Source organism: Podarcis raffonei, chromosome 14 (genome assembly GCF_027172205.1).
Source record: "Podarcis raffonei isolate rPodRaf1 chromosome 14, rPodRaf1.pri, whole genome shotgun sequence".
In the NCBI taxonomy this organism is placed as follows: domain Eukaryota; kingdom Metazoa; phylum Chordata; class Lepidosauria; order Squamata; family Lacertidae; genus Podarcis; species Podarcis raffonei.
The window spans coordinates 34,629,276-34,899,081 of record NC_070615.1 but is presented as its reverse complement, the minus strand read 5'-3'; the positions used below and the strand labels follow the sequence as shown (position 1 = coordinate 34,899,081).

General features: G+C 46.8%; 9 protein-coding genes, 1 long non-coding RNA gene and 1 other non-coding gene across 27 annotated transcripts; 4 read left to right on the top strand and 7 right to left on the bottom strand.

Moving 5' to 3' along the window:
* Positions 1–2,929: 2,929 nt before the first annotated feature.
* On the top strand, positions 2,930–14,830 carry JMJD8 (jumonji domain containing 8). Of its 2 annotated transcripts, none has more exons than XM_053364755.1 (10): positions 2,930–2,953; positions 3,795–4,016; positions 5,050–5,142; positions 6,559–6,607; positions 7,014–7,110; positions 7,646–7,714; positions 8,706–8,825; positions 11,161–11,228; positions 11,459–11,593; positions 12,447–14,830. In XM_053364755.1, exons 2-10 carry the CDS (start codon positions 3,901–3,903, stop codon positions 12,525–12,527), a joined length of 828 nt encoding a protein of 275 aa, XP_053220730.1. In that variant the 5' UTR covers positions 2,930–2,953; positions 3,795–3,900; the 3' UTR covers positions 12,528–14,830. The 2 variants fall into 2 exon arrangements, with proteins under 2 accessions (XP_053220730.1, XP_053220731.1); XM_053364756.1 differs by having other exon boundaries at positions 2,941–2,979.
* A 1,073-nt stretch (positions 14,831–15,903) lies between these two features.
* On the bottom strand, positions 15,904–30,295 carry STUB1 (STIP1 homology and U-box containing protein 1). Its single transcript, XM_053364754.1, has 7 exons — positions 30,053–30,295; positions 26,441–26,639; positions 25,163–25,328; positions 23,820–23,910; positions 21,990–22,046; positions 18,346–18,462; positions 15,904–16,980 (listed from the first exon to the last, which is right to left on the bottom strand). The coding sequence occupies exons 1-7, from the start codon at positions 30,278–30,280 to the stop codon at positions 16,855–16,857; spliced, it is 984 nt and encodes a 327-aa protein (XP_053220729.1). The 5' UTR covers positions 30,281–30,295; the 3' UTR covers positions 15,904–16,854.
* A 300-nt stretch (positions 30,296–30,595) lies between these two features.
* LOC128401561 (uncharacterized) lies at positions 30,596–48,575 on the top strand. Of its 6 annotated transcripts, none has more exons than XM_053364761.1 (6): positions 30,596–30,684; positions 32,315–32,455; positions 33,419–33,512; positions 34,235–34,394; positions 36,595–36,747; positions 47,683–48,575. In XM_053364761.1, exons 2-6 carry the CDS (start codon positions 32,325–32,327, stop codon positions 47,736–47,738), a joined length of 594 nt encoding a protein of 197 aa, XP_053220736.1. In that variant the 5' UTR covers positions 30,596–30,684; positions 32,315–32,324; the 3' UTR covers positions 47,739–48,575. The 6 variants fall into 6 exon arrangements, with proteins under 6 accessions (XP_053220736.1, XP_053220738.1, XP_053220735.1 ...); XM_053364763.1 differs by lacking the exon at positions 47,683–48,575 and adding an exon at positions 44,654–44,676; XM_053364760.1 differs by lacking the exon at positions 47,683–48,575 and adding an exon at positions 37,433–38,608 and having other exon boundaries at positions 33,419–33,485.
* A 2,634-nt stretch (positions 48,576–51,209) lies between these two features.
* Positions 51,210–82,141, bottom strand: RHBDL1 (rhomboid like 1). Of its 4 annotated transcripts, XM_053364744.1 has the most exons (9): positions 81,882–82,141; positions 79,860–79,913; positions 61,700–61,858; positions 59,569–59,793; positions 58,320–58,468; positions 57,310–57,422; positions 55,105–55,205; positions 54,102–54,162; positions 51,210–53,758 (listed from the first exon to the last, which is right to left on the bottom strand). In XM_053364744.1, exons 1-9 carry the CDS (start codon positions 82,014–82,016, stop codon positions 53,487–53,489), a joined length of 1,269 nt encoding a protein of 422 aa, XP_053220719.1. In that variant the 5' UTR covers positions 82,017–82,141; the 3' UTR covers positions 51,210–53,486. The 4 variants fall into 4 exon arrangements, with proteins under 4 accessions (XP_053220719.1, XP_053220718.1, XP_053220720.1 ...); XM_053364743.1 differs by lacking the exons at positions 79,860–79,913; positions 81,882–82,141 and adding an exon at positions 70,926–71,572; XM_053364745.1 differs by lacking the exons at positions 79,860–79,913; positions 81,882–82,141 and adding an exon at positions 70,883–71,043 and having other exon boundaries at positions 51,211–53,758.
* An 11,802-nt stretch (positions 82,142–93,943) lies between these two features.
* Positions 93,944–124,195, bottom strand: RHOT2 (ras homolog family member T2). 2 transcript variants are annotated; one of them, XM_053364738.1, is made up of 19 exons: positions 124,067–124,195; positions 117,705–117,763; positions 114,206–114,287; positions 112,574–112,617; positions 111,818–111,871; positions 111,045–111,097; positions 110,248–110,356; positions 108,975–109,076; positions 108,409–108,507; positions 104,209–104,317; positions 103,064–103,184; positions 102,101–102,185; positions 101,040–101,185; positions 100,823–100,923; positions 99,620–99,750; positions 99,427–99,507; positions 98,784–98,906; positions 98,107–98,309; positions 93,944–96,209 (listed from the first exon to the last, which is right to left on the bottom strand). In XM_053364738.1, the coding sequence occupies exons 1-19, from the start codon at positions 124,101–124,103 to the stop codon at positions 96,092–96,094; spliced, it is 1,857 nt and encodes a 618-aa protein (XP_053220713.1). In that variant the 5' UTR covers positions 124,104–124,195; the 3' UTR covers positions 93,944–96,091. The 2 variants fall into 2 exon arrangements, with proteins under 2 accessions (XP_053220713.1, XP_053220714.1); XM_053364739.1 differs by lacking the exon at positions 98,107–98,309.
* A 1,921-nt stretch (positions 124,196–126,116) lies between these two features.
* CFAP70 (cilia and flagella associated protein 70) lies at positions 126,117–158,696 on the bottom strand. 6 transcript variants are annotated; one of them, XM_053364822.1, is made up of 29 exons: positions 158,585–158,696; positions 157,340–157,470; positions 156,359–156,541; positions 154,793–154,891; positions 154,044–154,123; positions 152,354–152,530; positions 150,684–150,866; positions 150,124–150,218; positions 148,780–148,879; positions 147,713–147,859; positions 146,915–147,058; positions 146,156–146,236; positions 143,125–143,216; positions 142,520–142,580; positions 141,025–141,216; positions 140,647–140,778; positions 139,644–139,769; positions 138,144–138,277; positions 136,487–136,602; positions 135,474–135,662; positions 134,092–134,217; positions 133,804–133,911; positions 132,653–132,762; positions 131,892–132,044; positions 130,203–130,364; positions 129,562–129,651; positions 129,343–129,444; positions 128,836–128,883; positions 126,117–128,035 (listed from the first exon to the last, which is right to left on the bottom strand). In XM_053364822.1, the coding sequence occupies exons 1-29, from the start codon at positions 158,656–158,658 to the stop codon at positions 127,955–127,957; spliced, it is 3,516 nt and encodes a 1,171-aa protein (XP_053220797.1). In that variant the 5' UTR covers positions 158,659–158,696; the 3' UTR covers positions 126,117–127,954. The 6 variants fall into 6 exon arrangements, with proteins under 6 accessions (XP_053220797.1, XP_053220801.1, XP_053220799.1 ...); XM_053364826.1 differs by having other exon boundaries at positions 156,359–156,545; positions 158,585–158,683; XM_053364824.1 differs by having other exon boundaries at positions 156,359–156,545; positions 158,512–158,611.
* LOC128401591 (uncharacterized) lies at positions 129,799–130,196 on the bottom strand. Its single transcript, XR_008327485.1, has 2 exons — positions 130,082–130,196; positions 129,799–130,040 (listed from the first exon to the last, which is right to left on the bottom strand). It is a non-coding gene; the product is annotated as an uncharacterized LOC128401591 (long non-coding RNA).
* A 2,184-nt stretch (positions 158,697–160,880) lies between the features above and the next one.
* MSS51 (MSS51 mitochondrial translational activator) lies at positions 160,881–185,172 on the top strand. 2 transcript variants are annotated; one of them, XM_053364150.1, is made up of 7 exons: positions 160,881–161,022; positions 171,635–171,847; positions 172,586–172,741; positions 173,277–173,401; positions 173,818–174,381; positions 182,385–182,478; positions 184,118–185,172. In XM_053364150.1, the coding sequence occupies exons 2-7, from the start codon at positions 171,663–171,665 to the stop codon at positions 184,344–184,346; spliced, it is 1,353 nt and encodes a 450-aa protein (XP_053220125.1). In that variant the 5' UTR covers positions 160,881–161,022; positions 171,635–171,662; the 3' UTR covers positions 184,347–185,172. The 2 variants fall into 2 exon arrangements, with proteins under 2 accessions (XP_053220125.1, XP_053220124.1); XM_053364149.1 differs by having other exon boundaries at positions 171,625–171,847.
* A 3,566-nt stretch (positions 185,173–188,738) lies between these two features.
* On the bottom strand, positions 188,739–237,841 carry LOC128401307 (cytoplasmic phosphatidylinositol transfer protein 1-like). Its single transcript, XM_053364151.1, has 10 exons — positions 237,571–237,841; positions 227,066–227,236; positions 206,418–206,566; positions 200,919–201,007; positions 200,191–200,198; positions 197,832–197,903; positions 196,852–196,947; positions 196,077–196,232; positions 195,312–195,375; positions 188,739–189,292 (listed from the first exon to the last, which is right to left on the bottom strand). Exons 2-10 carry the CDS (start codon positions 227,111–227,113, stop codon positions 189,039–189,041), a joined length of 936 nt encoding a protein of 311 aa, XP_053220126.1. The 5' UTR covers positions 227,114–227,236; positions 237,571–237,841; the 3' UTR covers positions 188,739–189,038.
* TRNAA-UGC (transfer RNA alanine (anticodon UGC)) lies at positions 197,033–197,106 on the top strand. The gene has a single exon. It is a non-coding gene; the product is annotated as a tRNA-Ala (tRNA).
* Positions 237,842–257,219: 19,378 nt separating the features above from the next.
* LOC128401783 (myeloid-associated differentiation marker homolog) lies at positions 257,220–259,262 on the bottom strand. Its single transcript, XM_053365236.1, has 2 exons — positions 257,520–259,262; positions 257,220–257,424 (listed from the first exon to the last, which is right to left on the bottom strand). The coding sequence occupies exon 1, from the start codon at positions 258,454–258,456 to the stop codon at positions 257,578–257,580; it is 879 nt and encodes a 292-aa protein (XP_053221211.1). The 5' UTR covers positions 258,457–259,262; the 3' UTR covers positions 257,220–257,424; positions 257,520–257,577.
* Positions 259,263–269,806: the final 10,544 nt, after the last annotated feature.

The window sequence follows — 269,806 nt, the reverse complement described above, 5'->3', positions numbered from 1 at the left end:
AGCAAACGCAAGTATGGCATTGTCTACTCTGCCTGGCTGTGGTTGTCTAATTTCATGCATAAGTTTTTCGCATCACCTGCCAGCTGATCCTTTTAGCACAGCAGGAGAAGGGTTTTTTGTGACAGTTGGGGGGGGTCCTATTTCCTTCCCTTTGGAGCCTGGAAAGGACTACAGAACTTGTGTTTCAGTTGGTTGGGCCCCTGAACAACAGCTCTCTGCTTAGAGCAAGGATAGGGAATAGTGTTGATCAAGCCAATATGGCCCATGGTCAGCAATGAAGGGAGTTGAAGTCCATCAACTTCTGAAGGGGCTACAGTTTCCCCATCCTTGACTTAAGACGGTGGGAATGCCCTGCAACATTTTGCTGCAGGCCCTGCTTGTAATACCGAGTTCTCTAAAGAAACCTTCTGCAAGTTCAGCTTTAGTTCCTCCTGCCTCTTTTCTTCAGATAGCACTAATGCGAGTACAGAGTGGTCTTCCAACTGCAGGTGTTAACGTCACTCATTATTTGACTCATGCTGTTGGGAATTGTAGTTTAAAATATCTGGAGTGCTCCACCTTGGAAAGCTGTTGCAGATTGTAGCCTTGGCCTTTTCCATCATGCCCAGGAACATCTTTTTTCTCTCCTGCCCACACTTTTGGCTTTGTGTAATATATCTTAACTGAGGAAGACTTTTGTGAAGCTTGAAAGCTTGCTCACTTCTGTGTTGTGACTTTTTGTTTGGCCCTATTAAAGCCAATGGGAGAACATTTGAGCATAGCTGTCAACATTTCGCTTTTTTAAAGGGAAATTCCCTTATTCCGAATAGGATTCCTCACAAGAAAAGGGAAAAGTTGACAGCTATGCATTTTAGTCTCCCAGAACAGTCTGCAGCTGATCTGAAGGTAACCATTACTGGGAAAAGGAACTTCAAAGGCAGACTGTGAAGCCTTTGAATTGCAGTATTTCAAGAGGTTCAGTGCTATCACTTGTGGACTGAAGGACTACAACTACCTGCCCACTATCCCTTTAAAGCACATTCAAGGCACATTCTTTCCTCAAATAATTCAGGGTTCTAGTTTATATCTCACAGAGCTACAATTCCCAAGAACCCCTTAACCAACTACAGGGTCCATAATTTTTTGAGGGGCGGGGGGAATGTGTTTTAAAGATAAAGGCTGTGTACACACTATATCATGCTACATGTCTTGAATGAGTTACTGATGAAGGATTGTGCTATCAAACATTTTGAGTGAGAATGGTTTGCTTAGGTTTATTGCATTTTTTAATTGCTTGTCACAATGAAAAACCTCCAAGTGATCTACAAAAAGAATAAAATACATACTAAAAATGTGTAAGCATCCAGTCACTGGTACCCGAATGTCCACTGCAGGGGGTGATGTCTTTGCTGCCAAAATGACAAAGTTGGTTCCAGGAAAGCCTCCCTGGAGAGAGCACTTCCTAGGGGTGGGGATCTACTACAGAAAAGGTTTGTTCTATCATTGCTACCCTCTAGACCTCCCTTGGAGGAAGCATGCAAAAAATGGCATATGACAATTTCAGGGTCCATAAGGATTCATAAAGGGAAAGGCAGCTCTTTGGTTATAGGTGTTCTGAACCATATACGGCTCTAAAAGTCAATACCAGCACTTTTGAGACCAGAAACAAATTGGAGAGTGCAGTCAGACCAGAACCAGAGTTAAGCATTCATGTTTTGTCCCCGTTAACAGCCTAGCAGCTGCTTCCTGCACCAGCTGTTGTTTCCTAGCCAGCCTCAAAGGCAGCCCCATGTACGTGTTGCAGTAGTCTAACCTGTTAATAAGGCAATTGTCACCACCTGTACTTTTCTGTGCTTCCTTTCCCTCTGACCTCACTGCAATCCTCACAAACATGTATATTTGTACCTTCATTCATCAGGCTATACCATAAATGTGTTAGTCTTAAGGGATCCCAAAACTATTTGATTATACTTCTTCAATGTTTGGATTTCTCCCCCAATGGGCCAAAACTTGTTGTTGTTTAGTCGTTTAGTCGTGTCCGACTCTTTGTGACCCCATGGACCAGAGCACACCAGGCACTCCTGTCTTCCACTGCCTCCCGCAGCTTGGTCAAACTCATGTTTGTAGCTTCGAGAACACTGTCCAACCATCTCATCCTCTGTCGTCCCCTTCATCTTTCCCAACAGTCTTTTCCAGGGAGTCTTCTCATGAGGTGGCCAAAGTATTGGAGTCTCAGCTTCACAATCTGTCCTTCCAGTGAGCACTCAGGGCTGATTTCCTTAAGAATGGATAGGTTTGATCTTGCAGTCCATAGGACTCTCAAGCAACATAATTCAAAAGCATCAATGTAATTTTTATTTGAATCACAAATTATCAGGAGGTGTGCATTAGGAGAAGCAAGCCCACACTGAGGTAACTTGACTGGGTTTTCCAGTCGTGGCACATTCTAACACGACGAGCTCTCCAGCAGGGCAAAGAATATGTGTGGTTTTGGGATGCTACGTTCTCTTCCATACAACGCCACCCTCCCTGGTAAGAGTACAGAGGGAAAACTCATGTGCGTCGAGAGAAGAAAAGGTGCGCGTTTCAGCTGCAATGCTTTGTGGGTGATGTAGTCTTAGCCCTTGTATCCAATACCAAAACAGCCGGCTTTCGACATTCTTTTGCGGGGGGGGGGGTTCTCCCTTTGGCTTACCCCCTGTGCCCTCTGTGCCTGCTGGGTAATGTAGTCCTTCCTCCTTTCCTGCGCTGCTACAGCTGGGATTAATTTTTGCACATTTCCAACTTGGAAAGCGGCCAGCGTCGCGAGAAATAATGTTGGGTGTTGCCTGGCTGGGAAGTCGAGAGGTTCTCACGGTGACGACTCTGTTTCCCGGAGTGGCTGCAACGTACGGACTACAATTCCCAGATCCAAAGGGGCGAGGAAGGGTTGCCCGTTCCAGGGGGCTTACCGGCGTGGTAAAAGGAAGGCGAGGTAAAGCGGGAGGGATGGAGACGCAGGTGGGCCCAGCAGGTGGAGGGATGCAGGGAGGAGAGAGGCGGGAGGAGCGTCTAGATACCGTCTGCTCGTCATCAGCCCGATGAAGCCGCTTACGTGTCTCTAAGAAAGAGGAAATGCAGCGCCGGGAGTTGCGCGGGGGCAAACGAGGATACAGATTTGCCTACAATTTGCAAGTGGCAATTTATGCCTATAGATGCAAATTTTGAAATAATTGCTGTAATTTAAACCAGGAATAAAACGCATCTCGCCATAGTGGGGGGAGACTGGCCTAGTCAGCTGCCTGCCTGCGGTTTGGGGGTGGGCAAGTTCAAGCCCTCCCCACACTGCTCTTGCTTCTGATGGGGTTTGGTGTTTTTTTACCTTTCAGCTACAATGGGACCAGGCAGCCCTTCAGCAGAGGGCTGTCCTTTGTAAAGTAGGACACACACACACACACACACACACACACACACACACTATCACAATCTGAACGCTCTGGCATGGGTATGAAAATGTAATGCACTTAGATGCACTTTATAATTTTGCATCTTTTTTAATCCCCCTCGTTATGGGAAAAGGAAAGGTGTTAAGCAGTGTACTGAAGCAGCCAGGGTTGCTGGATGAGTATTTTGGAATGATCCTGTGAGTTGGCCAATTCTCATGCAACAGTCAACCTGTGTCCAACCTTATCAACCACCCCTTGTGGTACAGTATCAGCCGAGAGGGTCCGCCTTCCTTATGGCCTTCCTTATAACAAGTTTCGCAGCTGAGTGTAGATTTGAACCTGGATCTTTTCTTGTGTATAAACTGCTACCCGCACTCTACCATCTTCCAGATGCAGATGAGCACCTGGCCTTAAAGCATTTTTCCTGAAGGAGGTTGATCACAAGGTTCTCCCACTGCAACCTCAGCCTGCAAAGGATCACTGCTTGGAATGACAGATGTGTAGGATTTTGGAGCAGATGGGAACCAGGGGCCAGCGCTTTTTGCTCTTCCCCTTCTTGATTATCTTCCTTCTGCCTGGATATTTAGCATTGCTGGACACTGATGGAGGCTGGTGAGTAGGTACACAGTCAAAAAATGGATCAGTGAGAATTGGGTGGCTTCTTCCTCGTATATAATCCCTTCATGCATGAACTCACATTTTGAAAGGCTCCCATCCTCCTGTATCACATTTTTGCCTCAATTTCAACCAATGGCCTGTTTGTTTGCTTGCTTGTTTGTTTGTTTAATTCATTCATTGTTGCACAGTCTTCTTTCCCCGCTTTAGGGCCGTGTCTTTATTTGTTAAACTTTAATTGTGATCACTTTAGCATGACCTTGTTGTTACTGTGTTAATAGCCTTGAGAAAGCAGGACCTGTAGAATGTGGAAACAAAGAATGAGCTGGAGCTGGTTTTCAAGTGCTCAGGTCTGATTCATTCAGGGGGAGTCAGAGAGAGGGGAAGTGAGAATAGGGGTGTCAGAGAATAGGGGGTGTCAGAGGGGAATGGGGAGTGTCAGGAAGAGAGGGGGGGAATGCTCTGTATCCACCTTTTATTGGTTTGGCCTTGCCTTGCCCCCACCCTGCATTCGTCATCTGAGGCCCTTCTTCATGTGCCTCCTCCACAAGAGGTCTGGCAACACGAAAACTGGCCTTTTCTGCAGTGGCTCCCCATTTGTGGAATGCATTCCCCAGGGAGACTCGCCTGGCGCCTTCATTATACATCTTTAGGCAGCAGGTGAAAACAGTTCCTCTTCAACCAGGCCTTTGGCTGCCTAACACTCTGTGTCCTTTTAAATATCTTTGTGGGAGGAGAGGTTTTTGTTTTGTTTTGTTTCTGTTCTTTGTTTTTATTATGTAATCTGTGGGGGGGGGTTGTTTCTGTATTTTTATGCTGTGAACCATCCTGAGATCTTTGGATGAAGGGTGGCACACACAATTTTTTTATTAAAAAAAATATAATAATAATAACATGCTGCCCCCAGAAAGAGTACCCTTGAGAGAACGAGGCCCTCAGCTGTAAAAAGGCTCCTCACCCCTGCTATAAATGGATATGAAAAATATACTGTATTTTAAGGACTGCCTTTCTCCACCTCTTCTCCCCTCAGGTTGACAAGCAGCCACTCTGCGTTAATGGAAGAAGACAGCTGTACCATTGAGAGGAGGGATGCCACACTAACCTACTCCCAGTTCATTGAACAGTAAGTGGCAGGGGTGTTTTTCTGCTTACCTGTTTTGGTCATAATCAGGGGGCTGGAGGTGGAGTCCACATTCTTGGGAAGGGAGGGAGGGAGAGGTCTGTGAAATCATCATCTTCATTATACCTGCACCTTCCTTCAAAGGAGCCAGGGCAGCAAACATATCAATAGTAACACAGATAATTTTAAAAAAGAAAAGAAACAGTGCAAAACAGCCATCTAAAAAGAAGTTTATAACTCCTAAAAGCAATCACCTATTCTTAGACTAATAATTTCAAGGTTGCCAGGACAAAAACCTTTAAATGCCTGGCTATCCAGGCTTGGAGGGTTTCCATCCTTTTCCACATATACACAAGGTTATCACAGGTGACCTTTTTGCTGTTTATGAGCAGCACAGTCCTGTGCGTGCCTACTCAGAAGTAAGACCCAATGAGTAGCCACATGAAACCCTGCTTTATTCCTTGGGCAGCATCTGAGGTGCCATAGGTTCCCTGTTCCTATTATAAATATAGTGTTGAATCTTAGGGAACTTCCAGAATGATGTGTTGGCTGAGCATTCGTCCTGATTTGTTTGCCAAGAGATTAGAGGATGTTGGCTATTTAATTAGCATTCATTCTGATCTGTTTGGTGATAAGCCAGATAAGCAAGTGTTATCCCATACTTTCAAGTACATTTCCTCATCACTTTGCATATCTCAAAAAGACTGAACTTCCTCAGGTCTGTTCCACAAGACCTCCCAATCAGCTATATCTGCTCAACATGAATTTGCATGTACTTGATTGAATTCCAGCCAGGAATAATGACAGGCGTGTCTTTGTTGTTGTTGTGATGCCTCTTCAAAATCTTCCTTTTTCTCCTTGAAAGTGGAGGTTTTCATCCCCATCTGCATCTGTACATAGGAAGCTACCTTATATCTAGTCAGTTTCCTTGGTTCATCCAGCTCCATATTGTCTACACTGGCTGGCAGTGGCTCTGCTGGGTTTCAAGCAGGGGGCATTTTTAGCCCCCCCTGGAGATGCCATTGGGATTGACCCTGTGACTTCTTGCATGCCTTCCCATTTGACATGAAAATGTTTTAATATATGCAATTGTTTTTTAAATGTAAGATTGTTTGAACTGTGTTTTTATTGTTAAATTGCTTTGAGGTGTTTTATAGGCAGTGCATAAATGAAACGAAAATAAGAGCTGCCTGTTATATACAACAGTGGCTGACGTTGGTGTCTCAGATTTCAGTGGCACCTGTGCAGTACCAAAATCTGGCAAGCCACCCCCCCATCTCTTGCCTTCTGTTGGATGTCATAGTTGCAGCGCCCCCTGCAGCACCCCAGAAGCTCTGCACCCAGTGAGATCGCACTGGTCACTTCCCCCTAGATCTGCCTTTGCGTACAACAGCTGTACCTGTCTTATTTGCTTCTTAGGTATGCCTTCTCTCGGCCAGTTATACTCCAAGGAATAACAGACAACTCGGTGAGTGTCCCCACAACTGCACATTTGGGTTAAACATTAGAAAGAAGACTTGGTGCTGGCCCAGTTTCATAAGCTGGATCTCCAAGGTCTCAGGCCTATGTCTCTCCCAGTCCTGCACCAGGAGATCCCTGGGGATTGAACCTAAGACCTTCTGCAGGCAAAGCAAACAGATGCTCTGCTACTGAGCTGTGGCCCTTTCCTTTAGGAACACAGGAAGCTGCCTTATTATGCCAAAGTAGATCATCAGTCCATCTAGCTCAGCACTGTCAATGCTGTCAGCAGCTGGCCAAGTTTTCAGAGAGGAGTTTTCCCCCAATGGTATCTGGAGATGCAGGATTTGAATCTGGGGTCTTTCGAGATTCCTTCCAACTCTGATTCTACTCTTATCTCCTTCTGTTACCTGCAGGAGTTCCAGGCTCAATGTACCAAGGACAAGCTGCTGACCAGGTTTGGGGACCGCCCTGTCCGTCTTAGCACCGCCAACACCTATTCTTACCGCAAAGGTGAGGGCAGGGTGGCCAAGATGCTTTCTGGAAGGAACCAGAGTGGGCTGGCCTTGAGCCATGCAGCTTGGCCCAGATCTGGCACTCCCATTATAAAGGACACTGTTCTTACTTGATAAAAATTAGTAGTAGTACTAGTAGTAGTAGTCCTGTTATTTACCACTACTGCTCTTTGGTAAAAAAAAAAAAAAAAGAGGTGCCAGTATTCATATATTGATAAAAGTCACCAAGCTGAATGTTTGCTTTTCCAAGGCTGCATATAAAAGCAATCATAAAAGTAACATTTCAAATTTGATTAAAGAAAGCTATTTGAAATTACTAGGAGTGGAGGCAGAGTAGGAAACTCTTTGTGGTCCATGACTCAATACAATGGGGGTGGAGACGCTCCTTCAGTTTAGAGGTGATAGTTGCTTTCAGAAACACCTGGAGGGCCACAGGTCTCCTCCATCTCTGGTCTCGTGCCAAGCAGGACAGCTCTTTGAGGGAGATGCATGCCCACTGCCTGCATTCAGCATCACTGACTTCCTTTTTGCAGTTGACCTGCCCTTCCAGGAGTATGTGGATCAGTTGCTGGAGCCGCAGGACCAGACCTCTTTGGGGAGTGGTGAGTAAAGCTTCCCGCAACACTAGAACTCGGGACCATCCAATGAAGCTGAACGCTGGAAGATTTGGGACGGATGAAAAGAAGGACTTGCTCATGCAGTGCCTCGTAAAACCACGGAACTTGTCCCCATAGGAGGCAATGAGGGCCAGCAACTTGGATGGCTTTAAAAGAGGACTGGGCAGATTCATGGAGAAGGCTCCCATGGCTACTAGCCATGGTGGCTCAGCTCTGCTTCCACTTTTGGAGCCAGTAATGCTTCTGAATACCAGTTGCTGGAAATTTCAGGAGGGGCGTTCACATAGGCAACAGGTTGGGCACTGTGAGACGAGGATGCTGAACTAGACGGGCCTTTTGTCTGATCCAGCAGGCTTTTCCTATGGTCTTCGGTACTGTTTTGTTCTTGGAGGCTAAGGGGAGAATATAGGGACAGCTCAGAAGTCACAGGAGAGTTGGAGCAGCCTCCTTGCTCTCCCTTAGCCTCCTTCAGCTAATACTGCCCCTCCATGAATCCTAGCTGCCCTGTCTATATGCTGCCTTTAGTTTTTACTGATGCTGCACAAACCTCTTTTGCACCTTGCCCATGCCCTGGCTTTTCCCTTGCCAAATACAGGATTAATAGATGCAATCCTACTCTAGAATTGCTTCCCCTGCTTTTTAACTCCTGCCTCAAGAGCTGAGCTTGGCCTCCATCCTGCCATGCAGTCCCTGGTGGGTCGTATTCAGGGGCCGATTCCTTGCTTCCCCCCTCTCCTCCCTGCACAACTGGCAGTGCCACCTTTTTGCTGTTGAGACAGCAAGGCTCCACTTGCTGCTGGCGCAACAGGAAGGCTAAGCTTCTCTTCTCAGCCCAGCTCTTTGTTCAAGGGACTGAACATGTCCCACCGTCATGAAAATCCAACAGTTTGCTTTCGGAACGGAACACAAAATTGATTACAGGATGTTTGTTCTGTTAAGTAAAGGTCTACGGTTGTGCTCTCTCTCCTCCTTGTAGAAACACTCTACTTCTTTGGGGACAACAACTTCACGGAGTGGGGCCCTCTCTTCCAGAAGTACACTCCGCCACCGTTCCGGATCCCAGGCACCACTGGAGCCTACAGTTTTGGGATTGCAGGTCAGTCACTGGCGCATCAAAGGGATGGAAAGGCAGACGGCACTTGGGAATTGTTATCCAATGTGTGTTTTGAAGGGGTTTGATCCTCACCCTGAGCCTACTCATGTAGATATTTTGCCCCAATTGTTCTGTTTATTTTTATTTGATTTATATGCCACTTTTCTTCCAAGGAGGTCAAGGTGGCATACATCTCTCTCCTCCTCCTCCATTTTATCCTCACAACAACCCTGTGGGGTAGGCTAGGCCGAGAGGCAGTGCCTGGCCCAAGCTCACCGGGTTTCATGGCTGAGTGGGGATTTGAACCCTGGCCTCCTGGCTCCTAGTCCAACACTCTAACCACTACACCACACTGCCTCTCAGGCTCTATTGGGGTTTTCATTTCTGTGAATTTCAGCTGGTTTCAAGGCAGACCCCAGGCCTTCACCCTCGATTTATTTCTTTAGCGGTCTTCCATAGGGATAGGGAAACTCAGACCTTGGGGCCGAATGTGGCCCTCCAACACTCTCTGTCTGGCCCTTGGGACTCTTTCCAGGTCATGCCCCTTCCCTCCAGGCCATTCCTCTCACCGACGCTACTTTGCACTCTCCCTGAATTTTTTTGCCTTGCTGTGGAATGTGTCCTTGAAGGCTTCTTGCTTGCTTTTCTTTCAATAGTCATGGGATTCTGGGCATAGCCTTTCTGAGGGAAAAGTGCCAGCGAATTGGTTATCTTGCCACCTGGGTAGAGAGACGGCTGCAGGATTGCTCAAGGTCATAGTGGTGAAGCAAAACTCAGCAGCTGCAGTTGTGTAACTTAACAGTGGGTACACTCTGCAGTGCTGGAGAAAGTAGGCCCTAGACTGTGCTTGGCTAAAGGAGAAATATATCCTCCTATATCGAAACCTTATGGTGTGAAGAAGAAAACAAGAACAAAACATCCAAGTCTGGTAATGGGAGCAGAGAGAACCTAAAGCAGCAGCAAGATTATTCCCGTGGCATTTGCTGCCATCAGCCTTCCTCTGAGACAAGGGAATGGTCTGAACACCTGGATCCTACTCAGCCCAGGTTGGAGGCAAGTCCTTGAGTTTCGTAGTGCAAGAAAAGCAAGATACGTAGTTCCTTCATTTACAGTGTACAGTGATCTCCACCCCCACCGCCATTTTGTCGTCAAAACTCCAGGAGGAAGATATTTTAATGTTGTGTTTTAATTGCTGTAATCTGACCTGGGACTGTAGGGAGATGGGCAAGTAATGAATTAACTAATAATAACAGTAAACAGGCTGAAAGCCAGTGACTGGCCCAAGGCCAGTCGGCAAACATCATGGTGGAGCATGGATTTGAACCCATGTCTCCAGGGCCCTAATGCAACACTCCAATCGCTGCACCACACTGTCAATCAGAAATATAGTCTATAAGGAGCCCAGCCATTTGGTACCGCGAGTCAGCCTGGATAACTCAGTTGGTTAGAGCATGGTGCTGATAATGCCAAGGTTGCAAGTTTGATCCCTGTAAGGGACAGGTGCATATTCCTGCATTATGGGGAGTTGGACTAGATCAGAGCTTTCCAGACTGTGTGTCGTGACATGTTAGTGCAGGCGTAGGCAAACTCCGGCCCTCCAGATGTTTGGGACTACAATTCCCATCATCCCTGACCCCTGGTCCTGTTAGCTAGGGATGATGGGAATTGTAGTCCCAAACATCTGGAGGGCCAGAGTTTGCCTATGCCTGTGTCAGTGTGTCGGCTGCAGTGTGTAGCACAAGCGCTCCCTGCACTCCTTCCAGGACTGGGAAGGGGTTAGTTTAACCTCTGGTTTGCTAATAAAACTGTCTAAAAAGTGTGTTGCCAACATGAAAAGTTTGGAAAGCTCTGGACTAGATGATCCACAGGGTCCCTTCCAAGTCTACAATTCTGTGATCTATGTCTTGATGGTAAAAGGTAAAGGGACCCCTGACCATCAGGTCCAGTTGTGACTGACTCTGGGGTTGCAGCGCTCATCTCGCTTTATTGGCCGAGGGAGCCGGCGTACAGCTTCCGGGTCATGTGGCCAGCATGACTAAGCCGCTTCTGACGAACCAGAGCAGCGCACGGAAACGCCGTTTACCTTCCCGCCGGAGCAGTACCTATTTATCTACTTGCACTTTTTGGGGTGCTTTCGAACTGCTAGGTGGGCAGGAGCAGGGACCAAGCAGCGGGAGCTCACCCCATCACGGGGATTTGAACTGCAGACCTTCTGATCGGCAAGTCCTAGGCTCTGTGGTTTAACCCACAGCGCCACCGCGTTCCTGTCTTGATGGTAATGCTCCTTGAAAATAAATGCTAATTTCCTCCCTTTTCTTTCTTCTCCGGTCGTTTGCAGGCCCCGGCTCGGGAGTCCCGTTCCATTGGCACGGCCCAGGTTACTCAGAGGTGATCTTCGGCAGGAAAGTAAGTGCTTCGGCTGGAGCAATGAGAGGGGCTGTGATCGCCAACCTTTGCATGCAGGTGGTCAGCCTGCACCTGCTAGGTGGTCTTGTTTGAGACATCAGCCGTGGGGGTGGGGGCTCAACTGGACTGGATGCTCTTCAAGAGCCTGTTCACCCAGCATCTGGGTGGCCACAGGTTCCCCATCCCTTTTACTGTTCCTACCAGCTAAGTCCTTCTCTCTGTCCCCATAGCGCTGGTTTCTGTATCCTCCAGAGAAAATGCCAGAGTTCCATCCCAACAGAACAACACTATCTTGGTTGTTGGATACATACCCCTTTCTACCGTCGTGGGAGAAGCCCCTCGAGTGCACCATTCACCCCGGAGAGGTGAGTCACGGCTGTGGCCCCATTTCCAAAGTTCTGGCATTGCCTACATTACTCTAGGGCCAAGTCAAACTGTTGGTCCATCTTGCTCAGTGTTGCCTGCACTGACTCTGCACTGTTTCTCTAGAATTTCAGGCCGAAATCCTGGCTGGTGCATATCAACACAAATTGCTGCACTCTAGGGTGGCGCTGTGGGTTAAACCACAGAGCCTAGGACTTGCCGATCAGAAGGTTGGCGGTTCGAATCCCCACAACGGGGTGAGCTCCCGTTGCTCAGTCCCTGCTCCTGCCAACCTAGCAGTTCGAAAGCACCCCAAAAAGTGCAAGTAGATAAATAGGTACCGCTCTGGCGGGAAGGTAAATGGCATTTTCGTGCGCTGCTCTGGTTCACCAGAAGTGGCTTAGTCATGCTGGCCACATGACCCGGAAGCTGTACGCTGGCTCCCTTGGCCAATAAAGCGAGATGAGCACTGCAACCCCAGAGTCGGTCACGACTGGACCGAATAGTCAGGGGTCCTTTTACCTTTACATAGCCTGCCACAAGCTTGTGTGGCATCTCTGGTCAGGTGTCTTGGGCCCACTGCTGTCACCTGCTCTGAAATTGGCTCTGCAGCCTCGGAAGGTTGACCTGGATTGTTCTTTAGGAGATCTGCTTCGTGTCAGACTGCTTGCTTAGCTTCCACTTTTGCTTCCTTTAAGTCGCCTTTCATTGCTAGGAAGCTAAACGTGATAGTACAATCCCCTGAAACCTCTCACAGCAGGGGTGTGTAACAATAGGGACTTTAGCAAGGCATGGTGTTGCCAGGCCCCTTTAGTCCTCGCTTTGTTCTCTCCCTCTCTTCTGCCTTCCCTACAGGTCCTGTACTTCCCAGACCGATGGTGGCATGCTACCTTGAATCTGGACACCAGCGTTTTCATCTCCACGTTCCTGGGTTAGCAGATCTGCATGGTGGCTCCTCCTTGGCCTTCTTGCCACTATTCCTGCGATGGTGTACGAAGAATCAGGATTTGTTGACAACATTTGGGGAATCTGAGGCTAGTGATGGTGGGGCCACCCCAGTCTCTCATTGGATCATAGCACAGAATTAAGGAGAAGGCAGGTGGTGGTCTGCTAGTGGACTTCCCAATGTTTTGGACTACAACTCCCATGATCCCTGCCCACTGACAATGCTGGCTAGGGCAGATGGGGGTTGTGATTCCCTCCAGATGTTTGGACAATGTCACCTACCCCTCGTCTGAAAGATGACTTGCTGTAGCCTTTTCTAATCTGGAACCTACTAGACCGCAACTTCCATTAGCCTTGACCACTGGTTCTGTAGGCTGGGTCTGATGTGGGGCATTGTAGTCCAACATAATCTGGGGAGCCATGGGTTTCCCCATTCCTGGGTAAAAAATGGACAAGGTGATGATGAATCAGAAATTTCCAGTGACCACCCTTTGTAATAGGCAGGTCCTCTAATTATAGCCTTACATTCCAGGAAGGAAACGTGACTTCCGAATGACTTAGGAGTTGAAAAATTGGGAGCCCTCGGATGACGTTAAATAGGCTGTTTGCATGTAGTCACCTGTGATAAACAACAGTAGAGTGCTCTTTACAGCTGGATGCCCATTTATTTTTTAAATAAGCCTAGTCCTATCCGGTTTAGCTGGTTCAAAAAATTAAGCTGGTGATGTTGTTTCTCTCTTTCCCACCAGCTGGGCCTCTGCTAAAAAAACATTCACTGGTGAATTTCTGCATATCAGGCTGATGTTAGATAGGGGAGTAGGGCTCACCCACAAATGCAAGGTTTGGGGAAACTCAAGTTTTTACAAATCTTCTTTGTACCACAAAAATGTGACCTATTCCAAGTTTTCCCTGTTGATTCCTCTCATCTTCACTTCCTGCCATGAAGCCCCAGTTCCATTTTTTGTTTGTCATTGTTTCTGGCAGGGAACCTCTGGCCCTCCAGTTGTTCATGGGCCTCCCATCTGCATGGCCGATAGTCTTGGGGGATGAGAGGGCTCCAACTCAGCAATACCCGGAGGGCCAAAGGTTTCACACCTCTGTCCAAGGCAATCAGGGATCACATCAAATGCACTTGCAGAGATGTAACTCAGAGATGAGGGGTCCTGTGCCCCCCAGCTGCTATTGAGACTCCCCCAGCTCCATCAGTTCCAGCCAACATGGTAAGCAGTCAAAGATGATGAAAGTTCTAGCCAAATGACAGCTGGAGGGCCATGCATTCCCCAAGCTGCAATTTAGTGCTTTGTGGACAGATGCTGTCTAAATGGTTTCTCCAGCTACATGAGACTTTCCAAGAACACGTTTACCTCTAAAGTTCACTAGTTTGCGATAAAGGCAGACTCAGCCCTGCTTCTGATGCCAAATTGGATTTGCAGGTTTAGGTCACTCACATGCGTTCATAGGAACATGGGAAGCTGTTGTCAGGCTGTGTGCCCATCCAGCCCAGGATTGTTGAGTGATTGGCAGCAACTCTCCATCAGTCAGATAAGAGCCTTTCCCACCAGCCCTTTTAATGGAAGGTGGCTGCAATGGAGTTCCTACATGGCTTCTCAGCTTGAGCATGGTGCTCATCAAGTGATAAACTGCAGGACCAAAAGGGCCTCTGCCGTTCCGGCAGGGCAGTTTATACCAGGGGTTGTGAAGCTGTGGCTAGCCAGCTGCCGTTGGACTCCAACTCCTAGCAGCCCCAGCCAACATAGCTGATGGTGAGGGATGATGGGAGATGGAGCCCAACAAAATCTAGAGGGCCACAAGTTCCCCAGGTGTGGTTTACCCCTCTTCAAATTAAATTAGATCTGCTAACACCATTTTGCTTCTCAAAGTTTTACCTTTTTATAAAAAAGAAAAAGGGTTTTGTTTTGTAAAGTTCTTGTCAGAAAAGATGGAACAAAGGCAGCAAGTGTAACATTTGCCAGCAGAGTGCCCCCATTTTATAGAGAACAGCTGGGCTACATGTGTGCGCTTGTATGGGGAAAATCTCAGCAATAGAGTTTGAGAGCCTTCACTGTCTGCATTTGCTGGATGATCCTTGTTGTTCATGCTGACCTCCTAGGAATAACAGTGGAGGGATGGGCAGGGAGTGGATGGGACCAATTTCCAAAGAAGTGCTTTTGAAAGTTGAGTCTGGGGTCACACTGGACTGTTTTTTCTTTGCAAGCGATACAAAACAAATGCAATTGTTTCTTGAAAGCAGTCAACTTCATTTTTGGATTTAAAATATATTTCAAAAACCTGAACTGTTTGTAAAGTGGTCTTCACGTAGTTTTATTCTGGGGGCTGGGTGGGGGAAGGATATAAATGGGAAAATACATTAAAAACAAGGGCAGTGTTCAGTTTTTAAAGAGAGGCTGCCCTGCTGAGGTTTGTGTGGGCGTTTTAAAGGAATGCTTTCTCCTTAACTCTGATCTCCAAGTATATAGTAAACAGGTTGTGATTGTTGGGAGGTAAGGCTTTCTAGACAGGGAGTTCTTTTCATAATGCAGAATTGCATGCTTTGTTTTGTTTTTACAGCAGGGATGGGGAACCTGTGACCCCTTCGGATGTTGCTAGACTCCAACAGCTCCAGCCTGCACACCCAATGGTCAGAGATAATGGGAGCGTTTGCCCAACAAAACCGGGAGCACTTTACAGAAGGGGTGAAAAGGGTAAAGAGATAGGGAGGGCTAGTAGATGATGCTCAAGCAAGGCCTACAAGAAATTCCACCCCACCCTCCATTTCCATTTGCTTCCTGGAGTGTAAGAAACAAACTCATTTCCCCCCACTGAAGCACAGTCAAAATAGCAGCACCCAGACCAGAGAGGTAGCAGCAGGTTTGGGGGAACCCCATGGATTGCAGAAGTACAATTGTACCCCCCTCAAAAAACCAAAACGGCAGTGGGCACAGGATGCAGACTGCTGAGGGGGAAAATAGGACAGTGGGAAATGTAATGGAGGCCCCGAAAGACAGTGTGGCTGGCTGGCACCCGTAACGAGAGCCTGTCACGCACTGCAGCAGTTTGTCTCAAGTCCCTTTCATAATGCTAGTGGGGAAATGTGGGGTGTACATTAAAAGCTGGGAGATACCTACCACACTAACTGCTAGCCAAGAGATCCACCTTAAACAGAAACTGCCCTCGCCCACAAAACCACCACCCTCCTCAAAATTTCATGCTCAGATATTTATTTACCAGTGTAACCAAAATTGGAGAGATTGCATGTTAATCCCTGCCCCCTTTTAAAGCACCAAAACACCCCGCAATAATATTAACTATGCTTCAAAATATCCCTTTGTTATTAGGGAGGAGTTTTAAATAAAACAAGAAGAAGAAGGAACTTTCAGTGGTTTAATGGGAAAACAACTACCTGGAAAAGAGCTGGGGAGCTCAGCTTCCCACACAAGCAGGTGCTTCCCCCAACCAAACCCAAATTCCAGTCGTCTGTATAATAATTATTAGATCTCTGTGCCCACCTCCACCACCCAGCCCCAAATATGTGGCTATTTATTTACAGAGTAAAGAGGCCAAACAATAAAAATAAACCCAACTATCCTGGGCAGGCAGGAAAATGGAACGAGGTGGGAAGGGAGGGGGGAACCTAAAACTTTGTACAGAGAGAGAAAGGAGTGGGAAGAAAGCTCAAAGCCAAGCTGGGGGGGGGGTTGGGGAGAACCGGGAGGGGGGCAGTCCAGCCCCTTCAGCTTGTGGCTTGCCACAAAGGCCGAGCCCAACAACTGCAGCATAGTCAAAGTGGGAAGGGATATGTGTGTGTGTGTGTGTGTGGAGGGAAATGTGTCCATCTGCCTGGAGGGCTGTGGGGTGCAGTTTGTGGGGCCGACGTGGTATCCTTCATATGCCACTGTGGGGTGTCTGCCCCTCACACAACACATTTCGTGGCCCTCAGGGAAAGTGCTGCTGCGGACCTCCCTCCTCGCCTCTCTTCTTGAAACAGGGCTGGCCTTCCCTGCCACCTCAGAGCCAGGCCTGAGGCTCCCAGCTTTGCCCGTGTTGGAAAGCGGCCTGGGACCAAGCCGATGCCAAGGAGGCTTTTCTGCAGCCCTGGCCCACCCCAGGGAGGTGACGGACGGGCCCCGAGCTGGCACAGGATGAGGCGGCCCGGCCAGCCGTAGCGGGAAGACGAGGGAAAGCGAGACAGACAGTGAGTAAGGCATGGCGCTGGCCCAGCGAGCTCAGAGAGCCAGTCTCTAGCAGTCCGGTGGCCTTGGCTGCCGCGGCTGGGGGACGCCACGAGGAGGCTGCAAGCACAGCCTCTCCCCTGCGGTGGTCAGTAATCTTCTACCCAGCCGTTTTCCGATATGAACGCGTCTATCACCTCTTTCATGGCAAGGTTGGGGATCAGCTGGTCCTGGGTCAGGGGGCTGCGGGTCACGGGGTCAAAGTGGCCGACGCGCTGGAAAGAACCCAGAAGAGAGTCAGGTGGCTGGCCAGGAAGCCTCTCACGTCTCCCGCAACAAAAATGCTCCCACCAGCCCCAAAATGGTCAGATTCAGGGCGCCCTCTGCCCCCAAAATCTGTTGCATAAGGCAGCATTCCCATCCTTACCTGGATTGAAATCAAAGACATTTTTTTTAATCCCTAAAATGGTTTAAGGGTGTAAACTAATGTTTCATCAGGGTAAGCCTGCTGAAATGAGTAAACCTAAGTTCTGTTTATTCATTTCAACAGGTTGACTCTAAGCATTGGACACCAACTCTACTTTTTTAGGCCTTTGATGACCTTTCAAAAACTATGTCCTTTCTTTCATCTTTGAAAGGACTGGAGGTGCAATTCTCAGAGGGAGGTGAGAACTATCTGAGGGCAGAGAGCCCTGCTGCATCTGGATCCCTGCACTGCTGATAACAGAATGATCCCATCAAACCTGGTGCAAAGTTGTGGCAGAAGTGCCTGCGTTCTTCAGAGGCCTCCTGGAAGGGTTCCTGGCCAGAGCAGTAACTCACCCAGAGATACTGCAGGCATTCTCTAGGGACAGGCACTTGGGGCTCCTGCCTTTGCTTACCCAAGTGAAATATTTCTCATACCGCCTTATTATCCAACACCCATGTATGCGTGTGGAGCTCCTTGACACAAGGAGTGGGGGTGAAGAGACACACCCTGCTCCAATCAGGATCCCCTCATGTGGGGGAACATGCCACATGTGTGTGTGATATCCAAGCCCCTTCTACCAATTCATGGTATAGCTGGGGTCTGCACAGAAATATGATGCAATTCTGCTGATTGAATGCAGGGTTAACAGCTAATATAAAAACCATGCAGCTGTCCCCCGTTTCTCTCTTCTGCAGAAATTATTCTGGTGCCCTTTTCGTTTTGTCTTACATTAGAACTCTCTTGTATTTGCTCAGGTCTTGCCGGTCGGGTTGGTGCAGCACTGAGGTTCACCCTACCAAACCAGTCCCCTTGTCCAGCCCCCTCCTGGCTTCTGAAATTCTCACAGTCCCCACCTTCTCAGCTCTAAGGCAGGCATGGCGGAAACCTTTGCTCCTGCGGATGTTGCTGAACCACAACTCCCATCAGCCCTAGCAAGCATGGCCAATGGCCAGGGATATGGGAGTTGTGGTTCTGCAACAGCTGGAGGGCCAAAAGTTTCCCATTTGTGCTCTTTGGGCAAGAAACTCAACTTCTCCTTCCAAATACAAGCTGTGGGGCTTAGGAAGCTGTTGTTGCATTTGTTCTATATTAGGAAGTCAATGCACCTCCCCTTCTGACCCATCACTACCATCACACCTGCGCAACCAACATGCCAAAAGGCCTGCATTACCTGGAGGTGCTCTTCAATGTCTTTCCTGTCATACGTGATCCCGCTGGGCGTGATACAGGGTTCTCGCATCAGTTCAAAGCTGATCTTCCCACACAGGTAATCTGGGATGTCACGCTTCTGGCTCAAAGGAGAAAACCAGAGTTAAACTTAGGCAGATTTCAAGTAGGGAGGGGAAACCTCTGGCCCTCCAGCTGTTGGGACGCCCAACTTCCATTAGCTCCAGTCAGCGTGATCAATAGTCAAGGCTGATGCGAGCTGTAGTTCAGCAACATCTGGAGGGGCCACAGGTTCCCCATCTCCTCTTATAGGGTATGTGATGGGTAGTGGATAGAACAGCGAGATGGGGAGTGCAGAAGCCTGGCTTCCAATTCCTGTTCAGCTACAGATGACTTTGGGCCAGTCATTCTCTCAAACCTTTTGACTGTTTAAAAAGGGACCTCCAATAACATAGCAGCTTTAAAAATTATTTTAGCCTAAGAATTTCATATAATAATGTGGTTAGCAGGCACACACTCTTATTTCTCTCATACGAGGGAAAGCCTCTAGAAAGAGAATGGTCCCTGTGACATGTGGGCACATCATCTAAAGTCAAGCACGCTCTTTTCTAACAGTCAAATTAAATCAACTATCTGTTGTTTGGTTCAGACAGGTGTGCAATGTTTAATATGACTGAATTCGCAGTGAAGGCAGCTCACCTTAAGGCAAGGTCATGGGGCCGCTCTCGAGAGTTAAGATTCTGTTTTCTATGAATGTTTTATTTATTGTACAGGTCCAGTTTTTCATGTATAATTCTTGCATAGGTTTTATGTTTGTGTTTGGCTATATCCTGTATTTGGCTGTCTTAATAATAAATTTGATCATAACAGTCTCTGAAATAAGTATGATGATGATGATATTCTGTCCTTCTACCAAGAAGGCACCCAGGGTGACAAACTCATCCTATATGCATTCTAAAAACAAATTCTAAAATCAGTTAAAAACATTTTCTCATGGGTCAGTGCATCTGGCTGTTAACCAGAAGGCTGGTGATTTGAGCCCCCCCAGGGAGAGCTGTGGGCAGGATTCCTGCATTGCAGGGGGTTGGACTAGATGACCCTCAGGGTCCCAACTCTATGATTCTATGATCTAAAGGTTGCCATAAAACAGTGTCCTTCAGCCATCGAATCCCTGGGCAAACAAAAATGTTTTCAAATTTCTCCTGGAAGTTAATGATGATGGAGACAGAGGGCATTCCACAACCGGGGGAGTCAGCACTGAAAAGGCCTTGTCTCAAGTCAGAGCCACACCAACAAGGCTTCACTGGCCGATCATAGGATCTGAGAGGGCTGATGTACAGATCTACCCAGGTTGGGCCAACCAAAAGTCATGCTACTAATCAACTTCAATTAGGGGGCTCCAATGAACTTGGATGAATTTGAACTTTGAATGAAACATGAACCAAATTAGTTCATTTTGTAAAGGGACAAAAGTTAACTGGAATTTGTTCCCTTTTTTTTGACATGTCAAACTCGTCCCTTTTAAAAATGAACTTTCCAAGCTGTCTGGGAAACCCCGGGACTTCCGGGTCAGCAGCATCGGCAATGGCGGAATTCCTCTGATGCAGAGGAACCTGCTCCGTGGAATTTGGGTCTGGCCGCTGCGGCGAAAGCGGAGACCCGTTAAAAATCACAGGCGGGAGAAGCCTGTGACCGTGGGATTCGGCTGGCACCTTTTGCGCCTCCCCTACTCACGGGGAAACCCGATTTTCAGGCTCTGGAGTGAGGTAGGGTGAGTGGCGCGGTGCTGCGAACCAACTGCTCCTTCCACGGAGTGAAGCCGCACAGCTGTTTTCGGAGAGCGCTGACTTTTTCCTCTGGACAATTCAATCCTAAAAGCAACTACCCGTGAGTAGAACAAATCGGAAGATTTTAAAAGAAAAAGGGTCAAAAAGAACTTTAATCTTAATTGGAGGACACTAAAAGGGAAAGAATTAATTTGGCAGCTACGCGGGGAGGCTCAAATAGGAAGTCCGCCTTCCGCCTTTGTATATAGATTGAAGCAAAGACCCTACAAGCTACAAGTTTTGGACAAAGATTTAAATATTCATCGTTTAAAACGCAAACCCCCTTTGAAGAAATAGGGGGAAACTTTGAATTTAGCAAGTCTTAGGAAATTAAAAGACCACAGCTCTGAGCCTGGGAACGGGCTGCCTTTGTCATTTGGAGAATTACATTGAAAGTTTTTATGGATTTGACAGTCAGTTAAAATACAAAGTTTCTTCCGTCCTCTTCTGCTTTTAAGATGGAGGAAAGTAACTTAAATTGATACAAATGGAGACTGTGCCCCTCTAGTGGGAGATTTTTGAAACTGGTGCAGGAGTGGGTGCCAGCTACAAGATAAGAACCTGAGAAATCAGGGACTGACCTTGACTATTCAAAATGTTGCTTACTGAAGCAATTGTGAACTCACTGTTTAAGATAAACTATTTGCTGGAAGAACTCCATAAGAAGGTGAAAGACATGACTCCTAAAAAAATTGACAACTGGGAGCAGGAAATGCCTAACCACAGACAAGAAATGAGCACCAATGCTGGTTTGTCACAGGAATCTACTTTGGCAGCAGCCGTTGTTTCAGAACTCAAAACAACACAAGCGGGATCCTTAGTCTTACAGAAGCAAACTGAGGATTATAAACTGAGGATGTCTACGATTGAATTTGGCAAAAGTTGGATTTTGAGAACCGGATCCCGGCCTGGATTGAAGATGGAAAGTTGGAAAGATTCTATTATACAGGGATCTACAGACTGTTGGAATATGGACTTGGTTTTGGAGGAGGTTGAAGGTTTGGGGGCCCTTGGACTTGGAGGTATTTTGAAATATGACTCTAGTTTCAGCCATGGAAATTTGGCTGGATTGCTCAGAAGATACAACCATAATATTAGGATGGAATTTCCTCGGGATCTGTTACTTGGCATTAAGGAATATGAAGAAAATCTGCAGAAGGGGCTTGGAGGGGACTTAAGAGCCTCGGACATCAGGTTTTCAGATTGAGGGACTATAGGGAATGGACGGAAAGGACTGGCAGTTTCCGAAACCGGGGGGGGAGCTGAGGGAAGAAGATTGGAAAATTTAAAGTTCTTATTAAAGTATATATTAAGTTTAAGGTTTATATGAAATTAACAAAAAAAATTTTTGAGGGATAGAAAAACGGAGGATTGACACTTCATGGATTTAGCAGAAACGTTATGAGAAGTTAAGTATCTATAAGTTTTAGCTTTAAGGTTAAAATAAGGTCAAGAAAATTATGTTATGTATAATTTGATAGAGATTTAAGAGAAAGATGGAAAGGATTTGCTGAAATTACCTAATAGAAGTGGAATACAAGAAGGGAGGTGAGAGGAAGTCGAGGAAACAAGTGAATGAAAGAAAGGTTGTGAAAGAAATGTTTTTTTTTATTCTTTTTGTATTGTGTTTTATCTTTGTTGTGTTTTTCTTTTTTTTGAGTTGTTAAAAGTTATAAAGATCATTAAAAAAAGAAAAAGCTGTCTGGGAACCCCCATGGAGACTGCCTTGGGTTCCATAATAGAAGAGTGATGGAATATAAAAGCTGGGGAAATACGCAAATGGAGCCGAGGAGCATGGCCCTCTGCTTGAGCTTGCCCTCACCTTCCGCTTCTCATCCACCTGGGAGAACAGCTCATCCATGTCTGCTAGGTACTTTTCCTAAAAGAGAAACAGATCCCTTAGCAGGAAGGAGCAGAGGCTCAACGCAGAAAGCAGGTGGGGGAATTAAGCAGTTAGCTATAGATGGGGCAAACGGTCATATTGGATGATGAACGCAGACAAACAAAGAGAGACAATTGCACCTCTTTATAAAACAGCAGTTCAGGTCAAGTTTATGAATGGTCCATAGATCTCCAAATTTACACACACACGGAAAAAGAAACTAAACAACACATTTTTCCATTGTTAAAAATTCGAACAAGATTAGTACAGAAACTGAAACCTCTTAGCACTTCTGTAAAAACAGGGGCGGGAGAAACCTGCAGCCTTCCGGATGTTGTCAGATTTCGAATCCCATCAGCCCCAACCAGCACAGCCAGCAGTCAGAGATGACGGAGTCTGGAGGCCCACAGGTTCTTCCACTCCTGCTGCAAAAGTTGCTTACAAAGCTTTTTAATTTGGGATGCAAACACTGCAGCCAGCTCAGTTATGCCAGCCTGTGTATACATCCCTGAACAGAACAGGAAGTCCATGTGCCGCTCTAGACACCTTCCTTGGGAGCAAACAAGAGACAGGTATGTCCGGTTCTTCCGTATCAGTACAAATTGCGCAATAGTAACCTGTTCCGTACAGTTCCGAACTCGTGTTCCTAAATTGCGCGTGGAATGCTGTCACACCTTTCTCCTGAGCATAGGCCTGGGCTTTTCAACAGCTCCCCGTACAATCCTGCTAAGTTCCCTCTGACCGTTCGGCTGTGGGGGACATCTCGGGGCCAGGGGCCAGGGAGCTCGACAGCAACCCAGGCGGGGCCTCCAGTCCTTGGACAGGGATTTACCTGGATTTGTTGGGTTGCAGCTAAGATTAGTCTTACTCAGAGTAAAGGTAAAGGTAAAGCGACCCCTGACCATTAGGTCCAGTCGTGGCCGACTCTGGGGTTGCGGCACTCATCTCACTTTATTGGCCGAGGGAGCCAGCGTACATGTGGCCAGCATGACTAAGCCACTTCTGGCGAACCAGAGCAGCGCACGGAAACGCTGTTTACCTTCCCGCTGGAGTGGTACCTATCTACTTGCACTTTGACACGCTTTCGAACTGCTAGGTTGGCAGGAGCAGGGACCGAGCAATGGGAGCTCATCCTGTCGGATGTTGGGAGCTTCCAATCGGCAAGTCCTAGGCTCTGTGGTTTAACCCACAGCGCCACCTGCGTCCCCTTACTCAGAGTAGACCCACTGAAATTGAGGTTTTTAAACAGCAGTGGGGTTGCCATCTGTCAGGGATGTGGTTTCAGCATTGTAGGGGGTTGGATAGCTCAGTCGGTAGAGAATGAGACTCCCGAGTGGTGGGTTCGAGCCCCGCATTGGGCAAAGGATTCCTGCATTGCAGGGGGTTGGACTAGATGACCCTTGTGGTCCCTTCCAGCACTACAGTTCTAGGATTCTATCATGAACACTAAATAGCCACTTCAATAGGTCTGCTTGGAGCAAACGTTTAGCAAGGGACATCCCACTGGCATTTCTGGGACACTGGCAGTGTAGAAAACTGCCAGTGTAGAAAACTGCCAAAGGGTCCCGATTCCCTGCTCCTCCCTCTGAGGTTGAGGTGAGAGCAGGGCTGAACCCTGGCAGATCCCCCCAGTTAATGGGGGCGAGGGACAGATGTCACACCCCATCACAGCTGCTGACACCAAGCAGTGACAACCCAAACAAAACCGTCAACTGAGGGCCCTTAAAATAGATAGGCTGAGCCCAGGCAAAGATTGTCAAGGGTCCTCACATGTTTGGCTTCAATGTTGGCCAGCTGCACACGGCTCCAACTTTCCTCCACGTTCTCCTCTTCCTGCGCCCGTCGACATTCATCCAACTCCCTAAAAGAGAAGTGGGGATTGGGTAATTTCACAGAGCTTGGCAAGGCTATCAAGGGCTACCAGCCATGATGGCTATACTCTACCTCCACCACTGGAGGCAGTAATCCTTCTGAACAGGAGGGGGCAGGTCTCTTGTGCTTGAGTCCTGCTTGCCAGTTCCCACAGGAATCTGGTTGGCCACTGTGAGAACAGGTTGTCAGACCACTGGCCTGATCTAGAGTACCTGTCTTATGTCGCTTATCAAGAAACACGGCAATCTGGAGAGGGAGGTCAGAAGCCACCGCAAGTTGCAGGAAGGCACTGTCACTCGGGGTCACAGCACATGCAAAGCTTCAGTCCCTGACACCCTCAGCTTAAAAAGAGCCAGGCTCATCGGCTGATGGGAAAGAACCTCATCTCCCTGAGAAGCCAGATAGCTGCTTTCAGTGGGAGTAGACAACTCCTACGACTTCTGAGGCAGCTTTTAAAATTCCAAGTCCTTTTCACGTTGTTGTGAAAGACCTGCTTTACTTTGGTTTCACTCTGCGCCACGTTAGTCTGTTCCAGATTTCCAGTTTTTACTTCTACTTGTAAACCACCCATCAGAGAACTCTGGTGGCGGGCACAGAAATGTAGTTAGCAAGTAAGCAGCGTGGGGAAGAGGCACTCAGGCCCACAGATGAATATGGCCCTTCAGACCTCTCAGTCAGGCCCTCAGGACTCTCTCCAGGTCACAGGTGGGGAACCTCTGGCCCTCCAGATGTTTCTGGACTACAACTTCCACCAGTCTTGGTTACTGGCCATGTTGGCGGGGGCTGATGGGAGTTGTAGCCCCACAACATCTGGAGGGCTGAGGATGCCCTCCCCACCCTTGCTCATTCCATCTCCCCAGGCCACTCCTTCACTGATGCGCTCTGCAAGGTCCTCAAGTGCCTTCGACCGGCTGGAAAGGGGCCTTGGATTGTGACGGTGCATCTTGCTTTCCTGGATGGAGAGCTGGGTGTCCTGGTGGATGTGGAAAAACCTCTGGCTTCTGGGTGGTTGTAGCGCAACCTGCTGTACAAAGGCTATGCACTGCATCCATTGCTCTGCCCACCTCTGGCATTTGGCCTCTGAATGCTGCCCAACAAAGGAGTGTGGCTGAAAAAGCTTCCCTACCACTGTAGTATATAAAACAAGCTATGCACTCAACACACACAAAGTCCCCTTTGTTCTTCAAGAGTTTCTCCACCCATATCTGCCATCACTCCCTCTCTTTCATCCTCTCTTTTACCTCTCTTTCTCTGCCATGATGAGCTTGGTGAGATAGGAGTGCAACTCGTTTTCCTGGTTGATCCGCTTCTCCTCAATGTTGTTCCAGCGCTTCTTCTTCGCAATCCGCAAAGCGCTTGGGATGTCGTCCCCAAAGTTCAGTCGTTGCTCTTTGGCTAAGTTGTAGGCTGGAGTAGAGGGGAATATATATCAAGGAGGAAATAAAGATCTTGCAATGCAGTGTGTTCTCTATGGGCCTGTACCAAAGGCTCCAGCTGAGGCAAAACTAGGCTGTGTTGATGGGGACAGACCATTGCTGGCATGCCACTCTAGGGAACTAAAGTCTGCACTGACTGCCCATACACATGAACAAACCTGAATGACTTTCAAGTTGATACCCTGCTCCTTTTTCCTTTCTCAGCCCTGTGGATAGCTCAGTAGGTACAAGAGGAGACTCTTAATCTCGGGGTTGTGGGTTTGAGCCTCGCATTGGGCAAAAGATTCCTGCATTGCAGGGGGTGGACTAGATGACTCTCATGGTCCCTCCCAACTCTACAATTCTAAGGAGAAAAGAAACCTCCACTTCTACTTTTAGTCAAACCAACCAAGCCTTTGGTTGATTGATGTCCTATACCCTTTTAAAATGTGTTGGGGGGCTGTTACAGGATTGTTTTTGTTTTGATTATGTATTTCGTGGTTTTATATTTTGATTTTATCCCGTGAACCACTCTGAGACTTGCGGGTATAGGGCGGTATATAAATTTAATTAATGATGATGGTGGTGGTGGTGCCTGAACTGAAGCTTGTTTAAGCTGTGGTTTCGGAACAAGCCAGACTGGAAGCATGGCTTGGTCCTGGCTCATTCTACGAAAACAATATGAACAAACCACAGTTTCTGACTGTGTACAAGTTAGATGCCTAAAGGCTAGGCCCCACAATTGCTCTCAAGTCAAAGACATGTGGCTGTTCTAGACTCCCTGGCTAAAACTGCTATCCAAAGACAAAGCTGTCCTTGCCGGATTGTTAAGCGATACAGAATTCATTTTGACTTGGGCAGATGCCTGGTTCAAACCCTGGCATAGGCTGAGAGAAATCCCTGCCTAAAATCCTGGAAAGTGGCTGCCAGTCAGTGTAGAAAGTAGTGAGCTAGATTGACCAATGGTCTGGCTCAGTGCAAGGCAGCTGTGGTTGATTCTATTTCACTGATTGGTCAACTTGTGACCACCTTGCACTGAAAGGCGGTACCTAGAAAGACACACCCCTACCTACTCGGCTACTCCGGAAACGAGAGCCAGCTTACCTCTCTGAAGGTTAGCAATGGCCTCGTCGTAGTTCTCCATCTCCATCTGGCACTGCCCCAGGAAGAAGTGCGCCTTCACGGACTGGCTGTCCAACTCCAGGGCATGCTTACAGTCAGCCAGGGCCTTGTCGTGCTGCTGCATCTTAAGGAAGCATAAGGCGCGGTTGGTGTAATAGACTGCCACTAAGGGATTCCGGTTCTAAAAGAAAAGAAAGAGAATATAAGCATGAGGGGCCAGATGGGAGACTAAAACAGCCCTCAAGGGATCTATGGGAGAAGGTGAGGCCCCAGATTCAATCCCTCCAATTGCCAGGTAAGACTGGGAGAGACCTTCATCTAAAATTCACAGGAGAGCCATTGCCAGTCAGGGTGGCTTGGATGGGCCATTGCTCTAACTTGGTATAAGGCAGCGTCCTGGGTTTCGGGTTAATACAGTGGTACCTCGGGTTACATACGCTTCAGGTTACAGATGCCACTAACCCAGAAATAGTGCTTCAGGTTAAGAACTTTGCTTCAGGATGAGAACAGAAATTGTGCTCCTGCGGCACGGCGGCAGCAGGAGGTCCCATTAGCTAAAGTGGTGCTTCAGGTTAAGAACAGTTTCAGGTTAAGAACGGACCTCCAGAACGAATTAAGTACTTAACCCGAGGTACCACTGTACAGCCTTTTCTTCATGAGGACTAGAAACTTACTTTATTTGTTAGTAGACATGCCATAGCCCAGAAGCAGAGCACATGCTATACATGCAGAAAGTTCTGGGTTCAAACCCCAGCATCTTCAGGCAGGGGGGGAAATCTCCAGAGAAATCCTAAAGGAGCCACTGCCAGTCAGTGTGGACACTACCAAGCTAAATGGACAAACAGGGCAGCTTCATATCCTTGGATGAAATCATTTTCAGGTGGGTCTCTATTTCTTAAATTATTATTATTATTATTGTTGTTGTTGTTGTTGTTGTTTATTACCCACCCTTCACCCTAAGGTCCCAGCGCAGGACAGCACTAAAACACAACATTAAAAACACCTTACAATTTCAAAAATAAGTAAGGTTCTAAAAATAGACACCTCAAGTGTCAAAAGCCAGTGTTAAGAGGTGTGTCTTCAGCATTCACTGGGAGCTGTATAATGAAGGTGCCACATTCACCTCTAGGGGAGTAGTGCAACCCCATCCAGGGCAGCCCACCTCCCAGAAGTGAGAACTCAGGGCACATGACACCTCTGTCTTTTCAGGATCCAGCTTCAGTTTATGGGCCCACATCCAGCCCATCACTGCCTCCAAGCACTGGCCTAGCGCCTCAACTCCCTCTGCTGATTCAGATGGAACTGAGAGAGAGAGTTGGGTGACATCTGCATATTGGTGGCACTGCCCTCCAAATCCCTGGATGACAGTCCGCAGAGGCTTCACATAGATGTTAAATAGCCTGAGGGACACTACAGGACAACTCCCATGGTGCTGAACAGCAGCTTCCCATGACCACCTCTTGGAAACAGCCCTCGAAGAGTGGAACCACTGAAGTATAGGGCAAGGCTACAACTGCTACAGAATGAGAGGCAGGTTCCATCTTACTGATCTCTCAACTTGGACCAGGGAGTGGTTTAAGGACAGTCAGATTTTGAGTTTGCTCCACCCTGCAAAGAGTAGCTTTTTGTCTTTTTGTTTTGTTTTGCATGGGCAGAGTGCATTTCCTACAATCCATTTAGAATCAGAGAAAGGGCTGCCAAGTCTAAGCCATGGCTTTTGAAAAGGCTTAAACCCCAGTATATCTTCAAAGAATCACAGAACTGTAGAGGTGGAAGGGATCACAAGCGTCATCTAATCCAACCCCCTGCGATCTTTTGCCCTACATGGGGCTGGAACCCATGACCTTGAGATTAAGAACCTCATGCTCTACCCATCTTGTCTGTGAGGTTGTATCATTTGAGCAGCTGATTATTTATCATTATTTCTCCAGGCAGGCGGCTACCATTTTAAAAAAAGTAGCGTGCAGCAGCTTAATCTGAAAGGTAGATCACAGGACTCAAAACAGTGAAGAGAACTGGTGCAGATCTCAGGGAAACCCCTGGAGACAGAGTGATTGCAACCAGAGAATCATGTATTCTGAGTCCCAATAGAAATAATGTGCAGCCACAGAAGTGCCACTAAGTGCTAATTGTTAAATGTGCACCTGTGGTGTTATCAGCCTTGCTGCATGGACAGGGGCACATGTAGTGAAATCTGGCTGAAGACAACCTAAGAACTCATTTTTAATCTGTACTCAAACAAGGAAGGCGGGACCTTTATTCAGAACTGAAAACAAGTCTGGAGGTTCAAACAGGATGCTGCTTTATACTGAGTCAGACCATTGGTCCATCTAGCTCAGTACTGTCTCCACTGACTGGCAGCAGCTCTCCAGGATTTCAACCTGAGGATTGAAATTGGGGCCTTCTGCATGCAAGCAAATGCTGTACCACGGAGCTATGGCCCTTTCCCACTTTGCTTGCTTCATCCCTGTCACCTCCCAAATCGATGCCAAAGGCAGCATGCTCTCTGTCCATGCTCAGAAATGCTGCCTTTCCTCACTGCCTCCTATCACACATTATTGGAGATAAAACTGAGCATTAAAACAAGGTTTTTTGGCAGGGGGAAGAGAAGGATGAGCTTTGGCACAAATAGAGCCCTAGTCACACACCCCGGTTTGCTTCTTAATGTCCACTGTTCTCTCTACCTTGCCCCTGTCAAATCAAGGACCAGAATCATAATTTGCCCATGCTCAGAGAAAAGTGCCCTTGCCACTTCCCCCCGCATTGCCCCTTCAAATAATTTTTAGAGTAAGCCTATCCAGGCTCTGACTGCATTGGCACCTCCCAGTTTATCCAGGCTCTGATTGAACTCTGGCATTGGCACCTCCCAGTCTATCTCCTCTCCTCACCTCACCCCCATCTGTCTCAAGAGGGCAAGCACTCTGCTGGTGCTCAGAGGGCCATTTTGTTTGGTCACACCTCCCTTCATATCTCAGAGGAAAAGGCTCAGCGATCCAAAGGACACTTACCTGCTACACCACTATTGCATCATCTGAGTGTCCTCCTACCCTGCAGTCTGATGCCAGGCTCTACATAGCATGCACTTTGCCCATGTTCAGAGGGCTCTTTTCTTACTCCACTTCAGCTATTCTTGGGGTAAACCCAAAACACTGGGGAGCAGCTGGGAGACTCACACTGAGTCTTGGTCACCCTGCAGCTTGCTTCCTATGCCACCATACCGGAGAGCAGGCCCTCTGCACATGTCCAGAGAGGCATTCTCCCCACTTCTCATATATTCTCCCAGGATAAGGCTCACGGGCCTGAGCCGCCTCCTACTCCCGCTCCGCCCCTCCAACGCTCCGCCCAGCCTCTAAACAACAACACTCAGCACTCAGTCCATGCTCAGAGGTACACACTCCCTTTCTCCACGACCCGCCCCCCTCCGACTCAGAATAATGTCCGGGGCCTGAGCTCAAACGAAGCCCCCTCTCGCCCCCTCGAAAGCGAGACCAAGCCTCTCAAGTGAGCGCACTCTGCCCATGCTCAGAGGCCACCCGGGCCCTCTCGCCGTCCTCCTCCGCCCGCCCTCCCCCCCAAAACAGAGGCCCGACTCACGATGGCCCGCCCGTAGCAAGCGGCGGCCTCCGGGTACTTTCGGCTGACGAAGAGCCGGTTGCCCTGCTCTTTGTACTCCTGGGCGCTGCGGCTCTTCTCCGGGCTGCCGCCCCCGAGGCCGCCGCCGACCAGCCCCACACCGGGCCCGCCGCCCGTCAGCCCCGCGCCGCCGCCTCCGCCGCCGCCCTCCTTCTCCTTTTCCTTCTCCTTCTCCTCCTTCCCCTTCATGCCGCCCAGGCAGAAGCAGCCGCAGCAGCCGCCGCTGCCGGCCCGCCCGGAGGAGCCCGGCGGGCACCGATCGCCCCGGCCTCGCCGCACCGCCACAGCCCGGCCCGGGCCCCGATCGCCCGCAGCAGCAGCAGCAGCAACACCGCCCGCAGCACAGGCAACGCAGCCGGGGAAGGAGGGCGGGCCGAGCGGGAGGAGGGGCCCGCGCGAACGGAAAGGGCCGGGCCCAGGCGCCGGAGGAAGCGCGGCCCGCGGAGCGAGAGCGCCGCCTGGACCCCGGCCGGACGCACGGCGGCGCCTTCCCGAGGGCGCAGGAGGGGCGGGAGGCGGCAAACGGCCACGATCCTGTGAGGGGGGGCTACTCGCGAGCAAGGCCCGTTGGCTGACCGAGGGCTCCCGCTTAGGTGAGGCTAGGCTAAGCCGCTGCTGCTGCTGCTGCTTCCTCCCAAGTTAGGTTTACGAAGCGGAAATGAAAGCCCCGTGGATTCCAGCAAGGGCTCTTTACTCCATGAGTAAACCCCTCAGGTCGGATCCTGGTTCAGTCCTATAGTTAAATAGGAAGGCCCAGAAGTGCCGTGATGCCAGTGAGTCTGCTCGTAAGTATGGCTTAAGGCTGGATCCCTCCCATTCCAGAAGTTGTGGGGTTTTAATGGGGCAAGTAAACTTAACACAGTACAAGTAAGGGGGGAATGAAAGCCCCTTGGATTTCACTGGGGTTGTTTACTCGGGGAGTAAACACCCACATCACCCCGTTTGGATCCGACCTGTTGGAAGATCTCATGAGTTCTGGCATTTTAAGGAGGTTGAATCCCAAGACCCAGCCATCCCCTCAGAGTGGGTCCTAGCTTTGCCATGATTAAGATTGGAAGACCCAATCTTAGATGCTGTAAGTTTGACTTACCCATTGAAAAAGACCCATATATCCTGTGGTTTCCGTGGGACTGATATCCAGGTAGGTAAACTTAACAAACTGCTGCTATCCTCCTCCTCCTAAGTAGGTTTACGGAGGGAAATGACAGCCCTGTGGATTTCAGCAGGGCTGTTTACTTTGGGAATCAAGCCCTCAGGTTGGATCCCATCTTAGTCATAATTAGAGAGAAGTCCTATGATTACAATGAATCTGCTTATAAGAATGGCTTACAGTTGGATCCATCCCATTGGAGAAAACCTCACACAAGTCCTATGATTTTAATGAGGATGCCAGTGAGTCTACTGAATGGCTTAAGTTTGAATCTGTCCTGTTGAAGACCTGTGATTTCAGTGGGGTAGGTCACTTTAAAACAGTACTGCAAGGTGGTTTACTCTGGGAGTAAACCCCTCAGGTTGGATCCGGTCTCAGTCATAATTAGAGGGGGAAAGACCCATAATATGCACCATGATTTATATGGGTGTTTGTATGTATGACTAAAGGTTGTATTAGCTAAGTACTACTACTGAGAGTAGACATATAAATTAATGGGCCTAAGTCATCTCTAGTAGTTGCAATGGGTCTACTCTGAGTATGACTACCATTGGATACTACCTGAAGTTGGATCTCCGCTAGGTTTACATCCTTGGTCGGTAAACTGCCACCTTCTTCCGAAGCAGGATCATTGAGGGGGGAACCCCATAGTTTTCAGGGTGAGGTCACTTTCAAGTATGCAACCTTGCAGTGCAATCCGTTTTTTTTATTATGTTAAGGATTTTTTAAAAGGTTAAGGCTGCCTTACAGTACAATGGCCTCTCTAAGTAGCTGGTAAACAAAAAGCAAATAAAATGCCTGTTCCAATATTATAATCTCAAATAAAATACACATTATAATCAATAAAAGAGTAAACTGCCATTAGGCATTAAAATAGGATCTAGTTACTGAGAGGCGTAGGCCCATCTAGAGCTCGTTGGGAAAAAGGTGAGGTGTAAATGCTGCCATTGTTGTTGTTGTTGTTGTTGTTGTTGTTACTATTATTATTATTATTATTATTATTATTATTATTATTATTTTCTCCAAGGCCCTGCTGCTTAGTTCCCTGCTTTTGTTTTTGCCTTTTGTTTCAGGAAGCCTTAAATGATGGGACTGGAAGGAGGACTTTATGGATGTGATGACCCTGCATACTGGAGAGCGGTTTTGAATGTTTACCAGGATGTGGTCATGGCCAAAGCGAGCAAGAAGGGGAAAACCATTGCCTTGGATAAATGGTAAACGTTTTCAGCAGGAAGCAGAGCATACCTGCTACAGCAAAGAGCTTCTGGGGGCTTCCCTCTCTCATTGTACATTCAGTGAAGCAGAACACTGGAAGATTTGGGATGCACAAAAGGAAGGCCTTCTTAACACAGCACATAGCTAAACTATGGAAGATGTATAGTGATGGCCTCCGGACTCTTCTTATGTTCTGATGCTTCAGTTGCAGCCTTAACACTGTGATGATTTTTCATAACGGGCAGCAGAGCTGGAGAATCTTAAGACACTTGTTTCTTATTTGTGCCCTTCATATTTTTATCACTTTGTTTTATGAGTATCCTTACTTGCCCCCTCTGATTTTTATGTCGTACTGAATGGGCCTCCTGCTAAGATTATTTATTGAATTGCTAATTTATTGAGTTGATATCCCACCCTTCCTTCCCAAGGAGCCCACGGTGGCAAACAGAAGCACAATTAAAAACAAAGCAAAAGCATTCTGAAACGATTACAATTAATCCAATCTAAAAGCAGTTTCTGTTAAAAACATTCCTGTATCCAGTGCTCTCAGGGTTGCCAGGAACAGAATTCTTTAGCCACCCAATGCTTGGGTAAACAGGAATGTTTTTAAATTCCTCCGGAAAGCTGATGATAATGGAGACAGGCACACCTCACTAGGGAAGGCATTACACATCCAGGGAATCACCACTGAAAAGGCCCTTCATGGGGGCAGCAGCAACTGGGCCACCAAGTCCTCCCCTGCCAATCATACAGTCCAATATGACTTCTGCAGCAGAGCAGTGGCAGTCCCCAGAACAATGACAAGTCTGTGGCCTGTGCAGTTCTCTTTTTGTCTCTTGTGAGCTTTGCCTGAATCAATTTAATTGAAGAAGGGGGAAATGTGTTTCTCCTCTCTGATCTTTCCAATGCTATTCAAAACAATTTTATTGTTTTTACCCCTTTCCCTGTGTTACCATTTGCAGGTATCAAGAGGAGCTGCCAATTGCTGTTTCCGGGCGGAAGGACAAACACTTGACAAAAGAAGAGCTGGTGAGGCTGATGGAATGGAAGCTTTCCGTAAGTAATTCTGCCAGAGTCGGTTGCCATGTGGAGCAGAGGCAGCATGGACCCAGGGGCATGATCGTGCTTAGTCACAAGAACTTGCAGCCCTCCAGATACAGCTGGACCACAGGTCCCACCATCCCTGCTCACGGACCACACTGGCAGGGCCTGATGGGAGTTGGAGACCAACAGCAGCTGGAGGGCCACGTTCCCCATCCCTGTTTTAGAACGCCTACCCCTCACGTGCCCCATCTGCTCACGGAAGTTAAAAATAAAATAGAAATACTCACTGACTGTTTAGGTGACGGGAAATGACTGTGAAATGAAATAACAGTAATCACATTATAATAATGGTAATATATTTTTACTTTTCGGACTTTATAATCATTTGTTTCCAAAAGGTCTCTGAGAGATTTAAAAAAACATTTAAAATCATAAGCATGAATATACTATACCATTAACAGAACTCATCCAGAAGACCTGCAATTCCTCTTTATATTTTACACACACAAAGTGCCCCAATAACAGCAAAATAGCACCAGCTCAGTTATTCAGAAGCCTGGGGGGCAGGTCTTGGCACTGCAAAGCTGGCAGCACAATAAAGGCACCTGGCAGACCTCACTGGGGAGAGCATTCTATAGCGTAGCTCTGTCCTGAGTGAACATATGAGACTCAGAACTAATTTTAAGTCAGCAGTGTAGGCCCAAGTGGGAATGACTGCCTTCTCTTCCCTGCAGAGAGGCAAGTTTCGCCCTCGACTCCAGCAGCTGGTGGCCACTAACTCCAGCGAGATGGTGGAGAGTTGCACCAGAAAAGCCTTCCAGCTCCTCCCTGACGTAGCAGCTGCCATGACTGAGCTGTGCAAACTCAAGGCTGTGGGGCCCGCCACAGCTTCAGGTAGGAAAGGCCCTGAAGCCTGCAGGTTTGTTTATTTCCTGTATTTCTTTGCCTACACATCCTGAAAGGCATTTGAGCAATGATTGTGCTCTTTCATTCACCCAACGTTCTCTTAACGTGATCACAGCAAAACATTTCTTCTTGAACGGTGGTAGCTCAGTGGAGGAACATCTGCCTTGCACACAGAAGGCCCCAGCTTCACGTTCCCACTCTGAAACCTGGAGATCTGCTGCCAACCAGTGTTGGCAATACTGATCCAGATAGACCAGTGGTCTGACTCTGTATAAGGCAACTTCCCTTGTGGAAGAGCATTTGCAGACACAGCAAGGCCCCTTCCATCAGCTCAGCTCGGCCTGGCCCGAGTGCTGCCTGGGTTTTCTCAAACACTTGTGCAATCATGTGATTTTTCAAACCCATTTGCCTCCTGAAGCTCCCCCACCTCTCTGCCACCAAACTCTTGTGTGGTGCAGAGGATTCTGGGATGATGGCCTGCCAGGTCTCCTATAGAACCGACACAACAGTCTTCTGTGGCTATACAAGGCAAGGTAGCATCTGCTCCACAAGAGGGAAGCCATTCTTCAGAGAAGCTTGCCTGTCATTGACGATCTAAGGAACTGTGATTCTTCAGAACTTGAATTTCTCTCTCTCTTTCTCTTGATTTTTTATTTATTTAAGAAAGGGCAGACACTTCTATAACATACAAGAAGAAAGAAAGAAAGTCAGTGCAGTTGAATTAAAATTATACACACATAATGCAAATTTGGATCACTTCATTCACAACCCCTGAAAAGAATTATTATTATTATTATTATTATTATTATTATTATTATTATTATTAGGAGTGGAGGTAGTAACATTTTCCCCCCAACAAGAGGGATACAGAAATAAACAGTGGCTTGCCTGTTTGACAGCATGTGTTCCACAGCTTTAAAAAAGAAAACGAGAAAGCCTGCAGTGTTGCTGCTTCTTCATGAGCAGGGATTCTATGCTACTGGAAAACCTGAATAATTAAGTATCTGGATCTTGCATGTTGGGCTCTATATTTTTTTTGCACACAACACATACATGCTTAGTGAAAGAACAAGAGGGGGTCCCACTCTGCCCATGTATGCCCTATGCAGAAGTAACTTGAATAGGGCTCAAATTAATATCAAGAGCTTCCCTCATTCCTCACCTAAACTTGTCTAAGGCCACATCTGCACCTTACATTTAAAGCTGTTTCATACCACTTTAAACAGTCATGGCTTCCCCCAAAGCATCCTGGGAATTAGTTAAGGGTGTGGAGAGTTGCTGGGAGATCCCAATTCTGCTCACAGAGCTGCAATTCCCAGAGTTCTATGAGGAGAGGAATTGACAGTGAAACCACTCTGGGACTGGGGTCTCCTAACGGCTCTCAGTATCCTTAAGAAACTACAGTTCCCAGAATTCTTTGGGGAAAGCCATGGCTGTTTAAAGTAGCATAATGAGGTAGATGGGACCGAAACCAAGAATGTGGCTGCCTATTCCACCTCGCTCTGCCTGAGTGGAGTTTCGTATTCCAGATGGCATATTCTTGCCCCATGTTTATTACAGACTGCTACATATTGGTCTAAATTTTTTGCTTGTTTGTTTAAGCTTTCAGCCAGGATCCACGGGGTTTAATCTTGTCAAGCTGTATGAGCAGCAGCAGCAGCAGCAGCAGCAGCAGCGGTGCTTTACAAATAAAAATAATTCCAGCCTTTTGAGGGCAGGGGTGGCTAATCTGTGACCCTCCAGATGTTGTTAGGCTACGAGGACCGTCATCCCTGACGGCTAGTCATGCTGACTGGGACTGCTGGGGGCGTAAGAAGCTGCCTTATACAAAGTCAGATTTTGAACATCCCAGCCACACAAAAGTCAGGCAAGGAAGAGGCATTATGATTGCAGCTGAAGGAGGCACTCCAGCCAGGCAACAGTACTCGAGGGCGGGGCACAGCCTGAGGAGGGGACAGTGAGACTTGGATCCTTAGGAGTCATGAAGGGAGGATTCAACCTGCTTTGGATAGAGTTGACAGGATGGTCCTACTCTGCATAATGCAGATTCTTCTGCTCGTATTTCCTTCTCCCTCTTTAAGAATCTTGTAGCTTCGGAAGTCCCCTGAAGGTGTTGAGAGCTCAAGGTTCATGTGTGATATTGCTCTCCCGCCATCCTTCCCAACATCTGCCTTTGCTCCCATTGCAGCGATTCTGACTTCCGGAGCCCCAGAAGCAGCTGCCTTTATGGCCGATGAAGCAGTAGAGTCTCTGCCAGGCCTTGTCCCTGTCCAGTACACCCTCAAGCACTACCTGCTCTACCTTGATGGAATCCAGAGGTGTGTCAAGAAGCTAAATGAAGGTAAGGCGGGAGACGTTGGGACACTCTGAACAGGTAGGGATGCCTGCTGGATGTGGAGGGTTCTCCTTGTGAGCTAGAACACTGAACACACAGACTTCCAGCTCACAGAAACCTCCTATGTGCATTCCATTGCTACCATATATGCCAGGAAGAGACCCTTCCTCTCTGCCCACCAATAGGATTCTGTCTTCACTTAAAATAATAATTATTTAAAAGCTCCAAGACAAGTCAAGTTTCTTCTGGTTCTGCAGTTATTTGTTCCTGTGCGTTTCTGGCTTTCTTGTCCAGTTCCCATAGAAAGTTGCCTTATGTTGAATCCGATCGTTGGTCCATTTAGCTCGGTAGTATTTCTTGGGAAAACCTTTTTCAGCCAGAGAGCTATATTCCCTTGTAGACAACCTTCTGGGAACTGAGCCAGAGGCAGAAGTGAGCAGTGCTCACAAAGGGTGTGTTTCTTTCTACACCCACCCACCCACCCACCCACACACCCCTCCGTCCAGGCAAACAAGAAGCCAGATCACAGCTCAAGGACAAATTCCAGTTGTGCAGCAGAACCCAAGCAGGGCTCAGGGCAGGGCCAGTGAGGGGCATGATTTGGGAAAGGGCGCTGTCACCCAGTCTCAGGGTTTCTACATCCTCAAAGCACACAGCCCAACCGATTCCTCATTCTTGATTCATTTCCTAGCTGATGCAGAACAGGCCTGGACGCCTCACCGTGTGGAGATGTGCCTCTGGGCTTGGGCCGTCGGCAGCAAGATGCAGCTGCCTTCGTTGCGGGCTCTAGGCGGAGAGGGAGCAAAGGCAGGGGACGGGGCAGAAGCAGGCAGGCCTAAGAAGAAAAGGAAAGCAACATGAAAAATTCCAGGATTCCAGGGCTGCGACTTTAGAATTGACCTTTGTTCCTTGGTGCATGAATACTGAAGCTGAACTACACACACACACACATGAAAAGGCTGTGCTGTTAGCCTGGATCTCCAGGACAAATCGCCAGGAGAGTCTGCACCAGTGATCATTCAAGACCTTTGAACCTCTGGAGCAAATAGCGTAGCTGTGGAAAACTGGTCTTCCCTCTCAGGACTCTCTTTCACTGTCTACAATGTGGAGCAGCACATGGCAAAATGTAGATCAGCCTTCCTCCCCATCCGCCCCACCCCAAATAATTCGAGAATGGTAAGTCACTCATAAAACAGATTGGGCATCCTGATGTTAAGCTTGTGGTTTATGGCTGGAGCCTCACAGCTGCTCAGGATCTGGGATGAGCTTTATATTTGTGGGTGGGGAGGAGTTTTGCCTCCAGTTTGACGACTATCTAGTGATTATCTTTCCATGTAATGTAAGGTTTGGCTGACTTGTGTCGTCAGGAGCAATTTGCTCCTTGGGTACCACTAGGGGGAGCACCTCCACTGGAAATGCCCTCCCTTCTAAACTCCTCCCCTCCCCTGCAAGCAACCTGTAAGATTGTGGTCTACTCTAGTCTACTTTGAACGGATTAATGGATGAAAGCTCTGCTATCCAGATCCTCTGACATGTAGGGAAACGGAGGTGTTCGACTGACTATCCTTTTTGCCTCCCCAGCTCTGTCACTGCTAGTGAAATAAACACAACCAAAGCACAATTTATTTTCGGAATCCGATTTTGCTTTACGAAATCAAGTTTTATATTAGCAAAATAGAAATTTAAGCTATTAACAACAAGAATTAAATTCATTATCATCCATAGTCTCTCCCTCACTCTCTCACACACAGTCAATATGAGATATGTTCCCAGCTGCATTACAACAGAGGGAAGCTATTTTTTTGAATATTATCCTAGCATTTCTCATTGTAGTTCTTTTCCAATAAAGTCCTTATTTTCCTACAAATTTAGTTGTTGTTTCTAACAACCTAAGAAGTGCCTGGATGGCGGATCAGGCCAGTGGCCCATGTTCTCCCAATGGTCAGCCAGAAGCCTTCCGGAAGTCTGCCAGCCGTTCAAAATATGATCTCCCGGAACACATCAATTTGGATAGACTACTGACCATCTCCATTTCTGTGACCTTCCTTTGACTTCTACACCCATTTTGCTTTGCGACGCAGGACAGCGGTAGGTCCTTCTGTAGCGTCCTCTTAATTCACTCAGGGGTAGGGTGAGGCCCAGCTGGATTGGTGCCTTGGGCAAGCTGTGTGTGAGAGCCCCTCACAATCTGCCCCAGAATCCTTTGCACCGCACAGTAGTTCCTCAGCAGATGTACAAAGGATCCCTTGCCTGAAAAAAATGGGAATGGCGTGTGGTGCTTTCTTTGACTGGAAATGGACCCCTCCCACGTCAAAAAGGCAAACCAAAAAAAGGAGGGGGCAAGTTGGACTCTAATCCTGAATGCATTTCCCTTGAGAGTTAGCCTCGCTGAACTTAATTCTGAGTCAACGGGTTTATAGGATTGTGCTCTGAGGGTTCTCTAAAATAGGCCACGGGCCCTCTAGGCAGTGGTGTGCGGCCTCATTTTGCTGGAGCCCTTGGCCATGGAGTGGAACCCCTCGGATATCTCTTCTGCCATGTCGAAACGTCTGGCTTTCGCCCCCCCCTCCCCGTGCCAAGGGTTAGCAAAGCTTGCTGCCGCAGCCCAGGAATTTGCCTTCTGGCTGGCTTTGTGCTGGCTTGAGTTTTTCTGCTCCAGTAATTTTTCCTTGGATGCTTAAAAGTCCCCGTGCCTGCAATCCCCCGTTTTCTGTCCTTCGCACAGCCTGGAGATTTTGCTCTTGTTTTTTGAATGTGTGCTTTTGTATTTCTTTTGCGAGTCCTGGGTGGGGAAAGCTTCCCGAGAGCAGGAATATAAAGTGAGAGTGAAATGCTTTGCCAATCGCTGCTGGGGAACGGTCTTGAAATCACAACCTGAGGGTGCCCCCCCATTCAAGTAGCCAGCCCCCATCCGATCCTCGTGCACTAGGGTTGGGTTGGCATCCATCGGTCACGGGAGACAATGGAGGAGTGTGCCTCTGGGAGTGAAGTCAAACCATTGGAGAGTTACAGCGCCTACTATGGGGACGGATACAGGAGAGAGATGTTTTGTTGCAGGTGGGGTAGCCTGGTTGTGCTGCTGCAGATGCACCATGGGAAGCTCTGTGTCCCTGGGAACCTTCCCTTTGTTTTAGTGAGTCTTGCACTGATTAGCTTCCCAATAGACTATTGGGCTGGCTATATAAGAGACAAAAGATCCTCCTAACCCAGCATTTAGTTTCCAGTTCTGCCCCCTTTAAAGAGCAACACATCGTTAAGCAACAAAGCAAATACAGTGGTACCTCAGGTTACATACGCTTCAGGTTACATACGCTTCAGGTTACAGACTCTGCTAACCCAGAAATATTACCTCGGGTTAAGAACTTTGCTTCAGGATGAGAACAGAAATCGTGCTCCGGCGGTGCGGCAGCAGCAGCAGGCCCAATAGGCTAAAGTGGTGCTTCAGGTTAAGAACAGTTTCAGCTTAGGAACGGACCTCCGGAATGAATTAAATACTTAACCTGAGGTATCACTGTAGTTAAGTACCCCAAGAGCAAAAAAAAAACAACAACCTCTGGTGTTGAGTGCTGACAGCATTGGCACTAAAACAAGAGGGGGGTATTGACATCCACTGGGGAAACACTGAGGTTTTCCAGAAGTAACAAAACAAAAACCCAACCATCAACCCTTGAAAAAAAATCAGCAGCCCATTTTAGAAATCATTCTAAATTGAATTAAGCATCTCAAAAGCCATGGCTTGCCAATGTGGATGGGCTTCTGCATAAAACATGGACAGTAGAACTGAATATTTTAGAGGAAGGTCTTAACTGTCTGGCTGGAGTCCCAAAACAGAAGCACAAGTCTTGGGAGGCGAGTTTATACACGGCAACATTCTGTTGCAGGTCTGGCATGCCGAGTCCTAAAATAATTGAATGGAAATTGTGTGCTGATTTAAAATAAACAGGTAAGAGCACTTGTGGAATTTCATAGTCTGGGGTCCTCATTGGGAAGGACCAAGGGAGTGCGGGGCGGGGGGGGGCAACCCAGAAGCTCCTCTGCCGTCAGTAATCTTGCAGCTTCAGTATCTGGGATGCTGCACTGCTTTCCCCTCCCAGAAACGGAGAAGGGCATCCCCGCAGAGCGGCATCTTGCCTTCAGCTCAGCTACCGTTGGAGCTGCAGTGTTAGTTCCAGCGGGAGGCTTGGCGCAGGGAAAGCCGGGGTGCTGCAAACATGTCAACACCGGGGGTTGCACTAGTTTTTAACACAGCGGAGCAGCTGACCTAGTTTTGAGCTAGCAGACTGTGGCTCCCTCCTCCGCTCAGGTATTGCTTTGCTGACACTTCGCTCCCAACCCTCCTCCTGTCACCCTTTCCAGCAAGGAGCCCCGACATCCAGCGTGGGCGTCAAGTCTATAAGCAGGTGTCCCATGACCTCTTCTGTGCTTTGTTCATCCCTTATTTTGGGCCATTCCACATGTCTGCTGTCACTGAATACACAGCAGGCTTTCCTAGAGTGACCTGCTGCTGCTGCTGCAGTCTGGGTTGCCCATTTTCTGCTTCCTCTGCCACCGAAAATTAACCCTCTTAAGAGCGTAAAAAAATCCCTCTGGATCGGGCCCAAAGCCCATCTAGTCCACCATCCTGTTCTCACAGGGGCCAACCAGGAAACGCACAAGCAGGACCTGAGTTCAACAGCACTCTCCCCTCACTCTGTCTCAGCTCTGGAAGGCCAAATGCAGCCCTCTCTCTAAGGACCTAGGGACTATCCGCAGCCCACACTTCCTAGCCATGCTCCAGCCACATCTCTGGCTTGCCCCAATTCACAGCCTCTCAGAAGCTTGTGGCCTTGCTCTCATATTGCTTCTTGCTCACCTGGATGGAGGACTGAGATGCAGGGTGAGTTGAAACCGCTCTACTTTGCATAGGTACAGTAATGGTGCAAATGTTGCTCCGTCCACTTTTGGCTCTGCTCCCACCTGCGACTGCCATGAGGCCCCTGGAAGGCGGTCCGAAAGGGAATGTGGCCCTCGGGATGAAAAAGCTAGCTCACCCCTGCTGCACCTGGCACACTCTTGAGCAGGGGTCAGCAAACTTTTTCAGCAGGGGGCCGGTCCACTGTCCCTCAGACCTTGTGGGGGGGCGGACTATATTTTGAAAAAATAAATAAAAATGAACGAATTCCTATGCCCCACAAATAACCCAGATGCGCTGGTCCCGGGGGGTTACGTGCGGCGTGGTCCGGGTCTAGTCTGAGGTCAAGGGTGTGGTATGGAGGCTGTCCGTCAAGGCTGAAGCTGGGTCCAAGGCAAGGAGTCAGGTGTGGTCAGGAACTCTGGCAGAAGAGCAGGACAGGGTGCCGGCAGGAACAGGTTACCAACAATGTTGCACCCGCAACCTGGGACTGGGCTGGCTGGCTTTTATTTGCCCCGAGGCATAGGGCGGCCCTGGTCCACAGGTGACTCGCCTCTCCTGGCCTGGAGGCGAGCACTCCTCCTGCAAGAATTTAGTTCCCTCCGCCTCTCTGCCCTGAGCCTCTGCAGCTCAGGAGAGGCTGGAGGGTTACTGGACCCAGGGGCAACCTCCTCTTCCCCTGACGGGGCTGAGAGTGGAGCACCTGCAGGCAATGGGTCCTCGATCACCTCTGGAGCCAGAGCAGACTCAGCTGGTGTCTGCTCCTGAGGACCCGGCACAGGTGAGGACCCTTCAGGTTCAAGCCCCAGCCCCGGCTCAGCTGGTTCTGGAGGCGGGGACTCCTGTGCAGGCTGGGATTCCTCAGGTTCAGCCTCTGAATCTGATTCCCAGGCCATCACACCAGAGATGCATTTGAAATAAAAGGACACATTCTACTCACGTAAAACATGCTGATTCCTGGACTGTCCGTGGGCCGGATTGAGAAGGCGATTGGGCCGGATCCGGCCCCCGGGCCTTAGTTTGCCTACCCTTGCTCTTGAGTGTGGCTGCGGAGCCCCTTCTACCAGACATGCAGAAGTCCCAACTGCAGAGGATGGTGGGTAGGGTGTTTTCCACTGTTAAAGGCCCCGTTTCGTTATTCATTCATCAAAAGTGCCTTGTTCTTGGCATTTGCGTTCCTTTTTCTCCAGCTGTTGTTTGAGAGACAGCCAGCATCTTTCCCTCTTTCTATCCACCCTTGTCTCCGTCTTTAAAAGAGACCCCTCCACACAACACCCGCAATTAAAGAAAAGCTGGGGACTTTGCATGGGGGTGGAAAGAGCAGCATTGAGTAAATTATTCACAATCACATCAAGCAATTAGTTTGTCGCACTGAAATGCCGAGCCACACACAGAGTCCCAGAGGATCCCCCAATGCATTACTTTCCCTAATCCTCACTGAGAATCAAAAGGATTATGTGATGTTGATACATTCCGTTCCCCATCCGTCCCCTCTATGGTGGCTGCGTTTTGTTGAGGGGAAATCAGAAGCAATTAACAATGTTGTTCTGTTTTGAGAAGGATGCCGCAGATTAAGGTATCGCAGATCCCAAAGGCTCAAGACTTTGTCAGAAACCACAACTGCGTAAGCGCACAGAGAAAGCTGGTTGATCCCACATTAGATCCCAGGTGCATCTGGACCAGCGTTGTGAATGGTCAGAATGAGAAACCTCCCACCGGACGTTTATTTATAAAAAAATTATTGGATACCTTCAACTGCTTTAACACATTGTTGTAATATTGTGGGGTCAGTCTGAATGATACCTGTGGGTCCCTTCCCAAACCTGTGATCTGTGAGGTTACAATCTGTTAGAGACCATTTCTTTGTAAGATTGTAGCCTTTCTAGGCCTTATTAACCATGTTCCCCTTCAAGATAATGCCCTGAGCTGGCCAGCCAAGTACCTCCATTTACATATCCAAAGAGCTTGCCCTGTTGCTATAGAGACAAGTGGGTGGGCCTTTTCCCCACATCACCTGCAATTGCAGCAGAGTTCTCAGTTATTAGAAGTTCTGCAGACGGGATCCGCAACAAAATGTTGCAGTGTGGAGCGCTCCTGTTCAGGATTCTAGTGTCTCCATTCCACTACCACCCTGCTTTCATTCCCCACCTCCCTCCAGCAGTCAAGAGGCAATGATCAGTCACCATGTCCAGTCCTTAATGAGACTGGGTTTGTGGAGGGTGTGTCTTTTTCTAAAAGGTTTTTTGTTCTTGCTCTGCAATCCTCAGGGTCTCCCCAGCCTGAAGTCTGCTGATAGAGAGATGCAAGACAGCTGCATCTTACCTACGTAAGGAACATTATTCACACTCGGATCATCAAAAGTATAAATGATGATGATAAGTGGAAAGGTTTATACTAGAGGAATGACTCTTAATTATAGAATGGGCTCCAGTTTTTTAGATACAGTGGACGCTCGGGTTGCGAACATGATCCGTGCAGGAGGCATGTTCGCAACCTGCAGTGTCCGCAACCCGTAGTACCACTTCTGCGCACATGTGGGTCGCGATTCGGTGCGTGCGCAAAGCGCCGAAACCCAAAAGTAACCCGTTCCGGTACTTCCACGTTCGGCACAGTGCGCAACCCGAAAACGCGCAACCTGAAGCGTCTGTAACCCGAGGTATAACTGTACTGGAACAACACCAAACTCCAGTAAAATATTCACAGGGATATTTGGGCTATTTTCTGGGCTGTGTTAAATGTAAGCCTATGGGGTGTATTAGATATAGTTAAATTGCATCATGAAATTAGATTTAATTTCATTCGGTTGCAATGGATGGCTTTTTTTGTCTTTGTTTTACTTTTTCTAAATAAATCTGATCTGAAAAAGAAGAAGACATAGATCGCTTCAGTGCATGAAAGTGGTATTTAGCAAAACACAGTTAACAGCTGCTGGCAGACTTATCTGTCATCTAGACCGGTACTGACTATCGTGATTTAGGGTTGCTGCCTTTTAATGGACAGATGTTCCTGCTCCTTTTACAGCCTTGTGATGGGTAGGAAAATCAGCAAGGGCAGATTCTCTCTCCCCTCCCCACCCTCCATCACTGCCTCTCCATGTTGGGAAGTTTGAATGGCTTTAAATGAGGATCAGACAAATGAATGGAGGATAAGTATCAGGGGCTACCAGCCATGATGTTGTGCCTCCACTGTTGGACGCATTATGGCTCCGAATGCCAATTACTGGGACTCATGAATGGGGAGTCTGGGGTTGTGCTCAGACCCCACAAGCATCTGGTTGGCCACTGCAAGAACAGGATGCTGGACTAGACGGGCCATTGGCCTGATCCTGCAGGCTCTCCTTAAATTCTTAAGCTTCCCCTAGTGCTGTGCCAAAACTTGTCCCAGGAATCTTTGGGGAGAGCCGTGACTTTGAAGAGGTACAATACTGCTTTAAATGTATAGTGCAAATGAAATGTTATGGGTGGGTTTTGAGGCCTTTATTCTGTTCCAGTTTTTTTTTAAATTAAGTTTTAAAGTTGGACTATGGTTTTTATTATTGATACATCTGTTTGGGGGCGGGGGACCTTCCCAAGGAAGCTTTGTGCATTTAATGAATAGAACTTATGAAATCTACATTTTAAAAAATCAAATAACAGGCAAACCTGTATGAATGTACACAGCAGTAACCCACTGTACTTAATGATAAAGATAGCTCGGTTAGCATTTTGGGGCCGGGTACTTCTATCTATACACTATTCTTTAAGGATAAAGTCAGTGTTACAAAACCTTGATTAAGCCCAGCTGCCTTTCCCATCAGCCACAAAAGCTGTCGCTTACCCAGTGCATGTTAATTTATCCATTCTCTTCTCAACTATCATCAATAAAAACATAGGAACTACCAAAAGAAAGAAAGAAAGAAAGAAAGAAAGAAAGAAAGAAAGTTGGACTATGTTGGAAGTCGCTTTGGGTTACTTCATATTTTTGTTTTTTGTTCTTTTTGAAACCAGCTAAGAAATAGAATACATTCGAATAAAACCGGCACTTACACCAGACCACATCCCGGTGTGTGCAGTCAGCTGAGATGCCCTGTGTTTTGTTTCCCTTTCCCCTAACCTCACCGTGACCCGATTGCCACTTTCACCATGAATAATTAGGTCTCTCCATTCTCCGGGTAGCTGTTAAAAGTCAGAGGGCTGCCAAGTGACTGCTGCACAGGGGGGAAAAACCAAAGCCTCTCTCGTCCGAGTGGCAAGGGCAAAGGGGAGCTGGCAGCCAAAGGTCATTCCAGCCTCCTCCTCCTTTTATTCGTACGCTGTCTTTCCACAAAAGAATTGTGCTCAGAGCAGCTTTCAGCAATGAAAGCAGTGATACATCACTGAAAAATCAACAGGCACAATAACAATTTCATGATAACAGCTATAATGAAACAACAACATGCAACGAAAACAACAAATGTAATAACATTGCACCTCCTAGAAATAGAAATAGCTTCTGTGGCCACTACAAATTAGCTGAGAATGCAGTTCGTCTGATCAAATATCAAGGTCTCAGCTTCCTCAAAGGGTCACTGTCTCTTTGGCATTACCCTTCAGGCAGCATCAATGCTTCCAAAGGTCAGAGGTGTGGTAGTTGGATGCACTCCTCCCGTGATGTTCCTGCTGATGCCTCTTCTACACCATGCAGCTTCTCAATAGCCTTAGGTTTGATTTGACAGTGGGTTGTATCCAGCTGCATTCTATGTTCCTCCTGGAACATCCTTTGCCTTTTCATCTAAAGCAGTCTCTTCTGGGCCTCTTTACATGCCTTTCAAGTGGTTTTCTGCATGGGGAGGTTCCCTCCCCCCTCCCAGTGGTTTTCAGGGGTTCATCCTTTATTACATCATTTAAAAATAAGGTAAAGGTAAAGGTACCCCTGCCCATACGGGCCAGTCTTGCCAGACTCTAGGGTTGTGCGCTCATCTCACTCTATAGGCCGGGAGCCAGCGCTGTCCGCAGACACTACCGGGTCACGTGGCCAGCATGACAAGCTGCATCTGGCGAGCCAGCACAGCACACGGAACGCCGTTTACCTTCCCGCTGCTAAGCGGTCCCTATTTATCTACTTGCACCCGAGGGTGCTTTCGAACTGCTAGGTTGGCAGGTGCTGGGACCGAACAACGGGAGCGCACCCCGCCGCGGGGATTCGAACCGCCGACCATGTGATCGGCAAGTCCTAGGTGCTGAGGTTTTACCCACAGCGCCACCCGCGTCCCCATTTAAAAATACTTTTTATTAATTAAAAAAACTATGGAATTCAGCAAATTTATTTGACCTACAAGCAAATACGGTTGATAAAGTGACTTAGGGCATTACCTGCTCTGGGATCCCATGGCTAATTCTCCCCTGTTCTCCACACTGGCCCAAATAGGACTAATTTAGCCAGCTAACCCTGGTGATCATCTAATGTTTATTGGATGGATTTTCCCCCTAAATTGATTTTTGAATTCTGAATTCACGTTTTATACTGTATTTTATGCTGTTTTTTGTTGCATCAATTAAGTGTTTTAAATTTGTTGTTAGCCGCCCTGAGCCCGGTTTTTGAACCAGGAAGGGTGGGGTATAAATAAACTATTATTATTATTATTATCATTATTATTATTATTATTATTCAGAGCTGACCCATTGAAGTCAATAGACCTGAGGGTAGGGAACCTGTGGTCCTTCAGATGTTGGACTCCTGCTCCCATCAGCTGCAGTTGGCACAGTCAAAGGGCAGGGATGGGAGTTGGAGCCCAACAGCGTGTGGAAAGCCAAAGGTTGCCCTATTGCAACCCTAGGAGGTGTGTTTAGATTTGCAGTCTAAGGGCCAAACTAAATCTAAGCAGACTATTTGCATCAGAAGGATGTTAGTGAGGGAGGCATGGTTGGTTTGAGTGCAGAAGGCTCAGACTGTGGAACTCCCTGCCACAGGAGGCTTTTGTGTCTCTTGTAGCATTATATATCTTAAAAGGTATCCCAGTTCTGTTTCTTATGTAGGGAGCTTATGTTGGTTCATGTGGCCCTCTCTTCTTCCTCTTCTTCTTTTCTTCCCAGTACATAGCCTAAGCTCAGCAGTGCCCGCTCAAGCCATGGACTCTGCCACAGGATGACGCTGGCAGTGTATGGCTTTGTCACATGCCCACTGGCTGGAGGAGTAAACAGAAAATCGAGCATTAGCAGGCTGAGCACTCCTGACACCAGCAAAAGAAGGAACTGAATGAGGATGGCGCAGCTGGAAGAGACAGAAGCTCTTAAAGGTGTTGCCCTCCTGCGCAGCTCCCAACCAGGTAAAGGAGGGCAGCTTCAAGAGAACCTCATACATGGCAAAAGCAGTCAAGTCATTTGCCCATTATGGCCTTTCCATCTTTCATACCATCCTTAACAGCAGTGATGGCTAGTCCTCATTGGTACTGGTGGGCTGGAAGGCAGGGAGCCCAACAGTAGGGGGCGCCAGAGCTAATGACAGGCAGAGCCAACGAATTCTAGTTTTGTTCCTCCTTGCTGAGTTCCACAAGGGGCAACACTGAAAGTGAGGAGGAGGAGGAAACTGACAGCCAGACAGCCTCCTCCCGCCACATGGGGACCCCAAACTGGTTGTAAGAAGTGTGCATGCACACAAAAGCTCATACCAATAACAAACTTAGTTGGTCTCTAAGGTGCTCCTGGAAGGAATTTTTTTATTTTGGTTGTAAGAAAGAAGGCGGGCTGGTGGAGACATGCTGAGAGTAGACTGAGGTTCGTGATTCCTTTGCCCTAATGGACCAAACTCTGCATGCACCTGATGCATTTTAGGTCCTTTAGAACAGGAGATAACAAAGACAATAGTCTTTTGTGCAAGTGTTATTTTTTTGGTTATTTGGTTATCTCTTTTTCCTATTCTGTAATCCCCCCGGGAGCTGGTGAAGACTGGGTGATAAATATATGTAAAATAAAACAGTGCCAAAAGGCGGGAAGCCCCATTGAGCTCTTTGGCAGAAAGGTGGGATATAAAAGGAAAAATAAAATAAAATAAATGTACAGTGGTACCTCAGGTTAAGTACTTAATTCATTCCGGAGGTCCGTTCTTAACCTAAAGCAGCACTTTAGTTAATGAGGCCTCCTGCTGCTGCCGCGCCGCCGGAGCACGATTTCTGTTCTCATCCTGAAGCAAAGTTCTTAACCTGAAGCACTATTTCTGGGTTAGCGGAGTCTGTAACCTGAAGCGTATGTAACCTGAAGCGTATGTAACCCGAGGTACCACTGTACTGCTTACATTAAGTAGTGAATGACAAGGTAAATAAAGTACTATTAGTCAGAAACTGAACTGAAGCAGAAAAGAAACAGCACTGATCGTGACACAGAGAGGTCAGGCCTTGCCAGAAATCTGGGGCAGGTGTTTAGTGAAAGCCGGAAAGGTCCAATGACGCCAAAATTCTGCTAGATTGAAATGTAACAGTCTGCTCCCTAAAACACTGCCATTTACCTTTCAGCACAGGTCTTCTCATGTGTTCTTTGGTCGCCAGGCTGTCTTCTGCCTCCTCCTGGAAAGGACACTTTCTGCCCTGGGTCGCAAAGCTCACCCCTTAAGAATCCCAGGGGGTGGGGAGTGTGTTTCAAAAAGCCCTCCCCTCCCACTGTGGGAGCAGGAGAGTGTTTTTATGGATTCCCAGCATCTCAGGCATCTGTCTTAGTTGGAATTATTACCTGTCAGACCGCATCTCAGAAACCCCACATCATGAACCCTGTTATCTTCCTGGGTCCACCCACGCACACAGGCAAAATAAACCACAACATTTTTTTCAAAAAAACACAACCCATCCACATGGAGAGATGCACGCTGTTTGCTCACACTCCCACACATATCACGGCAACCACAGCTGCAAAGAGCAACACACAGGGTTGGGGCTTGTTTGACTGGCATACTTGTGTGTGCAAAGGAAGGCCTCCAAGATACAGAAGCTGCAGCGCCAAATACCACAAGCCTGTCTAGTGCTGTAAAATTTTTGATTATTTTGTGTGTGTGTCCCAGTAGATTGTGGGGGCGTAACCCATTACTGGTGATTCAGGGGGCTGTTTCAGAGCAGGACTGCAGAAACTCAGACTGGTGATGGGGAGAGAGAAATGGATGTGACAACAGGTCACATCCATTTATCTGCACACCTCTGGCCCCCCACACTACTGCCAGGCGGCCCCCGCAAGATTGCTCATGATGGAATACTGCCCTTGGCTAGAAAAGGTCTCTGCTCTGCTCCCCAACTGTATACAGGACTTCCCACTCTTTTAGAAATCTCCACTTCTGGTTTTTTTTTTAATATAAAAAAATCAAACAAGTTTCTAGACCTCATTGTTGTGGATAAAGCCTGAAAACACACAAGCTGTACTTCCTTAAGCAGACACGGGCAGAAGGTGTCTCTGTATCCCCTAGTAGATTTCTAGGTAACATGGAAGTAGATTGGGCAAGGATTTCCAACTCCCGATTGTTTAATGATGGCCACAACAAAAACGAAACACTCCCCGCCCCCCGCTAAATTAATATTGCTGAAATTAAGAAAGCTGATGGGACCTGGAGTAGCTTTTGGTGTGGAGGGACTGTGATTCAGTTCAGTTTGGATACTTTCCTGGAATCATGGCAGGCTGAAAAAAATGTCACTATCCAAGAATTCTCTTCTGCACAGCTTCCTAGAGACAAAGCTCTCTAAGGACTCTTCCGGGTCACCTGTTTATTAAGCATTCACCCATTGCTTGCACAAAGCTGACACGGAGGTCAAGCTATATCCTTTTTTTGTTGAGCAACTGTCCTGATTTGTTTGTGGCAAGCTTGTACAACAAATGGCCATATTCACACCATATATTTAAAGGACTGCAATGCCATGTCAAACAGTCACTGCTTCCCCGAAAGCGGCCTGGGAACTGAAGTTTGTTAAGGGTGCAGAGAGGAGATGACTACTCCTCTTACAGAACTACAATTCCCAGAGCTCCCTGTGAAGAGGGCCTGACTGTTAAACCACTCTGGGAGCTGTAGTTCTGTGGAGGGAATAGGGGTATCGTAACGACTCTCAGCATCCTTAGCATACTGCAGCTCCCCAAATTACTTGGGGTAGCACAGCTGTTCAAAGCGGCACCGTTGTGCTTTAAATGTATGGTGTGGGTGTGGCCAGGGAACATTCATAGTGATTTGCTTGTGTGGGCATTTGCATACCTTCGCATTCATTCATCCCACACGTTCCAGTGCATTTCCTTGTTACTTTTCTCATCTCAAAAGGGTCATCTTCCGGCTGCTGCTATTTTGCAGGAGGTATATATATATATATACACCATAAGGAGATTGCAGGAGGAAATCAATATATTGTTTTTTTAACCCCTCTCCCTTTTGATTTCCTCCTTCTGCAATCTCCTTATGGAAAGGGGAATGCCGTAAAGCACTTTAAGCCCATGAGAAAATGTGGGGGGAACTCTGGAAGGAGAGACGAGAAAGACAGGCAGATGGTGTGCAAAATATTTATTCATACTTCTCTTCTCCCCCCCCCCTTTTCAAATCAGATTTCAGATCTGGGTAGTAGTGCATTTACTTGTAGCAAGCTCTTTCTCCCCCCACCCCCACCCCCAGAAATTCTCCCCCCTATTGCATGCTCACCCCTGCCTGTTCATCTATAGACTTCATTTTTCCGAAGACAGGTGCATTTCCATTTGTAGCGGGACGGAACAATTTCAGCAGCCTGGTGCAGCGAGATCTGGGGTGCTGTCACAGGCCACGTGCCAGAGATCTACTGCTCCCACGGCGCAAAACGAAATAAACTCGCTTCCCAAATGGCACCCCTTGCGACAGGAAGGCACGTTTTGAAGCCAGCTGGAAAGTTTTAAAATTAAAACACCCAGGAACCCTTCCAGGCCTTAGCAGAAGGACGGTGGAGCCCATTAGCTGGCCTTGAGGTGTTGAGGGCTCCACCAAGGGTTTTCACCAAGCCCATCCCATTTGGAGGATTCCTGCTGGAGCACCCTTAGCAAAAGCTGCCTATAAATGGGGAGGGGGAGGGTTCCATCTCAGCCTGGGCAGAAGACTTAAGAGCTCCACTCTCCCACCTGCTCAGGCTCCCCGCTTCAATCCCCAGTGCAGTTGAACACTGTCAAAGGTCCTCATAAAGGATGGGAAGATCAATCTAGGCCAAGGATGAGTTAACTGGCCATCTGGAGGGCGCAGCTGACCTCCTCAAGCAAATTTATCCAGGCGCCATGTGGCCTTCCCGTGTCTTAAGCCAAGACCGTTCATGCTCATTTAAGAAAACGAAAAAAATTGTTCAAAGGTATGGCACAAAACAGACCCCGCTTTCTCTCTCTTTGGGTTTTAAGTGGAGCTCTCCTCCCCCCACCCACCAACCAAGTGCATTTGCTATTTTAAGAGCCAATCCACCCATTCAGGTGATCGGACTTCATGGCAAAATATACTTCCAAGCCTTGCTTCCCAACTACTAACTACAGCACAGAACGCCGCACCTTCCCTGCGCGCACACACATACACACACTCCTGAGAATCCAGAAGTCGGCTGTCCCTGATCTAGACCAACCCCTGCTCTAGAAGCCAGCTTCTGGAAACACAAAACCTGTGGGCCTGCACAGGACCGATTGCTCAGTCACTGTTCCGTCGGGACCAAATGGGCACCTTGGCAATACAAGGGGGGCAGAGGCAGGGTGATGGAAGAAAGGCAGGAGAAGGAAGCTGCCTGAACCCCATGGACTTTGTAGAGATCTTAGGGCCTAGAGTTCCATCCGGGAATCTCCTTTAAGGCCAGAGATTCCTCAGCGCAGAGAAGACACATTTATAGAAACATAGGAAGCCGCTTTGACCCTTGATTGTTTCCTTAAATGATCATAATAATGCACGCAGACCTGTACGCTGGAGTGCATTGGTGTGGACCTCCTGCACACTCTCTCTCACATAGGAGCATAGGAAGCTGCTCTGTATACAAAGTCAGACCATCTAGCTCAATGTTGACTATACTGATTGACAGCGCCTCTCCACAGTCTGAGACAGTGCCATCCTTGGAGGCGCCAGGGATTGAACTGGGACCTATTGCCTGCAAACCACATCATCAAACACTGAGCGATGGGAGGATGCTGTATTTCCCTCCTTCCCTACAGAAGAATCCCAAAACCAGACCTCCAACCACAGGTTAGATGGAAGGACTCCCAGGCCAAAGAAAGGCGAAACCCACCCACCCCCCATCTCAGCCCCTCCCCGGTAAGAAAAAACTGAAGCACAGGGGTGTTACCCAAGGAGCTCGCAGAAAAACCAATTCCAAAGCAAGGGAACGAAGGAGGTTACAAAGCAAACAAGCCAACAAACCCAGCAACTCAAGAGCACGAGGAATGATCTGAAGGCATCGGACGCAGCTGCATCCATCATCACAGACGCAGCTCTGCCGGAGGAACACAAAACTCTGGAATAGACACGGGTAAAGGGGTACCAACCCACCAACCCTCCCTCCCCAAAAAGAATACATAGACTCTCATGCCTATAAGGGGATCTCTGAGAACACGGTTGCTAAGGGATCTCCCCCCACCCCTCTTTGGAGCTGAGCTGGGGGTGGACACAGAGGGAATTCTAGGGAAAGGGGTGGCAGTTTGTTCGTTCCTGGGTCACAGATGGCCCCATCTGCCCTCCGGCCTCTTCCCGCAGGAGCCTAGCACGGGTCCTTGCTAATCTTGTTTTTGGCATCCGGCTGACGCATCGCTTCGGAGATGCGGCGCGCGGTCGCTGGGCTCCTGCGCTCCTGTGCGCCAGGTCAGCCCCCTCCCTTTCTCTCCGGCGATGTCTGCAGTTTTTGGCACTTCCAGGGCGGGTGTTGCAGAGAGAACTGGGACCGGGAAGCAGGAGGGGATTGCTATGGGGGAGGCGGGATCTGTGCCCCTAGAAGGTCGTAGGCGAAGATGTTCCAGAAGACGGCAAAGACCAGGAAGGTGGCGTAGGAGAGGAGCACCACCCACCAGCCGCACTGGTCCTGGAGGTTCTCCTCGTAGCTGCGGAGGATTGTGAGGCCCATGCTGATGCCCACAATCGCCCCTGCCAGGTGGGCCATGAAGCTGGGCTGGGGGCCCGAGGAGGGCAAGGGGGGAGAGAAACGCAGCCAAACGGCACGACCCACCTCAGAGCTCACTGCGAGGGGAAAGAGAGAGACGAGAGATCAAAACGGCTGGAGTCCCAAGCTTCTAGTCCCTTTGAGGTATGTCTCTCTGTCATTGCCCCTCCCCTTCTTTGGTATGTACATAGTGCCTTATAACATTTATATTAGAGGTGTGCATGTCCCCCTCCTGAGCAGTTTCAGGGTTTAATTGGGCCCAATCCAAGTCAGGGTAATCTGGGGCTGACCCAGCCTGGATCTGGGCCCTTGCACAGTCTTTAATTAGGGTTTCACACATGGGGTCAAGGATGCAGGAGGAAAGGCCTGCCTCATCCCCACACCATGGAAGTCTCAACCAAGAGAGACCAGTATACTTACTGCACACCAGGGCTAACACCATGCGCAGCAGTTTGTAAGGGCAACGCATCCCTGCCCAGTTCTGTGGAGAAACAGAATTAGATTTTTTTCTGCCCATAGCTTCTTCTCCCGATATCTTTCTCATCACACCCCCTTCCATAAGAAGAGCCTGCAGGATCAGGCCAATGGACCTCCTGCAGTCTGTTCTTGCAGCAGCCGACCAGATCTAACGTAGTGAAACAGTATCGCGTCCACCAATATTTACAACTCCAGAAGCTTTCAACCTGATACTGAAATTCTTCTTCACAGATTTGCCCTGGAATGGCACTGCTCAAGGGAAGCACACTTGGGCCTCTGCCACTGCCCAAGGCCACTGTGAGGAAGAAGGTGAGGGCAAGGGGAAGGCCAGTCAGGCCCCAGCCATTGGTCAGAGAAGGAGCAGCTGCAGGGAGCTGGCTTCCTTGCTCGCTGCCAGAAACAGCACCCAGTTACACCAGCCAGCTGTCCCAGGACTGTAGGTCTGAGATGTATTTCTATTTAAAGTAGAGCAATTACGTCTAAATTTGCATTTTTACATATACGCTAGCACCATACATTTTTGGTGGTGGTGAAAAACAAAGTGCCAGTACTCATATACAGTGGTACCTCAGGTTACATACGCTTCAGGTTACATACGCTTCAGTTTACACACTCTGCTAACCCAGAAATATTACCTCAGGTTAAGAACTTTGCTTCAGGATGAGAACAGAAATCGTGCTCCAGCGGCGCGGCGGCAGCGGGAGGCCCCATTAGCTAAAGTAGCGCTTCAGGTTAAGAACAGTTTCAGGTTAAGAACGGACCTCCGGAACGAATTAAGTACTTAACCTGAGGTACCACTGTATTCCTGAGGGGTACTGGCTGGCTGGCTAGAACCCAGGAGCCACATGGTACAGCAACATTTTGTTGAAGATTTCACCACAGAATCACCATATTGAAGCCCACCAAGTTCCCCTCCCCCATTCATTCAAAGTGGCACTCCACTCACCATGACAACGTTGGCCAGGTGAGCGGAGCAGAGGGCGTAGACTCCGCCCGAACCTCCAACCAAAGGTGCCCTCATGTCTGTGATGGAGACGGTCAGGGAACCTGAAAGGGAAATAGGGGGGAGAAATAGGATGGAGTTGGGCAGGGGCACCATAAACAAAAGGTTTTTCATTGCCTCAGCAACTTGACACGCGTTTAGTTGCCAGCAAAAATGTAGTCCGGACACCCCTCAGTAAATGATCAACACCCATAGTCCTCTCCCTGCTACACCCTTGCCTGTCCAAACCTCAAGGCATTCTTCATTTTATTTATTATATTTATATACACCTTTTCTTCCAAGAAACTCAAGGTAGTGTGCACAGTTCTTCTCCTCACTTCATCCTCACAACAACCCTGTGAGGTAGGTTAGGCTGAGAGATGGCGGCTGCCTCAAGGTAACACAGCTAGAGCTCCATGGCTGAGTGGGGATTCGAACTCTGGTCTCCCAGGTCATGGCCCAACCCTCTAGCCATTACACCACACTGTTTCTTCTTGAAGGACTGCCTTCTCCAGCATGAAACCCTTTCACACCCCACACATTAAACACCTGAACAGTCGTGGCTACCCCCAAAGAATCCTGGGAACTGTTCTCCTAACTGTTCACTCAGAACTCTTTAGAAACTACAGTTCCCATAATTCTTTGGGGGGGGAGGTGAGCCATGCCTGCTAAAATGGTATAAGTGTCTTTTCAACATATGGTGTGAATATGACCCAGGCAGGGTCAGCAATGTGATGTGCCCCCCCAGACTGCAACTCCCATCATCCCTTGGCAAATCTGGCTGGGGCTGATGGGAGTTGTAGTCCAAAACATCTGGGGCTTCCCTAGGTTGACAAAGAATGGAGGAAGGGGGGAAACAAAAGTCTGACATGTTTAAACAATTTCAAATGGGTTCTCCTTGAAGATTTGAAACCCACCAGCATTCTTGGGTTTGTGGAGGGGAGACAATACCAGCCTCCCTTGGCCTGGCCTTAGGAAGCTGTGAAATGCTCTCCCCAGAGCCCACTGGGGGCAGCCCAGCAGATTTTGCTCCTTCCCTCCCTCCCCAGATGTACTTTGCTGAGACAGCAGCTTGGGAGAGGAGAGCTGACGACTGATGAGGAATTGTTCACCCTCCATTTCGCTCTCCCTTCCACCCCCCCCCCTCCAAAAAAGACATGGATGGGTGAGTAATTCCAGCAGCTGCTCTAATTGCCCAGGGGCTCAGCAAACAAATAAATAAATAAAGCTTGCTGTGACAGCCAATAAATACTCTCCCAAAGCACCGTAATTTAGAGCCTGATGCCTCCCCGCCCCCCAGCTGTCCTGGACAGGGACCACGTGGGATTTGGTCAGACTGGACTCTCGGGCAGAGACAGTGTGCGATAATGCAGGGATCTGTGTGTGTGTGTGTGAAAGAGAGAAAGAGATCTACAGCCAGGGGAGACAGTTTCAATTTTTAGGGATTTAGACAGCCCAGAGACAGAACCTTGGTTCACAGAGCGCTGTTTATAAACTGTCTTGAAGGAAAGGAGATGGAACCAAAATGAAACCCCAACAATGGGTGTGTGTGTGGTGTGCTGCACCACAATTTAAGGCCTCATCCGCACCATACGTGTAAAGCAGTATCATCCCACTTATGGCTTCCCTCCAAATATCCTGGGAACTGTAGTTCGTTAAAGGTGCTGAGAGTTGTTAGGAGACTCCTGTGTTCCCCTCACAGAGCTACAATACCCAGAGTTCCCTGGGAAGAGAGAATGACTGTTAAGCCACTCTGGGGATCCTCAGGCTTGAGGACTGAGTGTGGCCCTCCAGGCCTCTCTACCTGGCCCTCGGAACTCTCCCCAGGACCCACCCCTCTCTGGCTGTGCTGAACAACTCCCAGAGGGTCCTGGCCTGGCTGGAATGTGCCCCAGCCTGGAATGTGAATTTGGATGATGGAAGATGGAGACAGGGGTGTGCAGAGACTAGCCTGCTGCACAAGGCAAAAGGTACCCTTGTGGCCCCGCCCACTTTTGCCTCTTGCCCCTCCTACCCCTGGTGCAAGGCCCCTGGAAGGTCGCCCAGCAGGGAATGTGGCCCTCAGGCTGAAACGTCTTCCCCCACCCTGGGCCTAAGGGCTAACAGATTTATGGTGTCCAGCAGCGGGGCTTAGAGAAGAGTGGAGAGCTGTGAGCCGTGCTCCCTCACCTGCCAGAACTCCTGCGAGGTAGAGGAAGCTGATGCGAAGGATGCCGTGGACCATCTCTAGGGGTACCCCGATCATCAGCTGCAAGAGGGCGTTGAAGCCCAGCTGCTCCAACCTGGAAAGAGACACGGAAAGGCAGTGAGCTCAGCAGCCAAGAATCCCAGGAGGGGACAGACAACGTTCAGCTCACCTTGCCAGAAATGATGAGAGCTAGAAACTTGACGTGTTGCTCCCTCCCCAAACCCTGTGATGTTCTCAGGTCTCGGAATCTCTCAGGCCCAAATGTCACCTCCTGTTTTAAAGTTCTCTCTAGGTCTGCAGGTGCCGTTTGCCCAAACGAAGGAGCCTCTCCTGCTGCCTCCAGAACCCAGAGGAATCTCACAGAATTGTAGAGTTGGAAGGAACCATGGGGACAATCTAGTCCAACTCCCTGCAATGTGGGAATCTTTTTGCCCGACGTGGGGCTCAAACCCACGACCCTGAGATTAACTGTCTCATGCTGTACTGGCTGAGCTAACCTGCAGTGGCAGTGGGCTGGTGCCTATACACCTCCCCGCCCCCATCTGTACGCACATTGCAGAAATACAGAGTCAGCTTGCTCACTTGCACATCTCTCATCCAGGGAATGTTTCTCAGCTCGAGGGCCACGCTGCCAAACCAGGCAACCTTCTGGGGGCCACATGCCAAGGGTGGGCAGAGCGCCAAATGCAAATTCCACCTTTTACGCAGGAGGTTAGTTCCTACACTGACTCACTCACTCCTCTCTAGCCTCCATCATAGTAATCGAGTGGCACGATCAGAGTTCGGGGACACATTCCAGCCAGGCAGAAACATTCAAGAAAGGGGTGGAGCAGGGCTGGCGAGGGGCATGGCTGCAGAGGGGGTGTGGCCTGCAGAGAGTTCCGAGAGACAAACAGAGAGGTTTGGAGGGCTGTATTTGGCCCCTAGGCCTGAGGTTCCCGACCCCTGCTCTGCTGGAAGCAACGAGGGGCAAGACAAGGCAGACACTTACCCCACATGCATGAACATGTAGGTGAGGAACCTCCAGGCACGAGCGCGGTGGCCCGGGTGGTACACGAGGGGGCTCTTCATGTACTCAGGGTGGTATGTCTGCAGGACCCACTTGTTCAGCCGGGCCCCATAGCAGAGGAATACGATGATCTAATAGAAACAGGATGTGAGGGGGTTATTGGGTGTGAGGCTGTCCAGCACCTTGGCAACACCCAGAGATAAAGTTGATAAAGCTGCTTCCCCTTCCTATGTCTCTAGTCCTCAAGAAAATAGCTGAAAATGCCTTAAACAGGCTGCGTCTAGGCTGGAAATGAACAGGAGACCAGAAAAAGCCACACAAAGCAGTACAGTGGTACCTCGGGTTACATACACTTCAGGTTACAGACTCCGCTAACCCAGAAATAGTACCTCAAGTTAAGAACTTTGCTTCAGGATGAGAACAGAAATCGTGCTCCAGTGGCGCAGCAGCAGCAGGAGGCCCCATTAGCTAAAGTGGTGCTTCAGGTTAAGAACAGTTTCAGGTTAAGAACGGACCTCCGGAACGAATTAAGTACCACTGTACTGGTCACTAAATTCTTCTCCTTTTTTAAAAAAACAAAACAATATGCTGGTCCTCAGCGTTGCAAACATATGACTGCAGGAAAGAAACAGGGTGGGGGCAATGCCTAGTCAAATCTCAGATGTCCAAATAGTTGGGGGACGCAGAAATTGTTGGGGTTCAGACCTTCTGCAGCACCTCCTCCTCCACCCATGAGTAGGCAAAGCAGAATAAGTTGTGCAAAACTGGAATACAGTGGACGCTCAGGTTGCAAACATGATCCGTGAGGGATGCATGTTCACAACCTGCAGTGTTTGCAACCGCATCTGAGCACGCGCGGATTGCGATTCAGCGCTTCTGCGCATGCGCAACTGCCAAAACCCAGAAGTAACCTGTTCCGGTACTTCCGGGTTTCAGCAGTCGGCAACCCGAAAAAACGCAACCTGAAGCAGCTGTAACCCAAGGTTTGACTGTAAACGAGATCCATTTGCAGCATTTTGTTTTATATCAGCAGGAATTCTTTTTATACATATGATCAAAACACAGGTGCATGCACACAAGGAGAATTCCTCCAGCCGCAGAACCTGGCATCTCCCACAAGACGCTGATCAAGCTTTCTTTAAAAGTTTTAAAAGTTAACTGCCTCTTCCCCCTAAGAGGAGGGCGCCCTCCACTGGCACTCAGGCGAACAGCAGGTCACCTCTCTGCCCACCTGGGTCAGTGTGACGACTGCCATGAAAACCGGAGGGGGGCAGGTGCGGTGCTGGTAGAAGTACCACCTCCGGTCCATCTCGCAGGGAAGGATCTCGTAGGCCACGTAGCGCACAAAGCGCTTGTAGAAGCCCAGGCCCGTCTCGTCCAGGAGCCCATCGCGGGGAAGCGCCCTCTGCCCGTTGGCAATGGCTCGCTTGAAGCTGCTCGACCGCTTGCTGCTGATCTGCAGAGAGGGGCCACGTCACGCAAAGAGGCAGGACACCCGCTCCCTGGAGCTCTTGGGGCGAACCAGCCCCCCAGGCTCCAGCTCTTGCCACCCCCACCCCCCAGCCAGCCAGTAAATGATGATCTGTATTATTGCCCCTTCTCAGCACTGCTTAAAGCCTCCAGTCAGCTGCTAACTTTGCCTTGCAAATATATCCAAGATAATTACTATGAGAAACTGGCAGCAAGCATTGAAAACAGCCTTACAGACACCCCTGTCAGGTAAAGGTAAAGGGACCCCTGACCATTAGGTCCAGTCGCGGACGACTATGGGGTTGCGGTGCTCATCTCACTTTATTGGCCGAGGGATCCGGCATACAGCTTCCGAGTCATGTGGCCAGCAGGACTAAGCTGCTTCTGGCGAACCAGAGCAGCACATGGAAACGCCGTTTACCTTCCCGCCGGAGCGGTACCTATTTATCTACTTGCACTTTGACGTGCTTTCAAACTGCTAGGTTGGCAGGAGCAGGGACCGAGCAACGGGAGCTCACTCCGTTGTGGGGATTCGAACCGCCGACCTTCTGATCGGCAAGTCCTAGGCTCTGTGGTTTAAGCCACAGCGCCGTAGGTCAGCCTTAAAACCCTTTTGTCGCAGATGGGGAGCTGAGGCTAAGAGAGAAAGGCTTGCCTGGTGAGTTCGTAGTTACAGGAGATATTCGAACAAGGAGACACTGGCTCTTAAATAAAAGAAAAGGTGGCTGCCGAGAGTTTTACTCCTGCTTCCCAGCTAAATGCAGACTGCCTTAAGGGAGGGAGACCCCATGTTTGGCCAGCAGGGGGCACTGTGGGGCCTGACCTTCCACCTGCTTCCCTGGTGCTTAAGGGCAAGCTCACTCAGTCCTTTGGGGCTGGATGATGAGCACCAAAAGACCTTGCTCAGGGAGATGTGCTGCATTCGGGAATTGAATTGCAGGTCACACGGTGTGCAGACGGAGCCTGCCTACTAATGCCTTCCTCCTTGCCTTACCATCTTGGCACTCAGCTGAGCCAATTAAGGAGAAATTATTGACTATTAAGTATTCAGAACTGGATAGCTGGTGCAGCCTAAATGCTTTTTAACAAAGAACTTAGGAAGAAAAGAAGAGAATTGGATATTATTCCTTTAATTGGACTCTCCCTCCCACTTTGCTATCCAAGATTACAGGAGGGGGAGATTCTACATATACTGGGTCTTTCTCCTGTGAAACCTTCCCCTATAGGAACCCACAGGGTGACCTTGGGACAGTCACTATCTCTCAGCCTAACCTACCTCACAAGGTTGTTGTGATGGAGAGGGAGATCAGTGGATATGTCTGACTTCTACAAAATCTTACTGGCTTCAAAATTTGGCAAAACATTTTGCACTCCTGCTCAAGCCAGGCAGGCAGGCAGGCAGGCAGGCAGGCAGGCAGGCAGGCAGGCAGGGAAAGCACATTTGAGTGGAAAAGAGCGGCATGAAATTTTATATTTACTTATTGCATTTATATTGCACCTTTCCTCCAAGGAGCTCCTGGTGGCCGACATTGGTTCTCTTCTTCCTTATTTTGCCCTCACAACATCCCTGTGAGGCGAGTTAGGCTGAGAGACTGTGACTGTCCCAAGGCTCACTCAGTGGGCTTCAATTTGCAAACCCTCATTTGCAGGAAGTGTTTGTCATGTCCAGTGCTTGTGATGTTAGACAGGCACCTTCATCCTACAGTTTTCTTTGCTCAAACAAGCTTACCTACAAAAAGTCTGCTTTTATTGCTCTTTCCAATTAATGCTTTGTGTGAACTTGCTTACTGATTCTTATTTTATCTTAAGAGGTATAGGTTGGAAATCCTGCAGAATCACAAGTGCTGATGCAGCCACAACTACGGTGGCTGCCCAGTACTCATGCCACTGACCAAGTCTACCAGCTCCTGATAGCAGATCTGTCCCTCGTCGTTGCTCTGTGCCAATGCCACCAGCATCTCCAGTTTTGCAGGGTCCAGAGGCAGTTCATGGCTGTGTACCAGGCTGGCGAAGGTCTCCACGCCAATGAAACCGGTGTTTTCAGGATCAAGCTGTTGAAGAATCAGCACTGGGCATTAGCGACAACGAATAAGCTGGAAATCAAGAGTGGTGATCCATCTCAGAAGGGCTGTTTATTCTGTGCAAGGACAGAATTTGATACTGGAAGAAGAATTCTGTATCCCTAAATTACTGCTGGTTGGTTAGCTCCCATGCCCTGACAACCTCAAGTTCCTAGCCATTTTTTTATTATTGCATTAATATCCCACCTTCCCTTCCAAGGAGCTCAGGGCAGTGTACATTGCTTCCCACCTTCTGCACAAGAACCCTGCAAGGTAAATTATAGGCCGAGACTGTGGCTGTATTCGCAAGGCTGTATTTGTTTGTTTTCCTGACGTTCCCCTGTTCTGCATTACATCTGAACTTTCACACCATGTAGAAGTCACTTTGGGAAAACTAACGGACCATAGTGCATGTTTAGAGCTTATTTCTGTGTTATTTTTGATTCCAGAAAAATTCCGTTTGCAGCTCCCTTGACCCGGAAAATTGTGGGAGTAAAGTGGCAGAATTTTGGGGTGCTATACCAGCATAGAGTTCTTCCCTGCCATTTTCATGGGGCAATCGTGGGGGAACAGAAGTAGACACATGCAGAAAGGGTGGAGGTGTTAACGGAGAAAGAGGTTAGCTGCGGTGTTCACTGATGTTCGTTTTTCTATGTCACAACATGCTTACTTGGCGTGAATGAAATTTAGAGTGACAGGCTGGTATATCGGTCAAAAAACCACAGTTCCATGATGCAGCAGGTACTGTAATATGAAAGGGACATTAGAAAATGGGAAATAAGCTTCAGCATTATAAGCAAGAAAACTAAGGCAATATACCCCACACTTGAATGCACCCTTTGGCTGGCTTCATGACTGAGTAGGGGTTTGAACCCTGGTCTCCCAGTTCCTAGTCCAACACATTAACCACTACACCATGCTGACCATGGGGCTTGGTTGACACTTTCAAGCCTGTAACCGGAGCAATTTTGCAATCCAGAACTTCGAAGGTAAGTAGGGGATACATTGAACCAGGTGTAAATCTGGCTTCAACATCTTGCATAGCTCCTTGCCTGATTCAGTAAGTAGCAGTGATCCACAGGTAAAAGGCAGGCAGGCAGGCATTGAACCAGTAAGCAGCGCAGTCTGAGTGTTCATAGATTTGTAGAGTTGGAAGGGACCCCAAGGGATGTGGAGGTGGCGAAAGTGCAAGGAGATGAAATCTTAAGGATGAGCAAAAATAAATTTGATTGCCCTAACACACTTTGAAATGCATTCCTCCTTCACGTGCCCTTAAAAAACAGACCACTGTGTCCTCAACCGTACTCTGTAGCCAAATGAATCTATTATTCAAGATAAATATAATCAACTTGGCTCATCTGCATAATTTGGGGCAGGGGAGGAAAGAATTTGAGACAATGCAGAACTTGGATTTTTACACACACACATGCGCGCGCACACACACACCCCAACAACAATCAATCTTCCAACCAAGACATTAACGCAACAGCTGAAAGTGCCTGTTGCAACAGTAAGCCAAAGAATTATTTTAACAAACAGCTCAATAAACAGCTTTTGTTGAGTAATGCTGTGCCAAAAATCTCTCCTGACCATCTTCCATTTGCATTTGAAAATTACCAAACAGAAAATAACATTCTGGGGGACATAGGAAGCTGCCTCATACCAAATCAGACCATTGGTCCATCTAGCACAGAGCTGTCTACACTGACTGGCAGAGGCTCTCCAGGATTCCAGGCAGGGAACATTCCCAGCACTGCACTGGGAACCAGGGCCAGCACTGCTAACCGAGGCGATGACTTCATGAGTTGGCTTCAGTAGATCTAAACATGTATGGTAGTTGGTTTCCGAAAGGTTTCTGGGCACTGGTCAACTCACTTCTCAAAATCAAGCAACCTGCCTCATATGCAGTGTTGAAACCCAAATTGATTTCCCCCTTAAGCATTTCATGAGAATCTCAGCTTCATTTATTTGTTGTTTTTAATGGTATCTATCTGCTTAGGCACCCCCCCCCCAAAAAAAGAGAAAATGCATATCCATAAAAGAAAAGAAAAAAGGTTGTATAAAATTTTCTTGCACTAATTGGAGCAGCTAACATATATGTGCAGGTGCACATTTTTACAAGAGGAGTGCAATTTATAATTTAAACTGTTTGAAAGACATCTCCCCATTGCAGAGAAGACTGACCAGGTGAGCTGTGTGCCCAATGGCTCAGTCTGCTATCCACGTGCTCAAACCATCGATGGGCAACTTTGCAGCCCCTCCTGCTCTCCTTTCTTAAGGTTCTTTAAACTAAACTTAGACTGGGCAGCCCTTCCGATAAGAGGACTGTCTGCTGCAAAGTAGGACACTGTGGAGACATGACTGAAAGTGTCTCTGGGGGCTATTATAGTCTCCCCAAGGCATTTCTGCTAATCAACATGACTAACCCACCCTGAGATGTGTGGCTATTCTTGTATCTGGAAAGAACTATTTTCCACTTGTAAGGCCGTCTTCAGGAATGTCAAGAACGGCTGAACGAGAGAGAGAGAGTTTAGGGAAACAGCCTGTCGTGCGCACCCCAATCTCTGAGTAGTAAGAGACTCCAGAGATTCCCACACTTGCCCAGGGCTTAGATCCCTTGGAGTGAAGGTCAGAGGAGTCTGTGTTGTCTTTGGGGTATATCATTTACTTACATATATCTGTAACATGAACATAGGACAGAGGGGCTCACAGCATGAGCACTCCAACAGATCTTACCTCCCCATTGTTCCCAGGGAGATCCCCAAGCCGTAGCATTGGGTTCAGCACAGAGCAAGACAAGGCTCTGCGTCTACAGCTTCTAGCATCAGCCAAAAATGCATGAGCGCGCGCGCACACACACACAGCTCTCTTGGCATATTTTTATCCCTCCTATGGCATCCAGCCAGATGAGGTGGGAAAAGGCCCAGCCACTTGTCTCTATGGCAACAGGGTAACCTCCTTGGACATGTAAATGGCAGCACTTAGCTGGCCAGTTCATGCCATTATCCTACAAAGAGTCTGGTCTGACTGGTTCAGCAGAGTTTCCCTTATAGATTCTAACCTCACAGATACAGGATCATAGGTTTAGAAGTGACCCATGGTCACCCCCTGACTGACACCCGCTCCCCAACCTATAACACTATATAATTTGTGTGCACATCTGATGAAGTAGACTTGAATCCACAGAAGCTTATACCATAAAAAAGTATATACAGTGGTACCTCAGGTTACAGATGCTTCAGGTTACATACGCTTCCGGTTACAGACACCGCTAACCCAGAAATAGGACCTCGGGTTAAGAACTTTGCTTCAGGATGAGAACAGAAATTGTGCTCCGGCGGCACAGCAGCAGCAGGAGGCCCCATTAGCTAAAGTAGTGCTTCAGGTTAAGAACAGTTTCAGGTTAAGTACGGACCTGCGGAATGAATTAAGTACTTAACCCGAGGTACTACTGTATAATAAAATGGGTTAGTCTATATTGCTATTTTGTTCTGTTGGTGGGAGCGGGGGAATACACACACAAAATAATCTAAGGTGGAAGGTATAGCCAGAAAGAAACGCACCCTATGAAAACCCTGCCCAGGGCATCCAAAGTGCCCACGGTTCCAAGCATGTGGCAGAGCTAGTAAAACAAAATTATTCTACACATTACATTGTCTTTGCCATTTTATCCCCCCAGGGAAGAGAAGGCACAGAAAAGAGAACAAGCTGGCAATGTCATTGAGAAATGGGCAGGACAGGGAATGCGTGGGGCGGGAGGGAAGGAGGAACACACAGAGAGAAATGCCATCAGGTTTGAGCAGCAGGAAAGCACTCTGTCCTCACCTGCCCATCTCCCAGCGCAAGGAAGTCCTGGCTGGTGAAAGTCAGCTACTAGTAGTTTTCAGGGTCCAACAGCATGCAAGGGCATCTGAACTATAGCCGTGCCAAACATGTGGCTGTCAATACCTGGAAATATGTTGCCAGAGACAAAAACATGCTCTGGGGGCGGAGGTTGCCCCAAGCTAAGAACAACCCTTCATTTTGCTACATGCATTGCAAGCCGTGCCTTCCCCACACCGCAAACAAGAATCGGTCCCTCTTGTGACTTGGTGGGTTGCGCTGTCTAGTGGTGGAGCACTTAGCAAGGGGGTGGGGGAGAATCCATTGCATCTTAGGAGGCCTCCAGACTGTTTTGCTAGAGGGATTCGGGTGCAACCAAAAATGTAGGTCGGCACAATTAAAGTGGGTTAAAAGCGATCCATCATATCAAATCCACTTTGAAAAGTGATGGGCCAAATGCCAAAAGTCTGAGTAGGTCATACAACTCCATGCACTTTCTCTCTTGGAGGGAGCATAACCCGAGCAAGCCTTGGGCTCACTTCCCATACCTAGGATCCACAGCACCTCCACCTTGTCAGGTTTCAGCTGCAGCTTCTTGGGCCCCATCCAGTCCATTATTGTGTCCCCACTGGTTCAGCACTTGGACAGCACCCCCTGACTCTTCTTTGCCCAAGCAATTGAGCGTTACTGTTTCTACTGAACCCAACAGAACTTTTTTAAAAAACCAAAAACACACACCTTCAGGGATTGTAAGCTGCTGCTCTATTCAGTGCCTGCTGTTTCATTAATTCTGCATTTATGCCTTTAGGGTTTGTTTGCTTTTAAGTCACCTGCAACTGCTGCCATTACAGTATTGCTGCTCTGTTTCCTTGCCATGTTGTTGAAGGCTGTTTGTTTATAAGGTTATAATGCTAGCCACTTTGGAAAATTTTCACTCAGTGGAGCAAGTGGGAAGAAAATACCTTATAGTACGGTTGGGGGGCCTCAAAGGGCCAAATTCAGACTGCCAGGCCTCTCTCTCTCTCCAGGCCAAACCTGAGTTCCCCACAACCATCTGTGAGCCTCATCTTCCCCCCCCCCAAGCCACACCCCTCTCCAGGCAGACATCCTTTCCCCAGGCCACACCCACTTATAAACACCCACAACCTTTTAGAGGCCCCACCCACTCATCAGGCACACCCTCTTTCCTCAAGCCACAGCCCTCACTGCCCCTGATTTGCACCCTGATTGAGTGTTTTTGCCTGGCTGGAAAGTGTCCTTGAATTCTGATAATGCCTCTTGCTTTGGAGGATAGAGAGGGCATGTGTCTGTAGAAACCAGCCTCCTTTACACAGGTAAAATTGACATCCCTTTAAAATTTGCATTTGTGGCTCCACCCAGTTTTGCCCCAGGCCCCACCCACCACTGGCATGTCCCCTCCCACGAAGGTTGCCCAGTAGGGAATGCAGCCCCAAGGCTAAAAAGGGCTTCCGTGTCCCTGCATTACAGCATGGAATGAAACCTGAGGACGAGTCGCACGTCAGCACTCCTGAATCTCCTGCTTAGGGGCTGACCCTGCTGCAGGGTCTTCTCTTGATCCTGGAGGGGCTACCCTAACGCAGAGTAAATTCCGGGATGCTGACAATTAAAGCCCCACTGCTCCTAGCAGCTGCTTTTCCTCTCTCCCTTGGGAGGTCACTGGGGGATAGTGGAAGCCGTTCATGTGGATTATTTAGGTCAGCATATTATAAAGCTAGTCAGCTGCCCCTGTTGTAGCCAGCTGCTCTTTCCTCTCTGCCTTGCCCCGGCACAGCATCACCCAGCACATGCTAACCACAAAGTACTGTAACTTACACGAACCTTGCAAGTACAGCCACGCACGTTCCTGCATCGCAGTTCACAGGCATGTTGTTCAGACTCCTGCTGGAGAGCCACTGCCGGTCAGTGTGGGCAATAGTAAGCTGCATGGGCCAGTGATCTGACTCACTATATGGTAGCTTCCAGGGCTCCTACGAGAAGTTCACCCTCTCCCTTTCACCACACATAACTTCTTGTGTGAGTAAGGCACATCAGCTAATCTTTGTGTCCCTCCAGACGTTGTTAGAGATCAGCACCCAGCACTCCTGATCATTCACCGTGCTGGCTGGGGCTGATGGGACTTGGAAGCCCAACAACATCTGGAGTGCCAGAAGTTAACTGCTCCCTGCTTAGATTAAATACCCAGCTTCATGGAGTTCTGTGCTAACACAAAACTCCCCCCCGCAAAAAAAGTGTGCTTTGAGAGGACTGAGCCCAGGTCATGCAGTAAGTTATCTTCATAGGAAGGAGAATAGGGCAAGCTCATTCCTCCCCTCGCATCAGCCCCGTGATTGAATAAACCAGGGAACAAAACTGTATTAGATCAGCTGAGTCAGTTGAATTTCTAATTTTGTTTTGTTTGTTCACATAACAGTGATGTGGTGTGTGTGTACACAAGCTTTACTGTTCCCATTTCACAGTTGGGAATACTGAGGAAGACCTGTTATAAACTTGTCCAAGTTATAATTCTAAACCTACTAGGGAAATAAGCCCCATTCAATGTCATGAGAGTAAACAGTGCTTAGGACTGCTATTCCCATTGTGCAATCCTACGGGTGCTTCCACAGAAGTCTCACTGAATTCTGCACTTCTTACGCCCAAGCAAGTGTGCATAGGATCTGCAGTCCCAACTATCCTATCCCAGAATTCTATGTGACTCTCACCTTAATGATGGCATGAAGCTCTAGCTGTGTAGCTCTCCAGTTAATGGAGAAAGACTGTAGCTGAATGGTAGAGCATCTGCCTTGCCCCCAGAAGGCCTCTGGTTCGATTTCCGGGTAGGGCTTGGAGAGCTGCTGCTAGTCAGTGTATACAATACTAAGCCAGATAGGCTGAAGGTCTGGCTAGGGCGGCTCATGTGTGTTTGTGGGTCATAGTATGCTGCCCAACTAATATAAAATCTGGGGCTCATCTACTGGTCCAGAAGCAATAACGACATACTCCAGTTTTCACCACCAGGTCAAGGCCACTTGTTCACACTGAGATTTAATGCAGTCCCATAATTATATTACAAAGAGCTTTCAATAAGATCATAAGAGGAGCCTGCTGGATCAGACCAATGTTCCATCCAGCCCAGCATCCTGTTCTCACAGTGGCCAACCAGCTCATAAGAAGGATCAGAGCACAACAACTCTCCGCTCTACAACAGCACTCAAGCATTTCACATCCGTTATCTCGGCAACACTTACAACAACAGCCCTGTGAAACAGGCTGGTGGTACCCATGTCCCCATGCTGCTGATGGACGGTGCCAAGACAGACAGCATGGCGACTCCTCAGCCCACCAACTGAACTCTTAGCCAAGGAGCCATTTGAAGCAGGGGCTGTTCTGGGCTTTGCAGTCGCTGCTTTGAGCCAGACCGCTCTGCCAGCGCTCAGCTCAGGAACAACAGCAGATCCCGGCAGTTCTTATGAAGGGATCCTTCACAGACAGCCAAACAAATGGTCACTTTGACAAAACGAAATATGCCATGGAGGTTCATGGGGCGGTTTTGCCTGAGAGGCCGCTGACTGAACTGGACACAGGGGTGACAGAAGTGACAGAAGCACAATCGGCCCAACCTCCAGCAAGAGAATTTCAGCTGCTCTGCTGACAAGGTTTTGAGTTCCTTGCAAAGTCACCAAAAGATAAGACTCGGGATAGCTCAGTCAGTAGAGCATGAAACTCTTACTCTCAAGATTGTGGGTTCCAATTCTATGATGGGGAAGAAATTCCTGTGTTGCAGGGGGTTGGACTAGATGACCCTCGTGGTCCCTTCCAACTCTACAGTTTTACGGTACCCAAGAGGGCAGTGGTCCCACTAAGACTCAGAGCCCTGATTCCATCAGTGGGGAATCCACAGATCCTGTCATGCTGCAAACACATTTTTGTCCCCCTGCCAGGCATACTGCCCTGGGCTTCAGCCATGGCAGTGGCCGTGTTGTGCAGTGGTTACAGCACCAGAGCAGGACCTGAGTGACCAAGGCTCAAATCCGCACTCATCCTGAGTAATCTTGGGCTAGGTAATGTCTCCTGGCCTAAACTACCTTGCAGAGTTACTGTGAGGATAAAATGGGAAGAGGGAAGAACTACGCACACAGCCTTGAGCTCCTTTAAGAAAAGGTGTAATATAAATGCAATTATGAATATATAAACGAGCAACCCATCTATTTTTCAGTTCAAACTCATGCCAGTTCTTCCTTGGTCTCAGACCTTTAGGCTGGATAGGCATGGGACAAGGGCCAAAGGCAACAGCAAAGATGGGTTGCCCACCAGCAGCAGTGATTCAGCCCATGAAGGCTGGCTCTATGCTCTCTGGATCAGCTGCGGGCAGTGCTGGAGGTCATGTCTGCACTATGCATTTAACACACTCTCAGACCACTTTAATCAGTTACGTCTCACCACCACCAAAATATCCTAGGAACTGTAGTTCATTAAGAGTGCTGAGGGTTGTTAGGAGACCACATGCAGAACTACGGTTCCCAGTGCCCAAACTACAGCTCCCAAGATTCTTTAGGGGAAGCCATGACTGCTAAAGTGGCAAGAGAGTGGTTTGAATGCATGGTGCAGGTTTTCACGTTAGGTGACCTCTGGGTCATGGAACAACACGATAAATGCCAATAGGAAGACCACAGATCTGAAAGCTGGGGGTGAGGCAACACCTGTCTAAATCTCCCACCCCACCAAATAAAAATAAATAAATTAAAATTCCAGACAAATCCCTTATGGCTCCATCCTGAAATAACGCACCACCATCTAAATGGGCCCCTGCCACCCTCCGATCGGAAGGCGCTCATGAACGGCTCTACCTAGTCCTCACCCCGCCCATGCCTGCCCATTTCCTTCCCTCCCTTCAGCACCCTGAAGCTGGAGTATCTCCTGGTTGGCACAGCCACACGTGGCCCGGCCAAAGCGATGCCAAGGCAAGCAGCGGGAGGGCTGGCACCGTGCCCGCCCGACCCCACACCAGCAGTCGGAGGAGTCGCTTTTCCAGGGCACTGCAACCTGTTTGCCCAGCTGCGACCCCCTCCCCTCCACGAGATGCCCCTGCCCGCCCCCCATCCCCGCCGCCCCCTTTCCTCCCCACCCCCCATGCCAAGGGGAGCCTGCCGGCAGCGACGCTGCCGTGGAAACGGCGCCTCATCCCGCCTGGCTCACCTGCTCCTGGATGAGCTGCAGCAACGAGCTTCTATCCATATACCTGCTGGGCTGGACGGCGGAGGGAGAGGAGGACAGCGGAGGAGCGCGAGGGCGCACGGGCGGCGGCGGCGGCGGCACTGGCACCACCGGCGGCTGCCTTGCCTTCTTTCCCCCGCCGGGAAGGCGACCGAGCAGCAGCAGCGGGACCAGCAGCAGCAGCCCGGGTTCCCGAGGCGAGTGGCAGGCAGCGAGCCGGGCAGGCGGAGCCTAGGGCAGCCCGGCGGGGCGGGGAGAGGCGAGGCGAGGGAGGCGCCCGCTGCGCCTCGGGCGGCGCGAGGGAGGGCGTTGCGCAGGAGCGGCGGCCGGGCGGGCAGGCAGGCAGGCAAGCGCCGCTTCTCCTCGCTGCTGCTCTGCTGCGAACAGGGACGGATGGACGGGCGCCCAGCGCACGCAGCAGCAGCAGCAGCAGCGCTGCAGCCCCCTCTGGCGCCCTCGCGAAGCGGCGCAGGGAGACGAGGAGCGCGCGGCGGGCCACCCGGAGCCGCAGCGGCCGGCGGCGCCCGCGAAGCGAGGGAGGGAGGGCGGCTCGCTGGGACCCGCCTCTTTCTCCCACCTGATTGGCGTGGAAGGGATCCCAAAGGACAGGGGCGGGGTGGAGAGCCCTTTCCCCCCTCCTTCCAGCCCGAGGGCCGCATTCCCTCATGGGTAACCTGCTGCGGGCCACATGCCGGCAGAGGGCAGGGCCAGAGGCGAAAGTGGGCGGAGCAACAGGTGCAGTCTGTGCACAGTAAGGGGCGTGGTCCAGCCAGGCAAAAATCAGAAGAGGAGGGGGGCATTTCTCTCCAGCAAGAGGAAGGATCACACTTGAGGGTGCGATCCAGCCAGGCAAAAGCAGGTGAGGAGGATGGAGAGCGTTTCTGGAGGCTTAGGGAAGAGTCCCAAGGGCCAGATACAGAGGCCTGGACTTCCGGGTTAGCGCCAGCGATAATGGCGGATTCCCTCTGATCTCCGAGGGACCAGCTCCGCGGGATCGGGTCTGACCGCTGCGGCGAAGCGGGGACCCATTCAAAAATCACAGGCGGGTGAAGCCTGTGAGCGTGGGACTCAGCGGGCACCTTTAGCGCCCCCCCCAAACTGCAAAGGGACCCTCTTTTTGGGCTCCGGAGCAAAGCGGGCAGAGCAGCGCGGTGCTGTGAGTGACTGCTTCTTACGCGGAGCGAAGCCGCACAGCCGTTATCGGAGAGCGCTGACTTTTTCCTGGACAATTTGGCTGCAAGAAACAACTACCCGTGAGTAGGATTAAATTGGATTATAAAGGAAAGGAAATTAGTAAATTCGGTACCGAAACGGGGGAAGAATAAACAGGAAGTCTGCCTCCCGTTTCTTGTATACGGAACAAAGCAAAGAGACTGTGAGCTAGAACTTTGAAAGCAACTTTTAAAAGGGTTAAAATCCGAACGTCAGACAGAAGATTCCCCCTCCGGATTGCAGGAGAGGAGGGGAAAAGATCTGAACTTTTATTTCCTGTAAAGAAAGTGGGGAAAGGAAGTTAAAATCCACTGCTTAGACCCTGGGAACGGACTGCCTTGATAATGAATGCCGTATTGTGAAAGGCACTATTGGCAATAGATTGCTTTTGACAGCTAACTCTGCAAAAGAGATACAGTGTTTCTGGCTGACTTCTCCTGGTTTTAGAGTAACCTCAAAATAGTTGGAATTGATACAGTCGTCTTTTTTGATGAACTGGGGGACTTAAAAAAGTTACTTTTAAAAGTTATAAGTTTGACTGTAACAGTGTCCCCCTAGAGGAAGTTGGACATTGTTGCAAAAACAACTGAGCCAGGGAATTTTCCACTTCATAACAAAGCCCAGCTGTGGGAGCGACCTTGGACTTATCTGGAGTGGTATGGCAGACGGGAAAGAAAAGTTAGAGTCGACTCAAGAGAAAATATTGAGGTCTGGCAGAATTCGCACAGACATTGGGTCACAAAGAAGAGCATCAGCATCTGGGGCCTCTGGGGTATCTGGACCATCAGGGGCTGCACCTGCACAAGCGAAGTCAAAAGGAATGTCATCTGAGGTTTTAGCTTTGGCATTAGGGAAAATTAATGAGTCATTGGAAAATTTAACCAGGCAAGTAGCTGAAACAAACATACAGGTGGCTGAAACAAATAAACAAGTAGCCGAAGCATCAGCAAAAATCGACCAAAATACTACAAGCATAAATAACTTGGGACAGCAGGTGAATACCAATACACAGGCTATTGAGAAATTGCTTCAAGAATCTACTCAGATTCGAAAGACTGCTGAGGAAGCAAAAGAGATAGCAACTGCCACTGAAGAGAAGATACCACCGATATACAGACGACTGGATGACCACGGTTTGGTGCTCTCCATGGTGGAATTGAAGGAGAAACAAACCAATTTGAGGATCAGAGCTGTACCTGAACTTGAGAAGGACAATTTGGCCGATTTTCTTACTAAGGAATTTACAGGGTTTTGGCAACTAGACTTGGGAAAGGAAGAATTCAAGATAGTAAGTGCATTCAGGCTTGGAAGAGGAGGAAAGAAGAATAAAGTGAGAGACTGCCTCATTACTTTTCGAACTAAAGAGGAGAGAGACAAAATCTTGAATTTGCACTACCAAAAGACCTTGGAAATTTATCAGTCAAGTGTTGAGATATTTAAGGACATTCCGAAACATCTTTTGGACCTTAGGTTCAACTACGCAGATCTGGTCGCTTTGTTGAGAAGTAACAGAATCCTTTTCAGGTGGGAATTCCCTCAAGGCTTGTCCTTTAAACACAAAGGAAGGAAGATAAAAATAAGATCACTGGATGACAAAGATAGATTTCTGAGAGACCATGGAGAAGACTTACAGAAAGAAGCGGAAATTGGGAAAGAGCCAAGAGCACGGGAAAGTGGAATGCTAGATATAGCAAACTTATCTTTTGGATTACCTGGTTTAGAGAAAGTGACGCCACCGACAGAACAAGAACAGATACTTGGTGCTGTTGGAGGAAAAACAAAGTAACTACACTATGGCTTTGCAACTATTAAGCTGGAATTGTAATGGACTAAATTCCCCCCAGAAAAGGAAAAATGTTTTTCATTTATTGAAAAAGGAACAATTGGACTTGATTTGCCTACAGGAAACACATGTGATTAGGCTACATAGAAAAGTGCTGATTAATAAAAGATTGGGACAAGAGTTTATTTCATCTGATAAAGTTAAAAAAAGAGGAGTAGTGATCTATGCAAATGAGAGATTATCACCGAAATTTATTTTTAAAGATGACCAAGGACGATATGTGGCAATTGAAATTCAAATTCAAGGAGAAAAATTCTTGATAGTAGGAATTTATGCACCAAATGAGGGGAAATCTGAATTCTTCAAAAAGTTGCATGAGACTTTAATGGACTATATGGACTATAATTTGATCTTGATGGGAGACATGAATGGAGTAGTATCAACAAACATGGACAAGGCACAAAGACAGGTGGTCACCATGGATGGTAGACTACCGAAAACCTTTTTTGAGATGACAGACAATCTGGACCTAGTTGATATTTGGAGAATAAAGAATCCCCTGGCTAGAGAGGGAACTTTCTTTTCTGAAGCCAAAATGACATGGACCAGAATCGACCAAATATGGGTAACTAGAGGAACAGCTCCAAAGATAAAGAAGGTGGAAATCTGTCCAAGAACTTGCTCTGACCACAATCCTGTGAAGATGGAGATGAAACTGATTTCCACTGGTTCTTTTAGATGGAGGATGAATGACACTTTATTTAGAGATGAAAACGTGATTAAGAAGGCCCAAAAAACTATGAGAGACTATTTTGAGATAAATATGAACACCAACGTTGAAAAAAGAGTTATCTGGGACGCAAGTAAAGCCGTTATGAGAGGGTTCTTGATACAACAGAATGCAATAAAGAAGAGAAGCCAAAATGAGAAGAAAGACAAAATTTTGGAAAAAATAAAAGAAAGTGAAAAGAAATTGAGAGCAAAACCAAAGTTGCAAGAGATCCTGTGATAAATAAAGTTATACCAAGTACAATATATGAAAATGATGAACCAGGAAATAGAATGGAAAATTAAACAAATGAGACAAAAGACATTTGAATCAGCTAACAAATGTGGGAAGTTGTTAGCTTGGCAAATGAAAAAAAGACAAAAATTAAATACTATTACAAATTTAGAAGTGGAAGGAAGGAACATACAGAACCCAGCTGAGATTAAAAAATGTTTCCAGAGGTACTTCAAACAATTATATACACAAGGGCCACAGAAAGAAGTTGACATAGATCGATTTTTGAAGATAAATGGATTACAAAAAATTCCTCAAGAAAGTAAATTAATGTTGAACTGTAAAATATCTGAACAGGAAATAGAAGATGCCGTTCAGAACATGCAATTGGGCAAATCTCCAGGACCAGATGGACTGACTTCAAGATATTACAGAACTTTAAAAGAGTGGTTAGTACAACCTTTAAATGAAGTCTGTAATGAAATATTGGAAGGGGAAAAGGTGCCAGAATCGTGGAAAGAAACATATATTACACTTATACCGAAAACAGAAACTGAAAAAACTCAGCTCAAGAACTACCGCCCCATATCATTACTCAATGTGGATTACAAAATCTTTGCAGATATTTTGGCCAAGAGATTAAAAAAAGTATTGATGGAAGAGATTCATAAAGACCAAGCAGGCTTTCTTCCGAGTAGACATTTGTCTGATAATTTGAGGAATATAATTAACATTTTGGAAAAGTTAGAAGTGAATATTAATACCAAAGCAGTTTTAATATTTGTGGACGCGGAGAAAGCCTTTGACAACATCTCTTGGAGTTTTATGAAGAAGAATCTACAGGGGATGGGGGTGGGAGAAGGATTTGGAAATGGTATAAGTGCAATTTACTCTGAACAAAAGGCCAAGCTAATTGTTAATAATGAGGTGACGGAGGAATTTAAGATAGAGAAAGGGACACGACAAGGTTGCCCAATTTCCCCATTGCTTTTTATATCAGTCCTGGAGGTTTTGTTGAACATGATTAGAAGGGACCAGTTGGTTAAAGGTATACAACTCGGAGCTAAACAGTATAAATTGAGAGCATTTGCAGATGATTTAGTACTGGCACTACAGGAGCCAGAATCTAGTACCAAAAGAGTTTTGGAACTGATTCAAGACTTTGGTCAGGTTGCAGGATTTAAATTGAATAAACTAAAAACAAAGGTTCTAGGGGGAAATTTAACAGAGAATGAAAGAGAGAGGTTTCAGAATGAGACAGGTTTAACAGTGGTTAAGAAAGTGAAATACCTGGGGATTAATATGACAGCCAAAAATGTGAATTTATTTAAAGATAATTATGAAAAATGTTGGGCGGAAGTGAAAAAAGACTTAGAAATTTGGTCAAATTTGAAGCTTTCACTGCTAGGCCGTATTGCTGCGATAAAGATGAATGTATTGCCAAGAATGTTATTTTTGTTTCAAACATTGCAAATTTTGGACAAAATGGATTGTTTCAAGAAGTGGCAGAGAGATATTTCTAGATTTGTCTGGCAGGGCAAGAAACCCAGAATAAACTTTAAAATTTTAACGGATGCAAAGGAAAGAGGTGGATTTGCCCTGCCAGACCTTAAACTGTATTATGAATCAGCAGCTTTCTGCTGGTTGAAAGAATGGCTACTCCTTGAGAACACAGACATTTTGGATTTGGAAGGCTTTAACAATGTATTTGGTTGGCATGCATATTTGTGGTATGATAAGGTCAAAGCACATAAAGCATTTAAAAATCATATTGTCAGGAAAGCACTATTTAATGTCTGGATAAGATATAAAGATTTACCTGAAAGTAAAACCCCAAGGTGGCTGTCACCAATGGAAGCAAAGGCTTTGAAAAGACTCAATATGGAGGCCAAATGGCCGAAATATTGGGAAATTTTGGAACAAGCAGGAGACAAATTGAAATTGCAGAGTTATGAAAAACTAAAGAATAAAGTGCGAGATTGGCTTCATTATTATCAAATAATGGAGGCATATAATCAGGACAAAAAAATTGGATTCCAGGTGGAAAAATCAAAATTGGAAACAGAACTGTTAGAGCCCAAAACTAAGATTTTGTCAAGGATGTATAACTTGCTGTTGAAATGGAATACACAGGATGAAACGGTGAAATCTGCTATGATTAAGTGGGCACATGATGTTGGACATAATATTATGTTTGCTGACTGGGAACAGTTATGGACCACAGGTATGAAGTTTACGGCATGCAATGCCTTAAGAGAGAATATCATGAAAATGATATACAGGTGGTACATGACCCCAGTCAAGCTGGCAAAAAATTATCATTTGCCCGATAACAAATGTTGGAAATGTAAAGAAACAGAAGGTACATTCTTTCACCTTTGGTGGACGTGCCCAAGGATTAAGGTTTTCTGGGAGATGATATATAATGAAATGAAAAAGGTATTTAAATATACCTTCCTGAAGAAACCAGAGGCCTTTCTCCTGGGCATTGTCGGCCAATTGGTGCCAAAGAAGGATAGAACTTTTTTTATGTATGCTACGACAGCAGCAAGAATACTTATTGCAAAGTATTGGAAGACCCAAGATTTACCCACCTTGGAAGAATGGCAGATGAAGGTGATGGACTATATGGAATTGGCAGAAATGACTGGCAGAATCCGAGACCAGGGAGAAGAGTCGGTGGAAGAAGATTGGAAGAAATTTAAAGACTACTTACAGAAATATTGTAAAATTAATGAATGTTAGAATGATGTTGGATGAAAAGTTATGTGGTTTTTAGCTATAATGCTATAAGGAGTATGAAAAAATTGGACTATTAATAGATAAAAATCTAATGTTACATTATTTTAAGATTAAAGATTAGGATAAGTAAAGAGGGGAAGGATTTGCTGAACTAACAAATTAAATTGGAATACAAAAAGGGAGGTTTGAGGAGGTCCGGGAATTAGGCAAATGAAAGAATGTGTTGGAAGGATGGAATTATTTTTTACTTGTATTCTTTCTTTTTTCTTTTTTCATTTTGTAAAACTCTAATAAATATCTTTTTTTTAAAAAAAGATACAGAGGCCTGGAGGGCCACTGGTCCCACATCACTGTTATAGAACATCTTGAACTAAGAAGTGTGCATGCACACAAAAGCTCATCCCAAGAACAAACTTAGTTGGTCTCTAAGGTGCTGCTGGACATTTTTTAAATTTTTTAAAATATAATACCCTGTTTATCATCCACAGGGATAGAAAGCAGTCCTTTACTCATGCCTAAGGGCTTGTTGCTTGAGCCCAGTGGGGATCTGGGCTTCCGCTTCAAAAATGGTTTGCTATGTGGCCCAGTGATGGGGGGTGGAGAAGGCTTGAGTGCCAGACGTGCGTATGGACCAAGTTGGTCTGGGACCAAGTTTAGATCCTGGCCACAACATCGTATTAATATTAATAGGGCACACTTAAAAGGTTTGCATACATTATTTTCCCAGCAATGCACTACACAGTGCCGAGGCAGAATTAGGGCAGCGGGACCTGTTCCTCCACACAGGGTTCTGAGCCTTGGGGATGCTGCAGGGCATAGCAACTATGCCGTAGTGAATTGAGCAGAATGGAAGACAGTAGGCAAGAGGGCACTGAATTTTCGCCTTGCACAGGGCACCGCTGAAATTTGAAAGATCGTAGTCTGCCCCTGCACAGTGGGCCAAAATGGTAGGTGGATCCTGCAACAAAATCTTGCAGCACGTCCTCACCTCCTAGCAGAAGTGTTCCTGTTCAAGACGCTGTCTATTGTGCCTGCCACCAAGATGCTGGTCTTATCCTCTTCCCACCTCTCCAACTGGCACTCAATATTTCATGGCTACCGACAAGTAGGAGAACAGTCCTGGCTCCCCACTGCCACGATGGGGAGCTCAGCATCCTGGAGGGAGTTAGGAAAATTGTGGGGAAATGCACTGAAAAGTGTGGGATGAGCAAATGATCAACAGGAAGTGGTTTGCTACATGAACACCCTGCAAGAAAATCAGGATGAATGCTCAATAAAGACTGGACACAGTCTAACCGCCACAAAAGCAAATCAGGAAGAATGCTGAATAAACAGGCCATCTGAGAAGTGCGTTTTCCAGCAACCATCCTAGGACCACCATTTCTCCACCCTTGTTCAAACCATATTCACAATATGTAGAATGCAAGACACCAGTTTTGCAAAATGCCTTTGCATGGAGGGAGTGTTGCTCTTTCAGGGAACACGTGGCATGTTCTGAATATCCCCATTTGCACTGAAAAAGAACCTTACCAAAGTTTCTTACTTCCCTCTGTAGATGTTCGCAACAGGCACTGAGTTTGGATTTGATATCCCGCACTATCACTACCCTAAGGAGTCTCAAGGGACGCGGGTGGCGCTGTGGGTTAAATTCTCAGCACCTAGGACTTGCCGATCGAAAGGTCGGTGGTTCGAATCCCCGCGGCGGGGTGCGCTCCCGTCGTTCGGTCCCAGCGCCTGCCAACCTAGCAGTTCGAAAGCACCTTCGGGTGCAAGTAGATAAATAGGGACCGCTTACCAGCGGGAAGGTAAACGGCGTTTCGTGTGCTGCGCTGGCTCGCCAGATGCAGCTTGTCACGCTGGCCACGTGACCCGGAAGTGTCTTCGGACAGCGCTGGCCCCCGGCCTCTTAAGTGAGATGGGCGCACAACCCCAGAGTCTGTCAAGACTGGCCTGTACGGGCAGGGGTACCTTTACCTTTACCTTTAAGGAGTCTCAAAGCGACTAACATTCTCCTTTCCCTTCCTCCCCCACAACAAACACTCTGTGAGGTGAGTGGGGCTGAGAGACTTCAGAGAAGTGTGACTGGCCCAAGGTCACCCAGCAGCTGCATGTGGAGGAGCGGAGACACAAACCCGGTTCACCAGATTACGAGTCTACCGCTCTTAACCACTACACCACACTGGCTCTCAACAGGACTTAGGCAAGGGTTGCCAAATTACCTGGAATGGCGGGGAGTGTCCTGACCTTGTCTTGTACCGTTTCCAGCAGCTAAACTGTGGAGAAATCAGGAGAGGAAGGTTTTAATGCCACTACGAAGATATTCCTATATATACACCTGCATTATAACCTGCTTATGTCTGAACGTCAGCTGTGTGCTTTAAAGGCATCGCTGCAAGAGCTGGCTGAAAAGTTGGCAAGCCTCATCTTAGGTGGCGAACTGGAAAAGGTCCTACTGTGAGGCAGGGAAGATGTGTGGGTGGATGGCTCAATAATCATTCCATTGGGCTAATGCTCATCTGTCTGGTGGAGATAGGAGAGGCTGGCAGCAGCTGGTTAGCAGGTCGTGAAAGCCATGGAACCAAGGAGCCTGAATATTCATCTTCATCCCATACATATTCACATCCTCTGGGAAATGAGGAATTGTGGGCAGGAAGGAGAGTGACTCCATTGCCTCTCTGCCTGAAAAAGTGTGGTGAAGACCCAAGGGTGGGCAAAACCTCAGGGGGAGAGCATGCATACATCATGCATAAGGTCCTTCCCAACAGATTTCCAATTAAAGAATCTTGGGTAGCAGCAGAGCAGGAAAACTAGATGAGATCTGGGAGATAAGATCGCCTGTTCCTGTTGCCTTTGACAAACAGGGCAATCTATAATTTGATATTTTGACAGGAACTAGAACCTCCAGATACTTTTAAAATATTATTTGGCATTCATTTATTATATGTTTGGTATGTAATACAACGAATACATTTCATTGTGTTTTTAGTATTTTGTTGGGAGCTGCCCAGAGTGGCTGGGGCAACACAGTCAGGTGGGCGGCATATAAATAATAAAATTGTTGTTATATATACAGCAGAAGTATCATTTCCCAGACAACCATCGTCACAAGCCAAACAAGTCTGGAACTACACCTGACAATCAAATAACACCAATATTCTGCCTATGTATATGAAGATGACTTTTATTCTTGCTTTTTTTCTTTTCTTCCGCTGGACTTTGTGACTTAACTCATATGTAACTGTGCTTATTCTACGCTCTATAAGACGCACCAGACCATAAGGTGCACCTAGTTTTTGGAGGAGGAAATCAAGAAAAAAAATACTCTGAATCTCAGAAGCCAGAACAGCAAGAGGGATCGCTGCGCAGTGAAAGCAGCAATCCCTCTTGCTGTTCTGGCTTCTGGGATAGCTGCGCAGCCTGCATTCGCTCCATAAGATGCACACACATTTCCCCTTACTTTTTAGGAGGGAAAAAGTGAGTCTTATAGAGCAAAAAATACGGTACCTATTTTATGGTTTTGCTTTTTTTTGTAAATAAATTTTCATTACTTTCCCCCCCAAAATAATAATCAATAAAATAAGGATACAAAAATCAAACCACCATCTAACATTATACTTCTAATAAAAAATCCTACTATTTTATAAACCGTCTTTTGAGATTCTTTACACCTCAAGACTTCCTTCCACCCTCTTCTACTGGAAACTGAACCCTGAGTCTCCTGGAGTCCCTTGCCGCTCAGAGATTGGGGTGTGCATCACAATATACACAGCGCAAATAAAACCGGCCAGTTGTGGCCTACTCTCGCTGTAGCCCCTTGGCGCCAGTATTATCTGTGCAAATATTCCCTTTTCTCCTCGCAGCAGGCTTTCTCTGTGTGTGCATGGGTAAGGGCTGTCCCTGCCCCCCCCTCCCCTCCGGTCACCACCTTCCGACATGGGATTTGAGACTTATTAATACACGGCTTCCCGGCTGCTTCTGCATGTTGCTGCCTCAGGCGGAGAAGCCCTGTTTAGATCTTCATTAAAGCGGCAGCAGAGACAGGCCTCACGGGAGGAGCACGGCCCACTTCTGATCTCCCCCTCCCCATCTTGTCTTCCCAACCCCTGCGAATACCAGCTTTAAAAAAAGAAAAAGGAAATCTTATTATTAGCCACAGCAGTGTTTGGGTACTTAACCACCATCCCTGAGGAAACAGTCCTTTAAAAATACACCAGGCTTGGGTGATTAAAACAAAAACCAACCATCAAACTAAGCTGGCCAGGTAGTAGACAGGTGAGGGACCAGCTGAGGTAATTCCACCTGACAGGCTGTGGCTCAGTGGTAGACCATCTTCTTTGCATGGGAAAAGTCCCGGCATAAATCTCTGGTATCTCCATGTAGGGCTGGGAGAGACCGTTGTCTGAATTCCTAGAGAGCCGGTGCCAGTCAGTGTGTACAATACTGAGCTACATGGGCCAATTGTCTTGACTCAGTAGAAGGCAGCTTCCTATGTTCCCGGTATGGCCTTCATATTATTGATATTGTCAGCTGAGCCCAACACAACTAGTACAGTGGTACCTTGGGTTACATAAGCTTCATGTTATAGATGCTTCAGGTTACAGACTCCACTAACCCAGAAATAGTACCTCGGGTTAAGAACTTTGCTTCAGGATGAGAACAGAAATCGTGCTGCGGCAGCGCAGCGGCAGCAGGAGGCCCCATTAGCTAAAGTGGTGCTTCAGGTTAAGAACAGACCTCCAGAACGAATTAAGTACTTAACCCGAGGTACCACTGTACTAGAATTGTGGGAAGAAAGGTGGGCAATTCTACAACCCCAGGCTGCTGACTTCCCTTCATTTTAGCCAAATCTATGCCCCTATAGATTTGGTTTTTAAAAAAAGACAGATAAGGGGTCACTCCCTTGGGTGATTCAAATCCTTGTAAGAAATCCAAACAGCTGTTCCGTTAAGACCAAGAATAACCAAACTTCTGCTTGAGTTTTGTACAAGCAAATCAGGATGAATGCTCAATAAACAGGTTACCGGGAGGAGCCTTGCACACAGAGAGTCATGTTGCTCTCTGTCAGTTCAACTGGCAACCTAGCTTAGCCAGAAGCCAAATAATCAACAGGTTCAAAACTCATTTTGCTTCAGAACTCAGCTTCTTGCTCCATTTGGTACTGGATGAGGCAGCTGTGTTCTTTCTGCTTCGCCATACTGCCTGGTGCCAGAGAGTGAGCTCAGTTGTGTGGGTCCGAGATTGTGCATGGACAAAGCACCAGACCTGCCCATGACTGGGGAGGGAAAAACCAGGGAAAGGAGTGTAGAGAGTTAGTTTCTCCAGTGAAGTCAGAATTCAGTTTTCTCCACGTTTTCACTGGCTTTTCCATTGGTGATGTTAGTGTTATGGAATGCTGAGAGTGGATTCAAACACCAGTGAAATTCTTTTTTTTCTCAGCAAAGGCTGACGGGCTGAAAATATTTGCACGGGATATAAATTAGATGCATGATCTCATGTTTATGTTAATAATAAATATGATAATATTATCAAACCTATCCATTATTAAGGAAATCAGCCCTGAGTGCTCACTGGAAGGACAGATCATGAAGCTGAGGCTCCAATACTTTGGCGACCTCATGAGAAGACTCGACTCCCTGGAAAAGACCCTGATGTTGGGAAAGATGGAGGGCACAAGGAGAAGGGGACGACAGAGGATGAGATGGTTGGACAGTGTTCTCGAAGCTACAAACATGAGTCTGACCAAACTGCGGGAGGCAGTGGAAGACAGGAGTGCCTGGCGTGCTCTGGTCCATGGGGTCACGAAGAGTCGGACACGACTAAACGACTAAACAACAACAAATATTTGTACCTGGTTGAGACTATTAAGATCCTAATGACTAATGGAAAAAATGTAAGCACCCACACCATCGTTGCGGAACCATACACTTTAAATGTCGAACTTTTGTGTGTGACACAACACACTGTGTTACCAACCTATGACTTTGTTGTATTTGCTCAGCGTTCACTTCCAAAAACATAGAAATGTTACTTCGCATGATAAGATGATACTGTCAAAGCGCAGAAGTGAATTTTGGTAGAGTTGGAAATACTTGGAAATCTCCTGTTTTAATTTCGGTGTTGTATTGATGGGATTGTTTCATTGCATATTTTTAATTACTGATGCTTTGAATTTTAACTTGTAGCTATGCAATGAAGCTGAAGGTTAGAAACTTCAGGACAGACAAAAGAAAGAAGTTCTTCTAAACACAGTGCAAAGTTAAAATATGGAACTCACTCCCACAAGAAGTAGAGATGGCCACAAATTTGGATTACCCCCAGCAGAGAGATCTCAGTGATCAGGAAGAGATCAAGAGGCTCAACCAGCCATTAAGGGCATTTTGCAAATTAGTACAGGATCCATGAACCTGGTCCATAATGGTAGCTATGTGAACTGCCCTGAGACCTCCAGGTAGAGGGCGGTATATAAATTCAATAAATAAATAAATAGTGCCACCTCTGAAGCACCAGACTTGCTAGAACGAGATGCAGTAAAAAAACAAAACCCTTCACATTAATATTGTGAGATCCCCTGTATACAGCCGAGCTATTCCTTGTCGTTGTCCATAAATCCAGGCTTTTGATGGCTGCATGATATGCCAGGGGAACCGGTGGGGAGGAGGACTCAAATCAGGTTCCATAACAGCAGCCTGGCCCTGCTATTTGCCTTGACAGCAGAGCCAGATCCCTTTCCGACTTTGCAAAACCTTCTCCCTTAAGCACTGGGCTTCGGAAGCCTTCCGAAGAAGTGTTTCAGCGCCAAGCAAGGCTGCTGCGAGCTGTGCTCCTGCTGACCCCTTTGGAGACAGAAATAGCCACACAGTGAGCAAGTAAGAGAGAGAGAGTGAGATCTGCATTGCAAGGGATGGCGAAGAGAATAGATCAAACGAAAGATGGCTAAGCAAGCAAGGAAGGAAGCACTGCGGGGTGTGGGGAAGATGGCAGAAGAAATCAGGGAGAGGAAAGGAATAGGGTGGTCACTTGCTCATTCTGCGAAGAAGAAGAAGAAGAAGAAGAAGAAGAAGAAGAAGAAGAAGAAGAAGAAGGGATAGAATCAACACAAAATTGTATATCCTGATTTGTATGTAAAGATGCAAATCTAGAAAGCATGACTATAAATTTGGTAGAGATACATATTGCAACTTGTGTGTGCCCGCTCAGTAAGTGGTCCAGGTATTCATACTGAATGAGCAATTTCTGGCTCTCCCTCCTTGTAGCTCTATCTATCTATCTATCTATCTATCTATCTATCTATTTATTTATTTATTTAAATAATAATAATATATTTATATAGGGCGGTTCACAAGATAAAAACACAAGATAAAAAACACAAATAAATAGCTTAAAACAACAAAACAATAACCGCCCATCCCATAAACACATTTAAAAGGCTGCAGAATATTAATAAGCCAAAGACCTGGTTGAATAGGAATATTTTCACCTGGCGCCTAAAGATATATACAGTTCACCGCCCAGACGAGTGTGTGAAATAATGAGACATGAGGCTTCTTCTCAGCGATATTTTTTCTTCAGTTTGGGCAAAACTAAAAAAAGCTCCACAACTTTTGTGCCCAGATTTTCACTTTTTGAAATATGGCAATCCTATTCCAGCTGGAAAACAGCTCTGCTTCTTCTCTGCATTAAGAAGTTGTCACCCAGTTTTTTATTCTGGCAGCCATCTTGGAATCTAAGGCTCTCTAGTTTCATAGAGTTAAAAAAAAGGGGGGGGGAGGAAAAGGAGGGTGTTCCTGTCAAAGGAGAGGAGGCCAGAACTACCATTAGGCAGGAGAGCCTTGAAAAGTACTCCAAGCCTGCTGGAAGGCTGGGTCTGGCCACCAATTTAATTTCCCAAAATGCCCCAGAGGCATTGTGGGAAATTTGACGACCTGCATAATTTTGATGCAGCTGTTAACAGACCCTCAAAGTGTCCCTATTTTCTAGGGACAGTCCCAGATTTACAGAAGCCATCCCAGTTTCTGATTTGATCTCAGAATATCCCACTTTTCCTTAGGACTCCCCTATTTTCATCGGAGGAATGTTGGAGGGTATTGTTATAGGAATTCTAAGGTCTTAAATATAGAATGAATGTTGATAATTGCACAAGGTAAACACACATACATAAGTACAGTGGTACCTTGGTTTAAGAACAGCCCTGTTTACGAACGATTTGGTTTATGAACTTCAGAAAACCGGAAGTAGTGTCCCGGTTTGCGAACTTTACCTCGGTCTAAGAACAGAATCCGAACGGTGGAAGGGCACCGGTGGTGGGAGGCCTCATTAGGGAAAGCGCACCTCAGTTTAAGAACGGTTTCGGTTTAAGAACGGACTTCGGGAATGGATTAAGTTCGTAAACCGAGGTACCGTACCTCAGTTTATGAACTTAGGTTCAGGTACCACAGTATATAAACTACGTCTAAAATAGTACAGGAGAGCAATCCAAAAGCCATCTTGGCTCCTCTAAAGACTCAATATTTCCTCTGCCTCCTTAATCCCCCTTGGCTGAGAACAAGTAGGCAGATAGTAATCTGGGGAAGTTCCTGAAGGGATTCCTCTCTATATCTATGAACCTTCTTGATATTAATTGTCATTGTTTGCCCAGATGCTCTGCATTGAGGGATGTCTGAGGGTCATCCTGATTGTCTTATCAAATGCAAACGTTTTGTGTAAACTGTATCTGGAACTATGTAAAACTTGCTAAATCCTCAGGAATATCACACCTTGGCCTTCCAGAGCCACAGTAACCCCACGTTATGTGTGACGTAATTTCTGGCTGTTTGTAGAGGGAACTGTCCTTCTCCACACAAAAATGCAAACGCTGAAAAAGAGATGTTTCTTCTTGGTTGGGGTCTCTCTTGCCTCCTTGCTAGGAAGAGAGGAAACTCTTGCAGCAGAAAAATAAATATCTGCCTTGCTTTCACTGCATCCTGCCTCCATCCATTCATCCCTGACCAATCATGGACTTAGGGGACTCAGTCTCTTGGGGAATTGGGCAGAAAAAGCCAACCACCCCTATTTTTTTCTATATCAGTTTGGAGTTATGTGACCCCCCGAGCCAAGGAGATAAGTAACTATACAACCTTTAGAAGACATCTGAAGGCAGCCCTGTACAATGGTACCTCAGGTTACAGACGCTTCAGGTTACAGGCGCTTCAGGTTACAGACTCTGCTAACCCAGCAATAGTACCTCAGGTTAAGAACTTTGCTTCAAGATGAGAACAGAAATTGCGTGGCGGCAGCGGGAGGCCCCATTAGCTAAAGTGATACCTCAGGTTAAGAACACTTTCAGGTTAAGAACGGACCTCCAGAACGAATTAAGTTCTTAACCCGAGGTACCACTGTATAGGGAAGGTTTTTTTAAAATGTTTAATGTTTTATGTGCTTTTATATATGTTGGATGGGGGGTATAAATAATAAAATTATTGTTATTATTATGGATTAGAACATCCCATTTTCATTGGAGGGTATGTGTTAAGTGGATGGGTGTCACCAGGGGAGTGAAACACCGGCTGCTCCTGCCCTCAGCCACAGCCTCAGGAACAACAAGAAGGGATAGAGAGAAGTCGCCATCCCTGAGGTATTGCTACATTTCTTCACTTTATTTTTACCCAGCTTCCTACAAATGTTAATCGTTTGTGCCAGCAGCACCCACGGACTTGGGGAATGAACTCTCTGAATATCTGAAGCTTGTCAACCCTCTTGGCTTTGTGGAGGGGAGGCAATGCCTATTTAGGGGAATGAACTTCCAGTTCCTGAGGTCTGCTGCACGTCTGACTGCAAGCAGAGAGGCTGGTGCTCATAGGGCCTGGTGGGGCGGAAGGCAGGGAGCCCAACAGTAGGTGGCGCCAGAGCCAATGAGAGGCAGACCCAACAAGGTCTAGTTTTGTCCCCTTCCTCCTTCCTGAATTCTACAGGGCCAATGCTGAGACTATGCAGGAGGAGGAAGCGGACAGCCAGGGCCCCTGGACTGGTTGTTGTAAGAAGGCAGACAGGTGGGGACTGGCTGAGAGCAGGATGAAGATGGTGGAGCAGTGGCTCATTTGCTCTAATGGAGCAGCTTCCACCGCTAACCGCAGTAGATGGGAAGCAGAGCTCTCTCCCACTGTCTCTGCTGCCAGAACAACTACTGTTTAGATAGTGTGCCCTTCTCCATCAGATCAGGCCTCAGTTTAGGTCTCATTTAAATCCGTGTTTTCAGCTGCAACTAAGCGGAACATACAGAATCCAGCTCTGTGTAACTCTTAAGGACTGGCGTCTTAAGTCTGCTAATTTCCCTCTTTCTGATCTCTTACCTTTTGTGATTTCCAAGCCTGAGGGCAAAGACTGCCTCGTCTTAAGTCTGTGTGCTTCGTAAAACAAACTGCAGATGTCTTTAAATTGCCGAGTTGCCTAGAAATCATTCGGTATTGGGCAACGAACAAATGGTAATAATTTGCAGAAGGGTAGCCACGCATCAGGTGAGCATCTTCGTCCAATGCCATCCAGTCAGTTGTCTCAGGGAAGCAGATATCAAGTCCCCCTGACCAGCGGCTCTGTTCCTAGGAAAGAATAGTTCCAGGGAGGGCAAAAGAGATAGAAGTGCCACTGACATTGGCTGTAACTTTTCAGAACTTGAACTCCTGCTTGTTTCCCCCTCTTCCCCCTCATTCCCTTTTCCTCATGTGTTTTGTCTCTTTTAGATGGTGAGCCTGAGGGCAGAGACTGTCCTGGCCCTGATTTCTGCAAGCCAGTCATCAAGTCTTTTTGGCTAGAGAATGGGTTATGGGTTGTAAGTGCCATAAATAAATAAACAATAAATATGCTTGCCAATTCAGGAATACACCATGCATCGTCCAGCAAAGTGCTTATGCCACAATACATTTTGTTAGACTTTAAGGTGCCACAAAACTCTAGGGGAAGGCCTGACAGGCAGTAATAAGACAGATGTTTTGCACCAAAAGGTCTCCTGGGTTCAACCCCTGAAATCTTCAGTTAGGCTAGGAAAGACCCCTTGTTATTTGCTGCCAGCAAATTGTAGGCACTTTTGTAAGTGATAAATAATAATGCTAATACTGCTGCGGTTTGCTGTTTTTTAAAACTCAGTTCCTGCTGGTGGTTTTTTTTGAAAAGGTGTGGGGGAAAAACCATGCTGAGGTTTGGAAAGACATGATGGGAAACTGGGGGGGGGGGGAGCTGCACCCCCTCCCCTTCATAAAGCTGTTTCGATAGCACAAAAATGTGGCTAAATGTACACCCTGCAGAACAGAAGCCAGACACAAGGAATTTTGTTTTTTTCTTTTCTCTTGCAACCAGCAGGTGCATAAAAATTCATTCTGGTCAACAGTACTCAATTGATAAAAGTCGCATGTCTGCAAGAGATTCAGGTTAAGAGGGATACAGTGTAGAAAGCTGGCGGTGGTTTGGCGAGTTCCTTGGGTGAGGGTGGCTTTCTCCTGCAGAAAACTTTGCTGCTGGGTCTCAACTGCACACTAGTGATGGCTGGTGCCCATTGGGACTAGTAGGGTGGAAGGCAGGGAGGCCAACAGCAGGTGAAGCCAGAGCCAATGACATGTGGAGTTGCTTCTGATTGGTTGATAAGTAAGGAAGCAGGTAGGTAGGTAGGAGGTGCCTGCAATTAACCGGGCATAGCCCCATTTAATAAACCAGCCTCACAGAGCACACACACCAGACACGCAGTGAGGAAAGGAAGAGTGAGAAATGCAAAACTTGCATATGTAGCTCATGTCTCACTTTTCGCTGCATAGTGAAGAGGGACTCCTGGAGTCCAGAGGAAGGGTCAGGTATATCCTTCATGCCGTACAACTGATGCATGCTACCATCAGCAGCAATAGGTAAAGGGACCCCTGATAATAATAATAATAATAATAATAATAATAATAATAATAATTTATTATTTATACCCCACCCATCTGGCTGGGTTTCCCCAGCCACTCTGGGCGGCTTCCAACAAAACACTAAAATACGATAACCTATTAAACATTAAAAGCTTCCCTAAACAGGGCTGCCTTCAGATGTCTTCTAAAAGTCTGGTAGTTGTTGTTCTCTTTGACATCTGGTGGGAGGGCATTCCACAGGGCGGACGCCACTACCGAGAAGGCCCTCTGCCTGATTCCCTGTAATTTGGCTTCTTGCAGCGAGGGAACTGCCAGAAGGCCCTCGGTGCTGGACCTCACGATGGAGGTCCTTCAGGTGGGTCCAGTCGTGGCCGACTCTGGGGTTGCAGCGCTCATCTCGCTATATTGGCCGAGGGAGCCGGCATACAGCTTCTGGGTCATGTGGCCGGCATGACTAAGCCGCTTCTGGCGAAGCATAGCAGCGCATGAAAATGCAGTTTACCTTCCCACCGGAGCGGTACCTATTTATCTACTTGCACTTTGACGTGCTTTCAAACTGCTAGGTTGGCAGGAGCAGGGACCGAGCAACGGGAGCTCACCCCGTCACAGGGATTTGAACCGCCGACCTTCTGATCGGCAAGTCCTAGGCTCTGTGGTTTAACCCACAGCGCCGCCCGTGTCCCTATCAGCAGCAATAGGTAAGGCTAATTTTCCTGATACTTTGGCCTATGCTATGATCTCACTTGCACACAAAAAACCCAAGACACTGAGGTGGCAAAAGTGTTATTGGGCAGCGATGCTTCCAACTGCATATGGGGGATTTACATGATTGTTCCTGTGTGTGTGTGTGTGTGTGTGTGTGTGTGTGTGTGTGTGTGTGTGTTTGAGAGAGAGATGGATAGGTGAGTGGGTGGGTAGGTGAGTGGGTGGGTGGATGCCCAGTGAACATTTCCCATGTGGAAAGATACAGCCACAAGAACCACCCACTTACTTGCTGAAACGATGCTGCCCATGAACTGTTTTTCAACCTCTCATCTACTGTTTGTGTGAACTAAATCGAAGGATCAAGCAGCACATGCTTTTCAAAATACATAAATAACTTCCTCTCTCTTTTAAGAAATGGCAGCTGTGGAGACCTCATATCAGCATTGGGATCACAACATGCAGCAAGAGTCCCTCCCACTTCCTATCCCACCTCCTCCTGCTTTTTGCCCCCCCAGGGGTGCTATTTGCATCACCTTCAGGGGAATTAGCAAGGAGGGATATTTAAAGCAGGGAAACGGAGTGGAAACCAGCCCCCTGAGCCAACATAGCCAAAGTTCAGAGGAGATGGGAGTTGGGGTGTTTGTGTACAGAGGTCCCCCACTTCCCCGTGGGTTCCTCCCCTTGTTCTTTGATCCTGATGAGGCCCCCGCTTGGACAGGTGTTTTCCTAATGCAGAAGGACTGGTGCACATTAAACACTAAGCCTTTTTAAAAAGCAAACTTAACATAAAACTGCAGTTGGTCCTGATGAATTGCACTGATGTGTAAAGAAGGAAAACAGCAGGTGCATATAAAATAACATGAAAATTGCCACTCGTACTTCAGTTCCAAAACAGGCATTAGAGAGGCAGACAGACGCTCGTACTGGGGCTGAGGCAGAGAACCACACACCCATTTTCACTTTGCCAGTGACTGCATCTTTGACAGGGAGAAGTATTAAATACTAAGAGCTGGCCCTCCTTTTACAAGTGGGAAGCAATGGATAGTATTGCCACCTGCAACTGGAAGCTGACTTTTCAGGCTACCCAACCTTAGGCAACAGAAAGCATTGATATACCTTGAAGGGATAAACCCAGGAAGCTACAAGGAACTTGGGTGAGATCCTGCCACAAACACTAGCTTGCGACCTGGAATGATGCTCAGAAGAGATGCTGGGTGGAAAGCCAGCTGCTATTTACCCCTTTGGGGTGAAACCTTAACAGATGTGTGCCTGGTAGAATAAATAAAACTGCAATGCACTGGAGCCTAGTCTCTCGAACACCCAATGTTCTTGAATACATTTGGGGTGTTTTTTAAACAAACGTATCTTGGAGGGTTGCTTTTCTTTCTTTCTTAGATATCAAAATCTACTGGACATCAAATATTTATCCAGTGTGGTGGCAGAGATGACAGAATATGAGCATTTTGGGGGGTTTGGAGAACAATGAAGCTCCAAGGGCGTAAAAGCACTGTGCTTATTGCTGGCACATCAAAAGCAGCTGCAGTTCAGAGAGGGGCTTCTGGAATCTAAAGGAGGGAAGTTTGCAGTACTTCGCAAGATGCAATCTGGGAGTTAAATGCTTGTTTTTGCAGATCCATAAAAAAACCACCGGTAAATAACATGCTGGGTCATCTATCAGCCAATGAGCAATGCTCGGTGCCATTAGGTAATCAGCAACCTATAGACCAAACCCTGGCCTACAAAATCATCACTTTGCCCATGACCTCTTTAACCATCACTCTTAAGCCAGGCCTTCTTTGAGTTCTAAAGCATTCTCTGGATGTTGTTGGATTTTAGCAACAGCCCAGGACAGAAATTTACTAGGCGAAGCTTTTTCTTTGGCTATTTCCATGCCTCAAAAAGCCCATCACCTGCATGGAAGCCTAGCATTAAAAGGCCCAGGAGTGGCAATTTGAGGCTTAGCGCATCATAGCTCCAGAATATCTGCAGACGATTTTGCTGATAGGCAAAATGGCAGCACAATATGAGACACCTAGTGATTGTTTAGGAGAGTTCAAAATGCCATCATCTGCTCTAACCACCGCAGACATCTTTCCCAGAGGAAGCAGATCCATGGGATCTCTGTGGATCTCCTGCTTAGTTGAAAAGCATTCCCAGTATGCCTGCAGACAGTCTGTGTGTGTGCGTGCGATGCTATAGGAAAACCCAAAGAGGACCCTGAATGTCCTCACACATTCTGAAACAGTGCAAGGGGGCATGTTTTGCACCAAAGAGGGAGGGCTCTAGAATTTTCTTTCAAAACCAGCTGTAAAAGTACAGGCTTGGTCCTGTCCTTCAACATGTTGTAAAACCGCATCTGAAAAGCATGGGCACTGAAGACTTAAGATGTAACCATCAAATTACTTGATTTGGCTCCCTGCTTAAGGTTTTCCCAGCAGAAAGAGGAGCCTCAGGGCAGGGAGACACAAAAGGACTGTGGAGCAGAGAGGTTTCTCTTTGAGGCAAGCCAGAGATTTATATTGAGAGCAAAAAGAGAGAGATTACCGAGAGGAAAACTCCAGTGAAAGAGAAACGAGGGTTTCCCCACTCGTTTGACCAAGGGGACTGAGCGGGGGACCTACATGCTACAAGGAATTTGGAGCTAGCACAGAAAATTGGCAGCCCCACAGCAAAGGCCCCCACCCCTCCCACTGTCATGATGCCATTGTGGTGTGCAGTTCTGCTACCCAACGCTGTGGGGCAGGAATTGGGGGTGGGGTGGGGGACAACACAAACAGCAGCAGCGCTAGGTGTGGTTGTGACCAGGGAGCACTTGGCATCTCCTTGGTGAGAGCTGTAGTCCAAAACATCTGGAGGGCACCAGCTTGGTGAAGGCTGTGCTAAGTAAACATTTCCTGGATTGATCAGCTGTCTGGTAGATACAGGTGAGCCAGGCTCAGTCAACAGCTGTGTCCGATGCTGAGCACCAGCAGCCGGCTGTGGAGACACTGTGTTGCTTAAGGGAACCATGATACAGTACGGTCTTCCCTCGGCTATACAATCCAACTGTCAGTGATTTTCTAATACTGGGAAGGGCCTTAAAAGCATAGACTTGTGTCGCCCAGCGAGGGATCCAGCAGCACCATTCTAGGCCGACAATTAAAACTGTGCTGATAGCTGCACATCTCAATATATCCTAGTGAAAGATGGCTGGGGGCCATCTTGAAGGTGCTCTTCCAGACCCAAGGCTCTCTGTCCCCCTCTCTCCCCCCCATTGCCCTGTGCCACTGCCCCACACTCTCCTTGTTACTCCCAGGGTCCAACGTACTGGCTGTCAAGGCTTCTGGTTGAGAGTGCATTACGTCCTGGATGAGACTGCAATACGTAATGCAGCATCGGGAGGAAACTACTGGGAGAGGGAAGGGCTGAGACTGGGGTGCTGGCAGTCACTGGGAAATAAATTGATGTACGTGTCAGATGAGGAAGTTGGCTAGCCTGGCTGGCGCTCCCATTAACACCACTTTAGGCTCTTCTGCGGCTGGCAGTTGGCAAGGGAGGCGATGACAAAGGGGAATGCTTTAAAAACAGGTTTTGTTTTAAACTGTCCGGAGCGAAAGGGGCTAATGCTGTCCAGTCCTCTGAAGCTCACTCCCATCTATAGCAGGTGGGAGATGAGCAACAGACACTGTGGTCTTTTTGCCGCTCCCCTACCCCAAGCTCTAAAAAAAACAAACTCAGGCAAAAAAGGGATCTACCTGGAAATCCCCAATACTGGTAAGTTTTATTTCCTTGGCGTTGATAGAACGGCGGTTCACAAAGCTCACCTGATATACGAGTGCCTATTTGCAAGCAATCCTATTGGGGTGGGGGGAGAGGAAACAGCAGAATTAGCCCAGCTGCAGGTGGGAAGAGCTGGGATGGTTTTTGCAAGCACTGTAGCTGTGGACAGGGAATGAACGCCATCACTGTGGCAATAGCTGCTTCTCATCTCTACCTGTATCTTGGTACACATGAACCAGGGTTTTTTTGGAGGGGGGTACCTTTTGGCAACCCAGCTGTTGTTGTACAACATCTCCCATCAGCCTTGCCTCTCGGCCGTGCCGACTGAGACCAATGGGCAATGCTGTTTACCAATAGCTGGAGGGCAAAAGGTTTCCAGCTCCTGACATTTAATGGTTCCCCTTGTGTGGAACTGGTCCTGCCTGCACAGCTCAGTCCGAAGAGAGGTATCTTTATTCTATGTGCAGTTTGCATCCCAAAATCATGCAGGGAGAAGGGTTGAGATGGAAACTTCCCCATGTGGAGATAGCACAGGGGAGGAACCCAACAACCAACACCCCTTGCCCATCATGTTAAGTGTGCAGGAAGAGTTGATTATTACATCTGCTGCTAAAAGATTCCTTTTTAAAAAAAAATTATCCGAGCTGTTTCCTAGGGATGCAGAAATATGCTCCGTTTACCATGTACATATTTACACAACTATTTTAAAACAAAGGGTAAGTTTTAAAAAGTAGGGGTTGAGAGAGGGAGCCCTGCCACTGCAAGAGCAAACCCTACTGGAAAGAGAGATCTCTTTATCTGTCCTGGCGCCTTCAAAACAAGGGAGTGTGACACACAAAAACTGCCCGGGTGAAACTCTTCCTGATGGGGTGAGGAATGGTGGGCCTGTTAAATGATGTGTGCCCTACTATTGACCCAAACACACTCTGGGACGTACCGCCATTTCCCCATCCTCCAACACCACCGCCACAGCTACCTCTTCTTTCCTAATCTGTTGGGGTCTAAAACAGAAACTGGGACTGCTGAGGAGGACAGCCAACCAGACACACTGAGGCAGAGAGTCAGGGGGCTTCCTAAACCGCCTTTGGGTCCCTCAGTAGGCTTTTTTGGGGGAGTATCTTCCTTACAGTGTGGCCCAGAGGAGTTACCTTGGCCTACCCTGGACAACCGGGGCCCTGGGGAGAGGGGGGACTTCCAGGTTGCCCATAGCAAGAGACCCAGTATAACCACTCAAAATGCAGGACATGGCGCAAAGATGAGAGAGTACCGGAAGGCACATTGTGCCTGAGAGTAGCATGCCAGAGATCAGACTTAAGACTCCATCTTTTAAGCTACCACCTGCAGCCTTGGTGGCCTTCTTTTGCTGCCTCCTTCTTGTCAGTTACGTCCCAACAGAGGCCTGTGTGCGAAGCTCCCTGATGCAAACGGTGCTCCAAGAAGAATTAAATGTCCCAGAAGCCCTTGAGCTCTCCCGGGATGGAAACAGTGTACTGAAAACCCATCGCTGCAGAAACAAGATGCTGGAGAAGAGGTTGGCTGGACGGTCCTCCTGCTGCTGGAGAGGAACCAGGGACGTAACGGCGCAGACAGCTTTCCTGAGGCGCCGCCTTGAGCTTCCCCTCACTGAAAGAAATGTTTTTGTTTTTTTTAAAAGCCATTTAGCTGCAAGACAATCAGATGCGGTAAAAAGTTAAGGGGAGCCTTGAGATATGTCAAGCAGCAGAGTGGATTTCCTAAAGCTATAGCTGGAAGGAAAGCGGGGAGCGGGGGACAGTGTCAGCACTCCCTGAGTGTGGGAAATGTACTTTTTGGGGATGGGAGGAAATGGGTGGAATGAGAAGGCGAGTCCTGCCCATGCCAGCTGGATGACTCTAGGACTATTTCTGCTTTTGCTGGTGAAATGGTCGTCTTCCTCCGACACCACCTTGCCCCGCAGGGAGAGTCAGGGAGGAGGAGGGGGAATCCAGTCTTCGGCGGGGTGTGTGTGTGTGCTGTCTTCTTCCCCTGGCCTCCATTTCTTCCTGGGTGTGCAAATGAAGCTGGTGTTCTACCTTCGGGTGGAGAAATGGCAGAGGAGGAGGAGGAGGAGAGAAGGAGAAAGCCCCGCTTCTCCTCTTGTTTCACTTATTCTTCGCCATCACCTTGTAGAGTGTGACTCCCACAACGGCGGCGACCGTAGCTCCCAAAGCTACCCGGATCCAGAAAGAGGCGGCTCCCAGGTTGATGTCGTTCAAGTGCCTGCGAGGCAAAAAAGGGAAGCAGCGTTTCAGCCCAAATGATAAATGCAAACAGGGGTGGATGGAAGGAGGAGGTGTATGGTCATGACTTCCCCCCAAGTATGCTGGGAAGTGTAGTTTGTTAAGTGGGCTGGGCGTTGTTAGGAGACCCCTAGTCCCCAAAGAGAGCTACAACAATTCCCAGGGTTCCCTAGGAAGAGGGACTATTAAACCACTCTCAGGACCCATAACAAACTACACTTCCCAGCATTCTTTGGGGTAAGCCATGACTGTTTAAAGTGGCATCATAATGCTTTAAAGGCACAGTGTGGCCTGAACCATTTCTCTTTATGAAGGCAGCATGTTAGGTTGTTGGGGTTGTTTTTTTAAAAAAGCATGGAGTCTCACAAACAAAATACTAATGGGTCCTTTCCCCCAGTCACTCATTATTTACACGCCAGGTAGGCTGGGCCAGAGGCATTACGCTAACACTTTGACCTAGCAGGGGTATAAATAGCGTGGCAAGTTCTAAATAATTTGTAGCAGAAAAGAGCTATAGTTGTGCCTTTCTAGGTCATGCTGCTGTGGCACCTGTTCCCATTAATGGAGACCCACATGAAAGGGGGAGGGAATCTAACTTGAAAAAGCAGTGATCTATCTCTGCCTCTGGCACGAATTTTATGCGTTTTCCTAGGGAGGGGAAGGGGGTTAGGCAGGAAGGGTTGTTTACGCTGCTAGTCCTACGGAATACTGTCTGAACGCCTGAAAGCAGCAGACCATTTAGCAAGCCTAATTTGTCGCTGAGGAGAAAGCAGCCCCTTCCATGTAGGAACGGTGTAGGGAAGCACCACTTAGCAAAGACAAGTGCCATGCAGCCTTGCCTTACCAATCATGACCCTCACCTCTCACCTATCTGCAAGCGCAGCAACCAACACACCTCAAACTTAATGGCTGTCACGTTTCAGCATAAAGTGTCAGAAATGAATACAGGCATTCAGACTTTGTCTGGAGGCGTAAAATTGGTGCAGGACCGGGGAAAGCCGTGAGATATTTATCCAAGGTTTGGGGAAAGGTAAAATGGTCAGAAGGATACATGAAGCAGCCCGAAAGGAAGCTGAAGCAAAGGGGTAAATGAGGCCAGGGTTAATAATATTGGGAGAGAAGCAAGGGCTTAAGGAAAAAATGGGAGGGGGGAAGCACTCAGCTACAGCTCCCATCCTGACAGCTACATTTCCAGCATCCAAATGTGATCTATACCGAACAAAACACGCTGGTTGGTAAAAGGAAAGATTTTTTTTTTTAAAAAAAGGTCCTTGTAAACAAAAGGATATCATCAGTCACCCAGAGCATTTCGTTCCTAACTTCCCTTCAACATAAAATTAATTTTATTGCACTGTCTCCCTTTTCTTCTTCACAGGCATATTAGGAAGATTTAAGAATTGTGGCATAAATAAATAAAGCTCTTAATGCAGGGCCCGAGACTGGCTCAATCTCCCCTGCCCTTTTTGGTTTAACTGGCTATAAATAATGGATTTATCATACTCCTTGGGGAGAAGCTTACATCTAATACCAGCGGGCAAAAAGCAGCGCGTTCCCTCACAAGCTCCTAGCTTGTTAAAATAACTGACTAGGCCCAAAGCCTCCATCGCAGCGTTGCTCCCAGAAGATGCCAGCTGCAGGGTAAGAACAACAGGGCTGTTCGCCAGGGCCAAATAACATTCACGATGCTGGGATGGCAAGCTTTTGAGTCACACAGAAATCCTCTTCAGGGTGTGCATTGAAAAACAGGGTTAGGGAAACTCTTTCAGCCCGAGGGCCACATTCCATTCTGGGTAGCCCCGAGGGCCACATAAATTCACCCAACCAAAGCCCAGCTGCCCACTGAGGAGGACTGTAACTAGAAGGAGAACGTTACTAACGGGAAGGTGGCAGCCGTGGCCAGTTTGGCGAAGGCGGCGAGGCTGGGTGGGCCCTGCCCACTGCAGGTGAAGTAAAATGGGGGCGGCAGGCGGTGCTTGTAGCAGAACTCGGCCGGCGAGAGGCCATGTTGTGGCGACGTCTCTGGCAGGTCTGCCTTGGAGGCCACAAAGAGGCAAGGGATCTGCCCGTCCATGTAGTGCTGCTGCAGAGGAGACAGTTAACAAATGAATATCAAGAGAGGCTTTTCTGCTAGATCAGACCAGTGGATCTGGCCCTTTGCTCTGATCTCACCAGATGCCTCAATGGCAAGCCTGCAAGCAGGTCTCAAGCGACACCACACAACAACTCAATTATAAGGGGAATAAAATTGCTTTGCTGCTGCCAAGAAACCCTTGCTGATCAACTGCAATTATCCAGAGATCTACCAGGAGATCCAATCTACTTCTTGTTCACCCCTGCTTGTAGTCTTGTCTCCCACCAGTAAACCTACTTGGATGTTCTTGAAAGCATTGGCCAAGCAAAGTGTGCTCCTAACCCCGCTTCCCTGGGAGTAAGCTCCACTGAATTCAATAGGACTTACTTTCTGAGGAGACACAGTTAGGATTTGCACTGCTAGCCGTCAGTCTGAACAGCTGCTCCTCAGCCAAGGGGGGAGCAGGGACAAGGGAAGGAGTACCTTATAAATGCTGGCACAATAGTTGAAAGACTTGTGGTCCGTCACATCGTACAATAAGCAGGCAACGTCGCAAGCTGCATCAGACGCCTTCGCAAACTCTGTCTCCACATTAATCTCGTGCAGCTGGCAAGAAATACAGGAGGGAAAGTATATCCGAAGCATTTCAGGACAGTCTTTCTTTTAACTTAAAAAATATCTCTCATGTCGCTTCTTCTGAACAAGGCATGGCATTGTTCATTCTTCTTACCAAAAGAAACACACAGACTTCAGGTAACAGATGCACAGGCAACTTGTACACTTAATGATGAATAGGCAATGCTCTTCCAGCTTCTGCTGCCCCTATCATTTTCCCCCTACTTCTCTCTCCCCCCCACTAGAATGTAGACTGGAAGCTCCTTGGGGCAGGGACCTGTTTTCTATGTCACTTGTTAAAGACTGGCCCATGGATCAGACGTTCCCCAAGTGTTTCAGAGAGAGAGTCGCCACAGAAGTGATGTTTGTGTGTATGGATATGTGAATGATGATGTACCTAACTCTCTTAGGTTAAAGGTGGGGTAAAGAAGCATTGACATTTTTATGACAATTGACTAAAAACTGACTTCCGTATTTAGGACTTAAGATCACTGTAAGTGAGCAAACTTACTATCAGATGCTTTTCCTGCCCATTGACTTGCACTGTGTTAACTGAATAGAAGGACTCCTTCCCCTCGGATTCCCTTTGGGCCTGGAAAAGGAAGGAGGAGCAGGGATTATTTTTACTTTATTTATTACCCAGAGGTTCATCACTCAGGAAATAACAGGCAGCAGAGGACAAGAAGAGAGACTTTTAGACTCACAGCCAAGTTCTTCCCAAGGAAGGCTTGCAGGAATGCAGACTTGCCAGCACCTCGGGATCCAATCACTTTGCACAGGAAAACATTCCGATGTGTCTGGCCCTTCTCCAAGTCAATCCTTTTCTCCCGTGTAACTGGAGCAGAAGAAAAGAGGGGCTGGGTAAAATGATGAAGCCTTTCCTTCTTTCCTGCTGCTGGGGACACAGCCTCCAAGCAAGTGTTGTCTTTGCTGGACAGGAGGCAGCTATGATTTTATGGGTGCAATGCTACTGCAATGCTCTCTACGTGGGGCTACCTTTGAAGGTGATCTGGAAACTACAACTAATCCAGAATGCGGCAGCGAGACTGGTGACTGGGGGCGGCCAATGGGACCATATAACACCGGTCTTGAAACACCTACATTGGCTCCCAGTATGTTTCCAAGCACAATTCAATGTTGGTGTTGACCTTTAAAGCCCTAAATGGCCTCGGCCCAGTATACCTGAAGGAGCATCTCCACCCCCATTGTTCAGCCTGGACACTGAAGTCCAGCGCCGAGGGCCTTCTGGCAGTTCCCTCGCTGCGAAAAGCCAAGTTACAGGGAACCAGGCAGAGGGCCTTCTTGGTAGTGGCGCCCGCCCTGTGGAACGCCCTCCCATCAGATGTCAAAGAGATAAACAACTACCTGACACTCAGAAGACATCTGAAGGCAGCCCTGTTCAGGGAAGTTTTTAATGTGTGACATTTTAGTGTATTTTTGGTCTTTGTTGGAAGCCGTCCAGAGTGGCTGGGGAGACCCAGCCAGATGGGCGGGGTACAAATAATAAATTATTATTATTATTATTATTGGTGTCCATTGATCACTGGGAGCTGATGCCCATTGGGACTGGTGGGGCGGAAGGCGGGGGGGGGGGGGGGACAACGGTAGGCAGATCCAGAGCCAATCGCAGGGGGAGTCAACTAATTCTGGTTTTGCTCCCCCCTCCTCCCTGCCGAGTTCTACAAAGGCAACATTGAAATGCAGCCGCCTCCACCGTCCTTCATAACCATTGGAGGGGACAGAAAACCCACAATGCTCAGGCTCCTTCTGCATTCAACAGGGAAGCAGGTGCTCGATAGCTCTCGACAGAGGAGGGCAGCAAGCAGAAAGGGCAATAGCTGTGCCAGGACCGGGGAGTCCCCTCTCCTCCCGATTCCAAGGGGTGCTGAAGCAGGAGTGGGGCCCACCTGTGATGGCGTGGATCTGAGAGTCCTGCTCAGAGAAGATGGGGTAGCCAAGGTAAGCCAGGTGCTCCAGGCAGCGATGGACATCCAGGTAGGCAACCAGCCTAGGGGAAATCCAAACAGAGAGAAGGTTGCCCGTTACTGGGATCGCTGGGAGGGCCCGCTGCATGTGAAGCGGACAGGGTGATTGAGGGAGGAGGCAGAGAAGGGCTGCGCTTACGTCCACTGGCAGAGGAATCCATGCAGGGAAAGCAGGCCTTTATCAGTGGTGCATACCGTGTGGTAGAGCTCAGGCCCCCAGGGCATGTAGGGGAATACACTAAAGAAGCTGTGCAGCTCGGCGGGAGAGAGGGCTCCATCACCGTCCTAGAGACACGGAGGGGAAGAAAGAAATGGGCACCTGAGTAGCAGCTCTCCATCGACTGGTAGAGGAAGTCTACCCATTGTCACACAGCGTGGGACCACACGTGGTTAGCAAGATTCAAACAGGCAGTCCCCGAAGTGTCCGTGTTCAATATTCACATTGGTTTTAAATTGCGGGTTTTTTAAAATTACTCCTTCAGTTTCTAATACTGCATTGCACTGCGATCTGAATTCTACGGAATGCAAATTGTGATACAATGAAGTACAATATGTAAGAGATAAGAGAGTTGTAACAGCTGTAAGGGGTAAGAGCTGTTCTACAGTGAAATAGACTATAGGCGGCAACCGTTTTAGACACGTCAAATTGGTCACTGCCTATACTTCAGAAGGGGATGGACTCTCCTTCACTGGAGGTTTTTAAACAGAGGTTGGATGGCCATCCATCCATCAGGGATTCTTTAGCTGTGATTCCTGCATTGCAGAGGGTTGGACTAGATGACCCTCGGGGTCCCTTCCAACTCTACAGTTCTACGATTTTATGAAAATAAGCAATACAGAAACACAATCAATACAGCATCTAGCATAGCACAATACGATCGCTACAGCAAGCAGGGAAAAATCATTTAATGGCCCGCTGCAACCACCGGTCAAGACCACCAGCTATGTCCAAGTGGTCTGCAGGGTGGGTGGGAAGCTTTGGGTACTGCTGTTGTTTAAGTGACATCCCTTTGCTCAACTCTGGAATGGCCTACAAGCCTATTTAGGGGCAAGCAGGGCACAAAACAGCCAGACGCGACTCGAGTGCCAATGGCAATCATGCAGCGGAGATCAAAGAACTGCAACCCTTGGGGGGGCTGGTGGCACTGGCAGCAGCACTGTTATGCACAGCCAAGGCGTGTGTGCTTCTGTGAAGCTCACCTTGTCATGCTTCTCAAACATCTTCTGCAGGAACTGGTAACCAAAGTGATTCAGCTCCGTGGAGCTGTCATGAGGCACCCGGATTCTGAAAGAAAGGAGGGCAGCACTGGTCAAGGCAGCTCCTATAGAAGCCTGGGACTTCCCAACTGCTTCCCAACTTGGTTCACGGGTGGCCCTGTGGGTTAAACCACAGAGCCTAGGGCTTGCTGATCAGAAGGTTGGCGGTTCGAATCCCTGCGACGGGGTGAGCTCCCGTTGCTCAGTCCCTGCTCCTGCCAACCTAGCAGTTTGAAAGCACAAAGTGCAAGTAGATAAATAGGTACTGCTCCAGTGGGAAGGTAAACAGTGTTTCCGTGCGCTGCTCTGGTTCGCCAGAAGCAGCTTAGTCCTGCTGGCCACATGACCCGGAAGCTGTATGCCGGCTCCCTCGGCCAGTAAAGCGAGATGAGCGCTGCAACCCCAGAGTCGGCCACCACTGAACCTAATGGTCAGGGGTCCTTTTACCTCTACTAATGCTTCCCAACAGGTGAATAGTGGCCACTCTCTGAAACACATGGCTGGAACTGACCCCAAAAGGAGGGGAAACCAAGCCTTAGGAATAGAAACCAGTAAAGGACTCTTTCCAGATGGCAACTAAACTTGCAAATGCTAAGGAACAAGCTTGGTGGGTGGGGAGTCACAAGGTGAACACAGAGAATGAGCACCTGCTCCACATGCAGAAGGTCCCAAGTTCAATCCCCAGCACTACCAGGTAGGGCTGGGAATGTATCCTGTCCCAAATCCTGGAGAGTTGCTGCCAGCCAGTGTGGACAACACTGAGCCAGATGTACACCAATGGTCTGACTCACTATAAGGCAGCTTCCTATGTGTGCGTTCTGAATCATGTCTTCCCATTGTCCCATATGTCAGTGGTCCCCTCTTTCTCCTTCCCCTTAACATTCAAGAGGGCAACAATTTACGCACGGCGGGCAGAGATAGTCGTCTGTCAGCTCCAGGGCATCATCATAGCCAAAGCGACGCAGGATGGTCCACGTAGTCTCATGACGTCCCCTTTGGATGAAGAGCGTATTGAGGAAAAGGAAGCCTGGAAGAGAGGAAAGGATTTTGGGTCCCAAGTGCATAGCATGATCAGCAGGCAATGGCAACAGAGATGCCAGAAAAGCTGATCTGTAGTGATCTCGCACCACACAGGCAGCAGCTCTGAATCTTCGTAAGATTCGGCCGCTGGGTGCCACTTCCTGGTGCATGCTGAAAGCCACATGACACAGGTGACAACGTGTACCTCTGACTGGCTTGCCCTGACCTCGTCTAGGAGGACACTGTATCTGACTTTTCCAACTGCTTCCACCATAGGCACCACATATCCTTTGTTTCTATGGTCAGACCCACACTCTGTAACAGGGTCGCAACTAGGCCATGAGTGAGATTTCTGCAGCTGGAGTTCCCAGCTAGAAGATCTTGGGCACAGGAGATTCTGGACAAGTTAAATTCCAAACTCTCCTATACAATATTTAATTAATGGATGGAAACCTCAGTGTGACAAAACTCACTTACTGCACAAAAGGTGACATTCAGACTTATTGCTCCGCCCACTTTTACCTCTGGCAGGTGGCTTCCACACGGCTGTCCAGAAGGGAAAGGCTGCCCAGGCTGAAAAAGGTTCCTCAGCCCCTGATTTAACCCAATGAGTCTTCCCTGCCTTCTCAGTCGTTCAATTTATTCCTGTGTGTAGCAGTAAAAGCACTCCCCATGTTCTCCTGTCTGATACTTTTGCTCTCCTGGCACAACTGCTAAATCGTTCCCCAGCTTGTTCAATCAGAATCAAACGAACACAGAGAGTTGCAGCAGTGAACAAGGAAGCTCTGTTAAAATGAAAGCTCATTCAAGCAGGAAAACACGCAAAGCAACTGCCTGCAGCCTGTTTCAAACCAACATCAATTTTGCCCTTGGGATATGTGGTCTAAACTGGCTGAGCAGCCCTGGCTTCAAAGGATGCCCCTGGGCTATCTGTGCAGCTCTGCAGTGCTGCTGTCCCTCTTTCTGATCTGCTGAGATGGGCTCTAAGATGATCCCCAGAGCTAGGCATGCAAGTTTTCTGCTGGAGTTACCATTGAGGGTCAGTCCGTTGTCCTGGACTCCGTCTGTTGTGTTTTTCCAGACCACCATTTTCACATCTTCCAGAGCCTGGGGTGCCAAAGGATTTCCGAAGCAGGACTTCTACCTCCCAAGAGAAGAAAGAGGGGGCCAAATCAGGAAAATAGGCAGTTCCGATTTATTTTTTTTAAAACCTATTCCATTGGAGCCAAAGGAAGAACCATACCACTTTAGTAGCTACTGTAAGGTTATTACATCCTATATTCAACAATTTCCCAAGTTAGGTAAAGTCAGTTCATGTATGGGATCTGACATTCAATGATTTTAGAATCACAGCATTTGGGGTGGGGAAGCCAGCACTTCTAGCCTTTAGGAAGACAATAGCATTTATTTATTTCACTTCTAAAGAAACATGCTATTTCACTTCTAAAGAAACACCCTAATGGGATTTAACAGTAAAAACACCACCACGATGGGTTGCCGCCAACTACCTTTTACTCAAGAGTAGACCCACTGAAATTGATGGACCCAAGTGACTTCATGCCCATTAATTTCAATGGGTCTGCTCTGAGTAGATCTAGCACCGGCTACAACCCAATAAAAACAATTGCAGATTCACAAGAGACTAGGGCCCTGCGGGACCTGACATCTTTCCGCAGGGCCTGCAAGACAGAGTTGTTCCACCAGGCCTTTGGTCAGGGCGCAGCCTGACTCCCTCCTCTGGCAACCTGCACAGAGTTTTGCTTAATGGTTGCCATCAACTTGATTTTAATTAATTTTTATAATGAAATATTTTTAGAATGTTGGTTTATTTGATTGTTTGATTATTTGATTGTTGTTAGCCGCCCTGAGCCCGGCTTCGGCTGGGGAGGGCGGGATATAAATAAAATTTATTATTATTATTATTAATACAGGTCCCAGTAAAATCTCAGAAACTGAGAAAAAATAGACTTGCTAACCCTCTGCTGTTGCAGCTTGCCTCCCACCCAAAATTAAATTATCCAGTATGCACACATTTGCATATAAGCTTTAGAATCTGGGTCTTTCAGGAAAGCTGGAGCTAAGAAACCAAATTTGACAGCCTTGTGCAAATAGCTGCTGACTCAAGTTTTCACCTTGCGAGAAGAATGGAGCTGCTAACTTAGGTAAACGCTACAGTTCCTTTTCCATTGACTGGAAAATGTGATTTCTCTCCTCTCACCTGCTTCATGGAAGAGGAACCAGGAGAATTCACGTCTGCAACGTTATACAGTTGGGGAAAGCAGGTTGTTGGCAATACTAGCCAATCCTACTCCTGCTCAAAGCAGACCCACTGAAAACAATGGACATGATTCACTTAGGGCCATGAATTTCAGTGGGTCTACTCTGCGTATAACTTAGTTGTATACAACCCAGACTGTTGATTGCCAGCGGCTGATTGTCAGAAAAAAATTCCTAAGAAGTCAGGACTTAACCTAATGGCAAATTAACTGGATCGGCAAGGTTTGTCCTCCCTCATATGTCTAGGGGTGCAGAATAAATTCTGTTGCCTCTTGAATGGAAACATCAAGGCTGATGCCCAAGAGGATAAATCTGCAGCAAAGCCAGGACAAAGTAGGATGAGGATCAAATGCTGGAGTAGGCCACAAAGTCAGGAAGACCCTTGACAAAATATCCAGTATTGGGGCTATCTTGAATCGAATTAAGAAAAAAATAGAGTCCTTCACCAATCACCAGTCTAGCCTGGGAGCCATTTTTATTTATCAAAATTTATATTCTGCTTGTTCATAAAAACTAAGTGGTTTACAAAAATATAAAACAAAACATTAAAATTATTGATTAAAAACAGGTATTTTAAAATATCCAAAAGCTGATTAAAACCAACAGTAGCTAATAAGAAACCAAACACATGTAACTTCAACAAGTCTGGATAGCTTTGCCAAAATAAAAATGATTTAAGCAGGCACCGAAAAGGGTACAGTGAAGGCACCTGATATCAATTGGCAGGGAGTTCCAAAGTGTAGGTGCTGCCTATACTTGAGGGCTTTCATGGTCCACTAACAGCAGAGACTGATGTAAAATTTGGGCCATAGGGCTGTATCCAACTAAGTTAGAATACACCCACTGAAATTAGCAAACCTAAGTTAGCTGTGTGCATTAATTTCAATAGGTCTACTCTGAGTAGGACAAGTAGTAGTTATACTCCATAGCCTCTAAATCTAAGTGATTAAACACTTTTCAATAACCTTCTGCCAAATTTGGGGGTTCTTTTTTAAAATCTGCCTCAAGAATCAAGGAGGCAAAAGCAGATTATGTGAATCGAAACCACTGTCAAATAAAACCCTGCCCAGAGAAACAATCTGGAGGCAGTAGAAGGCTTGCTTTAAGATCTTAGACCATGCTAAAATTTCAAATTTCAGTGGGAGGAAATTATGAGAATGCAAAACTTAATTTTCACCAAGGAAAAGAAACAGCGTGACAGTTAACGTGACTTTAAAATATATATTTTGTGGGTGGGTGTTGTTTTTTTAAATCCATAGACTAGCAGGAAAAATGAACATAGATCTGGAGAAAATGAAGGGAACGGGAAAAGAGCCGGACTGGTTAAACTTCAAGCAGAGCAATAAGAGGCTTGTGATCAAAAGACTTCAAAAACTTAAAGGTCTAAATTTAAAAAGATGGGCATCAGCTGCTGTCTGCAAACAGGACTCTGCATACCTGGCACTAAAACACATCCAGCAACTCAATCATGTGATTTATGTGAATTGCCATGCTTCCTCTGTCCATAAAATTTATTCTAATTTCTCTTGTCATAAGGAGGTGCAATCAGGAACGCATAGCACTGCTCACCGTCTGCGCTTTTTGATTTCTTTGCTTTAACTTGGTGTCAGGCCTCAGCTTGATGATTAACTGCTCTAATTTGTTTCCTATTTTTTATCTTGTTCGTGTTCTGATGTACTTATTACAGCCTGTCTTTAACCCATTTTATTGCCGCGGGATTGCAATGTAATGAAGGACAGTTTATAAGTGAGGCAGACAAAACACATTCTTATTCTGCTATCCCACCTGGCTGCTGAGGCTGTGGCAACTGCAGCCCCCAAATAGGAAAGTATATTAATTGCGCCCGTATGGGTGAGAAACTTGCTTAGGTTAAAAAAAGGGGGGAGGTGATAAGAAGAGATTGTTGGATTAGGCCAATGGTCTACCATAAACCAATCAGATTGGGAAAGATTATGGAAGGAGGATTTGAAATTCACAGCATGCTGTACGTTGAAAGAAAATTATATGAAAATATTGTACGGATGGTATTTGACTTCCACAAGATTAGCGAAAATGTACAAAAATGCTGCCAACATATGTTGGAAGTGTAAAGAGAATGAAGGCACATTCTACCACATGTGGTGGATGTGCAAGAAGGCTAGAGCATTTTGGGAAATGATATATAATGAAATGAAAAAAAAATTTTAAGATAACTTTTGTAAAAAAAATTTGGAAGCTTTTTAATAGGCATCATAGGAGAAGAAATACCAAAGGACGTAAAAAGACTGTTTATGTATGCAACGACAGCTGCAAGAATGCTTTTTGCCCAGAGATGGAAGGAAGAGGAAACACCAACCAAGGAAAAGTGGATAGTGAAAATGATGGACTATGCTGAAATGGTGAAAATGACTGGGAAGCTCAGACACCAAGATGACGGTAAATTTAAAAAAGAATGGTATAAATTTATAGAGTACATTAAGGAACAATGTAAAGATTTAAAGACGTTAGCAGGATTGATATAGGATTGATTGTAATTTTTAATAGTAAAGGATTAAATAAGGATTTAATTGAAGTTGAATATATGTAATTAGATACAGTTAAAATTAAAAAAATGTATCTGTGGCAAACCAGAAGGGAGAGGAGGGAAGTCCAGGGGTTCAAGGAATCCCACAATTGTATAAATATTGCTGAATTTAAGTTTGAATGATGTTAATGATGAAAAACTGAATACACACACACACACACACACACACACACACACACACACTCTATATTAAATGGTCTACATAAACCAGCATCCTGTTCTCACAGTTGCCATTCAGATGCAAGCAGGACTTGAGCACAAGAAAACTCTGCTCTCCTGTGGTTCCCAGCAACTGGTAGCAAAAGCAAGAGAGGAAAGCCGATATTTACCAGAAGCTGAATGGAGTTACCCCAAAGTATGTTCTGCATTGTTTTGTTACATGGGAACATACCTGGAAATAGTTCAGCTCCTCATCGCTTAGGATCTGGTTGTTATCCTGGTCAGACATATTGAAGATCCGAGTGAGGGCCCGTGCGCATGCTGGCCTCAGCTGGTGGTAGAAAAGAACACAATTTATAAAAGCAGGCCATAGGAAGCACTCGTGCTCCACTCCTCTTCGTTGCACAGAATGCCTTGATTACAGGCAGAAAGGATGAAGAAATCAAAGCCATTGTCCAGGCAATCTAGGAACAACAGAGAGGGCTGGTGTTCAATGTAGTATTACATCAGGGATGGAGAACCCACATCTGTCCAGATGTCATTGGACTACAGCTCCCATAAGCCCCAGCCAGCAAGGCCAGTGGTGAGGATGATGGGAGTTGTAGTCCAGCAACATCTGGAGGGCCACAGGTTCCTGAGCCAAACTGGTTCAGAGGTGCAGCTGCAAGGCAACTTGAGCTGGCACTGTAGGATTTGCCTGGAAGTGATGGAACTCTCCAGTCTAAAGAACCTTGGAAGACAGCTGGGGTCCTCTCTGGGTACAAAACCTATTTGCGGCTCTGAGACTATGTATCCTACCTGCTTCTCCTCTGGGTCGTAGAGAGGGGCTGTTGGGTGCAGAACAGCCTTCTGGGCGTAATAGAACAGCTCAGAGATGTTCTTCAGGTTCTTTGCAGAACACTTGGAGCGCAAAGAGGGGAGGGGAGAGAGAGAGAGAGAGAGAGAGAGAGAGAGAGAGAGAGAGAGGCAATTTGAGAGAGGCGGAAAAGAATGCTGAACCAACACAAACAGCACATGCTGGAAAGAAATGCTTCAAGATCTCTTTTTCAGGCAGGCCACAGAGGAAGAAGCCCAGGACTAGAAGATGATGTTATAAACAGGGAAGCTTCCTGTTTAATTTCCACTCTGGAGAGTAACTCAGCAGAGGAAAGACCACTGTCTGTGCATTCCCTTTCAATTATGGTCACATATATCAGAGTACTACAATTCCCAGAACGCTTTGGGGTGGCAGTGGGGGAGCGAGAGACCATTAGTCCTTCAAGTAGTTTAAATGACCACCATGGGCAATATAAATAAATGCATACATGACATTTAAAACAAAGATCTTGACAGATCTGCAACGTCTTGGATAGCTTTAAAAGACTGGACAAATTCAAAAGGATAAGGCTATCAATGGCTTCTACCCACAATGCTTCTACTGTCGGCTGGGAATCACAAGTAGGTTGAGGGTTGTTGTGCTCAAATCCAGCTTGCAGGCTTCCCATAAGCATCTGCTTGGCCACTGTGAGAACAGGAAGCTGGTCTAGATGGGCCATTGGCCTAACCCAGCAAGTTCTTCTTAAGTTTGTACAGGACTTTTTAAAAATCTGTCCTGAGTCTACTGAACTCAGTCTGTGTGTACTGGACTTTAAGAGGAAGTGGGCATACAAATTCAATGAATAAATCAAATAATAACAATTCTGCCAATCATATTTGTTGATGACCATGGCAAGGGTGAGGAAGTCCTCTTTATCCACTGGCTGGTTTGGCCTGCCTTCTACCATCAGCTCAGTCATAAGGGCTGGTTTGACTGGTGTCATAAGTTTCCCAGCCATGTGAAAGACCCCAGTCATTTCCCAAGGTATGCACATGAATGGACAAAGTTAACATATGAACTAGAGAGTTCACTTTGGCTGCGGCAGTTTTGCCATGATTCTGGCCATAGCTGTGAGTCTTATATACACAACTGCCCAGGGTGGCATGGGGGAAGAGGCTGCTGGGAAAGAAAAAGCATGATGTGAGACAACCACGGAGGCTGCCAATCAGAGAATCTTCCCCCTGCTCCACCTCACACGCCCAAGCAGATCCCCACCTCCACGCAGGTCTCAATTTCCGAGAACTGGTTCATGATGGGCAAGATGGTTTCCATGGAGCTCCCAGTCTGCAAGTCTGACTTGTTTCCTACAAGGATGATGGGGATCCTAGAAAAGAGGGAGAAAGGGGGTGGGGTGAGGAGAGAGAAAAGGCTTCAGAAACGAGAATGGGCACACAAGCACTGGCTGAAGAGTTTGGAGTAGTCTGCGTGCCAAGGCAAATGCAACAACTGGAGGGGAGGGGGAAAGTAAATGGAGATCTGCATTTCTTCATTTGCTTTGTCCAATTTAGGCAGGGGCTCCCACCGACAACAGATGAAGGGGACAACTGTTCCTGGCAGAAGAGTTATTAAGGGGGCCCAAACCTCGGGGAAGATGCAAAGAGGCTAGGTCTACTCAAGAGATAGCAGGACCCAAAACTTGGGTCTTTCACACCTGGTCTAGGATCGGCCTCTTCTTCATTTCTCTCTGAATTCCTCTGTGAAATGTATAATCTAGGAACAGTTTGCCCACCACATCTTCTGCTTTCAGGAATCAGATCTTAGCCTGCTTGCAGCATTGAATAACTGAAGCCTTTAAAACAGGTGTGGGGAACCTCTGGCCCTCCATATGTTGCTAGTCTGCAACTCCCATCATCCAGAGCCGTTGGCTATGTTGGCTGAGGCCAATAGGAGTTGTAGTTCAGCAACATCTGGCGGGCCAAAGCTCCCCCAGCCCTGTTTTAAAAACAGGGACAGCAACTGGGACCCAGACATGGGCAAAATGTAGCATCCCATCTTGTTGGGTGATACACTACCTGGAACATTTTTCAGCTCCACCATTCACCATTGGGATCCATTTTGTCCGAATCTAGGTGGGGGAAAACAGAAGGAAAAAGCAAGTAAGTGGAGTGGGAAACTATCAGCAATGGCAGCCACAGAAAGAGAATCTTGGGCACGGCAGGGTCCCATGGGATCAACAGGTTGTTGTTGTTGTTTAGTCGTTTAGTCGTGTCCGACTCTTCATGACCCCATGGACCAGAGCACGCCAGGCACTCCTGTCTTCCACTGCCTCCCACAGTTTGGTCAACAGGTTGGCAGGCACCTAAATGCTACACAGTTTGGCCCTGTAGAAAATGCCAGCCCTGCCCCTGTCAATCAATGCATGTGATCCAGGCCACTGCGAGCACGATAAGAGAGTAGGTGCACCTCAAGCAGATGCCCAGCAGAGTCAAGAATGTAAGAATGGCCCTGTTGGAGCAGAGCAAAGGCCTTCCTGGCCCAGCATCCCATTTCCTGCCTCTGGGAAGCTCATAGGCAGAATGAAGGCCACAGCTGTCTCCCGACTGCAATCCCCAGTAGCTGGTATTGAGAGGCATATGGCCTCCTATTCTGTAAGCAGCATATAGAGCCCTTATGACTAGTAGCCCCTGATAACCCCATAATCTGTGAATGGATCGAAGTTCATCATGTCTTGCCACCCCTCAGACTGCTGTGTGCAACGGTGATAATCAGCAGAGCGTCAGGCAGAAGCACAGCTGCACTTTTGCCAGGCCCTTGTGAAAGAGGGGCAGGAAACCCCAGCCCTTACCTTGTCAATGGTGGATTCCTCCGTGACATCGTACACCATGCAGACCACATTTGCCTGCAAAGGAGGAAAAAGGTAAAGCAAGGTAGCTCAAGTCCAGGAATTTTGTTTACTGCTTGATTCTGCCCATTGTATGAACCAATATGCCAGGCTGCCAACTCAGAGGTCGCATCTCAAAACCACCAAGAGGGTCAGAAAAGCCCTCATTTTTCAGTAACAAAAGTCCCAACATCTGAGCCTCCCTGCTCAAGGAGGGCATCTGACTGCTGAGCTCCCCATTCTCTGCTCAATCCAACCACCAGCTCAGCTCAGACAATGCCAACGCAAATGGCTTTTAGGAAAAAGCAGATGGCAGGATCACTTGCCCTTTGAGGAAGCGAGCTTATCACTTAATCCCCCAATTTAGGGGGATTCGGATGGGATTCGGCATGGCAGCTCTAAGCCCCCAGTATGTACATATGTATGGATGTAGGAATGGATGTATGGGTGTATGCACACACACACCATTGCTGTGGGTCAGGAGAGGAAGGAGATGGCATACAGCAGTTTACAAGCAACCAAAGGGTAAGGCAAATGGTTAACAAAACTGATGACGCTAATCTCCAAATTCGACTATTTGGGATTCTTGCAGAGTTAACAGGGAAAGTGGTGGGCTCAAGATGAGCCTGAAGAGCAAAATTCAGAGCACAGGCTGTAGGGAAGAGGCTGGTGGAGCTGTTACAACAAGCCTCCCCTGCATCCAAAGTTTTCCTTGCTCACCTTGGCAATCTCCTCTTGGAGCTCCTCGTCCGTCTGCTCCGATTCTGAAAGGCAAAGGAAAGGCTGTACATTGCTGTCGGGGATCTTTACTGTGCCCCAAAAAGACCCTCGGGGATGTGGCAGGAATGTGAAGAATGAAAGAAAAGCCTTGTTATTTCAGACACCAGTGGCCCATCCAGACACCAGCATCCTGTGGACAACCAGATGCTCAAGTATGACTTGAGCACAGCAGCAAGAACTCTTTCCACTTGTGATTCCCTGCAACTGGTGTCCAGAGACTTGCTGCCTCCAACAGCAGAGGGAGAACCTAGCCATTCTGGCTAGTAGCAACTCATAGCCTTATCCTCTATGAATCTGTCTAATCCCCTTACAAAGTCATCCAAATTGGTGGCCATCACTAGCTTGCTTTCTTGCTTGCTAATTTATTTATTTTTAAATTTTATTTATGCTTTTCAGGTTTATACATTTCACCAATTTTACAATCATTTTAACATTTCAAAACTTGACTTCCTTCCTCCTCTTTCTGCGATCCCTTATATTTATTTTTAATATCTTCTGCATATCCAAATTAACTTAATTTGCTCATTTATTCATCTACTTTAAATATATACTCTTATAAAACTGCAGGTTATTACAATAATCTCACCAATGTTCTTATCTGTTTACAATTTATCTGTAAATATTCAATAAACCATTTCCATTCTTTTATAAAAAGTTTGTTATCTTGATTTCTTATTCTTCCAGTAAGTGTCACCATTTCTGCATATTCCATAAGTTGTTGTATCCATTCTTCCTTTGCTGGGACTTCTGCTTCTTTGGCTCATTTATTTATTTAGCCATTCGAATATTTATGATCTGCACTTTCATAACATATATCAAGGCAGCTTACAACATAGATACAATAAATCAATAGATATCTATAAAACATAAAGACATAGAACATAGCAATCAAGGCTAGTTGGTTAAAGAGGGGGGAAATAATAAAGGCCTGGGAGTTCCATGGGGCAGGACCTGCCACACTAGAGGCTCGATCCCTGGTGAAGACCAACTGAACTTCCAGAGCGTGGGGAACCAGCAGAAGTGCCCCACCAGGGGTCTCAAAGTTCAACTTTATGCTGGGTGTGAAAGTACAGTGGTACCTCTGGTTACGTACTTAATTCGTTCCGGAGGTCCTTTCTTAACCTGAAGCACCACTTTAGCTAATGGGGCCTCCTGCTGCTGCCGCGCCACTGAAGCATGATTTCTGTTCTCATCCTGAAGCAAAGTTCTTAAGCTGAGGTAATATTTCTGGGTTAGCGGAGTCTGTAACCTGAAGCGTATGTAACCCGAGGTACCATTGTACTTTATTTTGCCTTTTCTGAATCTTCCCACATTCAACTTCACTGAAGCCCCCCAAGTCCTAGTGTTATCAGAAAGGGAGAAAAACATCACTCTAACACCACCCTATCTGCTTTCTCTGTGCCAGGCAGAGTTTTATAAACAGAATTCACTACCACAAGACATGGTGACAGCCGCTAGCTTGGATTGCCTTATGTGACTTTTATCTATTGTTTTATTATTACTTATTCAGTTCATATTTCGCCATTCCTCCCGGATGAGCCCTTTTAAATCCATTGGGGGGTGGGTGCCTACCTGAGTAGTCCACAATGTGGGTGGGGACTTTCTCAGGCGTGACATCCGCCGGAATTGTGATTTCTTCCGCACGAGACGGCACCTGGGAGGGGGGGAAAGAGAGATGATCATTTCCACACTGTGCCCAAGACAGCCTTATCCTTGGTGGATTTGGCCACATACAACTTCTGGTGTCGGACACAGTATGTCTCTAAATACCAGTTGCTGAGGCTCTCAAGAGGGGAGAGCGCAGTTGCTCTCAGTCTTGCCTGCAGGTTTCCCATTGGGGCATCTGACTGGCCACTGTGAGAACAGGATGCTGGAGGACTAGAGGGGCCTTTGGCCTGATCCAGCAGCCAAGCTCTTCCAATGTTACACTGTTAATATTAGCGGGTCTATCTTGCAGTTGTAAGCAGGGCACATTCTCATTGTGCTGAGAACTGATGAAGAACATATGTTTCCATTGCCAATTTGGGGGGGTGGATGGCAGTGCCCCAGATGCCCAGAGTTTAGAGAGAGAAGCTCCCTTGTGTAGGTGGATTAGATGAAAACAGAATTTTAGAACGAACTACCAATTTCAGGCCTGCATAGTGTGAAAGCAGAAGCATGGAATAGGCACAGCCCACTCACCCCTCCTGAGAAATGGCACAGAACTGCTTCCCTGCAAATCCCCTTTCAAGCACTCCTGCAGCCCCTTAAGTCTCGGCAAACAGTAACCTGATCCACTGACCTGACAGCGTCCTGGGGATTGGGGCTGGGGTAGCATTAAGCCGCTTGTCTGGGGCTGGAGCAGGAATGTGGGAATGGTATTTAGAATGATTCCAGCACCTGATTAGGAGACTTACTGCACCAGTGGCGCAAGGGTCAGAGGGGTCAACAGGAGGGCAGGCACCAATGCCATCTGCCTGCTGCAGATCAGAGGCCGGCAGGCAGAGGGGAAGTGCGGCCACTGGAGTTAATCAAGACAGCCCTTCCCAGAACATGAGACAAATGGCAGGGAGTGTGGCTGTTCTTGAGAGCTTTCAAACAGATGTGCAATGCTGGGGGCGTTGCATAGACGTCCGCAGCAGTAACTGCTCCAGAGGAACCGTCCTGGCCAGATGCTGGAAAGGGCAGAAGAAACCATATTGCATTTTCACATTGTTGTAACCTGCACTGAGACCTTATAAGGAAGGGCAAGTATCAAATCAATGGAGAAATGATAATAATAATAAAAACAGAGCATAAGAACAGCCTCATTGGATCAGACCAGAAGTCCATCCAGCAGGGAGCAGGGTCCATTAGGGGGGCGCTGTCCCACCAGCCTCAGTCTGCTCTCAGCAAGCCCCTATGGGACCTGCCTTTATCCTTACAACCAATCCAGGGAGAGACATTGCCTGCCAGCTTCCTCCTCCTTAGCAGGCTAATTTACAAGCCTGTGTTAGTAATGTAAGAAACTGCCGTAGACCACTGACCCATCTCGTTCAGTACTGTTTACACTGACTGGCAGTGGCTCTCCAGGATTTGAGATGCAGGACATTCCCAGTCCTATCTGGAACTGCTGGGGATTGAACCTGGGACCTTCTACAAGCAAAGCGGAGGTTCCACCATGGAGTTATGGCCCTTCCCCACAGATTCTGTGCTTAGTAACTTAAGAAGCTGCGTTATACAGAGTCAGGCCATTGGTCCATCAAGTTCAGTACTGTCCCCACTAATTTGCAGTGGATCTCCAGGATCAGGGATGTGGGGCATTCCCAGTTCTGCTTGGAGATTCCAGGAATTGAACCTGGAACCTCCTGCATGCAAACCAGGTGCTTTGTCACTGGGCTACCGAAGATGGCTCTGGCTTGAAGTGGAGTATGGGAAAAGAATGATTCCTTCCAACTCTCATGTACACACCAGAGCATAGCTTGCCATTTCTTGCAAGCTGTTCATAGCCACTGACTGAGCTGCTTCAGTGCCATGAAAGATGTTAGCAAAAGGTGTGAAACCATGCAGCTTTTATGGAGGAATAAAAGTGTTGTTTTGCTTTTGTTGTTTGCATGGGAGAAAAACTTCACAAGGGACCATGGCAGGATCAGTTGCATAAACAATTGCATAAGGGATGGCGATTGTGGGAAGAGGGCCTATCACAGGTCTTAGTAAGTAGCCCAAACGGGTCCTTGCCAAGTGTGTGTCTCTCTCATCGCTGACATCACACAGAGCTCCAGAGGGATTTGCAGCACAAGTGCGAAGATGGAACCTCCCCAAACTCCAAGCTTGCAAGGAGGGCACGGGCTTATTCCTTTTCATCCCACTTTGCATGTGCCAAAGCAAGAAGGAGGGAACCCTGAGGTGTCATGATGGCAAAAAACTTGAATGGCTTTAAAGGAGGATTAGGCAAATTAACGGAGAATGAGGCTCTCAGTGGCTACTTGCCAATGGTTTTCCCTTCACTGTGGAAGGCAGTATGCTTCTAAACACCAGCTGCTGGGAATCACAAGTGGTGAGAGCGCTGTTGTGCTCAGGTCCTGCTTCGCATTGGGGCATTTGGTTAGACACTATGAGAACAGAAAGCTGGACTAGATAGGGCCTTAGGCCTGATACAGAAGGGTTCTTTTTATGTCCTCATGGACTTAACCAAATCTGTGGATTCCTGGCTTAGAAACAGAAGGGAAGAAGGCAGTGTAGGTAGCAGGACTTCAAAGTGAAAACCTGTCAGACCTGGGGTGGGGAACCTGTGTCCCCTGGCAGGTTTGAGGACTCCACCTCCTACAGGCCCCAGGCAGCATGGCCAGCGGTCAGGGGTGATGGGAGATGCAGGTCACAGCAGCTAGAGGGCCATAGGTTCCCCAGCTGCTGTAGGAGAAGGATGAGACCAGAAGGCAGGAGAAAAGTCCAAGAAAGAAAAGGGGCCAGGGGGAAAAAACCTTTTGATATCTCAAGGGCAGAATGCCACTTGGGTGCCACTTGGCTGGCTGATAGGCAGGCAGGGAGTGGTCTGGCAAGGGAGTTTTGTGGACTTTGAGCAAAGGAGCAGAGAGCACCATGATAGCCACACAGCAGGCAGGCGATGGTGTAAATTCACATCCTGAGTTGATAAAGGTAAAGGTACCCCTGCCCGTACGGGCCAGTCTTGACAGACTCTAGGGTTGTGCGCTCATCTCACTCTAGAGGCCGGGAGCCAGCGCTGTCCGCAGACACTTCCGGGTCACATGGCCAGTGTGACAAGCTGCATCTGGCGAGCCAGCGCAGCACACGGAACGCCCTTTACCTTCCTGCTAGTAAGCGGTTCCTATTTATCTACTTGCACCCGGGGGTGCTTTCGAACTGCTAGGTTGGCAGGCGCTGGGACCGAGTGACGGGAGCGCACCCCGTCGCGGGGATTTGAACCACCAACCTTTCGATCGGCAAGTCCTAGGCGCTGAGGCTTTTACCCACAGCGCCACCCGCGTCCCCAATTCCTGAGTTGATATTATCAGCCAAATCTCTTGGCTGCAGGTCTATGATACTTCTATGATTTTTTACACGCCAACAGGAAAGAAAACCATCTTCCACTCACCTCTTCAGGGAACTCCTCGCCTACCAGGGCCATGATCAAGGAGGTCTTCCCCACCTGGGCTATGAGAGGGGAGGAAGGAGGGAGAGAGGTGGGGTGGAGAGAAGAAGAAACAAGAAGATCATTACAGGAACTCTTACCAAGTTAAGGAATGTAGTAGTGAGTAACATGGTGGTTATTCCATGTTATCTTCTCAATAGCTGTGCATGTTGAGAAAAAGAGAGTGCGTGCACACACACTTGCAGAAGGCCATCCAGTGATCTTACTGGCTTTGTAGGAATTTGAACTCAGGAGTCTCTGGCCCAAATCCAACCATCTATCCACTACAACACACTGGATCTCTGCAATGCGGATGCTTATGTTGGGGACAGATGTGCATCACTTCGCACCATCCCCAGTTTCGGTTCTGTCACATTCAATGACTAGGGGAACTGGGTGGGTGATGGCATCCCCATTCATATCAAAAGACAAATCTGACCTTTTCAGTGGGGGTTGGGCGCATATTTGCAGCTAGAGGGTACTACGTCTGCACCAACATTTCCTGAGCTGAATCAAGGAAACCCACTTTTGTATGACAGAGACATGGTGGGTCCATGGTTAGATACAGCAGAGCTCAAATGACAGAGTGGCATCTAGGCCAGAGATGGAGAACCTGTTGCTCTCCAGATATTGTTCAACACTATCACAGGTATGTTGAGAGGATAAACATGGAGCAGCCCCTTTCATATGTCACACTTGGGCTCACTGGAGAAAAGGCAGACATGCAAATGACACAAGTAAGGATTTGTTTATTTTAATAGTGCAAACTTGGAGAGTTTGTTCTTTCTTTCACAGAGAAGTGGATTTGTGATTTCTCTGGTGTCATAGTGACACCAGGTGACAGGCCCTCCCACCCACACTTTGCACAACAAGACTTGACAGCTTATTGTTTGATCTCAAGAAGCTCCATGCACATGCTTTGCAAGACCTGACAACCAGCTCATGGTTGGTGCCTCTGCAAATATGATTTCAGATGAGTCAGCTCCTTACCTGTCCTGCACCTGACTCATATAAGGTGTAGAATAGAAGGGCATGGCTTGGCCACAATGGCCTCAGAGTCCTGTCCCGTCCCATCTGCCCCCTCCCCCACCCAATAACAGGACAGCCATGTGCCATCAGTTCATCAACATTGCTTGTCATTCATCACATTTATCTCCCACCTTTCCTCCAAGAAGCTCAAGGCAATATACATTCCCTTATCCTCCTGTATCTCCACAACAAACCTTGAGGTAAATTGGGCTGAGGGACTGTGACTGGCCCACCCAGTAAGTCACCCAGTAAGCTTCACAGCTGAGCAGAGATTTGAACCCCGGTCTCCCAGTCTAACATCTAATCACAACACCACACTGGCTTAAATAAGAGGATCACTGGAAATCGCCAGGCAGTGATTGGTCCGTTTAGTTCAGTACTTTCTAAATTGACTGGCAGCATCTCTTTGGGGTTTCGGGCAGGAGACATTCCCAGTCCTTCCTGTGTATTGAACGTGGGACCTCCTCCATGCAAAGCAGATTCTTGGCCCCTGAGCTACAACCCTTCCCCAAAGACACTCATTTGCAGCAGATGCTGAGCAGAAATAGAAAAAACGCTAGTTCCTGCTTACAGGCTCACCCTTAGGGGGAAAAAGGCATGCAATAGAAGGGAAAGGGAGATAGAGGGAAAGGACGAAGTCTTGTGCCAGCTGGTGAGAGGGTAAAAGCCAGTAAAGAATACAACCATCACCTAGGAATAGGAAATTGTCATTTAAAAAAAAATTACTAACATAGATGCAAGGCCTGGCTAAGGTACCTGGCTAGTAACTTTTGTGGACTCGGTTACAAGCCAGGAGTATGCATAAGCCACTAGTTGAAGATTAAAGCAGACAAGAAACCCCAATAATCTGCTTAAGAGTCAAGGGATAGCACCAACAGGACATAAGAAAAGGCACTGGGGTGCAGGGGGTTAGGGTTACCTCCCAATCCTTCATCCCCAAAGCATAGACAGTTATCTGTTAGTGAATCTGCTATTTCAGGTTTAAATCAACAAAGCCCCCAATATATTGCCTCCTATACACACATATATATTTCAGAAAAAACTCAGATAATTAATTATACACAGTGCCCCAAGCCAAGATTTAGAATAGTAACTACTCTCAGCAAAGAGGAAGCTTTTTAAAGTTATTAATATTTGAAAATGTTGTTTGCAGCCCACACAAATAGGAAAAATTCAGTTTGTTTTAGCTGTATGCTCCCAGAGAGACCATGGCATCTCCTAATGCTGTTTTCCAAGACACAGTTAACTTGAGAAGGGAGACGGTGAGCAAGATCCATAGAACTTGACTAGAGTTCCTCCTTCTCATTTGCACCTTACAACATTGGGTGACCAACCCACAAATAATAATAATAATATTTTTATTATATATACCCCGCCTGTCTGGATAGGTTTCCCCAGCCACTCTGGGCTGCTCACAGCATACATCAGAACATATTAAAACATCAAACATTAAAAACTTCCTTAAACAGGGCTGCCTTCAGATGTCTTCTAAAAGTCAGATAGTTGTTTATTTCCTTGACAACTGAAAGGAGGGAGAAGGCCCTCTGCCTGGTTCCCTGTAACCTCACTTCTTGCAGTGAGGGAACCGCCAGAATGCCCTCGGAGCTGGACCTCAGTGTAAGGGCTGAGCGATGGGGGTGGAGACGCTCCTTCAGGTATATTGGGCCAAAGCTGTTTAGGGCTTTAAAGGTTAGCACAACACTTTGAATTGTGCTCAAAAATGTAATGGGAGCTAGTGAGGATCCTTTAGGACCAGTGCCATATGGTCTCGGTGGCCACTTCGTGTCACCAATCTCGTTGCCACATTCTGGATTAGTTGTAGTTTCTGGGTCATCTGCATACTGGAGAATGCCCAGCCCAACCCCGCCGATGATTTCTCCCAGCAGCTTTATATTGATATTAAAAAGCATGGGGGAGAGGACGGAGCCCTGAGGCACCCCACAAGTGAGAGCCCAGGGGTCGGAACTCTTATCCCCCAACACTACTTTCTGGACATGACCCAGGAGGAAGGAGTGGAACCACTGTATAACAGTGCTCCCAACTCCTCTAGACGGTCCATAAGGATGTCATGATCAATGGTGTCAAAAGCCACTGAGAGATCCAGCGGCACCAGGAAATAGCTTCCACCTCGGTCCCTGTCCTGCCGGAAATCATCGACCAGCGCAACCAAGGCAGTTTCAGTCCCATGATGAGGCCTGAATCCTGAATGGAAGGGATCCAAGTGTGGTCTGCATCCTCCAGGCGTGCCTGGGGTTGTTCAGCGACCATCTGCTCAATCACCTTGCCTATTTGTTTTATATTCCATTCTTGTCATCCCTCTGTAAAACTTGCAAGTCAGTGTGGCATAGTGGTTAGAGTGTCCAACCATGACTTGGGAGACCAGGGTTCAAATCCCCACCGAGCTCTGAACCCCACCTTGAGCCAGTCACTACCTTTCAACCATACCTACCTCACAGGGTTGTTATGAGGATAAAATGCAGAGGTGGAGAAGTGTGTACCCCACCTTGAGCTCCTTGGAGAAAAGGTGGGATAAATGTAATAATAAATAAAAGTGTGGGGGGGGGATTGGGACAAGATAGTGATGCAAAATTGTCTTTGTTAAAAGAAGAAGTAAGGAAGGCTTCCATCCTTCCCTTGCAACTTCAGTGTTTAAACTAGAGATGGGCAAGCTGTGGCTTTTGGCCTAATTTCATGGGGGTGGCAAGGAGGGGGGAAATGGAAAGGGGGCACCAGAAAGAGACAGAAACAAACAAGGAGGGTGTTTTAAAGGGCAATCTCTTACAAATGGCTGAGAGAATAAACATGTTTTAACCCGACTGAGAAAGGATAATAAAGTGGGCAACCATCAGTACCATCATGCCCTCTTCCTGTGAGCTTTTGTAGGCTGCTAGATGGCATCCTGAAACAAAATGCTGGACTTGATAGAATTTGATCTGATCCGTAAAGACTCTTCTAACGCTTTAATTTGTGGGCTGAAGGAAACCCAATACCACCAGAATACACCAAATAGTTTCTGTGTAAGAATGCTTGGACTCTAGCAAATTCAACCCAAATTCTGAGCTCTACATTATCCAGGTTAAAACATCTTAATGCATACAAAAATTGAGAGTGGGAAAATTCTCCCATTAAATTTAGAAAAAAATGAATCTAACCCTTTGCTTCCCCCACCCCCTTTTTCTGATTACATAAATACTTTGGGTAAGGGACTTCCTTAAGGCAATAACAAAGCCCACAATGACTCTCTGGGGTGAAAAAAAAACATTTGGGGATGGCTGGATGCAAGGAAGACACTGAGGCCCCGGGCAGAGTGACTCTGTTCCAATGCCTGAGGGCTATTCTCTCCAAAAAAAATAAAATCTACTGCCAAAAAATCCCAAAGGGAAGAATAGCAAAGAAGGATAGAGCAAAACGAGGACACTGACATGCAGTGGACAGCCACACACACTTTTGGAACTGTAAAGAGCTTTCTTTACATTTAGGCCAGAGATGGGGAACATGTGGCCTTTCAGGTGCTCTGTGGAGTTAACAGAGTTTATACTGCTAATACAACACACTCACATCTGCTCTGGCCAATAGTTAAAGATGACGGATGTTGTGGCCCAATAACAGCTGGAGGGCCACACATTCCCCAGTTGTGATTTGTGGAAAGGTGCTGCCTATATGGTCTACAGCCACATAAGACTCCAGAGACAAGGTTGCCCCTCATATGGACTTCACCAGCTTGCAACAAAGGCAGGCTCAGTTCTACTTCTGAGACCAAGTTATAGTCCACCTCAACAGTTGGGCATACATACTTAGGTCACTCACACATGTTCATAGGAACTTAGGAAGTTGCCATATTTTGGGTCATCTAGCCCAGGATTATGAACTCTGATCACCATCAGCTGCCAGACAGAGAGCAGCCTTTCTCTCCCATCAGCCACCACCTCCTCTTTTTAACTAGGGGTGGATGCAAAGTCTGTCCTCTGTCACTGAATTGGTAACAGTGCCTCTCAACTTGAACATGATGCTCATCAAATGATGGACTGCAGTATTAAAGGGACCACCATCATTCAAACATAGTAGGTTAGACTAAGGGTGGAGAACCTGTGGCTTTCCAGACATCACTGGACTCCAGCCCCCAGCAGCCCTAGCCAGCATGGCCAATAGCCAGGGAAGATGGAGAACCAACAATCATGGTTACACTCTCTCCTCATTAACCTGAGCTAAAGCGAACCTAGTGAGGCAAGAGATTAACCACAAGTCCTGGTTTGAATGACACAGTAAACCCAGCGTGGACCCAGCATGGACATGGCAGGGAGCAAAGCAGCTGCAAACTCCTTTCCCCAAGCCTATACTTTTTCGTGAAACAATGCTGGTGACTGAGACTTTAGATGAAGTCACAGGCTGCTTCCTTCTGATCCTTTCATACTCCTCCCAGCTATGATCCACCCCACAAAATTTGCCCTTTTAATTTTCTTTCAGAATTTCCATAAACAGCAACTGCTGTTAAATCTTTACCAATATTCCACTGGTTTTTTCCCCAGTCATTGGGAAACGACTGCAGCTGAGCTTGTTAATTTCTGCACTTTGCGGTCTATTCTATTTAAAATATTTGCATTCTGTGTATGTATCCAAAAATACAATATAGTGCTGTTGACTTTATTTTAAGCTGCTTTCCACGTATTTCCCAATCTGCCTACAGTTTCGATTGCCAACGGATTTCGGCAAAAGATTAAATATTACCCAAGAGCCCGAAAGCATCTTAACAACAAACCCACCAGGGCTTGAGTTCTCAAAAGCCAGAGACCAATATGTCAGATGTATAAAGATGCACTCAACAGTATGCTATTGATAACCCTTAGTTAATATTTTGTAATCAGAATAACCTATTTATGATGATGGTGGTGATAATAATTCTCCTTTTCTCCAAGCTGAACCCTTAGGGTTGTTCCAAAATGTCAGTCTGTTTCAGCGAAAGCAAAGGGCTCCTGGGGGGCACATGGGATTGTGTTCCCCCCATGTTTCGTCTACCAGCTTTCATTCCCTCACCTCCGCTTCTGTCAAAACTGCCTCTAAAAGGCTCGCCCCCCCATTCTGAAAACCTGCCTTCCAGCATTATAAATCCATCTCAGGCATCCATATCCCCCAACGGCAACCCCATGACCTCTGACCCCCTCCCCAACTCCACCCTTCCCGACCTCTGACCCCTCCCTCACCAGCATCCTCCATGACCTCTGACCCCCTCCCCTAAATCCACCCCTCATTTCACTGCACCACCTCCAGCCATAGGGAGGGGGGGCTTCCCCAGTGCTTACCCTCCCCCAGCAGAAGGATGCGCACATCCCGCCTCATCGCCGTAGCTTCAGGAGCCACCACTACGCTCCCCGCCTCCTGACAGCGCCCCACCCACAGGACAGCAGCGGCTTCCCAGCCCGCCTCCTCCTCTCCCACTTCCGGTTCCGGCTTCCTTCCGTTTGCTGCCATAGAGCCGCCAGGACAGAAGGGCATCAGTGACCGCAGCGGCACCTCTCGGCCGGCGGGCAAAGTGCAGCCAGCGCCTCTTGTTCTTGACGAGCGAACTGGACTAGTGTGGAGGCTGCGGGTGGGCGGGAGCGTAGCGCCACCTAGAGGCCAGGGAGCTTGCTGGGATTCAGCCCCGATTCCCAGCGGTAATACCGCCTGCGCAGGTAATCGGCGTTTGGAGAGCGGCAGTTGTAGTAATATTGTGTGTTTAATGTGCCAGGATTATTGAATAACGTGATATATTCTGCCAATCAACTAAGCACAGGCTGTGAGATTCAGCATTTTTGTAAACATTCTGGTAAAGATGTTTGCAGAATGAGGGCGCAGGCATTACCTTGGCATGTCGCCAGATTTTAGCAGTTCTTGTTTTTATCTGCCTTGAACCCTGACAGAGAAAAGAGGGTAAATAAATAAATAAGATGATGATGAAATAAGATGATGATGATGATGATGGAGGGAACTCAAATATGCATGTGTGTATGGTTTTCCCAGTAGTGATGTATGGAAGTGAGAGCTGGACCATAAAGAAGGCTGATCGCCGAAGTATTGATGCTTTTGAATTAAGGTGCTGGAGGAGACTCTTGAGAGTCCCATGGACTGCAAGAAGATCAAACCTATCCTTTCTTAAGGAAATCAGCCCTGAGTGCTCACTGGAAGGACAGATCATGAAGCTGAGGCTCCAATACTTTGGCCACCTCATGAGAAGAGAAGACTCCCTGGAAAGGACCCTGATGCTGGGAAAGATGGAGGGCACAAGGAGAAGGGGACGACAGAGGACGAGATGGTTGGACAGTGTTCTGGAAGCTACCAGCATGAGTTTGACCAAACTGCGGGAGGCAGTGGAAGACAGGAGTGCCTGGCATGCTCTGGTCCATGGGGACATGAAGAGTTGGACACGACTAAACAACAACGTTTATGTTGGGGGGTGGCGCTGGCTGACCCAGATCATCTGAACAGGGATTTGTACACGAGTCTTCTTGGTCTAAAGTCAACACGTTAGCTACTATATCATATAAAGGATGTGTAGGCTTTTTTATTTTATAATTTTTATTCCCCCCCCTTTTTTACAGAATTTTTTTATAGTATTCATTACAATTCACCTCGCACTGAATATCACCTAACATTCAATCATTGACTTCTCTTGCCCTCCTCCGATGGTTCCATTTGTTTATCCATTAAAACTGCATATTCTCATTTCCCCTTTTATTCAAACTTCCCCTTCCCCCTATAGTTTTAAAAGTTTAAACTGAATTTAAACTAATCCTGCTAACACTTTGTCCTGCTTTACATAATTCTTCAGATATTCTGCAAAGATTTTCCACTCTTACTGATAATTTGCCAGTTCTACATATTCCATTAATTTTATCTGCCACTTCTCCTTTGTTGAAGTCATTCTCTCTTTCCATTTCTGAGCATATGCCATTCAGGCTACTGTAATTGCGTAAAGAAATAAATTACTTGGTCTGTGGGGACTTCCGTTCCTAATATACCCAACAGGAAGCTTTCTGGTCTTTTTGTAAAAGTCCACTTAAATATTTCCCCCCCATTTCATTATACAGTATATCATCTCCCAGAATTCCTTTGTATTTTTACAAGTCCGCCACATATGATAAAAAGTACCCTCCATTTCTTGACACTTCCAGCAAGTACCTTACTGATTTATACATTTTTGCTAATCTACTTGGTGTAAGGTACTATCATTGTCATGAAGTTTTCTTTCAGGGTATATATAACAAGCTGTAAATTTTAAATCCTAACTCCATGTAGATTTTTAACAGCTGTGTGTTGTTACAGGCATTTTAAAAAAAATAAGATAAATAGCTCACACATTTTGTAAATTAATAAATATAAATATATATATTTATTTTAAAAACAGAAATGAGCTAGCTTCAGTAGCTATTTTCAAACTGTACACTCCTCTTGCCTTTCCTTGGGAAATTTCCAAAGTCAGATGAAAAAATGTCCAATTCTTCTGGCTGATACATCTGCAACACAATTGCAATCCCATTCTATTTGTACACTATTTCCTAGGAAGGACAAGGACCCAGAAAGAACCCAGCTTAAACTTCAGAACTCACACACAGACTGATAGGGCTGATAGTTACAGAGAAAATGAAAAGGGCACAATCTGTTGGGAAGGAGTCCAAAAGCCTCAGAAAAGAAATTACACAAGAGCTTAAAGAACTGATGTAAGAGAGCATTTTTCTGCAACTGTGCCCTTCCCGAACTAACCACATGTCACCTGAAGAGTCTTAACAAACAAAGCATCAAAATAAATCATATAGAGAAACTCAGGATTGCTGCATATGACTTTTGGGGATCCAAACCTAACAACTTAGGTCACAAAAAAACCCAACTGCCACACAAGTGTCTTTTCTGATAAAAGCATGCCTAGAAGCGAAGCAGATGCGTGAGTATCTGTGTGACCATTGTTGAATTCTGTTTCAGTTGCTTTTCCTGACAAAGATGCAGGTATGAGAACAAGATATGCATTTAAAAAAAACAACACACACAGAAAAATATTTATATCTATATAGTGTATACCCTTCTAACTTTGCATTTAAGGCAATTTACAAAATAAAAGTGAAACAATTAGAGTGTCATAGGCATTAATAATAAAATGCACGTCACATTAACAGTAGCACGAGCAAGCCAATCCTGTGTGTGCTTCCTTGGAAGTAAGTCCCATGGGATTCAATGGGGCATACAGGAAAGCATGCAAAGGATTACAGCCTGGGAATGTAATCAAAATGACATTTTTGTTGCCTAAAGCCATGCGGTTGCTTTTGGTGTCTCTCTCTGTGTGTGTAAAATAATTTCTCTCTGCAGCTTTTGACCTTCTTACTTAGCACCCAATGCAATTCACAAAACAAACGCAGCCCATCAACATGTCAACAAAAAGTAAAAATACAAAAACAAAGCGTAAAATACAATGACGCTATTGTAAAAGAAAAAGAAAAAATGGATCATTTGCACCACTTATCCCTAGACAATCTTGTGAACTGCAAGTCTCCAAGGATTTAGCCTCCACTCGCAGGATCCTTCTATGACCAATTTGTGTGGCTGAGCCAAACCAGTCCAATCCAAATCTGTATGTGTGCTTGCACCCATGGACATTGTTTCAGAAGCCACGGGTACAAAATACTGCATCACACCCAATCTCCTCTGTGTTCTTTTGCTTCAGCTGTGAGATGTAGCATCTCCTAAACAGAATGTGCAGTTGTAACAATGTAGGTGACAACGATGGCATGAATTCCGCACTCTGTGCAGTAAAATCCTTGTCATGTGCATGGGGTTGTCCCAAAGAAGAAGTTATCTGCATTTCTTAAGACATCCCACTTTACTCCCAGATGCTTAGAAAGCTGCCACCTGAAAATTCCAGGTTCCTTATACCAAGTGTGAACCTCCAGATTTTGCTGGACTCCAGTTCCCATCAATCCCTAACTGTTGGTTATTATAGATGGGGTTGATGGGAGTTGGAATCCCAGCAACATCAAGGGAGAGGACCACAGAGTTCTCCACCTCTGCTTTATACAAAAAAACATCAGCAAAAAATGTCAGGGCATTGTGGATTGGTCTGCCCAGTGGTAGAAATCTGGCATATCTTCCTACTGCATAACACCCAACTCTTTGTTCACCCCCTGCTCAATACAGTCGAAGTGTCCATAAATTGGAAGAGTTCAGAAAGACGGATCGCCAAAGCCAACGTCTAACTGCACCTCATGGATCTCCTGGAGCAGTTCCTCGTTGGCCAGCTCCAGCTGCAATGGAAGGAGAAGGGATGAGACGGGACTAAATCAAGTGCCTATTTAAAGATCTGTCATGTATGCTTTGGTTCAAGGAGGAAGGCTGGGCCAGTTAATCCCTACTTCAAGGCCACACAAGACAACCAGAAATACTTTCACTGTCGGCCTGCCAAAAGCTGGCATCAGATGTGATAGAACATGTCAGGATGGTGAGATAGCAGCACGCAACAGCAACTGATTGAGAAATGCCACATTTAATTCAATGCCATTTTCAGTGTGTGTCTCACTTTTCATCATGGGAACATTGGGAACCCGCAATGATGCCTGATGTATAATATAAATATAGCATAATGTCTACACACGGACATTGAACAGCCCTTTTTGCATTGACTTTAAAATACAACCAGTCTACAGAAAAGCACTTTGGTCACAGAGAGTACTATGTGAGTTAGTGCTCATGCCCAAAAGGTTTTTCCACTTGATTTTACTTGATACTCATGTTTGTGTCGCCTTCATTTATTTGTACTGTAATGGTTTTGTTACTGCTTCATCATTCTTCTTGTTCTTAGCCTCCTTGCATTTTTTCAAGAAATAGAAAGGAGGGATATGCTTTCATTCATTCTCATATGTGTGTATGTGTATGTGTATATATATATATATATATATATATATATATATATATATATGATGACTAAATTAATCCTGGCTTAAAGAATGTGTGACTTGCTAGTCACACCTGCTGATTGCTTCTGAACCAAAGTGTAACATCTTTCCACAAATCTAACAATTGTGTAAGAGAAAATAGGGTGACAAACCTTGACAGCATATTTGTAGGATTGTTCTGCCTCCAGCTGTCTTCCACCCTGAAGAAGAAGAAGAAAGCAGTCCACAGTAAGCAGATCTTTTACAACACAATATTGCAGTTGCAAGAAACTGCAAAGGCTTTAATTATGGGTTAAGAAAAAGAATGGACAGCAGAGAAACACCACTCTCCAATGAAGTACTTGTTAGTTGTCAACTTGAGGATAGAGGCAAACAAAAGGGAAATGATGTTGGGGGGGGGTTGACACCACTCCCCCCCCCCACATTTCTGTTTTGATAAATAGCATCCTTGGACCCATTGATTTACCAGTTAAATATTTGAGGATTCCACCCCCCCAAAAAAGATACGCAGATGAACCATGTTAAGCCTGGGCATCAGAATGGTTGAGTACCTGTTTCCATTGAGAGCCTCCTTGAAACCCTCCACCTAACATACTCACACTGCTGTAAAGAAAAGCAGATACGTCTTTTGCTGGGTTAAAAGGCCCTTGAGAGTTCACCTGCATGCAGACGAGAGCCAGATACGCCCACACTTCAGCATTGTTGTTGTTGAGGGCATTGGCCTCGGAGAGGGCATCTTCTGCCTCCACCATCTCTTTGAGCTTTAGAGAGGGAGAAGTAGACTAATTAAAAACGTAAGACCATGAGCTGTGCACTTGGCTTCAAGCACCAGCAGTGGGAGCGCACTGCAGCCGGATTAAAGAGCATCAGTCTCTTACCCTATAGCAAGCAATTCCTACTCCCAGCCATGTGAGACAGGAAGGTGATTTCTTACTGGCCAGCAGGTAGATGTCCTTTGCCTTGTCATACTGTCAGAGGAACAGAGGTTGGCAAATTACTCTCCATGCTATGACAATTGACACAATACTCTGTTTGTTTTGTTCTTGACAGAAGCCTTCTCTAGCCACCGTTTCAAAGAGAACTACTCACAAAGGACATTTTGTTTTTTTATTATATTTATTAGCTGCTCAGTAATGTCACTGTTGGTGACATAAAAAGGAATATCAAAACAAACAAAAAACAAAACAAAAAAGGACTACTAAAACAAGATAAAATCAACCAATACAATCTGAAACAAGCACTTAACATAATTGTAAGTGCTTTGCCCAGCAGAAAACAATAGCCTTGAAAATTCCAGAATGTAAAACAAGCACATTAAAGGGCAGCAGATTCAACTAGTCCAGTGGCCCTCCTGCTTCTAACAGCCAGGTGTGTCTCCAAGAAGCTCACAAGCAGGACTTGAAGGCAACAGGCCTCCCCAGTCAGAGTAGGAGAGGTGCCCCTTAGATTTCATGTCAAGACTGCCAGCCCACCCAGCTCTTCTGTGTCCCACTGAACTCCCCATTTTCTGCCTCCTCACCTCCTTCCTCTCTAAGTAGATGGATCCTAACCGCAGGTAGACAAAGTGCATATCCTTTGCATCAGTCACAAAACTGATGGTACGCTCATAGCAGGCCTTTGCCTCGCTGAAGTCCCCAGTCAGGTAGCAGAGATGCCCTTTCTGAGCCCAAACCTCTGGATTCTGCACAAAAAAATAAAATAAAAATGGTGGCAGGAAATGGAATAAGTGGTTCCATGCACAAGTGGTTCCATGCAATAAGTGGTTGGCATCATAGCTGTCAACTTTCCCCTTTTCTTGTGAGGAATCCTATTCGGAATAAGGGAATTTCACTTAAAAAAAGGGAAACGTTGACAGCTATGGTTGGCATGCATATTTGAGGTATGAAAAGGTTAAAGTACATAGAGCGTTCTTGAATCATGTTGTAAGAAAATCAGTTTACGAAGTATGCAAAAAATATATAAATTTATTAGAGCAAAAAGCACCTTGGTGGCTCCCCCTATTAGAAGCGATATCCTTAAAAAAACAATATGAGAAATGATTGGGCAATGTGCAAAGAACTAGGTTTGAAGATATAAGAGAATTACTAATTGACTGGTTACTATCAATTAAATAATATATTTAAGGTAGACTAAAATAATGATTTTTGTACTGAAATCTCTAAATTTGAAAAAAGAGCTGCTAGAGAATAAAACAAAATTACTTTCAAAAATGTATAAATTAATATTAGAATGGTATACAAAAGACAAACAGGTCAAATCAGTAACGATACACTAGGTGAGAGACTTTGGGTATAATATACAACTGGCAGCATGGGAGAAGTTATGGAACTGGGCTTTAAAGTTCATGGCATGTTGAACCAAACAATTATTTTTAAAAAAAGAAAGGAAGAAGGAGGGGGGGGGGTTCAGAAGAATGAGTCTGACTAGGGCAGTGGTTAAAAAACATCTCAAAAAACAACGGATGTGGTCAGGTCTGTGCAGAGTGAAGCAGCTGGGTACACTTGCCCCAGGCTTTGAAGGGCTAAGCTGGCTGGAGGGCCCCACCAGCAGTCTGCCAGACTTACGCTGCCATGCCAAGAATGCCCTGCATCTCCTAGCTGACCAAGGACTCCCACCCTGGGCCTCAGACAAGCCTGCACAGGCCTGGATGTGGTGATGGGGAATTCTGGGCTTTTCAATGCTTTCTGTAGGAAACTTTTACACAGGGATTCTCTGTCCTGCACAGAGGCAACAACCTGCTTGTCGAGGCCTCTGCTGCTGCTGCTCATCACTCCAGTGTGCTGCTGTGCCTGCTGTCTCAGATCAGTAGGCTAGCAGCAAATGCCCCACAGCCTTGAAGAAGGAGCACACCTTGTATCACAGTAGAATCTGGTCGGCCACTGTGAGAACAGGATGCTGAACTCAATGGGCCATTGGCCTGATCCAGCAGCCAGGCTCTTCTTATCCTTTGATGTCGCAGAAAGGGCAGCTGTGTTAGTCTGCTGCAGTAAAAACAACTAAGAGTCTTATATATATTTGTGTGTGTGTATACATATAAAATCTCACACATGTACTGCCCTTTTTTCCTGGTAAACAGTGGAATCAAATACAAAAGGTATTAAGAAATCTGGCATCACTGACTTGATGTTTGGGCGCGGCTCTTTGGGAGGTGCCTGTCTTGTTGATGCTGGGTGAGCGGAAGGAAAGGGTGCTAAAAAGAGATACTTGCCAGGTAATCAATCTGGACGGCCATTTCCAGGCATTCTTCTGTCTTGCTGTATTCCTTCTTGAGCATGTATGTCTGGGCCAGCACCAGGTAGTAGTCACAGCTGGGGCCTCCTTGAGGGCAGAGCAGCTCATGTGCCAATGCCCTGTGAACAAACTGAGAAGGAAAAGCCAGCCCCAGGGTTTGTTATGCAGCCACGAAAACCTCCTGACCTGCTCAACCAGATGCCGCTAGCCTTCATTCACAGTTAAATTTGCTGTCTCTTGCTCTCTTACCTATCAGTTCCACACAGTCCTGCTCCACATTCCAGCTGTGGCCTCTGGCTTCCAAATTTAGCTTACCCGGAGTCAAGCTCGTAACTCTGTGAGGTGTAAACTATAGTGCCCAGAATTCTTTGAGGGAAAGGAAGAGCTTTAAATGTATAGTGTGTACCCAGAGAACCCACAGAGTCGGTGCCTATGGCTAGAGGGAAAGGCCACCTTAAAGGTTTCATTTTTCACTCCCCTCATGAACGCACAACCAAAATATCATCAAAAAGCAAAAAAGGAGTAAAACACGTGTTCCCTCAGCTTATATTCCTGTAGATTAAAACTTGCCCTCCCTGTCTGTTTTTTGATGATTAATCAGTGGAGTCTCATTTGATTAATCCACCAGATGAAACCTGAAGCACTAGTTGATTCCCCATGGAAAGGGAGCAGCTCTACTTTGCAGTTGCCTCCACCCCACCCCCTGCCCGCCCCCTGCCCTGTTAGTTCCACATTCACCTGGAAGGCATTGACGTCCATCAAAAAGTTAATCGTCTCCATGAAGATGGTGGTGGTGGGCTGTGGGGGTGGGGGTGGGGGAGGCTCTGTTTCAAAGACAACCTTGGGTTCTGAAATGAAGCAGGGAATTCAAGGAATTTAACAACAAACAGACCTTAGATGCCTTTCTTTAGTACAGTATGATCACTTCTTGAGTAGGGGTTCTATTCCAGGGATGGCATATATATGCAAGAATGCATATATTCAAGCCATCCCCTTGGAACTGCCCCTGTACAAGCATCCTTACCTTTCCAGAGTCCTGCACTGAGCTGGCCTTGACCCCCAAGCAAGGCAAAGAGCGTTGAAGCTCTTTGTCTTGTTTACCGGGCTCATGGATGCTCTCATGAAGACCCTGAGATGCTCTCGTGAGATCTCATGGGACCACCCAAGTTCCCCAGAGATCTCGCAAGGGAAAACCCTGTGCAAAAAGAGCTTTTAAGCTCTCTGCTTTCTGTGCATTTAATTTGTGCAATTTCAACTGGCCAGCCTTCTCCAGTGTAAAGCTGAAATTGCACATGTTAAACGTGCATAAGTTGCGATCACACTGTACTCAATTTATTAAATAAATGCAGCAAATACACATCTTCATTTTTCATTTAAAGTTTTCAGCAAACTTCCACTTTGCAAAGTGTGCCTGGTCCCCACACCACCAACACCACCACCAGCAGTGTCTATCCACAACCCAGGCGTGAAGCCTAAGCCAAGCCAAAAGCCTATGTTAAGAGAGCAAGTTGAGGAAATGCAAAATAAGCACAGCACTTAGGAGAATGCCAATGAAAAGGGAAATTGCTGCAGTTCATCTGTTCGCCTGTAGTCAGCAATGGAAATCAGTCCATCCAGGTCTGCAGGTCTGCTTTGTTTGGCTTCACTCACCCCTGAGCAGAAACTCTGTTCAAATGCAGGCTAGTAGTCCATTGGACAGGTCATCCTATGCAATCCAGACCCTGCTATGACTGCCCAAGCACATCCTTTTGATTTTGGCAGCTCTCCCCTTAGATTGCTGGTGTCGTTTTGCTCATTTGTGCAGCAAGAGTGGTTCTGCTGCAGCTCATTCTCTTGCTTTCCAGTCGTAATCATCATTTGCCTCGAATCCTAATCTTGTGGCCCCTAACCTTTCAGAGAAGGAAGCTTCATTCTACTGGGAGCCATCGACATCTTCCTGGACATCTTAGGCACTCCTTCCTCTTCTTGCAGGCGGTGAAAGGATTCTTCATCAGATGCTAAAGGGAAATCATGAAAAATGAGAAAAATCAAAACAAGAACAAACCTATCTTGATCTGCCTCTCAGATCACTGACATTCAGCTTTGCCCAGTTATACAACAAGACTGATGTTGTAGCTCATTCTATTTCTTCAAGGAACAGTCACACCCTCTCCAAGCCCAAGGTTGTGGCCCCAAACCTTTCGGAGGCGCCAGCCTCAATCTACTGGGAGCCAGGGACATCTTTCTGGCAATCTTAGGTTTCTCCTCTTCTGCCCGATGGATGGTTGTGGGCGGCTCTGGGATGTCTGAAACTTCAACAGGTGCTAAGGGGAAATCCGGAAAAATGAGAAAAGTCAAAGAAGAACAAAACTATATTTGCATATTTCTAACTGGATAGCAAGTCTCAGTACAGGAGGAATGAGCTTACATACTCACACCCACACCCCCTGATCCCATGTCCTGCCTACAGAAGCCGATTGGTTGGGAGTTTTCTATGAACTTACTGGGATAGCTAGAGTTACTGAGGAGCTCAGCCTTGCTGTAATAATAATAATAATAATAATAATAATAATAATAATAATAATAATTTATTTATACCCTGCCCATCTGGCTGGGTTTTCCCAGCCACTCTGGGCGGCTCCCAATCGAATATCAAAAACACAATTCAGCATTAAACATTAAAAACTTCCCTAAACAGGGCTGTCTTCAGATGCCTTTTAAAAGTAGGGTAGTTGCTTATTTCCTTGACATCTGATGCCCCTCGCAGCTTCTTGACACTACAAGCCCCCATGATGCCTGGGAAGGAGTGGAAAGCAAATGCTTAAGCCAGGGAACAGGAGTCTGTGGCCTCCAAGTCCCATCATGCTGGCTGCGCTGGGGATTCAAACCACTTCCTCCAAACAGAGTATTTCCCCACTGCAGGTATCTCCTTTAAACTTTTGACAGTTTTCAATCACCTGGTGTTATTAGGACACCAGGTGACTGACAGATGGATGGGACCACCCCCTGTTGAAGCCCCCCGCCCCAGGTGCAGGTGAATTAAGGATTTGGCCTGTCAGGTTCCCCACCCCTACACTAGTAAGATCAAGAAGCAAAACCAACACTTCAGAAAGGGCAAAGGAGTCCAGGAAGGGCGAGAGAGATTATAGGCATGACCAGTATGTGCAGGAACGCACACACTCGCACAGTGCCAAACTCAGAAGTGACCTGGAAACATCATAAAAGATGTCACTAAAAGGGCATAAAGGGGGCAGGGCAGAGTTGGAGCAGAGGCAGGATGGGGCAGAACAGGGTGTTTCAATTGCATGCTATTTAACGGACGCACACAATGACCTCCCGGACCGCAATCCTCATACAAATTGGGTTTGCCTGTAGTCATAAAAATAAGTTTTCAGAAAGATGAGAGGAAATGTTTTGGGATAAACAGAGTTCTAATCCCAGAGACACAGATGATGTCCCTGTTGGCATAACATATTCTGTCTGTTGTGAACATGAATATTTTTGACCTGCTGTGAACATGCTGCGCCTTTTCCAAGACCCCATGGTTTACAAATTCCCTGCAGGCAGAGTCTCAGCTTACGCAGTTCCTCCTCCGCTGAAACAGAAAGAACTTCCACCGCTGAAGGAGACATGGAGACCTTTCGTACTGCTGCATCTCCAACCTCAGGTGGAGGTCGCTCCTTCTGGAGAGAAGCCTTCTGGAGTTTGAAAGCCTTCTGAAACGCCATCTCCACCCTAATGTCGTTCTCCTGGATATCATAGAATAGCCCTGTGGGAAAGGCAAGCAAGAGAGTTGCATCACTGCTGGGAGGTGGGAGGGAGCTTCTCAACCTGCAGTGCCCCCAGCTGGCCAGGCACCTTAATGGGTCGTGCAGGAAGAAGGCGATAAAATTCACCCTCCTTTCCATCAAGGAGTAAAGGGGGGGGGAGGGTGATTGACCTGCATGAAAGACTCTACGATTTGAAAACAGAGACACTGAATGTAGTCTTGTTACTTATAGAAAATATTTTAATGAAAACATACTAAAGGGGAAAAAAACTAGTCCTACTTAGAATAGATCCACTGAAGTTAACAGACATGACTTAGGTTCATGAGTGTCAATGGGTTTACTCTTGAGTAGGACTTAATTGGCGCCAGCCCACTGTGCTGGTGTTGTTATTGTTAAACCACTTCTTTGGAAGAAAAGAGAAATCCCTTCCAAAGAAGAGAAATAAATACTGTTTGTCTTCATAAGGGCTAGAAGCTTGTTCCCCCACTCTGGGATTCTCAAATCATTCTACACCAGGCGTGAGATTCCATGCTTGCACAGTGTATATGTAACTTGAATACAACCCATGGAAGAGATGCCCAGACTCTGCAGCCAAGGCAGTGCAGCTGAGATGTGCTGGGTTGGAAATAGGCGAGAGAGCGGATGGTGAACTAAAATGGAAGAAAACCGACACCTGCCTGTGAACAAATGTACCCAAGCCTTAAAGTTCCTGTATGTGTGCAGAGGGAATCCTACGATATCAGAGGTGTGTCCAGTACCGATGAAGAGAATACCATGATAAAGAGCATTAACAAGACCACCCCAGCAAATCCGGCCGACCTACCTAAGATGGTCCAGGCCAGAATGCTGGAGGGTTCCAAGCAGGTGGCGTCCTCAAAGAAGACCTCAGCATCTTCGTAGTTCTCCAGCATCACAGCCATGATGCCACAGAGCAGTATGCTGGGCAGACAAAACCAAAGACTGAAGCAGCTGCCCACTTGCAAAAAGCAAGCAAGCAAGAGCCCACTGCACTGTGTAGCCTATGAGCGTTCCTACTACAGTAAGGACGGAAGGCAACTAAGACTAGACCCGTTGAAATTATGAGCCTAAATTAGCCATGCTCATTAATTTCAATAAGTCTACTCTTAAAACTTAGTTGCCTACCACCCAATGTCTCTTTCTGGATGCTCACTTGGAAGCAAGTGCCACACTGTGATCAATGGGGCTTTCTCCCAGGTCAGTGTGCATAAAGCATGCCACATTGTGTTGGAGCCAGGTTAAGTTACTTACACATTGTTCCCACTGACATCATTGCACAGTGCCGGATTAAAGCCTCTGGAGGCCCCTAGGCAGTCAAAAAATTGGGAGGCCCCTCGCACATTATCTCCTAATATATTTATTTTATTTTGCCAGCCAACCATTTTAATAAACCAATTTTATTACATCATATTATTTTGATCCATTGTTGTGGGGGCCCTAAAAGGCGTGAGGCCCAGAGGCCTGTGCCTATGCTGCCTATTTGGTAATCTGGCACCGTCATTGCAATTTAAATCATGACTAACTTACCCCACTGATTTCCATGGGACCGAAGTTCAACCCAATATCTGAAAGACCCCCTACTTCCCTACAAACCTCCCTGGGTGTTAACATCACCCATAGGGCCCTTCGTGGTAATTCCACTGGCTTCAGAAGGGTGTTTTTTTTGTGGGAAAGGTTTCCCTCACAGAAGACATTCTCTGTAGCAGCTACTAGGTTGCAGAATACTAGGGTGCACAGCTGCACCCGGCATCTTCATTATTTAGTTTTTATGATATGCTGAAGATGCATCTCTTTCCCCTGGCCTCTGACACCCAAGATGTCTATTTTAAGAACCCACACTATGCCTGTAACTGTAATTTGTTCTAAGCTGTTTTTAATATTGAATTTTAAACAGATGGAACCTGCTCTGGGACCTTATGGCGAAGGGGTAGGGAGCTAAGAAATCAAACAACCAACAAGAGTTATCTACCTTGGAGGGTGACAAAAATACTCTTGCAACAGGACATGCACATGATGATGATGATAAGATTTATTATTTATACTACTACTACTACTACTACTACTACTACTAATAATAATAATAATAATTTATTTATACCCTGCCCATCTGGCTGGGTTTCGCCAGCCACTCTGGGCAGCTTCCAACAAAATATTAAAATACAATACTCCGTCAAACATTAAAAGCTTCCCTAAACAGGGCTGCCTTCAGATGTCTTCTAAAAGTCTGGTAGTTGTTGTTCTCTTTGACATCTGGTGGGAGAGCATTCCACAGTGCGGGCGCCACTACCGAGAAGGCCCTCTGCCTGGTTCCCTGTAACTTGGCTTTTCGCAGCGAGGGAACCGCCAGAAGGCCCTTGGCACTGGACCTTCAGGCTACACGAAGTCTTTCTTGCCCCTTGAGAATTGTCTGAACAAGGCCGCACATCTCTCCTCCCTGTCTGCCTCTTGATACCAAGTACTACCTGGGTAGGTGATTGGGGTCCAGGCTAACAGCCTCGCGGAAGCACTCCTGGGCTTTGAGATTGTTTTCAGTCAGCAGACAGAAAGTGCCATAATCCAACCAACTCTGGATATCCTGGCGGTCACGAGACAATCTCTGAGGATGGAAACACCATTGCATAAGTTGACTCCCTGATGTTCCAGGGTTTTGAATGGATCAAAACTGCACATTAGAAATGGGGCTCCATCCTTCTGATGAGTCACCTGATCACGCTCCAAATTCTGAAGGCTGACAGACATCCTATTAGTCTTATTTGATTTTAATTCGTCCTCAGGGTTTGTGAGCCGTTATGCACCTGGACAAAACCCCTGCAGAGGTTCTCTGGTCCATCTAGCTATATGTGCACTGGAGCTGCCTTATACTGGATCAGACCAAAGATGATCCATCTAGCCCAGCATAGTCAGCTGCCCAGCAGCCCTCTGTGCCACAACCTGAAAAGAGGCTAATGGCATACGGCTCCAGGCAGCAGAGCAGAGAGCCCCACTGCTGAGCTAAAGAGCCACAAATCACAAGACTGTGATATTTAGCTTGGCAGTACATGCAAAGAGGAGTGAGGCAGGGGGATATTTCTTCCAGTTCCCACAGCAGCAGAGGCCTGGGGGAAACTCTTCAGCATCATTCAACCCCACACATTTCTTAGCCACCCAACTGGTGAGGGATGAGCAGCGTTTCTTGAATTGTTTTAGATTTCTTGCAAGTTGCTTGGAGACCATTTGACTGAATAGAAATCTTTCAAAAATAAATGGTGCTAAAGAAGCAAAAATATAGTGCCAATTATATAAACAAGCCAAGTCACACATTATTAGAGAAGTAGGCACTGTCATGCACCCACTCAACAGTAAAGGTCATTACTAGTCAATCTTATCTGGGAAATATTCTTTCTGACGCTCAAAATCTCAGTCGATGAGACCTAGTTCAGAGAAAGAGCAGTTTAGGTGGCATGAACTGTGAGCAGGGGTGGATGCATGGTTGAATGCTCGCCATCAGAGGAGGCGGTGACCCAGAACAGAGAAATCTAGCATGTCAGGGAGAAAGCTGGCATAGAACACTTCTCCCTCATATGATTGCCTTCCATATGCGGGCAGTTTTAAATAGAGGAGCATTTACTCATGTAATCCTTTGCCCGCAGTCCAAAGCCATACAGCCTGGGAGTTGTTTTACCACCTCAGTTTTTGGCCTTACAACCTTATTGAACAATATGCACCCCTTATGTTTCCCCAAGAAAATGGGCTGTATTGGTTCAAATCCCACCTCTCTCACATCTTGCCTCTAGCTGCAAAAGACATGGATACCCTCCCAAAAAAATCCCAACCACCCTCCCAGTCCCTTAGGATTTTTAACACATCCTAAAATGCAAAGGATGAAAACATCCTTTCTAATCTTCTCCAATTCTGCCTTAACACCAGAGAGACTCTTTGTTCCTGCAGCTGTTCTGCTTGGAGAGGAGCAGCAGTTCTGTCACCTCCTGGTAGTAGGTCGCTGCCAAGTTATAGTCTCCGTTGTTCTGGGCTTCGCGGGCAAAAAGACGGAGCTGCTCGGAGGTGGTAAAGCTGGGAGGAGGAGGGCTGGGGGTCTGCTGGGACAGCACCTGCCCAAAAGTAAGAGAACAATGCAACTATTACAGATCAAACGGCAGAGGCTTACACTTGAATGGGATTTTCAGTAATAATGGGGTGGTTGGAAGATTGTCCCTTTGTGTAAATAATATGTGATGGGGTTACAGAACCACCTGGGCTAAACCTGCCTATGTCCAAGAAGATTCCTGGACAGCCACTGCCAGTCAGTGCAGACAATACTGAGGTAGACAGGCCCAATGGTCTGACTCGCTGTAAAGCGAGTTACCTCCTTATGTATGCCAAACATCTGGATGGTGATGGGTGTGGCTGGATTTGTTTGCCTTGGCTGGCAACTCCCTTATGTTTCTCCAATGACGCTTGAAAATATTGTACCCCAACCTTCAGTGCCTTCCAAACATTTTGGACTACAGCCTTACCTTGGTTCTTGAACGGAATCCATTCCGGAAGTCTGTTTGACTTCTGCAAATGTTTGAAAACCAAGGCGCGGCTTCCGATTGGCTGCAGGAGCTTCCTGCACTCATTTGGAAGCTGTGGAAGTTGCGTCGGACGTTTGTGTTCCAAAGAATGTTCGCAAACTGGAACACTCACTTCTGGGTTTACGGCATTTGGGAACCAAAATGTACGAATACCAAGGCATTCAACAACCAAGGTATGACTGTACTACTGTACTGGCTGGGGCAGAAGGGAGTGGTAGGGCAACCCCAGCATAGTATAGAAGCCATAGACTAGTAGTTGATAGTCCAAAATCCCAATTAAAACATAAACAGCTTCCAACCCTGATTCTTACTCCAACCTCTGACAAGTCCTCAAACAGTCCCAAGAATAAAGCAATGGTTTGTAGATGTGACACTTTTTAAGATGTGCCTTTTTCTTCCAAGCTGGCCTTACCTGATTCAGAGCAACATGCATCTGATCCACCAGGTACACGTACAGCTCACTCAGAAAAGCTTGGAGCTGGTCCAAGTTGTCGAATGCAGTTGTTTTCAAGTACTTTTCTCGCACAATTTTCACCACAGCATGCTGCAGGGAACACAAACCCTCCAGTTGACCCCAAAGGACTCAAACACATTTTTGGGAGTGGGGAAACAGAAATCCAGAAAATATAGGTTTTAATCCCCCTATTGGGCTAAATGAGATTTAAAGAAAACGTGGCTTTTAAAATGCAGGGGGATTCAGTAAGGTATCATTTTATCACAGAAAGCGATGAAGAAATTCACTGATGTAACAACCATGTACGAAAGAAATGAATTGAAATGGAGCTTATACCTTGATTTGCTCCTTAAATGCAAAGTATTTCCCAGAGCTGTTGAGCTCATAGTTGAGCTGGCATTTCTGGTTCTCCAGGGTGTGGCTGTCAATGGCATACCCTTCAACCAACTGCCTGCCAAACAGCTCGTGATACTCATCCAGAATGGCCTCAGCAATGCTGGTGACCTGAGTGTGGTAATCTTCTACTGCCTAAAAAGACACAGAAATAAAGGCAGAAGCTCAGTGGGAGAACATTTGTCTTGCATGCAAAAGGTCCCAGGTTGAATCCCTGGCATCACCAGATAGGGCTGGGAGAGACCCCAGTCTGAAACCCTGGAGAGACACTGCCAGTCAGTGTAGTAGATAATACTGAGCTAGAAATACCACTTGTCTGGCTCAGCATAAGGCGGTTTCCTATGTTCCTAAGAAAAGACTTAGACAACGAGTGACTCATCTGAACTCTTGCTTGGAAAGAACCGTTCTGACAGAATATACCAGTTTATCACCAGTGAAGTCTCTGAAAGACTTCCCTCCCAAAAAAGTGCAAGGTGCAGTGCAGATCTGTGCTTAGATACCCAGATAAGGAAAACTGCTGCGATGTATGTTCTGCAGCATCAAAGCACTGAACGAGAACTGAGACCGGAAAAACCCATCGTGGGTGTTAAGAGTAGGGTCACAGGCAGCATGGCTGGGTGATGGCTGAAAGCAAGAGATAGTGTTTATTGTCATCCCATGCCAGAGGTAGCACAGCATGGCAGACAGTGTCAGACTAGGAGGACCAAGGGGATCTCAGTTCAAATCCTCACTCAGCCATGAACTTCACTGAATGACCTTGGGCCTGTGTCTCAGTTTAACCTACCTCACAAGACTGCTGCAAAGATAAAACAGGAAACCTGTACATGGCTTTTATTCTTAATTTATTTGGCAAATGTGTGCAAGGTGAGTAGGATCCCTTCAGAATCACAGACCTCCACTCAGGAGACAGGTTAGCTTTCAGCCCAAAGACTCACCACATTAGGAAGTGGCATGTAGATTCTGATAATGTACCACTTAACCAAATTCTCAGGGCTGTGTATGTGGCATGATTCTACAGGGAAGCAAAATATCTGCTTAATGCAATAATGAGGATTTCCAGCAATTCTCTATCTCCTCCCCCTTCCCCCTTTTAAAGGCATGTTTATAGCTCTCATGGTAACAAATAAATGCTTGGAAGTATGTGTAAGAAGACAATACCTGCTGAGCTTTCAGAAGCCCTAGGGTGGCTGAACAAAATTTCTAGTGGTCGGAGGGTGGTGAAGCTTTTGTGTGCTGCTTAAGTCCCCATAACAAGGCAAACCAGAATAAATTGTGTCAAGTAGGCAAAATAAATTACACACAGTAAGAGATAATATGCCTGTTTGTGCAAACTATTCGGTTTGCAGCACTAAGCTTTTCCTAGCACAGAATTTTCAATTCCCCACTCCCACAGGCAGAGTACAGAAAGCTGGGTGAGTACACTTATTCTGCTCTATACCTTCTTAGCTCCTGCAGTCCTTCGAGGGAGTTGAGGGCGTGGAGGAATCATCTCCTTTACCCTGTATGTGCAAGACAAAATTCAGTGGGTTCCAAGTCTGCAATTCTATACACAAATGTTGACCCTAGAACCAGATCCCAACACTTAAGCCTATGAGCCAGGAGTTCCTCAAGCCAGATCCCAGACTAAAACCCAGGCCGAAAACTGTGCATTAGGGTCATTTTGCCTTTAAATGCAAACAGAATCTAATTTCTCCCCCAGCCCTAATGATAGTGTGAATAGGACCTTTGTAAAAGCATGCAATTTGCTGGAGCTGTCCAAGGTCCTACAACTCTAGCATGACCTTTCCTGCTACCAACCAACTGACTGTGCCACCTTCAGAGGTTTTCCACTCTGGCTCATGGTCAGAACAGGACATCATGGAAGATTAAAAATCTGTAATAACTGGCCTGGCCTTGCCCATGGAGCAAATGGAAGGAATAACCCGTCTCAGGAGAACCTCCTCCACTGAAGGAGAATTTACAGAGCACTTTAGGATACATGATAAATTTTATAGAAAGTGTTCCTTGACATCCATCCCTCCTCAGATCACTGTCCATGCGCACCGGTTGGCGAGCTCCTCTGGCAAACGCTTGGGCACCAAAGGTTTGTCCAACGCAAACTCTATCACAATATACGTCCCGCTTTCTATATATTGCTGAAAAGACAAAGCAGGTTGACACTTTCTCAGTTTTAAGATCTTAAGAGCATTTTCATAGATGAAGATTGAACAGTTTGCATCTCTCTCACACCATATACCAGCCAGTGCAAAAGAGGAATTTATGATGGGAATTCGTAATAGCAACAAGAATTCTGGCCACCATAGGCTTTACAAAAAATAAAGTTTCAAGCATTGAATGAAAACTGCTGATTTGTCACAAGGAAAAATGGTATAACAGCTCCAGGGATAGCAGGCATGAAGGAGTGGGAATGTGACACTGCAGGCACTCGCTAACCAGCACAGTGTACAGGCAGCTTCTACTGTAAAATGGCCAAATCAGTTTTCTATGGCGTTCACCCGCTAAGAGTAAACTGTACACGATAGGGTAAGTGTGCTTCTCTAGTGGTTCAATCACATCAATTAATGTCCATTTTGGAATACATCCAAAGTTTTGCCTGTGAAAATGCTTTGATCCACAAGATCCCTTCATTCCCTTCTCGCCCACAGAAAGTCCAAAAAAGTACAGCAGCCAGGAGCTGGTCATCAATACCCCTCCCATTAGTGTCAATGGATTATTATTATTATTAGTGTGCTGCCCACGTTTCTCACGACTGCTGTTTTTTGCTAATCTATTTACTCATGTTTTTAACAGTATTGTAAGACATTTGGGAGACCTAAATATAAATAAAATAATCTAAATAATGATAATAACTAAAAACCGACTAAATAGCGAAAATTTAAAAAGGAACATCCACCTCGAAACACACCTTGAACTCTAATTGTCATAAGTGGATGGGGCTTAGGAAGTGTTGGTCTCTGCCAAAGATTCTCCCTTTGCACCACCTCATTGATTGCTCTGATTAATTGGAATCGTCTTGGGTTCCAATTTAAAAGCAGCAATAATGTTTGCCCCTAAAAGCATATATCCCTACTAACAGACACTCCAGCACAATCCTTAATATTACCAAACAGTATAATGAAATTTTAATAGAATTGCTCTCAGAATAGCATATATCCCATTATATTTAATTGCATCTTTTCAATAATTCTTTTTAGGGGCAATCAAATCTGCTAAATCTGCCTCATCTATGCTGCATCTTCAACATTTTGCTCAATTTATATGCCCCCATATAAATGGTTTTATTTAATATTCACACACAGGGAAGCAATTAGGACTAGAAGTCAAGATAGATGTTCCACTTTTCATCTGATAACTTTCATCTATATTTCATTTCATTATTTTATATATAAAAAAGGAAATTACTATTTTATAATAAAGAAAGCTATGACAGTGCACCATTTCAGACTGTTGGATCCTCATTCTTTCACCTGTTTCAAATGAGGAAGAAATGAGAAAACTGATTGGTTGACAGATTGGTAGACTGATAAATATAACTAAAGAATAATGTTTAAACAAGCAGGGGAGAGACTTTAAGAAACAAGGGAGGCAGAAAGAAATATTTTCAGAAAATCCTTTCTGGCAGATGAGGGAACACATATTTCCATATCAGGATCTTGCTTGTTTCTTTTCTTATGAAATATTAGCTCCCTCGTTGTCTACACTATTGTATAAACTCCACCAACAAAGGCTTTTGAGTGGCACATCATTAGCTTTCTGACTAACAATCAATCAAGTTCTCCAAATTCAGGCTTTGTATGATGGGAGCGAGCATGATACAACCAGCCAGTGTTCGAAACTCCCATTGTTCTAGGCGCATTTTGTGATATGGAATTTCATTAGTGCAAGCAGTTTCTGAGCTCTGGGTGCGGTACTGTGCCTAAGATTTCAAACTAAAACTGCAGAGTGGAAGGAAAGGAGGACCTTTTTCCTGCCTTCCCACTTCCAGCTACTCTCTGAAGAGTGGAGGAGAGACCCTCTTAAGAATATTAGGGGTGTGGGAAGGGATGGACTAGGCCATGTGAAAAATGAACATAATATTTTCACTGCAGTTCACTCATTTTCAGTTTTGTATTGTTATAAAAAATGCACACCTAGACATTCTTTTGTTGCGCCCATAACCTAGGATTAAGGTGCCTTTAGCTCCTAGCTTTCTTATCTTGGTTTCTAACACTGCAACCAGCATATAACCCAATATGGCATTAAAAGACAACTACAGTGGTACCTTGGGTTACAAACACCTTGGGTTACAAACACTTCGGGTTACAGACTCCGCTAACCCGGAAGTAGTAGCTTGGGTTAAGAACTTTACCTCAGGATGAGAACAGAAATCGTGCGGTGGCGGCGTGGCAGCAGCAGCGGGAGGCCCCATTAGCTAAATTGGTACCTCAGGTTAAGAACGGTTTCAGGTTAAGAACAGTTCCCAGAACGAATTAAGTACGTAACCAGAGGTACCACTGTAATATACTATCTTACTAACCAAATATACAGAAATATACTCCACTCCTAAGTCTTCAATCCCACGTCATGTTAACATGTTAACACCAAACCATGGTGATAGTGTTGCATGAATGAGGCCTGTACTTGTGCATTCCCCTGCCTCACCCCTCACATGCTTCACTTTAATGAGTTACTTCATAGAGATCATGATTTCTAAGTTACATCTTAACCAGCAAACCATGATTTGCCCAAACCTAGTACAAAGATCAATTTGTGGTTTATAATCTTCATTTGAATGGCCTGCCCAAACCATTGTTCAGGTGTCATGGCAAGTTACGGCTTCTATGAAAAACAAAGTAAAACAGAGCACACAGGAGAAAAGGGGAAGAAGTGTGAGCACAGGGTTTGTTCATGCAATGCCAAACTACAGCATGATATCACATGTCAGCAAACCCACTACATGTCACAGACACACCCGTAGTAAAGAGGCACTCCCTTATTAATCCACGGGTTTCACATGACACAGACCTGAGTCCCAGCTTTTAAAACACATTCGAGTCCACAATTTCCCGGTCATCCACTTAAGGAATATATTTACCTGTCCTTCAATGTTCTGGCATATAGATATTGCCGCTTCAATTGTGGTATCAGATGTGTCCCTTCTCACAATATTAGATGCCTTGTAAAAAATAACAATGATCAGATTTAGCACAGCTGCTACGTGGGAAGCTTCTTTCCAATCAGATTCTGCCTTTCTGTTCCCCAAGGCCAGAACTATGGTAGCCATGTGACCTAGAGCCTATCTGCAGTCCCACTTTCCATGCTAAGGACCTCAAAGCATTTCCTTGAGGCATTGTAAGAAAACTAAATAGTGGATAGAGCCAGCCAGCTGTCTCAACTTCAGCGTTGCAGCTGCTGCCCACTGCCACTGGCTGAGCAGCTCACCACAAGGCATTCTGCTATGGGCCACCATAGCCCAATGAAAACACCGCAGCTGTTATAGGCCTGGTGCTGCTTTGACTTGGCCCTCAGGAACAGACATGGGGTGTTCTCCCCATTCATTATCCATGATTCCACAGTCATTTTGGGATGTGGCATTTACAGTGGTTATATAGGAGGCTTCCAGGTGGGAACTTTGGTTCTTCAGATGTTGCTGAACAACAGCTGCCATCATACCTAGCCACTGAACATCCTTGCTGAAGCAGATGCAAAGATCCGCTTCATCTGGAGGACCAAAGATTCCCAGCTCTTGTTATGCAAAGCACAACCCCCTCATCGCTGTTTGCCCTCCTTGCCAAGTAATTTTTTGTTTTCAAACGCATCAGGAATTTCACCAGGACTTTTTCTCCACATTCACCTTTCTCATTACGACCTCTTTAGCGGGCCTGTCTTCCTTTGTGGTCTTCCCAAGGATACCTTTGGTATGTGGGGTGAGCAGCCCTAATTTATTCAGGGCTGTCTGGTGGCCGATGTCACGGAAAAGACTGAAGAGACACTTCGTCTGAAACAAGAGAGAAGGAAAGGGGTCTACTGTCTGCATTTCGTTCAGGCTCCCCCCCCCCCAATCTACCTGATCAGCTAAGGCACACAACACCGGCAAGATACCTCTCCTCTCCACTGCAGTCCCTGAGAGAGTTTGGCTACTGTCTGAAAACGTTCCCTTTTAAAAATAATGGGAAGGCTTAACATGTGAACATAGACAAGGAGCTTTCAAAAAACGGAAGGAAGACTAACAGGACTGAAGACTGACAATGTTTTGGCAGAAGCTGGTCTCACACCATGGTTGAAGAACTCACTGCAATTCCTCTTTCAATATGACAGGCTTATAAACAGCCACTTCACCTGTTCGCCTATGGCATGTAGTAACTGCTCCCAGGCAACCAGCTGGCTCTTGTCTTCCCCTTTTAAACCAGATATTCTAACATAGGTTGGGGGGGGGGGCTATGTTTGCAACTCCGTAATCTTAGTGCCTTAAATATATGAAATATTACATCTGTCTTCAGCGTGGTCTTCCTAGCTCCATCAAGATATATTCTGGGATAGGCTCAAGCCTTTCCTCTTTTCTCCTGTTCAGGCATGGGAGACTCACCTCACTTGCTGAGACCCATGGCAAGAGCATCAAGTGAAAGGCAGGCCACTTAGTGCAGGTTCTTACCTTTTCAAGCACCTCATTGTCAAGATAAGGGTAGACCCGGAATGCCCCCCGGATCCGCTTCACCCCAGGATAGAGCAAAGGCACTGCGTTGATGTAAGCCACACCATGAAAGGAAATCTGCTCTTCTTCTCCGCCACCTCCTCCTCCCTGGAAATTGAAAAACAGAGATTTATAGACCACCTCAATCTATAGTCCTGAAAGCTCACAACAAGCAGGCAAAGCAAAGAGGGAACAGAATCACAGCAACAAAACAGAGGAACATTTCAGCAAATTCCCAGAACTTTTCCCATCATTTGCTGACTCAGCTCTGAGCACTGAAAGTCATCCTGAAATATGCAAGCTTCACAGGGCTTGTGAAAGGTGCTCAGGTTTGGACTTCGGAAAGTCTGCAAGGAAGGGAGTTCATAACAGGAGGCAAGTGATCAAAATGATCTCGGAGATAATCATGGGGCAGATGGGTATAAGTGTTCTCAAATGTATGCTGGGTGAAAGCCCAAGCAAGCGGGACAAGGCTTTGCTTTCAAGAAAAGGTTTTAGGCAGCACTATGGCTTGAAGTCCTGGCAAAGAAAGGAACTTCCAGCTGATCCTCCCTGAGACAAGGAACAAAAAGGCAATCAGCCTCTTGCATGGGTAATAAAGAAAAACCAACTGATCAATAAGCAGAGCTCATTTTTGTCTCAAGAACACATTCAGGCAAGTAACAACAAAAGAGATAGGGCAATGACTCGTAGCATCCATGAGGGCTCTACCAGTATGATTAAACACTTTTAATTATACGAATGCTCTTCTTTTGCTTTGAAACCTTTTTATGTTTCTCTGGGTAATGCAAAATATAAAATAATAATAATATGTATACGTGATTCAGGTCTCTAATACGCACACATTCTGCCTCCATTAATGCCAACCAAAGTCCACACTTGGTTCATGACTGACTCTCCTCTGGAAGAACTTCTTCATTAAGCTGCAGATTTTCCCCAGCCATAATACCTCTAGCAAATGAATCAAGGCAACATTTAAGCATCCACTTGTTCTCACCTTTCATGCTTAAGCATAACAGATGCTTTACCTTGTCTCCTTTTCCACCTTTTGTTTTGGTGGAAGTGACCACAGGCACTCTGGTCATCTCCACGGGCCAGTACCGACAATCTGCAATCCGCTTTCGAAAACTGTGGCATAGAGAAAGACAGGCAAAAAACAATAATTATTCTAGACCAGTGTGATGTAATGGTTAGAGCGCTGGACCAGGATTTGGGAGACTGGGGTTCAAATTCCCACTTGCCCCTGAAGTCACCATTTGTCAGCCTAATCTACCTCACAAGGCTATTGGGAGGAAAATATGGAATATAATGAAGATGAAACACCAATTAGTCTTTTGTATCAATGAACAAAATGGCCACCAATGGTATGAATACACCTGAAAATGTGGCTATACCATACATCTTTGCTCAGAAAATGTGTGTCAGCCAGCAGTCACAGCCAAGTAATGGAGTCCTGACTGACACTTCTGGTTTGGCTCTAAATTTTGTTGCCACTCTCACTGCTAATGCCAGGTGTAGAGAGTTTGCATCACAGAGAAGCAGACACAGAGCAATAGCTGCTTTCTGTTCAGTACCAGAAATTCAAGCAACATGTCACTTGCTCACTATTATGGTTATTCCTATTTGCTTTGCAGAATGCATGGGTTGTTTGCACCCCTGCAGTCACTGGCAGTCAGTACGGTTGCCTATTTAGGACTAGGAATGGGGAAAACCCAGGTTTATATTCCCCTAGCCCTCCCCAGAAGTTCAGTGGGTGACCTTGGGCTGGTCACTTTCTCTCTCTGCCTAACCTACCCCACAAGGTTGTTATGAAGATAAAATGGGGTGAGGGGGCCATGCTTAATACCTTGAATTCCTTGAAGCAAAGGCAATATATAAATGTTACGATACTATTACTAATAATCTGATGTGCCACAGACACCACTGCAAACCAAGCCATAGATGCACACAGGTATGTAGGAAGCTGCCTTTTACTGAGTAAAACCATTGGTCCTTCCAGTTCTGTTTTGTCTATGCTGACTGGCAGCAGGTTTCAGGCAGGGAGTCTCTCCCAGTCCTACTTGGAGATGCTCGGGTATTGAACCAGGGACCTTCTGCATGCAAAGAAGATGCTCTGCCACTGAGCTCTGGCCCTTCCCTTAACACTTACTTAGCATTGGTATAGAGCTTTATTTCGGTAACTGTCATAATAACTTTTGTACAGCAGGTCAAGGGCAGTCAGATCTCAGTCACCCAATAGTGTCTGAAATTCTCTCCCACAAGATTGCCAGTTCTTTGCTATTAGCCACTATATTGCAGTAGGCCTCATCTAGTTCCTTTGAGCCATTCTATGTAAGTTATGAGCCCATGGAGAAAGGCCTATGTTTTCTCACCAGATCACAGCAAGAGGATCTAAGTAGCAGCGCCTTTCCAAGTCCCACATAATTCGTTTTTTAATAGTTTCTGCCTGGATCCTGAGATCTCTATCCTAAAAAGAAAGGAAGAAAAGAACCATTTAGAAGCTCTAGAAATCATCATGTAAAGAAAACGATAAATTCTGCAGCAGGAAACCCTCATTTCAGTCACTATATAAATTAGTGCTTATTTTCAATGGTGGCACTAGAAACAAATTTGGGGGGATGGGACAGAATGGGCAAAGTACATTCTAGTGTGGAAGTTGATGAGTGGAAGCAAACATATCTTGGAAGATGCTTCCCTCCGGACACCATCCTTCTGACACTTCCTACGCTTGTTTTGCACATTAGACTTAGAAGTGTAAGTCACCGCATTCATTTCTGGCTATTATACTCTCTGTTGGCTCTCCAGTACCAAAAGACAAGGTTTCAGGAAAAACTAGGCACTGGCCGGACTTATCCCAGCAATTATCACATTTTTATGATTCTAAATAGCTACTCTGCTTATATTCTGTCCCAGCTCTTTCTTTCAAAGTCACCTCCAGTGTGTTCAGCTCTCCATCCTCCTCCTCATAAGCACCACCAACGATAAAGGAGTCTGGGATATTCTGCCCCCCTGGTGCTAAGATGTTGGTGACCGGCCACTTTTTGGGCCGGGGTAGTGGTTCTTTCTCACCACCAAACTTCAGTACTCCATTCTTGAACAGGAAGGGGCATTCTTTCTGGAAGGATCATAAAGGATAAAGGATTCACGTAATCAGAAAAGTAACACACACACATATGCAGTATAGTATAGAGTGGCGTGGATACAAATGGGGTACAGACACACCCTAATAAACACCCCAATATAGTTACAAAAGAGAGGACTAAGAATGATTTATATAGGTCTTTTAATTTGCAAAGTGCCTTTTAAGTTTCCACTGTGGCATCCCCCAAATGGCTCGTGTGAGACAGGCCACTGTTTTCCAAATTTTACAAGGGAGTTGGAAAAACAGTGGCTCAGCGTGTTTCTAACACAAAACCCCAATTTGGCATCACATGAGCAAACCTTCTTCCTCCTCCCTGATCCTTCATCCTTGATCCTCCAATTTCCCCTCTGAGTTCCTGCTTCACATCCATACTGACAAACTATGACTTGCACTTGCCCTCCAAATCCAAACAGGGGACCACCATTAAACATGAGGCTTGTTCAAGGAATGAGCCAGTGACTTGCTGAAGGCCACACAACAATTCCAGGGGCAGAGGCAGGGGATGGTTTGCCACCTCCACATCTATCATGTGGTGTGTGGATCTGAATTCACAGGGCTGGCCCTACCATTAGGCAGGGTGAGGCAGCCATCTTAGGGAACAAACGCTGAAGGGTAGGGAGTGTACAGTACTATGTGTTAAGAGTACTGCACTCTGCATTAAGTGTACCATGCAGATGGATGTAAGGAGACAGTGATTTCCATCCTATTCTCTGCTCCTGCCCTGTGTCCACCCAAATCTACATTGTTCATCTTGCCATCCACTATGCCCAAAACTATTATAATTAATTATAGAATCAGTTATGTAACTAACTAATTAGAAATCTAGTATCTTACAACTGGAGCGAGAAGCCTCTGGTTTTTACCTCAGTTAATTGATTTACTTCATTTATATGCCACCTTTTCACAGTAAGCTGTGCCCAAAGCAGTTTACAATGGACATCCATTTATTATCAAATACACAACATTGCAGGATGGAGATTGCAGAAAGAAAGGTTTATAAAAACATTATATAAATACAAAGGAAGCAAAAAAAATTCAATTATTTAGTAGACAGAGAATAAATTCAATTATTACAAAATAATTAATATAGACTCATGTACAAAGCAAAAAAAGAGAAACTTAACAGGCAATAAAATTCTAGTGATGGTGCGGGTCTTATTCTAAGAAGGCTCAGAAGCCAGGCTTAAATACAGTTCAGAGGGGATTGGTCTTCTCACCAGACTAGAAGACTGACAGCTGGCTCTCCTGAGAGGAGACTAACAGCAGCAAAAGGGAACTGGGGGGTGGGGGAGTGATGTTGAATCCTCTTCTCCAGCCTCCTGGAAGCTCCAGCTGCCGCTGACAGTCTTATTGGCTATTACTAACTAGTCACACCAATCACAGCACCCTGTGACGACAGCAAGAGAAGCATGAGCAAGAGCACAGTAAAGACAAGAGTTCAGGATTCCAGCAGGACTCACCTCGCCAACAGCAGGCACTTGCAAGCCAATCATATAGTTCTGTGGGGGCCCAGTGGGCAGGAACGTTTCAGGGACTGAATAAACACCTTCCACGGTCACTCTAAGGAGATTGCCCTCGGACAGCTGCCATGGGGACAGCAGACTCTCCTGCACAGATACTGTTACGTTGATGACACACTACAAAAACAAGATCAGGTTTGGGGTATGCTGGCACTATAAACTTGTATATTGCTTTTATGCAAGTTCAAATTGCCATGGTGTTCCTCAAGGGATCCCAGGGATTTTCAGAGTTCATCAGGAAGATGGAATGATGGCTGTATCAGTTTTAAGTCAGTGGTGTCAATAAAATCCTTAGAAAACAGCTGAGCAGAAAACAGTCATGTTGCTTCATTTTTAGATTAGTGTGATCCAGTTGGGCCAGGTCTCTCTGTTAAATCCAGTCATTTGGATATTTCCTTCCTACCCACTTCCACTCCACCTAGCCAGCAACTGAGGAAAATGAATGTGGAGACAGATTGGTGGGTCTATCCCCCGATTCAGGAGAAGGAAGCTTGAGAGGTGGCTGGTGCCAAAGACAGTCATTGTGGGGGTTCCTGTAGCCCACCCATGATGAGGGTTCATGGATGAACCAGCCCATGCTTCCAAGGCAGGAGCTGCAGACAATCCAGTTGCCTAAGAGAATTCTGGGCAATAATTCAGCTAAGAAACAACACATTCGTTTGCTTTCCCCCTCCTGTCTCTAAGTTCCTTTTCCCTCTGTGTTGTGTCTTTTAGACTGTGAGCTTGGGGGCAGGGACTATCTTATCAATAAGGATGGGTGAAATCTCTCAGTTCTCATTTTCCCAGTCTTCAGTTCTCCACATCTTCAGTTCTTCACACATTGGAATTTAAAACAAATACAGGTCCTCATCAGCATTTTAGTGGAAAATTTTTGTAATACATTTTTCTATGCAATTTCCCCAAATATACACATTTTTGCAAAACTGTTTCCCATAATATAATGCATTCTTGTATGTTATTTTTAGCAATATATGCATTTATATGTACACTTTACTGTAGTATATCATTATTGTACACATTACTTAGTTGGGCAATGCACTGCAGAATTCAGAAAAGTGTGAATCTGAAGGATGGCTGTGTTTCAGTTTGCATATTGTTTCAGCAAGTGCAAATTAGGTAGATCCTCCTTTAAGTGTGAACTGAACCAAATTTCTCCCCATCCTTACTTGTAACTGACACTTTTGTAAGACAATCTGGGAATAATTTTAAAAACATTTTTGCTTTGAAGCTGTATAAAAATGCTTTGAATGATGAGCACTGCACACACACTAATAAGCAAATAAACCATGAGGTGGTGTTTATTTCAGGCACAAAAACGAAATAGGGGGTTGTGGGTGGGTGGATTTCCACGTCTCACTAAACAACCCTTGGAGAGAAACAGTTGGAACAGAGTATATTTTCCAGTCAACTGTCTTACGTTTAAAAAGAAAACCTTATGTTTATTAGATATTTAGTTTAAGCTGGAAACATATAGCCAGGCAAAAAGGCAGGATAGGAACAATTTAAATAAAATTATGTGTGTTAGGATTGAAGTGCTAACCACAAATATTTTGAAGCCAGATATATTGAAGTTATGTTGCTGCATACAGTTTCTTTGAAGAAATGCCTCTATTATTATTTTATTAAATACCTTGGCATCTGGCCGGAGGGTCTCCAGGGGAGAGCCTAGTACAGGGTATAGTGGAAGTGTTGCACTAAATTCACAGAGTCCTGCAGAGAAAGAATTTTTGGAGGAGAATCACAAAAGATGGTGTGGCCAAGCAGTGTTAAAAGGAAGTTTTTTGGGAAAGCACCAGGAAAACACAGCTGCTCTTGCCACGCTGCTCTGTAGGTTGGCAAGAATCTGGGATGGAGCAGGCAAATGAGCCAAAGTTAACAAACCAAGATGGGTTCATAGGTAATAACAAGCCAACGCTAGAACAAGCCATGGTTTGTAAACTGCCAACAAACCATGGCTTGTGATCATGGGTTGTTGGGAACAAATCAAGCATAGTTAAGCTCTGGAGCAGTCAGTGTGGTAGGGCAAAGATGTGGAGCTGCCCTCCTGCCAACAGCCGCTACCTGTATAGGGTATGCCAGTGTTTGGGCAATGGGAGGGTTGTGCATGTGCACCAGTAACAGCACCAGCTTGGCTCCACCAGCCTGAACACACAGTCAGACCTCAACCACCACCCCACCCCACACTGTCCAGACCCACCAACCCACCTACCACACCAGCTGCTCTTGGTCAAGCTACAGGACTCAGTTTGCACAATCAAACAAGCTAAGTTTAAACTAAGCAAGCCATGGCTTAGTGTTAACTAGACCACTGTATAACTTCCATAGTGTGCATTCCAAGGAAAGGGATAAAGCAAACCAAGGATGAATTCTATCACCAACCTTCCAGTAAAGGTAGAAGGTCCATCACAGCTTGACCAAGCGTCACGGTCTTCTCTTCCTTCTGCTTCTTCTCCTTTGGTAAGACTTCTGTCACAGTGACTGGGAATACCAAACATAAGATTTGATAACATTCCTTAAACATCTGTGATGCAGAAGCACCCAGAAGTATTGAAGTGGGATGCTTGCTCTTTTAAAAATGGCTGCTACCCTAAGGTTGCCAGACGATCCCGTTTCCCAGGGACAGTCCCCGGATTTACAAATCAGTCCCCATACAAAATCCATTGAAGTTGAAAAGTGTCCCCAGATTCATTGAAAAAAATCTGGTAACCTTATGCTACCCCCTACCATCATCTCACTGAATAACTTCTCAAGAATCATTAGGTTCTCAGAAATCCTAGGGACACTCAGAAAACTACTGCCCCTGATCATTTGAATAACTCTAGTTTAACTCTCTCTGGCATGCCTTTCCAGGTTCCAGGGATTCCCCAAGCCAGGGACAAAAATCAAAACCCATCCTGTAATTTGGCCATTGAAAAATCACATATCTAAGTAGCTCAGCCCTGCATCTCCCACTTAGCTGTCCAAATGGGGATCCTGTCCATAATTTCAAAAGCATCACATTTTGGAGAAATCATTTAGACCAATATCAAGAAAATGAGCAGGCATGAGTTGCATTACGATACCCTGACCATGTTGAAGGGATAGATCACTGACGGAGGTGCTGTCTGTTTTACAATATGTGTTTAATCTCAACTATAGTTAACTGAAACAAGCCAGCTTCGTAATTCGTGGCCCATGTTTTCAAGCATTGCTAAGCCAGGCCATGACTTGGTGCAAACATGTGGGATCCTGGAGAGAAGATCCCAGCCACTCTGCTCTTCACTAAATGTATTGGTGCTTCACTGCAGTAAGTCACAGTTTGAATTACCAAATTGTCTGCACCTGGGCTCACGGTTTAGCTCTCTCTCTATAAACCATGAGCTATAACCAAGGTTGGTTTAATGAAACTTGAAAAATACAGAAATAGTGTGACATGGGAGCTACAAAACAAAGTTCAAAATTCATCTCGCTCACAAACTCACTGGATAGTATTTGGCAAGCCCTACTTCTCTCATTGCTATCAGTGCTATTTTTCTAGAAAAAGAGGTATCAGAACTCACCATGAGTGCCTCCTTCGTTCTCTTATAATGGCAATGGCACCCACCTGAGAGGTGGCAGAACTGAGCTCCTGCAAGTTCTGGCTGCAAAAGAGCTCTGGTTGCTATAAAAATTCTAAGAACATAAAAAGAGCTTGCTGATCAGGCCAGTGGCCCATCTAGTCCAGCACTCTGTTCTCACAGTGGCCAACCAGATTATTAAGATTAAGGAACAAAAGTGCTTTGAGGGTAGTTATTGCAGGCCTGTTCTAGTGGATGAAATATGCACAGGATACAATGTTTCGATTGAAATAATCAAAGAACAAAACCAATCTCTTCTTTCCCAATTTCTAAATGACTAAGTGACTGTCAGTTCAGAAGCATCTGTTTAAAATGGGGAAACAAGGAAGGGAGGAACACTCTTACTCACATAGCAAAGGTTTGTGTGCAATGTCATCCAGGCTGTGTGGCCCTTCAGGCTGGCAGTCAAAGGTGGTAGTGAAATTATATTTTGCACTTCCTTCTGCTGAACTTTCCACTTTTGCAGAGTCACCAAGGACGATGCCATTGTATTCGGTACGCACAAAGGTAACTGGCCCATCTCCTTTGACACCTTTCTATCAAACAGGGAGATGGTATCACTCAGTCTTTTTTTGTATGGAACAGATTCAAGTATCACACCACCTGGACAAGATCACACACTCCTTCTTCACATGCCTGTATGCCTCTCTCCATCCATCCATTCAAGCAAGCAGGAGTAATACCTCACTTTAAGGAGATATTCCAGCCAGGCAAAAACACTCAAGGAGGGTTGGAGAAGTCCAGGGAAGGAGGCTATGGACCCCACCCCAAAGGGTCTGGGGGACCACCACCCCTGTTCTAGATCGAACCTCAGAGAGAAATATAAGCATGTGTCTTTCTTTGCCACCCTAATCTGAGGAGTCTTGCCTTTAGCGTTAAACTTTTGAGCATGACTTGTTTTGTTTTTCATTTATCTGCAGCACCTAATAATGACAGAGTGTGGAAGAGAGCACCTACACTTTGGAACTCCCTGCCAATTGACATCTTCACTCTTTTTGGCACTTGCTAAAAACATTTTTGTTTAGGCAAGCCAATCTAGACATGTAGAATGCTGATATGTGCTTTAATCTGATTTGGACCTTATCAGTGATTTTTTTTTTTAATGTTTTAAATTGTTGTTTGTAACTGTTATTTTTTTACAGATAATTTTATTATTTAATTCTTTATTTAAACTGTCTTGATGTTTTCTTTTGTTTTACAATCAAATGGTATACACACACACACACACACACACACACACACTGTATATAGTGAAAAAATGTGGTGGTACTATACAAAATAAAATACCGAACTCAAGATAAATAAATATTGTCTCAAAAGGAAAATTTACCAAGTCGTGTCCATCCAGCACTGTGATGTTCACTAGTTTGGCAGATCTTTCTGGCACCTCGGAATGCAAAAAGGAAGGTGAGACAGCCATTAGAAGGAAGAATCTGCTGGTGAATAGAGGTGTCTATACAGCTAAATAAAAGAAGAAAAGAAAGAGGAACATGAACTATCATTTATCTTGCCTTTCCTCCAAGGGCATCAAACTGATATACTTAGGTTTCTTCCCAATTTTACCATTCCAACAACAACACCCTTGCAAGGTAGGCTAGGATATGCAGAGTAGTATAGAACAAAGTGTTATGTGATGGCTAGAGTGTCAGAATAGGACCAGGAAGATCCCAGTTCAAATCCCCACTCAGCTTTGAAACTCACAGAGTGACCTTGGGCCACTCAACTTTTTTTGAATGTCACCTAACTTGCAGTGTTGTTCTGAAGCTAAAGAGGAGGGATGTACCATTGGAGAAAAGGCAGGGATAGAGAACTAATAAAATAAAATATACAGCACAAAAATGCAGTAATATAGCACAATATAACCCTGCAGCTGATTGCTACAATAAGTCTCCAACATTCTCAGATCACTTCCTTTTGAAAGTCAACAATGCGATCCAATGGCCATCTCAGTAAGTTACTTCCAAGTAACAGTATTGCAGCCCTAATTTGTACTCATTATAGTGTTGTGTCAGTCCCCCACCGCACTTATGAGATTTTCTGTCTTAGGTGCCAAAATAACTTGCCTGGCCTTGAGTACTAAGTACTTGGACTTGAGTGATAAATACATCATTTGCTGCTCTGCCTCAGGCAGCAATATGTCAATTACTGCTGCAGGGCTTGTGTGTGCAAAAAGGGATGTTAAATAACATAAATAAACATTAAACCGATTTCTTTTTAAAAAAACACACACACCCTTTTAAGAGAAGGCGGTCGAGGGGGTCGTGATGCAAACCATTGCAAGTATTCTTGGATGAAACAGCTTATCTTGACCCTGTATCCAACTAACGTCTACTCAGAGCAGACCCACTGAAATCTATGGGCCTGAGCCTGCCATTAAGTATATTAAGGTCTACTCTAAGCAGGACTCACGCTGGATGGATACAACCCTGGGAAGCTGAAGTTCACTTTTCACTGGAAAATTTTCGACTCTTCCAGGTTGGGAATCAAAGCAGAGGAACACACCTTCACGCCGTGCACTGGATGGAAATGGGTGCGAGCACTAAACTGGGGGCAGCGGGGAATGAGAGGCGCTCACCTGTCCACCCTCCCGCAGGTAACAGAAAAGCGCAGAGACCCAGCGACGGTTGCCGGAGCATCTTCCGTTGCCATAGCGACGCGGGGGCGCCTCGAGCGCTTCTCCGTTCCTTCGCCCGGAGGGAAGCCTCGCGAGACCTTCCGGCTGCCATGTTTGTTGTGGGCAAGCGAAGGTTCTCACTGAGTTTCGCAGCCGCCTCCTGCCCAGTAATAAGCCTGCCCGGGCACGCGTCTGTTGTACCAGCGGTGTCTTCACCAGAAGAGTTAAATTTACTGGGCGCAGCAGAAGCCCACAGAACCCTAGATTTGGAAGGAGTTAGCAAGTGTTTTTTCCCCCCAAGCTGTAGTGGTTGCTAAGAGACTTATACTTGGAGCCTGGAAAGAGAAATACCCACCATCTATTACACAATGGTCTGAAGACCTTAATGCCCTTGCTACATTGGAACACCCTTTTTAAGCCTGAAAAAAAAAAGGGCCAGCGCAGTTTGGATACCTATTTGGAGGGCATCGGTGGTTATTATATTGTCAATGTGAACTGACAGTTTTTCTGGGTTTTTAACCCCCCTGGTTCCTTCCCTTTTTTATTCTTTTCTCAACACCTGCTTTCTTTAATAAATTTGTGAATAATAATAAGTGGAGGGAATTATAACCATCAGATGAGGCGCAAGAAAACGAAGTGCATGTTCCTTATCATTTCATATGTTCTGAGGGGCATGTAACTTTCTGTTATCGGAAAGTCTCTGAGGCCCAAATGAGTACCTTCTTGCAACCAAAAATGTTGGACACACGTCTTCCCCCGCCTACCCCAGCTAAATCGCTGGGTGATCTCTCCCCACAAGAAAAACCCCTCATACCAAACCTCTTGTTGACAGCTAGTTTAAATTAACCCTTCTATATTGATATTTGGTGGGTGAAAGTCAGGAGTTCACATTGGCCATTTGCCGCTGTTTTACTACAAGGTGCCACTGATGGCACTACCAGTGTTAAATTTTCAACCCAGCCAAGAGACAGCAGTGGAAGAAACAGCAGAAGCGTGTCCCTCACATGGTGGTGCAAATTGCTTACAAAGAAAAAAGCTATGGCTTCTCAGAGGGATCCAGATGGCCATTGTGAGAACAGGGTGCTGGTCTACATGGCCCTTTGGCCTGATCCAGCATTGTGTTCTTAAATGCTATCTGCTGAAGTTGTTGTTGTTGTTTAGTCATTTAGTCGTGTCCGACTCTTTGTGACCCCATGGACCAGAGCACGCCAGGCACTTCTGTCTTCCACTGCCTCCCGCAGTTTGGTCAAACTCATGCTGGTAGCTTCGAGAACACTATCCAGCCATCTCGTCCTCTGTTGCCCCCTTCTCCTTGTGCCCTCCATCTTTCTCAACATCAGGGTCTTTTCCAGGGTCTTCTCTTCTCATGAGGTGGCCAAAGTATTGGAGCCTCAGCTTCAGGATCTGTCCTTCCAGTGAGCACTCAGGGCTGATTTCCTTCAGAATGGATAGTATGGATCTTCTTGCAGTCCATGGGACTCTCAAGAGTCTCCTCCAGCACCATATTGAGACTTTCGAAAAGACAGGACCATACACACTCTTTAGGTTAAAATGTTGTTGTTCCCTCCTCTGCTCTTAACTTTATCTGGGTGTGTACAGAGCATATCTTTAAAGCGCCACCACCTCAAGAATCCTGGGAACTGTAGTTTACCCTCACAGAGCTGCGATCCCCAGCACCCGTAACAAACTACAGTCCCTGGGATTCTTTGGGGGAAGCTGGGTGCTTTAAATGTTTGGTATGGATTTGACATATGGTGTGGAAAGGACCAAGTCTGACTGAGCAAGCAGCATGTCGGGCATGCTGCTGCTGAACAAGGCTGTTTGTAGAGAGAAAGAGCAATAGAGGGCTCTTGCATCAGTTCCTACCGCTGATCTTCACTGACCATCTGTCAGGGATCATTCAGCTGTGATTCCATCATTGCAGGGGGTTGGACTAGATTACCCTTGGGATCCCTTTCAACTCTTCACTTTTGTGATTCTGTTTCCATAGAGCATTACAGCCTTCGCCTTTCTCACAATAACCCCACAAAGCGAGTGTATATGATTTCCCCCTTTTTACACATGGGAGAAACCACAACTGTGTTTGGTGGTGGTAGTTGGAGTGTGGGCCTCTTGTAGTGTCCTCTATTTTCCTGTTGGGGGCAGCTGGCTCATTACGATCCTGATGTTGTACAAACTTTTGAGCAATTGAGAAAGCTCAGTTCAACACCCCCCCCCCACCCATCCCTCCTGTCCGAAGGAGTCCTCCTTCCTAGTCAAGATCAGGAACTGCTGGCAGGATATTCTTAGACTGAGATTTTCTTCCTGGCATTTCTGCAGTTGGAGGCTGAGAGCAATACTGGAGAATTCAAGGGATATTTGCAGCAGAGGAAGAATCCAGCTGCAGAGACGTCTAGCAGGTAAATTTCCCTTACTGCGCATTGATCTTTAAATTTAGCCTATTGACTTTCTCTGGTTTTCTCAGAACTTGCTCTCACAACCTTTTTACCTCTTTGCACATTGTTGCTGCCCTGAGTCCTTCTGCCTTCAACCCAACGGCAGACCCCAATCAACTTTTCACAATCTCTATGCCCTGTGCTCCTCCAACAATTTTAGTTTAACAGGAATAATCCCTGTTACCTCTCTCCCTGGGGTGGGGTGGGGGTTAATCGCTACTCCTATTTTGCCTTTTGAATATCTTTCATAAATGCCCTTTAAGGTTTTTATTTGTATACACTCACACACATGGCCCTGCATGTGGGTTCAGCCTAGGGATGGTGTCGCGCTCTCTCTCTCTCTCTTTAGAAAAAATATTTTTATTAATTACAAACACGTAAATACAGCAAATATACATAAATAAAACTAAAAAGAAAAATAGAGAATATAAAAAGAAAAAAGAAACAGAACAAAATAAAAAATAGATAACAAATTTCAAAAAATAAAAAATAAAAATAAAGACTTTCATATCAACTTCTACATAGGGAGCTCAAGCTTTTTTTAAACAGCTTCGGCTTAGCTCCTTATTTCATATCTCTTGACCTCTTGCTATCGATGAATATAGCAAGACCTCTTGCTATACTTGTAAATCAATATTTTTTTCCAGATTACTGTATTCAAATGGTAAATCTTGGAGAGACAGTCTGACTGTCAATGACACTCACTGAGGGATGGTGTGTCTCTTAACTGTAGCAGTGGCAGACCTTGGGGTCTCAATTTTCAGCGGCACCCTGTGCGACGCCAACATTCAGTGCCCACATTGCCTCTCGCCTTCTACTCTACGGCGCCCCCTGTTGCACCCCCAAGGCTCCATGCTCAGTGCAACTGAACCGATTGCGCCCCCCTAAATCCGCCTCTGACTGTAATGTAGATGGATCTAAACGCACATACAAAAAACCACAATTGTTCGAGTAATTGTTCTTCTAGTACTGCAATTAACCTTCATTAAAGATATTTTTGCAGCCCCAGTAACTATAAGTAATTTTTGTTAGCTACCTTTATTTCTGTTTTGTCCGACAGAACTTTACTCCTGCTTCTCTATCCAAGGGCATATAAATGTAACATCCAGAAAAGGAGTTGCAGCAAGTTTTTCTATTGCGTATGGAGTCAAGCTTCCTCTTGCTAGTGCAAAATAAATGGCAGGCATGCCTGCCAGCTAACTAGATACTTGTGCAGTTGCCAGTCTTACCCCTTTTCTCCACCTGCCCTTTTAAATTCATTATGTTCATTCACAGAAGTATTCATTTGACGCATCACAAATCACAGTGTGCTGGATGGATGGGTATTTTTTCTCAGCATAAGGCAGCTGCGTGTCTAATCTTATTGTATAGAAAGGCCCATATATTAATTATTCCTGTCTCCACCGTTCTGTATTTGGGCACCTCCAGACTGTCTGTGTTTTGTGGGAGGGGCTCAAGGGCACACTGGGAAATCTAGCTTTGTGCAAATAGAGTGAAGTAAAGGACTCTGTCACCCGAGCACAACAAATCCGCTTTAAAAAAAGAAATGGACTTCTTCCCATTTGAAAAGTGATGGGGAAATGCATTGAAATGTGTGGGAAGAGTAAATGACTGGCAGGAAGACATAAAAACCCCCGACAGACAGGTGCTCTGTTGCAACAGATCTACTTCTTGTTTAAAAAGGAGAAAGAGGACATTTTGCAGTTAGAAAAGGGATGTGGAAATGCACCAAAAAGGGTGAGACGAATGTGTGATTACTGGGAAGACTCGTAAACTACCCCACAAGAAAATCAGGATGAATGCAGGAACAGGATGAATGCTCACTGTCACATGACCAGTACACAAACAAATCAAAACAAATGTTCATAAAAGACTAGATATAATCCAACCTTTTGTTTGCATAAACTTTATGCAAAAAAATCAGGATGAATGCTTAATAAATAGGTCATCTGGAGGAACCCTTCTCAGCTCATAGCTTTTAGCTGTATATCTTGATTTGACATCAGTAGCCATGTGTCTAAATTTGAAAAGGACAGCCTTTCTCTTTGAAGGGTCATTAGAAGAGAGTCTGGGGCTGTCCAGGCCAGGTCCAGTTTAAAGAGGCTGGTCCACACCATACAGCATATTCAACACATATCTGAAGCGCATGACATTCCCCCAAAGAATACTGGGAACTGTGATTCCTATACACACAGAACTACAATTTCCAGCACCTATAGCATACTAAAGTTTCCAGTATTTGGGGGTGGCGGGGGTCAAGTGCTTTAAATGTGTGTTGAATATGCTTTAAATGTATAGTGTGAATCTTCTCATAAGAGGAGGGCGGGCTTAAAGTTGCCCATCAACAGATCTCACCTGGACAGCAGGCAAACAACTCACCTGGTCACAGTTTCTTCCACTAGGCTGAGATGAATTGCATTTCTCTTTCAATTATAAAAATTCTTTCTGAATTTGCATCTATACCTCTCAGTCAGAGTGTACAACTATTCTGCAGATCCATGCCCACTTTTACCCTCCTCTCCCTTTTTGCATGATGCCTAAATGTTTGACAATTGACTGCTGGATTCCCCCTCCTGCAAAACACTGGGCTTACTGTATAAGGTGAGCTGGGGAGACCTCCTAGCTCCCTGTGCAGCTCTCAATTAATGGGGTGCCTTTTGCATTTGTTCACCCCATGTCCTGCCCCTCCCAGCTCTGTTCACCAGCCAGTTGGCCAGCTCCAGGGAAGGCACAGGACTGGAATAGCATTGCTATCTCATCCTTGTTGGCAGAGCCTGCTTTTTTGTCATCTTGGTCTCTGACATTTGAGTGTGTCTTCCCCCATCCCCTGTCTCTGGCTCCAGCTACCCTTATCTCCTTCATTGCCCCGCCAAAATAAAGTAATCCACAAGGGCATCTCTTGGGTATGTGCAAATTTAGAGCAGGGTTTTCTCAAACTTGGTTCCCCAGCTGTTATTGGACTACAACTCCCTGGTCCTGCTAGCTAGGGATGATGGGAGCTGTAGTCCCAAAAGGAACCCAAGTTTGGGAAATCCTGGTTTAGAAGAAAAGGCAAGTAAGAGGGGACGTGATCGGATTTTATAAAGCTATGCATGGTGTGGATGAAGTGGACAGAGAAAGGTCTTTCCTCCCTCTCTCATAACACTAGAACTCGTGGACATCCAATGAAGTTGAATGTTGGAAGATTCAGGAGAGAAAAAAGAAAGTACTCCTTCAGGCAGTGCATAGTTAAACTGTGGAACTCCCTGCCACAGGAGGCAGTGATGGCCACCAACCTGGTTGGCTTTAGAAAAGAATTGGGCACACCCATGGAGGATAAGGCTATCAGTGACTACTAGTCATGATGGCAGTGCTCTGTCTCCATGGTTGGAGGCTGTAATGCTTCTGAATACCAGTTGCTGGAAACCCCAGGAGGGGAGAGGGCTCTTGTGCTAGGGTCCCGCTTGTCAGTTTACCAGAGGCATCTTGGTGGCCAGTATTAGAAGAAGAAGAGGAGTTTGGATGATATCCCGCTTTATCATTACCCTGAGGAGTCTCAAAGCGGCTACCATTCTCCTTCCCTTCCTCCCCCACAACAAACACTCTGTGAGGTGAGTGGGGCTGAGAGACTTCAGAGAAGTGTGACTGGCCCAAGGTCACCCAGCAGCTGCAGGTGGAGGAGCGGGGAAGTGAACCCGGTTCACCAGATTACGAGTCTACCGCTCTTAACCACTACACCACACTGGCTCGATGTGCACGATGCTGGGCTAGGTGGGCCACTGGCCTGATCCAACAGGCTCTTCTTATGTTCTTAAAGGACCCTGAGGATTGTAGCTCTGTGACGGGTAAGCTGAAGGTTTCTCTGAGCGAAGTCATGTGTTTAAACATGCTCTGAATGTATGGGGTGTGTGCAGCCTTAAGCTATCCAGCTGAAACAGAATGTAGAGCCGGGAAAGGAAATCGTCTTCCTTCCTTTGTAAAGCCAAAACACGGCGGTGTAGAAGATAATAAATGGACGGCGATGACAGGAGCTCTATCCAAGGGTATCAGAGAAAATCCCTTGCTCAATTAAAGAGCCAGAGGAATTTCAAGAGGTGTGTTATGAGCTGAAACCTGGCCTGTAGCATTGGCTCCAAGTTGTGCCTCTATGTGCCTCTCTCTTTGAGAGATTGTTGTTTTCTGTCAACTGAGAGAGAGGGGGATGATGGCTGTCTAACGAGAATGCAGGGGACTGTCAGGGTAGCAGCGCCAAACCAGCTGCCTGGAATTAAATGATCCTGTTTATCATGAGCGCAAGTGAAGTTCCCCCAATTAAAAACCACTTAGACCTGGCAGAGGGACAGGCAGTCAAACTCAATCCAGGGGCTCAGCTACGCAGAGCATTTTTATAAGCCCACATTTCAGGCCGTAGCTGCCTGCAAGAGAGATCGTGGGCAGGTCCGCACCACACATTTAAAGCATGTTCCGCACACATTTAAAGCACGCAGCTTTCTCACAAGGAATCCCGGGAAATAGTTTCACCTGCACAGAGCTACAGTTCCCAGCGCCCTTTGCAAACTACAGTACCCAGGATTCCTGAAGGGGTGGAATGAAGTGCTTTAAGTATATGGTGTGAATCTGTCCAATATCTGTCTATTTTATTAAAATTTATATATCGCATGAAAAAATAAAAAATCAAAACGGGTAAGAAAGAGAATAAAACAATGAAATTATCAGTAAAAGCAGTTCCAAACAACTATTTGCAACATTCAAAGAATAACTAAAACAAGCTAAAAACAAGCTTAAAACACCTGTCAACATTCTACCTGCCTGGGTAGGCTTCCCTGAACAAAAATGTTTTTAGCATGTGCTGCAAAGAGTACAGTGAAGGTGCCTGCCTGATGTCAATAGACTGGGAGTTCCAAGGTGTGGGAGCTGCCACAGTAAAAGATAAATTTATTACAAATGCAGAACAGGTATTATCTTACACCTGTAACAGGGCCAGTTCTGTCAATTGAAGTGGTCAACTGGGCACATAGGTAAAAGGTAAAGGTAAAGGACCCCTGGACTGTTAAGTCCAGTCAAAGGCGACTATGGGGTTGCGGCGCTCATTTGCTTTCAGGCCAAGGGAGCCGGCGTTTGTCCACAGACAGCTTTCCAGTTCATGTGGCCAGCATGACTAAATCACTTCTGGCGCAACGGAACACCGTGATGGAAATTAGAGCACAAGGAAATGCTGTTTACCTTCCTGCCGGAGCAGTACCTATTTATCTACTTGCACTGGCATGCTTTCGAACTGCTAGGTTGGCAGGAGCAGGGGCAGAGCAACGGGAGCTCACTCTGTCACTGGGATTTGAACCACCGACCTTCTAATCGGCAAGCCCAAGAGGCTCAGTGTTTTAGACCACAGCGCCACCTGCACATATGGGGTAGCCAAGTTGTTTAGGGCTTTATATGCTAATAGTAACACCTTGGACAATAACTGACTCAGAATATCTGACTGCACACATTATTACTGCCAGTGTGGTATAGTGGTTAAGAGCGGTAGACTTGTAATCTGGTGAACCAGGTTGGCTTCCCTGCTCCTCCACCTGCAGCTGCTGGGTGACCTTGGGCTAGTCACACTTCTCTGAAGTCTCTCAGCCTCACTCACCTCACAGAGTGTTTGTTGTGGGAAGGAAGGGAAAGGAGAATGTTAGCCGCTTTGAGACTCCTTCGGGTAGTGATAAAGCGGGATATCAAATCCAAACTCTTCTTCTTCTACTACTATTTTTATAATAATAAAAATGAGATAAATAGAATTTCTGAGCCAAAATGAACGGGGTGGGAGTTGTTCTCCCTGCAATTTCAGCACTGCAGCTTCTCCAAAATTTCAGCTTTGCAGCTCCTCCGATTTTTGCACATTCTTAGCTGTCTCCCTTGGGGGTTACCCACACCTCGCCTGAACTCTGGCAACAACAATCACACAAAAAAACATGTTACTGGGCTCGACCTCAACTCCGCCAGCCACCGCTGCGTCTGAGCTCCTTGTAAGCAGGCTGACAAACCATCGGATGAAAGGCGCAGTATCAAGTGAATATCAGTTGTGGTGTCACTGGATGCTGGTTTTTCTGGCTGGGGGCCAGGCGAATGCCTGGCTCTCAATCTGATCCTGCCCACCCTCCAGTGGGTATCATATAATGATGGGATGATTTACTGGAGCAGGTGTGAGGCTGAAGAGAAGAGGCAGGCCTGTTAGCCGGCGGAGAATGTATTTGCAGCTAACCTTGGGGGAGACTCATCCGCTTGCTTTGTGAACATACCATGCCAGGTCAGAGGAAGAAAAAAAGAAAGGGGAATCATAGAACTGCAGAGTTGGAAGGGAACCCCAAAGGGCATCTAGTACAACCCCCTGCAATGCGGAAAAAAATGATAGCCGCATCAAAATCGCATGTCCCTGGCCCCACCAGATATCTATTCATATAGAACATTTGTAGCCCATTCTTCAGTCAGAAGGTCTGGCTTACATGCAGTCACTGAAAACAGGGCAGTCCTTGCCCACAGGCTTGCAATCTAAACAGCATGACACACAAGGAGAAAGGGAAGAGGAGAAAAAGCAAAGTCAGGTGCCAATTCTTAAATAGTCGTTCTTACAATGGTCTCCTGGCATTGAAACAGCTCAGGGGCAGGAGGCGCCTGGTGGAGCTGGTCTTTTAGCAAAGCCACTCATCTCTCCCACTGAGGCAGCCTGCTGGAATCGGCAGGCAATGTGTGAAGGCCAAGGGACTGCTAGGGGAGGAGGAACAGATTACAGTGGTACCTCGGATTACATACGCTTCAGGTTACATACGCTTCAAGTTACAGACTCTGCTAACACAGTAATAGTAGCTTGGGTTAAGAACTTTGCTTCAGGATGAGAACAGAAATCATGCTCCGGCGGCGCAGCAGCAGCAGCAGCAGGAGGAGGCCCCATTAGCTAAAGTGGTGCTTCAGGTTAAGAACAGTTTCAGGTTAAGTACGGACCTCCGGAACGAATTAAGTACTTAACCCGAGGTACCACTGTATATGTTTCCTCTGAGGCTTTCAGTCATTTAATTAAGAGGCATGCACAGCCAACACAAGCAGGCTTTAACCCCAGCTCGATTGCTGGCCAGTACAGGTTAGATCCTGCTGGGAAGAGAGGTGCCTCCGGGTGGGGGGGGGAGCAGGTCCCCCAGCCTCAAAGAAACTGCTTTTTTTTTGCAGGCATTGGCTGTGTTACAGGGAACCAGGCAGAGGGCCTTCTCAGTAGTGGACCTCTGGAATGAATTAAGTACTTAACCCGAGGTACCACTGTACTTCTTCTCTTGCACATGTAGTGATGCCTATAAAAATGCAGGCTTCTTTCTTGGGAGGAGAGAAAGGAGTGCTTTCCCAGTCCTATGATCAGTGTTTCTTTCATGTGATGTCATAATGATGTCATCTGATTGACAGAGTGGGCGACCCCGGCCACCTGTCACGTTTGAGCCATGTGGTTCGTCCTGATAAGGATGGTCTGGCCCATGGAGCCAAACCCTTTCCACACCCCTGACCTGATCTGAGTTGCAGAGCTACACTCCTTTCCCAGGAGGCAAAGGAGCTAGAGAGTCCCAAATGAGCCAATGGACAGAGATAGCTTTGCTATCTCATTTTGCTATGTGGGGTTTCTCTTGCGCTTGATCCGGAAGCTGCAGTTAGTGCAGAATGCTGCAGTCAGATTGCTGGTAGGAGTGAGACTGTCAGCGTATAACACCTCTGCTCGGTGACCTGTACTGGTTGCTGATTTCCTACTGGGCTAGGTACAAGATGTTACTATTAGTATATAAAGCCCTTAACTTGGGACCAACTTACCTGTGAGATTGCCTTACCCCATGTATGCCCAGTTTGCTGAACTGGCACTATTACAGGTGCCACATAATACTCAGCCCACATTTGTAAGAAACTGATCTTTCAGTGCAGCAATACACAAACTTTGGAACTCCCTGCCTATTGATCTCAGGCAGGCACCTTCACTTCAGTCTTTTCAGCACCTGCTAAAAATATTTTTGTTTAGGTAGGGCTATCCAGACTTGCAGAATGTTTTAACCTGGGTTGTTTTTATTTCAGCTTATTGTTGATTTCAATTACTTTTGAATGTTTTACATAGTCATTTTAAACTGTTTCTTAACTGATACTTTTATTGTTTCATTCTTTTCTCAAAGTGCTTTCTAGGTATCATTTCAATCAAGCATTGTATAAATTTTGTGAAATAAATAAAAATAAAATAAATTCTGTCCCACACCCCAGAACAGACAGGGGGGATGTAAAGGAAGGATAGGGTAATAGAAAAGGGAGATCAAACAGCTGAGACACAGAGCCTGTTGACCCATTTTGATGAAACATGTGGTACATGTTTCCGAGCTGGAAAGCCCACCACCTGTCCTCTCGACCCGTGCCTGTCTTGGCTGATTAGAGCGTGTCCAGACGAGGTGCGGGCCCTCCTGGGGGATATCATCAGTTTGTCCCTTGGCACGGGGACATTCCCAGGGGAACTGAAGGAGGCAGTGGTGCGCCCGCTCTTAAAGAAAACATCATTAGATCCTTTAGATCTATCTAATTACCGCCCGGTTTCGAATCTTCCGTTCCTGGGTAAGGTGATTGAGAGAGCGGTTGCTGAACAGCTTGGTGGGTTTCTGGATGAAACATCGGCTCTGGATCCATTCCAGTCTGGCTTCCGCGCTGGTCATGGGACCGAGACAGCTCTGGTTGCCCTAACAGATGATCTTCGTAGACAGCTGGATCGAGGCGGGTCGGGGCTGCTGATTCTTCTAGATCTGTCAGCAGCTTTCGACATGGTCGATCACGAACTTCTGGACCACCGCCTTGCCGACGTGGGGATCCAGGGCACAGTCCTTCAATGGCTGCACTCGTTTCTCTCTGGTCGTGGACAGAGGGTGGCGCTTGGGGGGGAATTGTCATCGCGCCACTCCTTGGTGTGTGGAGTACCTCAGGGTGCGATACTCTCCCCAATGCTTTTCAACATCTTTATGCACCCCCTCGCCCAGCTTGTCCGGAGTTTTGGGCTGGGTTGCCATCAGTATGCCGATGACACCCAACTCTATCTGTTGATGGATGGCCATCCTGACTCGGCCCCAGACACACTGACCAGATGTCTGGAAGCTGTGGCTGGATGGTTACGTGGGAGCCGGTTGAAGCTAAATCCTTCGAAGACAGAGGTCCTGTGGCTGGGACGGGACGATATGGGATTGGGGGGGCAACTCCCATCTCTTGCGGGGGCGCAGTTAGTGCCAGTACCGTCCGTTAAGAGTTTGGGTGTAATCTTCGACACCTCCCTCTCCATGGAGGCGCAGATTGCAGCTATAACAAAGGCGGCATTTTTCCATCTCCGCCAAGCTAAGCAGTTGGCTCCTTACCTCTCTCGCCCTGACCTAGCCACTGTGATCCACGTGACGGTCACCTCCAGACTGGATTATTGTAACTCACTCTACATGGGGCTGCCCTTAAGACTGACCCAGAAACTCCAGCGGGTGCAGAATGCTGCAGCGAGACTCCTTACGGGGTCTTCGCTGCGAGATCACATTCATCCGGTGCTATATCAACTGCACTGGCTCCCGGTGGAGTACAGGATCAGGTTTAAGGTGCTGGTTTTAACCTTTAAAGCCCTATACGGCCTAGGACCCTCGTACCTACGGGACCGCCTCTCCTGGTATGCCCCACAGATAAACTTACGGTCTTCAAATAAAAACATCTTGAAGGTCCCAGGCCACAGAGAAGTTAGGCTGGCCTCAACTAGAGCCAGGGCTTTTTCGGCTGTGGCTCCGACCTGGTGGAACACTCTGTCACAAGAGACTAGGGCCCTGCGGGACTTGACATCTTTCCGCAGGGCCTGCAAGACAGAGCTGTTCCGCCAGGCCTTTGGCCAGGGCACAGCCTGACTCCCTCCCTCGGCAATCTTCGCGGAGCTCTGGCCCAATGGTGGCCAGTGGCTTGAATTTAATTAATTTTATAATGAATGATTTTAGAGTGTTGTTTGTGTTGTACTTTTGTACTGTTTTATTGTTGTTAGCCGCCCTGAGCCCAGCTTCGGCTGGGGAGGGCGGGATATAAATAAAATTTATTATTATTATTTATTATTACAGTCCTCTGGTTTTCCTGTGTCTCTCACCACCATAGCACACTTTGCCCCTTGACTGAAGCATCTCAGCCTTTTGAATTACAGTGGTACCTCATGTTAAGTACTTAGTTCGTTACGGAGGTCCGTACGTAACCTGAAACTGTTCTTAACCTGAAGCACCACTTTAGCTGATGGGGCCTCCTGCTGCTGCCGCGCCGCCGGAGCATGATTTCTGTTCTCATCCTGAAGCAAAGTTCTTAACCTGAAGCACTATTTCTAGGTTAGCAGAGCCTGTAACCTGAAGCGTATGTAACCCGAGGTACCACTGTAGTTGGACCTGGCTGCTTGTTGGCTCTGGCGCCACCTACTGTTGGGCTCCCTGCCTTGCACCCTACCGTTCCCAACGGGCTCCAGGCACCACTGCCCTGCTGTAGCTTCTTCCTGGAAGATGACCCATAAATACAGAAATAGGTATAAATAAAAACCTTCCTTTACAGATTGATTCAGATTCTGGATCCTCCAACAACCCCCAAAGATGGCTCACAGGAACAAAGCTGGGGCTTCCAAAGCCGGCCGCGCCAAAAAGACTCCCAAGGAGACGCCAGTTGTTACAGGACCCAATATGGACTCTCTGGGTTTCCTGGCTATGGACAGCAACGTCCCAGGTTTGTCGCAGGTCATCCTTCAAAAACTCAACATGAAGAGCTACGATGACTACAGGTGAGGTTTGTTGGTAAACGTAGGTGGGGGTGATATTTCAGAGGATGCTGAAAATCCTGGTTTTGGGTGTGTGTGTGTGTGTTGATAGCTTCACAGAAGTTGTTAGGATGCAGGCCTGCAAGTGAGAATCTGCACTCTGGGAACCAGGAGATGTTCATTCCAAGACTGGGAGCTGAAATATGAGCCTTAGTAAGATGGGGGGGGGGATATCTCTTTAGCCTCATACACGCCAACTGATCCTGCTCATCATGGGCCATGCTGATTTCCTGATCCCTTATAAATCACTATCCACATTTATTTTGGCCTTTTGAGAATGCCTTGTTAAACATTTTGCTTTTGTTAAGAGTGAGATACAAGCTTTCTTGTTTTTCAGGTTTCTGCTTCCTCTGCAGAGTCTCTAGCCCAGTCTTTCCCAGCCAAATGTTTTGGACCACTACTTCTTCAGTCACAGGCAGCATGTTCCATAATGCACAAACTAACCCCTAATCCTAAAAAAGAAAGAATAAAAAAATATAGTACATCCCCATTTACCTAACATTCTGGCAGCTGAATGAACAGTTTTGGTATGGTGTTGCTACAGGTTTTGTTTCTGAGAACAAACTTAGTTAAAGAAAGAAAGAAGCCTTGCTGTTATTTATTTGTATATTTAGAGCATTTGTTCACTGTTAGGTGCCCAGAATAAGCTCACCTACAACTGAGTAAAACAAGAGGGTCCCTGTTTGTGCTGTTTCTTCACAGGTCTGCAGTGGAAGGCAGAAAACTGTGCACGGATTTTGGCATCCGGTCCTATTTTGAGATGTTCCAGAAAATGGAGGACACTTTCAAGTTTTGTGTTGAGTGCAAGAAGCTTCCGGAATCAATGCCTGATCCTAAAAGCCTGCGGCGCTGCAAAAGGTTAAAAAATAATAATAGAACTGTTAATCAATGAAAGAAATCCTAGATCAGGAGAGCCTTTGGCCCTCTGGATATTTCTGAACTGCAACTCCCACCATCCCTTGCTGTTGACCATTTTTGCTGGGGCTGGTGGGAGTTGTAGTTCAACAACATATGGAGGGCCAGATGACATTTTTAAGCTTAATACATCAAGCAAATAAATGTGCATGTGACCAAACCAGGAAACTATGGCTGCCTGCTTTGGAACAAACCAGTATATCAAGCTACAAATTGTTTTAGGATCCAAAGCAGGCAACCATTGTTTCCCAGCCAGATGAATCAGGAAACTACGGCTAAGGAGATGCTTCCTGGCTTCACTGTGGTTCCTGCAAAGGGGAAGAGCAAAGCAGCTACGAGCAAAGGCTCGTTCATATCCCAAGTCAAGATATGATCGTCCAGATATAGGCAGTGAATAAAGATAACTTCTTGCTATGGATATTGAAGCCAGTGGGGTCTGGTAGGCTGAACCTTATGGCAACCTTCCTTCCATTCCCAGGTGCCAGAATGTCTATTACTGTGGCTCAGAATGCCAGCGAGCCAACTGGCCCACACACAAAAAGGTCTGCAAGAAGCTGAAGCTGGTGGCTCTCGACCGACTAGTGGAATGGCTTGTTTTCACAGGTAAGCCTGCTATGGGCATGAGATTCAGTGCTGGTGTATTTTTTTCCTCTGCCCTCTCTCAGCTGCTCTGTTAGTGTATCTTCACTGGCAGAATGGCTCTATGGGGTGTTCAGTCATGGCCGCGGCCATTCTGATGTGCCACCTGCATTGCAGGGCTTCCACCAAATCCTTTGCTGGCCAGTCTTCAGAATCAGGTTATGCTCTTTATTCATTCATTAATCACAGTTTCCAATTAAAGGAAAACAACTCTACCTGACAATAAACTATTAAAAATATGTGTATTACAGCAGGCAGACTTAAAGTTTGGGCAAGGGCACCTTAAAAACAAACAAACCAATGAATCCCAAGGCCCACTAGTAACCCAAAAGTCTACCAGTCAATCTGAAGCTTTTGTTCCACTGCGATTCTTCCGACAGGCGACATCCCTTTCCCCACAAGCCCCTGGACGAAGCGAATCCTGGAGGTGAGAGGCTGGGAGGACTACTTCTCGATGCAGGACGGTCTAGAGGAGAAGCTCAGCAATATCATGACGGGGCGTTACATGAACATCCTCTGGGCCAATGCTGGGAAGCCAAAGCCGGAGGAGGCGGAGCTCCTGGAGTCTGTCAAGCGGGTGATGACGGACTTTGTGTCCAGGCCAGCCACCATTGGCTTGGGGCTGTGCCTGTTCCACCTCGACCCCTACGCCAAGCCTATCACGGTGCACGTGGTTGGAGCTTCCCACGTAGAGACTCTGAATGCCCGGGTGACAGACTACGATGAGCTCTCCCGCATGTTTCCAAAGCACCAGGGCATCGAGGTGGTGATGGTGGGCGTTGACGTGGTAGATGGGCCCATCATGAGGCCGCCGTTGGTGGCTTTCGGGCCCCGGGAACGAGTCTACCTCAGCAGCTACAAGGGCCTTTATCATGACTTCTGGGAATCGCAGGTGGAGACCCAGCAGGCTGCTCGGCCTGACATCGTGGTTGGCTTCCACCCAGGTATGTCATTCCATTGTCCCTTCCCTGTAGCTCAGTGGTGGAGCTTCTTTTTGCGTGCAGAAGGTTCCAGGTTCAATCCCCGTCATCTCTGGATAGGAATCCTGGGAGCAGTAACTTGCTAAGGATGCTGGGAATTTCACTTTGCCAGGGGTAAACTCCAGCTCCCAGAATTCTTTGCAGTGGGAGGGAGCCTGCTTTAAATGTATTATGTGTTGGAGCCCTTCCCATTACAAATGGTGCATGAAGCCTTTTGTTGTTGTTGTTGTTTAGTCGTTTAGTCGTGTCCAACTCTTCGTGACCCCATGGACCAGAGCACGCCAGGCACTTCTGTCTTCCACTGCCTCCTGCAGTTTGGTCAAACTCATGCTGGTAGCTTCGAAGACACTATCCAACCATGTCGTCCTCTGTCGTCCCCTTCTCCTTGTGCCCTCCATCTTTCCCAGCATCAGGGTCTTTTCCAGGGAGTCTTCTCTTCTCATGAGGTGGCCAAAGTATTGGGGCCTCAGCTTCAGGATCTGTCCTTCCAGTGAGCACTCAGGGCTGATTTCTTTAGGAATGGATACGTTTGATCTTCTTGCAGTCCATGGGACTCTCAAGAGTCTTCTCCAGCACCATAATTCAAAAGCATCAATTCTTCGGCGATCAGCCTTCTTTATGATCCAGCTCTCACTTCCATACATCACTACTGGGAAAACCGTAGCTTTAACTATATGGACCTTTGTTGGCAAGGTGATGTCTCGACTTTTTAAGATGCTGTCTAGGTTTGTCATCGCTTTTCTCCCAAGAAGCAGGCGTCTCTTAATTTCGTGGCTGCTGTCACCATCTGCAGTGATCATGGAGCCCAAGAAAGTAAAATCTCTCACTGCCTCCATTTCTTCTAATTGCCAGGAGGTGATGGGACCAGTGGCCATGATCTTCGTTTTTTTGAGCTACCCTCTTTAGCTGGTCTTTTGCGTTTGCAGGATATTTGTGGACCCAGCAGAGAGAAAGGGAGAGAGAAGGAGTTTCAGAAATCCTTGTTTATGCTAATGCGCTCTTAGGATCATCCCTAAATCTGTCTGTGAGCTACTGGAAATGGAATGCAGTAAATGGCAACAGAGAGATCCAAGTATTTTATCTGTAGGTGAACAATGCCAGCAAACCAACAGCCTTAAGAGCAGTTGTCGATCTCCACCCCAATGTGAATAAGAACCTACCCCCGACTTGCATTTTTTCATCTGTTTGCTAGCTTGGTTTGGAACGCAGGAAACTTTACATTAGGATCAGCTAATTACCTTTGAAGCCCAGTGCTGTCAGCAGCAAGGGCAGGAAACTTCTGGCCAGCAGGGCAAATTAAGCCCAACACAGATCCCAATTTGGCCCATGGGCTGTTTCCGCCAAACTGTTTCCACCAGCCCTATACCTGGTGTCACCTTTTGCTGCTTTCATAAAATTGCCCTAATTTTATTGATGTTATGCTTAGGGGTGGAAGGATCTGCCCCTTTTGGTTCTCTGGGTTTCTCATTTTTCGAATCTCAAATTCAGCCTCTACAGCTCTTTAACACAGCTCTCCCTCTGGGAGTTCTCACCGTCAGGGACTCTGTGAGGTCTCCAGCAGAGAAAAGTCCCCCCGCAGCTGCCATCTGATCTTTTTAACTGTCTGTACTAGTGATTGAACCTGAGACCATCTGCTTGCAAAGCAGGTGCTCTGTCACCAAGCGACTCTCCCTTCCCAGTTTGGAGGGGGGGGTGTTTCCCAAGGGTGAAGACATGTGTAATCTTTTTTGAGCAGTGGAGCCATTATGGAAGTGCCCTTAACAAACCAAACATACTGCTTCCTCTGCACCATAGTGGGGTGGAAGACTACCTAGTCCCACAAATAGAGGCTGGTGTCCATCAACTAGAGTTGCCATACGTACAGAATATTCCAGACATACAGTGGTACCTCAGGTTACATACACTTCAGGTTACAGACTCTGCTAACCCAGAAATAGTACCTCTGGTTAAGAACTTTGCTTCAGGGTGAGAACAGAAATCATGCTCCAGCGGCAGCAGGAGGCCCCATTAGCTAAAGTGGTGCTTCAAGTTAAGAACAGTTTCAGGTTAAGAACGGACCTCCAGAACGAATTAAGTGCTTAACCTAAGGTACCACTGTATCTGGAATACTGCTGTCTCTAGCAGTGTCTGGGCGAAAATTGGTAAAATGTCCAAGAAAATCCAGATGCATGGCAGCCCATGTCGGCAGTGCTGTTTTCCATAGAAAATGGTTAAAAACAGCAATTTTTTTGCCCCCCAAAGCTCAACAACATCCGTGTCTGGAATTCACATAATCATAGAATTGGAAGGGACCCCGAGGATCATCTAGTCCAGGCATGGGCAAACTCAACCCTCCAGATGTTTTGGGACTACAACTCCCATGATCCCTAGCTAACAGGACCAGTGGTCAGAGATCATGGGAGTTGTAGTCCCAAAACATCTGGAGGGCCAAGTTTGCCTATGCCTGATCTAGTCCAACTCGCTGCAATGCAGGAATCTCAGCAAAGGCATCTATGACAGATGGCCACCTGACCTCTGCTTAAAAACCTCTAAGGAAGAAGATCCACCACCTCCCAAGGGAGACCATCCCACTGTCAAACATCTCTTACTTTCAGAAAGTTTTTTTCCTGATGTTTAATCGGAATCTCCTTCCTTGTACCTTGAAGCCATTGGTTTGAGTCCTACCCTCCAGAGCAAGAGAAAACAAGCTTGTTCTGTCTTCCATGTGACAGCCCTTGAGATATCTGAAGATGGCTATCGTCAAATATTCCTAAGGCTGTACTTTGCTTTAAACTGTTTTCATGCTGTATAAATTGTTGTGTGACCTGCCCTGGGACCTGTGGGCGAAAGGCAAGTAATAAATCAAATCATTACAGTGGTACCTCGGGTTACAGCCTCTTCAGGTTACAGACTCCACTAACCCAGAAATAGTACCTTGGGTTAAGAACTTTGCTTCAGGATGAGAACAGAAATCGTGCAGTGACGGCGCAGCGGCAGCATGAGGCCCCATTAGCTAAAGTGGTGCTTCAGGTTAAGAACAGTTTCAGGTTAAGAACGGACCTCCAGAATGAATTAAGTACTTAACCCGAGGCACCACTGTATTATGAATATTTATAATAAAAATAGTGAGCATCGTGTTCTCACTGTAGCCAACCAAATGCCCCCATGCAAGCAGGGCCCCTCCACACTTGCCATTCCCAGCAACTGGTGTTCATTGGCACACTGCCTCTGACAGCCTCCGACTTTCTGACAAAGCGTCAGGATCCTCCACGTTTTCATTTGTCTGTTTGTGATTTCTTCTGTTTGTCCTGGGTTCTCTACCCACACGTCCAAGAGATTGGTTTTTTGTACCGCCACTTTCCCTGGGGGAACCTACTGCTCACTACTGAATCAGAACAAACATCAGTCGGGAGTTCTGCGGATTGGCGTTTGTTCCAGTTCAGCAACAAGCACCGGGTTTTCCCAGGGAAAGCTGAATAAAATCTGCAGAGAATGTCCTCTAAGCAATCTTTTCCCACCAGACCATCATGCTAAGGGCCTCTTGTGCCGGCACACAGGCCATGAATCTCACTGCCTCTCACCCTAACCTACCTCACAGGGTTGTTGTGCGAATGACATGAGGAAGGAGAAATCCGGGTATGCCACCTTGAGCTCCTTCGAGAAAAAAGGTGGGATATAAATCCAATAAATAATAACAATACTACCATTAAATAATTGCACAAACCTAGATTATACACTTGAATCCCTCCTGCAGGTGATCCCACTCACCCGAGGGATCCTCTGGATGCCAGATGTCTCAGAAGCACACCTTGCGGATCACAACTTGCCTAGCAAGCACCAGATTCTGCCCAGCTGTCTTGTAAGCTATTCCACTTCCAGTCAGCTGCTTGCTGCTGACAGTGTGTTTCACTGCTGGGATTAGACTGAGCACTAAAGAGCTGAGCTGAGGGACCCTGACAGGGGCTGATCAGCTTGTTAGCATACCTATCACTATCGAGCTGGTTAAGTGCAGAGCAGCTGTGGTGGGGGGCATTAAGTGCTCAGCCGCACACACAGCTTGGGCGTCCCTTGCACACATTACAAAACGGAACGGAAGCCGTCATGGTGCGTTGTAATGTGGGGGCAACCGGTACATGACAAAATGGCCACACGGGTTTCCCAAACTGCATCCTGCTCAGTTTCTCCAGGGAAGGAGAAACTAGGTTCTATGAGCATGCCTCAGCCAATAATAATAATAATAATAATAATAATAATAATAATAATTCATTATTTGTACCCCGCCCATCCGGCTGGGTTTCCCCAGCCACTCTGGGCGGCTTCCAACAGAGATTAAAAATACATTAAAATGTCACGAAATAAATCTTCCCTGAACAGGGCTGCCTTCAGATGTCTTCTAAATGTCAGGTAGTTGTTTATCTCTTTGACATCTGGTGGGAGGGCGTTCCACAGGGCGGGCGCCACTACCGAGAAGGCCCCCTGCCTGGTTCCCTGTAGCTTTGCTTCTCGCAATGAGGGAATCGCCAGAAGGCCCTCGGCACTGGACTTCAGTGTCCAGGCAGACCGATGGGGGTGGAGACGCTCCTTCAGGTATACTGGGCCGAGGCCATTTAGGGCTTTAAAGGTCAACACCAACACTTTGAATTGTGCTCAGAAACATACTGGGAGCCAATGTAGGTATTTCAAGACCGGTGTTATGTGGTCTAGGCGGCCGCCCCCAGTAACCAGTCTAGCTGCCGCATTCTGGATTAGTTGTAGTTTCCTCTGCGAGGGCAGATCTGAGATGGAGGAGGAAGAAGAAGTAGGCACGTGTTGCCACTCCCTGGACTGGTGGTAAGCAAGAAGGCAGGCAGCGGAGGGCTGGCTGAGGGCAGACTGAGGTTGGTGGGGCAGTGCCCCATTCACCTAATGGACCCACCTTCACTGGTGCCCCTCCATGTACAACAGCTGACCAGACTAGCTGTTGAATCTTACATCAACATCCTCCACTGAACCCAGGAGCAGAAGACAAGCTCTGTCCACTTACCACCACCCCTCAGTATCTGTCACCTAAGGCAGCTGCTTCATCTTGCCTCACGGCTGGGCTGGCCTGGATTGATAGATGACACATCACAGAATAGTAGAGGATATCTGGGGACAATGCTGCAAAGCAGGCTTCTTTTTCTACCAGGATGGGATAAAAGAGAAAGAGACATTTTATGAAATTTTATCGGGGAGCGGGGAATGACTTCTGAGAAATTTGGGGTCAGTTCTATACTTAATCTTTTTTATATATGGAAAGATGATGATCATCATATTTAGCCCAAAACAAAAAGGCCTCCCAGAGTGGCTTAGAAATGTGACATAGGTGGTCCCCACCCTCAGGCTTGCAAGCTAAAAGATATAGCACAAAAGGGGAAAAAACTATAAGGGAGGCGGAAAACTGTCCTTTGGGATTTCAAGCCACATATGACGTATCCATCACAATGTTGGGCATTTCCATAACATTACCTGCCCAGTCCTGGAAGGCAACCTGAAACTTTTCGTAAAGGATGTTGCAGTGTGTCTTGTCTCAGCGATGGCACTGTGTGGCACTGCAAGGGTGCTTCTTCCTCAGGAGCAAGGCCATGTTCCACTGGCGCGCTCCACCACATTCCGTAGGTATTAAGTTATTAGTACCAGGATAGTCAGATGCCCTTGTGAATACGCAAGGCTCCCTTGGCACATCATTCCAAGCTTGCAGAAATGTCAGAGGGCTTTGCAAACTGGGAATTAATCTTCCCTCCGTCCCCCACTCTGCCATCCCCAATCTGATCTGATCTTGGCAGTGTCACCGCCCGCCCCCCATGGTTCCCAGCTATGACGTGCGAGAGAGTTTGGCATCCTTGTTCTGACAGCTGCACAAACAGCCAGACCCTCACTATTCCCTCCCTCAACCTGCTGGGGATGTTTCCAGTCTCCATCCTCTTTCTGCCAAAGGTGTGATGTATAAGTGGAATCAGCACTTGCTTCACATATCGGCCTTGCAAGGCATAAGCACGCTAAGTTGGCACTCTTCACCAGCAAAAGGTGCAGAGAATGTCCTCTGAGCAATCTTTTCCCGTCATGACATCATGCTAGGGGCATCTGTACGGCATCCAGGGAAAGTCGGCCTCAGTTCTTGCCCTGCAGCTTTGCCTGGTGTCCAGTCTCTGCAAATAGCACATGAGGTTATTAAAGCCATCCCTGCACTGAATTGCTTCATGCTGCAAGCGGTTGCATGGGGATGTGTGTGTGTGTTGTATCTTGCAGGGGAGTGTTCAGACGTGCAACCAAAATGATCAAGGGGATGGAGGGACACTCCTATGAGGAAAGGTGGTAGCATTTTGGACTTCTAGGTTTGGAGATAAAGCAAGAAAGAGGGGACTTGATAGAAGTGTATTAAAATTATGCATGTCATGGAGAAAGTGAAACACTAGAACTCACGGACAGCCAATGAAGCTGAATGTTGGAAGTTTCAGGACAGACAATAGAAAGCCCTTCTTCAGGCAGTGCATAGTTAACTTGTTCCCACAAGGGGTAGTGATGGTCACCAAGCTGGATGGCTTTAAGAGAGGATTGGACAATGGCTATCATTGGCTACTAGGCATAATAGCTATGCTGTCGGAGGCAATGATGCTTCTGAACACCAGCTGCTGGAAGCCACAGGAGGCGAGAGTGTGCTTGTGCTCAGGCCCTGCTTTTGGACTTTCCACCGGTTGGCCACTGTGGGAGCAGAATACTGGAGTAGATAGGCCACTGGCCTGATCCAGCAGGCTCTTATTATGTTCTAATGCATGGTGGCACATAGAAATGGCACCAGGGTCAGGGAGACGGCTAGGCTGAAATCCTTCTGACATGTTCTCTTGTGTGTTTCACCACATTGCAAAGGGCAATTCCACCAGATAAACCTTTCAAAAAATGGAAAATTGGCTTCCAGGTGGAAAGATCAAAATTAGAAACAGAACTGTTAGAACCCAATACTAAGAACTTGTCAAGAATGTACAATTTGCTGTTGAAATGGAATACACAGGATGAAACGGTTAAATCAGCAATGATTAAATGGGCACAAGACATTGGTCATGACATTATGTTTGCTGACTGGGAGCAGTTATGGACCACCGGTATAAAGTTTACGGCATGTAATGCCTTAAGAGAGAATATTATGAAAATGATTTATAGGTGGTACATGACCCCAGTCAAGCTTGCAAAAATTTATCACTTGCCCAACAACAAATGTTGGAAATGTAATGAAATGGAAGGTACTTTCTATCACCTTTGGTGGACGTGCCCAAGGATTAAGGTCTTCTGGGAGATGATCTATAATGAAATCAAGAAGGTTCTTAAGTGTACCTTTCACAAGAAACCAGAGGCTTTTCTCTTGGGCATGGTAGGCCAATTGGTGTCAAGGAAAGATAGGACGTTTTTTATGTACGCTACAACAGCAGCAAGAGTTCTTTTAGCAAAGTATTGGAAGACACAAGAACTACCCACGCTGGAAGAGTGGCAGACGAAGGTGATTGACTATATGGGATTGGCTGAGATGACGGGCAGAATCCGTGACCAAGGGAAAGAGACGGTGGAAGAAGATTGGAAGAAATTTAAACTTTATCTTAAGAACTGTTGTAAAATTATTGAGTGTTAAAATGTCATGGGTATGGCAAAGCAGATTTGCAGCGATAAATGACTGGGTAAGAGAAAAAGGTTAAAGAAAGTGAATTATAAGTAATTGAGATTAGGGGTTGCTGAAAAAGTTTAAAATAGGGATGCAGAAAAGGGAGGCATGGGGAAGTCGTTGAAATTGGGATTAAGGAAAAAAAGATTATGAAATTATACATGTTTATATGTTTGTTTGTTTTTGTATTGTCAGTTGTAATGTGTTATAATTTATGTTGGAAAATCAATATATATATATATTTTTAAATAAACCTTTCAAAAAATGCAACCTGGGCACTGCATGCAAACAAGCCATTTCCGGTCTTCTCCATTCCTAGGTTTCCATGCCTGCCATGACCTAATGGAGAGTTGGCTTCCCACCTTGCTGCTCCTTCGAGACTACGAGATCCCCTCGCTCTTCACCGTGTACAGGTAAATAGGCAGGGTTTCCTCTACTTCCTCTCCCACACCTGTTCTCCATTGCTGGTGCCAAGGGCCAAACAAGATGATAAGTAAGCGGAGGCTGGATGGCCATCTGTCATTGATGCTTTAGCTGAGATTCCTGCATTGCAGAGGGTTGGACTAGATGACCCTTTGGGTCCCTTCCAAATCTTAAGATTCTATGATTCTATCTGGTACTGGGGGGCAAAAGTGGGCAGATGTAACTGTTACCTTCGCAAAGCAGGCTGCATTCACAGGGACATAGGAGCTGCCGCATGTTGGCTCAGACTATTGGCCTCTCTAGCTCCATATTGCTTACACTGACTGGCAGTGGCTCTTCAGGTTTCAGGCAGGAATCATTCCCAGCCCTACCTGGAGATGCCTGGGACTGAACCTGGGCAAGGCTGATGCGCTAACCACAATATCACAGGCCTTCCACTCTTCTATTCTCCTTCCAGAACATTTTGACATTTGCCGCTCATTTGGATGTCCAACCTGCATTTGGAATGTGCAGGTGAGGCTGCATAGCATTCAGACTAGGAAGAGGGAGGCATAGGAGGAATGGCTAGGGGACTGTTGCAGCTGCCTCCCAACATCTACCGCCTGAGGCATTTGCCCCATTTTGTCCAATAGTGGGGATGGCCCTGAACTCATTGAGTTATAGGAAGCTACACAGAAACTGGGAACTGGAGCCTTCTCTTTTCAGTTTCCTAGGACTGTCACCAAACCCAATGTGGCCCCATTAGGGCAGAATGCCCAGGAAGCCAAATCAATATTGGCATTCTGTCGACTTTTGAATATCTGTTTGCACACATATTCCTTTGATCTCTTCCCAGGCCTCCTGTTTCAATTGCTGTGTTGTTTTATTGCCTGTTTTAATTATGTAAGTATGTATGCATAATTTATCTTTATTCAATTTTCAATATAATGAGATACATACTTACATTAAAACAAGGTGGGGGAGAAAGATTCATAAATACATACCTAAAAGGAAGGAATCAGAAAAATTCACGAATGTGGAAAATCCATTGTTTTGATGGGCTTGTGTATTTTAATCATGGATGTTTATATATTAATATTTCTGTAAATTGGATTTTATGTATTAGAAGCCCAAAATTACCTTCATTAATTTCATTATGACATTTATACCCCATCTTTCCTCCAAGGAACTCAAGGTTGCATACATAATTCTCCTATTTCTACCCTCAAAACCACCCTGTTGAGGTAGGCTAGGTTGAAAGGCAGTGACCAACCAAGTAGGAATTTGAACCCTGAACCCCAGGTCTTAGTCTAACACTCTAATCACTACTCTATGCCAGCTCTATTCAGTGGATGCTAATGAAGTCCAGGCAAGGTTGTGTTTAAGCATGTGTTATTTCACACTTTCCAGTGTGTTTTTCTGTTGCTTTCATTTCATTGATCTTTTGAGGAAGTGGGTTTGTTGTGCAAAACATCCCCATCCATTATAAGAGCACAACTATCATGGGCTGATACGTGATTGAGTTCCACCCCAAAATAGTGACTATCTGGATGCACTTGAAAAACCATTCAGGGTCTAAAATGACCTAGCTAGTGCTAGCTGAAAATGATCTAGCAGCACTAACCAAGACCCCTTCCTTCTTTTCCCCAGTGAACAGGAAATGAAGAATTCGCTCAAGATCTTGATGGAGCTAGAGACCCAGATCACAGGCTGTGGGGCCAACCCCTTTGCCTCCCTCAAACCAGAACAGGCCTACTCAAACCCCAATAAGCCTCCTGTCTACTGCAACTCCCACTACATGATGTTCCGGGGGCTGTCTGCTCCCCCAGATGAGCTGGACATAGGAGAGCTGGATGGGGGTGAAGAGGAGCAAGATTAGATGGGGAAGCTTACAGCAAGCGACCTCCTAACTCCAGGCAGCAGAGGCTTCTTCATTTCCCCACATCTGTTCAACTACTTGCTTGGAGCGGACAGAGATGTCAGGAACGCAAGTGGTGGTTGTGTGCGCGTGCTCATTCTCAAAGCTGGCCCCGTCCTTGCAGCTGAAGGGCAGATTCCAAGGGTAGCAAATAGGGAAGCGCCATAGCTCAGTGGGGAAGCATCTGCTTTGCATGCAGGAGGTTGTGGATTCAGTCCCCAGTCTAGGATTGGCAGATATCCCTGCCTCAAACCCCAGAGAGCTGCTCTGAGGCCGTGGATGTTGGCCCTTCTTAACTGGAATTCCCATCAACCCCAGAAACCATGAAGCTACCAGCCATGATGTCTGTGCTCTGCCTCTGACACAGTAATGCGTCTTGAGTACCAGTTGCTGGAAACCACAGGAGAGAGTGCTCTTGTGCTTGGGTCTCACTTGTGGGTTTCCCTCCAGGTATCTGGCTACCCTCTGCGAGACCAGGATGCTGGACCAGATGAGCCTTTGGCCTGATCTACCAGGCTCTACCCATGGGTTCCATGGTTGGAGGCTGAAGAGCTTTGGGATACCAGTTGCTGGAAATTGCAGGAAGAAAGTGTGCTGTTGCACTCAGATCCTGCCTCCTGGCTTCCGTCCCACAGGCATCTGGGGGTGGGGCACTGTGAGACCAGGATGCTGGACTAGATGGGACATTGGTCTGATCCAGCAGGCTCTTCTTAAGTTCTTAAGCATGGTCAATGTTCCTGTGGACCTGCTGTTTTTCAAAAGCCAAGCCATGGACTCGTTGCTTTTGAAAATGTTGGTATCTTTGTGGTAAGATGAAACTAGAATTAGTTGGCTCTGCCTGTCAACGGCTCTGGTGCCACCTACTGTTGGCCTCCTGCCACCATTGATTTTATACGACACCCCTTTAGTGAAAGTCCAGAGGTTTTACAAATGATGCTTGGAAATGTTTCCCAAATCGTGTGGGCAGACACCCAAAGCTGTATGAAATGTTGCTCAAGAGAGCCAGAGCCAGAGCAGTAAGGACCCAGGGGATGGAAGTGTAATAAATAAAATACAAATCAGGTACGATTGCCAACATCATGTTGACTCCTGCTGAGCCAGCTGCACAAGCACAAGGATGGTTTTCCCATGAGAAACTGTTTTATCACTCAATTGTTTTTTAAAAAATAAAGCATAACAGAATGGCTCCTACACAGATCACAAATTATCTACATAGGATTTTCCCATACACACCAATTTCCCCCCATTTCCAGGGCCCATGGAATGCAGGGAGCCTCTCAGCTTATACACTGCATGAGAACAGGCCCCAATCCATGTTTGCCACCCGGGTTCTCAAAAGGCCCAGAAACACAAGGATGTTCCATACGTTCTCAGACACCCAAAATCTGGGTGAGAGATGGCTGATGGGGCTGCAGTCCTAGTTCCCCATATTTCAGCACACATAAAAAGTGTAAGCATAGTTCATAGATGGCTAATTAAAATACATATTGCTGGATCATCTCTCTGTGCCATCTACCGCCATCTATTCTTCTTGGGAGCTTGGATGGATCTTAGGGGTCAGAATCCTACCCAAGCAACACTTCAAAACATGTTTGACCTCGAAAGAGAATGTGCATCAAACACCAGCCCATGTTCCTCAACTGGCAACCCTGAACCACACGGCAAGCTTTCTGAGGATGTTTTTCTCGAGGTCTCAGTTTGGTCCCTCCAAAGCGCTTCCATCGAAAAGGGTGGGGATCCAGCAATTTCTGTGCATTCAGAGGCAAAATGTAGCAGCTGGGATTGCAGCCTGGGAATCAAAGGGACCAACCACAAAAGAAGCTAGGAGCCGTTCTGCGACAGAAAGCAGTGCAAATTCCAGTAAGGATGCTTGTAGATTGAGGTTCGGAGAGCACATTAAGACTTGAGAGGCTGACATCTGAGGAATCTGTGGCACCGCCTTGAAGCCCCCTTCCGGACGGGGGCTGCACTTCTGGTTTTCTGCAAGGCAAAAAAGTTGGACGCTGGTGATGGCAGGAGAGTTGCCAGACGATGGCCTCCGAGTGTCAGTTGCTGGGGAGTCGAAAAGAGGGGAGACGGCTGTTGTGCTCGGGTCCTGTTTGCAGGCTTCCCAAATGCGTTTGGTTGGCCTCTGTGAGAACCAGAGGCAGGAATAGATGGGCCATGGGCGCTTCCTACACTCACATTAAATTTATGGGCAGGACCCGAGGCGAAAGAAGGCAAGGCTCATTCCTTTTTGGGCAGCCTTCCAAGAGCCACATGGGCAACCTTTCCTGGAGGATAAGGCTATTCATGGAGATTAAGACCATCAGTGGCTACTAGCCAATATGGACACGTCCTTCCTGTGCTGTCAGAGGCTTCTCACAGCCACAACAAACACAGGATGCTGGACCAGATGGGCCTTTGGCCTGATCCTGCAGGGCTCCATTTATGTGCATGCCCTGGCTGTGGCTGATGGACGCGGAGGGCATTGATGCTTCCCACCTCCCATGAGGGGATTCTGCAGATATTTGCTGCAGTAGTGGGAATGGTCCCTGTTCCAAAGGCACAGAGGAAGAGGTCTGGGGGCCACTGTGTGAGGGAGGCAGAAGGGCTGGAAAGGACTAGGATGCTGGCTCAGCATCACAAAGACCCAGAAGAATCTTACTAATTTAAGACACGTAGGGAAACTGGAAACTGCCTTAGGGGAAGTCAGACCATTGGTCCATCTTGCCCAGTATTGTCCACACTAAGTGGCAGCAGCTCTCCAGGGTTTCAGGAAGACTGTGCTCTCCCTCTGAGTGTTTGTCTCCCATTGATCCGTGCAGCTCAGTATTGTCTATGTTAATCTTTGACAACCTGGTACCCTCCAGATATTTTGGACTGCAACTTTCATCAGCCAGCATTGCCATACCAGTTGCTGGAACCCCAGCTGCTTGATTCTGCTTGCAGATTTCTCACAGGCATCTTTCTGGCCGCTGTGAGAACAGGAAGCTGGACTAGATGGGCCACTCGCCTGGTCCAGCAGGCTCTCCTTATGTTCTTATGGGAACTGTAGTCCAAAACAACTGGAGGACCTTAGGATAGGGAAAGCAGGTCTACACTGACTGGCAGCAGTTCTCTTGGGTCTTAAGATGGGGGTCTTTCCTAGCCCTACCTGGAGATGCTGGTGATTGAGCCTGTGCCCTTCTGCTCTTAATCCTTTATGCCAGTGTAAACAGATTTGATTAATTTTTTTCTCCTTTTGCTAGCCGCAAGGCACTGGGTGAGAGCTCCAAAAGCAGCAGTCCTGGGTACCTAGCAGTCCTGCTCAGTCCCAGCTTCAAAAAACATTACCAGGTATTGCCTATACAGTAATTTCAAGTTGCTCTCTGTAGCCACAGGGACTAGAAGCTTGTTTTATAGCAGCCCCCAGAATGGAGATCCTTAGCATGCACAATGCTGAGCCTTGCTATCAAATTCTGCATGAGGGTGGTGTGGAAAGTATTGGCAGGTTTGCTCTCCAGCCTAGCTGGATATTGGCACATTCTGAATAAATGGGGGGACAAATAACAGGAAATCCTATTCAGAAAAGGCCTGTCTGTGTTACAAAGAACACTGTTAATCAGTGTTAAGGCCCCTCCAGATATCCTTTATATTGTGCATTCACCAATATTTGTGCTCACAATGGTATCAGAGCAGTTATGTGCAATCTTGTTTGCACCTACTAAAGATTCAGGGCAGAAATCCTGCAACTTTTTATATACCACTAATGTTCCAGTATTTTTCAGGGGTGGTGGTGGTTCTTGCTTTGTTGCACTAGAGAACAAGAGCTGCCCATCCAGGTGTCATAAAAGTGGTAACTTTTGGGAAGCATCACAGAACAGCTAAAAAAGTGGAATGAAGTGTGGACACCCCAGGATAAATCCACCATGAACGCACTATGATTGTGTCAATGACACACTGCAGAAAACTTCTGCATAAAACAAGCAAACCCTCAGTCTGGAGGGGTACTTATTCCACTAATGATTCTTAAGACTATAGTTGTCCCAGTACACAGACCTCAATGGCAGGGATTGAACCTGGGACCTTCTGCTTGCAAAGCTATGAGCCTGAGCTATGACCCGTGCTACCACGGAAATCCCCTTGCATGACTGCTGAGCTGGTGGGAGACAAGCAATCCAGGCCTGCCCACTCCGCTGAGTCCCAAAGGAACTTAAGATGGCGCAGTAAATTTCACTCAACATTTCTGCAAGCAAGGAGAAGCTCAGGATGTGTGTGTCTGGACCGGTGTGTGTGTGTGTTATTCTGCAATACAGGACTATCACAAGTGCCCCAGGTCAAACAAGGGAAAAGTCAGAGAATCCCTGCCACGTTTGGATGGACGCCAGCCAGAACAAGTCAGAAAGGTTTACTTTTCAAGAGAGCTGCTGAAATCCGGGGGAGTGGCGGGCCACAAGTCGTAGGCCTTTCCTCAGTCCAGCAGGTGGGTGTTGCCGAGTTCAGGACAAAGAGAAACTCAGAAAGGTCATTAAAAAAAAAAAAAAACCCACACATAAATAATTTCTTTTAAAAAACCAGACGAAAGCAAGGTACATGCCTTCCTGTGGAAATGAAGTGTGTGGGGGGCAAGTCTCTTTGACGAAGGAAGGGGTGGCAAAACAGGAGCTGGGGTAAGCCTTGTGGGGCCAGGCGTCACTCTGCGTTGGCACGCTCCCTCAGGACCGGCAGAGACAGCATCTCTGGGGCAGATTTCTTCCGCGGTCTGTCCTTGGGCACACTGAGGAAGTCCGGCGCGTCGCCGCTGAGGGGAGTGGAAGGGGCGCTCTGGGTGTTGGGGGGCAGGCGCATTCCGCTGAGGGTGAAGGTGGGCTCCGCCATGCCAACAATCTCGTTGGTCGCCTCCTGGGTTTCCTTCTCGTACAGGCGCACCTCGTCCATCGTCATCCCTGTGGGAAGCAAAGGTGGAGGGAGGCTTTGTGAGAAGAGGTTGAGGTTGGTGGGGAAGGGGGGGCACTTGCTGCCTCTCTTTGGGTTAGGCCCAAGCGGCTGCCTCTCCTCCCCCAGGGCACCACTCGCCTCTCTCTGGAGCCTTAATGGGGAGGAGAGCGAGGCAAGGGTCCATTTTAGCTTCCCCTCCATCCCCAGGTGCGGCAGCATGGTATAATGGATAGAGTGTCAGACAATAACTTGGGAGAGCAAGGTTCCAATGAAGATCACTGGGGGACCTAGAGTAGGTCACCTGTCTCTCAGCCTACTACACAGGGTTGTTGTGAGGGGGAGAACGGAGAGCGGGAGAACAATAAAAGACCACCTTAAGTTCTTTGGAATACTAGTGGGATAGAAATCGTAATACTAATCTGCCCTTCACCCTGAGGAGGACTTATAACAATTATTATTATTCATTCATTCAGCCTTTATTGGCATAGTATTATTCTTATTTGTACAATTACTGTATCACCACTGAGTACAGCTCACAACTGTTCACAGGCAGTTCACAGACCAATCCATCAATTCATCCCTTCTGGAAGTAGAGGATTCAGATTCAAATCCAGGCCAGCGGGTTATCCCCTTTCCTTCTCTTTTTGAGAGCAATGGGAAACCTCTGGTCAGATACTCCATTCCACTCGCCATCCCACCCAACACATGTGCTCGAGCTTTCCTGGGCTAGTATTGTTGATGCTCCTTATATGTTTTCTCATCTCTTTCATTCCTCCATTTGCGTGTATACTTCTGAAAACTCTGCCATTCCCCAAGTACAAGGTTCCCTGTCGCTATTGCACTGCGTGCTGCTGTGTTTGCTAGGTAAGGATTGGCACTCTGAATGGAATTCCCCCTTCCATTCAAGTTGGCTGGTGACCTAGCATTCCTGCACATCTATCGGGGAAAGCCATGAAGTCAGTTTAATGCTCATCACAGAAACAATTGGTAGCTGCCTTGGACAGAATCATACCATTGGTCCATCTGGCTTAATACGGCCTACACTGAGTGGCAGCGGCTCTCCAGGATTTCAGACGGAGATGTCTCCCAGCCCTACCTGGAGACGCCGAGGATTGAACCTGAGAGTTCTGCATGTAAAGCAGATGCTCTGCCCCTGAGCTACAGCCCTTTCCCAACACGCTCCAGACACCCTTTGCACTGCTGCTGCTGCTCTCATGCATCTTGGGCACAGAAAAGGCATAGCTGGATCTCCAAAGGACAGGGGAGCCTTAGCAGGAACAGGGCTGGGACCTGCTATGCCGAGATCCAGGAGAAGAAAGGAAAGACCAAAAGGCAAAAACAAAACATATACATACAAAACGGGAGTCCTGGGCAGGGCTGGCCAGGTGGGGCGTTAAGGGTCCTGGGTGCTGAAGTTTTTATTTGTGGCCACGTGCATCTGAGTCTCGAAGGCACGAACCTCTTCCAGGGACATGTCTGTAACACGCAGAGATGCTCTCAAAGCTCAGAAAAGCAAGCCAGGCTCGGCGGAAGGAGGCGCAGGAAACCCGGAGGCCCCGAGGGCCCACAAAGAGCCAACGAGGGGCCGTCACAAGACGCTGGAGCTGCGAGGGCCGCATCTCCGCTCTTTTGAGAGAGACAAGGGGCCGGTCCCAAATGCACCACCAACTGCGATGATTTCTCCTTCTTGCTGCGGGAAGCACATCTGGACCCTTGGCCCTAACCCCACCCAATGGAAAATGGGCTGTGCAGGACGATATTGAGTCCTGCCCTCTAAACAGTGCCTGGCCATCTGCTTGGGGTAAGAAAGGTGCAAAATGTGGCGACTCAGTTCAGGGGGCCTTTCCCAGATGTCTGCCTAGCGACGATCTGTACGCTGAGAAGAGGAACCCTTCTCTCTTGGGAGCAGAACTGTCTCAGCACAGATCATCAGAAAAGAGGGAGCTTGAAGGCGAAAAGGGATGAGAAAGCCCTGAGCAGCAGTGGAGGGCAGAGTTGTTAGTACCATTATGTAGGAGACAGAGAAGGGGAAGAAAAAGCTACCAGGATCCCTAACAGGAAGGGCACAGGAAGTTGCTATACGCAGAGGCCAATGGCCTATTTAGTCCAGTCCTGTCAAGCTGCAGCTTGATCAGCACTCGTCTCTCCATCTTGTTGGCAGCCTCCTTCACTGGCCACAGCTAATTTGGGTCACACTACACAGAGCTTAGGAGGCAGCTCATGGAACACAACTGCCTTCCTCTTGAAAAGCAGCTACAATCTTAAATTGTTCAGAATTATCGATGGGGAGCACAATCCAAAGCCCTGACAAAAAACTCAGCTCGCATTAAATGACTACAGAAACACACCAAGTTTCTAACCCTCCTGCAAAGTGAGGCCCCAAAATGTGCCCCCTTTGGTGGAATCTCAGAAAATAATGAGAGCAAAACAAACGTTTCCTTGGCCAGGGAGGTTTTCCTCCGGTAGTTCGTTGCTCCAATCCCTATGTAATTTAATTAAACTTTGTGAATTGTGCCCTATGTGCTTAAATCCAAATAAATTAAGCAACCACGAATGTTAAAATGTATTTTAAACAATGAAAACAACACCGAGTGTATTTGGTGCTTTGGCTTTGTTATCTATCCTCTGCATAAGTTTCCAAGTTCTAGTGCCGCATTCTGCCAGCAGGTGGTGCTACAAGCAAACAGGCACTCTTCCTGAAACCTTCTGCACAGACACTGGTGGTTTCTTCTCAGCTATTCTGTTTGGTGCACTGCTCTCTCATCTCAGGTGCTTATAAGAACATAAGAAGAAACCTGATCAATCAGGCCGAAGGCCCATTTGGTCCTCCCTCCTTTGCCTCTGCCTCAGCATGCCAGAGCACCGCTCCCGCTCTCTGGGGTTTCAGGCAGGGGTCTCTCCCAGACCTGCCTGGAGAAGCCAGGGACCGATACCGGTACCTTTTGCATAGCACTAAGCCACAGCTCTCTATGCCCCAAAGTTTCCTCTTGTTTGCCTTTAGCTGTTGCATTTGTTTCTGCAAAATGCTAGTTGCTTTGTGCTTCCTTTCAGAAGGACCAGTGGAGTGCAAATAAAATGAGGGTGGCAGATGATGAAATACATGAGAATATAAGAATGCAAGAGCAGCCTGATGGACCATTGGTCCAGCATCCTGTTCTCACAAGGGCCACCCAGATGCCTGTTGAAAACCTGCAAGCAGGACCTGAGCTCAAGAACACTTTCCCCTCCTGCGGTTTCCAGCAATTGGCATTCAGCAGCATTACTGCCTCCGACCGTAGAGGCAGAACGCAGCCATTGTGGCTAGCATCTGTGGATATCCTCCATGCACTTGTCTATCCTCATCCCATCTCACTACAAAGGTGGCCAGCATTAATAGGCAAAGTAACCTAGCCAGCACCTGCAAAGAGCCAACAACTCACAGCAAAAGGGACAAGCCTCATACAATGCCTTGTTGACCCCTGTAGCTGCCATGGGCTTCTCCCAAGACATCGCACCCTCCCAGCTCCTTTTGCAGTGACCCTCATTTTCCCTTCTTCACTTTGCTTCTCTGCTACCACCAGGGGGCGGCACAGGCAAGCACACAGCTGGACCGATGGAGTGGCCCCAGGGTGTGTGGGGAGGTGTAGGGAGGGACTGCATGGCCCATAGGTCCTCAGTTGTGGATCTAAAATGGGGAGTCAGGTTCTGTGTGCCCTCTCCTAGCAGGGAACCCAGCCACGCAAACAAGCCCGCCCTTTCCAGGCTGCAATGCGTCCCAGGATGTTGCCTGACCCTTATAAAAAATACACTCCTTGGCTGGAGTTGTAAGAGGGTTGATTGCCTTTGCATCACTGCCCTCCCAGAGTCTCAGATGCCAGCCTGACATGAACTGCACTTAATTCGTTTTCTGGGGACCTTATTCTCAGTTACTCCAGAAGGCAGGATGATGTAGGAACACAGGGTCAGACCATCACTCCATCTAGCCCAATATCCCCTACACTGACTGGCAGAGGCTCAGACAGGTGTTTCTCCCAGCTCTGCCTGGAGATGCCAGGGGTCTTTTCTGCATGAAAAGCAGATGCTCCACTGCCAAGCTACAGCTCCTTTCCCTAACCTAGAATTAGAACCAATGGGTGGAAACGAGCAGGGGATCATGGCACATTCTGGCTGCAGAGTAGAATAAGCTTCCACCTGGTCAGATATGTTCGATAGTGGAATGCCAGCTTGCCTCGGGAGCTGGCAGGATGCATTTAAAGAGAGGCGAGGTAGCAAGCAATGTCACAGATCCTGCAGTGAGCAAGGGTGGGCTGGATGGCTTCTCGAGGTTCCTTGTGTTGACTGTGATATTATAATTACGCAGGAAAGGCCTAGGAGATCAGCCCTACTCTCTGGAAATGAAATATTCCTGTGTTCCCTTGTGGTGTGTGGTTGCAGTAGAGAAGTGGTTCTGAATCCACTGGCTCGCTCTGTGTGTGTGTTTTCAGGGTTGGTGTCAGCTCCCAATAACACCAGGCAGCTGAGAGCCCCCTTGGCACTGCTGCAGGCTTAAGACCTCCTCCCTTGGGGGGGGGGTCTTAGGAATCAACAAGCTGCCATTTTAAATTTCCCACGATGCCCCAGAGCAACACTAAATCAGGCTCCTCTGGGCATTATGGGAAATTTGAAGTGGCCGCCAGCACTGGTCTGAGAGCTGCTGCTGCTGCTATGTAAGCCCACTGTAGGGGGCAAGGAGGAGAGCCCCTCACCCCCCACCAGGCTGGAGTTGATCCTGTGCATGCACACTCAAGAGACCTTAGACCCAGGCAGCATTGATACAAGACAGCACAACCTCGGTCAACACTGGAGCAAAACTCAAAGGAAGAGGAGGCTCAGGAAAACGTTGGAGAGGGGAAATGAAGAGGACAGGGGTTGAGGGGAAAAGTTAGCAGGGTTAGAAAAGGAAGGTAAGAAAAAAGTGGGGTCAGGTAGTAATGTTCTGCCTTCCACTTACCTGCGGGAGTCTAAACATCTTTTTCGCTTACAGTTCCTCAGAAGGGGATTTGTGAGGTAAGAAGGACGCTGTGTCTCAGATAATTTAGAGGGGTGAGAAATTTTGTGGCAGCTCCTAGCCAGAGGTGGCTTAGAGGCACTACGGGGCTCTTTAATACAAGGGGTTTTTGTATGAGTTCTACAGAGACTAAGGAGGAGCAAGATGACAGCCAGGGCCACACCTTCTATGGGCTGTAAGTAGGAAGGCAGGCAGGTGGGGGCTGGCTGAGGGCAGAGTGAGATGGGTGGGGCAGTGGTCACTCTGATGGACCAGCCTCCACAGCTTTGGGTGATCACAACTCCACTCCTTTGCCAAGAAACCTAGAACTGCACACAACTGGACACGTTAGGTCAGAATCGATTTGCTACGTAACGTTCCCCAAAGCGGATCCCAAAATTTTGCGAACACTGATCACCGCTGTCCCTCCTCTCAGCTGTAGACCTCTTTGTTTCAATACGAATTTAATTAACTGTGTATTGCTCTTTTGTGCACTTTGTGGATATCTTCAAAACCAAGAAGAGGGCTAGAAACAGGTTTAGTAAATACAGATAAATAAAATAAGTGGGGCTTGAGATTTATGGGAGACACCAGTGACAGCTTTTAGCTCCAGGAGGAACAAAGCAAACGTTTTCCAAAAACAACATTTCCATTTGTGTGCAGTTGTAGGATCGCATCAGAGGGGCCCACACTCAAGAATGCAGGTCACAGATTAGTTACCGTTTAACCATCTTGTTGCACTTACAATCAGGGGATTTAAAAGTACAGTGAAGGGCAGGAGGCTCTCCCCATTAATTCAGTGCATGCTTAAAGTTTAAAAAAACGAGGGCCCTACTCTGTGTTGCTGATTAGGAGGAAACAGGAGGTCTATACTGATGAATGCAAAATGCAATGATGTAAAGAGCAGGGCAGCCTAGGGAAAGGGGACCCTGAAGCTTGATTCTCCCACGGCTCAAAGAGTTTTCACACACTCTCTTCCCACCCACTCTGCAACCAGCAACACAGCAAAAAGGCTCACTTACCACACCACTCGTCCACCCAGGCAAAAGCTTGCCTGTGGCCGATCAGCAAGATGTCCCGGATGGCCTGCAACCCAAAACTAGGTTAACAACTCCTCAGGTATCTTCTATCTTTTGGGGGGCAATGATCACAGCAAGCCCCATGGGGAGGGTCACCCCCTCCCACTGTAACCACTGAAGGCTGTTATGCTAACAGAGCAGTTGAGAGCCCTGCCAGCAGGAGGCAGCAATGCACAGACTGATCTCCTATGCTCCAGAGAAGCCTCCCCTGTTTTGGATTGCACCCCCATAAGCCCCAGCAAGCACAGTCCAGTCAGTGACTGCCTAAGCCTGCTATAAAGCCAGTTGCTCCACGACCTTGCTGAGACAACATGGATGGTTGGCTCAGCTGCAGAAGCACTCTCTGTGATCCTGAACACACCCTGATCTTCCTCCAAGGTGCTGACTTTTGCCTTCCCCAGGAACCCAGGAACTTTTGAACTCCCCTGGCTTAAGCCACCAGCCCTCCTTGGAGGCAGACATTCCTGAGGATCACAACGGCAATCCATTTTGTTTCAGGGTTGATGGGCTTTGTAGTCTAGCAGCATCTAGGCGGGCATAGGTTCCCCACCCCTGACACAGAATATTGCTTTGAGGCAGGGGGATAATCTGTCTGATGAGAATCAAGGACTTCTCAAAACTCAGGAAGGGTACCTCCCACACTCCCTGCAAAAGCAGGGCCCATTCCATCCCTCCAGGTCCCCAAATGTCTCCAGGCTGAGCTCTCACCTTGTGAGCAAACTGCTCCACCCGTGTCTGCAGCCCCCACACCTCAAACTTGACCGTCACCAGCTTGTAGGAGCACATGATGGGTTTGGTGTGCTCTCGCCAGCCCTCCCGCAGTGGGCCACGGCCAGTCTTGGTCGAGCTGAAGTACCGGAGATCCTACCAACATGGAGAAGACAAGTATAAGGAGCCAGTGGACCACCATTTGAATAATTTTAGAGGAAGACTGGACAAATTCATGGAGGAGAAGGCTACCGATGGCTAGCAGCCATGATGGTTGCAATCTGCCTCCATGGTTGGAGGCAGCAGTTGCTGGAAACCACAGTAGGAGAGAGCGCTCTTGCGCTTGGGTCCTGCTTGAGGGCTTCCCTCCAGGCATCTGGCTGGCCACTGAGAAAACAGGATGGTGGGCTAGATGGGCTGCTGGCCTGATCCATTCATTTTGATGGGTCCATCAGACCAACACTGGGTACAGCCCAGGATTCCTGGACTAGACAGGCCTTTGGTCTGATTCAGCAGGGCTCTTGTTAAATGGAGCCTCCACACTCAGAGGCAGTGTACCTTGGAATGCCAGTAGGTGAGGGACAAACGCAGGCAGAAGGCTTCCTGCCCTGCCTGTGGGCTTCCCAGGGACATCTGATAGGCCACTGAAGACGATGGACAAGATGGGCCTTTGGTCTGATGCAGCAGGGCTTTCCTCACAGTCACAGCAGGACTCAGGCAAGGGAAAGGCCACACACAAACCTGGGTAGACGGGTGCCTCCCTGCCTCACGTTACCTCTAGGCTCCGGTAGTAGCGCTCTGGGATTTCATCAAAGGCGATGTCCAGGAATGTCACATCGTGGTCTCCCAATATGTTTTCCTTGTGGAAGATCTGGGAGGGTAAGAGGTAGAGAAAGAGATGGGGCTGTCAGGCCAGCAGCTTGGATGTAGGGCAGGGCATGGCGCACAACAACTGGGGAAGGCTGTAGCTCAGTGGTAGAGCATCTGCTTTGCATGCTGAAGGTCCTGGGTTCAATCCCCAGCATCTCTAGGGCATGCCTGGCACCTGAAATCCTGGAGAGCCTCTGCCAGCCGGTGTAGACAATACTGAGCTAGGTGGACCAAGGGTCTGACCTGGTACAAAGGCAGCTTTCCTGCCTTCTTAATTTGTGTCCCTCAAGATGATGTTGGACTGCAGCTCTTGTCATTCCTGGCTCCTAAAGAACTGGGAGCTGTAGTTTGTTAAGGGTGCAGAGAGCTGTTGGGAAACCCCCATTCCCTCCAAACTACAGTCCCTAGGAAGAGGGACTAATTGTTAAACCCCTCTATTAATTGTGGCTCTGAATGTGGGTCTCCTCTCAGCACTCTTAACAAACTACTATGTCAATGATTTTTTTTGGGGGGGGAGCTAGATTGTAGATTGTAAGCTCCTCAGGGCAGGGTCCTGTCCTCTGCAAAATGCCATGCAGCAGAAAGCCCCTTGCCAACCTGTCTCCAACTAGAGGACATCAGCCTTAAGTTTCAAAGAGCCACAGCCAATCAGAGTAGGACCTGCTGGCTAGATGGGGGAATGGACCACCCATTCCATACAAAGGAGAGGCATGTTTCCCCCTTAACTGAAGCTCCAGATTGGCCACACTGCAAAACAAGGAACCCAAGGCACCAAAGGACACCCTCCCCACCTCCCATTGCATCCTATTGCCTCTTGGAGGTTGTCGGTTAGGGATGGAAGACAGTTCTGTGCCAGACTGAGAACTTTTCCCAATAAACACTTACATTTGTGCTGTCTCCGCAGTTGTCCTCGTACTTGGTCTCTATGTAGATAGAGAACTTTGGCAGGAAAGAGCACTGTAAAAGAAGTGAGGAGGAGAATCTGAGAAAGTGAACCAGGGATGGCAAACCTGAGGTCCTCCAGATGTTAGCCTTGCTGGCTGGGGAGGGGGAGGACAGATGCAGCTGGCAAAGAGGAAGGCAGGCAACTACCCACTGCTAGCTGCTGCTCCTTCTCGCCTGCCTGGTCATGGACAACTCGACACCCAAGGGCATACTATGGACTCACCTGCACAGCTGCAATTATAATGTTATGAGTGCATGATAAAAAATGTGACACCAATGGCACTGGAGAGCTCAATGGCAAATTGCACATATATTTTATAGCGTGTCCTCCCGCAATAGCATTTTCATGGTGTTGTTTATATCTGTGTAGATCCAGCCTGCGTGCCAGGGATGAAGGAGAGAGAAGTGAAGACTGCAGCACTTGCTGAAAGGCACCAGCTCGTAAAATCAGGAATGTGTGTCTAACAGTGTGATCCTATACACAGTCACCTGGGAGCCAGTCCTACTGGACTCAACAGGGCTTAACACTGAGCAGAAAGGATTGAATGGGTGCAATGCTGCAAAAATGGCCAATAATTTAAAGGGCCAGGGTGGGAGGAATAAAGGAAAATGGAGGAATGGGAGGGTTCTGCCCAGACTGATCAGGTTATGCTTCTTTAAAATGTACAAGTCTGGTAGCAAAGCCTAGATTATCTCTTTGTTTTATCTATTGATTATCACATTTATACCCCACCTTTCTTCCAAGCAGCTCAAGGTGGCATGCACGCCTCTCCCACTCTCCATTTCATCCTCAAAACAACCTTGCGATGTAGGTCAGGTCACAAGAGATTGTAACTGGCCCAAAGGCACCCAGTGGCCTCATGGCTGAGTGAGAATTTGGCCCTAGTCCAACACTCCAGTCACTACACCACAGTGGCGCTATCATGCATTATAATTTTGGGGGGAGGGAAATCCAGCTGCCATCAACCGCTGATAGCAAGGCCAACGGCTAAGGGATAATAATAATAATAATAATAATAATAATAATAATAATAATAATAATTTTTTATACCCTGCCCATCTGGCTGGGTTTTCCCAGCCACTCTGTGCAGCTTCCAACAAAATATTAAAAACAATACAGCATCAAACATTAAAAACTTCCCTAAACAGGGCTGCCTTCATATGTCTTTTAAAAGTAAAATAGTTGCTTATTGCCTTGACATCTGCTGGGAGGGCGTTCCACAGGGCAGGCGTCACTACAGAGAAGGCTCTCTGCCTGGTTCCCTGTAACCTCACTTCTTGCAGCGAGGGAACTGCCAGAAGGACCTCGGCACTGGACCTCAGTGTCTGAACGATGGGGATGGAGACACTCCTTCAGGTGTACAGGACTGATGCCGTTTAGGGCTTTAAAGGTCATCACCAACACTTTGAATTGTGCTTGGAAACATATTGGGAGCCAATGAAGATCTTTCAGGACTGGTGTTATGTGGTCTCGGCGGCCACTCCCAATCACCAGTCTAACTGCCGAATTCTGGATTAATTGCAGTTTCCGAGTCACCTTCAAAGGTAGCCCCACATAGAGCGCATTGCAGTAGTCCAAGCGGGAGATAACTACAGCATGCACCACTCTGGTGAGACAGTCCGTGGGCAGGTAGGGTCTTAGCCTGCATACCAGGTGGAGCTGGTAGACAGCTGCCCTGGACACCAAATTAACCTGTGCCTCCATGGACAGCTGTGAGTCCAAAATGACTCCCAGGCTGCACACCTCGTCCTTCAGGGGCAAAGTTACCCCATTCAGGACCAGGGAGTCCCTCACACCTGCTCACCCCCTGTCCCCCAAGAACAGTACTTCTGTCTTGTCAGGATTCAACCTCAATCTGTTAGCCACCATCCATCCTCCAACCGCCTCCAGACACTCACACAGGACCTTCACCGCCTTCACTGGTTCTGATTTAAAAGAGAGGTGGAGCTGAATGGAGCTGTAGTCCAGCTACATCAGGAAGGCCCAAGGTTGGAGCAGGCTGGCCTAATCTACCTCGCAGGGTTCTTGCGAGGAAACAGGGGTGTTGGGGAGGCCATGTCAGCCACTATCAGCTTCTTGAAAGGGGAGGATAAACCGGGGGGATTTCACAGGCTGACTGCGACATCCCCAAACCGGTCCTTCCCTTCCTCCCTGCCGCATATTCACTTGTTCCCATGTGCAGCCTCCTGCCTGGAGGAGTTGGTGCTGCCTCAGGGCCACTCTGGAAGTCCAGGCTACAAGCCGTTCCTTTGGAGAAGCAGCAAAGTGCCTAACATGCAAGCACATCTTGGCACTTACCGTGTACTCTGAGCCGATGGCGAGGCGATTCCAGGAATCCACAGGACAGCAGAGGAAAGAAACAGAGAAAACCAGCGATGAGATGGGGAGGGACAGTCGCCGCGGGAGCCATAACTGAATTTCCCTTGACAACTTAAGCCACCCAGTTCCAGCACAACAGCCCAGGCAGAAAGGAGAAGCATTGGCTGAGGTTCCCTGCACTCAGCCCCATTCCTATCAGGAAAGCTGCAAATGGAAATTCAGGGAAGCCTTTTGCCCAACCTGATGGGTGGCTCAGGAGTTGTATCCAACTAAAGTTCAAAAGATTCATATACCGCTCGACTGTAGGAAACCTCAAAGCAGTTTACAAAGAGAATAAAACACTGAGATCATTCTTAAGAACAAAACATAGGAAAAACCCAACAAACCATAAACACATCAGCATTCTAAATATCTGGGTAAGCTTGTCTAAACATTTTCAGCAGGTGCCAAAGGCAGTACGGTGAAGACGTCTGCCTGACATCAATCTTTTAGTGTGGCGGCTCCTACACTTTGGAATTCCCTATTTTTTTATATCTGTGTAGATCCATTCTATGTGCCAGGGACAGAGGAGAGAAAAGTGAAGATTGCAGCTACCTCACCCAACACTATTCCATTCTGGGGTTCTCAATAGGTCTCTAGTTGGGCCCTGCAGAAAGAGGTTGTTGGGTGAGATGGAGATTTGTCTGATTCAGAAGAGCTCTCCTTACCTGTGATTGTGTACGGGTAATAGTTCCAGGCCTTCTCTGTGATGTAGAATATTCGTGGCGTCACAGCGCGAGCCCAGCTAGGCAGCTTGCTAATGGTGGGACAGCACAGCATAAAGGGGAAAGCAGAGAAAATCTTAAAATGGGCATGTCTAAGCCCAAGTAGGCAAATCTTTAAAACCCAAAAGGGATGTCTAAGTGCTGTAGCTCAGGGGGCAGAGGATCTGCCTTGCATTCATAAAGTCCCAGGTTCAATCCCCAGCATCTCCAGTTAGGGCTGGGGAAAGACCTCTGTTCAAAACCCCAGAAAGCACAGAAGATAAACTGAGGCAGAGAAACTGTAAGGCACCAGAGACTTTGCATTGCAGACTCTGACAGTTAAGGCCCAGGCCACTTATTCTAAACAGTGTTTTTGCCTGGCTGGAATGAGTCCTTGAACTCTGATATTGCCTCTTGCTTAGCTGGAAAGGGGCAGAGAGAGGTGTGTGCATGTGTATAGAAACTACCGTACAAAGGTAATGTTTACATCCATTGCTCTGCACATTTTTGCCTCAGGCAAAATGGCATGTGGCCCTTGGAAGGTTCCCAAGAAGGAAATACGGCCCTTGGACTGAAAAATGCCCTCCCCACCCAACAGCCAAATGCTTCCATGTGGCTGGGAGGAATGGCTGAGCACAGACACAAGTTTGTAGCACCTGGGGCAGGGAAGGGAGAATGAAGACAGGAGTGTTTCTTTGTCACTGTGTCAAGAAGGGCTCAGCAGGGGAGACGCTGGCTCTCGCGTCGCTTTAGACCACCAGCTGAAACCTCACCGGCTTTCCTGCAAACGGATCAAGCGATGCAGCACCCAAATTGTGGGGTGGAAAAAGGCAAGGGCCCCTCCGTCCCAACCGCTTTGATTAGATTCTGCGCTCTATAAATAGCATCCCCCGAGAGGAGAATCGTGAGAATGCAGTCTAAAAATACCGCCCCCTCTTGCACGTATGGCTCCCGCAGCAGCTAGCGGTGCAGTGATACAAGTCCACACAGCCAAAGCTGTCTCCGAAACACACGTTCTGAGCCAATGGACAGTTGGGCAAAAGGGGACAGGTCTCGGCAGCCTAGGAGGGAAGCTTGCAGCGAGGGAGGTGGATGTGAGTGTGAGTGTGTGGAAGCAAGGGGAAGAAAAGAAAGGGAGGAGCCGGGAAGCAGAGAGGGGCTGCCTGCCTGATCCATTATGCCGGGAGCATTTGGAAGCAAGGGGATTTAGCCTTGCTGAAGCTTATAAGCATTGCCTATTTTCAGCTGGGTGGGTGGAATGACAAGTGAAACTATCTGTAAGGCCAAGTACATGGGCAAGCCAAGATGTTTTGCCATCCTGAGCATGTCAGAGAGCCGGGACAAAGCCTCTGCTTGGAAAGATGCCTGTAGCAGCTGTTGGTAAGGGTTAGGCAATGTAGCGCTGGACTATAACTCCCACCAGCCCCAGTGTTTGGGGTGATGGCTACTGTAGTCTAGCAACATCATCGGCAGAGTGTCTGTGTTGTATGCAAAAGGGTCCCAGGTTCAATCCCTGGCATCTCCAAGCAGAGCTAGGAAAGACTCCTGCTTAGAAACCCTGCAGAGCTGCTGCCAGTCAGTGTAGGCAATGCTGAGCTAGATGGACCAATGGCGTGGCTTGGTATAAGGCAGCTTCTTGTGTTCTTACCCCATGCTAACACCACCTGTGCAAACTGCACACACACAAATGCACAGACACACACACTCCCAGTCACATTCAGCATAACTACCAGCTCCACAAGGCCTAGATTTGTTTAGCAGCAGTAGCAGAAAGGAATAAGGAAATTTTAGCAAAGAACAGTAACTTCCTCATTCCACTCTGCTCTGGTGCTTCTAAGCCAGACATCACTGGAAGTCAGCCAAAGGAGCCAGCGCTCCACTAACTGGCTCATCAATGGGCTGAGAGATAGGGCTGGAAGGCAGCTCTCTGCAGGTGGCTACAGCAGCTGCCACAACTGATGGCTGCTACTGTCACAGAGAGGCTTCTCTCCATGTGCAAGCTTTATGTAGAGCTCACATATGAACCAGGGTCACAGCGACAGGAAGCAACTACCACCACCAAGTCAGCTGGACTCTCCCACCAAGATTTACAGAGAAAGAGGATTATTTCAAGGAAAGGCTGTAGCTTAGTGACAGTGCATGTTTTGCATACAGAAGGTCCCAGCAACTGGCATTCAGAGGCTTACTGCCTCTGTCAGTGGAGGCAGAACACAGATGTTGTGGAATACTAGAGATGTGCATGTTGGGGCTGATGGGAGTTGGAGTTGAAAAATTCTGGAGGACACTAGATTGAGCAAAGTGTGAGCTTGGGTTCCTCTAGGCCAGTGGTCTTCAACCATAGGTCCCCAGAAGTTGGTGGACTACAACTCGCATGGTCCCTATTAGCTAAGTTGGCTGGGAAGGATGGGAGTTGTAATCAAGAACATCTGGGGATATTTCAAAAACCTCATATGGAGGAGCAGTTTGAGAACCAAAAGTTGGAGCATGGCCTTGTGGTTAAAGTTTACAAGGATTTTTATTTCTTAGTGGCAGGAGTTCATCAGATTTCCTGCTCAACTGGTTCTCTGTGTTCTAATGGCTTTTCTTTGTCTCACCAAATGCCAAGATTTAACTCTTATTGTCTCTTGGTGAAACTTTCCTCTGCTCTGTCCAGTTCTCTGAAATTAATGTCTACAAAATAGAGAGGCAGAGCAGCCTTTCCCCAACATGGTACCTTCAACCTGCCAAAGAAAGACAACTAGACAATGTTCCAATCTCTTGGGGGGGGGGGAGCAAGCAATGCATAGGTGCAGGATCATACACACCCACCCACCCACCCTCGATTCTGCCTTGTGTATGCATTGCAGGAAACCCTGACCAGCACCCAGTTTTTGCAAAGTGCAAATGTTTCAGGACAGTGTTGACCTTTTAAATAGAAAGACACACTTCTCACCCTTCCAGTGTGTATAACAGGGATGGGGAAGCTTTCTCAGCCAGAGGGCCACACCCCCTAATCGGGAATCTTCTGGGGGGCATGTGCCAGGGGTGGGGCCAGAGGCAAAACTAGGTGGAACAATTTATGTGATTCTTTGTATAGTTGGCTACATTCTAGCTGCACAAAGCCCAAGTTTTCTATACCTCCAGGAAGCTAGAGGTGTTATCACAGTTTAACGACATATTTCAGGTAGAAAAAAAACACTCAAGAAGGGCAGCCAGTGAAGGGTGTGGCTTGGGAAGTGTCCCAAGGGCCAGACAGAGAGGTCTGAAGGGCCACGTTCAACCCCCAGAGCCAAGATTCCATCTAGGTATGCATAAATTTTTGCCATTTAACAAAGACGGGGAAGAGAGGTCAACCGTCACTGAGAAGGCCCTTCCTCTTGTCCCTGTCAGCCGAGCCACCTCGATACGATACGATACGCTATCTTTATTGTCATTGTCCCATACAGAACAATGAAATTGAAAAATCTACAAAAGACATTCAAACCCCCCTAAAAACTCTGAAACCCCATTTTAAAATATAATATACCGTATTTTTGGCTCTATAGGACGCACCTTGTTTTAGAGGGGGAGAACAAGAAAGAAAATTCTCCCCCTCTTTGCTCAGCACCCCTTCAGCGAAGCAGCAGGAGAAACGGAGCCCCTTCCATTTCTCCTCCCGCTTGGCTGAAGGGGCGCTGCGCAGCTCTCCCTCTCTGCTGAAGCCAGGAGAGAGTGCGCACCGACCCCTCTCGCTCTCCTGGCTTTGCATTGCTATCGCTGAAGCCAAGGAGCCTGCACTCGCTCCATAGGACGCACACACATTGCCCCTTAATTTTTGGAGGGGGAAAAGTGCGTCCTATAAAGCGAAAAATACGGTACTCCTATAGAGACTCCTTATACTGCGTTTAAAACCAGAATTGCATTTGGGTAGAAACTGTTTCTCAGGCGGCTAGTCCTAGTCTTTATAACCCTGTACCTTCTTCCAGAAGGCATGACACAGAGAAGGGCCTCTCTGCCAGATCTTAGGGTCTAGGAAGTCCTTCACACTCAGCTGTGCACATACACTAACATGCCCCACTCCACTGACAGGTATGCCTTCTTTTCAGAGAGCACCTTTGTGAGGAACGGGGTCAAGTCAAGCAGAGACAGCTCCGTAGGTGGCAGATGTGAGCAAGGGGAGGGGGAGGGCTATGCCTTTTGTCTCCAGCGGTTTTCAAACAAAAGCCAGTCTTGAGTAATTGTCAGAATCCATGACAAGTTAATTGGAAAGCGAAGAACAAATGGGGAGAACAGCAAAACACTGAATCAGCAAGGTACAGCCGGTGGGTGGAAGGGGGGGGGGACGATGATAAAGCTCAGTGGCAGAGCACGTGTTCTGCATGTACAAACTCATACCCCACTAGCTGAAAGCACACTGACCTTTAATCTGAGCATGGGCATCCACACGGGATGGGAGAGGCCCCCCTCCCAGAAGAACCATAACCCCCAGATCTTCAGCTTTCGTTGTGCAAAACGAAAAGGCTTGGCCACATCCGTACCATGCACAATACTACATGGCCCCAACTGCACGATACGTGTAAAGCAGTATTGTACTACTTTTAAACAGTCGTGGCTTTCCCCCAAAGAATCCAGGAGCTTTAGAGTTGTTGTGAGACCCCTATTCCCTGCCTAGAGGGGTTTAGCAGGCAATTCCTCTTCCTGGGAAAGTCTTGAGAATTCTAGCTGTCTGAGGGGGTCTCCTGACAGCTCTCAGCAACTCTTAACAAACAATACTTCCCACGGTGTTTTGAGGGAAGCCATGACACTACAAAGTGGCATCAGAGTGGTTTAAAGGTATAGTGCTTTTTAGAACGCTTAAAAAATATTGTTTGGTTCTGGTTGTGTTTCTTGCCTTGAAGCTCCTCGGGAGGAACAATGGGAGATAATAATCTCAGATCATGGCAGATGAAGATGATGGACTTTTTGGAGCTAGCCAACCTGACTGGAAGAATCCACGACCAGAAGGAGGAGGAGTATCAAGAGGAATGGAATAAGTTTAAAGATTATTTAGTTAAATATGTTAAGATAATTTAAATAGAATTACTTGTGAGTAACAGATTGGCCTAGGCTTTAAATATGTGAAATTATATAATACCATGGATAGAAGTAAAAATGAAAAGAAAGAAAGATGTTAGTTGAACAAGTAGATCTTATATGAAAATAGTGTTGGAAAACTGCTACAAGGAGCTATATGGAAACTCAGCTAGGGGGATTTGAGGAAGTCACCCAACAATGATAACAAAAATGGGACTATAACAGTTAGGATAAATGTTTGTATGTTTGCTTTTTGATATAGTAATGTTTTTCTTGTTTGTTGTTATGTTTGTTATAAATTTGGAAAATCAATTAAAAAAATGAAAAATAAAATAAAATCTCAGATCATGCTTTCTTAAAATAATAAAAAAAAACCCAACCCAAAACCACACACACAAAGATAACAACAAAAGCCACTGGCTGGCTTCTCACCTGGAGAGGTGCACACGTTTTTCGGTGAACTGGCCACAGCCGTGGACAGGGTCTTCGTGGGGCTCATTCTTCACCACTTCCACACCTTCCCCTTTGTCACTCTCTTGGTGGCTGTGCTTGCTGATGGTGTACAGCTGCCCAACACGGTACTGTTAAGGAAATACAAAAGACTGTCATCTTGCACAGCTCAAGAAGCCGAGTTGAGGGGGCCCTGAGTGGGGAGGACTGAGAGCCCCTCTGCCTGCCATTCTCTCAGCCATACAAACTCTGCCTGCCTGAAGCCGGACTGGCCTGTTGAGATCTGAGACTCAACACAGCGGCATTCCCGTTATTTCCATTGTGTGGGTGTAAGTGCTGTTCCTTAAATGGCCAAAACAGCCCCCTCTGCCCACAAAAGGGAAGGGGACGCCAAACTTGGGGGAACCTCTAAGTTCAATATAGAGTCTACCATTCTCTAAGCTTCCAAACCTTCCCTTCTGTCCAAAGTCTGTAATATGTGGATAATGGCCTACACTAGAGAGTTGTCCTAAGAGTTACCGGGACAATATACCAAGAGTGTTTGACCACTCTAAGGCTGAAATCCTTTACACTTACCTGGGAGTAAATCAATGACTTACTTCTTTTTTTAAATTTTTTTTATTAAAGACTTTTTATTGTACAAAAACACGTGTTGTCTCTTTTTTCAAGTTGTGTTTTCTACAATTCAGTTTCATTTGTTGTAAGACATTAGTGTTACATACAATGTTAAGTTATGAGGAAAAGGGGGGGGGAAGGTGAGTGGGGTGGGGTGGTTATATTAATAAGACTTACTTCTAAGTAAATATGTAAAGGAAGATGCTATAAAATACCACACTATTTTTTTAAGTTTTCCTTTTTTTGGAACCTTTTTTTAAATAGCTCTAAACGGTTTTTATGAGGTTTGGGGTTTTTTGCAAGATGCTCCCCTGTTAATTTGTCTTTTAAAACTGCTTTCATCTGGGTATGAACCCAAACCTAGCAAATGTTCTATTTTTACAAATTCTGCCTCTGTGCCCCCACAAGCCTCTTCAACTGAACCAAGAAATCTTATCTGGAGCTTTACCACAAGAACGAAACATGTAGGAAATGAGATGCTAAGTACCTAACACCCACCCACTCGATAATCTGGCAAAATCCTTGCAAGCTCACATCCCCAACTTTATCTAAAAGCATGCAATGTAGATGTAAATGTAGATGTAGATGTACACATCTATTATTTTCCTGCTCCTTGCAGTAAGAAGAATAGCTCATCAGGGTCAAGGGTAGATGAAACCTTTTGTTCCAAACATTGAGCTTTCAGTTCATGCATACACACACACACACACACACACACACACACACACACACTCTTAAAGTTATTCAGGATCATTCAAATGTGGCAACTTGAAACTGTTCAGCTCAGGCTAAGCTTCCCCACTGAATTTACCAGCATTTATTTCATTTTTAAAGCACTTCCCTACACAAGGCACACAAAATGGTGCACTAAAAAAAAGAAGGCTATGTCCACACCACACACTGCAAGCGTGTGGTTCCTCCATCTCCCATCATCCCTGACCATTGGCTATTTTGGCTGAGAACATAGTCCTGGACTAGGTCGGCCTTGGCCTTGATCCAGCAGCCAGGCTCTTCTGACAATCTTACGGTGGACGAAACTCCTCCTGGTCTGGCCTTTCCTCTATATTGTGAACTGTAAGCTCTTGGGAGGCAGAGACCCTGCCCTTTTGTATTCTGGAAAGTGCCATGCGCACTGAGAGCACTACATCACTGAATCAAACAAAACAAACAAGCAACAATGGAGGAAACTTCTCTTGGCTTCCCTGCACCCGGTCACTATTTCATGGACCTGCAAAGGGAGGACCACTTTCTGGAAAACAGGAGGCGTGATGTGTAGTGCACAGCACCGAAGACAGATCACCCGAGTGCCGGCAACAGAGCCAGGGCAGATAAGGAGGGAGCTCCCCACCCCTGCGCATGCTGCACACCAGACTCCCAAAGTGCCCAGGCAGAGCCTGGGAATGTCCTGGTCTCAGTAAGGGCTGTTTTGCACGCATGGGAGAATCCATCCTGCCTGGAGAAGGTCACGGCTGGGGCACTTTGGGGAAGCCCAGACAGGCTGTGTTTACGGCGAAGAATGACCTTGGCCTGTCCTGAACGGGGAGGCCGCAATTCCCAAGGTAGGAAGGAATCCAGGCACGTGACAACAACGAGAAAGCAGTGTGTGTGTGTGTGTGTGTGTGTGTGAGAGAGAGAGAGAGAGAGAGAGAGAGAGAGAGAGAGAGAGATTGAGTGCTAGAAGCTGTGTACACAGCATACATTTAAAGCACATTTCCCCCCTCCCCAGAGAAAACCTGCAGGGAAATGCAGTTGGTAAAGGATGCTGGGAGCTGTAGTTCTGTGAGTGGTGAACTATAGCTCCCAGGACTCTTTTGGGGGGGATAATGTGCTTTAAATGCAATGCATGTACACAGTCAGAAAGATGCAGAATCAGAGTGGTAGATTTTGAGGCAGGGGTGGTGCTGCTTTTTTCAGCCTGAGGGCCGCATTCAGCTCTGGGGAACCTTTCAAGGGCCACATAGCAATTCTGGACAAGGCCAAAGGGGGAAAAACTGGCAGAAGCTGGCTGGGTTCTGCACACACAATCCTCTCTACCCTCCATTCAGGGAAACAAGGGGCATGACTGGGGCTCAAGGACACATTTCAGCCAATTTCAGGGTGCAAAGAAGGGCCTATGAGAGGTGTGTGGCTCGGGAGACATCTGGGAGCCAGAGTGAAAGGCCCAGGGGGTAGTACTTGGCCCCTCACTCTTGCTCCCCCCCCCCACCACAACACACAAACACACACTCCACAAACCGGCAGCCACACTGTAGTCACAAGGCTAAGGAGGCAACATAATGCATGAAATATTGCTGCCATCCTTAGGAGCATTGGATGAGAATGTAGTTGGGATGCTGGAAGGAGCATGGGAAGCTAGGAACTGAGTCAGATGCTTGGTCAACCTAGTCTAGTACTATCTACACTGACTGGCAGCAGCTCTCCAGGATTTCAGACAGCGTTCTCTCCTGGCCTTGCCTGGAGATGTCAGGGATGGAAACAGGTATCTTCTGCATGCAAAGCAGATGTCCTATCACATCCCTGCAATGTCTCCACCAGCTTGGGCTGGTTAATGGCTCTCTCCAACCTATTTAGACTGGGGCTGCATCTCTCCACTGGTCCTATGCACATGGAACAGCAGCACCTGGAGTCACGGATTCCTGGTTTTGACCTGACTCAGCCTTCTGGGCTCTGGGCTTCCGTTTGACGGCTGCTTACGGCTCGGCTCCAACAATTGCACAAACCACAGCTATTCCTTTGGGGGGGGGGTGCAGCACATTCAGTTCTTGTGCCGTCCTGGAAAACGGAAAAGTCATCCAACCACAGCGGCTTGATATTTGCATGTGTGGGCCTGGGTAACTATGGAAAAAACTCACCCATCAAATTCAGCTCTCCAAGGGATCGGCTCAACCTGAAGCTCCCCAGGCGAATATTCTCTCGTCTCGTTCCTCTCCGAGAGCGACTCCCCTCTTATGCAGCCTCCCGTTAAAAAGATAAGCTTTTAAAGTAGCCGATGTGTTGTTTCCTTATGGCTCTCCATGGTGTGATTGACTTATTTAAAAGAGATGGTTTCAAAAGCAAGGCTGGGGAGGGTGTCTGGCCTGGAGAGAGTCCTGAGGGCCAAGCAGAGAGGAATGGAGGGCTGGATTTATTTCCCCCTCTGTAGCCTGCGAGGGATTTTCACTCAGTTGTACAGCATGTCCTTTGCATGCAGTTGGTTCCAGGTTCAATCTGTCGCATCTCCAGGTAGGGCTGCAAGAGAGCCTCTTGTCCTGAGACCCTGGAGAGTTGCTGCCAGTCAGTGTATACAATACTGAGCTAGACAGATCCGTATAAAGCAGCTTCTTGTGATTCCTAGGTTCCCCATCCCTACCATACAGAGGTGTTTGCGGTCCACTAACTAAATACAAGAATTTTTTTGCAGACATGGAAAAAGCAAAGTAGAGGCTGGTTTATTGACTGCCAGAAAACACTTACAGGAGGGGGATTGTTTCTGCAAGGTAAACACTGATGCCAGGGAAGCGATCAGGTTCCAGCAAATTCTGAATATGCTAGCTGGGGCTGTTTGCTCAGCCCCGACAAAAAAAGAGAGTGGCAGCTGTGTTGAAATGAGCTACTTTTAGCCTGCCATACGGATGAGGAAGGGGGAGCTGAATCACAAAACATGCTGTGCGGATTTCAAAGCCCATGTGAGGCCTCAGCCGTCAGGGGGAGCCTTGTCCAAGCTGGCTCAGCCCTCAAAAGATGTAAATGGAAAGGCCTCTCCAAGTATGAACAGAGTGCTACCCTCTCCCAAAACTTCCAAAATAAGAAGGATTTTCAGAGCAGGTGGAGGTGCAATATCCTGGCAGCTTCCAGGCCCAACTCTGCACATTTGAGAAACGAACTTTGCTGGTGAAGGTCCTAGGGCTGCAACCAGGAGCCACAGGAAAGATAACAGGGACTAGCACCATACAAAGTACTGCAAATTATTAGGGCAAGTATTATGTATCTGCTCAGACATAACGCCAATGTTCCCCAACAATCTTCCCCCTGCTCCCAGTTCTGTCCAAACTCAATTAGTGATTTGCATAAAGTATGCCTGTGGAGGAAATGTATGCAAAAATATGGTATATTTTATTACATTTATACCCTTTGCAGCAGCCCCAACACCCTTTCAAGGAGCTAAAGGCAGCAAATTGGAGTCTTCCCCTGCATTTTATCTCCACAACAACCCTGTGAGGTAGGGTTCAGCTGATTATTGGGTCACATACACCCCATATGATTAACATTTAGGATTCATATAGTGCTTTCAAAGGTCAAAAATACTTCACGTTGCGTGCATTATTAGTGTAATCTTTACAATGGCCCTGTAAGATAGACCGTTATCATTACCCCCCATACCGGAGGCTGACATGGAGAGAGTAGACCACCTACAACCACCTAGTGAATTAATGGCAGCCCATCTTCTCTCTCTGGTTAGGTAAATGTCTGTGGAGGCAATTCACCCAGGGAAGCTCTTTCACACAAACACTTCCCCCCATGTGAAATGGTCCCGTGCAAGGACTGTGGAGCCTCCATGAGGCACAGGATCCCCAAAAGTGAATTAAAGTGAGATAGCTATGGAAATATTGACTCTTCTTCCACCTTAAACACAACCAGAATTCTCTCGTTTCTGAGAGTCAACTTGCACGTTGCCTTTGCCTTGGTTTTGTAGATATGTAAGTACAGCTAGAGGAAAACAAACAGAGCAGAAAGTAGCAACACAGAGATCTTACCCCGAGGCTGTATAAACACGGAAGTTTATTCCATTTCATGACATTTCCCTTACTATTAATTTCCACATTATATCTGAGCTTTCACACAATGTAAAAGCCACTTCTAGAACTAAAGCGGAATACACTTCAAGTTCAGCACTCTTTTCCACATTGTTTGCAAATGTTTTTTTTTTCTTTTTTCTGGAAGCAATTAACATGGAAATGAGCTCTAAGCTTGCATGATATTCCACTATAGTTCCAGAAGTGGCTTTTACATTGTGTGAAAGCTCAGCTATAATGCTGAACTTAACAGAAATGGGCAAGTTGGGAAAACAGAATAAACTACTATGTGAATGCAGCCTGGAACAAACCAATATGCTAAAATGAATCCTGCATACGGCTGATGTACAACTACTCCATTTTTCACACTGCCAAACAACGCCATTCACTCAAAAATAATCTGTGGGCTCTTCTTGAGTAGATACGCACCTACTCATCCATACCACCCATCTACGCCCTCTCCATTGACACCAATTGTCCTCCATGGCATCCAATACATAGCCGAATCTGATCAACTTTGAAGTGTGCTGATTGGCTAGGAAGCATTCTGCTCACATGATCCCTGACTGGCTAGGACAGCCCTGCAGCTGACTTGGACTGAAGCTGCCATTATCCCTGACCATTGGGGCTGGTGACAGCCGTACCCTAAAACATTTGGAGGGCACCAGGCTACGGAACTTTGAGTTTAGGATCATACATCTGACAAATCTTTAATTTAGCACCCAGGAAAAACAGTGGCACTCAAGAGGACAGGGTTGCGGGTTGTGTGTGTGACGAATATTCAAAAAAGCAAGTACTTGGGAGAGAAAATCTTTATATGCCCACTACATGGCTAAAACTGGAGCATATTCATCACAAGTCTGAATTTTGTGTTAGCTGAAACATATCCAGGGCATGTACACCACCACCTTGCACACTGCAGTACAAGGATCTGGGAGACCAGGGTTCAAATCTCTCCTCTGCCATGAAGCTCACTGGGTGACTTTAGGTCAGTCACCGCCTCTCAGCCTAACCTACCTAACAGGGTCATTGAGGGGGTTCAATGAGGAGGGTGGGAAAACCACGTACTGCACCTTGAGCTCCTTGGAGAAAAAGGTGGGATGTAAATGTCAATCAACCAATCAATAACAGAGGCTGGATGTAGAAGTTTTGACCTGTGGAAGAGCTGGAACATACATCAGTCCCAAGTCCTCCATAGAAAAATAGGAATTCTCCTATTGCCCCCCCCCCTCGCTTGCTAGAAACTTAAACATGACTACTACTTTTCTTGCTCGACAAATAATGTGGGAGGGGGGAGAAGTTCACTTGACAATGTCTTCGCATACTCATTATTTTATTGTTCTGCTGAAGCTTCTTGTCATCACTCTAACTGCTGGAGAGCTATTATCTGTACTCCATCAAATTGTCAGTGTTATCCGCATGTTAACCTGAAATCACCACTCGCACAGCGCATTACTAATCACCACACTTTCCCAGAGCAGGGCAGAGCTGCAGGGAGCCCTTGGAGCAATGCAGTGCCTGTTGTCAACATTTATTTTATTTTATTTTATATTTATGAGATTTATATACTACCCTTCAACACAAGATCTCAGGGCGCTTCACAATATAAACATTGCTGTGTCCACAGCAGCGGATGCTTCCAAGAACTCCGCTCCCCACAGAAAACCAAAGCATGGAAAAAGTGGGGTCGCGGCTCAGTGGTAGAGTATCTGCTTTGCATACAGAAGGCCCCAGCTTCAGTCCCTGGCATCTCCAGGCCAACATGAGCAGCGGTTTCTTGGAGAACCGCTGTAGACACTGAGCACGGACCAAGCAAGCCACTGGTGCAATAGAAATAGCCTATCACGTAACGATCCAATGATGTTTGTGTCCATCCTTTGGAGGGAACCAGGCTTAGGAAAAGCCGGTCACCTATGGCGGGTCAAAATTGTCTACAGTAGACCATGGGGAGAAGCTATAAGAAAGCTAGGAATGAAGCAACTTTCTAGTCCTCAGGCCGCATGCATTCAGTTGGACTAGTAAAATCTTCTTGTGCATTAGTAACCTTGATCAGTGACCACATTTCACCCAACCTGCAGCATTGGAAACTGCCTTATATCCAAGTCAGAATATTTGTCCACAGCACAGAATTTTCTAATTTCCAGCAGCAGATCAGGGTCTTAGGCAGGGAGAGATCTTCCCCACAGATGGCTGCCTGGCCCTGATTATTTGGAGATGCTGGGGACTGAACTGGGGACTTTCTAGGTGCGAAGCATTTGCTCTGGTGCTGAGTCACAATTTCTGCCTGGGGGGTGGGTTGCAATGTTTTCCCTTCCCCAGCATCCCTGAGCCCAGAAGGTCATGCTGCCCTAAGCAAGCAGGTTGGCCACGTGAGTGACGAGGTCTGCCACATCCATGCAAATGGTATGAAAACAGTGTTAATTATATAAATGCAAAATGTGCAAATGAACTCTTTCCAAAGAGACAATCAGCCCAGAACAAACTGTCCGCCTCTTCTGCAGGGGATTCATCCTTCTTGGATGGCATCGCTACAGCAGCACTGCACCTTCTTTGGACCCTTTTCCTAACGGGCCAATTATATACTACCCTTCAACACAAGATCTCAGGGCGCTTCACAATATAAACATTGCTGTTTCCTTGCCATTTCCATCTGCTTTGGTGCCAAGGCCATCTTCCTTCTCCTCTGGAATAACACTGAACATGCTTTGGTTGTTCAAAAAGATCAAGTTGATCTGAGTCATTTATCAAACAGCTTCTCCTGAGCAGAGGCTCCAACCAGCGTAAGCTGGTCCATTTGGGCAAATGGGGCACTGCCCCACCAACCTCAGTCTGCCCTCTGCCAGCCCACACCTGCTCTGACTTTGTAACTTACAACAGGGCCAGCGGGTGGCACTGGCCGTCAGCTTTCCCCTCCGTCCTTATCCTCCATGCTGCCCCTTGTAGGGGCAGGGAGGAGGAGAATGGGGACAAACCCAGAATGGTTGGCTCTCTCTGTCGTTGCCTCTGGCCCCACCAACTGGTGGTCTTCCTGCCTTTTGCCCTACCAGTCCCAATGTGTACCAGCCAGCACTAACTCCAAACTTTCAGCAGCTTTGGGAACATCATGTTGAAGCAGTGCAGAAGAGAGAGAAATAAGGGGAGGTGGATGCTTGTAACTACAGCCACTGCTGACCAAGAGGGAAGTCTTCGATCTAACACCAACTAAACTTGCTAAAATGTATAGGACAAGAAATAAGGAGTGTTGGAAATGTAAAGAAAAGGAAGGGAACTTATATCATATGTGGCGGACCTGTAACAAGGTAAATGCATATTGGGAAATGATATATAATGAGTTAAAGAAAATGTATAAGTCAGGCTTTCTCAACCTTGGCCCTCCAGATGTTTTGAGACTACAATTCTCATCATCCCTGACCACTGGTTCTGCTAGCTAGTGATCATGCGAGTTGTAGGCCAAAAACATCTGGAGGGCCAAGGTTGAGGAAGCCTTGTATAAGCCTTCCAGTCGGGATTCAGGCCTCATCATGGGACTGAAACTGCCTTGGTCGCACTGGTTGATGATCTCCGGCGGGCTAGGGACAAAGGTGAGAGCTGTTTCCTAGTTCTGCTGGATCTCTCAGCGGCGTTTGATACCATCGACCATAACATCCTTCTGGACCGTCTTGAGGGGCTGGGAGCTAGGGGCACTGTCATACAGTGGTTCCGCTCCTTCCTCCTGGGCCGTGTTCAGAAAGTGGTGGTGGGGGATGAGTGTTCAGACCCCTGGGCTCTCACTTGTGGGGTGCCTCAGGGTTCTGTCCTCTCCCCCATGCTTTTCAACATCTACATGAAGCCGCTGGGAGAGATCATCAGGGGATTTGGGCTGGGTGTTCATCAGTATGCGGATGATACCCAGCTCTACCTCTCTTTCAAATCAGAACCAGTGAAGGCAGTGAAGGTCCTGTGTGAGTGCCTGGAGGCGGTTGGAGGTTGGATGGCGGCTAACAGATTGAGGTTGAATCCTGACAAGACAGAAGTACTGTTTTGGGGGGACAGGAGGCGGGCAGGTGTGGAGGATTCCCTGATCCTGAATGGGGTAACTGTGCCCCTGAAGGACCAGGTGCGCAGCCTGGGAGTCATTTTGGACTCACAGCTGTCCATGGAGGCACAGGTCAAATCTGTGTCCAGGGCAGCTGTTTACCAGCTCCATCTGGTACGCAGGCTGAGACCCTAAGTGCCTGCGGACTGCCTCGCCAGAGTGGTGCATGCTCTGGTTATCTCCCGCTTGGATTACTGCAATGTGCTCTACGTGGGGCTACCTTTGAAGGTGACCCGGAAACTACAACTAATCCAGAACGCGGCAGCTAGACTGGTGACTGGGAGCGGCCGCAGAGACCACATAACACCGGTCTTGAAAGACCTACATTGGCTCCCAGTACGTTTCCGAGCACAATTCAAAGTGTTGGTGCTGACCTTTAAAGCCCTAAACGGCCTTGGTCCAGTATATCTGAAGGAGCGTCTCCACCCCCATCGTTCTACCCAGACACTGAGGTCCAGCACCGAGGGCCTTCTGGCGGTTCCCTCACTGCGAGAAGCCAAGTTACAGGGAACCAGGCAGAGGGCCTTCTTGGTAGTGGCGCCTTCCCTGTGGAACACCCTCCCACCAGATGTCAAAGAGAACAACAACTACCAGGCTTTTAGAAGACATCTGAAGGCAGCCCTGTTTAGGGAAGCTTTTAATGTTTGATGTATTTTAATATTCTTTTGGAAGTCGCCCAGAGTGGCTGGGGAGGCCCAGCCAGATGGGGTATAAATAATAAATTATTATTATTACTTTGTTAAAAAGCCGGAAGCATTTTTATTGGTTATAGTGGGTGAAGAGATACCAATGGGTGATCAAAAACTGTTTACATATGCAACAACTGCAGCAAGAATCCTTTTAGCCCCAAAATGGAAACAACAAGAAATACCAACGAAAGAAGAGTGGCAGATGAAGATGATGGACTTTGCGGAATTGGCGAAGCTGACTGGAAAAATCTGAAACCAACGTGATCAAGCTTTCCAAAAAGACTGGAGTAAATTTATACAATTCTTGAAGGACCATTGTAAGCAACTAACACTAGCAGGGTTATAAGACTTGTAATGATAATTGTTACTACCCTTTTATATTTATTTAAAAATTGTGATATTCTGAATGAGTGAAACGTAAAATAGAAACTGTATAAATGCTATGATATACAAATGAATTTTGAAAACCATGAGGTGGGAAGGAGGGAAGTTGACAAGCTCATATGAGCAAAAGAAGTAAAGTGGATAACGAAGATGTGTTTAAATATTATAAAATAGAAAATTAATAAAAATATAAAAAAGGAAAGTCTTAGACACTTCTCTAGTGGTCTTCAGTACCAGGCACAGAATTCTTCCACCCATCATAGAATCATAGTAAGCTGCATTACACTAAGCCAGACCACTGGTTCATTTAACTTAGTATTGTCTACACTGACTCGCAGCAGCTCTCCAGGATTTCAGACTGGAGAATGTTCCAGTCCTTCATGGAGGTGCTGAGGACTGAACCTGGGACCTTCTGCATGAAAACCAGATGCTCTACCACTGAGCCACCGTCCTTTCCCAAGTACCATACCAAGCTGCTCTATACCAAGTCAGACCATTGGGTCTCAGTAGAGGCTTACCAAGGATCCAGACCTAAGTATTTTCCAACCCTTCCTGAACAGATCTAGGATTTTGTATGCAAAACTTCTGCTTTACTACTGAGCTGTGGCCTTTCCCATAACTACTTCTGCCATGTACTCCGGAATGGCACACATTGGGTAAAATCCTTGGAAGTAAACTACATTCCTTGTCTGGAATATAATGAGTTTCTAATCCTTATGAGTGAGTCAAACAAATTCACAACTTGTGAATATATAGATATTAAGTTGAAATTTTCAGAAGGCAGAGATGCTTTGCTTTAAGCCTGCCTTCCCAATGGCTAACAAGAGCTGAATAAAGGAAGTTCTATGAAAACATAAAAACCTAAGAGCAGCCCTGTCGGATCAGGCCAATGGCCCATCTAGTCCAGCATCCTGTTCTCACAGTGGCCAAGAAGAAGTCTATAGGAGGACCTGAGAGGAACCATATCGTCTCCACTTGCAATTCATAGCAACTGGAAGTCAAGAGGCATAATGGCTCTGAAGGTGGAGCTAGATAGTCTTATCCATCCTGAATGTGCCTGAACCCCTTTTAAATACATCCAAGTTGATGGCCATCACCGCTTCTTGTGGGAGCAAACTCCATAGATTAACTATGCACTATGTGAATAAGTTATTTTCTCTGCCTTGCAGATCTTCCAACAATCAGCTTCACTGGTTGGTCCCAAGTTCCAGCATTGTGAGAATATGCCTGATTTGCAAAATTTATTCCTGCTGCAAAGCTCTTTTATTTTTTGCAAGGATGTTAGGGTTTGTTAAGCACTAAAGTTGCAGGGCTCTGCCTTCTTGAGTCCTTTGCATTTTGCAGCTGCTAGGAAAGGCACTGGCGTCTGTGTAATGATCTACATACGCAGTTACCAAGGCCTGGCAGCCGGGATACATGCATACTAGCCTTCTTTAGTATGCCTGGCCAGGATGCAAATTGACAGGGGTGAAGAAGATGTCTGCTGTGCTTTCTCCTTTTTTGGATAAAGACAGACCACAGATCTTTCAGTTGTATCTAAATAAATCCTACTCAAAGTAAACCTGTTGCAATTAATAGTCCTAAATTAGCAGTAGCATATTAGTATCATGGTTTCCTTCAAAGAATCCTGGGAGATGTTGTTTGTTAAAGGTATTGAGAGCTGTTAGGAGACTCCTGCTCCCCTCATAGAGCTACAACTTCCCAAACAGTTTAACAGTCAATCAGTCTTCAAAGGGAACTCTGATTTTTGTAGCTCTGTATTTTTGGTTGAAGCATAATAAGGGGGGGGAGGGGTGAAAGCAGGTTTGCAGAGTTACCGGCTATTTTTACTTGACCTGTTGGTGAGCTTTATGCTCACTCAAATTTTGGTGGGTGTTAAATAGCTGACTTTTTCTTTTTTTTAGTGCTCTGTCGTAGAGATATTATGCTGTTTATTATGCACTGCTGTTTTATGGCTGCACTTAAGCTGTTTTTATTTGAACAGCACAGATCATCGAACAATAGAACTGGAGAGTTGGAAGAGATCCCTCTTTACCAAGCTAAACATACCCAACTCCCTTCTCTGCACACGTTGCAGCTTGCCAATATCCTTCTTAAACTGTGGTGCCCAGAACTGGACACAGGACTGCAGGTGGCATCTGACAAAGGCAGAATAGAGCGGTAATATTACTTTCCTTGATCTGGACACTGTTGATGCAGCCTAGAATTGCATTAGCATTTTTTGCTGCTGCATCACGCAGCTGACTCATGTTAAGTTTGTGGTCTACTGGGACTCCTAGATCCTTTGCACATGTACTGCTGTCAAGCCAGATGTTCCTCATCCTACATTTGTGCTCCAGGAAAGACTAGAACCATACATTTGTCCCTACTGATATTCATTTTGTTAGCTGTCCAACTTTGAACCCATGAACCCTGATACCTCTCCCAGTTTGGTGTCATCTTGATTTTGATGCACATCCCTTCTATTCCTTCACCCAAGTCATTTTTAAAGACAACCCCGGACCCAGGATAGAATCCTGCAGCACGACATTTGCCACTTTTTCCTGGGATAACAAGGAACCATTGATGTATCTGAGCACAGATGTAAAATGTAGTATATAAACAAAGCAACTGGGACTACACATTTCCCATCTGAATAAATAGGTCTTTACCACAAGTGCCCACTTGTTAGGGTTTGCTTTTAATTTGTTTTTTGTATTTGTGTTTTTAATGGTTTTTAATTTATACTGTTGTTGTTTTGCCGTTGTTTTATTAACTGTAATAATAATAATAATGTGGATTATGTTTGTTATGTGTTTGTGCAAGTGTATACACATACACACACAAAATATTTTATAAATACACAAAATCTTTTATAAATACACAAAATCTTTTATAAATACACACACTATGCACAAATGCACACACAAACTCTCTCTCTCTCTCTGTGTGTGTGTGTGTGTGTTCTACATACACACCCATACAGAGAAATTGCAAATGTTAATTATCCAGCCAGAGCAAAGGTGGGTGGCGGGCCCCCAAACCCACCATGTGGGGCAGGGGAGGAAAGCCTTCTGTCTCTCCACAATATCTGCAGCATACCTTTAGTTTCCGCTCCTCCACAGACCTGTGCATGAGGAAGTTTCCATGACGCACGCTACCACGGCAACTAAGGCCTTTCACGTGAGGAGGCAGGAAGCCGCATGATTGACACTCCTTGTGCTGAGCAGGGGAGGCCTCTGTGAAGCGGGCAGCCTGCGTTCCCAGGCCACAGGAAGGGTGTCGTAGGATGCTGCACACACTGGGCCTGTGGCCTCCTCAAAGGCCCATCTATTCAAACTCCGGGCCACAAAATACACAGCCTGGTGTTTCCCAAAAGATTTCCCCTCCTTAAAACTGCATGGGCTTTGGCATTTCCCTTCCCCCAGAAGTTTCACTCTTCCCACAACAAACTGGTTAGGGCTGGCAAGAAGAAAGGCTGCCCAGAAAGTCAGTGGTTGGGGAACCTGTGGCCCTCTCGGACTCCAGCTCCCATCAGCCCCAGGCAGCAAGGCCAACAGTCAGAGATGATGGGAGTTGTGGTCCAACCATGTCCAGAGAACCACCCTGCGGTAAGATGTGTGACCAAGTGAGGATCTAAACACAGGCCTCTCTGGTTCAAAGCCAAAACATTGGCTTCTAGCTTTCATTAGGCATCTAACAGGCCAGCTTGGGCTGCTATTGCAGGTGTTGGGAACCTTTGGCCCTACAGTTGCTGCTGAGGTAAAACTCCTACCACATTGGCCATGCTTGCTAAGCCTGATGGGAGTTGTAGTTCAGCTACATCTCGAGGACCAAAGGTTTCCTGGCCATGACAATTAGATGATTTACTAGTGAACTGCCCATCACCAAGGGCCATTACCCAAGCCTCTGCTATTACTCAGTGAAGAGTCACATGCGAGAAAGAACGTGCTTTGCCTGCAAAAGAACTCCAACTCCCATGAGCCTCAGATACATATGAGGTGTACCATGTTGTCTACTTTGATGTAGACAGTATTGTGCTAGAAGGATTCTTTGATCTGCCTTGGTTTGAGGCAGCTGCCTTTGTTTCCCCCTGGGACCAGGCTGTGATCATGCATTCATTATCTTTCCTTGTCCCTTGGTAGCACTTGAGCATGACAAAGAGACAAATCTGAAACTGCCTTTTATTATATTATACCTCTTCTAAGTTCCACGAGCCTTATTGCCTTTGCCCTCACTTCAACCCGGTGAGGTAGGCTGCTTGTTGTTGTTTTTTACAGACAGCAATTTGACATTTTAAGAGTTTTGCCCAAGGTGGAACAAGGAGTCCAGGGTAAATATGGGGCTTAAACCAGATTCCCTAAAATCTTGTGCAAGCCAGTGTGGTGTTATAGTTAGAATATTTCAGAATACAGCAGGAGAACCAGGTTCAAATCCCCACCAGGAGCCACTTGCCAAATCTCAGCCTAAGTCTACCTCACACAGGGATGTTAGGAGGATAAAATGGGGAAGTATGAGAAAATCATGCATACTGTCCCAAGGTCTTTAAAGGAAAGGTGGGGTGATAAGTAAAGAAATATATTGCTATTCACTGGATCCACACTACAGTCTCCTGAGATCAGGCACTGCTGGGATGTCCCCAAACAGCTCCCTCTTTCCATCACCACAACATTCAGTTCTGTTTTGGAGACATCATAGCAGTTCCAGTTGCTAAGCTCACAGGAGCTGCTTTATATCAAGTTATTTATTCCTAGGAATTAATAGATCACCATTTGTCATGTAGTCCCAGGGCAGATTACACACAGTACAACACAATTAAACCATCTTAATGTCTTCCATCCACAAAGCCGTGTGCGAAAAGTTGTGCCCTAAGCCGACATCAAAATGTTGACTACAGCAGCAGGGCACCTGTGGTCCTCCAGATGTTGTTAAACTCCAGCTCCCGTCAACTCCAGACAGCATAGTCAATGGCAAGGATGCTGGGAGTTGTAGTCCAATGACATCAAGAAGGCCAAATATTCCCCACCCTTCATTTACAGTGACAGGGCCAGAAGCATTCCACAATTTGGAGGCCACCACAGAAAAGGCCCTGTCATGCACTGCTACCCCACAAACTTCACAGGGCCTCCCCTGCAGATCTCAAGTCATGGGCTGGTCCATATGGGAGGTGGCACTCTTTCAGATATCTGGGGCCTAAGCCATAGGGCTTTGTCTGTCAAGGGAAGCACCTTGAATCGGGCTTGGAGGCACACTGGGAGTAGTCTATCCAAGTCAGGGCCAAGGAACCTGTGGTCCTCCCGATTAACTCCCTTCAGCCCCAGCCAGCACAGTAAACAAATAATGAAGGTTGAGGGGTTCAGAAACATTTGAATTTACCCATCCCTATCTAAGCCTGGTTTATCAGTACTAAGAACTTAGGATTTTCACAGGTCAAGATCCAAGGAATTGCATGCCTAGTTCTGAATGCCAGAAGAGGGTTCTGATTTGTGATTCTCAAAAACCAGTTGCAGAGACCAAACCTGCCATCTCTCTTGGAAAGTAACTGGTTTATAACCAAAGCTGTGTACATTTATGTGGTGATGTCAAAAGTGCTAGTGGGCACTGAGTTCAGTTTCATGAGTTTTCTTGTTTTTTGAAAAAAGAAAAGAAAGAAAAGAAAAAGAAAGGCTGCGAAAGACCCCTGCCTGAAGCCCCTGAGAGTGGCTGCCAGTCAGTGCTGGCAATACTATGCTAGATAGTCTGACTCAGTACAAGGCAGTTTTTTTGTTCCTCGGAGCTGCTTGGAAGTTGTGTCAGAAGTGCCCACGGAATGACTGAAGAAGATTGCCTATTTAAGCTGCATCTGTCAAAGGGAGCGAATGTGTCACTCCGCATTGACCAAATCGGCTTCTCCAAGAAGCTCATCCAGATTGAGATCCGACCCCTCCACCTCCTCAGAGCGGCAACTTAAATCTAGTTAGCGCAAAAAGATTGTCAGCGTAACCATGGCGCTGGGGCCTTTACCACCACACAGCCCCTGGCCATCCTGAGAAGCAGCGAGTTCTCCTCCTGACTCATCCTGAATGGAAGGCCCATTTTTAGAGAGTTAAAACATTGTAGAAATAGCACCTGTCACATGAAACTGTGCTCTGAAATTAAATAATCCAGTATACTGTGCTGGGTGTTTGTGTGTTATAACAGTCTTCCCCAACATGGCGCTCTCCAGATGTTTTGGACTACAACTCCCATCAGACCCAGCCAGCAGGCGACGATGAGATTTGTAGTCCAAAAACATCTGGAGAGGTTTACCAATCTGGGAAAAGCAGAGTCAAGAGTGCCAGGCTGGCGTGCTAAACTAGAATTGGGGAGACGCTGGTTCAAATTAATATTGGTAGTGGTGGTAGCAGCAGCAACACAACATTAAGTGATAGAATTTGCTCTAAAAAGAGGCAGTGATGGCCACCAGCTTGGATGGCTTTAAAAGAGGATTAGACAAATTCATGGAGGAGGGTGAGGCTAAACTCCTACTAACCACAATGGCTATGTTCTACCTCCACTGTGAAAAGCAGTAACGCTTCAGACTACCAATTGCTGGAAATGGAAGGAGGGGAGAGCAGATGTTGTGCTCAGATTCTGCTTGTGGGTTCCCCATTGGGGCATCAGGCTGGTCACTGTAAGACTAGGATGCTGAACCAGATGTGCCACTGGCTTGGTCCAGTTCTTACATTTGCATAGTAGTATTTGTAAGACGCCTCATAAAATTAATTCTCTGCAAAAATAAAACATAACAACGACACAGTATAAAATTCCCACTCGGCCATGAAGCTCAGGGGGTCAGCCATTTCCAGTTTCGCCTACCTCTGAGGGTTGTTGTGAGGAAGAAAAGGTGGGGAGGACTTTGTGCATTCCCTGAGCTTACTGAAGGAAGGGTGCACTATATAAATGTAATGAATAAATGAACTTGGCATGCGCAAGCCATCCTTTGCTCTTGCAGCCCTCGAGCAGTGAATCTGCATGCCTGTGCTAGTCCACCTCAGGAGGAAAGCCTGAGGTTATAAGGAGCTGCTAGGAATTGTAGTCCAAAACAGCTGGAGGGCCCCAGTTTGGGGGAAGGCTGTTACCCCTTCAAGCCTGCAGGCTGTGCGATTCTGGGCATGCCAGCTCTGCTTGAGGTGAGAGCCGCCAGTGAACAGTGGGAGTTCTCAGCAGCAGGAAAACCTCTGAAGGCAGCAGGTCCAGCATCCCCAGAACAGGACAATTAACGCCACCCCAGGGAATTTCTCACACCTTCCCCAGAGTGTCAGTATCACACCCATATGACTTCTTCCTCTGTTTACACAGAAAGCCGAGAACTGGTAGTACAAAGAGCTTGTATTGTCCAGGAAAGGTGGTTGGGACTAAGATGCTCCTTCCAAGTCTAGCTGGATCCAGGAGCCAATTCAAAAACTCAAGGAGCTGTTTCCCCTCCTCTCCAATAAAAAGGGTGCTGCGTGCAGAAAGTTCAACACAACCATTTTGCTTTTTACAAGCAGGGGGATACTGGCGTGGGGACGCTTTGCAACAAACAGCCGCCTACATGGGGCTAGTGCAAAAGGTGGCTTCTAGATCGGTAAGCAGGGCAACCCAATGGGATTGCAGGCCACCGGTCCTGAAATTGCTGCACTGGCTGCCAAGCTAAATTCAAGGTGTTAGTACCAGCGTAAGAAGTCCTAAATCGCTTAGGACCCATGTCCCAAAAAGTGTGCCTTCTTTGATACCAACCATCTCAGACTCTACGAATGACAGGTGAGGCCTTGGTGGTGGTGCAATCACTGGGGGGGAGGCGGTGGCTGCCCAGTCGGCGCTGACCCATGACAGGGCCTTTTCAGTGGTGGTTCCCCACATGCCAAATACCCTCCCTGGTGCAGTGCACCTGTTTCCATTGCCATCGGCTTCCAGGAGGAAGTTAAAAACCCTCCTGTTTCTGCAAGCATTTGACAGCTGAAGGATAGTGTTTTAATTATGTTTAGAATGTTTTAAACTGCTTTTCGAATGCTCTTTAAAAGCAACCACATTATTATTGATATGTTCGCTGCTCTGGCTCCTTAGGGAGGAAAGGTGGGATATAAACAGGAAAAGGATTAAACGATATGGTACATCTGGAGGACCACAGGTTCCCCCACCCTGTAAGGTGCAGCGGTTAGAGCATTGGGCTTGAAACTGGGAAACCAGGGCTCAAATCCCCACTCAGCCATGAAGCTCACTGGGCTAGTCACTACCTCTCAGCCTAACCTACCTCACAGGGTCGTTGTGAGGATAGGATTGGGGAGTGTGTGCTGCATTGAGCTTTTTAGAAGAAAGACGGAATATAAACGTAATATCAGGAAGATGCATGGCCATTTGCTATGGCTCAGCTGGTTAGATCATAGTGCTGATAACGCCGAGGTTGCAGGTTTGATCCCCGTATGGGACAGCTGCATATCCTTTCATTGCAAGGGGCTGGTTTAGATGATCTTAGAATCCCTTCCAACTTTACGATTCTACGATTCTATGTACTTCCAGGATGTCCAACTCCTCACCCAGAGAGTGTATTGACCAGAGATAGGGCACCTGTGGCCCTCCGGATGTTGCTCAACTCCAGTCCTCCCTGACTACTGGCTGGCGTTTAAGGGAGTTGAAGTCCGAGAACATATGGAAGACCACAGGTTCCCCACCCCTGGTTCTCCACTTTTAAATGCTCTGAGGCGCCCCTCACTGCAAGGAGATCTCGTCCCTCATGCGTGGATGGAGCTCCTAAGCAGGGCCACTTCCTGTGCTCTCTAGCTTGCCCTGCTCCCTGGTGTTCATGCAGACCCTGTGTCAGGGACAGGGTGGCAGGTGCAGCTTCACGCACACGCATCAACACGCGCGCAAATGAATCTGAACAGGCCTCATGGGAAACAACAAAAGAGTACTGAACTCCAGTCATTGCAAAGCAAGTAGATATTCAACAGGCTGGTCCCAGGGCTTAGATTCAAACCACCTGAGGATATGTATAGGATATGCATAGAAGCCCCACGGCTGTCAACACAGGGCCAGTGGGTGCACATGTGCCCACGGAGGCCTTTCTGGTGCCCAAGGGGTACATCTCATTCTACAGGCCCAAGTGTGTCTGTGTGTGTGTTTGTGTGTGTGTGTGTGTGTGTGTGTGTGTGAGAGAGAGAGAGAGAGAGAGAGAGAGAGAGAGAGAGAGAATGGAATACAGTGGTGCCCCGCAAGACGAATGCCTCGCAAGACGAAAAACGCGCAAGACGAAAGGGTTTTTCGGTTTTTGCGTTGCTTCGCAAGACGATTTTCCCTATTGGCTCGTTTTCGTCTTGCGAGTTCGTTCGCTTTTTTCTTAAAGCCGCTTGAAGAGGCGCAGTTGCGATGGACCGTGCTTCGCAAGACGAAAAACATCGCAAGACGAAAAGACTCGCGGAACGAATTAATTTCGTCTTGCGAGGCACCACTGTATTAACTCTTGCCTCTTCAGCTACACTCTTCAGAAAGACCACCCCCTCCTCCAGTGATGCTTAGGGGAAGGAGAAGTTGTAGAAATTGTTAACAAGTTAACTGTTGAGGGGAGAGAGCGAGTACATGCAATTCTGGTGAGAGTGTGTGGTTGTGGTGTGTGTGTGTGTTGCCCACAACCAATGTGCCTGTTTTTGCAAATGTGCCCCGGGGTCCCGACCCCCCTGCCCAAAGTCAAACCTCTGCTCCAGCCCCCGCCTTGTTCTTTGCTATAATATATTTGCTATAATATATTTCTCCCGGGGAGTCTGGTAGGAAGAGATCTCTCCAGCCTTTTTCTTCTCCAATTATATTGTTACCTGTCCACACACACACACACACACACACACACACACTGCTCATCTCTGATCTTTCCTCAGTAAAATGCATCCTCTCTCCACCACTCTACCAGGAGCTCTCTGGAAGTAAAAGGGAAATGGGCTGCATCTGAGCCTGCTCTACACAGCAGGGGGTGAGTACCCCATTCTCCCCCCCTGCCCAAAAAAGAGGAGTCCCTGGCTCCAGACAAGACTCAGAGGCCACTTTGCTAAATGGCAGCCCAACTGCAACCAGCCTGTCCTTCCCTGTGCTATTGCAGGCTGATCACTGCATCTGCCTGACGCTTACCTCTTCGGTGGTGAGGGGCATGCAGATCCGATACTCTTTCACCAGCATGCTGCCTGCCGTCTCTCTGGGCGCCGGGCTGGGTGGACCCTCGTTGCACAGCACACTCCAGTGGAAACGGGGGCTCTTCACAAGCCAAGTGGCCCCTGAGGATCCCTTGGGGAAAGATGCATCCTGCAGCCGAGAAGAGATGTGTTAGAGTGGAGTAAAGCACCGCCTCTGGGAATTTGCTTAGCTGGGCAGTCTTGAGAAGCAATCGGCTCCCTCCTTCACTCAGATCCAAAGCTCTACTTCTTTATATCTCTCCCCCCTTTGCTACAGGCACAGCTCCGCCTGTGACTTCATAATCGGTTGTCATGGTAGCTGTTGTGAGGTCACCAGTCTCCTCAGCCAAAAGAGCTGTAGAAGCCAGACCATGGGAAGTAAGGAGGAGGCAGGAGGTGGAGGGGTTAGGTCACATCAGGGCTCCTTCGCTGCTGGAACCATCCCACTACCCAACCACCCCAAATCTTCTCACGTTATTTTAGGATATGTAGTGTTTAAAAAAACCTCACCCAGTCAGCAAGCTTACTCAAAAGGTCAGGCGTAACGGGTATGTAGGGGAGAAAAACAGCAAGACTCCAATGTATATTAGTACTAGCTGTAACCGCGGCCCACTCTGCCATGCCCAGGGTTATAATTCGTGCCCCACATTCTCTTTTTAATGCCAGGGTTCAGGCTGCTCCTGTGAGGTGGGAAGTAAGAAAGATAGCCCTCTGATCATGTGCAGAGTGCCTTTATCCCCTCAAAAAATTATTACAATGCAGATCTTGCAGCTTCCAAGCAGCACACAAGTCTTGGCCACCTGTTTAGACAACAAATTAGCCACCTCTTTGGGGAAGAAGTCTCCTCGTGGTGGGCAAAGCTGGCTGCCATCTGGCACCATAGTCCCAGCCACTTTTCACCGCGAGCTCTGCCCCAATGCAATGTGCTGGAGTCCCTGACTAGTATTATTCCAAAGATGCTCAGTGGGGCACCTGGCTGGCCACTGTGATGAGAGGATGCTGGACTTACGAAAGCCTCCATCCCCACATAAGTACCACAATATATGTGACACAGGTGATCCACCATAGGATTTCCAAGGATTTTAATTTTCCCTTTAGAAATCCAAGCATGTTGCAGGTGCCTACATTCTCCCCTCAGCAAGCCAGTGAGGCTATCTGCCATGTTCCCTGCCTTGGGGTCCCACTGTGGGCCTGAGGAGCTCTGACTCAGATGATACACTCAAGGAGGAGTCCTCATAGCCTTCTCTATGCTGCCACAGCCTGAGGAGCTGGCTCTTCCATCACCCTCTGAAAGCGATTCCTCTGCAGGCCCATGTGCCCCACAGCCACACAGAAGCCACGTGATGACAGAAAAGGCTACTGGCCTCTTTACATATTGCAGAGCAGCCCTTGCAGAGGAAGGAGCTGCTGGGAGACCAAGTCCTGTCAGCCTTTCCAAGGCTTCAAGTGACTCTCAAGTCATTGCTAAGACCACATCTTCTCAAGCTCAGCTAGCAGGCCCACTGGGAACTATCCAGGGTCCTGATATCTCCTTGCCACACTACCGGAAGAAGTTCTAGTGTTCAGTGGTTTTTCCCAAACAGGGCACTAGCAGCACCTGGGGCAGCCAGAAGAGGCATGGAAAGAGATGATGATGAGTAGGCAAAAATTGCTGCTCTGATCAAGTTTAAAGCATATAGAATCATAGTTTTGGGAGATTCCTCAAGGATCATCTAGTCCAATCCCCTACAATTCAGAAATATGCAGTTCTCCCATACGGGGATCGAACCTGCAACCTTGGCATTATCAGTACCATGCCCTGACCAACTGAGCTACCCTGACTGATCATGAAGACAAGTTGCTTTAGAGCAGGGATGGGGGCAACCCTTGGATCTCCAGATGCTGCTGGGCTACAGCTCCCATCCTCGCTGACTGTTGGTCATGATGCCTGATGGGAGATGGAGGCCTCCAACATCTGGAGAGCCACAGGCTTTCCATCCCTGATTCAAAATAAAACAACAAGGGGATCTGATTCTGGGTCTCAAGATGTCGTCAGCACAACCTACCCCCTGAGCCACCTCTAGGCTGGGAAAATTTGCACCATGGTCCTGCCAGGTCTCATCCGGCACACTCTCCCAGCCTTCAGGAACCTGGTGCTCTTCAGATGTTTTGGATAATTCTCATCAGCTCCTGCTGAGCTGGGGATAACAGGAGCTCTAGTTCAAAACAGCTGGAAGGCCCCCGATTGACAAGGCCTGTGCTAACCTATACTGTCCTTCAGCCACATGGAAACTACAAATACAATACTCTCATCCTATCACATTTCAGGTGCCAGCCATCAAGCAATCTACTATAGAAAAAGCTTTCTGACAGAGTTGTTCGACAGCGGAAAGGTCTCCCTGGGGAGGTTGTGGACTCTCCTTCCTTGGAGGTTTATAGGCAGAGGTTGGGTGGCCATCTGTCAGGGGTGTTTTAGCTGAGATTCCTGCATTGCAGGGAGTTGAACTAGATGACCTCCCTTCCAACTCTACAATTCTATGATTCTAGGTGCCAGCAGGTCAAACCAGCCCTGTTAGGTAGGATTCCTTCAGGATATGCATAAAATTTGCAAGCAAATCACAAGGGCGGGGAAAAGGAAGGGCTTCTTCAGACAGCAGAGTTAAGCTGTCAAATTCACTTCCACATGAGGCAGTGACGGTCGCCAACTTGGAAGACTTTAAAAGAGACCTAGACAAATTTGTGGAGGAAGCTATCAATGGCTAGTAACCCTGACAGCTGAATGTTCTCCTTCCACTGTAGGGGGCAGCATGCCTCTGAATAGCACTTGCTGGAAATCCTGGGTGTGCACTGTTGCCCTTCGGTCCTGTTTGCAGACTTCACCATTGGGGCACCTGGTTGGTGCTTGTGAGAACTGGACTAGATGGGCCTTTGGAGGACTTCCGGGTTGGCGCCATTGTTTAATGGCGGATTCCCTCCGAGCTCCGGAGGGAATCGGCTCCGTAGCGTCTGGGTCTGGCCGCTGCGGCGAAGCGGGGACCCTTAAAATCACAGGCGCGGATGCCTGTGAACACAGAGACTCGGCGGGCACCATTTGCGCCCCCCCAATCCGTGACGGAGCCTTTTTAAAGGCTTCGGAACGGAGGCAGGGTGAGGCGTGGTGCTGAGAGTACTCCCTCGTCTACGGAGTGAAGCCGCAAGCCATTGACAGAGAGCGCCAGCTTCTTCTTTGGATCGATTGGACTTTAAAACATCAACCCGTGAGTAATACGGAGATTGGAACCTTAAAAAAAAATTTTATTTTGGATCTGGAACGAGCGGGAAGGGGTTAAAAAGGAAGTCCACCCCCCCCTTTGTAAACAATTTAAAGCAAAGGACCGGGCAGCTAAGGTCGAGAGAATCTGTTTCTTGCTTTTTAATAAAAGATCTTGACTTCACGGTTTTGACATTATAAGAAGATTTACTGGAGGATAAAAGAATTTTGGGAGCTGAAATTTCACCCCCCCTAGACCCGGGAACGTCCTATGAGAAAGCCTGCTGTATTGAAGAGTTTGACAGCTGTCAAGTTAGCTGTTAGTCAGCTAGTTGTCAGCTGGAAAAAGAAAACATTGTTTCTGCTGTTTTTGCTGGTTTATTCGGTATAACTTGTTGAAAATAAGGAGGGCTGATACAAAATAACTGGACTTTTGGTTTTGAGCTGAAAGGAATATTAAGGAACTAAAATCCCCCTAGAGGGGTAATAGGGACACTACATCACAAAAATGGCTGGAGCATGTAAAATTCAAGCAGAATTGGACAGAGCATTTGTTCTCCTGGGAAAGTTACAAGATGAATACAATGCTTTGTCTACAGAGGTTTCAGTACTACACTTGACAGTAAACAACAGTCTTGAGCCTGATAAGGACTTGAAACAGGAAGCCCATTCAACTGAACAAATAAATGAAACTGAAAGTGTAGATACGATGGAGCAATATGTTGCTTTTGAAGAAAATGAAGGAGGAGCTGGAAGTTTGCAGGAGTCAAAGGAGAGTCGCAATATGAGGCCTGACATGATGATAAAAAAGGACAATAAAAATTGGATGCGGAAAGCCTGGTCTGAATGGGAGTCTGAAAAATGGAGAGATCCCCTTTGGAGGAGATCTGAAGACCTAAGGATTACAAATGTGTTGAAGGTGAAGGTTGGAGCTTTGGGGACATGTGGATTTGAAAGAAATTTGAAACAAGAGTTGGAGTACCCCATAGGCTTTGCTTTTAAGTACGGAGGACTGGCTGGAAGCAACATGGATCCTGTTGGGCCGGAGCCTCTCCGAGACCTGGGGTTTAATATCAAGGACTATCAAAGAGACCGGCAGAAAGGAACTGAGAGAGATATAAGGGCCTCGGACGTGAGATCTCCAGGCTAAATAACATAAAGACTGATGGATATTGGTTGGGGACTGGAACCGGGAAAAGGGTGGGTAGAGGTTGGGAATCCAAAGGGTACATAAGTATAATATAATTTTTTTATATTTTGTTAGTTGTATGGAAATTGGGAAAATCGTGGAAGGGAAATTTTGGTCGACTTTAGGAAAAAGGTTTAAGAATAATTAATGAGGTATAAGTATTGATGTGTAATTTTGATAAGGTAAAATTGGTTTTTTTTTAAATTAAATGAAAATAAGGCTGCTAAAAATAAATTGAGGAAATGGAAAAAAGATTGGGCCCGGTCTTATTCAACATCTTTATCAACGACTTGGATGATGGACTCAAGGGCATCCTGATCAAATTTGCAGATGACACCAAACTGGGAGGGGTGGCTAACACCCCAGAGGACAGGATCACACTTCAAAACGACCTTGACAGATTAGAGAACTGGGCCAAAACAAACAAGATGAATTTTAACAGGGAGAAATGTAAAGTATTGCACTTGGGCAAAAAAAATGAGAGGCACAAATACAAGATGGGTGACACCTGGCTTGAGAGCACTACATGTGAAAAGGATCTAGGAGTCTTGGTTGACCACAAACTTGACATGAGCCAACAGTGTGACGCGGCAGCTAAAAAAGCCAATGCAATTCTGGGCTGCATCAATAGGAGTATAGCATCTAGATCAAGGGAAGTAATAGTGCCACTGTATTCTGCTCTGGTCAGACCTCACCTGGAGTACTGTGTCCAGTTCTGGGCACCACAGTTCAAGAAGGACATTGACAAACTGGAACGTGTCCAGAGGAGGGCAACCAAAATGGTCAAAGGCCTGGAAACGATGCCTTATGAGGAACGGCTAAGGGAGCTGGGCATGTTTAGCCTGGAGAAGAGGAGGTTAAGGGGTGATATGATAGCCATGTTCAAATATATAAAAGGATGTCACATAGAGGAGGGAGAAAGGTTGTTTTCTGCTGCTCCAGAGAAGCGGACACGGAGCAATGGATCCAAACTACAAGAAAGAAGATTCCACCTAAACATTAGGAAGAACTTCCTGACAGTAAGAGCTGTTCGACAGTGGAATTTGCTGCCAAGGAGTGTGGTGGAGTCTCCTTCTTTGGAGGTCTTTAAGCAGAGGCTTGACAACCATATGTCAGGAGTGCTCTGATGGTGTTTCCTGCTTGGCAGGGGGTTGGACTCGATGGCCCTTGTGGTCTCTTCCAACTCTATGATTCTATGATTCTAAGTAAAGTAAAATAATAGTATGTTAGAACAAATGTTCAAGCTAAGGTGAAGAATTAAGTTAAGGACTTGCTGAATTGACAATTTAAATTAGAATACAAGAAGGGGAGGTGTGAGGAGGTCTGAGAAATAAGGTTAAGGAAAATAAGTATTTGAAACTTTATGTGTTTTTTCTTTTTTTCTGTTAAGTCTTGAATTTTATGTATTTGTATGTGGTTTTTATTTTGTTTATTTTTCGTTTTTGATTGTTATATGTTTGTTGAAAATACCAATAAATATTTAATAATAAAAAAAAGGACTAGATGGGCCTTTGGCTTGACCCAGCAGGTCTTTTCTTGGGCTTGGCTTACATTTGTCACCGATCCTGGCTGCGAGCCTTCCAAGCACAGCACGGCACTTCATGTTAAGGGCGTGCAAAGTGCTTGGCTTTATTTCAGAAACCAGCTTCTCCAGCTGTCCTCTCAAATCCCTCTCACAACAACCCTGAAAGGTAGGACCAGTCATGAAAGCAAGGGCTTGCCTAAGGCTATGCATCACAGCTCAATCCTGAATGCTTCTGAAATGCTAATGTTCTGCCGGGTGAATTGCACTTCTCCCGAACAACGCATGCCCTGAATAGAAAGGCTCCCTTGAGCAAGCCTACCCACAATGGAAGTCTATTTCCCAGTGGGAAGCTGTGACTGTTTTGAGATCCTTGCACCCTTCTGTTATTCAGCAGCATCCCTTGCAGATGGGATCTGCTGCAAGCTTGTTGCATTGCTGGCTATGGGGCCTCATTTGAGAGCCACTGTGTGTATTTGCCTTGTATGCAAATAATAAAAAGCTCGCGGAGATGTCTCTCTTTCTCCCGCCTCTTCAGAGAATCCAAGCGCTAATGAACAGACACCACACTTGGTCTTCGCCCAAAGGGCAACTTATTTATAACGTGGCTGCTAATCTGCTGTCAATATGCTTCTGATGATAATACATCTATTCTTAATGGTTAACAACCAGCTGCCCAAGTTAAGACGAAGACAAACAGGAATTTTGCTTAGTGGCGGAGGGAAAGAGGAGCTCACCCAGTTCTGGAATACATCACCTAATTTTTATGGTGGGGGGAGGTTTGAAAATATGGAGCATGGATATGCAATTCTTCATCATCATCATCATCATCAATATCATCATTGTATCCTGCCCATCTGACTGGGTTGCCCCAGCCACTAGCTATAGATAGTCTGGAAAGGATTTAAAAGGTTCTCAGAGGATGGATCTATTAATCCAGAGGTGGGAAAACTCAGGCCTGAGGGGGAAATGTGGCCCTCTGGGCCTCTTCACTTGGCCCCCAGAACCATCCCCAAGCCACACCCCTCACTGGCTCTGCTTTGCACCCATCTTGAGTGTTTTTGCCTGGCTAGAATTTGTCCTCACACAGATTATGCTTCTTCCCTGCCTGGATGGATGGAGTATCCATGTTCAGAAGCTGTGATGGATGTGGGGCAGACAGCAGGAGGGAACTGTTGGTCCGTGTTATCTGGAGGACCGCTCCAGGGAATATGATGCTAGGCATAGGATACCAAGCGCTGCTTTTGTGCAACATACTTTGCACTTGAGAAAATCAGTCCCCAGGTATAAAATGCATTTAGATAATGGGCCAGTTCTAAAATGTGATGGTGTGTATAAATCAGAGCTCTCGTTCATTGGCTGAGAGACAGCCCAATGAAAACCCTCCAGTCTGAATCTCATCTTGAGGCAACCCTGACTTTCTCAGCCTCAGCTTTTCCATCTGCAGTGTGGACCTACTCTACGGTGCTGTTGTAGGTTATGCAGCAAGAAAGCAAGGAAGCACTTAGAAAGCAACATGTTGTGAGCATGTGTGCGTGGGGGCCCCAATCCTTTTTTTGGCCTTTTGTAGAGTATCTTGTGGTTGGCAGGGGAAGAGGGAGCAGAAGCTGCAGCCAAGAGGAAAAAAATGCACCATGGCCCAGCAGATGTCAGACTGGGACAGATTCACTCATGCTGGAGTTGCTCTCTAGTCCAGCATCCTGCCTCATAGTCATAGACCTGGAGCCTCCTCCTCCTCCATTAATATGCCTAACTTTGAAAGCCATCTCAGCTGCCAGCCATCACTGCATCTTGTGGCAGTGAGTTCCATGTCTGAACATACAAATAGCAGAGAGCCCCGGTTCAGAGTTGGGCTCAATGCCAGCCTGAAGATCTGTCAAAACTAGCATCCTGCTTCCCACAGGCAGAGGGTCTTCTCGGGGGTGGCGCCTGCCCTGTGGAATGCCCTCCCACCAGATGTCAAGGAAATAATCAACTATCTGACTTTTAGAAGACTCTGAAGGCAGCCCTATCTAGGGAAGTTTTTAATGTTTGATCTTTTGTTGTGTTTTTAATAGCCTGTTGGAAGCTGCCCAGAGTGGCTGGGGAGGCCCATAATAATAATAAATTATTATTATTATTGTTATTATTACTATTTTTTAATTTTTATTATTACAATATCTCCCCAGGGAGCCTCCAAAGAGATTCTGATAGCTAAACCTAAGGGCACAGGAGCCAACTTCTATTTGAGGGAGCTGTCCCCCAACTTGATGGGCATTGCTATTCAAATGGTGTGCATGCACTGCATCATGTGATCGATTACCTGCTTACCTGCTTCTCTCCACAATATTTTATTCAAATTGGCACACCTGCCTAAGAGCCTTGGGGTCAAACTATGTGTTACATGAATTGTGTGGCTAGCAGCAACATCAGCATTTTTTAAAAAAATTAAAAAATCCCAGGCAGGGCGGTGGTGGTTTTCCAGGATCACAGCAAAAATCATCCCACTGCAGTGAACCTTTGAATGAAACCTCCCAGAAGTCCCAAATTCAAACACAGAGTGGAGGAATCTGCAAATTCAGAGCCTTTCCCTTAAGTAGCCAGATGGCTCTCTTTATGCTGCTCTTGTTTTTAATAAAAGAACGGTCCCTTACAACACACACACACACACATAGAGGATAATCTCATTTCTAGTTCTTGAATTTCTAAAACAGGAGTTGCCAAGCTACAAATCTGTGACCTCAAAAATCCTCGTCCCCGAATTCCAGATCTGATTGGACTGTTTATGTTTACTGTGGGGCTGTAGCTACAAGTTGCAGGCAAATATAGCAGGAGCAGAGAGAGAAAGATCGTGTGGTGGTTTCTTGTTTTTTAAACAAGAAAAGCTCTTCAAGAGGGAGGAGAGCAGTTAACCCTTTCCCTGCTGCCCATTTTTGCAATCCAGATGCACAGCGACTTCCCCTCTGCTGAGGCTCAAAATTAAGCCCTTGATTTGGAAGGGGCTGCTAGAGGAGATGGAGAGAGGGGTATAGGATGGAGAGATCACAACGAGGGAGAGACAGTGAAGCCTCCTATCACCACCAGGAACAACTTTTCTTAACCACACACACACACACCCCACTGCAGAAATGGTCTGGCTAGGTCCTTAGTTGGAATGCTGTGCAAAGGCACTAGGGCTTCATATGCCCCACAGCAAAATCTGACCATGCAACAGGTTGTCAAGTGAAGCCGGATGGCAAATGAACCTCTTTCAAACCTTCAAACTCTCCCAATTCCACACACAAGAGTCTCATTCTGTAGGAAAAGGGCGTCAACCCAGGAAAAACGTGCTCAGTTGCAGGCTCAGCCCTTAACATGTTAGCAGCAACTGATCCTGTGCATCTTCACTCGACATTTAAGCCCCGTGGAGTTCAAAGTGGGGTTCTCACGATGCTGCCGCAACCTTAAAGCAAATACAAGTTGTGGGGCGGAGGTGCCTGGATGCATGCGCAAAGAGCGTTTCGTACCCCGAGCCCAGCAGCTGGCCCCTTCAAATAGAGGGGGGTTGGGGGTGGTCGTGGGAACCTTCCAGATTGCGGGCGAAGAGAAATTGCAGCCCATCTCCTTTCGCGCAGGAAGGACTCAGCCTCGCTGCTGCGGCTTCTCCCCCTCCCTCCCTCCCTGCTCCGGACCAGTTCTCACCTGCCCGACGGCTGCCAGCAAACAATGGCTAACTGGGGCGTGGAAGGCAGGAAAGAGAGAGGGAGAAGGAGCCGGAGGTGGCGCCGCCGCCGCCACGCCCGGCTCGCCTCGGTGTTTCCACGGGCCCCGCAGGCAGGCAGGCAGGCAGGCTGGGCGCGCCTCGCCTCTCGCAGCGGGTCGGTTGGCCACGCGGGGAACACCCGGAGGATGGAAAGACTCTCACCGAGAGGAGGCGGAGGGGCGCCCGGCAAAGACCCCGCGCGGCCACGTGCTTCGCCACCTACCCCGGGGTTGCCCAGACGGGGCGGAGTTTGATGGGGAAGGGCCGGGCAGCCCTCCTCGTTTCTCCTCCGCGGGCGAATTTCCTCCTCGGCCCGGATCCTGGCCGATCTCCCCCCGCCGCAGCCCCTCCTCGCTTTCCTCCCGCGCTCGCCTGGCCGGTGCGCGCCCTCTAGGCTTCCTCCCAAGAGCGCTTCTGGGAAGGCAGGCTTTCCAAGAATCGCTCTTCCTCGTCTCGCCCTCCCTCCTCCCGTTCCCTCGGCAATCCCGGCTCTTTTTCTTGGTCGCTCATCGCGCTTTTTCACCAGCCCGGGATCCCCCAGCCCCACATCCAGCCAACCTTTCCCCACCTTCCTCCAGGTCCCCCCCACCCCGTGCGCATCCGTGCCCTCTCCAAATTCTCGCCTCTTCGCTTGCGCAATCCGTCCCCGCTCCGTCTAGGGGACCCGCTTTGCGTTGCCTCCCTGGAACGCAGCCCCGCCACCACCAATGAAAAGGAACCATGTCCCGGCAGCAAATCCCTTCCTGGGGTTTCCTGAATCGTCCCAGTGCCCAATCTTCCACACCCACCCATTCCCCGCTCACCCGGACGCGGGTTGCCCAGCTGAGCCGGCTTCTTCACGACCAACCAGTTCCCCTTCCTCCCCGGCGATCCTCCCTCGCAGCCGCCGCACGTGCCTGTGGCTGCGGGCCCAGAGAGCTGCCCGCTGCCGTAGGAGGAACGGGGAGAGGGGAGAGCGATGCGCTCCTGCACCTTCGAGAGCGCCGCTTTTGCACAGCCCTTTTCCGAAGCCGGCCGCCGTCCAGCCCAGCCCTCTTGGGTAGCCGCCTCCTCCGACGACCCCTAGGGGAGAGAATCCGGCGTCACACCTCACTCTCCTGAGCCGCCCCCTTCCTGGAGCGGGTGGGCGGCTAGGAAGAGCCTGGAGCGTCGGAGGAGGAGGAGGAAATACTTCGGCTTTGTGGCCGAGGGGGTGAGAAAAAGTAAAGCGAGGGGGGTCTCACGGCAGCCAGAAGGGACTCACTGACTTTCCACTTCCTCCTGGGATGGGGTTTGCCAGCCTCGCGGTCACTATAGTTGCATCGCAGGAAGAAATCCAACCGGTGGCGTTTGGGTGCTCCGTCGGTGCAGCTTTGCGCAATACCACCTTGGGAAGGGAAGCTGCGTTATAAGAGCCTAAGAAGAGCCCCGCAGGATCAGGGCCAACCCGATGTCCGTGGGAAGCCCACAAAGAGGAACTGAGTTCAGTCAGCAGCTGGTATTCAGGACATTTAGCCTTCATGGCTAGTAGCCACTGGTTTTCAATGAATCTGTCAACAAGGCATCCAAGTTGGTGGCCATCGCTTCCTCTATGGGAAGCTAGTGAAATCCACAGTAGACCTAGGCTCTTTGGCTGAGGTTAGCAAAAGAACAGAGTAAGAGCCCGGTTGCTAAATCAGGCCAGCGGTGGCCCACCTCATCCAGCACCCTGTTGCCACAGTGCCAACCAGATGCCGCAATGGGGAGCCCCGAAGCAGGACCTGAGGGCAACAGCCCTCTCCCCATTTCTGAGTACAAGCAACTGTCATTCAGAAGCAGCCAGCCTCTGTCAGTAAAGGTGGAACTCCATCAAAATTTGGAGCTAGACATCTTGGGGTGCATCCCTTGTATGTACCCCCAATATATATTTAATAGGTATAGTTGTTTAAAATTGGAAGTATTCAATTTTTTTCTTTTTGTTTTAAGAAGTAGAAGCAAAGCCCTCAATTTAAGAGCAGTGAAAATACTCAGCGTTTTCGACTTGTGGGTTGCCAGTTTTTGTTACTTGCAAGAACCATGCTTCTTGACAGTTAAATGCTACACAGAAATTCAAGAGCCAAAAGCCCTTTTTTAATGGATTCATAGAATTGTAGCGTTGGAAAGGTCCCCAAGGGTCATCTAGTCCAACCCCCTACAATGCAGGATTCTTCTGCCCAGCATGGAGCTTGAATCCGTAACCCTGAGATTAAGAGTCTCATGCTCTACCAACTGAGCTATCCCATGGTGTCTTGTGTGAAAACCTCATAGGCCAAATTTAACTCAAAGGCTCAGGAACTCCTGCAAGTTGGCATCCTTGCTTATCCACCACTTTGCTGGCTTTTTAAACCTCTTCTGCTCCTGTGCAGACATTCACATGCAATCCCGTGGTGAGAAATTTCTTTGGCAGATTTCTACAGACCAGGCTGTTGTTGCTGCTGCTAAAAAAGCAGAAGAGCAGGCCAGGCTTCATTTTCTGGTCAGATGGCAACAACGGGGCATTGCATGGCAGCCTTCCCCAACCTCATGCTTTCCAGGGCTGGTGGGACTTGCAGTCCAAAATAGGGCACCAAATTGTGGAAAGAAGGCTCTCTACCCTGGTTTTGACACTTGAGGTGTATATTTTTGGGACCCACCTTCTTTCTGTGATTGTAAGGACCTGGCACACATGGTTACTCATCTGCCTTTTTCCCCTTGACAGCTTGCAAAACACAGCACCCTGAGAGAGCTTTTGTGGAAGAACACCGCCAGTACAAATCTGTTTACAAGGACAGCAGTGCTGCTTAGTGAAATTCTGACACCTTGGGCACAGGGAGGGGGCAGCCACCAGGATTGGCAGAGAGGCAAAGACAGGAGAGAAGGCTGGCGTGCCTGGCAAGTGTGAAGGATTTAATTTGGAGGCGTGAGTGGCTGCATCTGGAACTTATCAGGAGGAAGAAAAAAGAGAAGAGGCCCTGGGAAATGTACTGGAAAAGGGGCTATTAGCTATGAGGGCTATCCTCTTGCCTCCACAGCTGGAGGCAGCAGCAATGTGTCTGAATATCAGTTGCGGGAAACCACAGGAAGGGCGAGCATTGCTCTTGCGCTCGAATCCTGCCTGCTGGTTTCCCACAGGCATCTGGTTGGCCACTGTGAGAACAGGATGCTGGACTAGGTGAGTCACTGGCCTGATCCAGCAAGCTCTTCTTATCTTGTGAACTTCCCTGAGATCTTCAGATGAAGGGCAGTATATACCGTACTTTTCCATGTATAAGACAAGTCCCCCCCCCTCAAAATCATGCAAAAAAGTGGAGATCGTCTTATACATGGGTAGTGCATAGGGTGGATGTTTGAATGGTTTCCGCCGCGGCTGTCAGCGGCTGTTGTGCGTGTTATTGGTTGCTGCGTCAATGGGTGTGGTTGATCGGCTGACGCTGCAGCAATTGGGTGGGTGATTGGCAAGTTCTGTTGGTGAGGGGACAGACGGGAGATGGATTTTGTGATGCGTTTGTTGCATTCCCCCCTAAAAAATGCTCAACAACCCTTGGTGATACCCCCCCCTGCAAAAAAAAAAAAAGCTCAACAACTTTTTGCCATCTCCTCCCATTTTCTGAAAATTCAGTCCCCAAAAATAGGGGGCATCTTCTACATGGGGGTGTCTTATAGACGGAAAAGTATGGTAATTCTTCTTTTCTTCTTCTTCTTCTTCTTCTTCTTCTTCTTCTTCTTCTTCTTCTTCTTCTTCTTCTTCTTCTTCATCTTATGGAATAAAAGAATTTTTAAAAGCATTGCTTATCAGATCCCAATAAATCAGTTCAGAAGCATCTGGCTGCATCATCGCAAGGCCCAGGTTACTGACCGTTCTTTTCCTGACCCCACTTGAGACAGCATGCATGGTGGGAGAAAAGAGAGGAGATGTTTTGACATTTAGAATTACGAAGGAAGTGCATTTAGGTTTCACTGAGATTGCTGTGTGTACGTGCAGATTCAGTCAGAGGTGGAGGAGAAATTCATTTTGCATTTAACGATGAACTTACTGAATTAGCACTTTGTGAAACAAGATGGGAACAAAAATTCAGCCATTCTTTGAAATTCACACTTTTTCTGTTTTTGCGAAGAAGTGCTTGGATAGCTTAGTAGAGCATAAGACTATTAATCTCAGGGTTGTGGGTTCGGGTCCCACGTTCAGCAAAAGATTCCTGAATTGCAGCAAGTTGGACTAGATGTCCCTCGTGACCCCTTCCAGCTTTACAATTCAAAATTCTATGATACAGGTAATGAGTACAAAAATACACTTACTAGGGTAAAGCATAAATAAAAGGGCATATGTTGGTGAAAATAACTCACATAAATGCATTCTTTTTAGGAAAACTGCATTGCAAAATTGTCTGCATGAGGCAAAATTACATACAAAAACGTGTCTATTAGGAGAAATTTACACTCGGGGTGCAACATGGACATGTCATAGAAGAAGAAGAAGAGTTTGGATTTGATATCCTGCTTTATCACTACCTGAAGGAGTCTCAAAGCGGCTCACATTCTCCTTTCCCTTCCTCCCCCACAACAAACACTCTGTGAGGTGAGTGGGGCTGAGAGACTTCAGAGAAGTGTGACTGGCCCAAGGTCACCCAGCAGCTGCATGTGGAGGAGCGGAGACGCGAACCCAGTTCACCAGATTACAAGTCTACCACTCTTAACCACTGCACCACACTGTCATAGGACACTTCGGTGCTCACAGGTTCCATGTTACTAACCTGAGCATTAAAGGTACTCCTAAACAGAGGTCGTCTGTATATTGGGACATGTGGCTACCCTAATTCCTAGTTTTCTGTGTAGTGGAATCTTTAGTCTTATGGGACATTTGATGGAAGCCCTGCTTGTTGTTTGTGGTGGTGCTGGCCAGATGCAGCTTTCTCATGTCAAGCGTGGGATGGCAGCAGGAGTATTGTGGGAAAGACCAGCGTTCCTATCCCTCACGAGCCCCAATGGCTTGCTACCATTTCTCTGCCTAACCTACCTCACAGGGTTGTTACATTGTTCCTCAAAGGAAAGGTGGGTGAAAATCAAAGCTATAAATCAAAATGCTTTCATTTCATAAAATATATATTAAGATCATAATGACACGAATGAGGTAAATGATCAAGCAGAGGCTAGGTACTTCTGTCCTTTCCTTTGATGGGGTTTCTACTTCATGCTAACAGTTTAAATGGCGAGCCTTCTTTGCAATACAGTGGTACCTCAGGTTACATACGCTTCAGGTTACATACGCTTCAGGTTACAGACTCTGCTAACCCAGAAATAGTGTTTCAGGTTAAGAACTTTGCTTCAGGATGAGAACAGAAATTGTGCTCTGGCGGTGCGGCAGCAGCAGGAGGCCCCATTAGCTAAAGTGGTGCTTCAGGTTAAGAATAGTTTCAGGTTAAGAACGGACCTCCGGAACGAATTAAGTACTTAACCCGAGGTACCACTGTATGGTTTGTACTTCTAAATTAAAAGCTAAGGCTTGCGTTTCAGCTGGCCAAAGATCTTTTGTTAAGGCTCAAGGTATTTTTCAAGTTGGTAATGTGGCCTCTTTCTCTGTCATTGTTATTATAGTGAGAGCCTTTGAAGCAGAGGTTTTTAGCTGCCACCTGTGTTTGCTGTGGCTTACCACAGGATGGATAATGTTTTGATAAACAAGTCTCTTCTCCAAACATTTGAAGATGGAGAAACTGGGCTGGAGGTTACTTCAGTTTGAGTGCAGGGAGCGGTCAGCCTTTATGTCAACTGACCTCAGGATCCAGCAGGAATTTCCATCATCTCCCAGCCCTCCATTACCACAGCCAGAAAATATTGCATCTATTATTTTGCTACTAGAGAAGAGTGAGAAGCAGACCTGCTCCACCTGGCGGTGAACAGAACTCTTGCAGGTGATAGAACCATTAAGAAAAAGATGCTCCATTTGTGGGAAGGTATCTGTCGCTTGTTGAAACTTAGACCCAGGATCATGCAGCACAAAGGTGGGGAACTTTTTTTCAGCTCAAGCTCCAGATTCCATTTTGAGACACCTTCCAGTAGCCACATTTATCAACTTGTAAAATACACTGAGCTTTAACAAAGGATCTTCAGATGACTATCATATCTCCTCTCAGTTTTCTCTTTATCGGGAAAAACATACCCAGCTCCTTCAAGGCTTGGTTTCCAGACCCTTGGTCATCTTGATTGCCCTCCTCTGCACATATTCCAGCTTGTCAATATCCTTCTTATCACCAGTCCTGCTTTGATAAGACAAGAAAAACTTGGTGGAGCAGACCAGTGGCCCATCTATTCCAGCATCCTGTTCTCACAGTGGCCAAATAGTAAATTTCCTTGTTTTCTTATAAGAACTGTTCAGGAATCATGGCTGACATACATTTTCCTGACTGGAATGTGTTTTTGTGCTCTGATGGTGACTCTTGCTTGTCTGATTGGAGGACAGAGAATTGTGTTTGTGTGTGTGCATGTAGAAACTAGCTTACTATACAAAAATGAAGTTTATGGTCATAGGGGTCAGCAAGCTTTTTCAGCAGGGGGATGGTCCACCGTCCCTCAAACCTTGTGGGGGGCTGGACTATATTTTTTTTTTTGGGGGGGGAAATGAATTCCTATGCCCCACAAATAACCCAGAGATGCATTTTAAATAAAAGGACACATTCTACTCATGTAAAAACATGCTGATTCCAGATTTAGAAGGCGATTGGGCCGGATCCAGACCCCGGGCCTTAGTTTGCCTACCCATGGTCATAACTCTATCCACTTCTGGCCCCACCCACCACTAGCATGTGGCCCCTAGAAGGTTGTCCAGAAAGGAATGCGTCCCTCAGGCTGTAAAAGGTTCCCCACTCCTGAGGGAGGTGCATAATAACATTAAAATAGAGGTACTTCAATGAATCAGGAACTGGCAAGATGCCCAGTATTTATTTAGGCCAAGTGTACTCTGAATTTGGAAACCGCCAGCCAATTGCCTAAAAAAATGAGAAGGTACAAAGTGGAAGTGAAAGCAGACCCCATGAGGAAAGGATGGCATAACAGCGACATAAACATGGAAGCACCATCCCCTGTAGGAAGGAGAAATGGCAGCAGGACCAAAACCAGAAGAGAAGAAAGCAGGAGCACATCAAACAAATACTCTGGGAGGTAAAAAGCCCCAGGCCTAGATAGTTTTGCTGGGGAGATTTACAAGCCACATCAGGCTGCTCTGTCTCCTTGCTTTGTGCCTCCTTTGGATAATCTACTTAATAGCAGTTCTGCCAGAGGTGAATGCCTTCAAGCAAAGCTCAGGGTGTTAGCCAAGCCAGAGTAAAGAGCCCACCTGGGTTCAGCTACTGATTCATTGCTCTGCAGTGCCTGCATCCCTAAACTCACTTAACCTCAGAGTAAACCCCATTGGAATCCACAGGACTAACAGATGAATAGACAAGATTAAGCTTGTGTAAATCAAGACACAAAGCTCTTCTCTCCTGGCCATCCATGGATATCTCCTTGTGTCAAGGAAGATCAAACAGAATTTATACTGGTGGGTCACCACCAGTAGCACCATCAGGGAAGGACTTTAGGGCAAACGCCTTGGGGAAAAGCACAAGAGACCTCTCAAGTATAATGGGTTTTACTATTTAAAGAACCCTCTTCTATACAACTACTTAAGTGTGAAATTAAAAAAAAACCACACAAAACCTAACCTGTCCCCTGTTTCCTGGCCATCCTTCATTTTTTTTTTTTGGTCCCTTTGCCTGGAAAATTACCGTATTTTTCGCCCCATATGATGCACCGGCCCATAGTTTTTTGGGGGGGAAATAAAGAGAAAAAAAAATATTCCCCCCCCCCAGGTGCGGGGCTGGGGCGGGGGAAGCCCGAGCTTCCCCCGACCCCAGCCCCCAGAACAGGCTGCTATCCGCTAGCTGTGGGAGAGCCGCGTGACTTCGGGCGGCTCTCCCACGGCTAGCGGAGTGCTGTGTGAAGCCCGAAGCTTGGGGCGTGCTGAGCTCAGCGCGCCCCAAGCTTCTGGGTGCCGGCAAGCTCTCCGCTAGCAGCGGATAGCTTCCTGAAGCCTGCATTCGCCCCATAGGACACACACACATTTCCCCTTCATTTTTGGAGGGGGGAAAAGTGCGTCCTATAGGGCGAAAATACGGTAACCATCTTGGATAGTTTGTCACTAGGTGGCGCAAGTTGCATCTAGGTGGAGTCAGGCGTTTCCTGTCAGTGTTCTGGAGACAATGAAGTTATTGTGTTAGCTTCTTGATCAGTGTACCCTGCAAGCCTTCCATGAAAACCACTCTATGACTAAGCTGGCACCCTCCATCTTGGATGGGGCTGGTGGGAATTATAGTCAAAAACGCCTGGAGGGCACCAGCTTGGCATAGGCTGCGCTATGTGTTCCCTATCTATTCCATTTTTATCCTGCCTTTCACTGGATGAGATCAAGGTGACATAATATAGTTCTCCCCATTTTCCTCTTACAACAACCCTATGAAGTATGATTACTGGCCAAGGGTTCAGCTAGTTAGTTTTGTGGCGATTTAGGGGTTTGAACCTGGGTCCTGCTAGTCCTGTTAATGCTTTGTGCTGCTTTTATTTCATATTTAGTTATTTGAATAAGAAGCCCAACATGATACTATAAATGATAGGAGTGAGCCAGCAGTAAATCACACAGAGCAAGTTGGAGTTAACTCTTTAATAGCAAAATAGGATCTGCACAGGAGTGTCAGGCCTAATGAACGCAGCAACTCAGGTCTTTCCCTCACGAAACAGTTGTCAAGATTAAAGGTTCCCCCACCCCTGCACAGCTGGATATTGTGATAGGAATTTTATGGTCTTGGATATATGGTAATGTTCATAAGTGTACCAACCAAGCACGTACATAGATCAGCACAGGAAGACCAACCTGAAACCTTTTTGATTCCTAAACTGAGCAAATGTTTTCTCTGCAAGGTCAAAGTGGGAAACCTCCCCATTGTCTCTTTCCTCACAAATCCTGTCTTAAGGACACATTTAAGATACGAATAGAGTGTGAGCCTGTGACATGGCCCAGGAACTAAGTATTTATCACTACAAAAGAATGGCCAGGCTCCCCAGGCAATCCAATCAAGTAACCTGCCAGACAGGAGATAAACAACGACAGGAGAAAAACAACATTAAAATTTCTGTTTTAGACTGCCTTTTCTGTGATGTAGGTGTGATGTATCTGAGGGGTGGTCTTAGATTACACCCCTTCAGTGATGTATGTATGATGTTTCTGGGGGTGGTCTTGATCTACAGGGTGGCAATTTCTAAAGTCTTTATAAGGCCTTGCGCACCATTGTTCTGGGTTCCTCTTCCTTTCCTGCGTGTGAGGGGAGCACCCTGTTGCAACAGTTCAATAAAGATCAAGCTTACTAGCTGCTTTGCTTCTCAATATTCTCTGGTTGGCCTCTGTTATCTTCTCCTACCAATAGGGAACCTATGTAAGGACTCTATATGGGCTCTTGGAAAAGGGCAATTTTTGTTTACAACACTATGTCCCCTCCTCTCCAGGCCCCCCCCCAAGCAATTGGAGAGCGCACCTACATGCCTGTTTTGCTCCTCCCACTTCATGCCTCTCCTGGTCCTGGGAGATGAGGGGGGAGAGGAGCTTGTCACAGAAGGAGGGGGAAACACCTGTTACTCTACACAAGCCTGACCCATCTCTGCCGCTTGGCTTCCTGTTTCAGCTTCTGCCTCTGATGGACTCCTCTCTGCCACGGACTCTCCCAGATCACTGAGCCCTGTTGCTTCTACAGCTTCCGACACCTTCTCTTCGCAGTCTTCTCCCTCTGACCACTCATCGTCATCCCACCACCAATCTCCTGGCTCTGAGCCTCCTTCCCTTGGGGGTTCCCCAGCTGGTTCCTCCCACCATTCCTCTACGTCCAACCAGTCCGTGACAATAAATATATATTTCTTGGGTGGAAGCCTGTAGCTGAGAGGTAGAGCATCTGCTTTGCATGCAGAAGGTCCCAGGGTCTATCCTCAACACTCCAGGTAGGGTTGGCAATGCCTCTTGTCTGAAATAATGCACTGCCGTTCAGTGTAGACAATGATGAGCTAGATGGACCAAGAGTCTGATTCAGTATTGTGCTGCTTCCTATGTCTGGGGGAAAGACTGTATCTCGGTCTTAAGGTTTGTGGTCGATATGCCCATCCATGTCATGAGCTTCCCCTGCTGAGCCTTAAGACATTTGAGGTTGGTGCCCACCTTGCATTATTTTGGGAGTTGTGGACAAAGGCAAGATGCTTCCTTCTCTCACCAGCATCCTGGTTTGCATGGGGAATGTCCCCCAATTGTTGTGCTTCGCAGAGGAGGATGAAGATGATAAATTTAGCCTGCATCTTTCCAGGGAAGATGTGCCAATGAATGAAACATGATGGGTATCAGCTTTCCTCGTGGCAAACGTGTGTCAGTATAAATAGAAAGTGCAGGGGTGCTGAGGAGAGGAGCTGCCAATTTAGGCAAGCAGCCGTGGAAAGGTGGGAGTATAGAGCAGCAACAAAGGAACACAGGAGGATGTTTTATGATGAGTCCACCTAGCTCAGTATTGCCTACACTGACTGGCAGCAGCTCTCCAGGGTTCTGGCAGGGTTTTCTCCCAGCTCCAGCCTGGAGATGCTGTGGATTGAATTGGGGACCTTCAGCTTGCATCTCAGGTGCTCTGCCACTGACCTCTGACCCTCCCCAGTTTATGTGCCCTTTGTTTTTTGTTTACAGTGGTACCTCGGGTTAAGAACTTAATTTGTTCTGGAGGTCCATTCTTAACCTGAAACTGTTCTTAACCTGAAGCACCACTTTAGCTAATAGGGTCTCCCGCTGCCGCTGCACCACTGCCGTGCGATTTCTGTTCTCATCCTGAAGCAAAGTTCTTAACCCGAGGTACTATTTCTGGGTTAGTGGAGTCTGTAACCTGAAGCGTCTGTAACCTGAGGTACCACTGTATTGATTTCACTCATATCCACATTATTTGGGCATCCTAATGTAATATGTTCTCTTTTGGGGGGTACATTTTTTGATATGTATCCAGATCAAGGGAAGTAATACAGTGGTACCTCAGGTTAAGTACTTAATTCATTCTGGAGGCCCGTACTTAACCTGAAACTGTTCTTAACCTGAAGCACCACTTTAGCTAATGGGGCCTCCTGTTGCTGCCGCGCCACCAGAGCATGATTTCTGTTCTCATCCTGAAGCAAAGTTCTTAACCTGAAGCACTATTTCTGGGTTAGTGGAGTCTGTAACCTGAAGTGTATGTAACCTGAAGTGTATGTAACCTGAAGTGTATGTAACCTGAGGTACCACTGTAGTACCATTCTATTCTGCCTTGGTCAGACCATACCTGGAATACGGTGTCCAATTCTGGGCACCACAATTTAAGAGGGATGTTGACAAGCAGGAAGGTGTGCAGAGGAGGGCAACCAAGATGATGAAGGGTCTGTAAACTAAGCCTTACAAGGAGTGCTTGAAGGAGCTGGGTATGTTTAGCCTGGAAAAGAGGAGTCTGAGAGGAGATATGATAGCCATCTTCAAATATCTTTAGGGCTGTCACATGGAGGAGGGAGGATACTCGTTTTCTCCTGCTCTTGAAGGTAAGACTCGAGGCAACGGCTTCAAGTTACAAGAAAGGAGATTCCCACTAAACATTCGAAAAAACTTTATGACAGTAAGAGCTGTTTGGCAGTGGAACAGACTCCCGCAAGAGGTGGTGGACTCTCCTTCCTTGGAGGGTTTTAAGCAGAGGTTGGATGGCCATCTGTCACGGATGCTTTAGCCGAGATTCCTGCATTGCAGGGGGTTGGACTAGATGACCCTTGGGGTCCCTTCTAACTCTATGAGCGAAAATGCAAAAAGAAGGAATTCCTGCCCTGTCCTTACAATACCGTATGCTTCAGCTCTCAGATCTCTGCCTGTTCCAAATCAGCCTCTCTTCATTATTCAGCCTCATGGCTACTAAAGGTTCTACCTCCACTGTCGGAGGCAAAGTGGCTGGAAACTGCAGGAGGAGAGAGGACTCTTGTGCTCAGGTCCTGCTTGAGAGTTTTCCACAGGCATCTGGGTGGCCACACTGAGAACAGGATGCTGAACTAGATGGGCCATTGGCCTGATCCAGGATGTCGTCCTTACGTTCTTGTGTTCTCATTTACAGTGGTACCTCGGGTTACAGACGCTTCAGGTTACAGACTCCGCTAACCCAGAAATAGTACCTCGGGTTAAGAACTTTGCTTCAGGATGAGAACAGAAATTGTGCTCTGGTGGCGCAGCAGCAGCAGGAGGCCCCATTAGCTAAAGTGGTACCTCAGGTTAAGAACAGTTTCAGGTTAAGAACGGACCTCCAGAACGAATTAAGTTCTTAACTCGAGGTACCACTGTATTTCAACATTCGCCATCCTCATTCTGTTTGTACTGCACTGTTCCTTCCGAAAGGAAGCCCAAGCAGCCATCATTTTTACAAAAAACAAATGCAGAAGCAAAAGGATGAAGCTTTGGGAGGAAAAGCTGTGACTTAGTGGTATGTAAAAGACATTAGGTTCAACCCCCGGGCTCTCCTGGTAGGGCTAGGAGAAATCCCTGTCTGAAACCCTGGAGTTCAGCTGCCAATCAGTGTGGACAGTGTTGGACTAGATGGACCAATGGTCTGGTTCTTAGGTTCCTTGCCTGACAATTCCTGCCTTTCCCAACCCAGTGCCCTCCAGATGTTGTTGGACTCCAATTCCCATCAGCCCCAATCAGCACAGCCAATGGTCAGGGATGATGGGAATTGTAGTCCAACGATGCTTGGAGGGCACCAGGTTCGGCAGGTCTGACCAGCAGCAGCTCTGCAGGGCAATAGTCCTTCCCATTAATTGCTACCTGGTTGTTATTTTTAACTTGGGAAATGCCAGGAACGGAACCTGGGATTTTCTGCCTGCAAAGCAGGTGCCTCCTCAACCAACTCTGCCAGCGCATTCCCTCCTTACAATTGCCTATCCACAGCATTGTTCAGTGTGTCTGAGTTGTAGTAGCTGTTATCTTGTGCAATATTAAATACCAGTGTAATCTGTTGGTTGCTGGGTCTTTCCCCCTCTCAATGGGAAACTGTTACAGCGAGTTTACTTAAGGCACACCCTGTTTCAGACATGCATTGTGTACAGGGGCGGGGGAAAGCCTCAGCCTTTGCAAGAGTCTCAAGCTGCAATGAGGTTTGTCTAATTGCGCAAAGGAGAGGATTTGTCCCAAAGGAAGCAGGTGGCAACTTGGAACAGAATGTGCAGTAGCATGGCAAAGTATTCTACTTTCTAGAGAACTGAAGGCAGTGAGCAGACAGTCCCTTCTTGGAAGGCATCCTCTCTCAGAAGAGGTGTCTGGTCCAAGTCAGTTAAAAGATAAAAGGGTAATAAGAACAGAGGAGGCCTGTGAATCACCCATCAACAGCTTTATACCTGGGCAGGAGAATAAGCAGGTGCACAGGATCACTGCCCGTCCCACCAGGGCAAGATGTACTATGTTTCTATTTAAATTAATTATTTCGAATTTTGTGTGTGTGTGTGTGTGTGTGTATAGAGGTGTATTTACATAGTGTGGATGCGTGTTTTATGTATGCATTGCACATATACTTCCAATGCACGTTATGAACATACTTTTTAATGCGTACTAATTAGGATATGTGCGAAAAATGCTGCTATTTGGAATTCTTACTAACTTTTCAGCTTTAAGTGAGACTATCATAATAAGGCTTCAAGGCCAATATCCTGATACTTATAAAACAAAACAAATCTGTTGTAAAATATTGCTACCCTCTCCCAACCCAAAAAACATTTATTATTTAAGAAAAAGAGACAAGAAGAGCATGCATAGCATGGAATTTGCCTTTTCCACAGTGGTCAACATCTTCATTGAGCTATCCACTATGACCCTAAGGTCTCATTCCTCATGGGGTCTGAACTGGCAGTGAAATTAAGGGTTTGGTTTTTGTCCGTCCTCCCCCCCCCCCAATGCATCACCTCTACACTTGGCAACTGGATATTGAGGGGAGTTAGCCTTGCTTTTAGGGATGGAGATGAAATCAGAAGCATAGTACTGTACACGGTCAATTCTTAGCGCTCACACTTACTACACCTTTCCAGAGATGTTACAATTGCTGTTAAGAAGCGCAATCCATTTCGCAGCAGCGGCAGTCGAGAGAAGAGAGGATGCAGTAGCAGCCGGAGAACATTTGACTTGCTAAACAGAGCCCAAAATAGAGACATCTGAAGGGGAGAGGCTGCTTTTTATAGCTGCATATCAATTTGGAGAGAAGCTGCTTCAGTTGAGCATGGCTCCCCTACAGACACAGAAACAAGGGGCAGCTTTTCCAGGGCACAGGGCTGTTACCAGGGGAAGGCATTCAGGGACATTCAGGCCTGCCCTGCCCTAACCTAGTACCTTTGACAACTGCAGAGAGTACAAAAAATCCCACCTGTTTGTGAAGCTTTTCAGAGCAGACTGTGGTTCTCTGCACCATTGGTGCGATGTTAAAAGCAGGGACAGGTTGGAAAGTTGGCAATCTCAAGGGCTGTCACAAGCACAATTATTCCATCTTACCCTCTCCTGCATTAAATCACTGCACTGTAAATCATAGAAAGGAATTTGAAAGGTTATAGCTTGATTCATGGCAATAGGCCACAAATATTTCAGTCGTAATAAATGTGTTCGGTTCTTGAAGGTGCCACAGGATTCTTTTTTGGTTTTGGCTGCAACATTCATGGGCTCCTCACTTCCATCAGGATGTGGCAGGATTGGAGGAGGAGGAGGAGGAGGAGGAGGAGGGAACAGGTGTGGGAGGCGCTGGAAGGCTGGCACCCAAGGAGGGAGGGAGGGAGGAGATCCCCCACCACCCTGCCCCACTCAGAGAGAGGGAAGGAGATCTGCTGCCTCTCCCTTTCACCCCTCCTGTGGAGTGCAGAATCTCATCAGGAAAGGGAGAGGATTTCCACGATTAGTTTGTGTTTTGGGGAAACCTTGCTGCCTTGCCCGCCTGTACACAGCCAACTTCTGTAGATAAGAGAGAGCGAAGGCATGCCCTGGTCGTGACCAGACTCTGCATGCTGCTTTGCAAAAGCGTGTGCCTCTGAGGCAGATCCACAGGAAGAAATCATTAGGTGCAAAGGGTGGCATCCAGAATTCCATCCAAATACAGGGGAATGAAATAACTGCATACAAGCCGGCCAGCTGTCTCTCTCTTCCCCCTCTGCCACTACAGATCACCGGGTTAGACAAAAGGAGAGTCTGCTGGGGGGGGGGACCGGTGGAGATGTTTCTCTATGCTGGTACAAGAACATCGAGACTCAAGCTCCAGGGGTGAATGAGAATTGAAAAGCTTGTATGTAATCAAACAGAGCCCAGGTTGTTTTTATTAACCCTCCTCGGTTGCAAAGATCAAGTTTTAGAGTCTGTGATCTTGGACTGAATTTAAGTGGGAAGCAACTTTGAAGAAAAAAAGCAATAGGCCATGAAGATGCTCCAAGGCTCTGTCCGTGTTTACAAAAATACTTAGATACTGTTGTATCATAAAAAATACATTGTGGTGGTTTACAAAAATTTAAAAACATAAAACCAAACAATAAAATAAGTTAAAGCAAAAATAAATTAAAAATGAAACATCTATAGACCATTGTGGGTTAATTGTCTGCATAGGCCTGGCAGAATAGAAAAGTTTTTAGCCGGCATTTGAAGGCTGACACAGAAGGTACCCACTGAATCTCTAGTAGCAGGGTGTTCCACAGGGCTGGGACAATGACACCGAAGGCTTGGTTTCTCGTTGTCATCAAACGAGCCTCACCAACTTGGGGAGATGATCTTAGTGATCGAGCTGGAATATAACGGTTCGGGTGGTTCCCAAGGTATCCTGCACCCATGTTGTCCTGGGCTTTGTATATCAATAGAAGAACTTTGAACCTGGCTTGGCAGCAGATGGTCAGCCAGTGCGGCTTAAAAGGTACCATTTAAAAGGCACTTAGCACATCAGCCAGTCTGCAGCATGCTGCATGAACGTGCCATCAGCCGCCAGGAGGATCTGCTCCTTCTCTCCCAGAAGGGAACACAGAAAGCTTCCTCTTCTGTTCAGTTTCGGTTATTTAATTATGTCAGCTCATTTGTATTCAGATCACAACAGAAGAAGGGAAGAGAAATTGAGTAGAGAACAGTTTTTTCACCCTTTCTCATAACACGAGACAACTTACACTCAAGGAAGGTGGATGCTGGAGAACTGGAGAAAGGCAAATGGGAAGATTTCTTCCTGTGATGCATCATTAAAGTATGGCATTCACTCACACAAGAGGCAGTGATAACCACCAACCTGCATGGCTTTAAAGGAGGATTAGGCAAATTCTTGGAAGACAAGGTTATCAGTGGCCACTAAACATGACAGCTATGTTGTACTTCCACTGCTGGAGGCCGTATGCCTCTGAGCACCAGTTGCTGGAAATTGCAGGAGGGGAGAGTGCTCTTGTACTATGGTCCTCCTTGCAAGTTTTCTACAGGCCTTTGGTTGGCCGCTATGAGAACAGAATGTTGCTCTAGATGGGCTTCGTTTGGTCTTATCCAGCAGGCTCTTCTACTACCAGTTCAGGCCAGTGGCCCAACTAGTCCAACCTATTGTTCTTCTCATCCTGTTTCTGGAGTCCACCTCCCATCAGCCCCAGCATGAGGGACCAAGGGTCAGATGTGATGGGAGGGAATCAGAGTGCAGCAGCGTCTGGAGGACTCACCAGTTTCAACGGGCGATGCCAGGGATGGATCTGGGTACCATCGGCATGCAAAGCATGTACTCTTCCAATGAACTCTTGACTCCAAAGGATGAATATAAGAAGTCAAAGTGGTGTAGGAGTTACAGGGTTGGACCAGGACCTGGGAGACCAGAGCCCATATCCCCACTTGGTCACGACGCTCTCTGGATGACCTTGGGCCAGGCACTGCCTCCCAGCCTCACCTACCTCACAGGGTTGTTGTGGGGATTAAATGAGGAACGGGAGAACCATGTATGCCATCTTGAGATCCTTGGAAGAAAAGGTGAGATATAAATGAAACCAACCAACATAGTCTATCAAGTCCAGTATTGGTAGGGGCACTCAGGGACTGTGGCAGAAGTCTTTTTTCATATTTGGAAGAAGGCATGCATAGAGTACTTGGGTGTCAGAGACCAGGCTGAGGAGAGCTACCCTGATGAGAAATGGTGGGGGCTTGCCCCTCCCCCTGCTCCTGACCAGAATCCGGAAGCTGCCCAGGAGCAATGGAGCAGTATAGATTGGGAGTGGTGGTTTGCAGAGGGGCATAGTTCTGAAGACAACAGCTGGGCAGAACTGAGTGGGGAACAGCTAGGACAGGCTTCCTCAAACTTGGCCCTCCAGATGTTTTTGGCCTACAACTCCCATGATCCCTAGCTAGCAGGACCAGTGGTCAGGGATGATGGGAATAGTAGTCTCAAAACATCTGGAGGACTGAGTTTGAGGAAGCCTGAGCTAGGAGAAGAAGAACAGGCAGAGAGAGACTCCCTTTTGCTGGAAAGTGTTCCACAGATCAGTCCAAGGTCAAGGAGAGCAGATAAGGTAGCTGCACAGAAGCCCCAATTGTTGCGAGATCAGGCTGCCAGACAAGGAAGTGATGGGGGTGGGTCAGGGAAAAGTGGGTGGAAACCTTAATTGGGAGCACCTTTCCTCCGAGAATGGAGTCTTTGTTCTTTCGCTGTGAACATTAAAAATCTCTTTAACTGGTAAGGGACTATTTTTGCTTTCTTCTGTTTATCCACGGCCAAAGGAAGGGAGGAAGCCCTTTCCTTGAAGCCTGACATTGGGCAGGGAAATGGTCCTATATGGAGTCAGGCCATTGGATGGAGGTGGTCTTTCTGATCACCTGATAACAACCACCCTGAGATCCACAGATGAAGGGCAGTATACAAAAGGATAAACTTTTAAATGTCTCACTGGGCATATGGCTAAATAATTTCCAGGCACCGGTGCCAGATTCAAATCATCCCTTTAAAAAGAGAAAGTTTAAGTAAAATTATTTGCACCATTCAGTTTAAAAAATATATATTTACAAATCCACACATCACATCCTCATACAATACATAGCCATAACAATGCAGTGCATAGCATTTTACTACATGTTGGAAGGGGAAATTCAAAAGCACACTAAATCCATCCACTAAGCAATGACCATCAGTCACTGCTTAGCAGGGGAGGTGTCTCAGTAATAAATGTAACTTGAAAGTTTTTATTGAGAGGTGGTGGTTGCACTATAAGGCCGACTCTGGGGTTGCAGCACTCATCTCGCTTTACTTGCCAAGGGAGCCGGCGTACAGCTTCTGGGTCATGTGGCCAGCATGACTAAGTCGCTTCTGGCGAACCAGAGCAGCCCACGGAAACACCGTTTACCTTCCTGCCAGAGTGGTACCTATTTATCTACTTGTACTTTGATGTGCTTTCGAACTGCTAGGTTGGCAGGAGCAGGGACCGAGCAACGGGAGCTCACCCCATCGCGGGGATTTGAACCGCTGACCTTCTGATCACCACAAAAGGCATGAAGTCGTCTCATGTACCTGCAACCTGGTCCCTCCTGCTTTCACCCCTCATTACCTTATCCCTTGGCATAATTTTTTCAACTAGGGCAAGAGGCCAGACTTTGGACCATCATCCCTGCAAGGAGAACTATGTGAAGAATTATCAAAGATGGGCTATCTCTTGCCAGGCAGCTGCGATAAAGTACAAGATTAGAACTTGCAATAAGGCATTCACACTTTCCAGAAGTATCGTGAGAAGGGCTAAACTGAGGTCAGGGCAGATAAATCCGGTTAACAATTGTTGCGATCTCCTGAAACACTCGAACCCACCACACCTGTACCACAGGCCAGGACCACCTGGACCATCATGCCAACCTGGTTGCACTCTCTCCAAAAGAGCATACTCTGAGCTGGATTCATGTGACAGAACTTAAGAGATAGTATACCATTTAAAGCATTGTCCCTCGCAATTTCACCGAGATCCAATTTCCTTGGGCGTTTCAACTGCATTAAGTTCCATGCATTCTCAGGAATTTCTCATGCTAGATCCCCTTCCCTTAATCTACAGTGGTACCTAAGGTTAAGTACTTAATTCATTCTGGAGGTCCGCTCTTAACCTGAAACTGTTCTTAACCTGAAGCACCACTTTAGCTAATGGGGCCTCCTGCTGCTGTCGCGCCGCTGGAACACGATTTCTGTTCTCATCCTGAAGCAAAGTTCTTAACCCGAGGTACTATTTCTGGGTTAGCGGAGTCTGTAACCTGAAGCGTATGTAACCCGAGGTACCACTGTATATTAATATGTCATAGATACAAGGGCTCGATGCAGCACTGTTAGGGCACCTTTCAAATTTGGACCTGCAGCAGGGTTCAGAAAAAGCTAAGCTCCCTGGATGCAGCTCTCTAGAGTGAACTTTGCAAAAGACCGCCTATTGATTAATTGCAGTCGGTTATGACACATTCCCTCCAGCTTAGCTCTCTACTGAATGCTACCTAGGAACTGACCAGCCGCAAACAAGTCATTTATGCTATGCAGCCCCTTTGTCTTCCTCTCTCCCTCTGTCTTGCTGTGCTTTTGTCTAAGTTCTTGAAACACTGGTGAAACTAGAAGTGCAGCAGTGGCAACAGGATGGTACCAGATAGTGTGCCCACTTCTGCCAAGTTTTCAACGTCATTCTCAAAAATGGATTCAGGACCTCTTTACGTTTGCCTGAAGAAATCATTCTTAGCTCAAGAGGCTGTTTGCGGCTGGTCAGAGCAACATTGGCCTGGAGGGCCATCTTAGCACAATTAAAGCAAGACGCAGGGGATACCTCTACTCCCCTGTGGGATGCAAATTAATTGCCACAACTGGCATGGATCATGGTTTACTTGTAAATTTAGAATCATGGATCACTGGCAGCCCTCATACTATACAGAATCCTTTGGCTGACTGTGCCTATTATTAACAGGGCTGTTTGCAGTATAAAAACATAAAAATACACCACATAATAACAAAACAATACCCCTGCCCAGTTCAAAAGGCCATAATTTTATTATTTTTTTAGCTAAAATCCTGGGATACAAGGAATGTTTGAATAAGAGCTCTGTTGCCCCACCCCCAGCAATTAAAGAAAGCTTGGTAGATTAATCAAATTAATTCTGAATAATCAACTGGGAGGAAAAAACATTAGTTTTGGAAGAAAAACACATACAGCCTTTGTTCTTAGACACCGGATGTGTGTGTTGCAGGAAGAGGTAAAGTAAGCTGTGTTTGTGCAAATAGTATCATATGCATCACCACCTTCGTACAAAGGTGAAATATTAGTTCCTCTTGCCAAGGCGCCAGATTTAGCTGTGATAGGATTCTGCACCCGGTGCCCTTCTCAGTTTTTTCACACCCAAGTTCTTCTTCCCGTTCCTGCAAACACCTCCCTTCCTCTTACCAGATAGCTGCCTTATTGAGGGGTAGGGAGGGAAGCAGCTGATACAGAATCACTGACCAGGCTTTTGCAAACCCTTTCTCTTTCCACGGAGAAACTCTCAGCAAGACTTGGCAGGGTATTTCTAATAGCTGCATATAAAACATATGAAATGATGTGCTGGTGGCGTCTGCTCCCTCAGGAAGCAGGGTTCAGCAGGACAGGTTCAATCCATGCATGGAATAGTTCTAAAATGAAAACTAGTATTAAAAAGAGATGAACAAACAAAAACCACCCAATAAAAGAATCCGGGCAAAGTCTTGGGGTGGCCTCTCTGTCTTACACATTATGAACGTCATCGACATTCCTAAGTGGTTTCGGTCCTACCCAGGTGAGCCCGCTTAAGCTGGTGTGGTAAAGAAAACCATTTTGGTGGAGAAGACGAGGTCCACAATGTAGGCAATGAGGTTGAAGATGGTCAGAAAGGTCACCCCGAGCTTATTGTTCCATTTGATACACTGCGGGTTAGTCCTGAAACATGTTGAAGGCCTAGAGGAACCCTCAAAGGCATATATGGGCCATACAACGGCCGCCGTGAGGTACAGGAGCACAGCCAAGCTGTTGAAGCCCACCAGAGCTTTCTCCAAGGGGATGGGCAGGGTGGCAAGGCAACGGCCGATGGTGAGGATGACAATGAGCAACGTGACGATGAAGCAGATGCAGTAGACAGCCAGGCACCACTGCAGGCCAGGCTTCTCTGCATAGATTTGGTAGCTGGCCACCAAGGAGAAGATGAGGCAAGCCAGGTAGGTCTCAAAGACTTTCAGGAGGCCGGGGATGGTGGCCAGGAAGGTGCTGACTTCTCCGACTTTGGCCTGGGTCAGTCTCACTTCAATGGCGTAGGTGATGAAGCAGAGGCAAGACGCGGCAGTTGCGATCCCTTCGTAGCTGCAGTCACCCGTGCAGCGATCCGGGATGAAGACCGACGGGTACAGGATGGAGGTGGTGAAGATCATGAGAGCAGCCAACATGGAGAAGGCAGAGGTGAAGTCCTGCCAGGACAGAGGCAGCGACTGGGCCACGCCGATGAACTCCACGGCCACAACGAAGACGGAAAGACTGAAACAGAAGCACCAGGTAAACATGGACCAGGCACCTTCAGAGCCAGCATAGTTCCTGTGGACAGACACCAAGCTGAAGGCCGTGCAAGAGAAGAAGATCTCAAATATCCGGACAATCCCCAGTGGAGAGATCAGCGACCTGGCATTGAGTGTCGGCATGGTGTCCCCGACACAGAGGAACTGGCCCACCAAGCGTGTTGACACACAGCCAAGGAGACGGCGGAAAGAAAGAGCTTTGCTCGGCGTAGGGGCAAGGCTGCAAAGCTGGTGACGGAGCGCAGCGGGTGTGTGCGTGTGGCACCAAGTCTGGGTGACACCTCGAGGAGCAGGAACGCCCAGCTGGAGTGGATGGGCTTGGCTATCCCTCCTTCCAGGGGGAGGGAACCTGGTGGTGCAACGGGCAAAACAACCTGAGTCTTGCAGCTCCCGAGTGAAAGCGGTGCGGAAGGTCTCTGCTGAAATCGGAGGGAGAAGCCGAGAAGCCCTAGAAGAACAGCCGCAGCATTATTCCTGCAATGTCGCGTCTACTTAACTTTTTAAAAAATGAAAACAATGACACAAAAACAAAAGCTGTCTCTCAAGGCAGAAAGCAGTTCCTGGAAGATGATGGCATCATAGGGTGTGTCAGGCTAAGAGAAAGCCCCAGGGCAGGCCAGGAGGAGGAGGGAGAGCGACTGGATTTCTGAGCCCTAAGTTTTATACTTCTCTGGCTCAGAGCAGGAAACCTGTTCAGGAAGTGAGAGGCAGGTGGATGATTAATGACAGAGGATTAAAAAGTAACCATGTCCAAGCCCTCATTTTGTAGCCGGTTGTGTGCTTTACCCAGGGCTTTTTTTAAAGACGGAACTCAGTTCTGGCACCTCTCAGGTGGGCGCCATTGCCATTATAAGAAAACAAGAGAGGAATTCATGGTGAGTTATGGTCTAGAAAAATAGCACTGGGTTTACCACAGGACCACAGGACTACAGGTAACAAGGGACTTCTGCAGGTGAAACTGGGAACAATCCACATCTAAAACGATGGGATTTTTTGTTGTTGTTACAGTGGAGGCTCAGAGTAGGTTTCTAATCAATGAAGATGTAAGGAAAAAGCATCCAGGTCTTCCTGCTCCGCAATAAGTATACCTGCTTCTGCCTTCTAGTCAATAAGGCAAAAGCACTGGAGTGATAGACGCACCTTTGGGCACTTTTGAAATTTGATTGGAAGCACATTCTAGGGAAAAAATGTAATAAATTCAGAAACTTTGAAAATGGGGATATATGTTGGCTTTGCAGGTTTGCAAGATTCTCATCAATCAGGTTTGCTAGAGCTAACATAATGCACCAGTGTGTGCATGCTTATGTTCACTTTCATCATACAGATGCATTATTGCAAAATTGCAAAAAATAAAAACGGAACAATAGCTGTGCTTCTGTGAGAAACATTTCATGCACAGTACCTTTTTTCTTTCTTTCCTGCATACAGGTTGGAGTCCAACAATATCTGGAGGGCTACAGGCCCCGCCAGCCCTGGTTTAGTGGAATATCTAATCTCATATACTGGATCTCGGCTTGCTTATTGCAAAACAGACGAAACTCAAATGCATTATCTGAACATTCAGTTATTTAGGAACACCACACCCAAAACATGCAAAATAGGGCCATTGATTTCCATGAGATATAGTTAACATAAAACAGAGACAATCTCTGCTAAAGAGGCATAATTGACACTTCTGTTGTGCCCATTGCAGTTTCACAGGACAAGATCAACTTCTTGTTCCCCATATATTGCTCCACTGATAAGATAGGTTTTAATTTGCACAAGCCACGAGTCTTGGCAAAGTGTGTACAAAGTACAAACATGCTACAAATGCAGCTAAGCAGTACAATAAAAAAAAGAATGAGACTATTTAAAATGTAGGGAGCACCACCAGGACGCTTATTTTAATGCAATTCCTAAAATTTTTGTAGTCTTTGGTGCCACCAACTTCCCTTGCTCCATATATCCCCCTGCAACTTTGTGGCTGAGACCATTTGCACTTTGGCTGGGTCTGCGAGCCAAGGTAGGAAGAGCACACATCACACAAAGGTCTCCCTTACCAGGACAGCTCAGTCCAAAGGTGTGTTGTTTTTTTGCAAGGCCTTTGGAAGGAAAACTAAGAGCCTTTGGACAAATCAAAGCTGGGAGGGAATCCAGCACCTGGGATGGTCCAGACTCTGCCCCAAAGACTCCTTTGTTCTCAGAGCAAATGGGGTGACTTGTAATTGCCAAGACCAGGTATAGCAAAACAAAGGCACCAGTTTATTGTACGTGATTCAAAATACACCCTGAAATTGCAAACAAAACAAATTGAAAATATTAAGGTAGTTCCAAATGAGTAATAATTAAGGGACACTGTTATTGGATCCTCTCTATAACTTTTTTAACAACAACAAAAAGAATAGTAGCAGCAGCAGGCTATTCACTTAAATATTGCACCATGAATATAAAAGGCACACGTTTTAATGGGCCCCCAGAATTCAATGTTTGGGTGCCATGCACCCCTTGCACCCCCAGGTAAAGATGGCCCTGCTGCCAAATATTCCCCAGTTTCGGACTTCCGGGTTAGCGCCAGCGCTGAATGGCGGATTTCTCCCGGAGCTCCGGGAGAAATCTGCTTCGCGGGTTCGGGTCTTGTTGCTCACGGCGGAGCAAAGACCCTTAAAAGTCACAGGCGCGTAGCCTGTGAACCGGAGACTCGGCGGGCACCTTTGCCCCCCCCCCGACGTTGTGAAATAGCCTTTTTAAAGGCTATAGATCAGCGGAGGGGTGCGTGGAGCGGTGCTGAGAGTCGCTTTCACCCAGCCTGCGAAGCGAAGCCGCGTCGCCATCAGCGGAGAGCGCTGACTTCTTCCGAAAACTTTGGACTAAAAAAGAGCAACTTTCCGTGAGTAGGATTGAGTTTGCACTACAAATTGGACGTTAAAATTAATGAATTTGGGCACCGAGACGGATAAGTACTAAAAAGGAAGTCTGCTTACCGTCCTGCAGCAAGATTAAAGCGAAAGACAGTGAAGCTGTAACTTTTGACAGGAGCTTTTATGAGCTAAGAAATCCAACACCAAGCAAAGAACTCCCCCCCAAAAAGGCAGGAGAGGGGGGGAAGAAGATTTTAAAGGGATTTCCTGCCTATTTCAAAGGAGATTGAACTGATTACCGCTGCTTATCTACCTGGGGGTCGGACTGCCGGAGGAAAGACACCGGCTAAGGACGGCTGTTACAAATAAGGTTAGAAAGTAACTGATATACAGACTTTGGTTACTCTCAACTTGAAACATCGTATTTGGTTACATAGTAAGTTATTTGCAGTATATTTTTGATTTGGATCTTTTACAAAGTAAGGGACTTGGAGGGCTTTTGTTTTTTGGAAGTGTGGGAACAATTCAAAGTTCAGAAACTGATTTTGCGCCCTCTAGAGGATTTGGTCAGTTTCAGCAACCAAGTGGAATTTTAAAACCTGAGAACTCTTTATTGTTGACAGCTTAAGAGTGTGGGAATGACCTTGAACGAAAGACTTTGTTATGGCAGATGGTAAACAGAAAGAAGATTCACAAGAAACAACTTTGAGATCTGGTAGACAATACAAAGTGGACTCTTCTATGCAAAGAAGGGCCTCTGTATCAGGGGCCTCGGGAACTGCAGCTGCCACAAAGGCAAGAGTGAAAACAATGTCTTCAGAAGATGCGTTTACAAAGGCTTTGGGAAAAATAAGTGAATCTTTAGAGGAATTAAAGAAGCAAGGTGCTGAAACAAATAAGAAAATTGAAGAAATCTCTGGGAAAATTGATCTGAATACAAAAAGTATAACTGACCTTGGAAATAAAGTGAACTCTAATGCAGAAGCAATTGGGAAACTATTGGAAGATTCATCTACAACGCGAAAGATAGCGGAAGAAGCTAAGGAAATTGCTACTGTTGTTGAAGGGAAACTTCCACCGGTGTACAGGAAACTGGATGAGTATGAACTGGCACTTTCAATGCAGGATATGCAACGCAAGGAGAAAAACTTAAGGATTAGACTTGTGCCGGAAAAAGAAGGAGATAACTTGGTGGACTATTTGACAAAAGAGTTTTCTGACTTCTGGAAGCAAGATTTGAAAGAAGAAGAGTTCAAAATAGAGAGTGCATTCAGGTTGGGAATAAGGCAGAAGAAGAATAGACCCAGAGATTGCTTGATAACTCTAAGATCCAAAGAAGAGAGGGATAGAATATTGAACCTGCATTATCAAACAACCCTCCGAATTGAGGATTTCTATATCGAGATTTTTAAAGACATCCCTAAAAGTATCTTGGATGCAAGAGGACCTTACAAGGATTTGGTGACACTACTGAAGAGGAACTACATACTATTCAGGTGGGAGTTTCCCCAAGGCTTGTCTTTTAAATACAAGGGAAAGAAAAGAAGAATAAAAACAGTGAGTGATAAAGACAAGTTCTTGGGAGAACACGAAGAAGACCTACAGAAAGAGACCCATCCAGGAGAAGGACATCCTTCAAGATTAGACAAAGGCACAGAACCACCGACAAAGGACGAACAACAATTGGGAGTTGTAGGAGGAATTAAATAACCCCATCATGACTTTGCAACTTCTAACTTGGAATTGTAATGGTCTAAACAACCCCCGAAAAAGAAAAAATATATTTCATGCTTTAAAGAAAGATCATTTGGACTTGATTTGTTTACAAGAGACCCATGTGACAAGAGCACATAGAAAATTGTTAATAAATAAGAGACTGGGACAAGAATTTATATCTTCAGATAAAGTAAAAAAGAGAGGAGTGGTGATCTACGTAAAGGAAAATCTGCAGCCGAAACAAATCTTTAAAGATGATCAAGGAAGATATTTGGCAATTGAAATTCAATTTCAAGGAGAAAAATTTCTGATAGTGGGGATATATGCACCAAATGAAGGGAAAACAGAATTTTTTAAGAAGTTGCATGAGACTCTAACGGACTATATGGACTATAAATTGATTATGATGGGAGACATGAATGGAGTAGTTTCAACAAATATGGATAAAGCACAAAGACAGGTAGTCACCAAAGATGGAAGACTACCAAAAACCTTTTTTGAAATGACTGACAATATGGATTTGATTGACATTTGGAGAACAAAACACCCATTAGAGAGAGAGGGAACCTTCTTTTCTGAAGCCAAAATGACATGGACCAGGATCGACCAAATTTGGGTGACTAGCGGTATGGCGTCGAATATAAAAAAAGTGGAAATCTGCCCAAAAACTCTCTCCGACCATAACGCAGTAAAGATGGAGATGAAGCAAACAACAACTGGTTCCTTCAGATGGAGAATGAATGACACCTTATTTAGAGACGAGGAGATCTGCAAAAAGGCCCAAAAAACTCTGAAAGATTACTTTGAAATTAATTTAAGGACTAAAGTAGAAAAAAGAATAGTATGGGACGCAAGTAAAGCCGTGATGAGAGGGTTTTTGATACAACAAAATACATTAAAGAAAAGAAAGCAAAACGAGAGGAAAGAGAAAATTTTGGAAAAGATAAAAGAAGGGGAAAGGAAATTAAGACTGAAGCCAAAATCGCAAGAGATTCTAAGAGAAATTAAATTGTATCAAACACAATATATGGAACTGATGAATCAAGAAATAGAATGGAAAATTAAACAAATGAGACAGAAGTCTTTTGAATCTGCAGACAAATGTGGCAAGTTATTGGCTTGGCAAATAAAGAAGAGACAAAAACTCAACACGGTAACAAACTTAGAAGTGGAAGGAAAGAACATATGTAACCCAGTGGAAATTAGGAATTGTTTTCAGAACTACTTTAGACAATTGTATACACAAGGGCCGCAGAATGAAACAGACATACAACAATTCCTCGAGAAAAATGGGCTGAAAAAGATTTCGCAGGAAAGTAAGACAATTTTGAATCAGGAGATATCATTACAGGAAATAGAAGATGCCATTCAAAACATGACGTTGGGCAAATCACCCGGACCGGATGGATTGACTTCCAAATATTACAAAGTTTTGAAGGAAGGGCTTATACAACCTTTGAAGGAAGTCTGTAATGAGATCATGGAGGGGAGGAAGGCACCCAATACGTGGAGAGAGGCCTACATTACACTTATACCAAAGACAGAGACTGAAAAGACCCAACTTAAGAACTACCGACCCATCTCCCTACTAAATGTGGATTACAAAATCTTTGCTGATGTTCTAGCAAAGAGACTGAAAAGAGTTTTGATGGAGGAGATTCATGGGGACCAAGCGGGCTTTCTCCCGAAAAGGCATTTGTCGGAGAACGTAAGGAATATAATTGACATTCTGGAGAAGTTGGAAGTGAATATAAACACTAAGGCTGTTTTGATATTTGTGGATGCCGAGAAAGCCTTTGACAACATTTCTTGGAGTTTTATGTTGAAGAACCTCCGGGGGATGGGGGTAGGCCAAGGGTTTGAAAATGGTATAGGTGCAATATACTCTGAACAGAAAGCAAAACTAATTGTAAATAATGTGGTAACAGAAGAGTTTAAGATTGAAAAAGGGACACGTCAGGGGTGCCCTATCTCCCCATTACTTTTTATATCGGTCCTGGAGGTTTTGCTTAATATGATCAGGAGGGACCAGTTGGTTAAAGGGATTCAGGTCGGAGTCAAACAATACAAATTGAGAGCATTTGCAGATGACCTGGTACTCACACTGCAGGAGCCAGAAGCTAGCACGAAAAGAGTTTTGGAAATAATCCAAGAGTTTGGTCAATTGGCAGGATTTAAATTGAATAAGTTAAAGACTAAGGTATTGGAGAAAAACTTAACACAGATAGAAAAAGAAAGGTTTCAGAATGAGACGGGGTTGACTGTGGTTAAAAAAGTGAAATATCTGGGTGTGAATATGACAGCTAAGAATGTGAATTTATTTAAAGACAATTATGAAAAAATTTGGACAGAAGTGAAAAAAGATCTAGAGATATGGTCAAACTTGAAGCTTTCCTTGTTAGGTCGAATTGCAGTTATAAAGATGAATGTATTGCCAAGAATGTTGTTTTTGTTTCAAGCATTGCAAATAATGGATAAAATGGACTGTTTCAAGAAGTGGCAGAAAGATATATCTAAATTTGTCTGGCAGGGCAAAAAGCCTAGAATAAAATTTAAGATATTAACGGATTCAAAGGAAAGAGGGGGGTTTGCCCTGCCAGACTTTAAACTGTACTATGAAGCAGCAGCTTTTTGCTGGCTGAAAGAATGGCTGCTTCTTGAAAACACAGACATTTTGGATTTGGAAGGATTTAACAACATTTTTGGGTGGCATGCATATTTGTGGTATGACAAGGTCAAAGCGCATAAAAGTTTCAAAAATCATATTGTCAGAAAAGCACTGTTGAATGTCTGGGTTAAATATAAGGACTTGCTGGAAAATAAGACTCCAAGATGGTTATCACCAATGGAAGCTAAGGCAGTTAAAAAGCTAAACATGGAGTCGAAATGGCCAAGATACTGGGAAATTTTGGAAAAGGAAGGGGATAAACTGAGATTGCAGAGTTTTGAAAAATTAAAAGGAAAGGTGAGAGATTGGTTACACTATCATCAAATAAATGAAGTGTTTAAACTAGACAGAAAAATAGGCTTCCAGGTGGAAAAGTCAAAATTAGAGACTGAACTGTTAGAACCCAGTACTAAGAATTTGTCAAAAATGTATAATTTGCTGCTGAAATGGAACACACAAGATGAAACGGTTAAATCAAGTATGATTAAATGGGCTCAGGACATTGGTCACAACATCATGTTTGCTGACTGGGAAAAGTTGTGGACCACCGGGTTGAAGTTTACGGCGTGTAACGCCTTAAGAGAAAATATAATGAAAATGATTTACAGGTGGTACATAACCCCAGTCAAGCTTGCAAAGATTTACCATTTGCCTGATAATAAATGTTGGAAATGTAAAGAAAAGGAAGGTACATTCTTTCACCTCTGGTGGACATGCCCGAAGATTAAGGCATTCTGGGAAATGATATATAATGAACTGAAAAAGGTATTTAAATATACTTTCCCCAAGAAACCAGAGGCCTTTCTCTTGGGTATTGTCGGCCAGGGGGTGCTAAAGACAGACACAACCTTTTTTATGTATGCTACAACTGCAGCTAGAATACTTATTGCAAAGTACTGGAAGACACAGGATCTACCCACACTGGAAGAATGGCAGATGAAGGTGATGGACTATATGAGCTTGGCAGAGATGACGAGCAGAATCCGAGACCAGGGAAGAGAAGCGGCGGAAGAAGAATGGAAAAAGTTCAAGGAATATTTAAAGAAACATTATAAAATTGGTGACAGTTAGAATGATGTTGGATTAAAACAAATGGTTACTATTAGTAATGGTTATGATAAAGAGAATAAGGGTGAATACCATAAATTTATAATAAAATAAGGCAAGATTTCGCTGAATAACTGTAAGAATTTGGAATACAGAAACGGGAAGTAAGAGGAGGTCGAGGAAGTAAGGTTTAGAAATTGGGTTATGAAATGGTACTTGTTTTATGTTTTATTATTGTTTGATGTTTGCTTATGTATGTTTTGTTTCTGTTATATAAAAAATTGTTCAATAAAAATATTATAAAAAAAAAAACAAATATTCCCCAGTTTCAGTACAGTGGTACCTTGGGTTTGTTCCAGAGATCCGTTCTTAACCTGAAACTGTTCTTAACCTGAAGCACCACCAATGGGGCCTCCTGCTGCCGCTGTGCCGCTGCTGCGCGATTTCTGTTCTCATCCTGAAGCAAAGTTCTTAACCTGAGGTACTATTTCTGGGTTAGCGGAGTCTGTAACCTGAAGCATCTGTAACCTGAAGCGTATGTAACCCGAGGTACCACTGTATTTGCTTTAAAAGCAACATGTTTGACGTAGTCGTAGAAACGGCGGGCTGTGTGGGATTATTTTTTCTGTTTCCCATCATGCCGTTATTCCTCTGATTATAGACCATCTTCCTTTATGGCTGCCCTCATTTGCCCTCTTCTTTTAACTTCCAAGTTGGCTGTGGGACCCACTCTGTGGATTTGTTTATGAAAGTTTAAGACCTAATCTCCTAGCTCAACTATTGTTTCATTGGACTCAACAGCAAAGAACACTTCTGAGCAATTGTGACCCCCCTTCCAAACCACCCCTCCCCATGCCATGAGAAGTGGGATGGGCAATGCCACTGAGAGCGGGCACTTGCGGGAAAGTGGCTGTCAATGCTTTTCATCTGGAGAGAGAGGGTGCGGTGTAGCAGTTAGGGTGCAAAGCCTGGCATGGATAGACCAAGGTTCAAATCCTCTATCGGCTGTGAAGCAATCAGTGGATAATCATTAACTACCTTGCAAGGTTGTTGTGAAGAGACGACCATAACGGTACCCTGAGCAAATTTCTTACTATGCAAATAATGGGTTTTTAAAATGTTTGTACCTTTGAATACAAAGGGATCTTGTTTTATAGACACGCCTCCCTTCCAGGAGGTCTTGGAAATGGGTCCATTTTCTTCTTGCTGATCTCTCTCTTTTTGGCCCAGATCCAGCAAAATCATAACTCCAACGCTTAGCTGAGGCTCAGAGAGGAATCCCAGCTGCTTTGCCTTGATGGATGCATCTGTGGATACAATTTCTAGCCATAACAACTCAGGCTGTCCCCCAACCCCACCCCTTTCTCTGTGCTGACATCCCCCTCTCCACCCATTGCAGAAAAACAAAATGAAAACATTTGCACAAAGCATGATGTAATCTTTTAGGCTATGTATTGATCAAGCTCCTTGAAGTCACTGGTAGGTCTTTGGATGTCTCCCAGATGCTGTGGAAGTCCAAGGGATCTGTCCTTGGAATGAAGGAAGTCAGGGCAGGCCAAAAACCCGAGGCCAAAGGAGATATGTGGGTGGAAATTTGTGGGGGTTTCAACATGGGACTGCCTGACTCACCAAGAAAGAAGTTCCACAGAGTGGAGGATTTGATTTTATTTGGAGTTGAGTTGCGGTGGCTGATGAATAGAAACTCTGGAATCTGAGGCTGTTGAACAGAAAATCCCAGAGGAGCATATCACCCCACCAGGACCTGTCAGACCAGAGCCCGGACCCTCACAGGCACCCTTCTCTGAGCAACCAGATCCTTCCCAATGCTCACAACCAGTGCAGGCAGTGCAGCAGAAGGAAGGCTGTGGAACAGAGGAATGCCCATCTTCAGGTCAGAAGCTCTGAAGTCATGGACCAGGGGATGGAGCCTGCAGGACAGAGACTGGAGGCAGAGGCTTAAAGGGTCTCAGTTGACTCTCAACCATTGTCAGAGCAAGTGGCTCACTCGGAGCTGTCCGTGGTCTTTCAGTTTTGCCTCCACCATTCACCCATTATTGTGTTGATAGCAGTAGACCAGGGGACGGCAACCTAAGGCGCATGGGCCACAACCGGCCCATGGGGGTCATTTAACTGGCCCATGAGCCGCCCCCAAACTGCCTGCTCGGTGAGTCCCCGCACGCTGTGCTAAGCCAGCGCACTGTGGCACAGGAACTTGCTTCTGCGTCACCGGAAATTGTGGCTGTGCAGACGCAGACGCTGGAAATCGTGTCTGCGCAGACGCAGACGCCGGAAAGAGTGCCCGCGCGATCTGGCCCAGGCAAGGTAAACCTTGCTGACCCCTGCAGTAGACCTCTCTTTCATTGCCTAACAACCCTGTACCTGGCAGTGATTGGGATGTCTAAGAAACCAACAAAATTAGAAGGTTCAGCATGCCATATTAATTCACAATGGCATCCAACAGAGATGGGAACCTACTCCTCAGGAACCATAGTGAAAAAAATTACTTTTTTCACCACTATCACCAGAGAACAACAGGAGAGGGAGACATTTAGATGCCTGAGCAAATGCTGTCCAGTTGTTGCCTACTCAGCCTCCCCCATTCAACTCCTTATGGTGGATCAGCAGCTAGGGACAGGCAAATATGTCCACTGAGGTTTCTCTCAGTTTCGTCTTCTTCCAGTCTTAAGTCCAGTTCTCCCCATTTGCACATCATTTCCCAACTTTATTTAACATCCTCATGAAAATTCATCAGCATTTTGTGCAAATTTCTCCTAGCATACCTCTTTGCAAAATTTTGACTATTCTGCACATTTTGGCAAAGTAACGTGCTCCAATATAATGCATTTTAACCCCCCCCAGGAATATATGCATTCGTATGCACTTTAGTATATAATATGCATTTTTGTGCACAGTACTTGGCTGGTGAACTGCATTGCAAAATTTGGAGAAGCGTCAGTTCTGAGGGGTGGCTGTGTTCTGAAAGTGTGAATTAAATGGGTTTGCCTTTAAATGCAAACTGAATCCAATTTCTTCCCTCACTTGCCCCTCCTCTCTACCCCCCACAATCCCCCTCAGCACAACTTCCTTCCAGTACATGAGGGAACAAGACCGAACCCGAGAACCTGTAGAAGCATCTGTGCCACTGCTACAATTCTGCTGCGGCAGCAAAAACTGTTTGAAGCTTAAACCCATTCAGCAGGTA

Bases quoted from the DNA above. Each gene is read 5' to 3' on its own strand.
- RHBDL1 (XM_053364743.1), bottom strand. From the start codon at position 71,567: ATGAGGGAATGCGGCCCTCGGGCTGGAAGGAGGGGGGAAAGGGCTCTC. The intron at 58,469-59,568 runs GTGGGCAGAGAG...TGTTTCTATTAG, and splicing joins CAGTCGTCACACTGACCCAG to ATCATCGTATTCCTCTGCTA. The intron at 57,423-58,319 runs GTAAGTGTCTGC...GTCTCTTTCCAG, and splicing joins TACATGTTCATGCATGTGGG to GTTGGAGCAGCTGGGCTTCA.
- CFAP70 (XM_053364822.1), bottom strand. From the start codon at position 158,658: ATGGCAACGGAAGATGCTCCGGCAACCGTCGCTGGGTCTCTGCGCTTT. The intron at 156,542-157,339 runs GTAAATTTTCCT...TTTGATAGAAAG, and splicing joins TGCTGGATGGACACGACTTG to GTGTCAAAGGAGATGGGCCA. The intron at 146,237-146,914 runs GTGAATGTGGAG...ATTTTTTACAAG, and splicing joins AAGAGGTCGTAATGAGAAAG to GCATCTAATATTGTGAGAAG.
- LOC128401783 (XM_053365236.1), bottom strand. From the start codon at position 258,456: ATGCCGACACTCAATGCCAGGTCGCTGATCTCTCCACTGGGGATTGTC.
- MSS51 (XM_053364150.1), top strand. From the start codon at position 171,663: ATGGCTCACAGGAACAAAGCTGGGGCTTCCAAAGCCGGCCGCGCCAAA. The intron at 172,742-173,276 runs GTTAAAAAATAA...TTCCATTCCCAG, and splicing joins AGCCTGCGGCGCTGCAAAAG to GTGCCAGAATGTCTATTACT. The intron at 182,479-184,117 runs GTAAATAGGCAG...TCTTTTCCCCAG, and splicing joins TCGCTCTTCACCGTGTACAG to TGAACAGGAAATGAAGAATT.
- RHOT2 (XM_053364738.1), bottom strand. From the start codon at position 124,103: ATGAGGCGGGATGTGCGCATCCTTCTGCTGGGGGAGG. The intron at 117,764-124,066 runs GTAAGCACTGGG...CCCCTCTCATAG, and splicing joins CATCCTTCTGCTGGGGGAGG to CCCAGGTGGGGAAGACCTCC. The intron at 103,185-104,208 runs GTAACTCCAGCA...CCTCTCTTCCAG, and splicing joins CAACGGACTGACCCTCAATG to GCTTCCTTTTCCTCAATACG.
- LOC128401307 (XM_053364151.1), bottom strand. From the start codon at position 227,113: ATGCTGGTGAAAGAGTATCGGATCTGCATGCCCCTCACCACCGAAGAG. The intron at 206,567-227,065 runs GTAAGCGTCAGG...TTTCCTTAACAG, and splicing joins TGCCCCTCACCACCGAAGAG to TACCGTGTTGGGCAGCTGTA. The intron at 201,008-206,417 runs GTGAGAAGCCAG...TCCCACCATTAG, and splicing joins AAACGTGTGCACCTCTCCAG to CAAGCTGCCTAGCTGGGCTC.
- JMJD8 (XM_053364755.1), top strand. From the start codon at position 3,901: ATGTGTAGGATTTTGGAGCAGATGGGAACCAGGGGCCAGCGCTTTTTG. The intron at 5,143-6,558 runs GTAAGTGGCAGG...TTTGCTTCTTAG, and splicing joins TACTCCCAGTTCATTGAACA to GTATGCCTTCTCTCGGCCAG. The intron at 11,594-12,446 runs GTGAGTCACGGC...CCTTCCCTACAG, and splicing joins GCACCATTCACCCCGGAGAG to GTCCTGTACTTCCCAGACCG.
- LOC128401561 (XM_053364757.1), top strand. From the start codon at position 32,325: ATGATGGGACTGGAAGGAGGACTTTATGGATGTGATGACCCTGCATAC. The intron at 32,456-33,418 runs GTAAACGTTTTC...TACCATTTGCAG, and splicing joins ACCATTGCCTTGGATAAATG to GTATCAAGAGGAGCTGCCAA. The intron at 33,513-34,234 runs GTAAGTAATTCT...TCTTCCCTGCAG, and splicing joins TGATGGAATGGAAGCTTTCC to AGAGGCAAGTTTCGCCCTCG.
- STUB1 (XM_053364754.1), bottom strand. From the start codon at position 30,280: ATGAAGGGGAAGGAGGAGAAGGAGAAGGAAAAGGAGAAGGAGGGCGGC. The intron at 26,640-30,052 runs GTGAGTCGGGCC...CTTTTCTTTTAG, and splicing joins CTTGCTACGGGCGGGCCATC to AACCGGAATCCCTTAGTGGC. The intron at 25,329-26,440 runs GTAAGCTGGCTC...CCTCTACTCCAG, and splicing joins CATTGCTAACCTTCAGAGAG to CCTACAACTTAGCCAAAGAG.